The sequence below is a fragment of the Lytechinus variegatus genome, chromosome 15, assembly GCF_018143015.1.
Source record: "Lytechinus variegatus isolate NC3 chromosome 15, Lvar_3.0, whole genome shotgun sequence".
NCBI lineage: Eukaryota > Metazoa > Echinodermata > Echinoidea > Temnopleuroida > Toxopneustidae > Lytechinus > Lytechinus variegatus.
Genome location: NC_054754.1, coordinates 28,002,762 through 28,291,119, shown reverse-complemented (window position 1 = coordinate 28,291,119; position 288,358 = coordinate 28,002,762). Strand labels below are relative to the sequence as shown.

The following is a 288,358-nucleotide window of genomic DNA, read 5'->3' as shown; positions in this document are numbered from 1 at the left end:
ATTATTACAATTGTAGGTCAAATTTTCAAGAGAGGTTGCAGACCTGAATCATCATGTTTCATATTGGCCTACTTTTCTACCCCCTCTCAAACTAAAACCATATTTATATAGTGCAACAGAAATCAAAAAGTAATGAAAAACACACAAATATATGATTTTAATAAAATTAATGGCCCATTGATGAAATAAAAACACACATTTCTGAATCTGGATTAAATAAGTTGTAACAAATGAATGTTTTAATAATGTTCTTTTCTTTTATTCATAAACTTGTAAAATGCTTTTGTGTTAATAATGAAGGATTATATTCTGTCATTTAAATGGTAATGAAGATTATGGGTAAATTATACATTTCAAGTACACAGAGGTTTAGTTTTTCACAGAAAAAAATATATTTTAATAAGTACTGTGGAAGCTAGTTTATTCAATGAACAGCCAGTTGTTTACATCAGTTTTTTTCATTGCATTAGTTGTCCAAACAAGTTTTTTGTTATTAAATGATCTGTATTCTGTAGAAATAAGATATACAATATAGAAAATTGTTGAATTACCGATTTCATCTACATAGAAATCCTTTACATGGTTAGTTAGCCAGGTATTAATTTCATTGGGACCAGTCTTCATCTACCATAGGTTAATTGATATTAATTGTGCATGAATCCATATTAATAGTAATCAAGGTTAGGACCTGTTTCACAAAACTTCTTATCAATATCAAATCCTTTGCAAATTATGCTCAAAGCATATCAAATTGCACAATTCCAGTAGCTTATAACACTAGTTTGTAACCTGCCTTTCATTTTCTTCTGAAGCATGACCCAGATACAATCTGGTGTACTTAAGGACTACAAATTAATAACATGTTACCATGGATACACATTCCCAAATTACTGCATTTAGCTATACGGGATAGAATTATTTCAGTATTTGAATATAAAACTTGACCTCCCTTAGTTAGAACGAGGAAGTCCAAATCATTTGCTTCAGTCATTTCTTTCCGTAATGATTTGGCAAGGGAAAAACATCACACTATATGGGATTCATTTTGTAGATTGGAAAAATGTTCTTTCCCAATCTTGTTATTTCTCTTTCATTGAGTTTTGTGAAAAGGGAAGTTATTTTTTTATTAAGGAGACTGTACTTTAATGAGTGTGAATGGTTTGGGCTGATTTGCCATTATTCAAGAAGGGACTTGAGCCTCACTGACTCTTTATATTATTTTAACACCCTGCATTGTAGTAATTCTTGTTATTCACTTTGTGTTCTTGTCAATCCAATCGCTCATCCTTCAACTGTCTCAGGATTTCTTTATTATTCAATCCTTTCAAAGACATGTAATAGGAGGGAATTGGGAGAATCATGAACATTATTAAACCTTTCTTTGAGAAATTCATCTCACATTTTATAGAAGAGTCATGTGCTTTCTCAATGTACACTCACTTGATTGAATATAAATTGCAAATCTATTATACTTCACTAACTACTAATAGCATAACATCTGAAAAATTGAAGCAGTAAAATGAAAACAGAATTATGAACTTTGATCAATGTTTGATTGACTAAGTTCGACAGGCTGGCACTTGACTTTGGTGTGCATATATAATGAAGGATATCTCCTGGCAGCTAAAGTGGTTGACTGTGTGAATGGTCAAGAAATGAGGACAAAGATAAATTTTACCACATCTTGCTGATAATTTGTTTTTAAAGAAAGTTGATAATTATATTATTACTGGAGATTGTCAGTTGATTGAACCCAAACAGCTGGACAATTAAGGTACAATAAAAATAGTTTCAATAAAAGTATTGGGTAAAATTGAAATATGATAATTGAGTTATGAGAATGATTATCTCTCTATTCTTTATTTCTTTTAAATCTATTACTATTACTACTTCCGGTACTACTACTACTACTGCTGCTGCTGCTACTACTACTGCTACTACTACTACTACTACTACTACTACTACTACTACTGCTGCTGCTGCTGCTGCTGCTGCTGCTGCTGCTGCTACTACCGCTACTACTACTACTACTACTACTACTACTACTACTACTACTACTACTACTACTACTACTCCTCCTATTACTACTACTAGTACTAGTACTACTACTACTACTACTACTACTACTACTACTACTGCTTCTACTTCTACTACTATTTCTACTTCTATACTACTACTACTACTACTACTACTAATACTACAGACTGGTTTGTTTGATTGATTGCATTAGTATTTTTCATTTGAAATTCAACAGAAATTCACAATGTAAAGTAAACAAAAAAAGAGTGATATATAGTGGTGCTTAAAAGTTAGTGAACTCCACCAGAAAATGAACATATTTAAAAGTATTCAAGTTCGATCTCTGCCATGTTACAGATAATCAGTTGTAAAGTCAAGTGATAAAATGCTACATTCAATAAAGTTTGTTTCTCTGAGCTCGCCAGACATATTGTGTTGTTGTCCCAATTCAACACTCAGCATTAAAGATAAATTCCAGTAGTTGCAGTAAACACTTTTTTCATGAGAAAGTCTGTAAAACAAGCCTTAATTGTCGTATATCATCGAGGATCTAGATCTGGTACAGTTACATTAACTGAACTTTGTGAAATCTTGAAATCTACACTGAAAAATGTTCACACCGAAGATCCCCAACACAGATAAGCTCACGTGGGACAATGTATAATTATTGCTTAGAGCGTCGGGCCCGACGCTCTATCCGAATCCTGCGCTTATTTGCTGATTTCTCAGCAATTACACAATTTCTTCCAGAATCCTTTGGCACATGCGTTTTATTTATACAAACAGACACTTTGGTGGTCATTTCATTGGATTCTGTACGAACTCATTTTGATATCGTTACCAAAACTAGCATTTACCTTTAAGGAGTGCATTTTGTGGTGGGGCTCACAAACTTTATAACACCCCTGTACACAAATTCATTACCTCATGGGCAAGTTTGTTCAATTGACCTTTCCCTTCTTTCAAAGCAAGATATTATGGAAGCATGCCTGGCATAGCAAGATGCAGAAGTTGCATAGACCAGGTGACCGTAAGCCCAGCACTTTTTGAAGGTATTTGTAGCATTTCTACTGTTAAGCATGTCCCTTTTACAATATACTTGGTCAATTATTAAATACCAGTTGCTAATGGATACATTGTTGCTTTCATTGGACCTCATGAAAATCACAATACTGAAGAAACAGGACCATGTTTAAAAAGAGCATTTATATTATCTGAACATGTTATCTTGTGTAAAAATGTTTTGATAAATGAATAAATAAATAAATAAATGAATAAATAAACGAGATACAAATTAATGAATAAAAGAATATTCTGAATAATTCAGACATCAAGATTTGTGCTTATCTCATTGAATATTATACTATCATGCTATTTGAGTTCAAATGACCTTTTGATGATCATGCGCAGAATGGAAGTACATCAGGGGGCGTTTCACAAAGATTTAAGTATGACTTAGAGTCGCACTTAAATACAGAGTTGGGTACGGTATGAAAGGCGTGACCGCATTGGTCAGATCGTGTCATGAGGACGCGCACTAATGCGTATCTATCAATAAGATCGCACGTTGCATATCATGTAGGTGTCGGCATTTAAGTGCGACTTAAGTCATGCTTAAATCTTTGTGAAACACCCCCCTGGTCTTTTCACTAGAATGACCATTTTTAATTAACATTATATGGTATAATAATATCATATTGAACAATATATCAATATTTTTGAAAAGTACATTTTATTGGTGATCTTTAAATGTCTCTGGAGAGAAAGATGCATTATTATTATCATAACATGTTGTAATAACTACCCATTACAAGACACAACATGAAGTTTGCCCTTTCAGTGTTCATGTATGTCTTCTATAAAGGTAATTTGCCCCTGAACACAACGTAATTTAAATCCCTGTTACAAGGCCAAGAAGCGATGAACCCAATAGTGCAATGCAAGTCTCTTTGCGCCCGCCCGACAGAAGATTCCTCAAAATGGTGATGGCCTATTCACCAAGTACCTCGGTCACACCGCTATTGACCACCTCTGAGCTGACCGATGACCGACACAATCTTAACCATAAAGGAGACCAATCTTAACCATAAAGGGGACCAATCTTGTGTAATTTTGAATGGTGTAAGCAAATCCATGGTAGCTTTATTGTATGGTGTCACAAGCATATTTCATTAGAGTGAGTGAACTAACATTTAAGGCCGGTATGAAATTTTCTTGTGTTAAGGTGAGGATTTTCAGGGCCATTTAAAGCTAATTCTGTTGGTCCACAATCAATTTGGTCTTTTTGAATCTTAGTTTAGTTGGTCTACGTGTAATGTAATATGGGGGCCTAATGCTTCTTGATTTTGTAACGCAGGCGTGATTTATTTCTTGACATGTGTCATATTCGTTTATATTTTGTGGGCCTGTGTGAAATGGTTAAATGCATGTGATTTGAATATAGCCTCTTCATTATTCATTGCTAAATTCAAATTTCTTGGTTTATGATCATGATGTGATCTCATTATTACTACCTTATGAAGTAGATCAATCCTCAATTTTTTTTTGTCATGTGGTATTTGAAATCAAATAAATTAAAGTTGTTGTAGACCATAGACAGGTTGATAGCTAGGTTTCATTATCTTGTCTGTATAAATTATTTAAAATTGGACATGGGCTAATTTGAAGTTAGATCATCTTATCAGGGTACGTGAATGGACTGATTTTAGAGTTGTGATGACCAAATATGGCTGTTAGACCAAGATTGGGTTGCAGGTGCAATATCACTCATCATTTTGCTTAGTTTGGTATAGCTTATCATATATTCTCTTTGCCAGTAAAAATGCTTCCACTCTTTTTTACTCTTGATCAGCAAATTTCATTTCACTAAAAACAGCTTTTGACAGTGGTTGGTAACTTGGTCCTGTAGTGTGACAGGAGCCGAGGCCCTCCTGTGCGACTGTGTGCTGGAAACACGAATGATCGGTATGTGACATACTCGTAGGAGACATACCAGTAGTGAACGTATGATGTACCGTTCAATCTTTACACAGCTTGATTAAAGGGCCCACTACCCTTCTTGCATCGAATGTTCTCGACAATATAAGCCTGGGAATGTTTTGTCTGTTGGGAGCAAAAAAGGTATTGGCTTATCATGATTAACACCTGTCTGCCTCCCCACCCCCCCCCCCCTCTGTTCTGACTCTGGTACTGGAACCATATATTTTATAAAGATAATTAACATTAATTATTCTAGTATATCAGATGATTCTAATATCTCAGATGATATTTCAGATTTACTCTAATATCTGAGATGATTGCATCTTTATTTGTGAATTGTTATCTTCATGTCATATTCCATATTTCATATTTGGTAAAAAAGTCCTTTTAATCCAGAGCGGGGTTACACTTAGGTTTTTTTTTTTTTTTTTTTTTTGGGGGGGGGGGGTGTCCTGGCCAGAGACCCATACAATAGTAGATATAATAGATACAATAGTAGAATAAAATACAACTTGTATAATCCATTTAAAAACTCAAAACTTATGATTCTGCATAATTAAATATATTGTTTTTATTTGCTCAATCTTTGTAATACAAATCCCAGGTACCTTTGGACCAAGATAATGTTTGGAGTTGATTCAAAGCTGTGTTTTAAAATGTATCAAAATTTGAATTTAACATTGGATATTTTGGCACATATTTTGTACACATATATGTATTTTTAACAAATAGCATACATCTTGTAATTTAACCAAATTCCTGTACAGAGCCTATGGGATGAATAAAGACAAAACATCAATTTTCTTTTCATTTTCGATAACAATGATAATGATATTGGATGTAATATACTAACTTAATATATATTTGTTTGACAATTTTACTGCAATCAAAACCATATTTCCAATGTTTTATTGGCAATATTAGGCCTAAAATATGATGGAGAAATTGATGCAAATGGTAAAGAGGCTTAACAAAATGTCATTCATTTATAAACCTGTCTCTATGTCTATGTCATTATCCATCAAATCATGTAAAATAATATCCATTATATCTGAAAATGTCAAGGTCAGTCCACATGTACTTCAATGTTACAGATACCCGATAGAGAAAAAAAATTGTTCTTTAATGAAAACTTATATACAGCAACCGTGCATGTTAAGAATATCTTAGATGTAGATAATTATCATGCAAAGGGGGTAATTTATTCAGCCGATCTTGTTGCCATTGACAAAAATGCAGAAGCAAGGAGCCTTCCTCATCCTTAGCACTGCCTATATCCTACGAACATAATTTGGGCTGTTATATGCCGGTAGAGCCTTCTCTACATTGAATAGTAGTGATGTACCAGTGTAAGGCGAGAGTATACATGAACGAGCATAGCTCATTTTATGTGTATCGGCTTACCCCGCCACCGTCTGTGTGCAGTCGTGTGTGCCTGTCATCCGTCGTCCGAAGATAGCATTCAGATTTTTTTTTTGCTCCCCCCTCCATGTTTAGAAAGAGCGTATAGTAGTTTAAAGGAGGTCAGTTGTCGTGGGAGATGGCTGGATTCGGACTGTCATCTAGGATGGACGGATGGGTGTGTGTTTGAGGGAGTGAAATGAACAGAGCATGTCACGTTTCCCTTCTACGGTTACACCGGCCGGCATCAAATTTACATGGACAATAAACAGTGCTGGTTTTCCCTCTCATAATCTCCCTTTCTATCCCTCTCTCTTCTTTTCTTCATCCTTCTCTTCTCTCTCATTCTATCCCTGTCACCTTTTCTTTCTCAGTCATTTCCAATCCTTTGATTTTATGCGCTCTCCTTTATATCATGGAGGTCTTTTACACTAAATTTTTATTAATAAATCTGAATCGGCAGTGAATGGTGACCAACCAATTATCAGATCTAGATTTAAACCTTGAAGATTGGAATTTGAAGCTAAAAGATAAAAATTTTGATAATTTTAGCTTTGAAAGTTTATCCTTTGGAATTAAGAATGAATCCATTATTCAGCTGGTAACTATTCACATCTGTATTTATTTCAAATCATTGAAATCAAGAGTGTATCTCCCTGCTTAAATTCAGCACTCAGTATTATCTCCCAAACTCTATTTTCCCCCTCCACCTCAATTGTCTTTTTCTATTTTTTAATCTCATACATTGCCTTCTCATCCCTTTAAATTTTGGCCTTGCATCTCACACTTCGCATGCATGCTTTGTTTTACCCTTCTGTTATCCCTATTGCCACTATGTCCTTCATTGTCCTTCATTGTCCTTTTCCTCAGAGTTATTTCTCTCATGCTATTCTATCCTCTTCCAAATCTCTCTCTCTCTCTCCCCTCTCTCCCCCTCTCTCCTCCCTTTTCTCCCCTCTCTCCACCTCTCTCCTCCCTTTTCTCCCCTCTCTCCCTCCCTCTCTCCTCCCTTTCGTTTACAATTTCAGTCCATGCTGTGAATGACTATTGAACGCTGAGATGTATATGTACTCTATCTGGTAACCTATATTTAGAGTATATATAGTCCATTATGTACCCATTAACATCACTACCCATTTGAAATAAGAGGGTGGTGGCAAAAAGTGTATGGTTATTAATATTCTAACTATCTCCTTTCTTCCCTCTCTAATGGAAAATTTGTAAAATTAAGAAACCATGGTTACTTAATAATACAATTTCTCTCCTTTTCTATCCAACTCTTGTCTCCTACCATTAGCTTGATCCATCTCTTTCCAAAACACATCTTTCGTCACGTTGCTCCTCCTGCATGCGAATGATGTTTATGTCATAATGTAATATTGAATAACATGCATGGGGGCATATATCAACTATTTCACCCAGATGGCTGTCAACTTGTTAATGTCTATACATTAATGTTCGTTTGATTTTGTTTTATGTGCATTCCAACAAGAAACACAAATCAAAGATTAAATGGTGTGTTACATGATATACAACACTAACAACTGTTCACTGAAAATAATTATAAAAAAGATGCAATATAGTGATAATTTGGTTAAAATATATACAAATTCTAGTGATTATTTTTGTTGAAAGTATGTGCATTGTTGAATGCTGGAGACACAAGTCCCTTGATTACCTCTCTATTTACATCATAGAATCTTAATGAATTTGGATAATATATGTTGGGTTAGAGTAATGTTAAACGAAAATCATTGGCGGCGGAGCAGAGGATTATCTTTTGTGTTTGGGGGGGGGGGGGCGGCTATTGTTGCGTCCCCCCCAAACACAAAAGACAATCCTCTGCTCTGCTTCCTATGACAAAATAATGTCCACATTTGAACAAGACTGATCGGTGGTCAAAAATTAATGACAGTTAGTTAATTAATTTAATAGTTTCTCAAATGATTGTGGGGCAACCTAATCTGATGCATAGCACATGAGAGGGGGGGGGGGGTGTTTCACAAAGATTTAAGTATGGCTTGGAGTCACACTCATACCCTTTTTACACAGGATTTTCTTAACCCCGGACTATCGCTAACCCCGTACTATCCTTAACCCCGTAATATTTCTTTTCCTTTTCACACATGACAAATTGTTATTGCTAACCCAGGATAAGGAATGCTTGCTTTTTACACACGAAACTCGCTAACCCTGGACTAGTGGTTTTTGTCGATCATTCGTAGTACGAGTACTTCACTCGTACATTTTTTACACATGCTGAAATTTCCTTAACCCCGTACTATAGGTGGGGCTAAATTGCCATTTAGCCCTACCTATAGTACGGGGTTAAGGTTAGCTCACTATCGTTTTACACTAGTGATCTTAACCCCGTACTATCGCTCTTAGCACCGCAATTGCTTGGATAACCCTGCTTTTTTGCAGGGCCAAATAATCCCGTACTATAGGTGGGGTTAGCCCACTTTGCAAAAATGCTGTGTAAAAAGAAAGTGGGCTAAGCTTAGCCCCGTACTATAGGTGGGGCTAAATGGCAATTTAGCCCCACCTATAGTACGGGGTTAAGGAAATTTTAGCCTGTGTAAAAAGGGTATATAATGCCTAGTTTAGTGTGTTATAAAAGGCATGACCGCATTGGTCAGATCATGCTAAAAGGGCACACATTTCTGTGTATTAACCATTACCTAAATCTTTGTGAAACACTATTTTGATTATACTTTAATTGATGATGTCATAATATGACTCATTTAATGTAATGGTGTAATGATCTTTATAATAACACCTAGCTGATTTGTCAGGCATGGAGAATGCACATGTTTAGCTACCATTTCCCTTTAATTAATGACATCATGATATGACATTGTGTCTAGTCTCCATAGATAATTGTATAATGACCTTCACAGGTTAAAATTTCTATTGATGCAATATCAAGGTTCCTGTTTTACCATATGAGCCTGTGATCAAATACTGTGAATTTGATTGTACCTATATTTGACTTTCATTGATGATGTCTTTAATAATATCGGTGTCAATACACTATATATATGTGAAATGTGCAATGGCCATTTTATTTTAATTAATGATATAATATAATGTTGACTGGCCTTGAGGGGAACATCAAATATATTGCCAGCAAAAGAATCATATTGGCCCGAGTCTTTAGACGAGGGCAATATGGGTCTTTTAAGGGCAATATATTTGATGTTCCCCGAAAGAAGAGCCAGTCAATATTTTTATTATCATCCAAATCAGATATCTAGAGCAAAAATCATGATAATGGGGATATTTCTTTTAAAAATAGAGTTCTATTGTCATGATTGTGTCATGTTAATATCGGTCTAGGCTCTGCACTTTACCATTATGACGTACTTGCAAGCTCTCGGATCCAGCGTTGTCTTTATTATGACGTATATTGTTGGTGCGCGGATCCTTATGAAGCGTATCTCTTTATACGCATCCACAAATGCCCGGATGTGAGACCAGGGAAAATACAAAGGTATATTTTGCGTCGTCTCTGCATGCAAAGTAAATGCGCACATTGAGACCGGGGAAAATACAAACAATATACATGATATACCTACCCTTCCCGATATTAAGAAAATGTAAGGCAATACGGTTTTGTAAATGACCAGCTCAGATGTCTGATACGGGTGATAATGGGATATAACCTCAATAAAAGGACAAAATATCTGTGCATTTTGATTAGGTTTTGATATTTTTCTACTGGGCTGTAATTTCGTGATATGAACCCTGTGGTTTGTTTCATAAAGCCGTTCGTAAGCAACGAATGACTTTACAAACAGCTGGTGATATGTTTTTGGGTGCTGTGATCTGTTTCTCATACCCCTTTCAGTAACTCGCTGGCCCGGGCCAGGCCCGGGCTAAGTCGTAAAATTTTGAGTTTATGAATGGCGCGGCCAAAATAGCCTGCGCCAGGCCCGGGCTATTTTGGTGCTACTTTTATCAGCACCAGACCAGTGCCAGGCCCGCACCAGGTGCCGACCAAAGAGTTTATGAACGGATAGCAGCACCAGGCCCCGGCCAAAATTCCTCACACGGTCAAAGGTCACACAATTCTGGCTGTGCCTCCGCATCGCGTGTACATCAAATTTACTGCGCGAATATTCAGCGAATACGGAGCACTTCCGCTCTGTAAATGGCGTGTTCAGTTACCATGACACTTTGCCCTTACGTGCCCGAGTTTTTAAATGGGTGATCGTAAAAGTGGCGCAGCTCTGCTATAGTTACTGAAAGCATTTTTTATCGCTTGGTGCGGACTATTTTAGCGCGGGCCTGGTACGGACCAAGAAATCATGAGTTACTGAAAACGGCATCATTCTTTAACATTACATAACCAAAGAAGGTATCACCAGTTGCTCATAAAGATGTTTGAAACTTTCATGTACAAACATCTTTATGAAACACCCACCAGGGGGCCGTTTCATAAAGCTGTTTGTAAGTTAAGAGCGACTTTAAGAATGACCGGTAAACCTTTCTTACTAAACCATCGCCAATGAACCTTTTGGTGGAGGTATACCATTTACAAGAAAGGATCAACAGTCGTTCTTAAAGTCGCTCTTAACTTACGAACAGCTTTATGATACACCCACTTAATCCACCAACTTGGGTGATCTAATTTCTTATAATTTGCTTTGAAGATGCATATAAATATTATGAAATGGTATCTATGGATAATTATGTTTAATCTTCATAAGATGAAATCAAAATGCTTTCCAAGCTTTCCAGTTTGCCATGCCAGGCTCTAAATATTGCATCCACTTGTATATAATTTCTCCCTGTGGCGGTGTCACATATATTAAAAGTACCATTTCTTGTATTCCCCTTCAATGTCATACTAGGTCTTAGTCTTAATTGATTATCACATAATGATTTTCAGAAGATGAGATCTCATTGCATTTTCAAGGTTGCCAATTTACTGTACTAATGATTGTCATACAGATCAAGGTCCCAGACAAGATCGAGTCTGTTTGCCGTTGATATTTACCTCCAGACAATGGTAGACTTTGTGAATTGGCTTGGCGGAATTGTGCCGAGCATTTCTACTGTTTGTTTTATCTCCTGGTTTTGGTACACACGGATCGAGAACAACATGTTGGGACAATATCACCATTGGCATGTGTTTGAACAGGGGAAAAGTCATTGGCAACATCTGTATGTTTTGAACATACATAAACCTATAGGTCATTTTTTTGCTGTTATATAGAATGGAAATAAAACTGTAGCTTTGTTTTGTGAGCAAAATTAACCCTTTGTGAAATGTGGATTGTGGTTGACCCTACACTAAGTGTACAGAATTTTCTAAATTTCGTACCGTAGTCAAAAGGTTAAGCAAGTTTCAAATGATCTCATGCTACTTCATAGCAAAAACTGTGGTGTCAACCGGTGTACATAGAGGACCACGCCAGTTGTTTTACACCAGTGTTAAATTGATGGTGTTAGTTTTACACCCATAGGTGTTATTACAACACCTATGGTTGTTACATTTACACTCTTTGGTGTTATGTTCAATCTCTAGGGTGTAATTTTAACACCTCAGGGTGTGGTCCTCTATTAACACCAAGTGGTGTCAGTTTTAACACCACAGTTCTTACAGTGTACCCTGTGGTACTGTTACTTTGCTCTATGATTGATTTTATTGTTTTTATATTAGTGTGACTCATATAGTGATGGCATAGCTTATCTATTCAAATTCACACTTTGAACTTGACTGATGTTCCTTGTTGAACTATAAAACACCTGTTGAATGCCTTAGGTGTCTGTTTTAGATTTTTATCAGGAAAAAAAAATTGAGACATATGAAAATTATATTACAATATCCTTGGACTTTGAAATATGAGTTCATGGAATGTCAAAGAATATTCCAACATAAGAACCAACTCAAAGCTGACTATATCAGTGTGTGTTCAAATAAACTTTTTAAGCTACAATATGTGAATCATAACAAGAAGCAAAAGAAAACCCATACAACTCGTGTTTATTGTATTAGGTTTCTTTTGTATATCAGAAAAAAATATTTGACATGTAGGAAAATTATATTTTTATATATATATATATATATATATATGTGTAAAGCTTTACATGTACAACAGCTTTTTGGCAACTCTTTTTTATTTAAATATTGTAAAGAAATGGATGAAGAGAACAATGGTAGGCGTAGCTTAAATCAAGGTTCCCCAGAGCTATCTACCCTTTGGAAAAATTGGTGATGCCGAAGAAATAAATGTCTCTGCCGGGAATTGAACCCGGGCCCCCAGCTTTGAATGCCGGTGCCTTAACCACTAGACCACGGAAGGTGGTTTCAAACCGCCTCGATCACAAGATTCCCTGTTAAATTACGAGAACTTTTTAAGGCTAAAAAATACCTGTTAATTATTCCTGCACTCACACCGCCCCGAAACACATCCTTCGGGATAAGTTCCCGAAGTTACGAGCATGCGCAGTGTGGTCTGATAAGCAGGCAAGGCGCGAGATTCAAAATCACTAGCCCAGCAGCCACCCACGCCGCCGCGCCCAACGACACGCTGGGCTAAAAGTTCCCGTAATTTGCTTTCACATCGCCAAAATACCTGCGACCTTGGAAAAATCCCCACGAAAGTTCTCGTAATTTCGCCAAGTACCTACTATTTAGCGGGTATTTTCTTTCGGGGAAATTACGCGTAGTTTGCTTTCACATTACCAAAATACCTGGTATTTTCTGATCGGGGTAAATTTCCCGATCAGAGAATACCTGGAACTGGCGAACTTCGAGGCGGTCTGAAACCACCTAGAGACAGGTTAGTGGCTAGACTGAGACCGATCCGATTGACCGTCAGATAGACAGATTTTCGACATTATACCAATCTAGCCACTAACCTGTCTCTGTGGTCTAGTGGTTAAGGCACCGGCGTTCAAAGCAGGGGGCCCAGGTTCGATTCCCGGCAGAGACATTTTTTCGGCATCACCAATTTTTCCAAAGGGTAGATAGCTCTGGGGAACCTTGATTTAAGCTACGCCTACCATTGTTCTCTTCATCCATTTCTTGTTGTACATGTATAACTTTACACACATATATATATATATATATATATAGTTTGTGTGAACCTTAAGCAGATGACTACCTTGACATGTAGAACATAGAATTGAAATTGAGATCTTCATTGCCCTTTAAATCACCATGCTACCATGCTTCTTGGAAAACACACATTCCTTGTGTACATGTATGGTGTTTTAGTTTTGAGTGACGTTTAATTCAAGTAATGCTGAAAACTCACTTGAATGCAATGGTGGTTTATTATCTTGAAAAAAAGTTATATAAAAATTAAAGCAAAACAAATGAATGCTATACATGCAATTGAAGAGAGTATCCAGTCAACTAGTGTACCTCATTGTGCATATTAATTGGCTTTTTTATTTTATTTGAAAAAAAAATTTAAAGCATTTTTTTCACACCTGAAGTCTTGTAATAAGGGATTTAGTACTGATTTGAGAAATTTTGTCTCGGAGGTTTTTTAGAGTAGCATGATGAGTTCTTTTGTCTGGAAACGTCCCCAAAACATGTTTTGAAATGATTCATTGAGTTTTCCTAATCCATGTGACATGGACGAACTTGTTTTTGAAGACTAGATAAAGCCGATGCACCTTAACCTTTGCAGTTAAGCGATGCAAAATACCTTTTACCTGTCTGGAAGTCTGGGGTTTGTGAAAAATATCGCCCTCGGAGGGCATTATTAATTCATAAACTGCTAACTAATTCAGGAGGCTGGTAAATGGAGGATTGTTGACGCTAAAGAACGATAATACTTAACAGGTGAAATCTGTCATCGCTGAAAGTTTCAGAGTTGGATATTAGCTAAGTGGTTCACATTAAGTACATTAGAGCTTGATAATTGATGGTTATGCATTATTATTACATAGATATATTTTCATTGTAAATAAATTGGTCGAGAATGGTAAAGTTTATTACCATATTGAATTTAAACCTCTGTATGAAAAAATCCTAATGGTCAGTGTTCTAGCTACATGTAGACCCATTTATTGGTGGCCTTGTTCCATGGCATTATAAAGTTTTCTTCAGGCCAAGTATAGTGGTCTTAAAGTCAAAAGTGAAGGAATATCAATGTAATCGGTAATAGCAATCTGACATTAGCAAATCTTCAAAAATAAACAAATTTTTATCCAATATATAAATGTTTGATGTAAATTATGCAAATAAAGCAAGATTAAAGGTAGAAATGAATGCAAGTACAATTCCCCTTTGTAAGGAGTTAGTCTTGAAACACTTTTCTTTATTAGTTGTGAATAGAGCAGTGTTTTTCATGATGAGTGATGGTCAGAAATCTTTTGTGCCGGTTCGGCTTAACCACTGTCATCCACTGTAGCTACATGTATAACACTGTTGTTAGGAATCATTGATGCCAAGGATGAGATATTTTTACATGCACTGATGTCATCACAATATCAACATACTTTACATCATCACCATCATCATCATCATCACCATCATCATCACCATCATCATCATCACCATCATCACCATCATCATCATCACCATCATCTCTAATCACACAGTTACTCATCATCATCATCACCATCATCATCACCATCATCATCATCATCATCACCATCATCATCATTACCATCACCATCACCATCACCACCACCATCATCACCATCATCATCCTCATCATCCTTGGTAGCTTTGTATTGATTTGATACCATTCCGTCCCCCTCATTCTTTTTAATGTCCATTTCACATTCATAATAACCATTGACAGCAGGAGCAGCAGCCACAACAACCCTACCAGCAACATTATGTCTGTTGTCAATAATTCATTATTTCAAGTTACCATTTTTTTCTCAATATCTGTATAAAGGCTACTTTTCCTTTCATCTTCCTCTCATGTTAGGTTCAATAATTCTTGAAGTAATTTTATCCAATTTGATTAATAGTTCACATGAGAGTCATAACTTAGATCTTTCCCCCACTAGAGATATTATATCTTACAATCTGCTACATGAACGTACTCTCAACACTAATGTTCTTTCTTATGGATGTCATGTTTTTGCTATTTTTCCCTGTAGCATTCTGTAATCTTTTATTAATGTGATAATCGATATGATAGTGTATCTCAAGAGTGTCACAAATCTGTCGGAATCAAGTTTAACAAATTCCATCAAGATGCCAAGAAGCTATGTCACTTATATGCTTTTCACACTACATTATTTTTTTTCTGAACCCCATATCATAAAGCCCAGAATATATTTAACCTCATATATATTTTCTCTGTTGTTTCTGTCTTATCGCCAAATTATTTTTTGCCGGGTTTTCTGAACCCCATACTATCATAAACCCCAGAATATCTTTAACCTCATATGAGTAACCGTAACGTGAGTAACCATATTATCTGCACCCCAAGTAAAAACCATGTGTTCATTATTTTTTAATTATATACAAAGTTTGTCTCCCCAATATACTTCTTTGAAATGGATATAATCAACTTTCATAAAAGCCTTGTATGAGGAGACTTTTCACTTATATCGACTTTTCATTTTGTGCATGTCCAAATCATGTAGCATGAGTAACCAACACATTTCAAAGATTTGCCAGGAGCATAATAAAATTTCTCAAGTTTATTTTATACAAAGGATAGTCAGACTGTGTACTTTGTTGTGATAAGGAGATGTTTAGTTCCTATCAATAATAATGGAGTTACAGCTCCAAGTATGAGTCAAATTGTCTCCAAATGTAACGTGAGTAACCGTGGAATAGCCCTTATGATGATATTGATAATAATCATATATTGTTTTATTTCTCCCTTCTCAGTGATTATGATTGGTATATATTATATATTATCTCCAATTCTTTATGATGATAATCATACATTGATTTTGATCTTTCTCAATGATGATGATACCTATGGGCATATATTATTTTATATACCTCCCTTCCCCAATTAGTGCATTCGATACGAACATAGGCCAAGCATTCAGCCTATGCAATAATAGTGACAATGTTTACGTTCAGTAACCCTTGTAGATGGCCAGTTATGTAGTATTCTGGCTGGCCCTTGATGATAAGATATGAGTATAGCGTCTGGTAAATGAACCGTGCACCATATCTTGGTTACTATGCAAACACATTTTGTAGGCTTGGAATCATCCTGAAGATGTGACAGTGTTTCGTATCTGTTCACACGACTTGGTTTTACTGTATAAGATTGTGCAATTATATATTTTTTTAATTTATTATTATTCAACTCTATTTATTTCGTGTCAACATAATATGAGTGCCATATTAAGAAGTGCACCCTAAGAAAAGCAATATTTAGCCTTCTGAAATTTGATTATGTCATCAGTTATAGTTTAGACTGAATGCCAACACTTTTATTATGGTAAATGATTTTATGTAAATGAGGTTATGCTTTTGTTGTAGCATTTATACTGACAGTCATGGTTATTGAAACAAATGGCAAGAATTGATAATTACCCAGATTGTATCAGGTAAGCATTTTATTATGAAATCTCAAAAGTTTTAATGGTTTAGATAATATAATTGAACAGAATTTAATATATTTTCACATGAAACTGCATAATATGTATATATTATATAGGATAGAATGTTCTGTAATCTTAAAAAGAGACATTATAGAACAAACTAAAGATGATAATTGTTTTATTTTTAATTTCTGCATAATCCCCTTATTGTACTTTGAAAGCAAATAAGTTCGAAATTTTGATAATGTTTAGGGATAATCCATCGAATCACTCCTTTCTCGATTCAAACAACTTGTTTTTTCTAAATGATCCTATTTAATGAAAAAATTATCTTATTTAAAAAAAGGGATTACACAGATCTTTATCATCTTTATGAGCTTAGGTTTTTGTTAAAATCTCATTAAAAGGGAATTATTGTGTTTGTGGAAATTACTGTATTTCCTTTTTAATTTCATTTTTTTTGCATTGTCTAATTCTCAAGATAATAAGTTATCTTAGTTCATTTGTCAACAGGGATAAAAAATGAAAATACACAGAATAAAACTCATTAAAAAGTTGACTTTCAATTGATTTAAATCTGTAGTTTTGACCAATCTGAAATATAAGTAGTTTACAAAGGGAAAAGTATTTTATTGAACCATTTTATTGAAAGGGGATTTGATCTTTATCCCATTTGACTTTCAAAACTTTTATTTGCATTAGGCACCTAGTCATGACTGATCAAGCATAGCAAATCTACATATGGGAAAAGGGAATGAAACTAGTTAGAAAATTCAGAATGTAATTCATATTTCTATTTTTTTGTGAAAAATGACTAGATGATATTGAATTTTTCATTTTCATGATGTTTTATTTCAGTGTATGAGAGTATATGAGTCCCAAGTCACCAATATAATCATTTTTTAAAATGGCCTAGTTATTTTTTGATCCCAGTTGATTCTGGAGTCACCCACTATGTGAATACTTATGCATTTTCCATCAAATAGTCAATTCATATAGCTCTTCAGTCACACTTACAGAAGACCAAGTTAATTCACAAAATGGATACGCATAATATTGCATTCTGGGTACTGTTTCGTCATCATGAAAGTACAACTCTCCCAGCAAGCCATTGGTCTGGGGTGTTGAATGATTGATGAACTTGTAATAGGTTCTACATGGGTTATATGACATCTTGAAATATAGAGCTTTTCCTATGTGATGGCACATGTGGCCTGTGAAATGCATTGAAAATTCATCCCCATTTTCTTTTTTGTGTGTGGATTTAAAACTTCAGTGCTCAGTGGCTAACATTGTCTTTATGTCCATCTTTAAGGCATCTTGGCTCCTTTTGCCATTTGTTGTTTCAACGGCGGCGGCGTCAACATCAAATCTTAATTGGTTAAGTTTTTGAAATACTTTTAAAGTATATAGACCTATTTCATGAAACTTGGAAATGAAGTTTAATATTCAAGTATTACTTAACATCCTGTGCAAGTTTCAGGTCACATGACCAAGGTAAAAGGTCATTTAAGGTCCATGAACTTTTGCGAAGTTGGGGTATTTGTTGAATTACCGTCATAACTTTAATCTGATTCATAAAACTTGGACATGAGAGTAATCAAGTATCACTAAACATCCTGTGCAGGGTTTCAGGTCACATGAACAAGGTCAAAGGTCATATAAGGTCCATGAACTTTAATTATTAAATTGCTGTCATAACTTTCAAAGTTTATGGATAGAGTTTATGAATTGTGGACATAGGGGTAATCAAGTATATCTGACAAGCCTTAGGTCTCATGATCAAGGTCAAATGTCATTTAGGGTCAATGAACGTTGTATTATCATATGAATGGTGTTTTTTGTGAATAATTATTTCTTAGTAGTTTTCAAAGTCAGTTGTTTGTTCATATGTGATGTATTTGGGTGATCAGTTCAATTCAATCTTATAGATAGATTCCTCTTTTTTTGTTCAAATGCCAATGCATAACATTATTGTTTGTGTAATCATCATTATTATTTTTAGCAGAAGTGGTTATGTAACCATGAATCAACTAATCACGTTTTTAACCTTTTTTCATGAAACCAATCGACTGCAGCAGCAACACTTTCGTTGCAACACATCCTTTCATGGCAGGAGAGCGGAAATCATGTTTCACAGACATTATTACAACCCTATATATATAATTTCCCATGTACCGGCAGCGTGTACCCCAAATGCATGCGGATCCTCTCTTTCTTGTATTAAATCCATGCATGGGAATCAAACTGCAGCTGAAATTGTATCCTGAAAGGGATTATGCGCCAATCCTCCTGTCATTCCGCCTGCCATTTCTTTTTCTAAAAACGGGCAAGTACCGACGACCCTGGAGCACTTAGACATTCGGTTTTAAGCTGTTTAAAGGTACTATTGATACTAAAATGTTCTTCACAAATCTACCTATGGCCTATATGAAACATTGTTTGTTAATTAAAGGAGAATGAAACATTTGGAACAAGATAGCTTGTGTGAAAACAGAAAAATCAAAGGAACAGTTCAACGAAAGTTTGAGAAAAATCTGACAAATAATGAAAAGGTTATGAGCATATGAATATTGCAATCACTAATGCTATGGAGATCGTCATATTGGCAATGTGACAAAGATGTGTGATGTCACTTGTGAACAACTCTCCCCATTACTTTAGTATATATTTCACTTAAAATGCCTCTTTTATCACATCTAACAGTAGATCATGTGTTTTTCTATAGGAGTGCATGTAATACATATTTCTAAAGAATACATCATGGATGAAGAGTTTGTATCACCATAAGAAAATGCAGAAAGAGACATTTTGAGGGTATTTTATAGTCCATCAAAGGGAAAGTTGTTCACATGTGACATCACACATCCTTGTCAAATTGCCAATAGGAGGATCTCCATAGCATTAGTGATTGCAATTTTCAAATGCTCATAACTTTTTCATTATTTGTCTGATTTTTCTCAAACTTTCTTATTCTTTGATTTTTCTGTTTTGACACAAGCCTACTTGTTCCAAGGTATCCATTTTAATACTCTCTGTAATATTGGTAGTAATTTATTTGTACTCTTAGAACTCTGCAACATGAAATTCTTTCATATTTTTGATCAGCTTTTGGCTGTGATACATGTTTCCTGAGATAAATCTCTTTTGAAATTGAATCAAATTTATTTTAATGATAAAATTCATTTATCACCAGAATTTGAATTCACATATGCTTACAATAGTAGGCCTGTCTGGATGTATATTTTGGGTATTTTTAAGTCATGGGCCAATAATATGTGACTAACATTAGCAGTATATTTCTTCAACAATTTGGTACAAAAACATACATACCCTATCCAGAAAAAAAAGGAAATTTTTCATTTCATGACTTAAGATCATGCTTCGGCATCAACGTTCAATACACAACTAATGAAATATGTTATGCCTTGGAATTTAAGGGAATTTATGTTTGATATTTGTTATAGAATGACACACCTCCCCACTTCAGATTGTAAATAAAAATGATCAAATTCCCTTTGAAATTCTTTGCCCATCATGCAAACAACCTTCACGTTTTTTCCATTATTTTCAAATCACTCCTTTCAGTCCCACCCATTTATACGTATGTGAGGTGAATACCTGAACATTAAGATGTCATCAATGTACTGCTTGCAGTGTCCTTCGCTGTTGCTTCCTGTGCATCTCTCTGTCCTTCTAGCTTAATTGCATGGGCTTGAGCTCTCGCTAAGCATCTAAATTTGCGAAATATTAAATATGATTGTCCTCTGATCGACGGTCATGGACATGCGTGATGGCAACATGGTCGTCCAGGGCGATGCTGAACTCTTCTTGGAGCTCTCCTTTCCCCTGTTTTTTCTCCAAGTTGAGCTGGCATTGACCAACTTAATAATGTTCTAGCAGGGTCGATATCCATACTAGTGGATGTGCATGTTTGATGCACTTGATGATTTGTTTTGCTTTCCATACTAGTGGATGTGCATGTTTGATGCACCATGATTTGTTTTGCATGTGGGATGTGGATGCATCAGGAATGTTTTTTATTTTTATTTATTTATTTCACATCTTTATACAGGGTAACCACGATAAAAAAACATTAAGAATATAACGATAAAAAAACATTAACAAAGATAAAAAGCTGGTTTGCAGCAAAATATATACAAGAAATAAACCTTTAAAAATCCCAATCCTCATCAGAAACACACAAACACGCAGAAGCACCCAAACCCACACACACACCCCATTACACTCTGCAGACTCTTTACTTACTTGTAACATATAATAAATTCAACATTATGATTACAATATGATATGCAGTATTTAGTAATTGCTCAAAGAATTAAGCTTTTGTGATCCATGTATTGTGGTTCCATCATGTATTAACAAACTAATAAGAGGATTTAATGGTGAAACTTTATATTGAATTTAGTTTGAAATCAATTTGTTAAACTTGGGCAATTTGTAGTTATGGACAACTCATATGACTAAAACCAGAGCCTTCTATTAAGTGTAACGGAAAGCTGATTTCAAAACACATTTAAAATGGATTACATTGCTCACAATTTACAATCGATAGTGAAATAACATAGGATCAACTTCTATGATTCATGTTAATGAACCCATTCAGGGCATAGTACTACTTTTATATCAAGATTAATTATGTGTCTTTTAATCCGCTTGCATATCTTTCCTTTAATGATTAATCGTCTTAAGCAAGTCCTGGGGCCCGTTGCAGAAAGAGTTGCATTTGAACGCAAGTCAAAAAATCAATCGCAAGTCCCAAATGCGCGCTGTTGATTGGTTGAAAATCAAGTTGCGCATGATTTTTAGAGTTGCGATTGATCGCAACTCTTTCTGCAAGGGCCCCTGGTAAGGTTGTGGATTGTTCTGAAAAAGATATGTAGAAATGAAAATTGAATAAAAACTGAACTTTTATTTTGTCATCTAAGGTAGATATGAACCTGTTTTTTAATGCGCAAAAGATGTACGTCTTCCTGGGTAAACAAGTTAAAAAGAAGATGAAGTAACATTTGGAAGGGATACTCCAGGCTTAAAATAATATGATTTAAACAGAAAAAGAAAAATCAGATAATTAAAACATAGAAAATTTGATGAAAATCGGATATGGAATAACAAAGTTATGACATTTTAAGGTTTTCATTATTTCGATGAAACAGTTTGGTGCATGTCCTCATGAATATTCGATGAGCAAACTGATGTCACATCCCCTACTTTTTCTTTTTTTATTTTATTATATGAAATTATGTTTATTCAAATCCCCCCCAAGAACTAACAAATTTAGGTTGAAAAATGATTTAGTGCATTAGATATTCATTGCTGCAACATATTTTATTGTGAGAAACACACATCATTCACACTTGTATAAGAAATAATTATGATTTAATGTAGTAACATAAGAAAATGGAAAGTGGGGTGTGATATCATCAGCTCACCTCATGGATATTTATGATGTGCTTATAACTGTTTTCATAAAATATTGCAGGATTTTAAAATTCAATAACTGTTGTTTGTCATCAGATTTTGATGAAATTTTAAGCATTTTGCTTGGTGAATTCAAATCTATTTTTCTAGATATAAATATTTTTCAGCCCAGAGTACCCCTTTAAAGACACTTTATTCAAGTTGCCAAAAGAAATGATGGTGATCTTTGGACATCTATTATGAATGTAATTATGACTCCATTGGCTGTTGAAAATATATTGAATATTGTTTTGATTCATGCATGTAATTCAATGTCTAGGAACATTTGTAGTATGTCTTATTTGAAAAGTCATCACTGCATTACACATTCTAACTCGTTCCGTAGATATCATGTTTAATATTGTAGTGTGAACACACCATTCTTTCAAATGATTGGGAAACAAAGGGACTATTATGGGGTTAAGGGGGCAATTTACTGCTAACTCTCCTCTAATGGGGATTATTGGGCGCCAAATGTTTTATGACCTTTGTCCTTTGCATGGCATAACAGAACATAAATAGCGCTGCTTGGCGATATATGTTATTGCTCAAAGCGATACCCGGACCAGAATTAACTATGAATATTGCCCATAAATCAAATTTTGTGTACATTGTATGTGGTTGTTTATGCCCTAGGATGCATTATGAACTTGTGAATTGGACTAACAATGATTAAGTGACATTTTAAATTTTTCATTTTACAAGTTGGTATTGAAATAAATGATAAATTTTTAATGGAAGATAAGTTTATTAATCCAGGAACATCATACAGCATTCAATTAAAATAAGAATAGAATTTTAAAGCACATTCACTTTTGTTTAAAAATTGGTATACAAGTATTTATACAAATCTTGTTCACAAAATAGTCAAATCTTTTTTAGGGAATTGGGCAATGGTATCTACAGTAAATTCTCTTAATACAAACCAGGCTTAAAACTGACCAAGGACTATAGGCCTATATCATTAATAACAAAATTATGAAATTTGCCTTTGTTTTAAATAATTATAAGCTGTACACTCTAAATGCCTGAATATTCACCAGCTGAACATTGAAATTAGACTTAAAACTCGAGAATTTAAATTTAAAGCTCACACATTTAAATTGAAATCTTTTGATATTTACAACTTAATCGGCAGGTCACTATTCACATCAAATGATTTATTTTAAAGCCTTGAAATTTAGAGTGTATGTAGGCATCTTTATCGACCCATCCATTGCAGGGGTATAAGAATACTTACAACTGATCGAATAAATGGAGCAAAAGAGATTTGGAGAGAAAATATTACATGTATATGCACATATATATAACATATCAGAAGGGAAAGCAAATGCTTACAGGTCGCCGACATAAAGTTGAGACTTGATGATATAAACTCATGTGACAGTAATAGGTTCATGGGTTCATCAATGGCATTGAGGATAAATGTAGCATGTATGTCTTCTGCCCAATTAGACCCTGTGTTTGCTCAACCCTACAAGCCCACATCTAAATCTAATGCCTTTCAATTTTCAGCCACTTGTATAACTAGGATGTGACCTAATTGGAATTCAAATATCGAGAGAGCTGCGTTAATTAAAGCGGACCCACATGGTCAAACGGTTCCCCGTCGATCTGTAGCCATGACGCTAATTGATTGACCCTTCGGCACCCCATCTAATATTCAGTAGAACCCTCTTTTAAGTATTGATATCCCAAGAGCGTTTCTGAGATGGGGGATGCATGCTGTAAACTCCATCATCGGATGGACTGCATGAAAACAATCACGAGGGCAGCGTTGCAGTACTGTCATTCAAAGAGGTCCGTGGGATTCAGAATCCTGTGCAATGCCTTATGGGCGTTCAAATCCAGAGTACCATTTGACAGATAGTGATCCATGATAATGCTGCATATATGATTACAGCAAAACCTATCATAATGTAGTAATCCTACTGGAAATATCACAGTGTTCCACAGTGTTTCCCCACAGTGTACTTACACAGTGTGTTCACAATGTTGAACGCTATGTAATATCACCTTCACACTGTTAAAATTCAACACTCAATTTCATTCACTGTTCATTGTCCACTAAGTGAACACACTGAACATTCACACTGTACAGTTGTCCACAGTTGTCCACAGTTTAAAGAAAAAAGATGTGGGAATTCTGGCTTCCTTATTTCTTGAATATATATGTATATATATATATAAAGAAGAGAATTGTCTTTAAATTACTTCTTTTTGTTTTCAAAGCCTTTAATAACCAGATGCCAAAATATATCAAAGATAGCTTTGCTTCCCATAGACCAACTCGCCCTTATCTTCATTCATCTAAACATGTACCTATAGGTCCATGATATACAGTCCATGATATAAAGATCCATATTTGCTTGCCATACCCAAAACTCGTAAAACAGGTGATCGCACATTTAGTGTTACTGCTTCTAAAGAATGGAACAACATCCCCACTTTCATTTAATCATCAAACTCTTTAGATCAATTTAAGAAACTTCTAAAAACATAACCCTTTTTCCGATTAATCTCTTTTGCATGTATTTGTATTGTAATTATTATATACTTTTGTTTTAAATCGTTTGTCAACGCTGTGATGTAGTTAACTACGGAGAGCGTACTAAATGCTAGTTATTCTTATTATTATCAGTATTATGATAGTAATTGCTTGTTGTTATTATTATTATCATTATTATGATAGTAAATGCTAGTTATTATTATTATCATTATTATATATATACTGATCAAAGCATGTAAAATTGACTCTATCTCACTTAAAATTCATTCTTCTGTCATTTACCTACTCCCTGCTCCTCTGACAAAGCTGTTACCATTTATCCAAATTAAGATAAAAAATTTCAACTCAATCACTCTAAAATTTGTATTTGTTATCTCTTTGCATGTATTTGAAATGATAAATTTGTCTCTTTACAGATACCATATTTGGAGTGTCGACTCCACAGTAATATAACTCTTTCTTAATGTATATGTAAATATAGAAGGGCAAGTATAGAGAAATAGGATATATGTGGTAGTATACATAGTGGAACACATACTGGTTCATCAGATTGAGGTTATAGTAACATTATTTTGCTTGAATTGTGGATACAGATCTTTATCAAACATCTTCATCATACAACCTGAGCAGATAAGATGGCATGAAATGCTTCAGTAGCCAATATTTCATCATATTAGATATTCTGGGGTTGAATCGTACTGTAACATTTTCTTCAATTGTAGCCTTAGATCTTTATTAAACATACCTGGGCATAGTGTGTTTACATTTTATGTTTACATGGAAAAGAATGATATGAAGTTTGCAAGCAAAAGTTCTTTATCATTTGATATTGAATATCCCATCTTCGATCATTGATTTTTAGAATAATTTCAGTTATATCTTTCATTAATTGAATTTTCATGTGGCTAATTCATAAGACTTTGAAAGAAAACTATGTGGACAAGCATGATTTTTTTTTCAGTTTTAGATTTTTTTTCCAAATCCAATGATATAAGAATTTGTTTTCTTTTAGTATTGTTTGAGAAAACCTTATAACCAAATCACTTCTACATTTATTACTGTTTTGTCTTATTAGGAAGCATTTCCCCTTTCTGTCATTCATTCATTTATTCAATATTAAACATTTTATTTACAAATCATCTAGTGATGTAAGTTTGTTAGTTACTTAATTTATTGTTGTCAAAACTACTATCTGAAAATCATTGACCTTTCCCCCTATTTTTTTTGTTTTTACCTGTCATTGAGTAACCTATCTACTTCCCCTTTGAATAATTAATTCATTTTCTTTTATTTCAACAAAATGTCATCAGTCAATTAAAATATAATTTAGTTTACTTTATACACATACGCAACACAATCCAACAACAACAATCCTTTATATTTATGAATAGTTGACTTCATTCATGCAAGTGAGAAATATATTACGGGTTGTCCTTTTTTTTAGTTTGTTCATATTCCCTAACATCATTATTACTACTACAAAGTGTAATGAGATATTTCCCCCCATCACAGAAGCAAAAAACGGTTATTTTCATGCTAGAAGTCAAGTTCTTGAATTTCAGAATGAAGGGAATATTTAGGTGTGTTGTATTCAATAATTGTGACAGAGTTTTTTTTTTATTTCATTCTAAAAATCCTTTTTACAGAAATAACATTTATGAAAGACTGCCATGCAACAAAGGCATGCTATATTACCAAATACATCCTGTTATTACATCTTGTACTTAAATATAAAGCTCAACCCTTGTTTAATAAGGTTGTCAGATTTTTGTTTTTGTCATTTAACAGTAACACAGAACTGAATATTCCAGAAACAGTCATTTGAACAATGTAATCAATTATCAAAAAACATATTTTTTTCTTTACAATGGATTTAAACTAATTTAAAACTTTTGAAATTTAGTATAAAAAAGAAAAGAATTCAGAATCCTGTAGTAGCATAATTCATTGTCTTTTATCATGATGAATCTATTATTTTTTATGTAATCTTTTCAGAAATTTTCCAGATCTCTTGCAAAATCTATAAATGTATCACACAAGTGGTGCACGTCCATATCTTTTGCCACCAAACATTTGCAGATTTTGGAAGATTCAGAGTATTCTCTTTAAAACAAATCATTGCTCATTTTGGTCATTATTTAAATTTTATTGCAATCAATGAATAGCAATTTCTCCCTGTGGGTATTAGTTACAGTCACACGTGTAATGATTGGCTTTGAGGCTGAAATTACAGAATTAATGGTTTGGTTTCCACTGCAATAATAATCTAATGGTGCTTGTCTATCCAGTTGTCATATTCACTGGTATTGGATGTATTCATATTACTTGCTTGCAGTGTGATTGTATTCACGTTGTTGGTGACCGTGTTCTTATTGGAATTGATTTAGGCATGGTCATGTTGTTTGGTGTTGGATGCATTTATATCATGTGGAGCGTTGTGACCCAGTGGATTAGTCTTCTGACTTTGAAACTTTGAGGGTCGTGGGTTCGAATCCCAGCCATGACGTAATTTCCTTCAGCAAGAAATTTATCCACATTGTGCTGCACCCAACCCAGGTGAGGTGAATGGGTACCCAGCAGGATTAATTCCTTGAATGCATGAGCACTGAAATGCAAATTGATCTAAAGCTGGGGTAACAATGGTAATAACAACGTGCCTTGGAATAGAATATTTCTAGATAGATGGCACTAAATAAATGCCTATTATTATTATATGGTAATTTACTTGTGCTGTGATCATGTTCACTGTGGTAATTGCATGTGTTCATATTTGCATTAAGTAATATTTCTACTTTGATGTCCCAGAGATAGGATAGGGACTTTGAAACATGCTAGAATCCAGGAAGGGGGGGGGGGGGGGCAAGTGCCATATGCCCTCCATTGAGCATAACTTTGTTAAATCTTTGATCAGAGACCGTATCAAAGATTCATGGAGCACATATGATTGTTATATCACTTCAGCAACGTTTGCTTATGATATTTTGCCTGTATGACCATTAGAAAATATAAAGGCATCATTCTCACTGTCTAATATACTTGGGTAATCAACCATGGTAATTACAGTCTTGTAAGTGCAATATGAAACAATATTTTATTTGTTTTCTACTCAGCACCCCGTCCCAGTTGCTAAAATCATTTGCAAATACCATATCGCCCTCTGTCAGTGAAAACTAAGATTTTGTTAGCATCCAGCCAATCAATGTCTACAACATTTTTCTCCTATATTTGGTGTCTCCTATTACATAGACACTGTTGTTTTTCACAAACATAGAAGGCAAACAGTCGGCATTAGTTCGATATTGGTAGCGTGCACAGGTTGCGTAATGACCGGTCCAATGAATAATGGTTCTTATTGAATTATCCAGATCGCCCCCCGGGGAAACTCGATACCCATTGACAAACTTGAGCATCACCCTGTGCATGACAAAACCAGGAATTGCCAAGTTTTGGCACGGAGCTTCTAAACCTAGGCTTTTTGAGCAACTCACGTGAGAGAGCGTGAGTGCAAGGGAGGTTTGTTGAGTAAGGTCGTGAAAGCTCGCTGCTACTGCGCCGACAGCATGTGTGTTTAAGAAATGGGCTGTCATTGTTTGGAGAAAATGAGTAAACCATGGAAATGACAGAAGATTTCTGTCTCTCAGTTTCTTTCTCTATTGATCTATTTCTCTCGCCATCTGACTATCTTTCTGTATCCTGTCTTAATACCATTGTTTTTTTTTACTCTATCTTCAGTTTCGTTTACATGCCCTCTTTCTATATACCTGATCTCTCTGTTTCTATATTACTCTATACCTCTCCACCTGTCTATCTTTCTGTCTCTGTCTTAATACCATTTTTTTCACTCTTCAGTTTCATTTACATGCCCTTTGTATAAATTCCTCATCCCCATTATTTAGAGAGAGAGAAAAAAGTTACAATTTGATTCAAGGCTTCTATTGACCTTGCCAGCCATGGTCTGCTACATCATAAGTTACACTAGATCCTATAGTTGTTTCATGGGCACTTTTCTACTTTTCCAGGATTCCTTTTTTAAAATTTGGTGCAGGGGGGTCGAATTTACCCCAAGCCCCTGTTTAATTCCTGTTTTTTTTTACTTTTGCCTTTTATTGTCAAATAGTTATTCTACCCCTGAGTGGAGTAACTCGATAGAAGATGCAATTTTTTTTTGAAAACAATGACTTTTGATAAGAATGACTTATTTGAAAGAGGAAGCAATCTGATATATTGATGGGAGCCCACAATGTCTGCTTAGATCTCATCTGCAGGGATGTCTGAATTGAATGTTAAGGGTTTTAATTTCATGATTTTAATGACTCTGGTATATTTCATGGGAGAACATTCAGGAGGATAATTTGAAGGAGAAGATAGATTGATAGGAAGTGACAGGAAAAGGAGGATGGAGAGAGAGAGACAAATAATGAGAGAAGAAAGAGAGAGATAGAAGGAAGAGGGAGATGATAGAGAATATAATTGGCTGGAATCAATAGGGAATGTGAGTGACAATATTCTTTAAAAAATTGAAGTATTATGAAAGATAAATAACAAAGAAAAAGGTAGGAAAGTGAGCAAAAGGGCAAGACAGTGCAAACAGAAGAGACACAGAGATAAGGGGACCAGAAAAGAAAGAGAGAGAGAGAGAGGAAGGGGATAGAGGCAGAGGTAAGACGCCTCATTTAATTTGAATTGTAATTGAAAAACAAATGAGTGTTTCACTTCATAGCCCTTCCTGGATGAATTGAATAGCCCTTTTATAATGGCTAATAAAGCATGATGAATTATTGATGTTTTTTCCCCTTCAACTTTTGCACTGTGCAGTGAAGCATGGAATGAATGACAAACTTTCAGTTTGACGGTTTCATGTAAATTATTTATCTCTTGCATAATGGAAATTACCCCTGACCCACTTCAATTATTATTTTTTTAAAGGTAAATGCTAGTTTTGGTAACGATATCAAAATGAGTTCGTACAGAATCCAATGAAATGACCACCAAAGTGTCTGTATAAATAAAACGCATGTCCCAAAGGATTCTGGAAGAAATTGTGTAATTGCTGAGAAATCAGCAAATAAGCACAGGATTCGGGCAGAGCGTCGGGCCCGACGCTCTAAGCAATAATTATACATTGTCCCACGTGCACGTGTTGGGGATCTTCGTCGTGAACATTTTTCAGCGTAGATTTCAAGATTTCACAAAGTTTAGTTAATGTAACTGTACCAGATCTAGATCCTCGATGATATACTGACAATTAACCCTTGTTTTACAGACTTTCTCAAGAAATCAGTGTTTACTGCAACTACTGGAATTTCTCTTTAACCTCTTACTGATTTTAGAATGATGATTCACAAATGGATCACTGATCGTTTTTCAATTACTTAAGTCATGCGTGGAGTTTTTTTTAATTAGATGCCCTTTCTCTGCCAACCTCGCAGTATTGAATAATAAAATATAATAAATAATTAAATAAGTAAGTAAATATTTTAGATAGGTAAAACTGTAGTATATGTATATTTTGCATTCCTCTTGTTGCAGTACGTCTGTATAGATCGCTATATATATATATATATAACTTTTTTTTAACTTGGTTACAATTCAGAAAATGCAAAAAGGAGGTCAGTAACAAAGCTCACTGATATTTTTCAGTATTCAGAAAGGATAAAACAACGCTTGTTTCACTCCCTACTGAAGTTAACAAGTTGATAATAACCAGAAAACTGTTTCTTTACAAAAGCTGTGAGAACTACAAAATACAATAGTCACAGGTCATAACTTTGCATCATAAACATCTCTCAAATTTTTAGTGTATATTTCTGAGGTAGAGTTCATGAGATCATACCTTACACCAACTCATAAGAAACAATATCTGATTGGCTGCCAGATGTTTAAAGCAACCAGAAATAAATTGTTTCCCTCTTATTGTTGAAATTTCTTATCATTTGCTTTGTATGTAAAACGTGGCTGAGCTACTTTATTTTTGTTTGTGCCATGTCTGAATGAACCTCCACTTATTTCATACAGTTGTCCTCAAAATTATTCATACCCCTTGTGGAAAAACATTCTTTGGTAGATTCTTTACAAGTAAAAGCTATTATGATGTAACTTTCTTTGTATCTTTTGTCTGCTTGTTGCTATGCATGATTTGACATATGAGCTGGCAAGTCTCATTAGCATAATAATAGATAGGGTCGAAAGTTATTTTTTGCACTTGTTCAGAATTATTCATACCCTTGCCAATACCTCAACAAAAATGTCCTTTTATGACAATGCGCATTATTTTCACTGTCTGGGAATGTGCTATTCTTTGTTCTATAGTTATTTCAAGATGTTCCAATGAATTAAATACCCTCTTTGTTAAACAAGCCATTAAACAATGATGGAAAATAGCATCTTTCTAAAAGGGTATAAATAGAGGAAAGCATTCTGGTTATTCTCAGTCTCTGATAATCATGGCCAAGAAGGAGCTCAGTGAGGACCTACGGCAACGTCTTGTGAATGCCCACATTGAGGGAAAAGGTTACAAGGCCATTTCAAAGCAGTATGACGTCCCTGTGGCAACAGTCCAGAGCGTAATCAAGAAGCACAAGAGGTACAACACTGTGAAGAACCTTAGTGGGCGTGGCAGGAAGTGCAAGGTGTCCCCTAAACTTGCCAGGAAAATCTGCAGAGAGGTCAACAACAACCCCCGTACCACAATCCAGGCCCTACTTGAAACGCTTGACCGGTCAGGGACAAAGGTGTCCCGGTCCACCATCGAGCGAGTCTTGCACAAAGGAGGTCTCCATGGACGAAGGCCTCGGAAGACACCGTTGCTCAGGAAGAAACACCTGAAGGCTCGACTGGCCTTTGCTAGAGGTCATCTGAAGCAAAATCCAAGCTTTTGGTCAACCATCCTGTGGTCTGATGAGACGAAGTTGGAGTTATTTGGCCATATGGATGTTGAATACGTCTGGAGGAAGAAAGGGGAAGCATACAATCCAAAGAACACTGTGCCAACCGTCAAGCATGGTGGTGGGCACATAATGCTATGGGGATGTTTCTCTTCCAGTGGCACAGGGAACCTCGTTAGAGTCAAAGGAATCATGAAAAAGGAGGATTACATCCAGATCCTTGATGATAACTTGAAGGAATCTGCCGAAAAACTCCAGCTTGGCCCCAACTGGAAGTACCAACAAGACAATGACCCAAAGCATACCGCCAAGCTGGTGAAGAAATGGTTCAAGGACCATGATGTCAACGTCCTAGAATGGCCAAGTCAGAGTCCTGACCTGAATCCGATCGAGAACTTGTGGCGAGACCTGAAAGTCAGAGTGATGGCTAGGAACCCGACCAAGCTTGAGGCCTACGCCAAGGAAGAATGGGCCAACATCCCGCAGGAGACGTGCAGGAAGCTTGTGGACACTTACAGGAATCGTCTAGAAGCAGTCGTAAAGAACAAAGGCTATGCTATTGACTATTAATGAAAGACATTGGACTCAGAAAACCTAGGGTATGAATAATTTTGAACATGACATTGTTTGAATATCTATGAATAAAATACCCCTGAAAAGAGAAATTTCTTGAATTGTGCATTGTTGTTATTCTTTCACTAGTAGGTCACACATAAATCATAGAGAAACTTGATAAAATGCATTCATTTCATCACAAACATGAAAAATCACAAATATCAACAAGGGTATGAATAATTTTGAGGACGACTGTATCTGTGGTAGATAACACTTATAAATAGAAAAGGGAAGATGGATGATTTAGACATTCGCAAAATATTTTTTTCTCATTTCTAAGTTTCTGTTTGTACTTCCTTTCATGGAGTGTGAGAAATTAAATTACAAACTGAATTAAAGTGAATGAAATAGAACTCTTTATTTGTTAAAGAGTGCTTGTTTTTAGTATTTTTGTAGTGAATATTGTTTTAGAGGAGATCGCTCTTTGAAGAAAAAATTAATTTATCATCTTTTTAAAATCTTTTCCCCTCTGTAAAATTAGACATCTGGGATCATGTAGGAAATTTCTTAAAGAGGGTGTGTTAAACAGAAAGTTCATAGAAAAATATTTATTGAATGATTTACTCCATAGGGATGTTTAGGCTGTACAAACATTTCTTATACAAATTATCACTCCTTTATTTTGGAGGTAAAAGTTTTCTTTTCTGTTCTATTATGAATTCAGTACTGATATCTTTTCCACCCATAACCTTCACCCCCTTTCTCCCTTTCATCATTCAATCAATAAAATCCAGTCGAGGCACACTTATTACAATGATTTATTGCTTTCAGTATTGTTAAACTTTCATCAAGATACATTAATTACCAATTTTCCAGAGCTGAAATGTTAACACACCATTCCACTTTAAAGAGAGCAGAATCTCATCAGTTTTAATACATTAATCCTACTCTTAGTCAAGTCTCAAGTTGGAGCTTGATCAGACTATGGTGTCCTCAAAGGAAATTACTTTAAATTTAGAATGCGAGTCAGGGAAGACATGTACGTTCCTTGCATAACTAGAAGTGACTCAATCCAAATGAAGATTCATTAATCTCCCAGCAATCCAACCTTGCGAGACTCGATTTTAGCATCAAGAAAATCTTACGCTCCATGCATAACTAGTATTGACTCAGACCAAATGAAGATTCTTCAATTGCCCCTTGATCTAGCCTGTAACTCGATAAAAAATAGTGACTCAAACCAAACATAGATTCTTAAATTATTTCACAATCTAACCTTGTGGCAGTGGCATTCGATAGAATTGGCAAGAAAACTTGTATGTTCCTTGCAAAACTTGTAATGACTCAAACTCCATGAAGATTCTCCATTCGCCCTGCAATCTAAATCTTCCAATACTCAATAGAAACGGCAAGAAACCATGTACATTTCTATTAATAGTGACTCATACCAAATAAATATTTTTCAACTGCCACAGAATCTAACCTTACGAGACTCAACAAAATTGGTAAGAAAGCACTATGTTCCTTGCATAATGAGTAGTGACTCAAACTAAATGAAGATTCTTCAATTGTCCCACAATCTTACCTATAACTTGATAGAAGTGGCTAGAAAACCTGAACTTTCCTTGCGTAACTAGCAGTGACTAACCCCCTTATGAAGATTCTTCAATCGCCCTTCAATCTCACCTTGCCAAACTCGATAGAAATGGCAATAAAACACTACGTTACTTGCATAACTCATAGTGACTCAAACCAAATGAAGATTCCCCAGTTGCCACACAATAACCTTGCCAGACTGGATAGAAACGGCAAGAAAACAGAAGCAAGCGGGGATGTTGGATGCTTTCCCTGAAACCATGGATGTTTATTTGTGGCTGCATCCCAGAGTGACATCGGTTGTTAGTGTAAGAGAATTTTTGCCGGGAGATGATCGAATTGACGTAGTCATGGGTCATGAACAGGTGAATCAGTGGATTTCTAAGATGAGCTGGATGATTAGATAAAGAATCCTTGAGCTTTATAGATCTACAGTGAACATTCCCCTTCGTATATGGGATGTACATGAAGGGGTTGTCACACCTTGGTCCCTTAACACAAAAATTAGCGATTAATCATTCGCTTTTCAATCATTCGCTTTTCATTAATCATTTCTCATTTTCAAATAGATTGTACAGTGTAGTCAATGCAATCAATCGTTAAAAATTTTTGACGATCATTGCTATGCTTTGTGTTACAGGCCCCTGGTGGTTTTAGTCAGCATATGCCTGCATATGTATAGCAAGCCATTTTCTCATTCAATCCTATTTCTCAATATTAAGAATGGTCTTTTTTAACAACACATAATGATTTATCAATTTGAAGAAATTGATTTGTTAATATTTTGTCTTGTAAACAAAACGCTTGGTATTGAGAATGGGATGCTTGATATCAATAAATAAGATTAGATGAGAAAATGGCTTTCCCCAGGTATACTGACATATGCTGGCTAGAATATCCAGAAGCGACTGTTCCTTGAGACACAGCAAAAACTGTGGTGTTAACCGGTGTACATAGAGGACCACACCAGTTGTTTTACACCGGTGTTAAATTGGTGGTGTTAGTTTTACACCAATAGGTGTTATTACAACACCTCTGGTTGTTACATTTACACTCTTTGGTATTATGTTCAATCTTTTGGGTGTAATTTTAACACCTCAGGGTGTGGTCCTCTATTAACACCAACTGGTGTCATTTTAAACACCACAGTTTTTACAGTGGACAGAAATTATCTGGCATGAATTCTTATTCATTCGATCTGGGTTGGAATATTGGAAAAAATCCTTATTTTCAATACAATTACTTTAAAAAGTATTGCTTGTGTTTCTGCACTAACTAAAATCATTATTTGAAATGTAAATAAAAAATCACAGCAGTTTTTGTTCACTTTCGCAAGTGTTTCTGCATTTAAAGTTGATAGGGGTAAAGGAACAACTGCATAGATATCTGTTCATGCTAAAAACTTACTTCTAAAACTTACTCATTTTATCATTGATGATTTTCTGTTTGTTATTTTGTTTTGTTTCCCCTTTCTCTTGTGCGCCTTGAGAATCTCTTATGAGATGGATATTGTGCCTAGTACATAGCATTATATTTATTAGTATTATTATTGCTCTTTTGTGCTGTAAAATGTTTTCATGTGGAATGCTCCAATGCATGATGGGGATGGGGTTTGGAGGAGGGCAAGCCATGCTTCTAGATCTTTTGTGAATTATTCTGTAAAAATCTATTTTCCAGGCATTAGTCCTCCAGTCAGATGAGTGTGCCGAATCATTTAAACCCTTGTCTAATACAGCTTTCCATGTACTGTGAATGCTCCGTGTAATTCAGATTTATTTTTCATTCTATGTCAGAAATAAAAAATCTAACACAGAATTCCCACACAGCTTATATGAAAAGCAGACAAAGGCGGACAAATTAGATGATTTTCTTGTATACTTTGAAACGAATGCAATGGGCATGATTTTTAATGTTTTGTTCATTCCTTTTGCATTTTATCATTATTCAGGGCTGCATTATAGAAGGGGCATCCCCCTGTATAATTTAAAAATTGTCCATTGATCCTAGAAATTGAAATTGCTATATCCAAGAAAATTCTCACCAAATTCACCTCTTCTGCTATTTGTGCCCCCTTTATTTTAAAATCTTAGATCTGCCACTAATGTAACCTATGAGAATCTTCTTCATTATCCAGTGATAACCCCAAACTCCTGTGTTTGATAACACTGTTTTAAAAATAGCTTTTCTTCAGGGGAGGTATAGTATATAATCTCACATCAGCGCCACTTCAGGCTGCGTGGGCTTTTGCACAAGGGAACAAAAAACAGAGTTGCTTGTGAAGCTCGGAAATGGTCCAGCCGTGGATTGGTGCCCAGAGCATGAATATGTCTCGGCTGGTTTGCTATGCCAAATTATGCATCAATGTCAGTTCCCCGGGGGTTAGGTGATACAAATGAAATCTGGAGACTGTAAGACAAAGATGTTCCATAGGAGAAGGTCAACGACAAGGTCGTCGTATCCCAGTGGGATTGATGTGCACTTAAAGGTGGAACTGATACAAGTTTTATGCAAATTCTCAGGCTTAAGTACGATGAAAAAGATCACTTGAGCTCCAAGGATGTTATTGAAATATTCCTCTTTTTCTTTTCCCCCCAAAGGAATCACAAAAGATGTAGATAACATATGTAAATGAGATCTGATATTTCCTATCAAAAAAAGTTGTTGATTTGATAATTTTTCTTTCCAAGAAAAACAACGTGCCTAGAAGATTAGTATTGAATATTTTTGTTCATTTACATGTACATGGCTCAAGTATCATTTGAAGTTTTAGTCATATGTTCTTCCATTATTCGTTAACGTTAGATCTAAGTTATCTTATTAGACAGTTCTCTGTTATTTTGGATGATAATTTGCTCGAGATTCTCAACACCCAGGGGCCCGTAACACAAAGCTTAGCAATGATCGTAGAACATTTTTCTGCAATTAATTCCATTGACTACAATGTACAATCAATCTTCAAAATTAAGCGTTAAAAATTATGTTACGGGACCCAGATACATGTCAGTACATGTAGTAAATAAGTCTAAAAAATTTGTTTTCTTTTCTGATTTCGAGTATTTGCAAAAACTATTCCAACCACGCAAACACAAGTGGATAACTTCGGTTTGAACCTAAGAGACTACTGGGCTCCGTAACACAAAGGTTTGCGATGAATCGCAAATATGAAAGAACCGCACTGATTGGTCCTTGGTCAGTATTTTAAACCAAATGCGCGTGTAACATTGATATTGATTGGTCAGTTCATTTAGCGATTGATCGCTAATCTTTGTGTTACGGAGCCCAGGTGCCCATATCCTGAAGCTTAGCAATGATCATAGAACCTTTTTCTACGATTGATTGCATTGACTACAATTTACAATCAATCGTGAAAATCAAGCGTACGATCAGTCGCTAACATTTGTGTTACAGTATCCTGGTGAGACTGAATCATAATGAAAATCTTTTCCAATCTGTTGATTATGCCATTTGCATTCCATCTTGGCCTGAAAAGGGAGTCCCTAGATACTTCATCTCCTGGTGGTCATCAGGAGGCCAGAGGATCACAGATACCTCGGGGGCAAGCTGCAGTCTTGCAGAAATCAATTTTTCCCTTTCAGTATGCCTGGAGGAATATTTCCAATTTAAGTTGTTTTTCAAGGGTTTTTCTCTTGCTTGCCAGATTTTATCATTTCTTTTTTTTAATTGGCCCATGTTGTCAAATTTGTAAATTTCAGTTCAATTTATTCATTAGGTAAAAAAATTCACATGAGTAGATATATAGGGGAAGGCAGGGTAAGTTGAGCATAGGGGCAAGTTGAGCCACCAGCCCCAGGCCAATAATGAATGAGTCAGATATTGTGGTGGTGTCATGTATTGATGACCCATAGCATAACCCCTAACCCCACCACATTGTTTTCAACTTTGAAACAAAAAGTAGTTTTTTAGAGGGAAAAATATGAATTTCAGCCAAAAAAGTAAAAGAGAGTGTGAAATAGATAAGTGCTTTATAAACACACACGTCTGTAAATATAATAAAGACATGATAACACCATTATTAGTCCAGGTATGGATCTTCATTCTTGTCCTAGTCTTTTATATGATGGATGCATAATAAATGTGTGGATACAAAATTATCGCACTAAGTTCTGACTGGGGTAAGTTGAGCCAAACAGCATGGGGCACAAACAAACAAACCATAAAAATCGATTGAAATGCTGGCTGAAAGGAGCAAATTTACATGACTGCTCTTTTCCTTTTAAAGGATGTTAGTATTAATAGAGAATTAGCAAGTGAAAAGACTTCAAACAAAAAATTGACATGCTGGTTCTCCCCTCATACATTTTGTACATAGTTTTTGTGGCTCAACTTACCCCAGAAGGTGGCTCAAACTTACCCCATATATGGGGCAAGTTGAACCATTTGACATCGTTTTTTTCAAAGGTCACGATGACTTTCAGTGTGGGGATAGAAAGTTATATATAGGTGGAAAATATTTCATCAGAATTAAATTTCAAGGCAAGGTACTTATTTCGACAAGATTTAATCACATCAATTCTAACATGCAAAAAGCAAAAACTGTCACAGCTTACCCTGCCTTCCCCTACTGTACATTGTAAAATGTGAGGATCAAGCACCCTAAGAAAGCCAGAGGCTTGAAAAGCAGGGGGATCCATGACAGATAATTACAGTGATACAGTGTCATTGCTGGTATCATTTTGCCGTTAATCTTTATGAGGGGACAACTTTATGGCAAATTGAAAGAAGTCTTTATTTCATGTTTGCTTGTATATTTGAAATTCCTTTCGAAATTAAACCAACTTGCCATACTTGGCTGCTTCCAAATAATAGATAATACACATCAGTGATAGTAGTAGTGATAATTTCAGCCATAATATGCCTGGAGAACTAATATAAGGGGTAACAGCTTTTTGTATGAAGTGATAATGCACATTTGAAAATTACACTCATCTCAAACTATGACTATTCATTATACTAATATATATTAACTGGTTATTATTTGAAATACATGGATGAGCCTGGTCACGTGTTCAATCCCAACCAATCATGTGGTTAGGATCCATATCACCATGGTATAATTTCGACTATCACATAACCTTGGAGGTGTTAGACCAAGTTGGCAATGCCTTATACTGGAAAACAGGGGAGTGCTTACATACTTGCATAGTAGCAATTCAAACAAAATATGTTTAATATGAATTAGATCCTGTAGCACAGAGAGGTGACAGATTGTATGATTGATGTTTAGGATTGATTTTACAATCAGTTACCAAGTTATGTGACAGGTTCCCCTGGTTGTATATCAATTAGGCATAGACCATTGCACCAATCAATATAGGCAGTAGGAGAAAGTGAGTGACGATCCACCATTTTGATCTAGTACTAATTGAGCTAAATGAGGTTGACAGATCTAGATCCTGGTGGGTGCTTTATAAAGCTGTTCATAAGTTACAAGCAACTTTATGACTGGTAACCCTTTCTCGTGTTAAATGATACACACCAAATCTTCATTTATTTAGAGTCAACACCTAAGAAGTGTCACCAATCATTTCATCTACCTTTAGATTCCAACCAACGGTTCTTGGTCAATGGTACATTCTGTACAAAGTGATAAGCCTAGTGGGGTAAAATTTAGATTTAAGTGCAATTCACTTTTCAGTATGGCCTTAGATATTATGTTTCATTTTATTGTGTTTCTTCATGTACATACCCAGTAGTAGGATAGGCAAATCTGAGAAACACCTTGAAATCTTGGCAAAATAAATGCAATGATAATTCATACTCATAAGCATAGATTTATTTGCTATGAAATTCATGTTGCTAACATGCAAAAGTAAGAATCCATCTGCCTCACCAATACCCCTTTCATAAACCCAATTATGCGGCTAATAGCAGCATAATTTGGTCGTAAAATTGGAGGACAACAGTTATCCACATTATTTTGATGCTGCTATTATCCGCATAATAGCAGCATCGGGACAAGATTTTGACTTTTGAGTTTATGAACGCATTTCCAAATAATGCGGATAATTGTCATGGTGCGGTCACAAGGTCACCCTTTTCCAACACAACCGCATCGGAGGGGGCGTGTCCAGTTGTCATGACGATTATCCGCCTTTTTCAGGACGGGTGCTCGTAAAAATAATGCGGCTTATTTTCGGAATTTGTGAACGCAATTTTTATTGAATTATCCGCATTACTCTTAGGCGGCTAATTGGAGGATAGGTTTATGTAAAGGTTATAAGATTTGATGATGCACGGAGGGATTGTTTATATGGACATTTTACAGGGTCAGTTGCCTTGCTCTGCTTTCATGAAGCTTTACACTTTTTGGCAAAAGTCTTTTAAACAAAGTCTACAGGAAAGACTGCTTTCATGTCCAATGTATCTTATTCTAGGTATTTTTTTAGGTCCTTTGATAACTTTTTTCCTGCATCCTTTGTTATTTGGCTTCAACCTCCCAGTCCCCCCACCAAACCATTGCTTCCAAACCAACACATGCGGGTAAAGAGGGTGAAAAATGCTGCCACGATCCTCCTCTCTTAATCAACGTCCTACATGCAATTGAACTCTTCCTCTGTCCCTACTTAAATAATTCATCTCATCCCATTCATCAATCAACATCGTAAATTGAAGTTCCATTGCGTGCTTTGTTAGCCTTTGCCAGGCTCTCTGTTAATTCAGCACATTAAGCCTACACTTGTCATAATTTGCTCAAAGTTAATCAATCAAGCGACTGGTATTGTACTGGGCAAAGAAAAGCACTTGGTATAATGACTCGTGGAGCGTGATATCAGCTGTGTTTGCCATTATAATTGGAAGCATGATGAGTCTATTCCTTTTCCAAGGGCTTCGTGTTCAATGTCATGTTCGCTAATCAAGAAGTATTGACTTGATTTTTCCAGTTTGATGATCGAACTATCAGCACATTAATGTGCATATTCTTGCATTGTAGTTGATTGATATAAGGTATTTGATAACAAATGATCAAATACGTGTCCGGTCTTTCCAGTGTTAACATATTGAATTGATATTCAGTAGAATTGCTAAATTATCTCGGTTCAAAAGTAGGTTTTATCCAATATAAAGTTTATTTGAAGACATGAAATGAATTTTGTGGAATAAAAATAACATAAAAAACAAACCAATATGTTTGAGGTTCAAATCTGATTAATAGAAAGTAATGTAGGTCCCATGGAACATCCCTGAGGTATTACCTTTAATGCTCAGATTTAGTTAACTTGGACAAGCTATTGGGGAAATAGATATATGCATTCATGCTTACATGAAGAAATACAACAAGTGAAATTGCAATTGCTTTTGCTGGATTAGTATCAAAGGGTTATGATAGAAAAAATACAGTCTGCAAAATAAAGAACACTTGAAATATTAAACTTGTAACATGTCAGGCATAATCTCATTCTTGCCAATCTGCAAATTGGCAATTCAGTTACTGCATTATGCTGTTCATGCATTCATTCTAGTAATATGATATTGTTTATGAAGTATATTGATGAACACATAACAAAAACAAGATCGCCCTTTTTGATGAGTTGAAAAACTCATTCAGGCAACACAGCTTCGCTCATTAAAGTGTAAGCAGGCCGAAACTTCTCTTAAATCCCTCGGATATCAACATAGAATGAACCTGAAATGGACTCGAACAGTTTAATGGAGTTTCAACATTGAAGTTGATCTTGAAATCTTCGCCCTTCGGGGGTCTTGTGTCTGTTGTGTGGAGTAAAAGGCCGAACCATTCGACAACAATCAACGCATTTAATTGATTGCTACTTGTATCCAAAGTGACGTACCATTCAGGCTGCCTCTTTTGGGGTATCTCAGTGCAAAGAGTTTCACTCTCAAACGTAAACATGGTCTAGTTTGAAAAGGAAATATATATATTTATGTATACTCTGTGTTGCAAGCATATATAAGAATGAATGAGAAATAATAGGATGTAACATGACATATTTGGAGATAAGAGGGAAAGATAAAATAGAGAGAGAAAGGGGGGGGGTGAGTGAGTGAACGGGGGTTAACAGATCAATTGAAAATACACAAGTAGATATTCTGTCAAGTGAACAGGAATGAAAAAAACGAAACAATAAAATGATATGGAAGAGAGGGTAAAGTAGATGGAGAAAGAGCGGCAGAGGAGCCAAACAAAAAGAACAATTGAAGAGAGAGAGGGTGAGAGAGATGATGATGATGATGAAATAATACCACAGGTAGTGACAAGATAACCATAGTGTTAGAAACAACAAAAGGAGTACAGATAAGAAATCAAATACACTTGCAATATTAATAAGCTCATAAATCCAATAATATTTGAACAGTGCTTTAGACATCTTCAAAAAACCAATACCAGGGGTCCATCCTACAAAGAGTTTCGAATGATCCAATCGATCGTAATTCTATGGAAATCCGTCAGTGTCACCATTTGTCATTTGTAAACAGAGAAGCACAGAAAATTTTCAAGAAAACATGAATGCATGAATATACATTATAGTTAGAAAATATTTTGAACAAACATGCATAATAGAAGTTGACATTGCTGGCCGTCCATACTTGTGATTGATCGGATCAATCGCAACTCTTTGTAAGACGGGGCCCCGGTTTGACAGTTGATATAACCGAGGCACATGCATTATGGAATGGAAAATAAAAGAATTGAATAATGGTATAAAAAATATTTCTCAGTCAATCTAACTGAACTTTGAATAACCCTGACTTGAAGTGTTGCGAGAAATGAATCAAATTAAGGATTTTATTAATTTGTCATCTGGGATTTTTTCCAGCCCATTCTGTTTTCCTGATAATTTGCAAATTCCATGAAAAGAGTGTTCATGCCAAAGTAATTGCAGTAATTATATAATCTGATTTGATTTCCGGGCTGGCGGATACCGAACCAAATAGAAATTAATCGTATTTCTCTCTGAGAGCCCGAAGGCTTTTTATGCATTGAATAAAAATGTAGTAATATTCTTTCGCCTATGACCAGATAATATCTGTTAACACCCTTTGGTCACAAATGACCTGATTGAGATCAAGTATTGAGTATATAATCAGAATACAATAAATTATCCTATTGTGGACAAAAGAAGGTTCTAATGCACAAAATGTGTAAAAAAGATAGAATATCGGTTTGCCCCTCATGCTTCAGTCTTACTGTTGAATCTGTTTTTAAAAAAATTGAACAAGAACAAAGCAAGCCTAAACTTGGTCCAAGTGACAAAAATCAAGGAATTTAACAATTTTTGTTGAATGCACTTTTTAAAAATATCAGCAAATAACAAAATGCGAGCACGGACTGGGAGCAGAAAATTTTGAGCTAGTATGATGCAAACAATTCTTTAAATATAACATGAATATTGAAAGTTGCTACGTTTGATTGTAGTTTAGTTGTAATATTCTGATTTACCCAAATTTTTCCACTTCCCAAAAATTACCTGATACTGATTTGGTGGAAACTCTGTGATGTATCATTGAGAATAATGAATGAGTTTTGGTCAGTCTGGAGTCAGTAATGTTAAAGTGACTGTAACACTGTACACTGTACTCTGTACTCGGTTGCCTGTTAAATTGCACCATTACCAAGCAGACTTCCTCTTCTCTTAGGAATATTGAAGTACCATCCCTAAAAAGGATGTTAAAGATACATTCTATATTGCTAGGCAATTACTACTACACCAATAAACTACTTTCTGAAAATATATCCCAAACTATTATTAGTGTCTTTGTCAACCAAGACATTATCAATTTGCATATCGATCACTTAATTTGGATTAACTGGGGAAAAGGGGAGGGGGAGGGGGGGTGGGGTTGCCCATCCTTTATCCCCTATTTCCTCCATGTTATTCCCTTATTCTTGTTGCACCTCCATGTTACTCCCTTATTCATGTTGCACCCCCATAGGAATTACATATTAAGGTGGTGCTCGCTGGAATGTAATGATTGAAGGCTGGATCAATAGAGGAGGAATATAAATTGTGCAAAGTCTGAAAGAAGGAGCAGATCCAGGATATTCCAAGGGGGGGGAGGGGGCACATTTTCCTGAGGACGAATTCGACACCCCCCCCCAAAAAAAAAAAGAAAAAAGAAAAAAAGGTCTTTACTTTCAAAGGGGTTCTGTTTTAACAGCATTTTCGCATTACAAATTTCAATTGTGCCTCTCAAAGGGGGAAGGGGGTGGTAAGGGTCAGCTTTGCCTCCCTCCCCCTACATCCGCCAGTGTCTCCCTATTTCCTGTTTTAATACATGATGGAACAGATAGATGCAACATATGAAAAGAAACTTCATGCTGTTCTGTGCTGTGAATGCATTGATGATTTGATAATGTCCACAAGAATTACAAGCAAGGGAGAATGAAAAACAAAAGAAAATAATACAAACTGTGCAAACAAGTGAGCAAGTGACCTATACTTATGCTTGAAATAAACCAATTGAAATTCAAATTCAATTCATTTCATGTAAGTGGTGACAGAATATTAGTCATCGGTTGTAGGCTTATGTTATCTTTTTATGTAGGTTCTCCTCTATTTGAAAAAAAAGCAAGGAAAGCAACAAAAAAATGTGCAAAGTGTAAAAAAAGTGATCCAGTCACATGTACCTTTTGAATTGAATTACATATCAATGCATTCATAACACAACACAGCATGAAGTTTCTTTTCATTGTGGAGCATTGTGGCCCAGTGGATTAGTCTTCGGACTTTGAAACAGAGGTCATGGATTCGAATCTCAGCCATGGCGTAATTTCACTTCGGCAAGAAATTTATCCACATTGTGCTGCACTCGACCCAGGTGAGGTGAATGGGTACCTGGTAGGATTTATTCCTTTAGACACTTTAGCGCCTATTAATATGGCGGCTCAGCTACAGCCGGGGAAATAATATTATGCCAAATATCAAAAGCGCAGTGGAGTATATGCATATAGTAACTGCGCTATATAAATGGACATATTATTATTATTATTTAAATGAAAGTGGTGACAGAACATCAACCATCCTTTGCAGGCTTCTGTTTCTGTTTTTCTGTAAGTTCTCCTCTGTTTGAAAAAAAATTCAGTTTTTCCGTTGTGTGAACGGAGCTTGAAGTAGGATGGAACGTAGGTCCCTGGTATATCCTGTTACCGTTCATTAGTTCTTTATGGAAACCTCGCTCTCGGTGCAACCTGTCGCTTGAATGAGAGACCCCTTTCTTTAATTCAGCCATGATGTTCCATTCATGTGCAGGAGAATGAGGCTAAGCGACTTCACATGCTGCCAACTTTCCTCTTTTTTCCTACAACATAACATGGGATGAAAATGTATCCCGAGGTGTGATGAATGAGAAGCGCCCACTGAAGGAATATTTCCTCTCTTGCATTTGTGGATTGCAAATCAACTTGGACTGCGATGCAATGGCAAAGCGAGGAAAAAACTTTGAGGGGGTTAGACATGGCATATGGGACGGAATTTCTATAAAAACGCAGCGAGCGAGCAAGCAAAAATGTAGACCCTTTTGAAACGAAAATCAAATTTTGTGACAATTTTCAATATACTGTTCAGAAAATAATATCACGTTTCACCATTTTGTTTCCTTCTTTTTTTCCCCTTTATTGGTTGTGAAAATTGGGAGGAGTGTCCAAGCTAGGCTTCCCGTCTGTACGCCAGTGGTGCAGCATTAGTGGTCTGGAGTATATGAGCGGGACTCTCTAGTATTCCTATACTTTGCACCAGTTTGGCAAAATATGTTGCTTGACTTAACAAGATTAAGAGGGGGGGGGGGGTAAGCAAGGGGAGGGGAGGTTAGGGGGAAGAGAGGGGAAAATGGACTGAGGGAAGGAGAGAGAGGGAGGGGAGAAGAGAATAATATAAAATGAAGAGTTACAGTCACACAGGTGATACTGATTCCAAACCAACTAGATCTATTATCTTATTCCCAATGGCTTACCACCACTCGGTTTGGATGTGGTTGGTGTAACTGTGGCATTAATACTTTTATAGGGATTTCCCCTTCTCTATTTAGGGATTTCCCATCTCTATTTAGGGCTGTATTTATTCACGCCTTCTTTTTTTCACCTCAGATACAAGATTTCTTTTCAGATACAGTAAACTAAAACTGTAGTTAAACTTTTTGTCACTTGAAGTATTCTTTCATACAACAAACACAAAATGCTGAAAAGGGTATTGCATGCAATATACTAGTTTAACAACAACCTCTCGTGTTTCCTTTATTACAAAGAGAACCTCAATTGAAATAAAACGTTATTCAGCTTAAAAAAAACACATCCCTCTCCTTAACTCTTCAAATAAGAAAGGAAATTAACTCATATATACCCTTTTTACACAGGATTTTCTTAGCCCCGGACTATCGCTAACCCGTACTATTCTTAACCCCGTACTATTTTTTTCCTTTTCACACATGCCAAATCATTGTTGCGAACCCTGGATAAGGAATGCTTGCTTTTCACACACGAAACTCGCTAACCCCGGACTAGTGGTAGCTCATGATTTAGATACATTTGTCGATCATTCGTAGTACAAGTACTTCACTCGTACACTTTTTACACACGCTAAAATTTCCTTAACCCCGTACTATAGGTTGGGCTTAATTACGATTTATAGTATGGGGTTAAGGTTAGCCCACTTTTGTTTTACACTAGCGATCTTAACCCTGTACTATCGCTCTTAACACCGCAATTGCTGGGATAACCCTGCTTTTTGCAGGGCCAAATAATCCCATACTCATCCCGGTGGGGTTAGCCCACTTGGCAAAAATGCTGTATAAAAAGAAAGTGGTCTAAGCTTAAACCCGTACTATAGGTGGGGCTAAATGGCAATATAGCCCCACCTATAGTACGGGGTAAAGGAAATTTTAGCGTGTGTAAAAAGGGTAATAGTGACATAGCAAGATGCTAACTATGGAAGAGTTACGACTTTGAATATAAAGTAGAACTGCTTCCTCACCTGGCTATTTTTGTTGCAGTGGATATGCCAAATTAGTTGATAAATCATAAATGTGCAGTACATGTATAAGCAAATTGGGAGTCATGTAATATACATGCAGATGATTTAGAAAATTAGTGTATATACGTGTAAGGTAACTTTGCAGTGATGAATACCGATGAAGAGTCTTGTCTCTCTATTTTCAGAAAAGAAAGGAAGTTGAAAGTGGAGAAACAGAGATAACACTGTTATGTATCTGTAATGAAAATACATGATGGAACACAATATGGTGGAATGATTTGATAAATGAGTATTTTGGTGGCATAGTTTGGTTGAATAAATTGCTGTTACAGAACCAATGTTTAAAAAGCACATTGTAAGCCTAATAGCTGTGTCGGCCTATTCTGACTAATATAATGAGATGACATGATTACTAGTTCAGTGTGTTTTATCACATTACATCATGATTCATTGCTTGCCGATTCAAAGGGCAGAAAACAGAAAAAATGGTTTTGTAGAAGCAAACTAGCTTGATTTTGCAGTCTTCTTTGGAAGCAATACGGTTTGGCAGTACACCACCTTGTGCGATTGTCACACCACCCAAGAGTAAATCTAAAGGGTGGGTAAAGCTCGATTAAAATGAAAGAAGTTCAAAGTTCAAATGGAAAGCTAGCAAAGATTGAAAAAGATTTTTTTTGAGTTGTTTGATGAAGGGAATATATAAGGAATGGATTATTATTAAAATGGATGTATATTCATTTTTATAAAGATCATAAAAATTATAATATTTGGTAATGTCACATGATGTTGCCAATCTTATCAATGTTATTGAATGCACCTTCTTTTAACAGCTTAAAATAGATAATACAAAAAAAAAGATAAAAGGGGGCAAGAAGGTTGAAGGGAATTCGAAGTTTTGATAGTTCTGTAATGGAGAATGGGGGAAGAAAAGGAAAAGAGAGCAATAGAAAATGGAATAACAATGAAACATGTCTCATACTTGAAGACATTTTTAACATAGATCCTTATTGACACCTCTTTATACCTGCTTGCTCACGTCGTCCCACTCTTCTATAAGATGACCCCACTTAGCAGGCCCTATAGTCTGATGGTTTTAAAGGGGAACAACCCCCCTCCTGCGTTCCCCTCATTTTGAGTGCGCATTGCCCCGCGGCCCGGTTGTATCCAGTGAGTATCGGAGGCTCTTAGTGCATCCCCACCAGCAAGTATCGTCTTCTGTTTCTCCTACTTCGTCATACAGTCTCCCAACAAGGAAAGACAAGCCCGTTGGTTGGAATTGAAAATGCATCCGAACATTCACCCAAATTAACCACCTCGTCAATAAACTCCCGACAGACCTTAACCCTAGTTTTCTCAGCCTTCCCTATCTATTCTCTTTCTCATTCTTGTTAAATGTTATTTCTACGTCTCTTTACTTGGACCTAGAAATTTATTTTGAGACATTCCAATAAAACCTGCATCATTTCAAATGTACATTCAGTTCTCTTTATTTTAGTATGAGGCAATGAAATGGAGAGTTGAAGTCTTTCATTTCAGATTTTACCAAACTTTTACTTTCATACATCACTTTACTATGTATTCTTAAAATATTACTAATGACATTTATGTAAGTCATTGACTTTGTCACATAACTTCTTCCGTTTGAATTTTTCCTAGTGCCTCCCACTCATTTTCCTTTTCATTATTTTGGTGTAAACATATTTGCATCTAAATGTTCATGACCTTTTCTCATAACTTATCTCTTTATTTCATTTTATTTCTTTAAGCATGTCTTTCCTCCATTTTTCCTCTTCTTTGTATCATTACCTTGTTGGTCATTAAATATTGTTTGAAGATGACATGTGTCTCTCTTCCCTGCCCTACTCATAGTATCACCTTTCTTTTTCTGCATATTAAAGCTACCATAGCTATTAGCCTTGATATCACAGTTCCATGGATCACTCTCCCTTTTCACCTTTCACTAACCCTCTGCGTCCATTCTAATTCATCAATTCTTCACTTACAATTAATTCCGTCTCTCGTTTCCAATCACCATTACTGGTACCGAACTCTTTGCTAACACGTTTGGATGTTTCCGCAAAAAGAGCCCCAAATTTCAGCCTGATCCCTTCTTTTTTGTATGTCAGAAGTGCATTCTTGTCTCAGCTTCTGTCATTTCTTGTTGACTGAAAAAAGCATGTCATCATACGCTGTCATTGTTTGAATAATGCTTTTGGGAAACACTGTTACAATTATCACAGCAGAAAAAAATAAGCAAAACAAAACAGGGAATTGGAAAAAAAGAAATTGTTATAGAAAAAAATATTACTCTAATCTTTATATGAATGGATATTAGTAAGCTATGGAAGGTTATTAGGTGTGGTATTATGGAAAAGGCTTAGATTAGGTAAACAGTAGCAAATGAGAGAGAGAGAAAGAGACAAAAGGAGGGGAGAAATGAGGTGGGGGATGAGCAACAGAGCAGAGAGATAGTTGGATAGAGAGATAGAGGGAATTAGGTAAGAGAAGGATAAGAAAGAGAAAGTGAGAGAGAGAGAGAGTGGATAATAGAGGAAGGAGAGAGAGAGTGATAGGAAAGTAAAAAAATCCATATTTTATTGTTCCAAATGAAATCTGAAATAGAAATAATTCAAAAATTATTTTTACCCTATTGATGGTGGGCCTGACAGCCACTGTGCAGCGTGAGATTGACATAGCACTATCCCTTGAACTGTTGAACACCAAACAGGGTAGCAGCAACTCCCTTCTTTCTACATGTTTGGTCTGATGCGGCCAGGCTTTGAACTCTCAACCTCCCAGTTGTGATAGGGATACTCTACCAACTGAGCCTACACCGGTGTGTAAGGAGAGGACTGAAAGGAGAGAGCGGAAGAGAGAGAGAAAGTGGGAGAATGAGATGAGACCAGTAATGGTAATTAACATGGTGAAAATCATGATAAGTGAGATCTTGTCATTTGAGAGTCAAAAGGTGTTAACTCTGCAAGATATATTGAATTACAAACCTTTTAGCCCCAATACTACGAACTTGACCTGCATCGGGAGAGTGCAACATGAAGAGTGAGAATCAAGAAGGAACACATTAGAAAGTATGAACCTTGCAATATAGATTGCATGGAAAGAGAAGATATAATTTGGAGAAATTTCATAGTGGGAGTCGCAAGGACAGATAGAATAATAGGAGGATGGAAAAATGAGAAGGAAAGATGAAATAATGACGGGGAAAGGAGTGTTGGTCTGTCTGAGAGCCCATTCTTATCTAATTTCTTAAACCAGTTTAATGGAAACCAGTCCAGTGTCTAATGAGTACACTGTCTTGAACGGTTCTTAAGAGATCTTCTTAACCAGTTTAGGAATCCACCTTGCAATGAGGTTTTCAAGAGTGCTTTAGCTTGTCCTCATGAACTTGGTTTAAGCATTTAAACAGGACTCAGTTGTTTTTTTTTCAAGTGATCTTCACCCGGAAGTGCTTTACTCTATGCATGTTTGATGCGCTACTCTGTACATAGGGTGCAATTGTATGCAAAATACCGCTAGCGCATGCACTGTTTGTGTTCAGCAGTAGTTTTTGGATATCATATTTTCCATATCGATATCATTTTTCGATCCAACTCTTGTATTGTTTTCCTTTGGTCTCGGTCAGCTATGGTTTCAAATCTCGCATGAAACAAGCGGCTCCACTGTCAGTGTTTTAATAGCAACAAGACCAAGTTACGTGGTAAAATTTAAGTAGTTTTGTAAAACAGTTCGATAGATATTTATAAGAGTTCTAGCAAGCAATTTTTTAACAGGTTTTGCAAAGTATAAGGGAAACATGTTCAGGAAAGAAGAGGAGAATGGAGTCCATGTTTAATCCATACCCCTTTTTGCGATCTCACTTTCTCAGTTAATTTTTGATCAAGTTTCCTTTTCCCATCCGTTTTGCCTAAATTTCCCACCTTGTGATACGGTGTCTCTGATGCAACTTATTTTACACTTATTGATCTCGGAGGATTGTTATTATAGAGGTAGCGTAGGTTTGCCTCTACTATCAGTTCATTCTTTCATTGGGGTTTTCAGCATGAGTATCACTGGGTTTGAAATGCTATCATGGCATCCCTTTGGGTGTTGTATGCTAAAACAAGAACATAGCCAGGAGTTAGAGAGAAGATGGAAAAGAGAGTGGGAGAGAGGATGACGAGAGATGGGAGAGAGAAAGGGGAGAAAGGTATAGAAGTAAATAGAAGTGAGAACCTGAGAAGGGAGAGATGGTATGAGTGAGTGTGTGTAGGTGGGTGAGTGTATTGGAGAGAGAGAGAGATAAACAGACAGAGGGGGAGAGAGGAAAGGATGTTCAAATATAATTGCATGCATATCACTGAGATTGAATGTTAACAATTTATCCCCAATGGGAGCATATAGACAAGAAAGAGACAGAGGGGAAGGAGAGATGGGTTGAAAAGGAGTAAATTAGAAAGGGAAAGTGGGGAGAACAGGTGAAAAAAAAAAAGATGTTGGTTTGGGGAGATAAAGATAACAAATAGTGTTTAGTGAAGGAGCGACAAAGTGGGTGTTATAGAAAGCATTGAACTTGATCATTGTAAAACTAATTTGTGCTACCCAATACAAAGCCAGGACCCTGGAGTACCTGCCCTTACTTGCATAATTTTGGCAACCTCTTTTTTTGGTCAACTACTTTTAAGTGTTTTTGCACATTCTAAGGTCTATGAGACAATGTTAAAACACTAGCTTAAGAGATAAATATTCTTTGTATACAGTCTATGTATTTTTATTAATGTTTTCAATTTCTTTCTTTTTTTTATCTCTTTTCATGCTATCTTCTTTTGATGTGAACATACTGGTCTTCTCCATGTGTCTCCTTGCTATCATATAACAGGTGAGTTCGTACTAATAATATCTCAAAATTTACACATCTTATTTAGAAGAGAGTGTGAAAAAAGTGAGGATGAACAAAAAAGTGCAAGAATGTTTGTGTATGTATGTGAGAGAGAGATCTATTTAGGCAGAGAAAGGAATATAGAGCATATTCAAATCAAAATTCAAATTCAATTCAGTTTTATTAAACAATACTCATCAAAAAGTCCAAAGACTAACAATGTGAGTTTACATTTGAAAAATACATAACAGGAAAATGATATAAATATAAGATAGAAACTAAAAGAGAGGTTGGAAGAGAGAGAAAGAAATGATGAGAACATCAGATATATTGCGAGAAAGAGTGACTGAAAGAGAGAGGGGGTGGCAGAAATAGAGTGACAGAAAGAGAGAGAGAGAGAGTGTGTGTGTGTGTGTGTGGGGGGGGGTGTTAGCACAAAATGATGGTTCAAGAAAGGTATGTCAAGGTGGCTGGGGAGATAAATCTAGAGCCATAATAGTATCCATCACTCCTCGAAGTAGGGCGAAGTGAAAACCGATCACCGACCTGTTTTCCTCGTCCCTGCCCTCTCCACGAACAAGTATCCATGCTGAACATTGATTTTTCCTTGAGGTCAGTGGATTGTCAATGAACATCAAAGCTTGACCACCATCGTTAAATGATTTCCTCTCCCATCAAGCAGTTCACTATCCTACTCTTTCTGGGGAAACATATCGCCTCCTGTCAGGTCTTACCCTGTTTTTCACAAAGTATGCCTTTTGCAGGCAAGCTTTAAGAACTAGATTGAATCATTGAGGGATAATCGCGTTTTATAAAACACCTGTTTTGAAACGGCAATTTAAAGGCCTATTTGATAAAGTCCTAGGACAAGAATATAACAAAGCAAGTTCATATTCCTCTTTTTTTATTGTAGTTTGAAAGAAGGTTTAACTGATTATTATAACTATTCAACTATTTCATTTTTTGTAGACTTATAATTATTATTGATTTTTTGTATGTTTGCATGAATTATGGACCAAACACAAATTAATGAGTTACATGTTTAGACGTTTTACATAGTTTACCTATATTTTTAACTCTCAACACAGGTGTAATAAATGGGTACCTGGTGGGAAGGAATGCCTTAATTGCCCAAGTGGGTAATCATGTTATAGCCTTGGTAATAGTATACACAGGGGTGGGAGAGTTATGATTTTTATCTGATTTCAGATTTTTTTGTTTTGATTTTCAGCTGAATTTCAGCTTATATTTGGCTTTCCTCTGTACAAAATGTATGGGAGTTCTTTCTTTTTCAGACTTTTTCAATACTCTTCAGCTTTTTTCAGATCTTTTTATTTGCGACCACTCACACCCCTGTATACAGCGATAGGAAACATTGCACAAAGCGCTATGAAAATATTGCTTAGTATTATTGTAAAATCTCCCCTTTTCCTGATGAGAAAATATATATGAAACAAAAGACAGCCAATAGACCCCTAAACATGGCACGACAGGTCAATCCCAGCTCCATGTAAGTACATACAGTTCTCTGAAAGACAACGCATGCTTAAACTGCATCTTATTCTTAGTACGGAAGATGTTGATCATCGTGGTAGCATGGAATCGTAAAGGAAGTTAAACCCAAGAGGAAAATTAAGTTAAGAGCAACTTTTTGTTTTGATTACCAATTCATCTTATTCTTATTAATCAGTTTACCAGGCAGAACAGGGCCCCCTCACCCTGCAGGGCAATGCCCGATGATTCCGCGAAGGGGATCAAAGGTCACCCACACTCCAACTCCGCTGACTCTTCAAAAACTTCATTGCCAGGACTCTCAAGAGGGTTGTTTATCAAAGGTGTCGCCAGGAAGTTTTTCCATCTATCCACGGCTATTTGATCTCATCTTCAGTTTTCAATTACCAAAGTCAACCTCATCAGCAATGTTCCATTGCTGTTTCGGACGGTCCAGGGGGCCGTTTCATAAAGCTGTCTGTAAGTTAAGAACGACTTTAAGAATGACTGGTGAAACTTAAGCTCAGTTGACACTTGCACACATTGGTGTTCCGGCATATTTTGCACATGGGCACGCACTCATGCAGGCCAATTCGCGAACTATGAGTGCCAGCTTGTGGATAGGTGCGTGGCAGTGAGTGCCAGTGCGTGCTAAAATTGTCAACATGTCAAATAATTGGCATGCATTATAAATTTGTGGCTAGTTCACGATGGTCACACATATTTTGCGCATAGGCTAAGCATGCTTCACGTATAGTTTCAAATGATATGTGCAAAATCCTGAGTGCAGACCATGTGATCAGTGTAAGTCGTCCTAATCAACAAACATAGAGGGTGTCAACACCAGAACATTGGAATATTTATTTTTTTCGCTTGTTACATCACAGAATAGGGTTTCCAAGAATATTTCTTGAAAGCACGTCGGGACAGTGCGTGAACACTGCATGAACTAAACGCGAACTATGCGCAAACATGTCGTGAACGTGTCTGGACAGTGCGTGAACTGATATAGCAAAGTCGTGCCATAAAGTGTCCTGCACTGGCACGCATCAATGCGGAGCAGTGCGGGCACCACACACCACAGTGCGTGCAAGTGTCAGCCGGGCAATAGGCGCTAAATAATCACCAGTTAATATTTAATGGGGAATATCATTTACCACAAGTAAGGATCACCAATCATTCTTAAAGTCGCTCTTATCTTACAAACAGCTTTATGAAACACCCACCAGGGGTGTTTGAGAAAAGCTGTCTGTAAGTTACACACAACTTCAGACAAAACTAAAACTCAAAGGCAGAGGTTAACATGACAAGGGTCTCATTTTAAAAACATTCTGAACTTTTATTCTTGTTGAATTTAATTTGTTCATATTTATTAAATGCACTCAGGAATAAAAAGAAATATAAAATTTGTGCAGACACCTTCAAGATATATTTGTAGAATTTTTAACAAAGCAATCCCTTTCTAAACCTGTTTTCTCTTAATTTTGTTTTCACACCAATGCATTTAAGAAAAATGTTATTTTATTTTCACCCATTATGCTTTTGATAACGTAGGCTCATGTCATTATTTCTACACAGGCAATGATATTTTTTTACTCTCTTGATTGATCCATGTTTGTTTCCGAGCTGACTTCTTAACCTTCTGTAGGAAATTGATATTTTATTGTTTTCGATTCAGTGATCCTTACGGTTAGTTTCCCCCCATGTGCCATCAGTGGGGGAGTTTCTCATTTCATGCAAGATGATACTTCAACCTGCAAAGGAAAAGTCATTATCATTGATTATTCATCAAGCCTGAAGAAACTTCATTTTGCTGTATCAGGCCAGTAAGTCTTTTTCACAGTTGTAACTGCACATGAGCAGTAAAAGGTCATGGGCAATTCCATACACGTCGATCTGGGACATTTTGACAACAATGCATAGTCTCTTAGCTGAATGCTTGAGCAGTAGAATTTTCTTTTTTGTCAGTGATAAAGTGAAAAACTAGTAACCAACAAGAAACGTCTGTTATGGGCGAATTAAAGGTGAAAATATTGTGTGTCGTTTGGGACTCGGAACTGTCCCCTACGACATACAACATTTTCACTCCTTATTCACCCATGGAAAACATATTTTTGTTGGTTGTCATATTTTTACATGACTTACCAGTCGTACTTTAATATTACCACAAAGCAAATTGAAGTTCCTCCTTTGTTTTGACAGCAGCTTAAAAAGTTGTGGAAATGACTGATTTTTCTAGCACGGAATTACAAGAATCTAAACAATAATCAGTGTTAAAACTGGATAAAACAAGAACAGTTTCCAAATTTGATCACTGACATATTTAGTCACCTGTTCTATGCGGTGTCTCTCTTTTGTAGGATTTGAATACCACAGGAGATGCTATGTCAGGAAAGGTTATGCAACGTTTTCAGTTGAAAGTTTTAATGCTCACCTTAATGAAAATCTGAAAAGTCACTTGGGAAAAGTTGATCATGAGCTAACTGCACTTATGCTATAGCAATTAATATTCACGTAGCATGATTAGGGGCTTTTTGATTTTCATGTCCACTAGTGGACAGATATACATTGTATAAGGCTGCATTATACTCTCGGCATGAAAGGTCGGTGGCGCAAACGAATTGCGTTGCACTGAGCAGGGGCAAGCACACACGGCCTGTCCACTCTCCTGGTGAAAGACATCATGCAGGGGAAAATCTATGTCATTGCCAAAAATAGTTGCTATGTTAGGCACCCATAGTCAAGTATGGGCATGGTCAATGTCTCTCTATCCTTCACTGCACCAATTATATACGTATATATATATATATTCTAAAGAAATGGGTGAAGAGAACAATGGTAGGCGTAGCTTAAATCAAGGTTCCCCAGAGCTATCTACCCTTTTGGAAAAATTGGTGATGCCGAAAAAATGTCTATATATTATACCATGAACATAAATAACGCTATATACAACTTGTGTTTCAGTCTGTTAGTGGATGTGCATATTGAAATATCCCAATTTGAATTAAACTTGAAGACTCTCGACTTAGAGGTTTTCTTTTATTTTCAGCAGTGGCAGGTAGACTAATAGTTTGGAAATTGTTCGTTTACGATTTGTCCTATGACCACAAGTGAACATTTTACTTAATCCAAATAATATCTAAGCTGCGGGGAATTTGTGATTTGAGTTTCTTGCTGTACAATGAGCGTTGCAGATTATGTGACTCATGTTCTGTTTAGAAGGTTAACTTGAGGTACTGTAGGCAGCTTGTTTAGTTGGCATGTACTATCTGACGACAACTTATCTATTCCTTGGGAACGATTCATTGATTGTCATTCTTTAATGAAGTATAATGGATTTTTATTGGTTTGAGGACTCAAAATGTCTGGTAGCATCAAGTCTTGAAACCACAAGTAATGTACAAAATGAAGTCAATGTTTCCACTGCCTTTTATTAGTATCTGTCATGCATCTAGCTCGTGTCAAGGCAGCCAAGATTTTCCCCCAGTTCCAGCTAATTGTTTTTGTGAAAAAGTAAACTAGACTTAATAGCCTAAGAATCATTTTGATGGTCATGGCCTTTCCATTTAATGTGTCTATATACGTTTTATCATCTTGAGTCGATGGTTTCCCACTTGCGATTTCTTCCCCTCTCCAATAGACAAACAAAACCACAGCTTGAATCATACTATGTATTATTTCACTTAGTGTCTAAGCTAAGTTCTCTTGAATGCAAAGAAGTTTATGCTTGAATTACTGAAGTACTAATTCTGGGTTTAAAAAGCCCAACATTTTATCCAAGATGCTTTAAAGCATAGTCCAAAGATTTGAAAAAAAAAAACCTTTTAAGCATAAAAGTTGAATGTGATGAGTGGAGAAGCATTTCCTAGAAAGACACATCTGTTTAAAAACATATTAGTCAATGTGTACATTTATTTGTGAATGTTAAAGGAAAAATCTATTTGAAAGTGTACTTTAAATAATTAATGTTTACAATTGATTTGTGGATAAGAATAGCTTAGTGCATAGTTACAGGAATATAAATGGAATTAGAAATAGCATTAAATGGGTAAAAAATCAATTATGGTGATATTTATAAAGGATTTAACACATGGCAGAAGTGTGGTAAATTCTGTCATCTTTTTTTAGGCTGAACAAGCATTCCTACCCCTTACAATAGTATGTGAGGCATAGCTCACACAATCATTTCTGCTCTTGAATTCAATTGTCTTAATATTACATGTTGATAACAAAAAGGGAGGATGCTTTGCTATTCATCGGATGCTAGAATTAATGAAGGAAGAACGTGGGGATAGCTGGATTGGCCCATATTCTACAGCAATAATGTGATTCCAATGTGAATTGCCATTTAATTTGTTTGTCCCATCTCGAGGGTTGGCCAAATATTTATTCTTCATATCATGCAGGTCCTCTTGGCAGGGCCCATACCTGTCTGGAACGTAGCTCGGCAAATTGACAAGAAATCGATAGGAATGTTGCCTCCACTGTATGTCCCGCTTCTGTTTCCAGGATGTTTAGATAGCACATATATAAAGAAATCTGTGACGTTACTTGACCATCAATATACAGGACAGGAAAACACCGTGGATGTTGATATGACAGTGCTATTATTAGACTTTTTTATATTGGATATTTTTATGTAAAGGTGTTGGAGACAATGTAACATTTTAGGTGTAAAACAGCAAAATCCTAAATCATTGGTATTCTCTTCCATTGGTATCTAATTATTAAGCAGAGAGAAAATTTTGATGAGTTTTTTGAATGAAAGAAAGCAAATGAAGTATTTCACAATTTCATTTTTGTCTCGCCTGCATAGCAGAGCAAGACTATGGGGGTCGCTTTTCCGATGACAGCGGCGTCTTCAACATTGAATCTTAACCAAGGTTAAGCTTTTGAAATGTCATCATAACTTAAAAAGTATATGGATCTAGATTATGAAACTTAAACATAAAGGTAATCAAGTATTACTAAATATCCTGCCTGAGTTTCAGGTCATATGAATAATGTCAAAGGTCATTTAGGGTCAATGAAGCATGTTGGGGGAATCAATATCAAAATCTTAACCAAAGTTAAGTTTTTGAAATGTTGTCATAACTTTGAAGGTATATGGACGTAGTTCATGAAACCTAAACATAAGAGTAATAGTGTATCACAAAAGATCCTGTGCAAGTTTCAGGTCACATGATTAAGGTCAAAGGTCATTTAGGGTCATCAAACTTTGATAATGTTGGGGCCTGGTATTTGTGGAATTGTCATCATAACTTTAAAAGTTTATGGTTCTAGTTCATGAAACTTGGACATAAGAGTAACCATGTATCCCTGAATTTCCTGTGCGCATTCCAGGTCACATGACCGAGATCAAAGGTCATTTAAGGTAAATGAACTTTGGCTGTGTTGGGGGTAGTTGTTGAATTAGCATAACTTAAAAAGTTATGGATCTACACATGTAATTCATGAAACATAGACATAAGGGTAATCAAGTATGTTTTGCATATGTCTTAAGTCACATGATCATGGTAAAAGGTCATGTTGAGTCAATGGACTTAGTATTTTATTATCATATGGGTGTTTTCTTTTGTGAATAATTATTCAATATCTGTTTTCAAAGTCATCACTGCTGCTATATCAAATCTCCTATGCAGGCGAGACTGCCAGGGGCGTTCCACTTGTTAAATGTATGAGACGATAATAATATTACGTTACACATGAATCTGGTGTTATTTTTTTAAAGGAATTAATAGGGCATCAGAGTTATACAGAAGTATTTTTGAAAAAAATCAATTCATGACATTTTCTTTGTTTCTTAAAGCTGTTTAATAAAGATTTCTTGGATATTTAAACTTTTGTAAGTTTCATAATTAATTCAATTTAGGTCTCCCCTAAATGAAAATATGAATTTATTTGTTTATAAAGTAAATTAATAAATATCATGCTAGATTTACATTATATTTTGCAAAATATCCAAGCCACTTTAATGTAATTGACATTTCATGAAATATTGAGAGCAAAACAATTAAACAGATAATTGTGCTTGAAATCTGATATTTGACTTAGAGAGGAAGAGAGAGAGGGGACGGGAAAGAGACAAAGAGAGTGAGGGAGAAAGGAAGAGAAAAAGAGTGTTTAAAGATGAGATGGCAAACCACACATGAAGGTAATGAATTATCAATGCCATGTAAAATGCATCCCATTTGCCTATTAGAATTGCATGTAACCACAGTAAAAATGTGATATTGATATCTGTTGCATTTTTAGCCCAGTTATCAGTCATTGCACCATTATTGCCATGGCAATTTAGGTAAATTATCACATGGTCTTTAACCATGTGATCACATCCCACATGGTCTAATCAAATTTCATTTACAACCAGACTGTCTGACCATTTAGTCTAATTCCCATTTGGGATAAAAGTATATCCATTCTGTTAATAATACACTTGGTATGACACTACTTAGTCTAAATAGATGAGTTGTTTATGAATAAAAATATTTATGTTGTTCAAAAAAGTTATTAGATGAAGTGGAAAATATACCGTCTGAGAATTAGACTAATTGACAGATAGCCCAAGTGATTATTAGAACAAATAATTGTAGACCAACTTGCAATTAGATTGAATTGATAGAAGACCATATGGCCAGTGTAGTCAGGTTTAACTTAGACCATGGTCTAACATTGATAATATTATGGAAAGCCAAAATTTTCTAAAAATTGTTTATGTTGTATGTTTGTAATGTTTACTGTGCTCTTTTCTAACACTAGCAGTGAATGCAACTTTCTTCTTTATCCTCCACAGACAGTTAAGAATGATTTTTATTTATTTATTTCGTCTTTATTCAACAGGGTAGCCCCATCAGTAATTAAAATACTACTAGGAGGCCCTGCATAACATAAAAATACATATAATACATATATAGATAAATATACATGAAAAACATCCGAAGGTGATATGAAAGATCAGTACAAAATAATATAATATTGGATGCTACTTGTTAATTTGAGAGTCATATAAGCTGGTAAATTAAACTTCTGCTGTTATTGAGATTTATGTCCCGATTGGCTATCCATAGTTAGACCACAAGCTTATATACCTGAGTTTGAATGAAACATGACTTCAGAATACAGGCCAGTGGGTTTAGTCCATGTGATGTTAGATGAATTGAGAAGAATCCCATCTGCTTGTAGACCAAGGCCCGTATTCTGAAGTCAGGTTTAATTTGAACTCTGGTTTAAGTTGCAGTTTACCATGGAAAGCCAGTTGTTGCTTAAATATGTAACAGTAGCTGTTAATGAATCAGCTTATTTGACTCCCAAAACTGCCTGGGAAGGATAAGTATGACAACTGCCTTCACCATTAAAGAATTAGTAAAGAGCACAGTAAACATGAGAAGCATTCACTGTAAACAAAATTTTGAAATGTTTGGCTTCCCATAATTTCAGCACAGAGTTAGATCATGGTCTAAATTAAACCCGAGTTCAGAATACGGGCCCAAGTGGGTGTAAACCAAAGCTTAGAGCTGGGTATGGTTGTTTTCAAGGTGATATTGTTTTATCCAAATATCAAGTGGTTCTGTCAGTGCAGTAATGCCCTTACCAGCACACTTCCACTCAACTCACCGATGCAGAAACGCCCTTATGCAATGTCTTAGGGGTGCAACTAATGACGTTTTTGCGTGCATACAATGCACAGAAGTATGGTGCTAAGGGCATTCCTGCAATGACTCAATGAAGTTGCCTTATATTATAAATCTGTTTTTCTCACCTTTATAAATATATCTCTACACAATATAAAACTTTATTGTTTTAAAAGTATTGTGAAGTCAAAGAAAGGGCACTTTGGAGTGATATTAATTATAAATAGTAATATGGATTTAGACTCATTCCCACATTGATTGATATCGTATCTTCAATCTTTCTCAAGACCAGTAAAGCATCTTGTGAAACAAATAGTCATTGATTTTAAATGACCATTGTTATAAGCTACTGAAATCTTTGTATCCGATTGGCTCAGAATGAATTTCTTCACTGAAAATCACTGACTATTTGGATAATGAAACACTACCCAGCACTTAATCTTTTTCTGTATAAAATGGTTACTGATTGGGCTGGTTTGGGTCATTTTCAAAATAAGTCAAAATTGAGCTCTTTGATTATCATCACTTCAAAACGAACGTTTCACTCGAAGCAATTTACACGATCGGGAATTAGGGTACAGTTTCTATCTTAGCTGATCCTAAGGGGATGGTAATTACAAATTAAGTTAGACTTACCTTTCCTTTCAGAGTGCAAGATAAAATATCCCTCATTTTATTGTTAGAAATTGTGAGTCTAAGTTTCCAAATTCAATAATTGACTGCTTGTTTTTTTATAGATTTTATAAAACTGTGCTATTGCAAATATTATGTTAGTGAGTTATTACAAATATATGAAAAATAAAATGTTGATATTTTCAGATGAATAAATTAATGAACTATAGATAATTGAGTTGACAACTGGGTCCGTAAAGAAAGAAAGAGAGAGAGAGATAACAGAAATTAAATGTACAATTTTCATTGATGTGTTTCGTTTGAAATTGAAAACAAAATAATATAGGATTTGTATAGCACAAGTATCCACCTTGCTATAAGTGCTCAAGGCGCTCCTATATTACCCTGGCTAAGCTAGTCTACCAGTTCCGGTGCTCACAGCTTTTGGAGGAAGTATTTCCTGCTGGTACCCATTTACCTCACCTGGGTTGAGTGCAGCACAATGTGGGTACATTTCTTACTGAAGGAACACACGCCATCGCTGGGTTCAAACCCATGTCCCTCAGAATGAAAGACGAGAGTCTTAACCACTAGACCACGATGCCCCTGACATCTCTTGGTTTAGTTCCATTCACATACAGGTAAATATATCCTCCTGTATCATGTGGAACTATCAGGGACATCTTTTAGACCAACATAATACCTTCTAAAACTTTAAACAACATCCATGGTTTTATCTTGTCAGATCGGTAAGCTGTTTGGTTCTCTAACATGACGTTTGCAAACCAGACATTGCTCCAGAGGAGTCCACACACTGTGTAAAGCGTATTTTAAAGCGTGTTTTACAAATGAATGCATGTATCATGAATGAAGCATGTTTAAAGTGAGATTATAGTGTGTTTTTCAAATTAGAGAGGGGGGGTGGGGTTGGATGGGAGATTAAATGGTCAGATATGAAAGAAGAGGGTGACGATGTACATCTTAGGGTTGCTTATGATCCTGATTACATGTAGATAGGAATCAGTAGTATCTGTAGTGTTGGGGCATCGTGGTCTAGTGGTTACAAATCTCGTCTTTCCATGAAAGGGACGTTGGTTCGAGTCTCAGCCAAAGTGTGATTTCATTCATTGTGGAAGAGCCGTGGTGTAGTGGTTCTGACTCTCGCTTTGTAAACAGAGGGTCGTGTGTTCGAATCCTACCGCGGTCTAGCGTCCTTTGGCAAGGTGTTAATCTACACTTTGCCACTCTCGACCCAGGTGTTAAATGGGTACCTGGGAGGATACAAAAGATATTGTATGTTTGAATTTGCCAGCGCCATAATGAGGCTGCGATGAATGCAAGAAATGCTCCCAGGGAGTGGAAATTAGGAAAGTAGATAAATCAGTGCCTCATAAATGCTAAATATTACTATTTTTATCTTCTTTCTAGTTATGTAGAAGGGTGGTAAAACATACCATACTACAAGGATAATAATCTACTGTGAATCTTGCCAGGATACAGACCATTTTATGTGAAAGACACGTATCAAAGGATAGAATTATCAGCAAAAAGCGTGAGATTTCTCTTTTAGATGTAATCAGTGATACAACGTTTTAATTGCAAGGTGGCCAGATCGGGCTCTTCCATTTAAATGTTCATTAAGGCAGGAGATTACTGCCTAACCGTAATCTATACAGTGATCACGTCCACATTTTCTGACAAATTGGGGAGTAATATAGCAGGAATGGAAGCGCTTCTATGAGATTGTATAGAGAGAGGATGGAGAAGAGTGATGCGGTCCCTCACCAAGGACAAGGATGATGATGATCATGACTCGTAATGCTTCTTTGCTCTCGGCTACAACAACCTTCTTGGCAGCCAACATGAGGAGATGGATTCAGGGCAATATGCGCTTGTGTTTTTTAAGAGTGCATTTTGCCTGGTAGATTATCTGGGATTGATTATGCTAAGATCTTATCAGACAAATGTACCTGACTGTTCTTAAAAGCACCAAATTCAATATCCATTTCATGTCCTTGATACAGAAGGTCTCTAACTCTGTAAAGTGATGTAAGTTAGTGCTTTATGATGATGAAGAGATATCTGTCTTCATGGGTTGTGGAGCGGACATAGGGTAGGCGTTTCTACAAACATCTAATGTGGTTATTAGATTTTCTGACAGCTTAGTGCACTCACGCAAGCGGCAAAAGGCTCCGTTCGGATTGATATCTGAAACAAATTCATGCCATTGCTCATGCTATATCTGTCTCCTGCATCAGTCGGGGTGGTTGTTTATCCTTCGCGAGAATGCCGTTATCAGTCTTAGCCTGAAGGTATGGGTATGACCTCTTGAATACACGCATTCGTAAGGCATTTTGCAAGTAACATTCATGTCCAAACCTCGGGTAGATAGAAAGGGAAAAGTTTGTTGATGGGCACTGTTAGGGAGATGCATAAGAAATGAAGGTCTATCCACGTCTCAGAAAATCATCTTTAGGGAACTAATATTTACAATTCTGAAACTTTTTCTGATTAAAGATATAAGGTGATCATTTTGAGGGAACCTGTGTAGAACTTAGAAGTATTTTTTTTATTAACAGTTTTATAATTTCTTAAAAGAAAAACAAGTTCAGAGAAGGAGGAATGAAGGAGAAGGAAACGTAAGATAGGAAGAAGGAAGGAGTTGGAGGATGAGGAGTAGAAGGAGAAGGAGGAGACAGAGAAGGAGGAGGAGGTGTGAAAAGAAGAAGGAAGGGGAAAAGATGAGGAGAAAGAAGTAGGAGGAGGAGGAGGAGAAGAAGAAGAAGAAGAGGAAGAGGAAGAAGAAAATAAAGAAGGAGATGGCGAAGAAGAAGAGAAAGAGGAGGGGATGACAACAAAGATGATAAGATATGAAGAAGTAGAAGTAAAACAAAGAGAACAAATTAAAAGAAAGGAAAAGAATGAAAAATTGGGAAGGATTTCAAATCAAGGAAAAGGAAACAGCTTTTCCCTGAAATTATCAGTGATATAACGACAGAAAGGAAAAATATGAGCAGAGGATTATGGCCCCTACCAAAAGTTGTTATGACATTTTTCCTATTAACTGAAGTTCTATGTTCATGAAAGGCAAATAATGTTAGGTTCAATAAACCAAGTTCAGACGTTCATATCCATTAAATACTTTGACTTCAAGTATGATGGATTTTCCATTACATTAGGTGCATCAATGCTACATTCTGTGACATTATTAACCAAAATGCTTTTATTTGCTTTATAAGGAAAGGACTGGCTCATTAGGAGCTCATGATTACATTTTAACATTGGGATTTCATTTCACTTACGTACATGCAAAAGTTAAGGACATGAAAATTAGTTTCGTAAATAATGTTGGAAAAGATATTTGCATGAGGCATCTCTAATGCACACTTTCTTTTATTACATTTCTACCTATTTGATTCATTTTTGTCTTGCCTGCATAGATGAGCGAGACTAGACGCCGCTTCTCCGACGGCGGCAGCATCATCAACATCAAAATCTTGACCAAGGTTAAGTTTTTGAAATGTCATCACAACTTAGAAATTATATGGACCTAGTTGATTAAACTTGGACATAAGAGTAATCAAGTGTTACTGAACATCCTGCCTGATTTTCAGGTCACATGACAAAGGTCAAAGGCCATTTTTGATAATGTTGGGGGTATTTGTGGAATTGTCTTAACTTTAAAGTTTATAGATCTAGTTCATCAAACTTTGGACATAAGAGTAACCATGTATCCCTTGATATCTTGTGCTTGTTTCTGGTCACATGACCAAAATCAAAGGTCATTTAGGGTCAATGAACTTTGGCCGTGTTGGGGGTATTTGTTGGATTGGCATCAAAGCTTAAAAAGTACATAGACATAAGGGTAAGCAAGTGTGAATTATCATTTTGCACATGCCTTAGGTCACATGATCATGGTCAAAGGTCATGTTGGGTCAATGGACATAGTGTAGTATTTTATTATTATATGAGTGTTTTCTTTTGTGAATAATTATTTAATAGCTGTTTTCAAAGTCAGCACTGCTGCTATATCGAATCGCGTAATGCAGGCGAGATTGCCAGAGGTGTTCCACTTGTTCATATTTATTTTTATTTGACACATTTTTATATAATATATTGTCAGTAGATCTTTTTTGTCCTTCAATAAAAAAGGATACCTCTAGCCTTCCAATTTCTGTCTTTCTCTAAATTTGCATTTTCCCCTCACATTTACACTGTCTTTTGCGGAGCCAGCTTGTTGAACTAATACTTGGAAGCATTCATCAATTTGTCACTCTCCTTTTACCGTTTTTAGCCCTTTTGCACAATAACCATTTTGTTCTTTATATATTTTTTTTAATAATCATATATGCTTGTTCTTGCTCTTTATCATTGAAACTTTCTCTCATTTAACACCTCCTTTTTTTGAAGTGGAATTCCTACTTCTTTATAATTATTGTGAATTTTTGTCTCACCTGCGAAGCAAAGTGAGACTATAGGCGCCGCTTTTCCGACGGCGGCGGCGGCGTCAACATCAAATCTTAACCTGAGGTTAAGTTTTTGAAATGACATCATAACTTAGAAAGTATATGGACCTAGTTCATGAAACTTGGCCATAAGGTTAATCAAGTATTACTGAACATCCTATTAGAGTTTCATGTCACATGACCAAGGTCAAAGGTCATTTAGGGTCAATGAACTTAGACCATGTTGGAGGAATCAACATCAAAATCTTAACCTGAGGTTAAGTTTTTGAAATGTCATCATAACTTAGAAAATATATGGACCTAGTTCATGAAACTTGGACATAAGGTTCATCAAGTATCACTGAACATCCTGCATGAGTTTCACGTCACATGACCAAGGTCAAAGGTCATTTAGGGTCAATGAACTTTGGCCGAATTGGGGATATCTGTTGAATTCCCATCATAACTTTGAAAGTTTATGGATCTGATTCATGAAACTTGGACATAATAGTAATCAAGCATCACTGAACATTTTGTGCAAGTTTCAGGTCTCACGATTAAGGTCAAAGGTCATTTAGGGTCAATGAACTTTGGCCGAATCGGGGGTATCTGTTGAATTACCATCATAACTTTGAAAGTTTATTGGTCTAGTTCATTAAACTTGGACATTAGAGTAATCAAGTATCACTGAACATCCTGTGCGCGTTTCAGGTCACATACCAAGGTCAAAGGTCAATGAACTTTGGCCGAATTGGGTATATCTGTTGAATTACCATCCTAACTTTGAAAGTTTATGGATCTGATTCATGAAACTTGTACATAAGAGTAATCAAGTGTCACTGAACATCCTGTTTGAGTTTCAGGTCACATGATCAAGGTCAAAGGTCATGTAAGGTCAATGAACTTTGGCCATGTTGGGGTTTTTTGTTGAATAACCATGATATCTCTGTAAGTTTATTGGTCTAGTTCATAAAAAGTGGACATAAGAGTCACCATGTATCACTGAACATCTTGTGCGAGTTAGAGTAGTATTCAAAGTCAGCACTGCTGCTATATTGAACCGCGTGATGCAGGTGAGACGGCCAGAGGCATTCCACTTGTTTTTTTTTTTTGGGGGGGGGGCGTTCGGGAGATTGAAGGGGGGAAACTTGAAACATATCCTCAACTTTAGCTCATTTGTTAATCTACTTTTGAGTTTTTAAGTCTCATTCTTTAATATGCTATTTTTCCTGTCTAATTTTTTCATCAGTTTCTTTCTCTCTCCATACCCACTCTCTCTCCCTAGCTCTATCCACCTGCCAAAATATCAAAGTTAATTACAATGCTTATACTACATTTTTCTCTCTTTTAGTTGCTTTCTCTTCTTTCTATCTTTGTCTTTCTCTCTACCATTCTGCATCTGTCTTTCTGCCTCATTCTTGTCTCTTTGTCTTCTATCTCTATCTCTCTTTCTACCCTGCCCCTCTCACTCTCTATCTCTCGTAACAACATCCCTCAACCAATTCATGTATCACGGTTGACCGCCTGGCCCCTATTAATGTCACATTTCTGAATTTGTGTCGAGCGGCAAAGAGCATCTTCAATTTTTCTGATTTTTTTAATGTATTATTCATGTTTCTGCACTTTTATGTGGGATGAATGTGCACCTTTATGTGATGCACATAGCTGGTTGTTACTTGTCTTCAATCTGTTACTGCGAGAACCCCCCTAAAGCTCACTTAAATTTGATATTGCTAAACTAAGCACCACACTGCAAGAACTCTGGTGTTGATTTAACACCAGCCCGGAATCTATATCTGTCCTCACCAGAGACGTGTTAAACAACACCAGTTTGGTTTGGGTCTAACACCAGATATGTGTTTATACAACACCAATTAGTATTAAAACAGCATCGGTTTGATTCCAAACTGGTGTTATTTCAATACTACTCTGGTGTGGACAGATTCCGGGCTGGTGTTAAATAAACACTGGAGTTTTTGCAGCTCAGGGTGTTGTGGTTCTGACACCCATCTTTTAATAAGAGGCTTCTTGGTTTGAATCATACTCAAGGGAATTCATTTCCTTCTGCAAGAAATTCAACCACATTTAGCTGCACTCAACCGTAGGTGAATTGAATGGCAGAACTGTACCTATTCAACAGTGGAATTTATAACGGCTCAAATACAGCAAAGCCATGAAGGTAATAATAGCATCCTTCGGCAAGTAAAATGGCAATGGATGGCTAATACCATAACAAATATGGTTGCTCATGGTTGCATTTTGTGCAAGAGTATTAGGTAATGTTTTGTGCAATTGATATTGTCATATTGCCTTTTTACTTTTTAAAAGATGTGTATTATTGCAGAATGCTTACATACTCAATGTGCAGCATTTTAATTTGCATAATATAAATGTGTAAAATAAGACAAATGATATTTGATAAACTTGAACACACCATTCTTTTCACTTTTGTAATTACCCTTTTTACTATTTTATTACAAGATTTATCTTGTTTCCTACATTTTTTTGGGTGATTTTTACTCATTCTTTTTAAGTTTTATCCCAGTATCGGTATATATTAGGTTCTCTCTCTGATTTCTGAAGATGCAACTACCTTCCTGTATCCCAAGTGAAGATATTGCACTTTACAGGAGTCCAGTTTTAGTGATATTCAATATTAACTGGTCAGAAACCTGTGGATCAATATTTGGAGAGGGTCTTAAATGTCATAATTTGGATGTACCATTTGGCATCATTGATGATTTGGTGTTGTGAGCCGGACCCTCTTTCACAGAGCCTTTTACCTGTGCTAAGTTACAAGATACTGTTATAAGCCACTGAAATCTTCTAATTTGATTGGCCAAGGATGTATGCACTATACATGTAGATTCCAAGCATTTTTGTATTGATGAATTCTGTTTTGTTGAAACAAGACTAGGAATGTTATCCATTTTCTTAAATCTTGCCATCAGCAAATATGTAAACTTTCATAAAAGCTATTTTATAAATGATTGAATTATTAATGCTGCTTTATTTGCACAGGTCACCTTTGAATGGAGATAACACCTCATTAATATGTTGTAAACACATATTTATACCTTTAGAAAATTTATCTTTGCTCAGTTTCTATTGATTATTTTCCAGGGAAGGAATAATTTTTGTTGTATTGGATTTGTTACATAAGTGTAATCCTTTGCTTGCCCATCTTGAATATAAATGTAAAATTAAAGACAATCTGCTTCTACTAATGTTTATAACATTTTAATAGAATGTTAACTCATTTTCTCAGGGAATTTGTCCAGTTTCTGATATTCTATTGAACTAAAAAAGTGTTATTTTCATATATTGATAAAATTTTTTGTGCAATTGCATGTGTACTAATGAAACAAGTTATCAGTGATTTCACCAAGTAAATTCTACTTCAGCCAACCAGATAAAAGTATTTCAGTAGCTTATAACAGATGTCGATAAAAATCACATATATGAATTTCATCAAGAAATGCTGCCCAGAACTATCTACATGTACATGTATAAATTGCCCATTCATGATAAAGGCGAGCTGACTGCCATTCTATCTGTGCTTTGTGTTGCCAATTTAGATGGTGAAAATGACATGCAGCTGCTGTTTCTGCGGCTAATTTCAGTTCATTGACCTCTGGAATGGTATGGTAATTGAAGAGTAATCTCACCGTGTTGATCGAGGAGTCTATTATGCATTGTATTTGTTTTTGTGACTGGATGATTGTCATGTAGACTGGTCTTTAAATGATTCCAGGTCCGGGTGATATGTTTGATAAACATAGAGAGTGAGAGAGAGAGAAGAGGAGAGGGAGGGAGAGACAGAAGAAAAGAGAGAGGAAGAGAGTAAAGAGGAGGGGAGAAAAGGAAGCACATAAAGTGAATGAGAGAGCTAAATTAAAGAGAGAAAGCCACAGAAGGGGAGAATGTGATCAAGGAACAAAATAATTAAGTTAAAAAGATAAACCTATTAACAGACCAATGATTGGTCACTTTGAATAAAATTGAAAATAAGTGAAATATGGAGAAGTATAAATGAAGGGTTTCAAGTTTACCAAATTTGTTTATCTCCTAACTATCATCCTGATAACAATTTGATCAATTTGATAAATATGAAAAATATGTGTCAATCCTAACAAAAGAAAGGTAATAGAAATGTGAATATTCCTTATCATTGATATTTAAAAGTCATTTCAAACCCTTTCTCATCTCCATTTGATTTGAACAATGCTGTGCAAAATCTGTGTACTTTGTTCATGTTATTTCTTTCTCACATATGTTTGAATAATCAAACCCTGGGATTTAAATAGTTTGTTTGAATGTGTATGCTTGTATATTACATCCTACACTATTTCTCATTCAGCGATAGTGCTATGACTGCTATCTTACTTTGATGTGAACACACTTTGAGTTGCCAATGCATTACATTTATGTGAAATACGCAAAAATCAAAACGTATTAAGTTTATATAACCTTTTAATTTGTACAATGTAAGTTTACATTACCAAAACTTTTAAATAATTCTGTACACATATTTTCACATTTGATTTCAGTGTCATCTAACACTGATATGAATACACTTTGGTCTGTCAATTTGTAATATTCACATTGGCCCAAAGTCTTGAAGGTGGGCTAACTTTAGTCTGCAGGCGCAGACCTTGATTGACACTTTGTCTCCACACAAAGACTAGCACATACAAAACTTGCTGTTTGAGTAGGCTGCACATTAAAGGGATGGTCCAGGCTAGAAATGTTCATATCTCAATAAATAGAATAAAATTCACAGACCAAAATGCTGAAATTTTGATCAAAATCGGATAACAAATAACAAAGTTATTGAATTCCAATGATTTGCATTATTCCTGTGAAACAGTTTTAGGCATGTCTTTATGAATATTCAATAGGTGGGCTGATTACATCATATCCCCACTTGTTCTTTTGTATTTTATTACAGGAAATTAGGTTTATATTCAAATATTTTCTACCAAGAACTAAAACAATTGGATTGACAACTGATTAAGTGCATTAGTTATTCATTGCCTCAACTTATTTCATCATAATGGAGACACATCATTTATACATCAGAAAACGGAAAGTAGAAATGTGACATCATCAGCCCACTTAATGAATATTCATGATGATGTGCATATAACTGTTTTCACTAAAAATTGATAAACTTTAAAATTCAATAATTTTATTTCCTTATCCAATTTTGATGAAGTTTTCGGCAGTTTACTCTGTGAATTTTACTCTATTTATTTAGATATAAATATTTTCAGCCTGGACCATCCCTTTAAGACCCTTTACTCGATTGAAGGGTTTGCACAGCAGAATAGGCTAACTTAGCCCCCAGGCGATAGTCCATGGGCCAAATTTAGCCTGGTCTAGGTTAGCCACCCTTTGAGAATTCAGGCCATTGAGTCAGATAGGAATTGTTCACACTTGATTCAGGACATTGATATGTATGTGAGTTCAATGCGTTGATATTCATGAATTATATCTGTATGAAAGCTCCCAGAGCCTGTTATGTCATTTGATACCAACCACCAGAGGGGTCTTTCACACGAGAGTGCCCTGTGGTGTAAACTTCACATTTGGTCTAGTTTCTGCTCTCATTCATGCATAATGGTGGTATGAGCGGACTGCTTGCATGAAAGTGAAACACATAATTTGCTAGAGTTGGCTTCTTTGGGAGGAATATCTTCAGCTTTCATGTACAAAGATGGAAACATTCTCTATCAAAGAAAAATGAAAGTTGTTGCAGTAAACACTGATTTAATGATAATAATAATAATACTAATAACGTTTATTTACCTAGGGTAGCCACTTCAATCATGAGCCTGCTCTTCCAGCGGGCTCTGCATGAAATATTATGTTATTATTACCCTTCTCCAATCTAAATGCTGAGCACCTAGCAAGAAGGCAGAAGGTCCCATTTTTATAAGTCTTTGGTATGACTCGGCCGGGGATCAAACCCACAACCTCCTGTTCATGAGGCAGGCGCTCTACGTCAGTACATTATCTTGCCTTAGTATGGAACAGTTACTTAAACTGAACTTTGTGAAATAATGAAATCTAAGCTGAAAATGGGCTGTATGAATGCCCCGGGAGCTTTCATAAAGATTTCCAAGGCAGATAAGCGCATGTGGGACAGTGTATTATCATTGCTTGGAAAAATACCTGACATTCTGTTTGGATTCCCTGCTTTTCTTATTAGTTTCTCAGCCAGGACACATATCTTCCAAAATCTTTCGGCACACATTTCTTATTTATTCAAACAGACACTTGGATGGTCATTTTATTGGATTCAGTGTGAACTCACTTTGAAATCGTTATCACTACTGGCATATATCTTTAACCCTTTGTGTGCTAATATCTCAATTTGCTTCATCTAAAATTCACATAAATCCCAAAGAGCTACATATTCGTCTTGCATGTTCATGCAACTGTACGCCTTGAATTTGGAATAAAGTAACTACAATAAAATTAAGCATTGTATAATACCAATACAGACATCTCTACAAACATTACAATTACAATTAAAAATTAATTCAATATTCAGCTAGTCACTATTCACAGCCAATATGGATTCATTTATTTTAAAATCCTTGAAATCTTTAGCATTATAGACAAGCAGAGGCAGGGTTAGTATGCCTCTCACTTCATTTTCTAGTTTGAGGATGTTTATAAACCATGCCAGGTTTTGAAATGAAATCTCTTTGATATATGGATCAAGAAAGGATACATTTCCTGGAACCTAGCTCTTCATGACTCTCTCCATCTCGATGGGTCAGCTTAATGACTTCTCCAGGGCCCACTTACACGAAGCTTAGCAATCAACCGTTGGGCTGATCTTGACGATTGATCATACACAATAATCAATGCAATCAATTGTAAATATCAGCCTCGTGATCAATTGCTAGGGTTCGTGTTACAGGGCCATGGTCTTCCTTTCCTGTTCTGACCAAAACACTGGGGTTCGGTTGCATCTTCAGAGTTCTGAGGACGGTCTCCGTGACAGCCTCTTGACTTACTTTCTCTATCTTTTCCATCAAGATTCTAATGTCAACTTGTTTGGCCAGGGTGGGGTTGACGTGGATGTTCCCAAACTATATTACTTGATTTACATGGACACAAATAAGTAGGATCTAGAAAATAAGCTTTATAATTGCATTGCCACTCTTCTCGCACAGCCTCACCTGTGAAACTGACTCCAGAGCGATCAAAGCTATTATATTATTTTGAGTGGCTTTAAATTGGTCAGTTTGGAGTCAATTCTTTTGATGTGGCTGTAACATTTAAAGAAAAGCAAAACCCAAGACTAGAAGCAATCTTATTGGAAATGTAAAATGAGAGGAACAATTTAAAAAAAAAAGTTTCATCAAAAATCGGTTATGAAATAAGCAAGTTATGGGAGTTTGATAACTCTTGTACTTTCTATATGGGCATCCTCAAATTGGCAAACGTGCTTAAAAATAGCTGATTTTGTGGACAACTCTCCATTTGTTTTGTACACAAATTTTCAGATTTTCCTCATCTTTTAAATTGCATCTTGCTTCCTACTGAGCACAACATATGTCATGGGAAAATATAATCCACACCATATATGTCAAGGTCAGGAGGAGATAATATGAAAAATGTAAAATAAAGCAGAAAATCTGAAAATATGTGTACAAAACAAATGGAGAGTTGTCCAAAAAATCAGCCATTTTGAAGCACGTTTGCCAATTTGAGGATCCACATAATAAGAACAACAAGACTTTTTAATCGTCCATAACTTTCTTATTTCATAACCGATTTTGATGAAACTTTTTTTAATTGTTCCTCTCATTTTACTCTTTCCAATAAGATTAATCTCTTCTTGGGTTTTGGTTTCCTTTAAGTCTTCACCAGTATCGATGCAAAAATAATGTTATTAACCATTTTCAGCGTTTTACTCTTTTTTGCAAACAATTTTTTCGAATTCAAACATTTTGGAATTTGAGAAAAGAAAGTTCACATTACTGCAGGTGTGTGTCCAATATAACTAATAATCCCCTGATTTCATATTAGACTTGTTTGTCAAAGCATGTAATCCAAAACAGACAAAGTCATATATAGAAAATTATAATTCAACAATTGTATTTCTGAATTGTTATTACCTTCTCAATAAATAATAAATTCATTTATTCTATTATTAATCAAATCAACACCTGATAAAGCTGATTCAAGAAAGATCAAAGTATTACTTGTATTATATAGATTTATTGATACAGGCGTAGCATGTGTTTTGATTAAAAGAAGATTTTGAGTGAGACAAGTGAGATCGATTTTGATGATTTTAATCTGAACCAGACATTCATTTAAACAAAGAAATATGTCATTTGATTGATCCAAGTAAATCATACTGGAGCTCTAAAATGTGTGTTAATTTATTTTATCAGAAGCAGGCAGGCACTCGTGAAATAAAGGTGTGACATATTTTATTGATCCAAGTAAATCTTACTGGAATTCCTATGATTAAATGAGTTGTTTTAATGGATTTCCACTTGATCCTCCAACATATGTGGCATCCGTATTATTATTCATTAAGCCAATAAATACAGTTGGGGAAGGTGATAAATGGGCAAATTATCACTTTCTTTGCTTCGGAAAGATAGCTACATCCAGCTTGCCGAGGAATTGATAGTTTGCCTTGTCTCCTGAAATCCAAGAGGTAATTATGTTTTGTGTCCCGCATCGGAAACCACTGTAAATGAAGATACTGACATCCATACATCTTTATGAGAAGTACAAGATTGAGCTTGATTTTTTTTTCAAAAAAGTTTCCTTTCACTTTTTACCTTAACTTTGCATTGTTGCCCCTGTTCAGGAGTATCTGTATTACAGCACACAAATGTTAATATATGGGACAGCATATAACCAAACTCTCAGTTGAATAGAAAATTCTGGGGAATCGATATTATTCTTTTTTTAATAGGTTTTTAATAGTTTTTCTAGTTGTGGTATTTGAGTGATATTAAACCAATTTATTTCACAATGGTGTCTGTTTAACTCATGCAAAAAAGTAAAGGTGACCATCGGTTACTGGCATACATCTAGTAAAGTGTTCATAGCATATCAGGAAAAAATAAAGTTTACTTACAATTTGGTGTGCCAAAAAGCTAGTGAACCCCGCCACAAAATGCACTCCTTCGTGCTGAGTGTTGCATGTAGACAACAGCGCTACAATGTTTTGTGAGCCCAGAGATACAAACTTTATTGAATGTAATATTTTATAAACTGACTTCATTTTGTAAACATGGCAAAACGTGAACACTTGAAATTATATTCCTTTTCTGGTGCAGTTCACTAACTTTTTAGCACCACTGTATATGACTTATAACATAGAAGGAATTAGAAAAAAAATGGGACTTTGAATTGACAAATGAAGAGGTAGAAAGTCTGAGGAGATAGATAGAAACAAAATATTAGTACTGTAGATACATTATACATACACAGAGGTAGGGAGAGTAAAGTAGATGAAATAAAAAATAGAAAGAACAAAAGAGAGAGAGAAAAAAATAAATGGAGGGGGATAGTAGGGAGGGGGGAATAGGGTGGGTGAGATTGATGTATGTTAATATGGAAGAGAGGGAGGAAGAGAGAGGGTTAGAATAAAATATGAGAGATAGAATTCAATAATTTCTATTGTTGATTGCAGCTGAATGGTTGTTACCACGCTTACAAATTGTTATTATTCTTGCATGCCACCTAATATCATTGGAATGACTATGCTTGAGAGTGATAACCGGTCAGTAATGATGAAACCAGAATAGAAATCCATGGGAATCGCACTTCCTGCCAACATCTGTGCATATGACAGGGTTTAACGAAGTGTAATATTTGTAGAGATGTCTGTATTGGTAGAATGCTTATTGGACTCAATGCATCCCCATTCAAATCAACCTTGCATTCAAAGCTATCCACTAGCCGACACGTTCCGTTGCCATTACACATTGATCAAATTAATTTCCTCGTCGTTAGTTAGTAGATGAATGGTCGTTATAGAGTTGTCTGCTTATTTAAGGATTCATTTTGAAAAATATAAAACTTGATTGAGCAATGCGATTGTGTATTTTATCTTTAATAGCACATGAAAAAACAATATTAAGGCTTTCGAATTTTACTTGTACTAATCTGAAATTTATTTAATCTATTTTTGTGGGGGTACTTTTAAGGATAAATCATTGTCGAATCAGAATTTTCTTTAAAAAATATTTCATATGTTTCATTTCATGTTAAATAGTACAATATGAATTGTATTATTTTAATGTTATCATAAGTCAAGGAATTCTTTAATTTTGCTACACAGTTGCAGAAGTTTTCATAGAATTCAACATAATGATGTGATCATTACATAATATAGTAATTTTTATCTTTAGTGTGTATTTAAATGCCATTTAGATACTTATTCTTAATTAATGTATTACATAAAGTGCTGATAATCTAATGGCCTATTCAGTGGAAAAGTATACTGTACTCTTTTCTTGCACTTCTAACTTTTTCTCCCCCATTTCATTTTGTTCCTTTCCCTTTTTCCCCCTTTCCATGAAATCATGATTTTCTTTATGTTTATTTCTTATATTAAAAACTTTTTATGTGCTATATCCATTTGCGAACCTTTCTTTTCATCCATCGATCTACAAATGTTTTATCGGCCAATACTTGATACATTTACCCATTAGCAGAGCTCTTGTAAATCGATCAGATTCGCCCTCATAATGCTTACATACCCCGCCCCCTCGAATGTTCCAATTAAAGATTTATTTTCCCTACCTTGCACGCCTGGGGCTGTAGCGTTCCCTGTATTACCCATCCTTCAAACCAGTTCCACGATGGAGGGGATCAAGGCAGCATGAAAGTGGCAGCATTTTGAAAAGACATGACAGAGTCAAAAAATGGAACATTGTTGATAATCATATTCAGGATTCAGAGCAGGCTTAGAATATATAGTGGAGCGTCGTGGCCCAGTGGATTAGTCTCCGAACTTTGAAACAGAGGGTCGTGGGATCGAATCCCAGCCTTGGCTTAATTTCCTTCGGCAAGAAATTTATCCACATTGTGCTGCACCCAATCCAGGTGAGGTGACTGGGTACCTGGCAGGAATTTATTCCTTTCAATGCCTGTGCGCTGTATCTTAGTAATTACGGCTGCCAAGCTACAGCTGGGGTAATAATATCCAAGTCCTTTGGAAGCACATAGAGACAATATTCATGATTGTGATATTATTATTTATATAAAGACATTCATTGTTACGCGTTGCAGCCCAATGGATTAGTTTCCAAACTTTGGCACAGAGGGTCGTGGGTTCAAATCCAAGCCATGGTGTAATTTCTTTCAGCGAGTTATCGATCCACATTATGCTGCACTCAATCAAGGTGAGGAAAATGGGTACCTATGAGTGGTTCATTAAGAAGTTGAAATGCCTTTACACTGTAACAAGGTTTGCTGGGCTAAGGCCAAGGTATCAATACTTTGGCAGTAGATAGATATGTAGTATAAAGTTACATGCACTATACAAGAACTGAAAAATAGTATTATTATTCATTCTTTCCTTGTGACAGAGAAAACCTTGAAATTGATTGCAAAAGCTCTATAATGAAAGCATGTCGTGTAAATTTTAACCATGCTTGTTTCCTGTAGGAAAAAAAAAATGCAGAAGGATTAAAACGGCACCAATCTGGCTTCGGATTAACACCAGATAGGTGTTAGTATTAGTAGTATATTAGTAAATACCTTATAGAAAACAACAATAAGTATTGACAAGTAAAACAATTCAATAAAAAGAGCAGTGAGTAAATCAGTTCTTTTTGAAATGCATGTTTACTTAAATTTTGCCCTTATACTTACTCCTATGTGGATATTGGTATTCATTTATCAACCCAATAAGAATCTGAATACTGTAAAAAAAAATAATTACTTGTGTTGTTGGATTGAAAGTCTCATCTGATATGAATTTTTTTGGGGTTATCTACTATTTCTAATTGGGAATGGGATAGAGGGTAATAGATTCCTGTAAGAGATTATGGGAGGTGTAGATGAGGTGGGCAAGCGGAGATCGTGGGGGAGGAATAGAAGATTATCGGATGATGAATGGAAAGGATAAGGGAATGTTAAATCCTTTAATACCAGAAGAGAGGGAGAGGGGGGGGGGAGACAGAATTAGATTTAGAAATGTAACATGAATGAGACAGATGTAAGGAATGAACGGGGAAGAGAGAGAGAGGAGGAAAATAGAGGGAAAGAGAGGGATATTGGAATGAGACGCAAAGAAGAAAGAAATACTTGTATTTGAGGAGATAGGGAAGAGAGAGAAATGGGAATAGGAATAATAAGTGATAAGAGAAATGGAGATCAAAGGGAGAGGGGGAATTCAAGATCTATGTCTCATTATGTGGTTTTTAGAACATTAATGTTTAGTTGTTATCCAGTTTGTAGTAAGATCTGCATTCTACTTTCGTTGCCAGAACTTTGATTTGCAGTGGTCTAAGGCATCAATGTTTTATCTAAAGTTCAGAGATTGTAGGATAGACATGCTATAGGGAAAAAGAAATAAAAATAACCAGGTAAAAGAAGCAATATGGAATTGTGCAGGACAGTTTGAAAGATTGACAGAGAAAAAAAACAGACAATAGCTTACTTCAATGCTTGACAAAATTTATGTATGATTTCAAGGAAATGTTTAGAAGCATCGAATTCAAGATGGAGAAGTTGAAACTTATATCCCTAAGAGGGAAATAGTAGCTACTATCCCATCTTTCGCATTCAGTGAACTTTTCTCTGGAGAGGACCAAAGCTTTTAGCAAGGACAAACTCTATTCAAGAATTTAACAGAAAACTTAAACCATGTGTTGTTAGAATTAAACTTAAGAAGTGAATTCTTGTTCAAAGCATTTTTTTAGGTATATTGACAGCATGTTCTTTTTTATTTTTTGGCCTAATAGTAGATTTCTACAGAAATGTTTGTCTTTTCCCCTTCATTCAAAGCATTGCTTGTAACAATAATTTTAATTCTTGAAAGGGAAAAATTCATTCATGCCCTGATAAAATGTAAGCAATGTGATATTTATTGAGTTTGTTGTATGGAGTCTCAGTGTATGACAAAATAGCACAGTCTTGTAGGCATTTTTTTTTGCCATTGATGACCATGGCAAACATGTCAAATCTAATTGTAGTCATTAAAGGAAAAAGATGTATTTCTGTAGGGATTTCCATGTAATTGACAGACCCACACGTCCTTGGGGTGGTCTTTGCTATTTTGTTCTAGAACTGGGTACTTATTACTAGCATTTTCCACACTTTATAGAATGTTTATGGAAATTCTTTATTAGAAGACATAATTGGATAGTTTTAGAATAAATACAACTTAGAGAGTCTGGATAATCTAACATGATCAATACCTTTGAGTTTGTATGAGAATGGAAGTTTGATGAGTTGATTTAGACAGAGGGAATCCATGATATAAAAATCACTCGTCTTTTGGGTTCCACCGATGACCTTTCCTGACATTTCAGCTTAACCATCATGTAACAATGTGATGAAAATGTGGGGGAAAAAAATTCATAGGATTTCATCTATTTTTCAATTTACCTGGAAGGTTCATATAAACAAGTTTTATGATTGGAGGGGAAATTTTGCATTCGAGTGAGGGTGGAAATGAAAAGGGCAAACAACTTTGAATGATTTTCATTTGTTTTCCAATTTAGCATCATTTTTGTGCAACCTCTACTGTAGGATACATTCGCATTATTAAATCTTGGCCCACAGGGAGAATAGTTTTCGGAACTAAAAGGGCTACCCTGGGTAACTATACCATTATTATCATCAGCTTAACAGGCTGCTTGGAATGCTATGAATCCAGTGATTGGGTAATAATAATTTTTAAGCGCTTTGAACAGTCGTAGATTGATAAAGCGCATATAAATTGCCAATTATTATTATTATTATCCTTATTATTATTTATTATTATTACAGTGATTATGAATGTTTGTTGGGTATTGTTACACTGAATAATTTATACATTAACTTTCATACATGTTGTGTGAATATTCATATTTGATATGTGCATTTTCCTCTTAATATCTTCCATAACAAACATGCATGGTTACTTTTACTTTCTGAATTGGTCTCGACTTTTTTTCGCATGTGGGATGATTTTTTTCCTTCTTCCTCAGATGAGAGATAGATTTCACTCATGATGTAAAATGCATCCCCCTTGAAGGTCGAAGAACACTTCATGAAACATGGATGTGAGCTTATTGAGATGCTGCAACTGTGAGAATGTTATTGTTTTTTCTGGTCAGAGAGGGACCATTACACGGGGTGATGACATGAAGATGGGGATCTCCACCAGTCTGTTTGTTATGATTATGTGATGTGTGAAGGGCAGAACATGGGAGGGAAGAATTAAAGGTAATCTTGACTCTTACGTCTGGGGACGAAATTCATTGTTTTATTTTTGTCTCTATTTGATTCCATTTCAATTATTATTAATTAACATCAACATACAAATTAATTGGATTAAAGTAAACTCAGTCAATAAAATAAATAGCATTGAAATATTGTTGCAAATATACACTTAATGTAATACATAATTTTATACACTTAATAATACATCAATTACAAAAGAATAATGGCATTTGGTTAAAAGAACCTTGTGATTTATATTTTGTTGAATTATAAATCCCCACTTGAAAGCAAATCCAAACTGAGCATTTTTGAGATAAGGTGTAACTAGTACTTACTCTCACCATGATTAAATAATTCATCTCTGAGCTTTATGGGGTGAAAAATGTGAATTTAAGAGACATATTGTTGCATTAATGATTGAATATATATTATTGGTCGAATTGAATAAAAGACATCCATACTCCATGTACATATATGTACAGACTATATAGGAAATGGAATGAAGTAATGTATCATTATCGACATGAAAGGCAAATAGAATATTAAATGTGATCCAATCTAGATATTAATATAATTATACTTTCATGATTGTCAATTAAGAGTCCTAAATGAGAAAAACTCTTATTGCAGTGGTATTCACTATTCACTAGGATGGCATGATAGTGAAAAATCATTTCCCTTTTTTTAGAAAGTTTGGTGACAATCTTTAATATGTTTTTGAAAGTCGGGTTGAAGCAACAATGAAATTTGATCGAAAGAGCTTGAAAGGAATGTTTGTAACATTATATTCTTTCTGAAATCGTCTGCTGTCCTTCCATTAGTGACCTCACAAAGTCTGAATATAATTAACACACTCTCAGGATAGATATGTTTTTAATGTAATGTATTCTAGTAAGGTTAGTTAATTCAATGGGGTTCAAATATCACTATCAATTCACCCTATTTTCAATGTTTGCTGACTTTTAAAGAGAAAGTAGGGAACTTTAGGATGCAGTGGAATTATTTCTTGGATTGATACTGTGGTGACCAATCTCCTCCCCCTTTCATCTTTTATTCATTCATGTATTTAGGTGATTGATGTATGGTTCAATTGATTTTCCACTCATTTATTCATAAACATATTTGAAAAAAAAAGGCAAAACATGGACACATATCTTATTGTGAAATGATTATTGATTAATATGGAACCTAATTTTTTGTCTTAAAGGAAATTGATTTGATGAACATATGTTCTTATTGGATTATACATGTGGAACACTTTTTTCCAAAATGACATCATTTAAGAAGGAAAAGAGCTTCGACATGATATAGTCTTTAGTACATAAGTCTTTTTTGTACACAGAAGAGAGGTACTATAATTAGGAAAAGCAAGTAGACTTCAGTGTATATTAGGCTGCCTCGGATTTTGAATTCATATCACGATTATCTTGATTCATTCCTTTAAAATAGACACTTTTTAGTGCAATATCAGGCAAACTATATGTAGGGCCCTGTCTTCGTAAAAGTATTTTCTCTGGGTTGTTTAGCTTACCAAACCAACATCAAATTTTGTGCAAATTATATAACAATCGTAATGAAATAAAAATGAAACAGCCTATATATTGTAGACTCTATGGCCCGTATGAAGTCAGGTTTGACTTAAACTCAGGTTTAAAATTGTGGTTTAAGTATAGGAAGCCATAAGTGTCAACATTTTTATGGAGTTGTATATGTTTCTTATGTTTACTGTGCTCTTTCTTGATTCATCGATGGTGAAGACAACCATATATTAATACTTCCTATAGACAATTATAATTGATTTGAGAGCCAAATGAGCTGAAGTATGATATCTCTACTGTTAGTGATTTATGTAACAATTGGCTATCCATACTTAAGCCATAACTTTAAACCTGAGTTTAAGTTAAACCTGCTATCAGAATACGGGCCTACATCTTTTTTTTTAAATGAAAAATAGAATAGCACCCATCACAATTATTTGTCGTAAAGAATGTTCACCTTCATGCAATATTTACAATAATTGCATACTTTTCTTGATTTTCACTATATATTTTAGGGAAAATCCCTACTATAGCTTATTCTGCTTATTTGGAATGGATTGCAGGCATTTGAGGCACCCATCTTTGCATCATTACATGCCCCATGTATCTTGGAGGCACTGCCTACAGTTCAAACCACCTTCCTACCACATCCTTCTAAACAGACCCACATTTCCAGCGGCCAGCCAGCGTTTGGTCAGCTAAATACCCTATTTTATTAATCAGAGCAGATATCCCTAATGAAATTGACTGCAAATCATCCCCCCATCCTCCCTCCCACCCCCTCTACTTAATCCTTATGAAATTCCTTGTGATTGATTGGGAGGGACACTCTTAAATGTCAAAATTGCCAATTCTAATATTCCTGCTCTTGTCTCCTCTGCAAATATTTTCTCTTAGATGTGCAGTCCATTAGTGATTAAAGGGAGTAATCAAATCAAACGTATCCTTTGGGATCAGTTTGAACCATTTTATGGACCAATGAATTAAATGGGTCTAAACATTCTCGAAGGGGACTTTTGATTTTGTCCCTGTAATCACTAATGGACTGCGCATGTTATAGCACCACCCCTAAAGCCTGGCGCACACCATGCGATCTGATCTTCAATGATTTATTATAACATTCGATATGAACACTTTATCCAATAAAATCTTAGTGATCAGAGAGAAGAATAGTGTAAGGACTTATGAAATCGAAATTCAGTCTAATTCGAGCCTCCCTGTAGGAATAAAAAGCAAATTCAATTCCAAATCGCAAAGACGTCATCATCGACTGCGACATGAAAGCCGATTTGGACTTAACTCTGAAAACAGGGGTTGCCGCAAAGCAAAATTATGTTTTTATTATTCCTAACATTATGCTGAACTTCAAATAAAGTAATTTTTTTCTTGGAACTTTCAGGTGTAATGCAAATGCGATTTATTAAGAGACGGCGTTGTATTGGATCGTGTCTGGGCTGAAGTTCATAAAAATTAAATGATTCAATTTTCAAGGAATTGGGACTGCTACTGCTAGAAACACATTTGCAATTGATCACAATTTCACCCAGTAGTTGATTAATCTGATTAATCAATTTAAACACAGTACGTCATTCAAACGTTATGTTACAAGAAGCAGGCCAGCAATGAATTACAAAAGTGTAATTAATTGCAGAGGTTGAAATTGATACAGGGTCCTAAAATTAATTTGAAATCAAATGCAAGTTTCTTTGTATACTAACTTTGTTAAAAGTATAAATCAGACCTCACTCCATATAAATGTTCTTGATGTTTTAGCACAGCGCTTCTCAACAGGTGGGTTGGTGCACATGCACACTATGATGGTTTCGATCTAATTTTAATGTGAACCTCATGCGCATGCATATTGTGTATGTAGTTAATTGTCGCCCATTTACCGGACATTTGCAAATGCAGATCAGTTCTCAAACGGTTTTCAAATGTGCTTCAGAGCTTTGTGTTCAAATTTCACGAAACATTTTTATTCATCAAGATGGACGGTTTCCTACAATTTTGGTAGGTTGGCCTAAAAAAAATTACGAGAGGCAAAGTGGTCCTCGAGTTAAAAAAGGTTGCGAAGCGCTGTTTTAGCATGTTTATTATTAATGAAAAAAAGTTGACATTTGTTGTTGGAATACCTTCTACATTTATTGCAACTCCTGATTTAGAATACATAGTAGTAATGCACTTTCTTTCACAAATTACAGGGTGTTCCGTTTGAGGAAAATGAAATGCAAGTATATCGGCTCCGTGTAGATTAAAAGCTCTGGGGCTATTAGAGTACCTAGTAGAAGAGAGATATTAGATGGTTTTCTTTTTATTTATGATGAATAATAAATAATTTCTCATATTTCCTGAGGGATAATGGTGTCTCCTTACAGAGTAGGAAGTCCTTTATCATTTCTTCCTTAAATTTTCTTTTGTTGGCTGTGTTCAAGTCGGCAATTGGAATCTAGGGTTTCTAAGATGTCTAGTTTAAAACACTGTTGAATTCAAGTGACAGGGAAATGATGGTAAAGATTTTCTCAGACACAAAATGTTTATACTCAAACTGGATAAAGGAAAGGATTCATACACCCTTTGAAGCCATGGAAACGATTTGAAGATGCACTTAATTTGATGTTGCATAAGTAGTCAGAAGTGTTAGCACTCATGTTAACCCAGGCCCATTTAAATCGTTTGATGATTACCATACTGTTAGAAATGCTACTGTATGTATTCATTAATCTTAATGTGTAGTAATGCTCATAAACTTTGTGTCCTCATACTCTAATAATGTTTTGTTGATGTGTCCTGGACCACATAACACAGAGGTCACCAATTAATCGCTAATTTGAAAGAACAATTGGGATCAGTACCTAGTCAATCTACATTTATAATGATAGGCCATTTTATTAAGCAATTAATTGCTTACCTTTGTATTAGGGGGGCCTGCTTTGAACATTAATCTATATTTCAAAGCTGCATTGTCTTTTAGTATAAAGCCACCATGATTTTCTTGAATGTGTCATTAAATTCTTGTCTCTCTGGTTGTGCTATTGAATAGCCCCCCGCTGTGAAGTTCGTATTTGGGTAAGCAGAGGGTAAATTGCCAATTCATGACCACTGCCACCTCGTCCACTCACCACATGGTCTACCTTCGTTTAGTCTAATGCCATTCTGTCCATCAACATTTCGTCTAACAACCATTTAGTCCAATAACCATTTGGTCCAGTCATCACTTCGTCTAATCACCAGTTCGTCTTTTACCATTTCGTCTAATAACCACTTGATCTAATACCCATTTTCATTTCCTTGATTTTGCACAATTAACACTTAAGTTTAATTAAACCAAATGGTATATGGACTAAATGGCTTTTGGACCAACTGATTATTGGACGGAATGTTATTAGACTAAATGAAAGTAGACCATGTGGTGAGTGGAGGAACTGATGGTAGACCAAATGGAAGTAGACGATTTGGCAAATGGACGAATTGGCATTAGACGTATTTGAAATAAACCTAAGCAGAGGGGGAGGGCATGGTTATGTACAGGTCACCACTTGAAAGTGGTCCTTCCTTGATACCCCCCCACAGTGGCATGAAAGCTCATTATAAGTCAATTTCTTGACTGCCCTTGCTTTTATGTCAGATGACTAGAATATGATGCCTTGGGGGGAAAGGTAGTGATGGGAATGCATCGATAGATAGATGCTACGGAGAGACGTTACTTGATTGCCCAAAATGATATGGGAGAAAAAAAGCAGGAGGTGGGAGGACCGTGCTGTGCCGGAGAAGGACCCAATTTCCTCTCCATTGATTCTTTCTCCTTGGTTCCCGATGGTTGTTATTACTGTTGCCCATCTATTGCCTTTTCCACTGACATTTTCGTCTAGGCTATCTCTCTCCTTCTTTCGTCTCACGTCCTCCGTGCCAAGAAGATGCACCCTGCGTAGTACAGGGTTCTTTATCCACGGGTGCACTGCGAATGTTGTAATTATCTCCTTGTTATTGTTGAAATTATTGGCTGACCTCAGGGAGAAAGATGAAAGAGAGAGACAGACAGATCAAGAGAAAGGGGATTAGAGAGATAAGGGGAGAAAAGAGGTAAGATCAATAAAGGGGGGGGGAGAGGGGATATGTACAATGATAACATAAACAAAAACATTCATAACTGTATACTATATACAAAGAGAAATTACGAATTGAAATTTAACATAAAGAAGGTTTAGCATAATGCAATATACATAAGTTATCTAATTATGGAATACAAATCAGGAAGTAAATAAATGTATAACGTTAGAGATCTATCGTTGGTAATGGTGGCATTGGTGTATTTTTGATAGCTTGAATGAAATTATAAAAGAAACGATTGTTCAAAGAGAATGTGTGAGAGTGAGGATCTAAAAATACAGGCTATTGAGAAATAAAATGGAAGAGAAATAGTGATAAATAAGGAGACAGAGAGAGAGCAACATTGGAGAATCAAGTAGATGGAGAGAAGAAGAAGGAGAAGAAGAAGAAAGGGAGAGAGAAAGAAAGTCTACACGTGGGTGGGTGGGGAGGTGGACGTGACTATGAAAGATCATCTGCAATATATCTCTCTATACCTAAATACCTTTTAGTAGTGTAATAAAAGTCCATGTATTCTAAACTTGAAAAATAGTTGATATGATTACAAGTTTTGAAATGAAATGTTTGCACTCTTGGCTCTCTTACAATTTTATTTTATCACTGCCCTCCCCTCTTGGTTTTTATTACAATTTCCTATGTACAGACTTGTTAAAAAGGATGTGTTGATTTTACATAAGCTTATGCATATTTTTTCCTTTTCTCTTTACATGAACTTCTATTTTACTTTGCTGTTCTGGACCCTGCATGGACTTTTTGAATACAGGTAAGTCAAGTTTAAGAGTTGATTTTTTTCGATTACAGTTTTTATTTATAATTCTATTTTTATTGAAAAGAAATCATGAAGTTTCCAATATTAACAAGATTTATTGCATGATTAAAGTACAAAGTCATAGAAAAAGAAAATAAAAGTAATGAATATTGCAGAACGAAGACTAAAAACACCCCTCTCAAGGGCGAGGCTCTGAATTCCGTATTGGACCCTGAAGAAATACATTTCCTTTTGCACAAGTTGTATTTTTATTTTGCAATTTTAAAAAGGGAAATAAAATAAGCTAATCAAATGACAGGATGGAGAAAGAGAAATGTAAAGGAATGATTAAGGGATGGATATATAGGGAGAATTCACATATTTTGAGGGAAAGCAAAAGAAAGAAATGGAATAAGGATAGAGAGACAAGAGGACTAGGGAAGGGTGAGAGTTAGAAAGGGGAAAGGAGAGAGCGTGAGAGAAGAGAGTGAGAAAGGAGAAAGAGGGAGAGAAGGAGAATGGGGTGGAGAGAGATATGGGAAAGAAAAGAAAGAAGAGAAAAAGATAGAGAAATATAGAGAGAGAGACAGTCATTCAGAGTTGCCAATTCATGTGATTGATCGATCATTAATGAAAGGGATACCTGTAACTTGTGTTGACCAAGCAATTTTTTGTTGACGAAAATACATTATCCCAATGTTACCTCGCCCCCTCATGTAGCTCCAGTATTCATCCAAACTCTGTTTCTGTCATGTTTCTGCCAATGGGTTAATTCACTTCCTCTAATGACACTACCATATCCATTGTACACGCGCATGAAATTCACCCATCACAGTATTTGAATAATGTGTGTGAGTCAAGGATAGGAAAAGCATTTTTTGTTGGCGAAAACACATTATCCCAATGTTAGCAGACCCCCTCAAATAGCTCCAGTATTCATCTAAACTCTGTTTCTGTCATGTTTCTGCCAGTGAGTTAATTTGCTTCCTATGATTACACTAACATACCGTAAGTAACGGTGTATTAACCGCACCTTTTTCTCGGCGGGGTAGAAGCAAAAGTCGGGGGTGCGGTTTATACACGGTGACAGGTCTGAGCCAGCCCGCCGTAACCCCTCCCGTACATGTACGATGTCTGCCAGTTCACAACACATCGAGTGGCCGGGCGTAGCCGCCCAGGCAATGTCGTTTAGAGGGGTATGAGCCGCGGGTAATGGGAAGCGATTATTGCAATATTACTTAAATGTTGTCCATAACAAACGCACTCACTTTCATGACACTAATTTTGACTTTATTCTCGATTCAAAGTAGTGAAGTTCCCTGACTAATTTAAAAGAGACGCCAAGCATACTCGGTAATATTTTGTCACCGCTGAGCGAGAGTTGAGTGAGCTTAGAGATTGCGTTGTAATGTGGTTACAGTGCGACTAAAGCTGGCGCTATTCAAAGTCCCGTTTCGCGCCAGCTTGTTTTTTTCTTTCCTGTTTGCTTTTCATAAGATACCATGTAAACCACGCATGAGAGAGACGGCACGAAGCCGTAAAAAACAACTGGAAAAAATGTCAATTTCTTTGTTTCTTAAACCTTCCTATAATCCCGTATCCAAAATTCATGCTAAGACATCAAATTTCTGAAAGTGATTGTGAGATTGTGATGCAAGAAATGTGAATGTTTCTTCCTCCTACGCTGGGAAAGACACAGATCATAATTTGATAAGATGTACTGGCATGACTTGTACTGTATCGTAGTTTGCAATGTAATGGCAGTGCTGTGTGTGTAGACTGTGACTGTGAGGTGAGCGAGTGTGTAAGTTGCCAATATTGGCGGGACCGTTCTTTCTTTCTAACATTTGTAGATGAATTGATCAAGAACAGCAGATTTCTGCATACAGGTAATCTCTTTGGATACTTTGAAATCTTAAAAGCTTAGATTTTGTTTCTCCGTACCTCAAATATGCATGTAAATGTGAGAAGATTTTTTTTTTTTTTTTTTTTTTTAGTCCAAAGTTGGGGGTGCGGTTAATACACGGGTGCGGTTAATACACCGTTACTTACGGTATCCCCTCTACTCCCATGTAATTCACCTTTCACAATGTTTAAACGATGCGTGTGAGTCAAGGTTAGGGAAAGCGTGTATTTGACATTCCCCTTTCCCAATGCAAATGATATGTGGATTTGAAGAGAAACAGAAAATAGTGTATTGGGCAATGTTACACCAACCTAACCCATGAGGCAAAGTTGAGATCAATCGATCTCTGAGACAGTTGGGAGTTTTTACACTGCGATGCATGACACTTTCAAGGAAATATAAAAATGTATTGTCAATTGCTCTTCTTAACAATGAGCAAACAAGAAGTCTTTGTCAATCATTTGTCAATCAAGACAGCAGTTTCCGCCTCGTCATGGACCCTGGACGAACAACATATTTGCAATTTTTTGTCAGGTCCTAAACTTGGAATGAACTGCTGTTCCGGTTCATCGATGTTCGACAAAGACCTTCCAGCTGTTCTTTGTCATTTGACTTGCATTTTCAATACATTTACGTGTTCTTGTAAATGGTTCTGCATGGGGCTTGAAAACTTGCTAACATCATAACAGCCTCCTATTACACATTTTAAATATCACAAGGAACAACCTGAGCCAGAGAGGTTGCAGAGAGACGTCTGGTTTGAACTATCGTGTCAGGGTTTGTTTCTAATGCTTTTATTGAAATGAAAATCAGCACTAGAATGTCAAGTTGTAATGGATTTCATTGACATTTCGGTGTTATTGGAATCTCCAACGTCCTTGCCCTAGATGCCAACAATCCGACGCTCCATCCCGTGTGCTAAATTTAAAACCTTACACTTGCAGAAGTCTTGGATGAAAATAGTGTTTTCAAAGATAGTTTACTCAGAAGTTTGATATTGTGCCCTAAAGCATGAAAACAAAATATTCCATGCAGCTTTTTCAAGATTGACTAAAACAAGATGTTTTATGTACTCAATCTATCAGTGTATTTTAAAACAATATAGGCTCCACCATTAAATTATTTTACCGGTAATATCTGCTCTAAAAGAGCCTTGAGCATCTGATTAAGATGGAAAGTTTTCTTTACAATTCTTGTGTATTATGCATTTTTATTGTTATTAAGGTACAGTATAACAAAAAAATATTTTCACAACACTGTTGGGAGCTTGGGAAAGTTTGTTTTTGGAAAATATGACATATTTTTGTGGGTGGTGGCCTAGAACTTCCTTACAATGCAATGTATTGTGCGGTTTGTATTCAAGTTATGAAGGAGGTTATTGGAATAGTTATCTAAGTTGTAGTGGTTTGAAAGAAGATATGTTTTATTTAACAGTAGATGGATCCACTATCCTCTAAAGCATGAGGATGACCTAAATCTTTATGCAGCTTAGAGTTTTTCTTTCTTCTTTTTTTGTCTGCTTTTTTTTCTTATTTTCTTTATTTCTTTCTCTCTTTCTGCCTATGAAATAAGATACATTCTTATTGTGCTTCATTTTCTTTGCCCTCTCTTTGACATAACAGCAGTAATTTGTCAGCAATAGTGATCACACAATAGTAATAGTAATTACATCTAACAACAAATAATTACCAGAAAAAAAATCTAATGAAAATAATAGATATTATAATCATTGAATAGCTAAGGTTGTATACTATTACCATCAAAGTCGTGATCTTAATGAGTGATGTTCAATATATTTTTTTTAATCAAGAATTGTATTGGTTTTTGTTACTATAACTTGAATATTCAACAAGTGGGATTTCATTTAAGAAATACTTTCAGAAAACATTGGTTCTTATCCTATCCAGAAGTTTTATCTAATCTCTCTTTAAAGATTTTAGAATTAGATCTACATATGAGTTCTGTACTTCCTATCATAAAAGCCCTTTGTGCCTTTTTTCCAATCTTCAGTTGGAATTGGATACATTAAGGATGTTTAGATAATATTTCTAGCCATAATTACTAAAAATCAAAGCTCTTTATATTCAAATTAATGAAGTGTGAAATATTTATTACTTTATTCTTATATTAAAGGCTCTCTTATAGTCCTTTGACCATAAACATGATACCAACCAAATCGGATGCTCAGAAAATACTTCAATCCACCATTACTAGAAACTAAATCCCTTCTTTATGCCTGAACAGAAGACAGTGCAAAACATAAATAACCACATTCTGATGCCAAGGAAGGCAGACGTTTGCTGTGGATTAAAACTCAACCGCAATGAGAATTAATATCTTGCGGTTATATCAGCCAATCAACCTCACCCACATCATGAAGCCACAAAGATAAAATGATGGAGTATGAGGAGAATGAGAGGTAGAAACTCCTGGAAAGGGATGGTTAAGTTGTATTCAACCCATATTATGCATTATCACTTTTCATGAATCATTGAATTTTTTTTAAAGAAACCTATCAATTTTTCTCTCTAATTATCCTCTAAATTGATGAAAATCCATCATATTTTCATTTATTTATTGTTCGAAATAGACATGAAATAAAGTACTCCGAAAATTTGCTTTTCCCAATTGATTGTGGGCCCGGCAGCCATTGTGCAGCACCAGATCAACGAGGCTTTATCCCTTTAATCGTTTAACACCAAACAGGGTAGCAGCAACTCCCATCTTTTAGCATCTTTTGGTCTGACGAGGCCGGGGTTTGGACCCCCAAACCTCCCGGTTGTGAGACGGATGCTCTACCAACTGAGCCAACACATTGGCCGTTTATATTCTATCAATTTTAATGAAAACCCAACCATTAGGGTGAATATGACAAAATGTATAATTATTGAGTAGGTGTGAAGATTTTCAAGCAATTTTTTTTTTTTTGGGGGGGTTGGGATATTGTCAGTGCATAATGATAATGAGGACATGTTTATATCATGGGATGTGAACAAGATAAATGCAAAAAAAGATATCTCATTTGTCTTTTGTACAACTTCAATAAGGCCTATCACAGAAAATTTTGAGCTTTAGTCGATGAAATTGAGGTGGTGACTCCTGCTGGGTTAAAGACTTTGTTATGATCCACAAAAGCCCTTCATGGTATATGACATGTCCCTTCTTATATCTCTGTCACCAATCTATAATTGGGGAAACAGTTTACAAATTATGCCCATTATCCTGTTGATATTTGCCCGTTTGAACGCCGGGAACGTGCAGCACATTTTGGTAATTATGGGCAATTCAGCCAGCTCATTAAACTCAATTTTAAGTAGCAATCTTCTCTGTATGGAGGTCATTGATCCAGGATAATTAGGACACCAATTCCAATTTTCTTATAGTGCTTAAAAGGAGGGGGGAGGTTATGCGGATTTCGTTATCCTTATATAACATATGCAAACTCTAAATAAATGCACATTTAATTCTTCAGCCTTAAACAAGTGATTAAGGGTGATTGAGGGACATTGTGTGTCTCATTGAACTAAATTTTGGGGATACCTTAATTGCACTCTATCATATTTAAGATATTAGACCACTCCCTGAGTAATACAAAAACATATAGCTTCCTACCTTTAGCTGATAATATCAGCATCCTTATTCTAGATGAGTATTTCTAATTGTTGATGAATCTATGTCCCAAAAATGACCAAAATCATAATCCCCACTATTAATTAGCAAGCATTTACTTTTCTGTTAAGGCAGAAACTCTTTATCTGGAGCAAAGACCTTGATACTGATATAAGGTTAGTCTTTTCCACCCAACATAGGTAAGCGGACATTCTAGACCGAGTGAACCTTGCCTTGGCAGTCATTTTTGGTCGACCTTTCATTCCACGCCTCATCACATCTAGTTCAGAGTGTAGTCTGGGGCTACTAAGAATGGTGCCACCTTAATTCCTTGTATCCAATGGTATTATCTGGATGAGACAGGTGCTGTTATTGACATTCACTCCTATAATAGCACTAACAAAATAAAAATGATGGGAGATATATTGGTATATAGGGGTCGCAGAACAAGGTTTCTTTTTCCAAACCATGGACAGAAATGCAAATATGTTGAGCACCCACTTTTGGATCAGCCCCCCCCAAACCTTCAAAACTGGTCCACGGTTGGCATATGTGTTCGGAGAAAGAACATATGAATTTTCTAGATTCCTTGTTAGTATCAGCAATTAAAAAAAATTAATATATTTACATGGAAAAAAAATTACTTCATGTCAAATCAACTCATATCTAACTTTTTTATTGTGTATCATTATTCAAATATTTATTCAGTAATATGATTGTTATTATAACCTTCCATGTAGTTACTTTTAACCTTGTCATTCTGTGTTTTTTAAAACGGGGCCAATCTACATTAGATATGAAACTACTAAAATGGGATTAATATCATTTTAGGCCCCCATATTAAACATGAAGATTACTGATTGATTGCAGAGCTGATTTCATGATTGATAATACACTATAATCAATGCAATTAATTGTAAAAAGCAGCTCTATGATCAATTGCTATGATTTATGATACAGGACCCTGGTGGGTGTTTCATTAAGCTGTTCATAAGATACAAATAACTTTACATACGACTGGTGATCCTTTCTTGTGCTATGTGATATCCCTATATAATTGAGTTATGATCTAAGAACAGGTTCCAGTTGTGCGTAAGTCATTCGTAACTTTACGAACAGCTTTATGAAACACCCCCCTGGTCCTATCATGATTCTTACTTCTTGTTTACTTCAGTTAATAAATTATTTGAAGCCTTATTAATTAGGTCATGGTATGTTCTCCTAATTGGCAACACCATTACTTCTCTTTCATTTCCACATAGTTTACTTTTCTTTTGAAGTTTCGTGAATTAAAAATAAATGAAAGTTTGTTAGAAACTTGTTAAAATAGGGACATTCTTATATAATAACTATTCCCAGTACATCAAAATAACTAGGTACATCTAGCACTAATGAAATGTTGGGATCTGCAACAAGAATGCCTAAAATAATTTATTTGTTAATATCATATCTTCCCGATTCCATCCTTAAACAAATGAATTATTTTCCAAATTGCTAGTAAGATATTATTCTGCATAAATTTCAAACTATTAAAGGTAAGTTTCTCAAAAAATTTCATTGCAGATACATATTATTACAAATTTCAACATCAAGTAACTACTTCAAGCTTAGCAGGTGAAAGATTTTCAACCTTCTACCAGTACAGTTGAAATAAGGGGGTGACAGATAAGCGGAAAGAGGGTTAAACCCCTCCATCTTCATGTGTTGCCGAGGTCAGGCACTATGCTTTTTATTTTCCAATTAACCCTCTCATTGCTGGGGGCGTTCACGTTAAACAGGTGCAATTACTGGAGCTTCCTGTTCGCAGTGTTGTGCAATTAACTGTTGAATGATGGGATGCCTCAGGTGTTGAAATCAAGGTTTATAGAATAAAGACAAGAGCTTTCTTTTGGTAAATATAACTTGAGATGGAATAAAAATGAAAATTAATGTAATATTATGAAAAAAAAATATAAGGCATGTCATATACATGTATATTGCAAGGTCCTCTTGATTTGTCTAATTTTTTTTTTGAGAGGAGTGGGGGTGGGTTGGAAAGTTTTTCTACCACATCCATCATATTATCTACTTCCAGAACATCAATTATGTTTAGAATACATGAGGGTAATTTGCAATTATGATTTGATGTAGGAAGTTATTCTATAAGAACGTTGGTAAGAAGAAAAACAATTTACCCAAGGCTTAACCTTGTTGTGTCCATGTGATCAGGTACAGTTGTTTGTCAGGTTGAGTACTACCTCAAACGCCAGAGGATAAACATCGATCTATGGTAATTGATTAAAAAAGGTCTTGATCTTTTTATGAAGTTATTAGAAGAATTAAAAGAAAAAAAAACCTAGGGAAAAAAAATCTGGGGAAAAAACCTTAGGCAGAAAACAATGTCACGTCAGAAGTGAGAATAAGATGTTTTATAAACCTAATGTATCAAAACAACACACTTAACATTTAAACAACTTATACAAGATACACCCTGCTTTCAGATGAGAGTACTTGCAATGTATGGATATAGGATATTTTCTGTCTGAATGCTCTATTGATTCTATTCTTCTTTTCTTTCCCATCATTCCTATCTTATAAATGCAAATGTTCATTTTAGAGAATGATCTGCCCTTCGCAAGTCTTAATTGCTTGTTTTACCATTGCTTAAGGTACATATACATGACATAATACATCTATGTGAGGCTTGTCGGACATGTGGAGTGACACGAACCAACAAAATTGGCAGTGAAATCGAAGCCACCGTCATGACGAGTTGGCCGGTTGATGTTTCCCCTGCTTCGTCCTCCGAGTGTTGTCAAGGATCTCGGCCGATGGGCCTGTCCCAGGGCAAATTGGCAACACGATATGACTCTCTGTCCGAAAGGATTGTGCGCTGCGTACTCCAACCGGCCAGATATTTATTGGCTGGAATATTTTAAGAGGCAGTTCCCCAGAGGGCACCAAAATATGGAAAGTGGCGTGGGGTAGGATGTCGAAAGGTTCTTGATGGAGCGCTGATGATGCTATATTGAGTGAAGTTTCAAGGAAAATGTCGGGTCATATTGATTATGAGCTCTTCCTCCATGTGTAAATCTGATGTAAACATGTATTTCTTATGAAATGAAGGCCTGCTTAAGTAACCTCTTAAGGAGAATGATATCACTAATCAGATATGGAGGTGAAGAATGTACCTGAGCACCCTACAAAATACCTGCCATTTTCCCTTAAGTCTTAATTTTTTTTCCTCACAATGTTGAAAACAGAAATTCTCACTAAATTTGGAAGGAATTCAGAATCTCTATGAAAGCAGAAATTTTCAGGTAAAAAATACAGTGGAAGTCATGAAAACCAAAGCAATATTTGTATGAAACAAATCTGTGAAAAAAAATCTGCTGATGAAGCTTGACTGCACTGTTTAGCGTGCATTTGAAAAGTTTCATTTGCCTTCTAAAGTGTATCACATTAAAACTTGCTTTCCTCATGGAATTGTGTGGCCCAGTGGATAAGTCTGCAGACTTTGAAACAGAGGGTCATAAGTTCAAATGCCAGTCATGGCATAATTTATCTGTAATGTGCTGCACTCAACCCAGGTGAGTTAAATGGGTACGTTCCAGCAAAAAGGTATTCCTCAAAAAATCTATGAGTACTGGAATCGGTAGACTAGCTTAGCCGGGGTGATATGGGATCGCCTTCAGCACCTAACAAGATGGATATGTGCGCATGCTATACAAAATACCCTTATTATAATATTTTTATGATAATTTACAGTTTATCATAATTTCACACACACAAAGGACACAGAATTTGCATTTTAGAAATAAACACAAAGCGTGGCCATTATCCATTCCTTGTGGATGAGTGAGAGATGTATGAATATATGACTTATATAATCCAAGTTAATTGTTAGATTTACATGACCCGTATGATCAGCTTAGCAGATAAATGGAATTATTTTTCAAGTTAGCAAATATTGCAATTTTCTTCTCCATTGCATCTGTTTGCTATAGAATAGTCATTAAAGCTGACCCAATTATGCATCAAAATAATACTAAAGCAGGATTAATTTGATGCTCCATGGACAATAGTGAAAAAATAATTTGTTTTTATCAACTATATGATAAAAACCAACTTTAACAGTGACTCTAAGAAGGGAAATGTTTGCTGGCAAAATCTTACGACGTGGGTAGATTTTGTTACTTTTAATAGAAATTGAAGTTATTTCTTAAAGATTCCCTTTTCTGAATTGAATTCTTGACTGAGCCAATAACTTAATAATAAAGAGAAAGAAATATACAACATTAAAACTGAAGAAATTAGGTGATGATGATGAAAACAGATGATTTTCAAGGAACCTGTTGAGTTACTTCTCCCTATGTGGAAGCGTCGTGGTGTAGCGGTTCTGACTCTCGCCTTGTAATCAGAGGGTCGTGTGTTCGAATCCCACCATGGCCTAGCGTCCTTTAGCAAGGCGTTAATCCACACTTTGCCACTCTCCACCCAGGTGTTAAATGGGTACCCGGTAGGATGTGAAAGCCTATATGTAGTATGCCTAGCAATTGAGTCTTGGAACTCTTGTTGGAATGCTCCCCAGGGAGTGGAGAAGGTGCATACATTGTATGCGGGCATGCAAGGATCCGATGACCGGGGTAATAATATGTCTGTAAAGCGCTTAGAGACGTCGTTCCGATGTATTAAGCGCTATATAAATGCGGAATATAATTATTATTATTATGTATGTTTTAAAGTCTTAAAAATCAATTCATGAAAAAAACCTTGTCTTTGTTTTCTTCTTGAATTTGTCACTGCACAATTTATTGATACAATGGTGAATATCCTGTGATTCTTCATTTTTGTTCATATTGTCAACAATGTTAACTTAAACTAGGACCACAAGCAGAAGAAGCTGTGACATTTGTATCCATGGAAGTATGTGTACATAGCACGCATTCTGCTCCTAGAGGATCAATATTTACATGCAAGCTTGCTATGTAGCAATCCATTAACAGTTGCTTATACTGAGGTTCATATGTTGCCGGCATATCGGTCCTACCTCTTCCAGAGCCCGATGTCTATGTTAAGAAATTCAGTGGTATTTTCATGTGCCGTGCCTTGGCTATTAGTCTCACACATGCAGGACGTGTGTTGCATGAGCAGAAGAGCCATGGCGTAATGGTGCCGACCCTTGTCTTGTGATTAGAAGGGTCGTGGGTTCAAATCATACCGTGGCGTAGCGTTGTTGGGCAAAGCATCAAGCCACACTATGCCTCTTTCCACCCAGGTGTTCAATGGGTACCGGGTAGGATGTGAAGGTCATTGAAGCTTTGTGAACGCATCAATGGCGACTAGCTGGAATTCTCCCCAGGGAGTGGATGGTGAGCATACATTGTGTACATGAATGACCGATTGAATCCGATGACCAGGATAATAATAAATCTGTAAGTGCTAATCCACATGTATATCTTAAAGTGCATTATAAATAAATAAAATAAATAATTATTATCATTGGTCTTAAATTTCAATATGTTAAGGGCAGGCCTGCTTCTATTTAGGACATATTTTTATATTACACCACAAATGAAGAAAAGAAAAAAATATGAAAAATTCATGGCCATTGTCTTAGATGGCCTTGTTTAACCTCTGATTTTAAACCCTGGGACCATTTTAGGTGTGAATGACTGAAAATGATTCCCTGGGCCCCGTCTTACAAAGAGCTGCGATTGATCTGATCAACCACAGCTATGGAAAGCCAGCAATGTCAACATCTAAACTGCATGTTTGTTTAAAATGTTTTCTAGATATTATGTATAATCATACATTCCTATTATTCTTGAAAATTCAGTGTGCTTCTCTTTGTTTACAAAGGACATTGTGCAAATTTCCTAAAGAAAAAAAAACATTGATGGATTTCCATGTACTTGAGGTTGATCCCGTCAATCGTAACTCTTTGTAAGACGAGGCCCTGATAACCTTTCATGTCTTTGCTCACTGACTCAAACCCCTCTTCCCAAGATAATCTATATCCTTAGACATTGTGAGAGGCTTTCAACCTAGGACAGTTTTTACATCCAGCGTTCACTTTTTCACTGATCGCCCCAGCAATTACCAATTTGGCAATGCATATTGCAATTTTTAACTCGTTTGCGGCCACATGACCATGTTAATCATTTCAAGGTGACAGTCTTCTTATTCTAAGGGCATCGATGGGTTAAAGGAAACGCCAGTGTGATGGGAACTTTATATAAATAGCAATTCAGGAGGGTTCATGTTTTCCTTGTCGGAAAGGTTATTCAAGGTTGCGATCCAGGGACGACTTTTAATGAGTTCACAGTGATGCTTTGAGCAAGACATTGTAATGAGGTCCCCCGAGATTCTTGATTTTGCTGAGCTCATGATTTTAGCGGTTTATTCAGTGAAAGGACATCAGATAGGTAAAAGATTGCCTACATGTAGGCAGGGGAGGGAAGGGTTTCACAGAGCATGTTATTAATGATTTAACTGAAGAATTTCTCATATCCTATCAGGTGATAAGGATTTATTAACGAGAAACAGTTGTTGATAAAATCATCTATTTAATTTGTTCCATGCTTAAACAAAAACAAGCAAATAAACAAAACAGTGTGGTGGTATTTTCGCTTTGATAGATTTCAGGATATAATAATAATAACAATAATAATTGGCTTTTATACAGCGTTTTATCAATCTACGGCTGTTCAAAACACTTCCCAATTATTACTACCCTGTCACTTGATTCAAAACTTTTCTAGCAGCCTGCCAGGCACATACTTGCTAAGCCAACCACAAAAACAGTTGTTTCCTACCGGTACCAAATTAGCACCTTGGCGAGAGTGGCAAAGTGTGGATTGACGCCTTGCCAAAGGACCCTAGGCCATGGTGGGATTCGAACACGCGATCCTCTGATTTATGAGGCGAGAGTCAGAACTGCTACACCACAGCGCTTCCGCTGATTACAAGAAAAAAGCAAGAGATATCAGAAAGTTAATATGGCTGTACCATGGTGATAAACCTTGGTAATACGGCTTTCTCTTAAAATAATTTTTTACTGCAACTACTTGCAGGGGAGTAAGTGTTGACCTAGAGTATACTCCATAGAGAATTATAGAGAAATCGATGCTGTCACTAAACAACTTTTTAGCTGATACTCGTTTCATTTATATGGTATCATGTTATGTATTGTTTGATTATCTAGTTGTTAAATTTCAGATGCTAAGCTTTGTTTTCATATGAAATGCAAATGGTAGGTATAATTCTCCTTTTCTTTCTTTCTATTTGGCAAGTTGATTGATAATGTATGGTTCTGCTTTGCAAATTCCCTGCTAGTTCCTTTTTAAAATTCTAAAAAAACATATATGGTATTCTTCCGCTACTGGGTGTCGTTGTGACCCCCCAGAGGGTCCTATGGGGGACCTCACATCGTCCAAAGTTCCAAGCGATGCTCTCATTTCCATAGCATCAATGTCATCATAATGCCCGAATATCTTTCTTCTGCCGTATTTCTCCTTCTTTTGCCCTAACCCTCTCCCGCTTGCCTCCTAGTTTGTGTACCTAGATGCATATTAAAATCTAGGCCACTCTAGGTACGGTGATAGGATGATCAAATAAGAAATAGCACGTTTTTTTTTAAACCAAGAGTTGTTTAGTTAAAAGTGCTTTGATGTATGAGGGCGGGCAAGAGGTGTGCTTCTCTACTGTTTACATAAGACTAAAAAGCGTTGTTTCAAATGACGCAGCAGGTACTTTTAATGTAAATGACTATGAAAAGTAGAACTGGGTCATTTTCGATGTATACAAGGAGGTTGATATATCACGACCCTTTTACACGTGACACGGACAATACCTTTATCAATTATTTTCAACTCACCAATGATTGGTCATAGCAATTCCGATCCCGAAGACCATTATGAAAACTACGATTCTTGCTGCCCACCACACAAAATATAATGGATGCTGTCAATTGTATCAATTATTTATTATCAAATAAGGCATTAAGTTTCAAAATGTTGGAAGCATTCTTTTTCCTTTTCCTTCCCTTATTGCTAAGGGATAGTAAGTACAGTTTCATTACTTTGGGTTTTAGCCTATAATTATTTTATTTTACCCATAGGGGTCATATGGGTTAATTTGTAAGTCTGCCCCGTATTCTTCTTGTGTCAAAAGGGTGAGATTTAATTACAGCGGATTCCCAATGAGCACAGGGGTTGCCAAAAAATCTTGATGAATGCTGATTAACTCTTTTAGATAATGCTGTTGCAAGGTTGTACACAATAATAATAAAAATCCCATACAGATGCAATTCATCTAGAACTTGAAGAGTTAATAAAGCAGCTGATCCTCCTGATAATATATGCAATAACCATGATGGAAATCGATTGTAATGATCATAGAAACGTTGAAATTTCCCAAATTATCTACTAAAATCATGACTCTCGCAACTTATCACAAGTTCTGACGTGATATGAATTATGCACCATGATGCAGGATGCAATTTGTGATGATGGAAAACCTGGAGGCATTTTATGAAACAAATAGTCATTGATCCTCGCTGAATATTGTTATAAGTTACTGTAAATCCTTGCATCTAATTGGGTGATGAGAACAAATCATCAGTGATCGTCCAGTTGTAACACACATGCGACAGTGCAAACCCATTGTAGAGAAAATCGACTTCAAAGTTTACCATAATTTTCACACTTTGTTCCCCAGCCTTACAACATAATCGTTGCTAGAAAAATGAAAGACCAAGACAATTGCTTGGCATTGGTTTCTGTTCTTTTACACAAAGCCAAGAATCAGAGAAAATATCGCAAATGAACTACATGCATGCTTGTAATTTTGGGTTGGGTGGTTCAGATTTTCCCTGTACAAAAATTCCATAGGAGATGCAACAACCCTGACCATAATTTTAATGAGCGTGATCATTAAAAATGTTGTATCGTTTTTGTCATGTGCCAAGTCAATGCAGTGCCAAAAATCCCCACATATCCCGGAAACTAAAATACTTTGCTACTTAGAAATTTAAGCATATAGAAGAGGACTTTTACTTTTGATTTCTACAAAAATCTCAAAATATATTTTTTTTATTTACAAGAATTGACTGACGCGGCCGTTCAGATGAACACCAACGAGCTTAGCCAGTAAAAATCCCTGACAAATGTCTTCATGAGATGCTTCCCTGGTAATGAAAATGAGATCTCTAAATTGGCAACTAATTCAATTGATGAAATATATAGCTTGATCATTCAGTTATTCTCTCCTTTATCATCATTAAAAGTCCTCACATTTGAATGAGGTACATCGCCAAATTACATCCATCTAGCTCGAGGGGAAAAAAAAAACAGACAGAAGGCCTTCATCAGGTGAGAATTAGTGTAGACAGTACTTTTATTGACAACCCCCTATTAAGCTCCTGAAACGAAAGCAATTAGATCTAAAGCTTCATTTTATTAGCCACACGATCTCATCATGTTGCCTCAGTGTTAAGTAGAGATGCGAGACCTGCTTAGGAGTGTGTGGACAATTGTGCAATTAGGAGTATTAGAAGGGCCGATCATATAAAGTGCTGTAACTGTTTTTAATGTGCCAAATGAGTGGAAGCCGCTACTCTTGGCAAGGAACAATCAAACATGTGGAGACAGTGTGAAGGACGTGGAATTTGAATGAAAAGCGTGCAAAGAATGTCTTGGAAAGTGCAATCATCGCGCATTTAAAGGTTGGATCCTTGAATTTGAAATAGAGCATTCAAGGGTTTCGAAAAATATGTTTTTATATAAATCATATAAATCTTTCCGTAGTTGCCAGTTTGACAAAATTGCAATATTTTGCGGACAGTGTGTATCAATGTGTTTTTAAACAAGCCCTTTGCAAAACTCGAACAACTTTTTCTTTTGGCAAAAGTTAAAGTGAAAAGTTAAAAATTAGGATTCTTTTATTGTAATTCCTCAAGGCAACTACTCAATATATATTTCTAAACATAAAATATTATCCTACCCTTTTCCAATCTAAATGCAGAATGCCTAGCTAGAAGAAAAATGACCCATTTGTCTAAAATCTTTGGTATGACTTGACTTGGGATTGAATTCATGACCTCATGAGATGGATAGGTGCCTTACCACTGAACCACCACCTTGGTTCAAAACCCTTATCAATTCATAAAGAAAAACATGTTTGAATATCAAAAGCCTGACTATCCAGCTATGCAACGAGTATCCAATGGGCCAGACACACCAGTGAGGCTGACTCCAGGGACCCAAAACACAAAGCTGATCAATGATCATAGAACGTTTTTCTACGATTGATTGCATTGACTACAATGTACAATCAATCATGAAAATCAAGCGTACGATTAATCGCTAACTTTTTGTGTTACGGGACCCAGACCAATAAAAGCTACAAGTATTACGTTATTATCAATGACGGTCCAATCGGTCAGTTTGGAGTCCGGTTCGTAGGTGTGACGGTAGCACAAGGGGTGAACATAATACCCCCTCCTGAGCATGTATCTCCTTCAATGTACTCACACACTTTACATGTTCTTGCTCAAGCACTTCACACATCCGTGCTTGCTCTAGAAGTCAAAGTTTCTGAAGGTCTATCAAGATGGATGTTCTGTCAAGTATTTGTAAAGTTCAAGCAGGATGGTGTGTTAAAAAACTCACATTACTTAGGTTCAAGGTACTTTCCTTTCATTTAACTTGCAAACTTTTGGTTTCCAACAAGCAAACAACCTCTGTCTCTCCATTTGTTTACCACTTAACAAGTTGCTTCTTCTAGTACAATAGTATTTTAAATTCTAACTAAATTGTCTTTCATCTACGTATAATTTTTCAATTTTATCATCTACATCCCTGCCATCTTCCTTTTTATTTGTTGAATAACCATCATAACTCTGAAATTGTATTGGTCTAGTAATCAAAAGTAATCAAGTATCACTGAACATCCTGTGTGAGTTCAGTTTCAGGTCACATGACCAAGGTCAAAGGTCATTAAGGCCAATGAACTTTGGCCATGTTAGAGGTAATTATTAAATTTGCTGTCATAACTTTCAAAGTTTATGGATATGGCTTATGAATTGTGGACTTAGGGGTAATCAAGTATCACTGGTAAGTCTTAGGTCACATATTGAAGGTCAAATGTCATTTAGGGTCAATGAACATAGTATTTTATGATTATATGATTGGTGTTTTTTGTGAATAATTATTTTATAGTCATTTTCAAAGTCAGCACTGCTGCTATATTGAATCGTGTAATGGAGGTGAGACTGCCAGGGGCGCTCCACTTGTTCCTAATTGTCAAGCATTCTTTTTCCCCTCTTCATCTATCTTTGATTTGCATGAAATCTTTCATTCTTTCTTTTTTTTCTTTTACTATTAATTTTACATACCTCTCTTTCTGCGAGTATTGCTTTCATTTGTATTTGATAACAATTCAATTTGCCTAGAAATGTATATCCTAATGTTATTACAATGAAACATTAATGTGGTGTCACATTCCTCGTGCTCTGTAAGGAAGACTTTTTAAATTCCTTTCAAGTATACAACATTGTATCTCGGGAGATCACATTTTTATAATTGCTTTTATTTAGAGCAAAGGAGCATGTGTGTGAGTGTGTGTTGTGTATAGAGAGGGACAGATAGAAGGATGAACATGATAGAGAAAAAAAGAGGGTGAAAAAGAAGAGAGAGAGGGGGAGAGAGAGATAATGAGAGAAAAGATCTTTAATTTGTTGAAAGTAGTTGTAATAAAATGGTGAAAGACTGAAACATTTTAAAAAAGTATCTTTGTATGTTGGTTTGGTAGGTGTATATCATATGCATCTCCAAATATAGGTTATTTTATTTTGAATGGATGAATATACTATGATAGGAGTTTTGTGTCTCAGTGATGGTCTTATTTGAACCTGGAAGAAAAGCCTCATCAGATATAACTTTATTTTTTAAGATAACATACCTTGATTTGCCCAGCACAGCCACCCCCTTTTGAAAAACCTTTCCCAGCCCCCTAACTCAAACTTTCCTAACATTGGCTGTTTATACGTGGAAAAAAATTATTTTCAACAAAATATTGAAGGGGGAGCAAACTGGCCAACACTTTGTGTGATCCTATTGACTGTGTGTTGTAAATAACTAGTCTTAAAAAATAACATTTTGAGAATGCCATCAATAATACATAGAATAACTTAGCCTATCACTTTGTTCATATAGATAAACTAAAATGTGTTTGAGATGAAAATATTTGATTTGCTACTTGGTAACATAATTAGTGTGGTATGAATGTTTTGAGTGGTGAACTTGTATGTTATTAATCAAGTGGGCCTATATTGTAAGATTACACAGTTCAGAATTGCTGACCAGGGCTCTGCAACACATAGATTAGCTAAAAATCGCTAAATGAACTGCCCAATCAGGATCAAGTTTACACGCGCAATTGGCGCAAAATACTGACCAGGAACCAATCAGAAGTGTTCTTTCATAATTGCTATTCATAGCTAAGGTTTGTGTGTGTTACGGGGCCTGTATGTGAGTATTTGAAGGCTTGAGGTGGTGCTATTAATGCGGTTCCATGACATTTGCTCTAGCGACAATTGCTCCATAGAACAATATGCATGTTAAGCCAAACATAAACCTAATCTCATAAACTAAATAAACCCTAATCCTTATCTTTGCATTATTCTGAACCAAAAACTATATTACAATCCTAAATCTAACCCAATACCCTCTAAGATATCAAGACCGGAGCATATGTCGCAGGAGCGAATGTTGTGTCACCGTTAATGCTGCTAGTTCATTACTGCTTTAATAACAAAGTCCCTTCAAAAGTGTGGATGATACCAATCAATTGATTCTTCAACTGAAATTGAACAGCCAATACTGTAAATTATCTATTGACGCAAGGTCAAATTCATGCCAGTACTTCAGCTGCCCGTAGAGCAAAGAGCGTATTCAACTTTACAAAAGACCGGATATTTGGACAAATTCAATTTGTGTGTACATAAAACTTAGTTGTGCAAATTGCATTCCATCCTTTCATTAAAGGTACTTGAGCAAAGCATCATGAAACTGTTATCCCTGATTTAAAACTTTTTTCCCTCCCTTAACAGAAGAAGGAGGAGGGGGAGGAGAAGGAAAGGAAGGGGGAAGACAAAATGAAGGGGTAGGATGGGATTGTGATAAACACAGTTTAAAGATTGAGGAAAGGATATTTAAATCATCAAACCCCCCCCCTTTTCACTATCCTTTCTATCCATCCTATCTTGTAAACTACCCCCATCGGAAAGGCTACCAACAAATCGATTACCCATTTTTATATATCTCGGGAATTCATGTTTTTTTGAGGGGGAGGGGGAAGTGGGACAAGGCTAGTTCTACATAACAGAATATCAGTTTACATACAGAGACATTTCAAAAGTGTATTCAATATCAGGAATGCCTCGTTGAAAAGTACTTTCGAAGTGGAAATCAGAATTTATTTAGCTTTCTGCTTCCTTGGAACGTGATTGCACCCCACCCTCTCAAGGGACGAGATATTTCCTGCCCGTGGACAAATGTTCGGAGTTTATCGGGAGCTCCTGTCGATCGTTTGCAAATGCACAATTGTCATTGATCCACGCGGAACGCACATATCGTGTTACGCTTTTCAATCTTACCAAAGCCGTTTCTGGAAAAATCACAACTCATTATTGCGGAAGCAGAGAGGGTGAGAATAAATAAACTAGTTCTATTTCTTTTGATCTGTGACTGTTTGTCCAGGCAAGGTGGAAAATGCTCCAACTGTCCAATGAAATCTCAAGCGGGATGACGGCAAGCTGTATAAGTGCAGGTCTGCGGATCGCATCAAGACATGTCATGGAATCGCTTTATTCATCAAATAAAGGCTTGTAATCTAGAAAAGATGAAATTGAACGTAAGCACGTCATTTCATACACCCCATAATTCAAACAGATGTCGGAAAGTACTTTGCCTTAGAAAGAAAATCTTAGAATTCGCTCCAACGCTGCCATATTCTATGGTGTCTTTCAGTGATGCGTTTGAAAGGAAATAATGCAGATGCTTGCTGGTGGCATTTGCAGAATGTTTGGATGTATTATGCTGCTGTTGTGGAATTGTCTGAGTATGTCTGAGTTTTGTTGAAATGGTTTTGAGGAGGATATCCATCATTAATCAGCTGACGGCCATTCTATTTACTCATGTTCAAGCCTAGACAGTACTTTGCTTCAGACACTCCCAACCAGGATGTTTTGTTTAGTCAAACCCACACACATGTATCTATTTCATCTATGTATGTGGGCATGAGGGGATCCTTCATCCTCTATTCATGTTCTTATGATGATGAATATAAATAGAGATATATTTATTTTATTGATAAAATTCCCCACCCCTCTGCAGCCAAGTTCCGATTCAAGACTATTTATTGGTCCATGAATGCATGTGCATATAAAGAAATTTATTTTCTAATGTAATGAAATATTACATTAAAATAAAGTTTGTTTCTCTGGGCTTGCTACTGAGCATTTGAGTATTGTCTACATTCTACGCCTTGGATAAAGGAGCGCATTTTGTCACTTTTGAGGACGACTGTATACCTAACGATACTAAAAACTTTTTGCCAAAGATTAATACCCCTAAAAATTCAAAATTCATATGTATGGTGATAAGATGTCTGAGTGCTGCCATAACACCCTCCCTCCATTTTAGAAAACTATACATCAACTGACAAAATAACTTAATCTTTTGAGCATGTCAATTTAGTAGGCCCTATTTATCCTGTTATCTAACAAATGTGCTCTTTGAAATGGGGCCTTGCCCTTAAAGTATTGAAATTTGTGGTATAGTGCCTTACTATTGCCTGACAAAGCACTTCACAATGTGTTGACAGTGAATGGGGATAGCATTTCAAAAGATACACGTTGATAGATAAAAAAATCATGTTCAGTAACAATAAATGAGTCATCTAAACTGGTCTATGGATGCAGCAGTCTTCAGGAAGGTGGGTAGCATATCTTTCAAAGCTCAAAGGGATGGTCCAGGCTGAAAATATTTATATCTTAATACATTGCGTAGAATTCACTGAGCAAAATGCTGAAAATTTCATCAAAATCGGATAACAAATGATAAAGTTATTGAAGTTTAAAGTTTAGCCATATTTTGTGAAAACAGTCGTCATGAATATTCATTAGATGGGCTGATGATGTCTCATTTCCACTTTCCATTTTCTTATGTTATCACATAAAATCAATTTTTTTTCATTATTTCATACTTGTGTGAATAATATGTCTCCCTTATAATGAAATAAGTTGCAGCAATAAATATGTAATGCACTAAATTGTTGTCAATCCAATTTTTCTAGTTCTTGGAGGAAAAAAATTGAAGAAACCTAATTTCATGTAATAAAATACAAAAGAACAAGTGGAGATGTGACATCATCAGCCTTTCTAATGAATATTCATGAAGACTGTTTTCACAAAATGTTGCCAAACTTTGAAATTCAATAACTTTGTCATTTGTTATCCGATTTTGATGAAATTTTCAGCATTTTGCTCAATGAGTTCTACTCTATTTATTAAGTTATAAATATTTTCAGCCTGGACCATTCCTGTAACAGCAATACCAACATAATATAGGCATTTAAAAAGCACCATCTAGAGAAAAAAATATTCTGAGGTGCACTATTGATATAACTATTTTTTTTCTTCAGAAAGCAAAATTGTATAAGCGGCAGCAACTACACAGTGCCTTTTAGCACAAAGCCATCTTTGTATCTATCTTCATCCTTGTATTCCTCTCTCTTAATTTGTCCTTTTCCCTGAAAAAGAACAACACATTTAGCGTAACTGGATAGTGATATAAACAAACAAAATAAGTGAGATAAATTAATCCTAAAACAATAAGGATTGCTTCTCAATCTTTCATTTGACTCTCTTTTCATTAAAAAAATATCTCTCAGATACTTCAAGGCACAACATCTTGATATTTAGATAAGAAAAGTAATTTTTATTATTTTGCTGTTTGTTCATAAATAATATCCAGCAATCATGTTTTTATTGAAATTTTGTGATTTCTGTGTTCTTCCGAAATTCTGTGAGTGTTTTTCTCTGTTTTCCGTGTTGTTAATTCAATTCTTATTTTTGTCAGAGGTCTATAAAGTCTTTGTGCTTTCGGCCTCCTTGTTCTTTTTTCATGAAACTGCTCTATGGCCTAATGTAATATGAAAAGATCCAATATACTTCCTTGATTATTTTTTTATAAGTAAGCATCTTTTTCAGGTTAGAATTATTGGATTTTCTTGCCTACAGGGCTTTGAAATAATTACGCTGTCTGAGAGACAAGATTTAAGTAAAGAATATTGTCTATTGCCTTAAAGCACAGCATGGAGTAAATGAGAACAGAACAAACATGGAATAAAACACAATATTTTCTATTTTTCCAGAATTCTATGAAAAAAATAAGATAAATCAGATATTAGAATTCAGAAAAAAAAATCAAGATCATCTTTGTGTTCTGTAGCCCACAAAATAACTTTTGAAAAAATATTTTTCGACTCCAGGGCTTTCCTATCTCCTTATTGTTGCAGCAAATAAATATACAATTTTTTTTTTAGTTCTTCTGAATTTTTGAGATGTTCAGAGAGAAGGAAAAAAGGTTTATCTTGATTTTTTTTTTCAAATACATCTTCAGAGAATCTTTTAATGATATACTCGTATATTAAAAATATTTGGGAGATCGTGACTCTGAAATATGCAAGTAAGATGCCAATGAGATTTTTAGATTCATTGCATGGAAAGGTGATATGGCTCGGCGGCGACATTCGGATCTTATACAAACAAGATTCTATTATCACTTTAGTGGCAAAATAGGAGCATCCTTTTCAAGTATTTTGTGGGTGGCAATGTAATTGCCAGAAAGTTTTAGGAGTGTTTGACAAGGAAAGGGAAAAGAGAAGAAATATATATAGAAAGAAAAAGTTGGAAGTAGCAATTAGAACAGGTACAAATTTGAGAAATTCATACTTTTTAAGTCTTTCTTGGATGAAGGTAGCAATGCTGTTATCTTTTAATATGCAAGAAAAGTTTCTGCTCAATTGGAGTATCCACCTTATTTATTTTGTATGAGTGTAATTTATATTCATTGAAACTGTGACCATATTCTGAATACAACCTGGGAACACCAACTTTCAGGTTTCTTTGATGTTCATGTTACGACTAGCATCGACTTCCAAGGCTAGATTGAGTTTGACCAGTATCAATCTGTATTCAACACAAATATCTTGACTCATATCTTTAATTATATCATGATCTTCCTCAAATGAAATAACTCGCTCATGGGAATACTTGTCCAATTATCAATGCTCCATTTATTCTATAATTATGATTTAAAGAAGTCTCTCTCTGACAACCGTAGGTGTCAGTGATGGATTGTGTAGGCCCATCTGTGCATTTCTGCGTAGTCTTATTTCTGAGATGTGCGGTGTTATAGAATACGTAATTAAATGATCTCTTCATCTTATTGAAAGCAAATGTCTGATGAGACCAAACAAATGGAGGTATTCTGTGCTACCACCTTTGACACCAAAGTGTGGGAGGAATACTCCATGTTATCAGTTTCTTTGAAGCTCTCTTACATTACCGCAGAGAATGAGGGGACATGATCCAAGTATTTAAAATATTGCATGGTATAGACAGAGTCGACCCCAGAATCCCTCAGATTCATGAGATCTCAGTAGCAGGGAACAAGAGGTCATCCCTTCAAACTGCTCACTACTCCCTGTCGGTTTAACATCCACAGCAACTTTTTCAGCAAAAGAGTGATCCAATCTTGGAATAGTTTGCCTGCAGCACTTGTAATGTCCTCCAGCATCAACTCATTTAAATACGGGTTCTATTCTTTTGGGTCAAACAAACCTGAGATCCAAGCCTGCAATGTATAGACTTTTGATTATGCATCAAGTTTTTACTGCCGGGAGATTTACAGGACTACCTGCACTCCGGTACAGATGATGATGATGAAGACAAATTTGTGCATTTCATAGCATATGCACCACCGTTCAGTATTGAAAAGCCTGTTTTTCCTTAAAGGGGAAGTTCACCCTGAAGAACACTTTGTTGTAGAAATAGCAGACAAAATTGTAAAAAATATATTGGTGAAGGTTTGAGGAAAATCCGTTAAAGAGTAAGAAAGTTATTAGAGTTCAAAATTTTGGACTTGTGACGTCATAAACGAGCAGCTGCCCCATGTGTTATGTAATATAAAATGTATGAATTACAAATTTTGTATGGTTCCTGATAACTTAATTTTGTTTTCTTATCATGATCGGGTGTGAAATGATTTGTCTATTGACATACAAAAGTTACAGTGAAAACCATTCTCAATTTTCTGAGAAAATGACATTTCATTGATTTTTTACCATTCGCTATGTAGGAATGCTGCTCGCATATGACGTCACAAATCAAATAATTGAAATTCTAATAACTTTTTAATTATTTGATGAATTTTTCTCAAACCTTCGGCAATATTTTTAATTATTTTTTCTGCTATTTTTACAATAAACTTTTTGTCAGGGTGAACTTCCCCTTTAATAAAGGGTTGATCACTTTTTCTCTGTCATACAAGAAAGCATGCGCTACAAGAGAGAATTAAAAAAATATATGTTTATAATTGAACAATGAATCCCAAGTAGAGGTAAGAATAATAATTAATCATATATAACCACAAGTGTGTTTCAAGGAAAACTTTGAAAGAAAAAAAAATGGTGATTTATGCCTTGTGTTGAGTTGTTTTCAACCGATATATCAGGTTTAAGTGACATTGCATGTAGACAACACCTCGCATGCATGAATTTTGGAACAATTGAATTCCGGCTTTTTTTTCAATTGTTGAGATTATAATGGAGAGTCATTCAAGATTGGATTCAAATCTCAAAAGATCTTATGGTTCATCATATTTCAAAAAGTTTCTGGATCTATTTCACTAACCTTCATATTAGACTGGTAATAAATGACAAGAAATTTTTCATTTTACTGTGATAAAAAAAATTAAAGAATTTTGATATTGAACATGCTTTAATGAATTAGGTCTATGATCAGATAGGATTAGTCTCTGTACTCAGACATTTCCTATATAAATAAGGTCTTTGTAGGTCTCATGGCCAGTAGCTAGTCTGCATTTGAAAAAAAAATCAATTTGCCCCCAAATTTATCAGCCTGTGCATGACTAAGCTACCAGATATCCAAGTTAAACAAGGTGGCAATCAGTGTAGGATGAATGTCAAAGAAAGAATTTAGGGTGTATGGGTTTAAAGAAAGTTCACCTAAACTACCCCATCCTACTTCCATTGAATTTATGATTACACATTGACCCATTTCACACCAGTTTAAAAAATGTTTTAAATTTGGATTGTGTTTGATAGCTTCTTGATCAACATGGAGGCCTTACACCTCAATTGGTTGAATTTTTAGATAGTTAGTGACTTCTAATTTAGCTACAAAGGACAGGTATTGTTTGTGATTATGCACAACAAATATAAGAACATACCTCTCATTCCATAAAAAACAATTTTGTAACTTTCATTTAAAAAAGGGCTTATTCAGTAAAAACCAGTTAGCAAAATGCTATTCAGTATCTTAATTACGTTCATAGTTCAAGTCTCAAGACAAAGCTAAAGTTAGTGAGAAAGTTGCCTCCCGAGAAATAGCTCGGAGCTTTCTGCTCATTGAGCAACTAATGCTGTCTGCATGGCATGACATAAGCTTTGCTTCTTAAAGAGGGAAACAGAGGCTGCAGTAGGGAAGTGAAACTGAGAAAAACATTAGCTTGAGTGCTTTTTACTGTTCTTAGGGCAACTGCTAATGTTCGACCAACAAATACTTGCACGTGTGAATGGAGCCTTGAGATATAAGTTGGCGATGTGGCACGACATGGCTGTAACGAGAGAGAAATTGGTCATTAGGAAAGTAGGCCATAGTGTGAAAGAACACCGCTGAGCCTGTAATTCAGTCCTTGTCTTTTGGTTGTGATCCGCCTACCCGTAGACCTCCTAGCTGCTCGACTGAAAAAAGTTTCGAAAGTCAAAATTTTGCTTCGTCTTTCGTCATCCAGCTCTTAAGTCGCCAGCTACTTAACTTGATTGGAAATAGTGGATGACTTGCCAAATTTGCAACATCTTGCACCTATAACTAATTGAAATACGGTAATGGTGTATCAGATCCAATACATTCACTCGGAAGTAATAAGAATTACAAGGTATATAGAAAGTTTTGGCTTGCTCGAATTGAAGGAATTAGGGGATAACTATGAATGCAATTACCTTATTCGATTACATTCTGCCTGTTTCACACACTTTGACGCCTATTTGTCTGTAATGGAGTGTGAATGTATTCATTCTTGGTAATCTGAACTTTTTTTCCACTTTATATTTTTTAGACTTGTGGCTGGAGTCTTTTTTTAACCTTTGAAGTGTTAAATTTTCCTTTGTACTCATTGGAGGGTCTATTCCCATCAGGTTTATCTTTACACGTTGTAAAAATGTCTTTGATGTTGATTAACTTTATTGGCAATGCAAGTTGCAGTGTATTAGATTGCGCATAAATCTGGTTTTAACACCCATATGTGAAAAGATTACGGCAGACGGCTTGAAAGAAGAAAGCAGTAATTAGCCGTTCATCGACGTTCTGACCTAATTTTGGTAAGCATCTAACTGGGTCGCTGTCAATAGCTCAACAATACAGCGCCGACAATTCCGTGCCTAGTTTATGATTCTGAGAAGTCTAGGGGAAATAATCACCATGGAAATTGTGAAACGGTGTACATTAATCCGATTATCAAGGGGATAGTGTATCCCCCTTCGGCAATGAATGATTGTTTGACATACTTAAAGCCAATCAGATCACATTTAAGACACTTGGTCGAGAGAAATGAGGATTCATGTTTTTATGACAAACATGGGTGAAGATATTTTCTGTGTTGCGCTGTGGAATTGTATCTCTTTGATTGTGATTTAAAAAAAAAGTCAATGCCAGACATCGCTTGAGAGCATGTCTTTCTAACTATTCTGACATCTTTTAGGGTCATGGTGTGTGAGAATTTAAGGATTTCCAATAAGATGATTTGCTTAAACTAGATCAATCCTACTGAGTTTTGGCATTTCTGGCTACTTCTATAACATTTCATTAAAATAATGTGTTAAATGTTTGAAAATGTTCCCTTTTTGGTGCTCTCATTAGGCGCAGTTTTTTAAAAGTAATTTTGTTTGCTACCCTTTCCAATCAATGTTATTTTGATTTTAAAACATCCCGATGGTGAATACTTGGGCCAGGCTTCAGGGCAAACAAGGGCCATCCAGGCTAAATACTACCACTACTACTGCTACTATTTCTGCTACGTCTACTACTACTACTAACTACTACTATTACTGCTACTAAAAGTAAATGCTGATGTTCCTCATGATACAAGGAATAGTTATACTATAACTACGCTTACAATGCAATAGTTTGCCGATAGGCTTTGTTTTTTCTTGTGTCAAAGAAGAAAGATGCCATCACAATCTTGCCATAAATAGATTCCCTTATTTGTATTCATTTATGTGCAGTGGAAATCTGCCTTCTTTCCAGATTCAAACAGCTTCTAAACTAGTATTTGTTGCTATGGTTATCTTCCTATCCAATCTAATACTGGAATTTGTGGAATTCCAATGTCTAGCTTCCTCATTGAACGTGCTAATGAGATTCAAAACCACAAGAAATGTCTGTTCATGAATCTAACTGGGAAAGACATACATACATGGCAAGTTGCTAGCAGTTTTGATAATATAGGTCTTTCCTTGGTTCAGGGTTCAATTTTTTAAAGACTTGTTATAACAACAAATGCACAATTTCTATAAAAAATCTACTTTCAGTCAACCAGATTATAGGATTTCAGTAGCTTTTAACTGTAAACTTTGTTCTTTGTAAAAGTTTTATAAAACAGGTCCAAGTTCCGAAGGTGGATTATGGTATATTCCTAATGACAGCATAATATTCAATTTTCACCTGCAATCTCATATTTTTGCATTCGAGAGGAAGTGTGCCATTTCAACCAATAATACGGGTATCAATCAATGAGTCTATCCTCCTTTATTCTCTAGAATATGAAAATGGTGACATTAGATCCCATTTCATGCACTCAATCTGTTTTCACATTTGACAGACGCGGTTCCCCGTTGCCATGGTAAATACATAATTCAATCCCCAGAATTTGCTTTGATACTCCAACTTTTGGCCATATTTCATCAACATCAAATCCTCATCAGATTATTGACAAGTGTGTCATTTCATGCTCTTCTAATTTCAATTGAAATTTAGAACAAAACAGTCAAAGTGACTCCAGTGGCAAAGATCCAACTCCTACAATACTTAAAGTTAGAAAGATTAGAACATTAAGTATATGAAGCTCTAGAGGATGGTGTGGTATGCACTCACTTTGTCATATGGGTTTATCCATCAGCCTAACTCCCTAATTCACTGTCCTACTTTGTCCTGTAATGAAAAAAACGTGCCCTTAAATAACTGATGCTGTTAATGGTACAGTTTGTCCACGTTATCCATAATTGTACTGCCAACATCACCCCTTAATCTCTGTTCCTCTTTTTTTCCTCTGAAAATGAAAAGAGAAGGGTATCTGATGCTATTAATAGTATTGTCTGTTTACACTTTCTGTAATTATACCATTAACCCAAATCCCTAAATCACTGTTCCACTTCGCACCTTGGGAATTGATTGCTTTTAGACCAACTCTATCACCAAAATACCAGATAATTTTTGTCCACATTTGTACCCAACCACGCCAGACTCTTTTTATTTGTGGTAAGTTTCAAAGCTATGGGAACCAGCACGAATCAATCAACTTTTCTTTATTTCCTATCCTTTGCTTTATTTCATGTCCCAAAGCATGTAAGAGGAGTTGCATCAAAAGTGAATGCCATTCATGCTGTATTTATGAGGCATTTTGTTGGCAAAAAAGGTGGAATTTTATTATATTACCCTTGGAGTAGTTACCATAGTGTTGATAAACTACTAAGTCTTTTGAAATATTTGCCCTTTGCCAATCAGATGGCACATTTATGGTTGCTTAAAACAGTAGCTTAAAATTAGTCATTGATCATTTCATTTCTGCCATCACTTATTGATCTTGGATGATCTATGAATTCTGTATCATTCATGGTGGTACACACTGTTTGAAAGAATCTAGCACCAAGTTATTTTATATTTCCAATAAAAATGACTGCTCTAGATTTGAAGGAGAAGCAATTTTCGGATATTCTTAGAAAAAAACAAAGTATGCGCCGTTCTTAAACATAATACCTTGTCATCCAATTTCATCCATTCCCCATTCTTCATCCTCACTCCCCAACTAAGTGGGAGGAGCACCATGGTGTCTGTTCCCATGGCGACAAGCGAGACGTTTGTTTCACTGAACTAGTTTCTTGGCGGCCAATTTTGTTTGATCATAGATGCCTGTGGGCTCGCCTGTCTGTGTTTGCCCCGCCGGCTACCGCTAATTGGCAGAAGTGATACCGGACAGGCAAAAGACGAGACTTCTTCAGGGATCTTGGCTTCCCTCACAAACCATGATTGCAACAGAATAATAAGATATCACGACGACGTAACCCTTTTCCTGCTGCAGGCATTCTTGTCATAGAACATTAAATGGTATTCCTTTGACAATAGTCGTGCCTGGAGCAGGAAGTGTCATATTAAAGAATAACAATGTAAAACTTGTAACGTGAGTAGAAAATTATGAATGTATTATGACTTGCTTGAATTTGATACAGACCCTTGACAAAATAATTGCTACATTATACACAAATAGCTAAAAACATTTCTTGCCTTATTATCCTTGAATGTTTCTTTCCCATGGACATAATATTTTTTTTAACTGGCTATTTTGAAGTGCATTTTATTGTTGACTTTTTTAAATGGTAAATATAGATATTTGACCAAGATTTGATTGATATTTACAAATTACCTTGCCTGTTGGTAAGTACGTTGAGAATGTAAAAAAGTTTTTCATTGTTAAGAATGACCTGCACAGCATATATATTAAATTGTTAAAGGCACATCAGGTGTTGTCTACAACTCTACAAAAACATTCCAAATGCCAAGTTTTTATATTTTGTTCTGCCATATCACTATTATGGTTTTCTACTTGAGTAAAGAATACTCTAATAATATATGAGAAACAGAAGCATCAGGGGGGGGGGGGCAAAAGAGAGGGAGTCACAGAGCTATGGGGAAAAACTCCAAAGGTTGGAATGAAAAAAAAGAATGAAAATCTATATTTGACTGTTCGAAAACGAAATCAGAAATATAAATCCTCTAAAAATCCATTTTACACAATGGCTTGTGGGCCAGACAGCCACTGATTAGTGCCAGATCGACGTTGCTCTGTCCCTTATGTAAGGAATGTGAGGATAATCCAAGGAAGAGAAGGAGACAGCATGAAAGTGGAGGGAGAGAGTAACATGATGTAAGAGAGCGTTAGGTGGTATAGTGGTAGATGGTAAGGAAAAGAGATGGAGTAAATTGACTACTACTTGTTCCCTTCAAGCACACCTTACTCATGAGATAATTAGAGCAGGTGTGCTAGCTAAGACGAATGTACGGTCATGTCCTGGAGCTCTCATTTACAGATGTGAATGGCATTTTGAGGTATTTGGAGATGATCTGGTATGTGGGTGTGACTTCAATAGTAAAGAAATATACATTACATTAATCAGTAACAATGCAAGTAAATCTTGAGATCCCCTTCCATCTGTATAAAGGGTTTCTATTAAAAAAGATATATCAATTTTTTAATTCTTTAATTGTTTGAAATAGACAATGAAATGAAACTGTATGCAGTGTATATCACCAGCCGTTGGAAATTCAAATCTCAAATAATTTTAAACCAAGCCTTCACTGCAGCTAACAAGTGTAAAATAAACAAATATGAAAAAAGAGAGGGAGATAGAAAGAGATAATAATATGACAATGTGAAAAGGGGTTAATTTCACCTTTCATAGCTCAAGTCATAGCCTTCTCAGGGTATAACATATAATCATCAGACAAGCTTTCTCAAAATTGCATCATTATTATTCAATTTGGTTATCATCCATTCTTTCGCTCTTTACCCTTCATCTCTCTTTCCAAACTAATGTACCTCTTCTGATATGCTTTTAATAGTACAGTAATTTCCTGGGATTAAGCTTAGCCTTCTTTGGTTTCACACTACGTTTTACCAAAGAGGGCTAGCACGGTAAATAGTACAGTACTATCTGACCCTGCTTAAAAGCAGGTTTAGCCGGCTTATTGTGGTGCTAGCACCACAGTTGCGGTGCGAAGAACTGCAGTGTGAAACCAAAGTGGGCTAAGAAAAAGTGGGGCTAAACAGCGGTGCAATAGTCAGGCATTAACCTCGGCTAAGCAAATAGTACGGAGTAAAGAAGGACAGTCTGAAACCCCCCAATAAGATAGTATGGGGTTATGGATAGTATGAGGTTAAGGAATGCAGTGTGAAAAGTTTAATATTCCTTTTTCTGTCCTTCTTTTAAATTGTAGTCTCTTGTCCTTTCTTAAAATAACAGGTCTCATTCTATTTACATTATATCAACTTTTCCTTATATATTCCTTTTCTCCCCCTGATTAACTCCTTCACTATTTGTCTCTCTTACTACTACCCTAACTTTTTTTGTTCTTGTTCGTCTTCTTCTTTCTCTCTATCTCCTCTCTTATTTTCGAAGACCGATTTTACGGCATGTTCTCAAACTGTTACCAATGACATGCTTCTGTTTTCAAGCGGGTATTAGACTTGAAACATAAGTCCGATACTACTCGAAGACAAGATGATGAACTCCTTTGCCTGCTCATTGAGTTGAAAAGGATCCTCCTGAACAAGAAAAACTGGGAAAACTATACATAGCGCGCTGACATTTCGTTGAGACGGCTCTTCGAATGGTTCTCGTTACCCTCCTAGGCAGTCATTTTGTGACACTATTACACGAATCAAAGCTTTTGAGCAGCAATTCATGCAAATCACAGTTCGAATTTTGATCAGATGCATGTGGCATGCAAAGTTGTTTGAATTTAGATCACATCTGATGATCTTATTTTTCAAGGATGTCCTAAAAATGGATTATTTTAGTAACAGAGTGAATATGGGATGAAGTGGGGGATTGCAAGGAACAGGTTGTTTGGAAAAAATGGGTATGAAATTACACGATAGAGAGGGAGAGAGAGAGAGAGAGCAGAAGAGAAAGGGAGATAAAAAGTAATAAAGGGACATGTTTGAACAATAGAGGGGAAATGTGATGAGTATTGAGAAGAGATAGAATCAGGAAAAGAGTTCAAGTTGCAAGATTATTCATTATTGTTACATGCTTCAATCAAATTTAGCACCAATGTGCAATCATTGATGAAAGTCATATTTGAAAATCATTGCTTACTCTTTGCAAATGTGATTTTTAAAAATATGACATATAAAAAATACAAAATAGGCCTATACATGAAAGTTGTGCAGATCAATGTGAATTATTGAAAACCAATTAATTTTGATGATCAAGTGCAAGGTATTTCCATGACTTTGCAAATTTGATAAATTAAATATTTTTGTGTTTCATTCTTGTAGACATTCTGTGTAAGTATCTGAACTCTATTTGTTAACATATAGAGTTAGTGTACTTATGTTGATATGTTTAATGTGTAATCATCTCATTTCTTACTGTATGTTTTCCTTTTGTCATTTCATGAAATCTTCTGCTGATGTGAACATACTATTATGGACTCCACTCTAACTCTCTTTGCTGTCTACCACAGGTGAGTTTACATTAAAACATTTTGGCAATCAAATTAAAATATACACAAATCTAGACAGATGGAACAGGTAGAAATAGAAATATAGGGAAGTTATTTGTGATATCTCATGGATTTGTGACATGTATTTCTTCAGGGGAATTGAATTGGTTTTGAACACTTAAAAATGAATATGAAAATGATAAAGAAAGGAACATATATAAATAGAAGTATGGAGTGAAATATATATATATATATATATATATATATATATATATGGTGAGAGATCAAGAGATGGAAAGGGAGGAAGAGAGAGAAACAGAGAGAAAGAAAGAGACTAGGAGGGGGTAAATTGAAGAGAGTGCAGCAACTCTGGAACAGGTAGGGTACAATGGGTTATTACTCTGTTTTACACCTTGGGGTGTCTAATAATATTTTTGAAGATTAACTGACTAAACTTGTCAAAATGTGAACACAATCTTTCTAAGACACTTCTCCTAACTAAATTATGTCATTTGAATTGTGGCAAAAAAAAATCCTTTCCAGTAAATGTGACCGTGCAGATAGTAAATAACACCTGAAAAATTAAAAATTCCCCTAGCAATAATTGAGAGACCCATTTTCACTTACTGCATGGCAGTCGTTTGTAAAGTCATTTGTAGCTTTTACTTATAGCTTTATGACACACCCACGTGTGTATCATTAGATTTATTATAATCAATCTGCTTGTGGAATATTCTCCCTTATGGAAAATGACTTTCAGTTCTTCAGTCCCACACATGCGATTTAGTGGTGTCTTTATGGTAATGTCACAAGGGATTTGGATACATCTTTTCTCTCATCTTTTATCTAATTCCGGTGGTGGATTCTTAAAGTGCTCGGCAAATACCTGTGGTGGCCATATTTGCATCTGCGCTGCCCCCGCTGTGAATGCTAAGCAATTTCGGCCCTATGTGATGTCAGGAGAAGTTCAAAACGTCCTACCTTTTGAGACCTCACTCTCTGGATGGATTTAATGTTATCTTCTCTCAAAGGAAATGGTTGCATTAAGTTCTCTGGAGCTAGAAGAGGTATTAACACATACCTTTAAATACAGAATGCAGTTATGTCGAAAAGAGTACCTTTTGACAGATATCCATTTATGTATTCGTTGTTAAATTATGAAGCTTCATCTTTTTCCACTCTCTAATTTGCTATGAAGCGCCTTAAGCTTCTAATTAAGAATTGAAGTGTGATATGTTTATACATTTATTAAAAATAAACTTTCTGATAATCAGATTGATGTAATTTTTTTGCATATCAGAAAGTCATATCAGATGATTGTATCCTTACACTTATGCCATGTTCTTCATTTTTGGAAGGGATTTTTTTTGGGAAAATATGAGTTTAATCAGTGTTTTCAACTATTAAAATCGACATCAGATGATTGTATCCCGACGTTTTTGCTATGTTTACATTTTAGAAGGGATATTTTTTTTGGGGGGGAGAGGGGAAATGAAAATATGCATTTTATTGGTGTTTTCAACAATTTAAAACTAACATTACTTTAATTGTCTCAGATCTGACTTCTTTCTTTCATTTTAATTGGTTATGAAGCACATTTATCTTAATATTACAATGTAATCTGTTAGAAAAACCCAGACATAATCTTTCATGATTTGTACTCCTGCATGTATTTTGAAAACGCTTTCCTGTGACAGAACGAGGCCTTTATGAAAGTCCAAAGTTTTTTTATTAAGAAGGAGATACGCTACACCCGTCTGAGAGAGAGGTTGGGGAGTGTTTGGAGGAGATGAATTTGTATAAAAAGGTGATTACTTTGCTCTGGAATAACTCCTGCATGTCAACTACACTTGTAAATGGTAATTATCTTGTTCAGCGTTAGTGAGAATGAAGCTTTCTACTCATTAGACACGGTCTCGTGACATACAGATGATGTCTTCCAGTGCTCCAGGTTAATGGTTTGATGCAGCTTGATACTAACACCAGTGTTCCTCCCATCACAAGGTATTAATGCCTCCTCATGAGACCATGCCTCGGGGAAACGCCCAGCGATAGCCAACAAAATGTTAACAAGCAAAGAGCTGAAATGTTTGGTTTTTCTGTTGAACCAATGGTGGGATTTGGGGTCGGATGCCCGGTGGTGATGTGGGGTTTTGGGAAAAACAGGTCAGCACTGTTCCTTAAATTGAAATGGTGTTTCAGGTAGGGAGAGAGTGACTAAGCGGGGATGATTAAAGTGTTTACATGGGGAGGTAACTAATGGAAAGAAAAGCAGATGAGAGAGAGAGAAAAAAAAGAAGTAGAATGCATTTGAATAGTTTGAACACTTGTATAATATATGATTATACAAGTGAGTGTAATATCTTACCAGAAAACTAATCTTCAGGCCTTCAAGAAGGAAAATATCTGACAATTGCATACTAAACATTTTGTAGAATAAAGTAAGAAGGCATGAAAGAGGAAGAAGATGGAAGAACGTTTGGTGGGAGAGAAGGATGAAGAAGGGAAGATTGGGAGAAAGAATGATGGAGGAGGAGGAGGGATGAAGGAAGTGAGGGAGAGATGGATAGATAGGAAGAAACGGCAGAATGGAGGGGGTAAGAGAGAACACTTACAGATAGAATGAGTATAGAGTGTCTACTATTTCCTATCTAAGGATTTCAGATTCAGATTCATTAATTGATTGTCCTCAGTGGTAATTCACCCTGTTGGCATTAGAAAAAAATACATACATTATTTGCATTAAAAAAACAAAGATAGAAGAGTGGATTAAAGCTATTATGTAGACTCTCTCAATTTATACCCTAAAATCAATTACAAGTCTTTTAATCACTTGAAACTGATTGTTGGTCAGCTTCAACGAAATTGATTTGCTTTAATTAAAATTGATCTATCATTTCTGATTTTGCAACTGAGATTTGCAAATATGTTTCTTACCGTACCCCCTTTTGAAGTTAGATTACTACGATTATCTCCCATACTCCCATGAAAACGTCATTTTCATTGAATATTGCATTTTCAACCCTCTGAGCCTCGGTCATGCAACCATTGTCTTTCCTCTTCAACTTTACCCATTAATGTGACTGGGAATGTAACGCCTTCAAACCTAGCCTCATCATGGATGTATAAGTTTCCTATCTGACTTTGTTGGGATATATTTCCCATTACCGCCAGTCTGTCTGTCAGAGATCACATGCTTCACTGTCATGTCTTCCCATCAAAACCTCCAAGGCTTCGCTCCTCCTTGGCGGAGACTGTTTTCCAATTAGCGACGAGTCGTTACGTCCCGCGTTTATAGTCAAATCAACAGGTATCGGTGTTTTTACTTCTAAACATGACGGCAGATAAAGTCTGGTTGATGATTATCCTGATGGATTAGAACCTGATCTTATTGCTTTGCTGACCTTTCCCAGTGTCTCGGTCTGGAACCTGTTTTGTCTTTATCCATGACTTGATGTTATAAGCTACTGAAATGCTAGAGTTTGATTCGCCAAAAAGAAATTTGTTGTAATATTTGTCACTGGTTATCGATAATTAATTCAATGTAATGGTTATTAAATGTCTGTTCTATTTCTGCACAAATAAGAATCTAGAAAATTTGAATGAATAACTGACGGATACCTTGGTAATTTGCATTTTCATTACTGATTTTATTTCTTCTTGGAATAGTTTGTTCTATAAAGGTGACAAGACTTTTGCATTTTTTTTACAACATTTAATGCTCATCAGTCTAGGATCATATAAGGATTTGTTTTGATTTGTTTTCACTCTGTAAATAATATCCAGCGACATTGGAGAAATCCCTGTAAAATGTTCTTTCTATTTGAAGAGAACATTGATATTTGCGGTTACTTTCTTTGGGAAATATTGCAAAAATTGTCTTTTGCACCTTTAGAAAGCTAGGAATTTTCTGCTTAATGTATATATCCTGAGCAGAATATATGCATTATTTTCCATTCAAGAAATATTGCAACAATTTTCTTTCGCACCTTTAGAAGACTAGGTATTTTCTGCTTGATGTATATATCTTGAGCAGAATATATGCATTATTTTCCATTCAAGAAATATTGCAACAATTTTCTTTCGCACCTTTAGAAAGCTAGGAATTTTCTGCTTAATGTATATATCCTGAGCAGAATATATGCATTATTTTCCATTCAAGAAATATTGCAACAATTTTCTTTCGCACCTTTAGAAGACTAGGTATTTTCTGCTTAATGTATATATCCTGAGCAGAGTATATAATGTATCTAGAGTGAACATAGCCACAGTTTGTGAAAGCTTGAAGGCATTCTGCAAGGAGATGTCTGTCTTTCTTGATGGTCACTGAATCCGCTGACCTTTTCCAGTTTCAAGGGGTTATGGTGATTGAATGTCCAATATTTGCCACTTTTCTTGAACTCCCCTTGTCTTGCACTTGTGATTTTTCATTCTCCATGTTTCTTGGAAAGAGCAACATTGGTTCAAGTAAGGTTCCATATGAGATCTGCTCCGGCGCCAATTCTCCGATGGACAATCTGCACGTTAAGCAAAACGTAAAATCTAACCTACAAAACGAAATAAACCCTAATTGTAATCTTTACATTATTCTGAACCAAAAGCTCTATTACAATACTAATTCTAACCCTATGCCCTCTGAGATATTAAGACCGGAGAAAATGTCGCAGAAGCATATGTCTTGTCACATCAAGTAATGCCCCATTTATATTATTTTGGGATATGATCGTTGTAGGGTACATGCGGGGGTGAGTGAATACTGTTAGTTGACAGTTGGACAAATTTCTTTAGGGTTTGGTATGGTGATTGTGTGACTTTTGGGTAGGAATTCACAATTATCACGGGTCTGCCATTTTTTTCCAGCTCAGAGTTGTCTACAAATTTGGTAAAATTATAAGATTTGAGCCATTAAACTAATTTTAAGGGGAATATGACAATCAGCACAGGGTTATTGTGATATGTACTGTATGTGTATTGTACAATCAGCACAGTATGGTGTGAATGACTTAAGTATTGTAAACATACAAATTATGGCCCCTATCTACCTGCATTTACCCCCCCCCCCACACAATCGTAGACGTATCAATTGATATCAATCGATAATTGTAACATTAACCCCAATCATCATAACATTTGATCATTGATGTACGTTAAGTGGTTTGTTCTTGGGTTTTGCACACTGGCAATTTGATAATGAAATAATTAAGTGGTTAAGAGTAGCAAGGCAGATTCTTATAAAGATTTTTCCATACTAACCGATGGTTTGTGAAAAATATGAAATAGGTCCGAGCTCTGAGCCGCAATATCTGTGACCTTTTGAGCTCATCTCAAAAAGAAAATCCTTCTCCCAATTTTCCACTTATTCCCATATCTTGCTGTCGTAATGATTATAAATCAATTTCTGAGTTCAAGGTCAAGCTCTATGTATTTTTTCTGTCTTTCTTGCAGTCAAGCAAAATTACTATTCTAAAAAAAGTGAATGAAAACGAAGGTATAAACATTTCTAAAATGTAAAAATACCAGATAGAAAATGAATTTTCCTGTTGTTGATTGAACATTGGATATTGATGTATAATTTGAAGTATTTGGCAATCAGGCACTGTTATGATTATTCTCTTATACATTGTATTTTTGAAAATTTTCTTTGCTTCATTGATATTAGTAAGATCTGTTTCTGATTTTATTTCACCACTTTAAACATGTATTACATGTATTACAGTCCCCTATTCTTGTTTACGAGTTTCAATATTTCCTTGAAGGTAAATCAATTCCCTTGTCAAATATGTTTCGAACTCCCTTTGAAATCTCCTGTGCATCAGTATCAGCCCCATCTTCCTCCATATCTATTTCAATATTTATTTGATCAATCATTTCGTGCCACCGAGATTCCAAAAATGATATTTCTGACTAATCCCTCTTCTCCTCGATCAACACTCAATACCCTGCTCTCATCATTTAAGCATTGGTTTAATGTTATTTGCCGCAAGCACGGGGAGAAATCAGGGATTGGAATAACTTGTGATTGCTCTGCCGCTAAACAGGGTTTCCAATTTCCCACTTTGGAAATGATTATATAGTAATTTTGTTTAAAGAAGATATCATTGCCAGGGATGTGGTGACATGGGTAGGGGAAGCATGACAGTAAATACGGCCATAAAGTCAATAAACAACAGCCCTTTTAACACGAACACACTTGAGCTATGTAGGTGGAAAAGAAATTACCATTTTTAGCTATTTTATGTATGGAAGCCTATAGAGATAATTAAATGGACAAAATTTGCTGTACTCTTATTGTTTTTCAAAAAGGATTTTAAATGGTCGCAAATATCTTATATCACCTGTAACTTTGGCAATTGATTCTTACTTTTTGCGTGTTGTCAGAACCAGAGCAGAAATCAAGTGTAAGTTTGCAATCGAATGCCAGACTAATGATCGATTTTGGGACCCAAAAGTGACTTGCATTTTAATGAAAGATTCTTGCTACACCCGCATTAGTGTCGAATGTGTGAAGCAAAACAGATGATACGATGAAATTGGGGTTAATTGAAGCATTGACATTTAAAATATAACTAAAATCTGGCTAGATTTCTGCTCAGTGTCATCATATTGAAAATGATGAAATATATTCAGCCTTTATCTAAACTCGGAAATAATTACCATCAACGCTGGTATAGCAATCTTTCCCAGAATTCCCAGAGTCGGAGTCCTCTCTGTCTGGACTATAAACCACTATTCCCCCTTGACTGCTGTCTATAATGCCGTCAGTAAATGATCAATCATGTATTTCTTCATCGGAGCTACCTCACATGTAATCAAGACAATCCAAGCTCAACCATACGTCGCCATGGATATCGGCGATTTGATTTTATCAGTCATTACAATAAGGAGCATGCAATTGGCGAATGCATTGCCAATTTCTAGGCATAATTATTTCATATTTAATCTGCTGCTTGACAATGCTAAATCAATCACAACCTCTTAAGATACAGGGAACTTGATTTACAGCATGCCTGCAATCGGTGAATGCATTTCCAATTTTGGGTATATCTGATCTCCCCTGGCCATCGAACTGTTTTATATGGTAGCCATCCCTGTACCTCTGGTGTGAAAGAAATAAATGAATCTTAATACCATTTGTTTCCCTCATTTTGAATAGAAGTCTTTGAAAATGTAATATCATTAAAGGTTGGGCAAAATGTCTTTTGTCTGCTTCCTCCTTAAGCGTATGGCACAAAATTTTCACTGTACAGCTAAAGCACAAGATGACAGTTCCATGTAAAGATACTATAGATCTTTCTCCCAACTTCAAGGCTGATAATTGCAGTGCAATGCACTCTTATGTACTCTTCAGTTCTTGGACATCAGTTGCATAAATAGACACAAATCTTTGACAGTGAAGTTGGAGGCTTCTATTCAAGAGTTTCTGAAAGAGTGCTATATGATGGTATAATATGCTGACAATTTAATTTTTCACTGTACAGCTAAAGCACAAGATGACAATTTAATTGGTCATTTTGCCTCTGAAGAAGATTCTGCGAGGATCGAAAGCTTAGGCCCCTTTTGACTCTAATTTAATTTTTAATTTGAATTAAATGATATAAGTGATTAATATTCAAGAATTCTAGTTGTTTCCATGTCAAATAAACAATTACAAGATCTTCGTAGTTATCATTACAATATGAAGTACATACACCACCATCATCTTATTCATCTTTATTGTTATCGTCAGTAATGTATTACGTCAACATCATCATTTCCATAAATTTTTCTAGTTGACTTCAGTCATCATTGTCGTCATCATCATCATCGTCATCATCATCGTCATCATCACCATCATCATCACCACAGCCATCTCCACCACTATCTACAATAACACTAATATCATCATCTTATCATATTATCAAGAAATATATCCACATTGTGCTGCACTCGACTCAGGTGAGGTGAATGGGTACCCAGTAGGAAGAAATTCCTCGAATGCTCGAGCGCCCGATCAAGGAAGCTGTGCTAAGGCCGGGGTAATAATAGCAGGGCCCGCTGGGAGAACAGTTTTCGGAACTGAAGTGGCTACCCTGGGTAAATATGCCATTATTATTATTATTATTATCATGACCACCACCGAGCATCACTTCCACAGTCACCTCTGCCACATCCAGAATCCTCATCATTGTCATCATCAACAAAATCTTCATAATTTCAACATATTCATTTGATCTACCATCTGTTAATTTGAATATGTCGACTTTAATCAAATAAAAAATAATGACTACTTGAACAAATTGCCTGGGTATAGAAGATGCACTGACTTTATCTGACGATAGAACTATATACTGAGGAAGCAGAAAGAAAAGAAAAAAACTCAGGAACAAATATAAAAAGTAGATACAAGCTATCATTTTTCATTGAATAGTTATTCCAAGAAATTACCCTTAATCATTTCCAGAAACGAAGTTGATTGGGAAAATCCTGATCATTCTCTTGTATAGGCTGTCTCATTTGTGTGGATACAGCGGACAGCCTTCTGACCAAAAGTGCATTTGAAATTCAATTCATGCAGTAAAGTACTCTGGAGACAGAATCTTAAGTACTTGATGAGATTTTTAAATTGCAAAAATAAAAAACAAAACTTTGAATGAATTCAAAATGCACCCCTGTAATTAACCCGCAGAGATATGGAATGAAAATCATAAATGCACATTTTGAATGATGTAAGGACTCCCCTAAAAATTGAATTATTCCATCAAATGTTAATAGCAATTCTTATAGGGTCAGTGGATGCTTCATTTTTTCATTTGAAAAAAAAAGGAAATATTTTTATATGATGTTAAGTATCTGTTTTATCTATATTCCTTTGCTGTTTTCAAGGATTCTTATTCTTGTATTTAAATGAAGTTAACAGTTGTAAATTGTTAGTGCAATAGTTTCATACAAGACATTTATATCCTAAAAATTTCTTTTGTCCAAACGTTTGCCCATGAGTTCTGAATTGTTGTGGAATTTAATCACTCCCTCAGATTACATGAGGCGTGGGACGAAATGCCCCAAAAAGCCCTGGCAAAAGAAACCTGGGGGTGTTTCACAAAGATTAAGTATGACTTAGAATCACACTTAAATGCCTATAGTTGCATGCAGTATAAAAGACATGATCGCATTGGTCAGATCATGCCGAGAGGACGCACACTACTGCGTTTTAATTAATAAGATTGCGCGTTACATATCACATACACGTCGGCATTTTAAGTGCGACTCTAAGTCGTCCTTAAATCTTCTATGAAACACCCCCCTGGTAAAATAGACCTATTCCCATAGGGTTCATTGTAAATTGTAATAACAATAGGTGGTTTCAGACCGCCTCAGAGTTCGTCAGTTCCAGGTATTTTCTGATCGGGAAATTTATCCGATCAGAAAATACCAGGAAACGTTGGCAATGTGAAAGCAAATTACGCGTAATCTCCCCGAAAGAAAATACCCACCAAATAGTAGGTACTTCTCAAATTACGATTTTTTCCAAGGTCGCAGGTATTTTGGCAATGTGAAAGCAATTTACGGGAACTCTTAGCCCAGCATGTCGTTTGGCGCGGGTGCTGTGGATGGCTGCTGGGCTAGTGATTTTGAATCTCGCACCTTGCCTGCTTATCAGAGCATACTGTGCACTCTCATAACTTCAGGAACTTGTCTCGAAGGGTATGTTTCGGGGCAGTGTGAATGCAGGAATAATTGATGGGTATTTTTTAGCCTAAAAAAGTTCTCGTAATTTAACAGGGATTCTTATGATCGAGGCGGTTTGAAACCACCTAATGTTACAAATTTTGACCGGTGTCTTAAAAAGAAGCAGCCCAGGTCAGTTTCACACATTTTTTCTCCAGGATCTTCCCCCCTCTCTATCTCCTCTTGCTCTCAATCATTTTCAAATCACCTTCTGAAATTCTTGTTGATCGTAAACAACAGAAGATTCATCAGTGCCACGCATTTGGGTACCCAGGAGTCAATACGGGTTCATCCGCGTTCATTCATTGTCAGCGATAACAATAAATTATTTAGGGTGCAGACTAAGAGCTGCTTGAAGATGAAATATTCATTCAAAAAGACCACCCTGTGGTGACCACGTGGGAATGGTTGCGGACGGGATGGTTGGGTGGAAGCTGCCCCGTTTTAATGACATGAAATTTAATCTGGAGCCGTTGCAGAGGAGCAGAGGAAGAATCCCGGAAACAGGAATGTATCAGGGACCTCTATCCTGTCTCCATGTTCCGTCTGCATCTTCTTTTAAAAATCACAAATTTTGCATTTTCGTGACAGTCTCACCACTCCTAAATCGTGACAGCTATCAGAAATTTCAATTTATAGCATTGGCTTCATATTTCACAATGTGAAACAGAATTGATTTTTAGTTTCAGCCCCCACGATTCAATTTTGGATTTTTCATAAAGATATTTTGCACATTGCGGGAGAATTTTTCATTAGTATGAAAAAAAAATGTGTATAATTAGATTAATTTAATATTCAATTAAACATTGCAGAATCCATTAAATGTGTTTTCAACTACAAGTATCAAACATTGTGGGTTTTAACCCATTGTATGTAAATTACATTTTATGGTAATTACAAGAGAATAAACAAATTTGTAAATTATTGATATTTGCCAAAGGGAATAAATAAATTTGTGAATTACTGATATTTGCTAACAATGTCTGGTCATTAACATGAACCAGATTAGTAATTATTATTATTATTTATTATTATTATTATTGATATACTGCGCTGTTCCCAGAATGGCCCAAAGTGCTTACAAGAAGAAAAGGAGATTATTACAACTATACAAATGAAAACTTACAATCCTAAAAATCTGGATTGGAAAAGAGGTTTTAAGTCCCTTTTAAATGAAGCAACAGATGGTGATTTTCTAAGAGTAAAAGGTAAGCGATTCCAATATTTTGAAGCGGTTATGGTAAAAGTCCTATCTCCAGCCAGTTTCTTAGTGATTTTATATGTGAGACGGAATGGGTCACTGGAGGCTCGTACATTCCTGCGAGGGATGTATAGGGTCAAACAATCACGCAGATATAAAGGTGCCTGCTTATTGAGAGACTTAAAAACTAACAAAAGTAACTTAAAAACTATACAATGTCGCATGGGAAGCCAGTGTAACGATTCAAGGAGTGGTTTAGAGAATTGAAATCCTGTTACTTGATAAATTATTCGAGCTGCCCAATTTTGAAGCCTCTGAATGCGATTTACTTGAGTAACAGGAATGTTAGAGAGTAATTATATTTTTAATGAGAAACCATCGCATCAGTTTTTGCCCACCCGTGACTGTTTCAGTCTTGTTTGAACAGTCAAACAAGGCATCATGATTGTTTACAACATTTTATTCTTAATCATACTTTTACTTTGCATACTACCTAATATAAACATTTTCAGATCAGTTATTTGTAATGAAATGCTTTGTCAAACCTTTGGTGACTGAAGTGCAAAGATGACAACGAAACATGCAATATAAAGATGATACATGTGTGGAGTGTTGTGGCCCAGTGGATTAGTCTTCGGACTTTGAAACAGAGGGTCGTGGGTTCGAATCCCAGCCATGGCGTAATTTCCTTCAGCAAGAAATTTATCAACATTGTGCTGCACTCCACCCAGGTGAGATGAATGGGTACCGGTAGGAAGTAATTCCGTTAAAAGCTGTGTGCGCTATGAACGCCTAGCTTAGCCGGGTAATATAGGATCGCCTTGAGCACCTAACAAGGTGGATATGTGCGCAATATAAATATCCTATATTATTATTATTATTATTATTAAAATACCCTTTTTTAGTCATTATCCTGTCTTTAAGAACCATTATGAAGTATTGCATTATCACAGGCAGATCATGTAAGCATTTTAGGAATCAACTTTGTTTGGCAGTTGATTCATACTTGTAAACTGTAAATGACGGATCAGAGAAGTTTAAATCCTTTTACAAATACCAAAACATTGTAAATTTATCTTCAACTCATCCCATTTAAGAAGCATTCGATGTAAGTCCCCGCTCTTTATCTCAATATTTATCGCCGACTTGATGACATGAAAAGATTTTTATTTCAGTGCGGCCATCTTTGAATGCTGCTTGTTTTCCTAACTATCTTGTTAAGAGACTTAAACATGTAAACATCATGTAGCCCAAGCTGAAAGATGATCATCCATCCATGCTATTAAAGTTGGTATTTGAGAATCGGAAATGGAGTTGTTGTGATTGAAAAAAATTCTATTGTCAAATTTAGTTTTATAAGATCCAGTCATTTAATTAATTGATTTGTGATGATATTTTTCCAGCTCTGACAGATATTACTGGTGTGGAATAGTAATGCCAAAACATATGGGATTATCGTAGTCTGAAACTTCAAACTAACAGTAAAAATGAACAACATTAAGTAATGAAAACAAAATTGTTGATATGTACAGTTTGCATAACTCTAAAATTTATGAGGCAAGGTATTAAGCTTTACTACGTTACATTATTTTACCTAGTTTGAAATTGCTTGTATTTCCTTTGGGGTTTAAAAGATGAATAGAATTCAAATTAATTCCAGAATTTGATTGTCCCCAACTACAGTTATAACCTGGATTTATTGCATATCAATTGAATTAAAAGTGTACATTACTTTGTAGAATAGTCGATGTGCCATACCTCTGCTCAGCTTTTCCAGCTAAAGACGTTCATTCCATTAATCAACTCAGATCGTTTGGAGTGAAATAGCATGCTCTCTGAGCTTCAAGACTTCTTACTGTATATGGGAGATAAACGGATTAAAGTTTTAGGATAATTGTAAGATATGAGCTATCTGTAGGATTATGTTCTTGCTGATGGTATCATACATGATGGCAGTCATCTGTACTACTGGGGAGTACTTCATGAAGCACCCAGTCAGTGAGTTTGACCAACAGATGTTATAAGCTTCTGAAATCCTTGCATCTGATTGGCTCAGATCAAACTAGTAGGTAAATTTCACTTACAAAACTCTCCATGAAACAACTCCCATGGAGAATGTTTCATGTAGTGACTTGTCAGTAATTTCCACTGATTCATTCTGAGCGAATCAGATGCAAGGATTTCAGTAGCTTATAACGAAAGTGAAAAAAATCACTATTTCTTAAATCACTGACTAAATGTTTATATATATATATATATATATATATATATATATATATATATATATATATATATATATATATAATTTCTCTACAAATGTGTTTAAGGCGATTTTTTTTGGTCTTCTTTCAATGCTCATAATGCGCCTTAACGTCCTCTACCTTTGTCTTTACGTCTATATGTATATTATGACGGAATAAACCCATTCATAGACTTCGCCCATTCTTAGGATGGAGCGTTGTGGCCCAGTGGATAAGTCTTCTGACTTTGAAACAGAGGGTCATGGGTTCGAATCCCAGCCATGGCGTAATTTCCTTCAGCAAGAAATTTATCCACATTGTGCGGCACTCGACCCAGGTGAGGTGAATGGGTACCCGGCAGGATTAATTCTTTGAATGCATGAGCGCTGAAAGGCAGCTCGAGCTAAAGCTGGGGTAATGATAATAACAACTCACCTCGGAAAAAAATATTTCTAGATAGATGGCGCTACATAAATGCTTATTACTATTATTTATTCACCATACCTTTAAAGATATGTTATCTTTATCCAAGACCTCATCACATAGAATAGCCGGCATGTCTGCAGACCTGAGATATTAACGGTATAAAGCTTTTGAGCCAAGACTTTCTATTCCTGTCCCTCATACTACATGGAGGCATGCAGATAGATGGTGAGCTGTACCCTCTCATTGCATTATGAAGGAGTAAGGACATCACAGATGTGATTCACCCTTGAATGATATGACGATGCTGCCATTCATAATCGTCATTCATAATCATTGGTATTTGGGTCTCAAGTCATTAATATTTGTTTTAGTTTGTTCCCAATTAGGTTGTTTATAAACAGTCTGCAAAATTTGATTGATAGATGCGTTTTACATCTTCAAGATGAGCGACTGTGGTTATTATCTAATCTTGCAGTATATTTAAGCTTTGACTGGCAAAGTCTTCTACACCTGTGACATATTGCATGGAATTGCATCAGTGGTGAATACCATGGTAACGTTACTAAGCAATCATTCAAACTAAATGATTACAAAGTTACCATTAAAACTCATTTGTATGCAACAGGAGTACAGAGCGGATTGATGACTTTCAAGGTTTAAGATCATCGTTATATGTCTTCTGGTCTAATTTTGTCAATGATTTTTTCATGGAAAATTCATTTGAAAGGTACTTTTAATGTCAGATTGATTGCCAATTTTATATTTTTGAATACATTCCCCCTTTTTTTTAACCGGGGAGGTAATTACCATGGAGGATTTAGGAAAAGTAATAAGTAAATGAAAATCTGTAATTATGAATGGAAATAGAAAAGGCATTTGTGTCCCTTCTTTTTAAGAAATCTGTGAGCAACAAACCTCTAGATAAGGCCATCTGTTGGATATCTCCTCTTTAATACCACTTGCAAGTATTCAATGAATATTTGAGTTGTCTTCATGTACCAACTTCAAAGTCATGCCGAAAGACTAGGCCAGAATTGAAGGCTTTCAATATCTGCTCTAGTAATTTGCTGACAATTCAGATTCTCAAGAGGGACTTAAACCTCAAGTTTATGATGGGTGAAAACTATCAAATTTGAAGATTCCACTTTGGTCTTCCTAGTAGAAACGATAGTAAGAAATGCGGCCCATTTAGATGAAATGCATTGAAATAATTGTATTTTATTTTATTGAAAGAAAATTTACCCAAAGAATTCTTTTCTTAATCTTCCCACTGACCAGGTACATTTTTTTATTACAAATTCTGCAAGAATATCCATTTTATGGTATTAAATGGGACATTAAAATAGGCCTTTTCTACCTTCTTCTTGTCCTCCCCTATCTCTCTCTCTCTCTTCTTTTTCTTCCATCTCCCTTTCTTCTCACTCTTTCTCTCCCTCTCTCACATTCTTCTTCTCCTCGTTCTACCTCCTTCTCTTTTTTTTTGATTCCCTCTCTTTCTTATCCCTCTTTCTCCTTTCTATCATTCATTTTTTCCTCCTCTCCTTCTTTTTCTTCATCTCCTTCTTTTTCTTCTCCTCCTCCTTTTTCTCCTGCTCTCATCTCCTCCTTCTTTTGCTCTCATCTCCCTTCTTCTTCTTCTTTTCATCTCCTCCTCCTCCCTCCTGTCCTCCTTTATACCATCCTCCTTCCCTCATTGATGTCCCCATCCCATTGATACGTACCTATCCCATGTCATCCCTCAATCTTGAGGGGGTGACGGAGCGTGTCGGGATCATCTCGGGTGCCGGCTATCAACCCCACCTCTGTGTTTCAGCATGAGACCCATCTCTGCTCAGGTGCTTCTGCTAGGGTTCAACAAAGTGCTTCAGCGATCCATCACCTTTCTATACATCTCCCCTGACTGTTTCATGATCTTTTCTCCAATGTCTAATTCTTGGTTTTATTTCTATGTCTTTATCTACCTTTTATTTTCACTATATTTTCTTTTGATTTCATTGGTTTATGCTTTTTCTCTTTAGTAATTTACCTCTCTTTCCCCTCATTGTTTCTGTCCTTGTCCTTTTTCTATCATTCATCTTTTGCTTCTTTCCTCTATATCTGATCTCCTGCACTCTTGCCCTCCATTCTCCTCCTGCCCTTGGTCTCTTTCCATCTCTACTCTCTGTGTTCTCTCTCATCATTTCTCTCATTACATATATCTCCCATTCCCAATTTCTTTTCGCTATAATTATTTCAGAATCTATTTTTTTCCTCAGATGTATGTTTCTTTTCCTTTTGTTTCTATTTCCTCTCTTCCCATCTATTCTTGTGTGTCATTGCCATACCCCTCATTTTGTCTCTCTTTTAATCTCTTTGAAATCTATAGTCAGTAGAATGTAAAATGTTTTAGAGCATCCCTCCTTCATCATGCTTCATTTTCAAACATAAAATGTTGCAGAAGTTATATCATTTGAATTATCAGATGTAATCGTCAATCAAATTCCATATTTACTTATTCTCATTGTATTATTTTGGAAGAGAAATGAAACAAATTAAAAACCGAGACTTTGACCTTCGTAGTAGAAAAATGTAATTATTGACTAGGAATACGGAAAAGCTAGAATCCATTTCCAGATCATTATGCAATTTACACATCCCTCCTTTGCTGCATAATACACAGTTCAGCGACCGGGTGCCAGCACTTAATCGTCAGGGACACACCAACATAAACCATCCACCGACTCTCCCCGACTAATATACGACAGTCACTTCCACTCTATTTGACACGATAGAACAAAAGCCTGGCGCGGAAGCCAATATCGTTGCGAAGAATCTAGACTCCATTCATTCTCTATAGGTGTTTGTTTTTCCTATTATTGCGTTTATCATTATATCGTCTAAACTGAACTTATTTCATTCGTTTGAATGATTTTGATTGATTGGGATATGAAAACGGGTCAAGGTGGTATTTTTATTACCAAGAGGTTGCGAAGGACAGAGCAAATAAAGCATTGTCAAGGAAAGTGCAGCTTGTTGTATTGACAACAGGAGGTCGATTCAGATCATAATGAAGTTAATCCTAAACCTTTCTCAAAACTCATTTAGATGAAAAATTGTGTCAAGAAATAGTGCATGAAAATTCATATATAATAGAACGCAGGATTTTTAAAAGATTTGATGAAACCTTTTCAATAATTTGCAATACCCAAACTTAGTTATTAGAATCTATATATCAAAATTTTAAAACAAATTCTAATTATCCCTTTTTTCAGTAGTGTTCTATTATGCCCAATCTTAACCCCCCAAAAATAGATGCATTCACTGTTGGTATCCATGAAATACATGTATGCAGCATACTGGAAGAAAGTTCCCCTCCCTCCGTGTTACCCAAGTCAGATTATTTACATTCAACGTGCCATATGAATCGCAATTCTTCTGGATTCATGTGTGTTGTCCCAATTTGCAATTTAAGAGTTAATTCCAGTAAACTTTATCTTGGATGCTCGCATTTTTTTTGTAGGCCATTGCACAGTCGTACAAAGAGTTGCAATTGATTCAAATATGACCAGTTAACAGATTTAATATCAATCTCGATTTGAATTGAATTCAAATGCATCATTAGTCTTTGTGAGACAGGGACAGAACTTAATCTCATAATTCAAATAGAGTAATGTATCTTCGAAGTGAAAAACCACTCTCACGCTAAATCTAACACACAAGAGAAAATGCCAGCTTTTCACTGCTTTCTGGCGATTTATACACCCCACCCATCACTCAAATCAAAGCCAATCTTATCAATAAGAAACCACATTCATCAGGTGATGCCATTCATGTTGCTATGGTAACAGCATCATTTGCTGTCCTGAGTGCCTCATGCCTGCTCACTCCTTGCCTAAGCCCATCAATAAAGCTTTTGTAAATTGGATGTATAAACTTGTAATGTTTGCTCTCCTCAAGATTACTGGTAGATATTTACAGGCAGATGATTTGCATCTCCAATGCAGTCTTCTTTGTTTTTCATAACTACTAAGGGTTTAACTTGTATTCTGTTTTGTTACATCCGACTTTTTACCTCTGTATGTCTTTTTGTCTCTCCTTGTTTCCGTATTTGTTCCCTCTTCATTTCTTCTCATATTTGCAGGGGGTGTCCTATACTTCACAGTCTCCTTTTAAAAATCAATTTCATAAAAATAATTTTGTTTTAATTGTAATAGATAATGTGTTCATTTTAATAATTATTTTTTTCAGATAATGTCTCATTGATACACTCTCTTCTCTTTCTCTCTCTCCCTTTCTCCCTCTCCCTCCATCCTGCTTCCCCACTCCTTTTCCCTATCTCTCTTCCACTCCCTCTTCCATTTTCTACCTTCTCCCTTTCTCCTTTCTCCTAATGACGTTCTTTATCCCGTTCATTCATTAAGACTCCCATTCATTCACTTATATGCATGTACATATAATTCTCACCTATATAACAATGCAAGGTATAACTCATTTCACATAGGGCCCAGGCTCATGTGACTGAGGGAAGAGATACTGGTTACCATGGTAACCATCTACATCCTTGGGCCCACATGTCACTGGCATCAGGGATTATGTTCCCATGCTGATATCAAACTTGTTCTGAAGAAGAGATGAAATCACACGTTTTCTTCCTTTGATTACCCCCATCATCTTGCTTGGATCAGCTGTGTGAGTTTCTTTAGGTGTGTTAGTCTTTGGGGGGGGGATTTTCTTACCGATGTTGGTAGAGAGAGAGAGAGAGATAGAGGTGGGGAGACCAATAATTGAATGATAACTGGATATGCACTAAAAATCTATGAGATATTGTGTTAAAACTAACACCAGGAAGACTGGTATCGATAATTTTATCAAGTATTGATATATTTAGTTGAGTGACTAGGTGAAATTATCCACAATAATAATTTCACCGTTCTGAGCAATTTTGTTTATGTAGAATGATCAAAGTAAAAGAAATGAAATATCAACTTTTCTACCTTTCTTCTAAAAACAGGTGAGCTTTGAAATCAAGTGACATTTCACGATTTCAAAGGGTATTTCTCCTCCAAGGGTGTGATTTTGAAGAGGAAATGGTTTACTTCCTATGATTGGGCGTTACAGGGGGGGGGGGGGTAGGGAGAATCTCCGGCGAAGCAGAAACGTGATTACTGCTACCAAAATATCCCACGGCATCACAACATGGTATCAGTCGGGCAAACTTATGGCCATTATGAGATGAAGATTTGGCAATAAAAATGAAAGGTGGATGCAGGTAGATGATGAGGGATTCAGCCGGGATGTGGGGGAGGTGTGAGAGAGAGGGAGGAAGAGAGAGTGAGTGTGTCAGACAGAGGGAGGGGGGGGGGGGGGTAGAGAGGAGTGGAAGGAGAGGAGATACATGAACACCAAAGGAGATTGGATAAAGGTGTCAAGTTATACAGACCCTTATTTCTTATCTTGGGGCATTAGAAGAAACTACATGACAGTGCACAAACAAATATGGATAGACCTACATCATGAGAGTGTAATAATTAGCTGTAATTTAATTGCTTATTCTCACCAACAGTCCCAAATACTGCACTGGAAATGATCTCAGATTTTTCAATTATTATATAAAAATGAAAAAAAGAAGAAGAAATGTTGAGGTGTAGTGTTAAGTGTTAATGTATGTGAAGTGTTTGTGTGTGTAATGGCAATACAGAGAGACAGATCTGGGTAGATTGTTATACTCAGAATACATTTAGAAAAAAAGATGGAGAGAAGGTGAAGAAGTAAAGAAAGAGAGAGAGAGAGAAGAGCACTGAGAGGAAAAGGGCAGTAAGGGAGAAATATAAGAACAAGACAAAGAGGGTAAGCAGTTCATAATCTAGGACCTTTGGTGTTGGAATAAGTGTTAGAAATCAATGTTTGAATTTGAGCTTCTCAGCAAGACAGGAAACTTGAAAAAATAAGAATTAGGGATAAAGTCATGCTTTATACATTTGATTGATCAAGTTCCAAGAAAAGACGAATGTCCCAAAACACTTTCAATCAAATCATAATTAAACTGCCTCCAATGGAGAACCCCCAGGATTACAACGCACAAATTGTTGTCATTTACGATCGTGATGGTACGTGACCAATCCGCCGAAAGTCATCTTCTTAAATGCAGACACTTAGCAACCACTTGATAAGTAGTCCATCTCTGTGGTGTTTGCATTTAATCAAAAAATGACTCCATGGGATCAATCATCTCCAATCCTTTACCAAGTCCAAGAAATTTCACTTGCGTCATGTCAATCCTTCAAATAATGATGATGTCTTTGTGTTTTTTCACGCAGACACGCATTTTCCACCTAAACATCGCAATTATTTTCAGCCTCCTTTAATGATAAACGGTTTATCCATCAATGCTGGCATTTCTAAAAATGTCTCTTAATTGTCGAATTTATCAGAAGTTGGTAATTCCAATTCGCCTACATTTTGTTGAACAAGTTTGTCATTCAATAAAATGCTCCTTTTCTCTTGAATATGGCAATCAATTTTGTCCTTCATGGATGGTAATTAGTATATGCAGTAGTGCTAGAATTCTTTGTACACTGAAATATTTCACTTAAATGTTCAGAAGCATTTAAAAAAAATGATCGGACAAAGTGTAGGTAGGAAATTTGCGTCATCAAACCAAATCAGCTCTGTATTTCAATACTGGATAAGTTTTGAAAAAGTCAATTCCTTCTTGAATTAATCTTCATGTTTATTAATATCATGTTCACATCTTATGCTTGTTTTAAGTAAAGATTGTTCTTGACAGTGTCCCAGATGCATGTCAGACATAGCATCAAGTAATGTAAGCAATTTTTATTCCAAGTATTGCAGTTTCGTCACCACTTGACCTGTTTCAAGAATATCTAAATATCAGAGGTTCCCGAGGAGAAATGTTTAAGTAATTTGTAATAGTTGGGTCTATTACAACGTACATAACAAAAATTATCAATAAAGTCATACTATTAAAGTGGTGTCATGTCATTTCATATTGCTACATGCACTTCATCACAATATTAATGTATTGTGTTTAAGAACGGAAAGTGACCGTTTACTGGATATGATTTGAATTTTATTTGAATGTTTGGTAGTATTTATATGTTGAATCTGTTAGAATGTTGTGGTCCCTATTACTAAGTCGATTTGAATTTCTGAATTCAGTAGAGTCATTGTATGCAATTCAATATAAACTTTAATCTTACTAAGATTTGAAAAAAAATAGTTGATTCACATCTAATGTAGATGTCTTTTTTAAAAATATGATCTTCTTTCCCCCACGATTCTCTCTCCCTGTTCCTTTTTACTCTCTCCCCTACCACCTGGATTGGTATCAATTCTTCTGCTGAGTGCTTGCATCAGCATCCATCCAAGAGATTGCAGAGATGTGTTTACCACTCTCTTGCCTGACTGCACACACAAGTACAGATGCATGCAGATCTCACATTAACTTTGGGATGTCATTAAGAACAATCTAATATTACTCTTTTCCACTGTGAGAGAGAGAGAGGGGGAGGTGATCTGTTTATAAAAACATACATTTATATTGAATTCCACCTCTACCAAGGCTGCAAATTATCAATCATTTCCGGATCTCATTTCCATATCCCATACATTTCTACATATCCGTTTGTAATCCATTTTGTAATTAAAACTCTTCAGAGCACTTTTGAAAGGAGAGTGGACAATTAAAAAAAAGAAGAGTACCGAGGATTAGATTATCCTTGTTGATGAGTTTTAATATATAAAAGGTTCTATGGCTCCAAAGATATGGTATGGTCCTCATCTTAATTGATTTTATTGAAGTGATCTCTATACAGAACTCATGGTGATTATAGATTTTTTTTCATATAATATAAATAAGTTCTGAAAAATAAAATGAATTGTGTAACATGCAATAATTCATGCAGTCATAGTAGAGAAGATTAAGACGTGACTCTTGTTGGAAGGTGCTCGTATATTCTATTTCCAAGTTGTGGCAGAAGAGGAGGGGTGTAGTAAAAGTTCCTCTGACATTGAAGTGCTAAATTCAGAATAAACTTCATATTTCTTATCCTGGGCCTATATAGCAAACCATCTTTTTTCTTTGCTCAATAATAAAAGTTCCTTGAATTTTCAGTATTGTTATTTCATAGTCAATTCCATTGAATTATCTATTTATTCCGCCATAACACTTGTACAAGGAAAAGCAGATTACAATAAGTATTGGTTTACACTCGCTGTGATCCTCATAATATGTTTTCATTAAACCTACATGGTATATAGATGCACAGAAAGTTAACTGGGCATGGTATTATCCCATATTAAATACAAAGCTTTCGGAAATATATCATTCTTGAGAAGATTGAGTATGCAACTTGGGATGTAAAAAAAAATGGCTAAAATGGTAACTTGTGAATGACTTGTTTGACCGTAGTCACGCAGCATTTCCATTGAGAAAAAATCTTTTATTGCATCTAAGGAATTGAATTTCTCTTAAAAGGATGGTCTGTCATGGTGTCAGGTGTAGGAGAAGTCTGGGTAGGGTAGGAAAGGGGTAGGGGATTTTTATCGTCTTTACTGAGACCATAGAAATAGCTTTATGCTGAGACATTAAGAACCAAGAGGTTATGTGAAAAAAATGATCATGTTCTATTTGTTCTCTTGTTGGCCAACTTATGAGTACACTATAGCTTGGAAAATACCCATGCCCCCATTCTAAGTACTTCTTTGAAAATGACCCTCCCTTATTCGACTTTTATGGATTGCTAGGAGCTTGCAAGGGTAATGATGGTTTCCCCTTCAATGGGTTCTACCAGTAGGGATTTTTCCCCTAAGTAACATTTCTTCTTTTTAGAAAAAATATCTATCACCTTAATTGAAGCATGCTAGGGGTAATATAAAATATGCCCCCCCCCACTTCGTCTGCTTCATCAGTATCATGCCTTGATGATTTTAACCAAGACCTTTCTGCTGGAAGATATGTGTGCCATTTACCCCTAGCCAATCTCTTTTCTTGTCAATATGTATCACTCGAAGCTTGCTAGGGGTCGTATGTTAACTCCTTCCCCCTCCCTCCATTCCCCGGTGTGTCTGCATCATGTATTATGCCTTGGTGCTTTTTACCCAATGCAAAACTGATTTACCAAAGCTAGGTCTCTGTGCCCTTGACCCCTGTGCAACCTTTCTTTTGATTTGACAATGTGTGTTTTCTCACTCTACCTGAAGCTTGCTAGGGGTAATGTCTTCCCCTTTCCTTGTCTGCTGCATCATTACCATAGCCAGGGGTTTTGACCCAACGAAAGACCTTTCTTCCAGATCTTCGTGCCTTTCATCCCCTAGATGCAACCTTTCTTCTCTCCTTAACAAATATCACTCTATTTGAAGGTCGCTAGGTGTAATAGTTATCTCCTTCATCAGTATCGTGCCCTTGGTGTATTTGACCCAATGAAAAACCCTTCTACCAGATGGTCTCTGCGCCTTTCACCCCATATGCAACCTTTTTTCTCTCCTTAACAGTATCACTCTATTCGAAACTCACTAGGGGTAATAGTTACACCCCTCTCCATCAGTATCATGCCTGGGTGCATTTAACCTGATGCGACCTCCCTCTTCCGTTTTGTGTGTCAAGACTGCCTTGGTAATGGTACTTAGGGTGTCGTTGAGGTGTGTCAAGTGGCCCTTGGCTTTGAGATCCTGTTCCATCTCCACCCACTCCTACAACGTTCCCTGCTTCATGTCTAAGATCATCTGCTTGTGTCTCCTGTTTCACCTCTCTGTCTCCAAGGCGATCGACCCTCTTCCTCCCGCATCTCTTTCTCTTCATCATCATCATCATCATGGGCTCACCCTGAACCCTTCTTCCTCATCATCCTTCTTCATTTGCTTCCAACTCCCTTTCTTGATGTATGTCCTGCGGTGTCGGGTTTCGCCCGTGAATTCCATTTTCGGCTTTTTTGTTTGTCTGAATTTTCATGAGGATTGTTCCCTGACAGCCATCGCTCACATGTATCGGATGATGCACCTCGCGAGTTTAACCCGGAGGATCTCACCCACCCCTTGGTGCCATGCATAGACTTATGGTTGCGATGTGGATGGGGTTAAGGCCACAGGGTCAGACTAAAGAAGCATGTACCTTCACCTGCCCATGTGGGGTGCATGTATGTTAATGTAAAGGGTAAACATTGTGTGCAACATGGGAGAATGCTGGTAAGATTGAATAAAAAAAGAAGACGAACCAAGTTCGCTTTTGCACAACAGAACAAGATATGCTTTCTTTAAAGGTACTGCTAAAGTATTCTGTGATAACTGAAGGGTATCATACTGCCAGCTTTGAAAGAGCATTGATTACAGTGGTGAAGTTGTCAACTTGCATAATGTAAATAATACAAAAAGAAATAGAGCTTAAATTTTACATGTGAATGGAAATCAAACTGCTCGATGAATCTCTTCAGAATGATATCTTAAATTTACAGTTGTCATTGACAGATTCTACTGTATGTTGCCAAAACAGTACTTTCACCCAGTTTTTGGAACCCAAGGCAAAGCATGTTCATATTTTGTTTACAATAATCATGTATTTCAAGCAATATTACCATTTCCAACGCATACCTGAGCACAGAAATCCATGATAATAGTATAAGACATATTTTAAAGATATACTTTTTATTCCCGCTTCCTGGCTGATTAAAGAGCGGTCAGTGTCCCTTCAACTTCATGAAAATGCAAAGAGTAAGAAACAATGAGAGCCTAAACAAAAATCAGATATTAAAAATCACCATCCAATATAGTGTAGAATTAGGCTAAATGCCTGCAGGTTTTGTCCGGTTCAATATGTTGCTGTTCTCTTTATTGGAAAATCAAATGTCAAACTGAAAATGACCTAGATTCTGTAGAAAAATTAAAGACAGAAAACAGTCCAATACTCCAAGTCCAATAACAGAGTTTAGAAAGTTTGCTTATTATTCGCCTGGTTTTTATCCCAGATTTTCTATATTTTTATTATTTAAAAAGAAATCTCTGAAATCCATGCAAACTTCATAATTAAAGTTTAGAAAATATAATATGAGACATACTCCTTTTCTGTGTTATTGTATTTACTGGAATTATATCACAGTTATATTAATGTTTCATCTCAGTCTCTATAAATTGATGAGAGAATAGGCCATTATTGATGTATACATAATTATAAGGACCAACTAAAGGAGAGAATGAGAGAGAGAGAGAGAGAGAGAGAGGGGGGGGGGGCAAAGAGCCAGACAGGGAAAGTGAGCAACAGAGGGATTGGCAGACTGCCAACCAGTACATTTTAGGCGTATTTAGTATGTTTTTGCAACCAAAATACGGCAGTACGTTTTTTCTTTTAAAAAATATGTTTGTTTTTTACAAAATCGTAATTTAATGAGAAAAATCATCTCTATTTCATAAAACCATACACAAATATGGTTATTAGATCAATGTAATTTCAGGTAACTTTTTTTTCAATCATTGTGTTAAAAACCAGGGTGAAGATATACACATGTTTCAATGTTTTTTTTCATCTGCAAGAGCAGTGCGCATTTTAGCTTGCATACAGCTTGAGCGCCTCGATGAACAAGTGCGCCATTCATTGTATTATGAAATACACTTTTTTGGGAAAAATACATTTTTTTAAATCACAGAATACAGTTTTTCATTCCCAGAGGTTGGCAGGTCTGGGTTGGGGGTTTAGAAAAATGACAGAGAGACGGAAAACGAGCAAGACAAGGGGAGGATGAAGGAGAGAGGGTACAGATAGAAAAACAGAGAGAGAGGGGGTGTGTGTCATGCGAATGAGGGAGAGATAGATGGAACCAGCTAAGTGGAATGAGCAGAAGAAGAAGAGGGGTCTAGAGAAAAGAGAGAGAGAGACAGACAGACAAACAGACAGAGACTGAAAGAGAGAGAGTAGTCAAAGGAAGGATGAAGGGAGATGGTATCGAAAAAAAGACAGAGTGGTCTAGAGAGTGTGGGAGAGGGATAGAGAAAAAGGGAGGGGGAGAGAAAGACGGGACGGAGGAGAAGAGGAAAGAGAGAGAGAGTGAATGAAGAGAGAGCAGCAATTAAAGCAACACAACAGAGAAACAATACCGTCTACCAAACCTAGTTCATCAAGGAGATCCTACCAAGATGGATGGCATCACCAAAGGTCCTGCCACCAGTCACCTTCCGACTCCTCCATCCCGAACCCCCTCACTAGATCGATACCCAACAATCTTCATCAAGTTAGGCAATGTTTTTCTTTCATCGCAATCAAGTTTTCTTTCAATCAACATCCAATCTGTCTGCAGTCCTGCCCATTGTTTTCTTTTCCATCCTCCGTCTCCCGTAAAGTGTTTTCCGCCCGGCGCTGAATGGAGATGTAATGAGACCATTGTCGCCGAATTACGTGACACCTGGATGCGTAACGAGTATAAACTCTAATATTTATTAAGGGTAAGGGATGTGGGGAGGGGGGGGGGGGTATTTGTCTCTCCCAAAACTATTTTTCTATTATTTACAAAATCTCACTTATGAGATTGATAGACGACTCTTTAGAAAAGATATCATATTTACGTTGAATAAAAAACAGTTCTGTATGTTGTTACAATTGAGCAATCTTGCCCATTTCAAATGTGTTTAAAAAAAAGAGCTAGGATAGGATATCAGCTGATAGCAAAGCTATAGTCAATGTGAAATCTAGCACAAGTGCACAACAGGAGGAATTTGAATTTACTTCTTTAAGATAAATTTGTCAAAATACAAATTTGTGAAATAGTCTCGTAGTCAGTGGGCTTATCTAGCTATTAAGAAAAATATTGTCTGTGCATTTTCACTGAATTTGTTCATTTGAATACAGCTTTTATCAGAGGAATCCTTTTAGTTTTAGGCATTGAAAATGTGCTTTGAAAGTTGGTCAAGGAAAAACTATACTTATGCACATTTTCCATGTTGTGTAAAATTACTCCCATAGAGCATGCTCATTTCTCCTTACTCTTCTATTCAATTTCATGGATGAGCACCCGAGCAGTATGGAAACCATTCTTCATTCTCTCATTCTGTCTCTCACTCTGTCGCTGTCTCTCTCTGTATCATTTGTTTTCTTTGTGTCTGTCTCTCATCTTATCCGTTCCCCTCACTCTTTCCCTGTCTCCATTTCTCTTCCTCTCTCTGTGTCTCTCTGTATCTTTCTGTGTCTCTCTGTATCTTTCTGTGTCTCTCTGTATTTTTCTGTATCTCTGTATCTTTCTGTGTCTCCCTGTATTTTTCTGTATCTCTCTGTGTTTCTCTGTATCTCTCTCTAACACTCAATCTCTCTGCCTCTATATTTCATCCCTCTACCCCTCTGTCCATCACTGGCTACCCCTGATTTTTGTCAGCTATATGGAAACTGTTACCATAGTAACATATCAATGATAAGATGTCTTTGGCCACTGACTCATCAGGCCTGACCACTTCTCTCCCACCAATAAATTCAAACGTTGACATTTAGAGTTTGGTTTAAGGATGCATTTTTTTTAAAGTGATCAGGTAAATTTTCAAAATGTGAGTCACATGATATAAAAGGGTGTTGTTTAGTGAAAGATGAAGGCATGGAAACTCTACATTAAAAGTTTCATTATGTACTTCAACAGATGTCCGAATGTTACCAAAATTGCCTAATATTTGCTCTCATTGAATGCAGTATTATATAAATGTACAAATACATGTTTTGTCTCTTTTGGGGAGGAGGGGGATCATTAAAGGTATGCCTTTGAGTGAATCTCCTTATTCTCATATATACTGACAGATCTCTAAAATGAAGATTGTGAATTATGTATTAAAAAAACAAATAATAATACTGTTTGGTATACTCTCTTCATCTGTTAGTAATGTTATCAAATGTAAATAAAGGTAATGATTTTATGTCGGATAAGTGAAGAAATATGAAAAAGGGAAATGAAATTGCAGTTGAGAGAGATCTGGGGCCCGTCTTACAAAGAGTTATGATTGATCCGATCAATTGTAACTCTGGAAATTCATCAATGTCAAAATTTTTTCTACAAAACATTTGCACAATGTCCTTTGTATGCAAAGAGAAGCACAGTGAATTTTCAAGAAAACAATGAGTGCATGAATATACATCATATCTGGAAAATATTTTGTACAAACATTCATAATAGATGTTGATGTTGCTGGCCGTCCATAGCTGCAATTGATCATATCATAGGAGTTCTAGACGTAATATAAGCAAGCCAAGCTTTATTGAATTATAAAAAATACCTGGATTACAAGAGAATGTTAAAAAAACACAGATATGTACACGTTGGCACATGTATTGATTATAATAGCTTGCAAGCTGTGAAGCATTGTGGCCCAGTGAATCAGTCTTCTGACTTTGAAACAGTGGGTCGTAGGTTTGAATCCCAGCCATGGTGTAATTTCCTTCAGCAAGAAATTTATCCACATTGTGCTGCACTCGACCCAGGTGAGGTGAATGGGTACCCGGCAGGATTAATTCCCTGAATGCCTGAGCGCTGAAAGGCAGCTCGAGCTAAAGCTGGAGTAATAATAATAATAACGTGCATCGGAATAGAATATTTCTAGATAGATGGCCTATGCTGGCTCCCTCATATTCTCATTTATTCTATTTTTAAGTGTATTTCTATTTTTCGTATCTTTATCTATATACCAAGTATAGTGTATTGTTTGATTTGTATGTTGTATGTTTTTAATGAGAATTTGGAATAAATAAATGAAAATGAAAAATGAAATGATGCTATATATAAATGCCTATTAATATTGTTATTATTATTGAGCTATTGTATTTATGTATAGCTTACAAAATCAAATCATCTAGGGACATAGAGTCTTACTCAATTTGTTAATTACTGAACAATTACCTATGCTCTATGAATCATTTGGCACAAAATTTTCATCCAGGCATACAGGCTCCAACTTATAAGATTGTTATCGTTTGTTCATTTTCTAATCACTAATGTAATTGGGATTTATGTTAAGAGGCATTTAGAAGTCATTTGTTTAAAACTCAAACTTCCATGGCAATCAACACACTATTCATCATTCCATGCACTCCCAATAATTTAATCAAGCGTGAACAGTAGGGAACATTAATGTGTCATTGCGTGTGATTGCTGGATTTGTAGTCCGTTCGCTCTCAAAGTGGGTCATAATTACAAAGCAATTTTGCACACCTGTGTAATTGATGAGAAGATAAACCGATTATCCTTGACTTTTGAAAAGTATTCTTCCATCCTGAAATTAAGTAACATAGCTTTGAAACCAGGTGAGGGATAATCAATGATAAAATTTTTTCAAAAATGTCACTGAAGTTTTATTTTTTAAAATAGTTCTTCAATCAAATGTTTGATTAAAATCGTAATCCAGACTGTTCTATTGGGATAGATTTAGATGATCAATTGAGAAAAAAAATCTTCACCTGATACCAAGAAACAAAATTAATTGGTCTAAGCTTTTTAGATTTTAAAGCATTGGCAATATATGGAATGTCATTTTAAGTATCAGGTTTTTATTTTTTTGGTCATTTTTTATTTAAATTTTACCCTTTTTTAGTCATTAGCAAAGTGAATATGATTTTACCTCAGGTAAGAGTAATACCTGGAAATGTTCTTGTATTTAGTCTTTTAGGTGTTTTCGTATCAATGAAATTGATTGATTTAACACATTTTGGTTTGTGTATCTCTTTGATAATTTCCAGCCAGGATGACTAATCTTACAAGCAAATGAAACCAGAGGCCAAGTTACTTGAAACATAGTGATTGATTGAAGGGTAAAAATCTATGATTGATCGCATTGATCATTATGTATCATCAATCATAACAATCCGCCCCGCGATGGATTGCTAAGTCTCATGTAACTGGCCCCAGGACTAAAAATTAGATTATGTGTGGAAAAATGGATTGAAGTGGAAAGTGAAATGATATTAGCAACACTCTCTCTTATACAGGTGTGTAATGTTCAAGTTCACAGTAATCAGATCCTTATGTCTCCCTTCACATATGGTAAAGGCATAAAAAACAATCATGAATGAGAAATTAATTGCTGGATTAAATTGTTCAGTCAGTCATGTTCGTGGTAATGACTTAATGCATTGACAAGGCAGATAGACACATACTTTTTCATTCAATAGAAGGGGGAAAGTTTTGATAATGCAGGTGAAATTATAATCAATATTTGATTAGATCTTCAGATTGGCTATGCAGATTAAACAGGGCTCTTATGCTAGATTAGCCTAGGTGCAAAACAAGTTATCCAATTAAGTCTGCCCTCATTGCTACTGCTAATTTTACTACTGCTACTACTTTCACCTATTCTACTAGTGATCTTACATTTCTACTTTCTCGTCAACTGCTACTACAGTGCGTATAAAAAAAACGGGACAGATTTGAAAAGTCTATAAAATTTTTGCTTCAAATTATGATCTCTATATTTTGCTGTCAATACGTGCTTTAGAGTCTTATCCTTCAAATACCATTAAATATTTTAGCTTTGTTCATGCTTCAACGAACGCGGAATGTTTTTGTCTGGGGTAAAAAAGGAGGCTTGCGCCAAATGGCATAAAATGATAAATATGATATTTGGACTTCTTGCTAATCAGCAGACTTCCTCTTAACCTTTTCACTATCTTTGCCATAATTTTCGAATTATGCGGCCAAAATTCATTTCCAAATCTATTTATTTGCTTGAATAGTTCTGTTGTTCCTTTTTAATATGTTCTCTTTTAGCTTTGAATATTCCTTCTTTAGGCAAGAACATTTTTTTTAACCAAAGTATGGGAGAGTGTTTTTGTTTCAAATCCTTTCATTGCGTGCTTCAAAGGTTATGGTGCCTTTGAACAGTGGCATACTGAGGATGGGGGCTCGAGGTGCTCCCCCCCCAAATAAAATTTATGACCAAGGAAAAAAGTGGAAAGAAAAATAACAGAAAACATAGAAAGTGAAATGTGATATCATTTTCTGGATATTATATCAAAATCACAAGATTGGATGTTTTAATAAAAAAGTGGAAAGTTTTGCTTGCTCGCTTCACAAATTTTTAATACATTTTACCCGATCTGCCAAATCTTGCTCCTTCAAAATTGACTCAATACACCATTGCCATTGAAAGACATGAATCCTTTCCTGTTTGTCCTGTCAAGCACATGATTAAACTTGGTGAAGGATTCAATAACCCCTTATAAATAGGATTAATGTCTTTTATAGGTACCATAGCATAATTTGTTTCACCTAATAATTATTAAAGGTACCTTAACATAATTTGTTTCACATAATAAAAGGAATTGAATAATTACAAATTCTCCCAATTAATAATGCAAATCTTCTTACTTTGGTCGACAAAAAGTCTCTTCTTTTCTTAGTTATGAAAGAAAATTCAAAGGTAAAAGAAGTTTAAATGAGAAACATTATAATTCAGGTAAATAAATAAATTTGTAAAAGAATTTGACAGCATAATTCGAAAATTATGGCAAAGATAATGAAAAGATTAAGAGGAAGTCTGCTGATTAGCCAAAAGTCTATTCATCAAATTTCTAATTTCTGCCATTTTGGCGCAAGCCTCTTTTTGAACCCCCGACAAAAACGTCCCGTGTTCGCTCAAGCATGAACAAAATTTGTTTTTTTAAATGGCATTTCAAAGATAAGATCTTAGAGCATCTATCAATATCAAAATATATTACTACTACTACTCCTCCTACTACTATTACTCCTCCTCCTCCTACTACTACTACTACTACTACTACTACTACTACTACTACTACTACTACTACTACTACTACTACTACTACTTCTACTACTACTACGACTTCTACTACTACTACTTCTATTTCTTATAGTTGAAATCTGACATAATATTGTTCATATTTATTTATGTTTTGCAATCAATATCCACCTTCAAAACATCTGGGAAATATAAAAAAACTTGATTTGAAATGCTCCAAAGGATCTACATGGCCTATTGAAAGGAAAGGACTCATTTCCCATGTTTCAAATTGTTTAGCAAAGGATGAAGATAGCCCTGGGCATAGCTGGAAGATGGGTGTAGCTTGGGTTAATACTCCATCCTTTTTTATATTTTGTATATACAAGTGAAGAAATTGGGTTATATCAATATATCAACAAATCAGTTGGAACAAAGTGTGTTTTTGTTAGCTATATCAGCAGGTGAGGATATTTTCAAAACTCTTGTTCTCCTTTCCGCTCTTAGAAATGTAATTTTCTTTGGGCCCCTTTCACATTAAAGCTCAAATCTGGTAGACTTGATTTCTTTGTAGGAAAGATGCAATTTGTTGATAAACATATATTAGGTAGACTTTTAATGAATATCTGAGCATCCCCTATGTGTACATACAGAAATTTGTATCGTTACTTTTGTGTATTTATTTCATACGAGAGGTCATGAAAAGTTTCAGTGAACCTTTTAAATGCCTATTGTGATAATGTGATAATAGTAGAGCTTCAAGAATCCCACTAGAAATTGGGTTTTAAAGGAGTGATATAAAAATGTTATTTCATGAAACTTTAACAATACAGATTTTTCCTCTGTCCTTTACACAATACTGCCATACTTTGGAAAAAGGAAGCGAGTTAAAAGTATCATTTGTTGTAAATGAGCAATATGTGTTCATCATTTAAATAGGCATCAATGCAATTTAGCAGCATATTTTCTTTAATATCTTTCCATAAATTGATCATTTCATACCCAAATTTTGCCTGAATGTGCAACATACAAAGGGTGTTTCAGAAACATCAAAAACTCAAATTTTACTGATGTGTCACTTGCTTCCTTTTGCCAAAGTTGGGCAGAATAGCAGGGTAAGTTACTTAAAGTAAACTTCTTAGTTCAGTGGAAATCATTTACAACCATAAAATTTTGCCAAAAAGCTGGGATGATTTCTGAGATCATCAAATGATTACATTCATGTATGGGTGATATTATCTGTGGATATGAATCTTTTGAACTTATTTTCTTCTCTGTGGTGTGAAAAGTCTTTTAGAAAGTTGCTTGAGTTCTTTGGTATTTAGAATCACCATAGCCGCCCTTGGCAGAATAGGGATGAAATAAAGACAAACACAGTTCTGATTTCTGGCAGTATTTTCAAAAGGAAATTGCATTAGTGAAGCTTAGCATCTGAGAGGTAAAAGGTAGTGAGATTATTGTTCTGTTATAACAGATTTTATTTTGATTAGAGTGAATATGTTGGGATTTAGAAGGAGTTAGCTGCATTGTGCTGAGCAAAGGGATGATATTCGAGGGAAAGTGAGAGGGGAGGATAGAAAAAAAGAAAGAAAAGAGAGTGAGAGGAAAACAAAATATGTGAAATAATGGAAGAGGAAAAGTGAGAGGGGCGGATAGATAGAAAGAAAGAAAGAAAGGAGAAAGAGAATAAAGGGAGAGTGAAAACAAATATGTGAAATAATGAGAGTTCAAGAGGATGATGTGCCCCAGGGCACATTACTTCCACCAACAGAGCAGATAAGAGGGACCTCTTACCCTCCATGGGGGAGATCCAGAGTCAATGATCTTACCCACTCTATTCATGTGTGCCTCCTCACACTTCACTGTTTTTATATACTGTACCTCTGATATCTACTACATTTAAACATCAAGGAGCACCTCCACCAGGATCGGAAAGGTTTATTTCATTTCACCTTGAATATTCCTTTATTTCGTTAAATTCTTATGATTTCTGAAAGATATTGTTATTGGTGATCTTGCTTTAGTACATAGCCCAATTTTTCACAATGTTCTTATCTACCCCTGATAGCAGTTGATTTTTTTTTAGATTTTAGAATTTCCTGAATATAGATATAAGTTTATGATAATATTATTTATATCAGTTCATTTAAAATATTCACAGTGAATATTTTAAAAGATGTTGAAAACTACAATTTAACAATATGCACATGGTGTCCCCTTTCTGCCATGTTTATGTCTAACCCCGATGACAACTTCATTTATTGAGAAAAAGAATATAAAGAGAACAGAAATTAATCATTTATTCTATGATTGAATATCACATACTTTATCATATGATAAAAAACATTTGTGAAGATGATAACACCATTAATACTTAGTCAAACCTGCCCAACATGTCACTATCGACTCCTGATAACAATTCAATTTATTGAGAAAAGAAAATAAAGAAGAAAATGATAAATTTGTTTATTCTGTGATGTCTCATATAATGAATATTTGAGAATTAAACCATTACCTTCTGGTACCTGTACAAAGTCTGTGCAATAGATATAGTTTAGTAGGTAAGGGGTTAAAACAAATCCCTGATGTTGGTGAAGATGATATTACAGTCCATAAGTAGTATTATCAATCCTCTCTGAAAATATTATTATCTACTGCTGAATTTCAAAAATAAAATGAAAAAATAAGATTTTTAAGAACATCATTAATAATTACATTCCAAAATTTTACAAGTTAATGTATTATACCTAATTTCCAATATCTTATGAAACAAAATCATCAAAGTAATGTAGACTGTCTCTGGTCTGTTCCTTTGTTTTATTTTTTAAGTGGTCTTAAAATTCATCTTTTAATTTCCCCTGGTGAAATAAATATGGAAATACAGAACAGTAAAGTGTGTGATATTGTAATTACTTTCTATTTGTTCAATAGACATAAAGAGACAACTCTGTACTTATATGGCTCGTCCTAGTTATCAACTGGCAACCGACTGAAGAAATGCTTTATTAGAAAATGTCATAAAATTAGTCATTCTAACAAGGTCTTATCATGGTATTATGGTGTCCTCTTCTTAAGATCTGAGATTATTACTTTGATTTATGGGACAGTTTGAAGTAGCCATCAAATTAAGTATGGGATGTGAAAGAAATGAGGAAATTGGTACTCTATGATGGGGGAATATTGAAATTAGGATTGAGTCACCAGTCCCTTAACATACAATCCCCATGCTCCAAAAAAGAAGAAAATTCAAAGAATTTTGAAATTCTTGATGTTTATGTAGAATACATTCAAGTTGAATTAATGGTTTAGATGTTTGTTGACACACCGTTGTTCATACAATTAATAAAGGTATGTAACTTTGGGGTAAATTTCTCCCATTTTTGAAAATTATCAGAGGTAATGGGATGTTTTTTCATTGAAATTTGATGGGGTGGATACAAATGGTCAAATATTAACAGAATTTCCATGGTTATTGTTTGCTGGAAAAAGTTGCTTGTCGGGTGAATGCCAATGCGTTTGTTTGGATTCTCGCCACTGTTTGATGGAAAGGATAGGGTTCAATAGGGTAGAGTTCTGGAGGGCACTTCACAGGAAACCTTTGGGCAATCAGACGCTTAAAATACATCATTATTCAACTCTGTAATATTAGATCAAAACAGACAAAAGATAACCTGGATGCAGACCAATAAACATCTGAAGCAATTACAGAAGTTATGTTCTTGTAAATACCCTGATGGTGTTTTGATGACAATGACGATAAAATGCCTTAAAGGCATGGCTAGGAACTCTTTATTACCGAGATGGAAGTGAATGAAGCATGTGGAGCAATCATCTAATATGTTAGCTGGATGTTTGCATATATACCCTGATAATGTTTTGATAATGATGGTGATGATAGATGCTCAAAGGCATTGCTGGGAACTCTTTTTTTATTACTCAGCTGGAAATGAAGCAATAGTGGGCAGTTTAAATTGCAATATGGAACTGGTTCTCGTATGACGGCTGCCTGCAGCGAATGTAATTACAGGCGATGGGTATGTTGTTAACTGGTAAGGTTGGACGCACCTAGGTACTCTACTGTCATCTAGCCTGGCCACCGGGGACCGGTGTTATCAGATGCCTATGGTTCGTTCAGGGTATCATTAGTATTTAAAAGATGATTTGACAGGTGTATTAGGAAGAGAAGTGGTTGGCAGGGGCTAGGGAATGATTTTCTAAGAGGGAGTGTTAGTTTGTTAAAGATTTGATAAGCAAAGTTTTGGTCAAGAAATATTTGACAAGGAAAAAAAAATTCACTTCAAATCAAATATATAGGTTATTTTGTTAAAACGTCTACAGTATTGAATTGCATACCAACCATTTCAATGCGCGCAATCAGTCAAAACTTTGTGTCACTTTTTCAAGTGCAAAGACAATGCAGTGCCAATACGATGGTTTGACTGACCTCGTATTTGCATATCAAGTGCGTGCAGCTGTTGTTTGCTTTGCTACAGTATATGGGATTTGTGCATTTTACCAACAATTTGCATGGCATTGCTGTTAACATGCCCACATATCTTTGAAACTAAAATAGATTGCTGCCTAGAAATTTAGTTACGAATAGAATAGGACTTGTACTTTCATTTTCTGCAAAAATCTCAAAAATTGATTTTTTTAAAAACCAATATTGACTGAAACGATGTTCGGATGGACGCCGATGAGATGAAAATGTTGAAGAAACATTCTCCACATTTAGTCATAGCATCATCTTACATTTTTTAATTGGAACAGTATTTTATCCTTTTAACTTTAAGATCTCTTATTCTTTACTTGTCCTTCATTTTCACTTTGGAAAATAGTAAGGATTGACTTTTAAGGGGAGGGAGAAGGTGGATGAGTAGAAGAAGAGGACAAGTATGAGAAGAGGAGGAGGAGGAGGAGGTAGAAGAAGGAGAAGAAGAAGTGGAAGAAGAAGAAGAGGGAGAAGAAGGAGAAGAAGAAGGAGGAGGAGGAGAAGGAGGAGGAGAATAAGAATTAGAAGAAGAGGGAGAAGAAGAAGAAAAAGAAGGAGAAGAAGAAGAAGAAGGAGCAGGAGGAGAAGAAGGAGGAGGAGAATAAGAAGAAGAAGAAGGAGAAGAAGAAGTAGAAGGAGAAGAAGCAGGAGGAGAAGGAGGAGCATGCAGTCAAATGTGGATCAGAATTTTGGAAGATGCTTTCTGGTTTGGGGGATGTAGCCCCAACAAGCTCTGCTTAACACTTTTTAAACAACTTTTTAAAACTTACTTAAAACTTAAACAATAGTCGTTAGAGTGACAGGCTTAAGTCCCTCTCACAATTGGTGGTGCGACTGCTTACAACCGTTGCGATCGCGTGCAACATATATTGTGACCAAATGATCGCAAACGATCTCACAAGCAATTGTGAAAGCCCCCTTCACCAATGTGTACTGCATAGAATTTTAAAATAGCATTTTCACAGTGTGGAAGCTACAATAATGGCCAAGTTACAATTGTAATCTTTATGAAAGGGACCCTTGGTCGATCAGATCATTTATGTATCATTGCTGGTGTTACTGTAGCAGTTTCCATGATGAACATGAAAAACATCCATTTGATATGGAATCCACGTTAAATTCTTTGTGGCAAGTGGAGACCTGGGAACAGAAAGTCCAGAATCTTCATCAATCATTCAATATTTGCACAGATAAGCCGGTACTAAATTGAAATTCTTTGAATTCTAAAGTGATTGATGAGTCGGATCTGAAGATCATATAAATTAATCTTTAAGTAACTGTTTCTATATTAGGAATGGAGTAAGAAATCTTACCCACTGAACATGATCAATCATCGTTGTAGCCTTTGCCACTTTATTACTGTATTTAGGAAATAATTTTGATGAAATACATTTGCATAAACGTCTAAAAAGAATATTGCTCTTTTTGAATGAATGCCCATTCAAAAGGATGTACAGAGGGGGGGGGGGTGGGATTGATCTTGAGCAATTAAAAGTAAGAGCAAAGATTTATTTGAAATGTTAGCATATAATTTTTCTTATATGCTAACATTTCAAATAAATCTTTGCTCTTACTTTTAATTGCTCAAGATCAATCCCACCCCCCCCCCCCCCTCTGTACATCCTTTTGAATGGGCATTCATTTATGTTCTCTCTCTCTCTCTTTCTCCTATTTTACTTTCCCTCTATCTCTTTTTTATCATTACCCTGTATTCTGTTTCTCCTTCCTCTTTCTATCACCCCCTCATATTTGCCCTCCCTCCTCTTCCTATCTCTCACTCACTCTATCTATCTCTCTCCCTCTTTGTTTAACCCTTTCTCTTTTCTACATTTTTTCCATTCTCATCATTCTCCTCCTCCTCCTTCTTAAATTCTTCTTCTTCTTCTTCATCTTCTCCTTCTTCATCTTCTTCTTTTTCTTCTTTTTCTTTTTTTTTCTTTTTCTTATTTGTCTTCTTCTCTCCCTCTCTCTAGGTGAGGCTCTCATCCCCCATTCTTATCCCTACTAACATATTATTATCTTGCTTGGTGTGAATTCAAATTAAGCTGATTTTCAAACCCCAGCCCCAGAGTGATGGGGCGCTGGTTTACTTGGCGTGATCTTGCTGCCGACTGCTCCCAGCGAAACATCGTCTTAATATCCTGTCCCATCGGACCCATCCCTCCAGCAAGGTCATTCCTTGTGCAATCTCATCTTCGATTAATCCTCAACTTCCCATGATCCTTCCACCCCTCTTTCAGACAACACGCTACATTTCAAGGATTTAAAATCAATCCAGGTTAGCCGTGTATAGTGACCAGTCGAGCATAGGATTTGTTTTCAATCCTAAGGTTTCACTTTTAAATCTCAAAAGAAAAATTTACTATTCAAATCTGTGTTATTTAAATCTAACCCAAATGTTTGGGTGGACACTTTTCACAGCTTCAGACAACACTCTACGTTTCAAGGATTTAAAATCAATCCAGATTAGCTGTGTATAGTGACCAGTCGAGCATAGGATTTGTTTTTAATCCTAAGGTTTCACTTTTAAATCTCAAAAGAAAAATTAACTATTCAAACTTGTGTTATTTAAATCTAACCCAAATATTTGGGTGGAAACTATTCACAGCTTATCTGGAATTATCTTCAGCCCTTGAAATTAAGAGTTTACAAATATTTGAAAGCAATTAAAATCAATCTAAACATGTCTGTAAAGACAAAGTCCAAAAAAAGAAGAAACAGTTTGTGGAAAAGTTAAAGTTTGATGAAATCCCAATGATTGACCAGTTTTTATCATCAAGTAAAAGAATGATGCAACTGCAGCTGGACATTGACATGTGTGGCTGCTCGTAGATTGGTTGTCTTTTACATTATGCTGAACTTAATAATTATGGTAGTAATAAGCTTACTTTTATGTTCATGTGCACATTCCTTTTTGACCACTCTTATACAGCATTTCTATTAGATGAAAATAAACCCACATTGATACACTTGCAAGCTTTGTCACTGCAGTACTTTTCTTCATCTGCCTTTCCTTAAATGTGACAAGTGCTCCGCTGTGAATTCCACACGTAGATCGTAGATTCAATGCTATACCCTCTCCTAAACCTAAATTGCAACCTTAACTCCAACTCTATATCTTAATGTTTGGTCACGCGGCCCGAGCGTTGTTGGAGCGGTCGTGGAGCGGTAGGGAAAGAGGGTCGAATTTCACTCAAAAAATTGGGGAAAAATCGAAAACAAAAAAACCCAATTGAAATCGAAAATGGTGAACGGTAGCGAGCGGTGATGATTTTTTCTCTCCGCTCCATGACCACTCCAACAACTCGCAGGCGGTGTGACCAGACCTTTAGATGAATGTCGTGTCACCGTTTGCGCATGAATCTGTCAGAGTCTGAACTGTTCTTATGGCTTGACTTCCTATGAGTTGGCACCAGTCCCCTCGGGCTGTTGACAGCAGGAAAATGCTCTATTGGATTGAGAACATTGATTTGATCTTTGCATGATGAACCCTCTAAATGATGAGGATGATAGGTGGTATGAAAAATACAAGTTGGTAAAGGAAGTTTCAGCAGTTATTGAGAAACATGTAGACCCCCTTTTTAATTGTCATAGAGGCAGTTCTCACGACGTTACTAAAACTAGTTTAGTGGAAACTAGTTTAACTCGTAGTGAGAACAGTCGAAGCTGTCTTGGAAGCGATCTTCCAAACCAGTTTGGAAAACCAACTCGCTATGTAGTTTTCAAGATTGCTTTGCCTCGTTTAACTGGTTTTAGCGCAAGTGAGGACACAACCGTTCTTCAGGAAGCAGTCTTTGTACATTTTGGGCACGCTACTCCACACAACAGGTGTAGAATGCCTATGCTGCGGTTTTTAATTTCTTGCGAAACATGTCACCCCACTGAGAGCATTTCCATAGCAACAAGAGCACTTTATTTGAAGTAATTTTGAAAACCACTTTAGTGTGATCAAGTGGGAACGCTAGCAAAGTGATCCTCCAAACTGGTTTCCTAAATCGGTTTCCAGTAAACTAGTTATAGAAAGCACAATGAGAACGGCCTATAGCTCCTATATTGCCCGAGAGTTCTCTTTAGTCATATTCTAAGATGAAAAGGTCACAGAAAGAGTCTGATTGGATCCAAAAATGGTCATATTGATCCTTCTTCCATGTCAATTTTGACCAAGAACAGGATGTGGCTACAAAAGATTTTCAGGATCAAAACTGAGCAATTATATCAGAGGCAAATGTAAAACCACCAATGCCTCCACTAGCTATTACCTGCCTCTCATTTTCTTGCATTAGATGTTTCCATTCCACACCATATTTAGAAAATGAACATCCTTAGATTTCCTAAAATTCAGTATTATGTTTGAACTGTGGAGCTTGATGAGATAGTGTACAAGATGACCCATCTTTGGAAATGTTGCCCGTACCATTTTGTGCTGCCAAAAAAAAAGATTTAAAATCAGAATCATGTGCTCCATTTGGCCCACACGTGACCCCTGAATGAAGTAGAACACATTCATGGTCTGAAAACAGTTCTGCACCCTCATCTTTAATTCATGAGGATGTCTGAAATTCCAGACGTCTATACCCATTGAGGAGAAGGGCATTATTCTAGGACTATTTTGAGAACTGTTCAGAAGAAAAGGAGCATATGCACACAATGAGACCTGCCAAGAAATGTAGTTAAAATTGGTAGAAAGCCAAGTGGCTCTACAGTTTTAATATCATTTGTGAATGCTTATATTCAGTCCTCTTTTAGGATCTGGGAGGAGTGAGCCAAACGGATGTTTGATGAGGAGTTACGTCTTGAGTGTTTGAATGGAAAGTGGGCAGTCTGCTTAATATGTAGTTATATAGATAAATCCTATTTATGTTCTCTCATGTGCAAGTACATTACTAGAATAAGATCCATGTGTCGTAATGCAGTCTGTGCAAACACTTTTGGGAAACACATTTGCTTTGTCAAGGTTGCCTCTTTTACGATGACATGCCCTTTAAACCGACAAGTTACAGGAAAAGTTTATGAATAAGAAACCTACTATATGATAGAATTGAATATCATATGAATATACTGAAAGTGCATAGATATAGAAAAGTGCATGATATTGTGAAATATATGTTATGAATAGATGTAGAATAACAAATAAGTGACTGAATAAGCAAGTAGAACACTTGTAAATAAGTAAATAAAGAATTATGTAAAAGAAGATTTTTATAAATATAAATTTATTCATTTTCAACTCAGTAATTAATTCTTGTAATGCGACTGATTAAACCCCAATAATACAAAAAACACAGAGAGCCACATTTTCTTCTTGATGGTAAGATTCAAATTCATGCAGGACAACACTTCTTGAAAACTAGTCCCCTAACCATAAGGGCCTCATCTTACAAAGAGTTATGATTGATCCGATCAATCTCAAGTAAACAGAAATCCATCAATGTCATTATTTTTATTTAAAAATTTGCTGAAATGTCCTTTAAAAACAAAGAGAAGCAGACTGAATTGTCGAGAAAAAAGTGAATCAATGAATATGCATCATATGTAGAAAATATTTTTAACAAACGTGTAATTTTAGATGTTGATTGCTGGCTTTCCATAGTTGTGATTGATCGGATCAATCATAACTCTTTGTAAGATGGGACCCAGGACTGCTCTATTGATAGCAGACAGGAAAGCATGAACTTCATTTGAACTAAAATTGGCTGTCATAAAATCACCCAATTTCAGTCAAAATCATCAAGCAGATATTACCCCCAAATGAAAAATGAGAAAAGAAAAAAGAATCATGTTATGAGTTTGCTCTGCAACATTCTGGAAACAATCATCATAAAGTTAATCATTTGATGCTGTGGATACAGAATCAAATCTGCCAATGCTCCGGAAAAATGGGGGTTCGTTTACCTTCAGGTAGGCTTGTGGCCAATTTGAACTCATGACGACAGTTGGCTCCAAAAAAGGATTTCATATCTAAACAAGATTGCCAGTGTAGAGGCCATAGATAGGTACTGTCAAGCATTGTTTGCTCTGGGTTATGATCAGCGACCAAGACACTGCCCGGTCATTTTTCTATCAAGAAATAAATAAAAAATCATGCATGTGGTTGTCTCAGGTTGATGAACATGCAGTATTTCTGACGTCAGGAATGTGTACTTGAAAGAAAAAGATGATAGTTCTTGAAAAGGAAATGTAGGATTTTTTTTTTTGGGGGGGAATGATAAAATGAATGGATGATAGACCATTTCCACATATTAACAATGTGATCTTGATAGTATCTATTTTTCTTCCTATTCCACATATGAATGGATAAACGGGTTGCGGAACGGTTTTGAAAGTTTGGGGGGGGGGGGGGGGAACCATGAAAACAAAATACAATCAGATGGTAATTACATTTTTGTACAGGTTAATTTTAAAAAAGGGGGCAGAAGACCCACCACCTGGTTCCGCAGCCCCCGATATATATATATAGTTAAAGATGTAAAGAATTAACATTGTTGGAAAATGAAAAATCTGAGGAAATATTTTTGAGCAAATAGATAACAGAGTTTTCAAAAAGAGATCTGAGCAAAACAAATTGTTTTCAAAGTCAATGATTTAGTTAATTAGTGTGAAAATGTTAAGGAGATTGCAGCATTTTGATGTTTTGATTCCAGCATCAATTTTATTTATTCTTTTATATTAAAAGATGAATAATGTAAATTCAAAGCAGAGAAATGGTAAGATCAATGAGGACCACATGTTGACAATGTGATTTTTTCTTAGCATCAAATATTTTCCTTTAAATTCTTCTTCATCGTCATCGTCCATCCGTGATGGGTTTTGTATTCTTCCCAGGGGGAGCCAGTAGGCAGGTCATTTTTATGAGGCTTGAATAATAATCAAGAAGATGTCTTTTGGTGATCTTGTGGGACATAAATGTGACAGAGTTTTTCCTTTATCTTTTATAAAATCCAGAAGAAATGAGTCTGGTTGTGTACTCATTTGAATTCTTTGCCTCTTTTTTTGTGATAGGCAACATTGATGTGTTATAGTATTGGGTGTTGCTCAAGTGTCTCATTTTTTTTTTTACATTTCAGAAGCTTGATCCATATAATTCAAGACTTCTGTTCTCTTTTTCTTAATAGAGTTACGGTTTATGAATAAAACATCTCAAAGCATAAAAAAGAACCCTTTTCATCACTTCAGGAAATTTGTGAAGATGCTTTTATTTTCTCATGTTCAGACATTATTTTCCCCATAGAATGATATCTGGAAAACATTGGTAACTGCATACAGAATATTCCCTTACAATGATTGCATATTTTCATTCTATTGCTGTTCTACCATTTTTAGTGTTGATTTTATGATTTTATACTTAAAAATGAATGATTTTCACTAAATTGATAAATTCATACTTATAAAAACGTAGCAACCTATTGTAATGAAAATACATGCCTATCAATTTTCCTGTCAATTTCCAATACTGCTTCCTTTTCCATGAACTCAAATCATTTCTCTCTAATCATATTGCAGTGTAACAATGTCGAATTCATAATGTGTTGTATATAATGTGTTCTTTTGATTGTTTTACGTATACATGTAAGGTGCAGGGCCCTGGTTGACAACAGTGTCTACACCATTGAACAGGCTACCCTGGGTAAAGAAGACTAATAAAATAAAATAAAATAAAATAAAATAAATTTTTGAATGATGAATGGGAAAGATAATGAAAAATGAAAGAAAGGAGGATAGAGCATAAGAAGCAAAATGAAAAGCAAGAGAGAGAGAGAGAGAGACAGACAGATACCCCTTTCATAAACCCCATTAAAATGAATTAGGCGGCTAATAGCAGCATAATTTGGTCGTAAAATTGGAGGAGGACAAGAGTTATCCGCATTACTCTGATGCTGCTATTATCCGCATAATAGCAGCATCGGGACAAGATTTTTAGTTTATGAACGCATTTCCAAATTATGCGGATAATTGCCATGGTGCGGTCACAAGGTCACCCTTTTCCAACACAACCGCATCGGAGGGGGCGTGTCCAGTTGTCATGGCGATTATCCCCCTTTTCAGGACGGGCGCTCGTAAAAATAATGCGGCTTATTTTCGGAGTTTATGAACGCAATTTTTATTGAATTATCCGCATTACTCTTAGGCGGCTAATTGGAGGAGAGGTTTATGAAAAGGGTAAGAGAGGGATCTAGAAAGCAGGAGGGAAAGCATAATGGGAAGAGAGATGTATTAAGACTTATCTTTCAGTGATTATCCTCTCAATTTTCTTCCCAAATTCCTCCTTTTCACCATCCAGAATACTCCTCTAAATATTTTTTTTCCATTCAAATCAATAAGCAAGATGAAGGAGAAAAGTTGCATATGGTTTCTTTTACACAGAATTCTACTCATACTCTTAGACACCAATTTATGAAGAGTTTATTCAGTGGTTTCAACTTGCTAATATGCTCTCGCCAACTAAGATTCAAGGATTTCAGTAGCTTATCACTATAGTCGGTGAAAATCACTGGCTTTTTGTTCAATGACATGCTCCCTTGGTCTACATTTTTAAGCAACAGTGCGAATGAACGTTCCTCTGTTTTAATTTGCATTAACACACATGGTCTTATTACATTTCTAGCACATTAACCTGTGTCTGAATACATTCTGACAGGAAAATATAAAAAACATACATAAAAACTACTGCATGGGACCAATACTCAAATATTTGTTGCTCCAAAAGTGTACCTTGTAACATATCTTCTACAAATTTACCCTTATTTTTCAATATTTGTTGTTCTAAAAGTGTATCTAGAAACATCTTCAGCAAATTAAGCCTAATTTTAATCATTTTCATTCTCTCTATTTGTTTGAATTTTTATGGATTTATCTAGAACATTTTGTTTCATTACTTTCCTTTTTTTTCTTGCAGTGCAATCCTGGGATGGGAACCAATATTTTTTACAACCTCCTCTACACCCCACCCACAAAGATTATGATGTTGACTGGTTGTAGCAGTGTGTCAACCCCAGTGGCGGAGGCAGCAAGGATGTGGAATCTAGTAGTGGTAAGTTGACGATGAATTCTTGATGGTAGCCCCCCCCCTCCCTCCCTCACCCCCTTATGATAATACCATGCAAAAACACATTCCATGTCACAAATCACCCATTTGAGAAAAAAAAGATGTCATGAAAACAGTGATATTATAGATGGCCTGAAAGGGTATTTTCTCCCAAATACTTTGATACCATATTCACGTGGTACATGTATATGTTTATGCTTGGATAATCAATAGGCATTCTTTGCTGTGGAGTAAAATTTGATTTACGCCAAAGTGAATCATCAAAATTTACATCATAGCAACGATGTGAATTTGTTATGAATATAATTTATTTGTGTTGCGAAGAAATGACAAATAAACTAAAACTGAAATTGAAATCAATGGACAAGGTAAAAGAACAAGAAATAAATGAATGAATTCATCAATGAAATTCTAAGTAAGTGTCTAGGTTGATAGATTAGATCATTATTTGATTCATAAAGAATGAAGATGATAAGAGTAAATGAATTGGTTTATTAATAATTTAGTCAACAAATGACTGAATAGATGAGAAACCTGATTAATTTATGATAAATAGGTTCTCTGGAATTAGAGATAGCATCAATTTCAGGCATGGAATCATATAATCTCCATGGACCAGGATGGCCATTTCCATGGTGTCATAATGGTAGGACAGTAAAAGAGTGAAGGTAGTTGTTGAAATGGTAGATCATTTCATTTATTGCATCCGGTTTCAAGATAGCTGAATCATTGGTCCATCTGCAATATATCAACCTATTATGAAATATTGATAATATATTCTGAACCATAAGGGAGAAGTTTGAAATGCGTCACAACTTAAAAATTGCCCTTTCTTGCAGGAAATTGCCATTTTTAAATTTGAAATTGGTAAACAGCCTTCTCACTCTAACAACATCGAGATCCATTCTTGAGGTATTACCATTGGGCCACTTACAGAGATTAGCTACGTCAGAGAAATATGAAATCAAAATAAAACTTCTGGACAGTATACACGATTACAGATTTTGTTTATCAGACGAATTGAATTAAGGCTATAAGAAAAGCCGGAGCCCATGGCAATTATTAGTTTAAAAGCTTCTCAGCATGGTACCAGCCTTTAAGACAAATTCTGATTGTAAACTTGTAAACAGATTCCAGTTGTTCATATATTCATTGTGCCATATGAACAACAGAAAATATGTATTGAGAGCAATTCTTGAATAATACATTAAGAGGAATTTAAAAAATTGTATCTTGACAATTTCCAATATCTTTAGTATAAAATGTCATATTTCTTCCATTGAAATAGGGTGTCTTAATTAGACTGTATATGGTATAATCAACATTTTTTTTAAAGATTAGGGAGAATATAACATTTTAAGTGTCCCTAAGAAACAGAAAAATATCAAATCACATTCCAAAGCTATTTGGTAATAGTATCCAAAATGGATCCCTTCATCTTCTGTTATTTTACTGAAGCGAATTAACTGGAATACATGATTGGTAGGTAATGGGAATTTTTTACAATTGCGTAATTCCAGTCAAGTTTATTTTTGAAATAACAATTTGGCTTTCCTTTTACTAAGAAAAGGGCTCTGTTATCATGAATTGGCAGACAATGAATTCATAAACAATTTGGTTTGGAAAATCAGAATCCAATAAATGAAATAGATTAGTTCTAATTGTGTTACATTAGAGACACGTTACTTCTTAAACAGTCCCTGTTGTTTCTGTTGGTCAGCCCAGCCTGCGGAGAGCATAATTAGGTCTTGCTGCGTATTATGTTTCTCAATCATTACAGTTCATGAAGTATTCATATCAGATGACGCTGATATCAAGGGCAAATTTCTCAAGTTCAAACGGTTGTAGTGGTGTCCTTGACATATATTATTCTCATAGATCATTCATTTATTGCAACTTAAAACCTCCCTTTTGATTTGTCAAACACAGAGACGCATTTATTGGGATGTTGTGTTGTATATATTTTTTTCCTGCCATGAATGGCAATATGTTTTAATGGCATTGCAAATTTTGTCATTCTTTATTTTCATGGTTTCTGAATAAATGTATCATTAGGTTCAAAGCAATACTATACATTACATGTCATTATTTTATGACAATCACCAATGACAGATATTGTGGACATTCTTTAATTTAAGATGTCATCACTGACAAGTTGCTTTTCCATGAGTTCTTTGTCTTGCTTTGGTTAAAGATACTGTTACCAACAATGGTAAATTTTGGTGAAAGACTAATTTTCAGTAATTTAAAATGGTGACCCATTTGTTCTTTTCTACCTTATCTATATCCATCTATTGAAATCCTTGGATTTTATCGACTGAGGAGCAATGTTGCCATGGTAACTCAGTAACATTAGTACTTGAGTGTGATTAAAACATTAATTAATTAAATTGTAATCCTGTTCACTGATTTGCCCCCTCCATTTTTCCTTAGAATTTTTAGTTGACCCTTATCTTCAACAGTATAAAATTCTGCTTTTCGGAAGGCAGATCAGTAGCTTATAACTCTTGCCCATAATTCAACATTGATAAAACGTGTCATGAAATACGACCCTCGGAACATTCATTTGTTCACTTTACTTTATTTACTTATCCCATACGGCTTTACTGGTGGTGTGGTTCAGTGGATAAGTCACCAGAACCACTAGGTCCAGGATTCAAATCCCACCGCAGCACCCTCACACTTTGACAAGCTGTGTATCTATATTAAGTACATTTATCTCTGTCCACCCAGGTATAGCAAATGGGTACCATGACCGTTCGATCCTGGGTAGCTGTCCTGAAGGTGTGGTGATATACAGTGCTTAGAAACATTTAATCAGTTTTATAAATACTATTATATTCTCTCCTTGTCTCTTTCCAGCTTGCCTTTGGAGCCAGTTCACCCGCCTTGTCTAACAGGAAGCGGTTCCGCACCTTCTTCCGCACACACCCTTCTGCAACCCTCCACAACCCCACCAGAATCAAGCTTGCCAGGACATGGGGCTGGAAGCGCATCTCCGTCATCCAAGAGACCCAAGAAGTCTTCACCTCAGTAAGTCAGCTTTGAACTGTCTGGATTCTTTGATACATGTACCACTATATATTACTTGTGATTATTTTATGAATAGAAATATGCAAATTACCTGTCAAGTACATTTGTAATTCTATTTCGGGAGCAATTTGTTAAAAAGCTAAGAAAGTCAGTGCTATCATTTGAATATTATCTGTTCCAAAATAAGACAGTAAAGACAAACGATACAAAAATACCATTAGCAGTAAGGAATGAACTCATTGTGTTGGTGCAGGAACACCCTTAGCAACACGGCTTGCATGCGTGCCGAATCACCCTTAGAAGAGCTCATATGGATATTGCGCAAGGGCTTGTCGATCTGCACCAGTGTGGTGCGCAGAAGTGTGGTGTGAAGGGCATTCCAAGCCATGCAGCTTCGTGTGGACAATATAGGCATTCTCTGTGCTAGAGTCACACCGATGGCACCACCTCCACACTGACTCTTATCTCATTTAGTAATGACATACCATCAATCAGTTCGGGAACAGTTTCATGGTTGTAGCTGTGGGTATCATTAATGGGGCAGTCATACTTTCCCTACGGGGCGGCAATATGGCAAGTCAAAAACAGCCAAATTAACATTTTTGTACCAGCTGCATATAACGGTTTTAATAAGAATTAATAAAGCAGCTGTTTTTGACTCACTGTACAGCTGCCATAGAGCAAATGCGACTGAGGTATTAGCAATGACATGCCATCGATGAGTTTGGAGACAGTTTTATGGGTGCGGCTGTAGGTATTAGTAAGGTGCAATCACTCCCACCAAACCCTGATTCCAAATAGTAGCTGCTGTTTAGCCGTTATATAATCTTACAATAAAAAAAAATTGAAAATATAGTTGTAGGCCTGATAAATAGCAAAGCATACATGCTTGAAACGTCCAGAACAGTTCTTTTATCAGCTACTATAAGAAAGATAAACCAACAGTCCATTCCAAGACTAACCTGCATGGTGTAGCTGCATATCTCACCCTCCAGTCTTACCACCATGCAAACCTTCAAAGCTCACATTAATTTTTTTTACAACACTATCTACTATATGAACTTTACAGTATTTATGTAACAGTATGAACAACCATGCTTTATTTATTCAAGATCAAATATGGAAAAAAAATTGTGTTTATGATTTTTTACACTTGTGTAAACCTTTGCAATGTCCATGTAGTAAACAGCGTTGTGTAAAAACTTTAAACGATTTTACTATTCAAAAACATATTCAACATCGATCATTCAATCCTTTTTTCAGAAGTCAGGTAACTTGCATCAAGTTCAGAAAATGCCTTGTGGATTTGAATGTTGTTTCTAAATTTTAGAAACAAAAGTCTTTGGAATCCCACCATTCAAAATTGACCAATGGAAAACTGAGAATGTTGCACAAATACATCTTCTTTAAGCTTGGGTACCTGGGATTTCCCCCTGTAAAATCCTTGAGGATAAGATGCCATTGTTTTGATTCCCAGAAGGTATATTACCAGCGGGTAATGGGATTATGGTCTGTATGCAATTCATCAAACAACTTTCAATTATTTTCCTATTGTCTTCTCTTCTTACTCCTCAAACTGCTATTGCTGTATCAAATTTGTCCATGAATATTCTGAACCTTCAAACTAACTTTTCATTCCTTTAATCAGCCTACGGGGAGCATTTCATGAAAGAAACAATATATGTTTTTTTTCTACTATTGTTATAAGCTACCCAAATCCTTGCATCTGATTGGCTAAGGGCAATTTTGTCTGACTGTATGTATTATGAAATGCTTCCCAGGAGTATTTCGTTCATAGTGACTATGATCATTGCAAACGGGGGTAATATGCAATAGTCAAAGGGTTATTTTTAATTTCCCATTTGAAGGCAAAAATCAAGGCATTTTGTTGAGTTTTAAGTTTAAAAACATGAATTCATTCTTATGGAGGTAGGTATTTCTGGATCATTATCGGGTGTACTTTTTTTTCATTTTCTACACTTTGAATATCTTCACTTGGCAGTTCAATTCACTTCAATTAAATTTTTTTATTGTCCATTATGGTGCAAGGAAATATTTGATACAACATATAAATATAGTTAAACATGACGAATTCATTTTTTGAAATCTCACTTCTATTTGTTATTTACACTCATAATTAATTGCATTATTATAAAGCTAGATAAAAGTAAAATGAAATGTTTAAATGAAGGCAATCTATAAATTGAACTTATCAAGTAACATAATGCAATTATTGCATTGAATGATATAGGAACAATCCATATCAATTGTCTAATGTTATACATCAGGGGTAAAATATTTGACACATTGTTTTAACTCTCACATTGTTTGTAGGTGTAAAGAGTTTGTCCCCAATGGTATTTTTCATCATTTTGTTGAATAAATTACAATCTGAATTTCATTGAAGAAAAGTTATATTTGAACGAGCTATTTATTGCAGGGAACTCACATAAACAAGCCGTGCTTTCCAGTGGGTTTTCTTTTTTAATGTCTATATTTTTTTATATTTCTAAATTGTGTTGAAGTGGAAATGAAAGAGAATAAATACAATCAGTCGAGTCATTAAAAGATTTAAAAAAAAGATCTCAATTTGTTTTCTTTTGTCTCAGACCATAGAAGACTTGGAGCAACGTGTGAAGGCTGAAGGCATGGAGATCATCAGTAGGCAAAGCTTCCTCACTGTACCTGACAACGCGGTCCAGAACTTGAAGAGACAGGATGCTCGTATCATCGTTGGGGTATTCTATGTGGGCATGGCAAGGAGAGTCTTCTGTGAAGTAAGTCCCAGGATCAGAACCCTTTCTTTCTTATCATTATATCAAAAAAATCTCAAAGCATTTTGCCTTTGCAGTTGTGCAGAAACACTTAAATGGATTGCAGGAATACTTTGAAACAAAGGAAAATAATCATGGATAGAATCATAAGGCGGTGCTGCACCATCCCGAGTTTGCCCAATCTCAAGATTTTAGCCCGATCGGCCCTCTTCGCGATTAATCCCGAGATTCAAGAAACCCCGTCTCCACCATCGCAAGAAGAGCAATTCCTGCTCGAGCGAGGCATCGATGCATTGCCGTGTATAAATAATCCCGAGTGCGTCTGCACCTACGAACTAGCGCGATAATTCGTGAAATAGCGCGCTATTTTGCAAATAATCCCAAGTTGACTTGGGATTGCAATCTCGAGATTAATCCTACGAAATAACGCGATAATTGCGTCTGCATTGCAAATAATCTCGAAATTGTTCAGATCGGGATAATTTGCCAGATCAGAAATAGCACGCTAATTTGAAAACTCGGGATGGTGCAGACGGCCCTAAAGTTAAATTGGCATATACCTCTAGGAACGTTCTTGCACCAAGCAAACTCTCTGTCTTATTAGGCTCAGGGACAAAAGATAAAGTGATTTATTGAAAGAAAAATCTGTTGAGCCAGTGGAGTTTTGGTTTCACTTGTGTTCTCATGCATCCCCAGTGACTATGAACCTAGAACTTTTTTAAGGGTGAATTCCCAATGGAGTCCAAGTACTTGTTTTTGTCAATATAAATAGACTCTGTAAAGGGCTATTCCACAGATTTTAAGGGTGTTTCACCGAGATTCGAGACTAATAAGTGCACTTACATTCCCAGTTGATTTGTGCTGTATGACACATCACCACATTGATCAAAGCCCCATTTCACAAAGAAAATTAATGTAAATTTATCATGATTGAACTTCCAGTGTAACAGGGCTCAGTAAATCATCACACTTAAGAATTAAGTTTTAAATGTAACAGTAAATGTTCAGTAATGGCAGTTACAATAGTTCACGTCTTTATAAAATGGCCCCCATATACACCGGTAATGTGTCTTATGGCCCCCATATCATACACCAGTAACTGGGCGTTGTGGTGTGCGCCTGTAATCCAAGCTGTGGGGAAGTTACAAATTGATGCAGAGGTTCGAGCCCTGGTCACGTCTCTTGGATGGTGACGTTAAAGGTCGGTCCCAGACGTAAATAATCATATCTGATTGATACACGTCTGACAAAACTCAAATACACACACACGCCGGTAATGTGTCTTACCACATATTCATCAATTAGATAATGGCGAGATGCCGTTAAAGTGTATTACCTGGTGTTGCAGCAAACAATTTTTTCATACGCAGGTCTTTAAAATCAAGTTTGATTTGGTTTATAGTAACCTCACTCTAAGATGAAATCTCAGCTGAAAAGTTACCACAGTCAAGATCACTGGTTCATGTTTCGTTGCTTGAAAAACAGACTAATCCTGACAAAACAATATGATGCATGTTTATCAATTCCTCAGCAAGTACACATATTCCACCACAATAAGTTGGCACATCTTTATCAGCCATACTCTTTGTGTGTTTGTCATTTCATTGGACTCTGTTTGAACTCACTTTCAGGTCGTTACCACAACTGGATTTTATATTCAACGTGTTGTGAAACGCCACTCCCCCAAACTGCCATGACACAGAACTTGGCAATTGATCAGACGTACGATTGATTTCCCATAGTGGAACTATGCAATCAATTGTAAATATCAACCCATGATCAATGGCAAATCTTTGTGTCACTTGGCTCATGAGGGTGTCATTGTAAAACATCGATCTCCGTCCCTTTGGAGAGGGGCCTATTAATGTCCAAGCCAATGGTATCAGTTTTATTTGAAATACTTCCCAACTGACGCTGCACCAGAAAATACTAGGGGTTATCTGCTAATGGAGTCAAAATGTTTGATTTTTCCCTCTAAGTGCAACATTATTCCTCGGCACTGTGGGACTGTAGGCATCATTATAAACCTCATTTGTCGTCTTGTGAGAGATATGCCCGTATTGTTGGCAAGGTGTTGCGATTGATCAAAATGTTTGATTTTTCCCTCTAAGTGCAACATTATTCCTCGGCACTGTGGGACTGTAGGCATCATTATAAACCTCATTTGTCGTCTTGTGAGAGATATGCCTGTATTGTTGGCAAGGTGTTGCGATTGATCAAGTGAAACAGAAGTCGCCTGAAACAAAGGAAATGGTATCATTCAGACTCAACATGCACTTCTGCAACCTTGAACTGGAAAAATTCCTGGGTTGCATTTGGTGCAGTGTATCTGGTAAATTGCAACTTGGTTTAGGTGTACACCCTCCTTGTCTAATTTATATTTGATCCCATCCTACAATGTCTAGTCCTTCTCTGTCTACTAACAAGGTGACCGTCTGTCCCAAGTGCAGTTCAGCCCATTAACCATTGAAAATACAAATAAAAGGACTTTCAAATTTATCTTTAAAGAATTTTTCAGTTGGAATAGGTTGATGACCTTATACTTCCAAGGCAGAACCATGTCTACAAAATTGTTTACTAATTGTAACCTTGTATGAAAAGTCTTTTTATGATCTTGTGTTGAATCTCATATCAGACATAAAATCAACTAGTTAGGCCAGGTCCATGCAATATTTGTATATATTTCCTAGTTCTAAGAAATATAAACCTTCTATATTAATTCTTTGGGATTAATGGATTTGTTACCCTCAGCAGAAAAACATATAAATTATAAGCACTGGATTGTCATCTACATAAACCGAGTCTTCATTTCTACTTTTGTTACGGTGAATTGAATCTGTTTTTGATGTATTTTGTACCATGGTCATCCATAATGTCTCTGAACAGCGGCAAACATAGAAATATAAACCAGATTGACCATACTTACCAGTACCCCCCCCCACAAACAAAAAATGAAAAGTTGCATTTGTTTACTGAAAGTTGTCACAACTTTCAACGAATGTGTACTCGAAAACCTTTAATTTCACATTAAAAAATACGTAAAAGTGCCCTCAAAGTTTGGTCACTTCCCTCTTCTCCCCTCGCAAAAAATTCTGGGTATGGTCATGATAGAGAGTAACAGAAAACTGGCCTTTTCTTTTTGGCCACATTTTATTTGTTTACGTTCTTCTCCTTGTCCAACAAATCATGGATAGTTTGAAGAGCTTTAATGGATCGTAAACAGTGCATTTCTGTCAAATTATTTATCTCTGAATTAAATATATACTGTGGTAAGAAATACAAGCATATTTCATTTGTCCAAGGACATCCCCTTCATTCCATTGTCTTGATTCTCCTGCAATACGATCCCCTCCTCAATAATTCATGCTCGGGGCGAAATCTATATTCTGCAGAGTGCATGCTTCTTCAGGTCCGGCTCTTCCCCGTGCCCATATTTCCTTTGGATTGAAGAATTGAAAGTACACAGACTGGTGTAGGGGTCTTTCACACTAATCCCAGTTCAGGTAGATGCATGTAATGCCAAACTTTTATGGTCCCATTGCATACAACTTATGCCCTTTTTACACAGGATTTTCTTAACCCCGGACTATCGCTAACCCCGTACTATCCTTAACTCCGTACTATTTTTTTTCCTTTTCACACATGCCAAATTGTTATTGCTAACCCCGGATAAGGAATGCTTGCTTTTTACACACGAAACTCGCTAACCCCGGACTAGTGGTTTTTGTCGATCATTCGTAGTACAAGTGCTTCACTCGTACACTTTTTACACACGCTACAATTTCCTTAACCCCGTACTATAGGTGGGGCCAAATTGCCATTTAGCCCCACCTATAGTACGGGGTTAAGCTTAGCCCACTTTCGTTTTACACATGCGATCTTAACCCCGTACTATTGCTCTTAGCACCGCAATTGGTGGGATAACCCTGCTTTTTTGCAGGGCCAAATAATCCCGTACTATAGGTGGGGTTAGCCCACTTTGCAAAAACGCTGTGTAAAACGAAAGTGGGCTAAGCTTAACCCCGTACTATAGGTGGGGCTAAATTGCCATTTAGCCCCACCAATAGTACGGGGTTAAGGAAATTTTAGCCTGTCTAAAAAGGGTATTAGTAGTACGGTAACTTTGCCACCTATTGATATTATTAACTTCAAACAGATTCCTTGACTTTGGCTGTTGAGTATTTTTGCCATATACTCTATATTTCAAGTATTGGAAATAAATCCAGAGCGGCTTTGAATAGTAAACAGCCGGAATTTGGATTTACTGTTAAAAGGATAAACTTCTAAATCTAAAAAGATTTAAATACAAATCTTTTATCTTTATATTCAATTCCACAAGCTTTCAATCTACATCTAGTATTTGGCTGAGCACTGTTCCAAGCCGATCTTGATCTGTTTTAAATCTTTGGTATCTAGAGTGTAGTATTAAATTGTAAATTTCAAACTACGATGTTAAGAATAACAGTTCATTAGCTGAGTGGACCACATCTTTTGGTGTTGAAATGCATTGTGGAGTGTAAACATAAAATGGGATCTTTTCTCCATGTGTGAAATGGTCAGTTGCGTCTCTTCTCTATGTTGGTTGGTAGAGCTCCAGAGTCAAGATGCTTTTGACCCATTTGTTGCATACTTGAGATATGATTAGCATTTTAAAAGCAGAAAGTCACAAGTGGCATGAGATTAAAATAGAAATATGTGGGGTATCTGTTTGCAAGTCTTAATGAACATATGATAGCTTATCATATGACTTCACTCTAAATTAAATATAATTTATCAAATCAAATATCTGTATTCTCTATGTTGCATTAAAAAACTGAAAGGAGTAAGCGTGCTTTGCTTGACAAATACTCTACTACTTAAATTGTATTTTTAGAAAATCAGAAGGAAGTTTTTCCTCAGATGAAATCATAGGGGAAAATAATTCATATTTTGCAAAGAGATAACATGCTCCTTGCAAGAATTAAAAAAACAATGTTCTTCATTATTAGGAACAATTTCAATAAAACTTATCTTGGTAAGAGCATTTATCATTCTTTTAGAATATGTATGAATAGTGAATGGCAGCCATACAGAAGATATTTTTAAAAGAAGATATTAATTGATGATATAACAAAAGAGAAAGTGCTTGATATTGTTTTTCTACCCGATTGTTTCATATAAAGCCAATTTCAAGTGACCTTTAATTACCAGCTCCTCCCATCTACAGATTATTGCACTTTGGTGAAGGTGTTATGACCCCTATTATTTTCATTTTTTAAAGAAAGGTTAAATCTGCTTTTCTATGTCCACTGATAATGCCTGGATGACTTCTGGATAAACTCCTTTTTCAAAATCTAAAGAAGCTGAAATGTGTCCTGAGGGTGTTTTGGTTTTTTAGTCTGTTCATGCTTTTTATAAGGAGGAAGCAAAAATCTGTCAAATCAGCTTTATCCTTTAGTATTGATTTGAAACTTGAGAGGGCAGCAGACAGGATTTATTAGAGCCAGCAAGAAGACGTAGAGTTTTACCAACTAAATTTAGAACGACGTCCCGGATAATTGCATTATCATCTCTCTACATGAGCACTTCTTTTTGAGTGTTTATTCTTAGAAATTATATTATTTTGTTGTCTTCATGACTTAAAGCTACCTTCCCCCTTTTCTAAATTGATATTTTGTAACTTCTTCCATTCTCTTCCCTATCCCAGTACTCTTCCATGACATAGGTGTCAAATTTGATCAACAATAATCTCACAATACTTGATTGAATGGGGGGGGTAGCTTTTATTGGGGTTCACTCAAGCATGAGATCTGCAACTCCAATGACTGTGAAACTTCAAAGCAGTATGGAAAAATGATGTCAAAGAAACTGTTGTATCTTATCATTTATTTCATAAAATAGGAAGGATGAGTATGAGTGAATGCCTAGATAACCCACTCAACTTTGTTCTTCTTTGTGAACTATGGAAATAATAACACTATGAACAGTGATACAACATTCAAATCATTAAAGATACATCAAACATCCTAAATGTCAAAATTATGTCCATGTGTATGAAATCTCAAATATTGGAAACTTTGAGACTCTTCTTTTTTTCAAATGAATTATTCATCAATTGGCCTTCCAATCTGGTTCAGATGTCATCCACATTTTGTAGTCATGATGGATCTTTAGAGGACTGTCAAATATTTTCATTGATTTCTCCCTCCCTCAAGGGACACATTTCTCTTTTCATACACTTGTCCATCTATGAGGCACCATTATGTGAAGTAGCCTTGCCAAATGCAAAATAGAGGACCTTTTTTGCAATCTCTTCAGCTTATTGTATTCTCCATCCTTAGAAGGCATATTTAGACCGATCGAACCTCGAAAATACCAGATATTCTCTGATCGGCAAGCTTAGGTATCTTTTCTAAAGTCTTTGCCGGAATCCTGCTATATGTGTCTTTTCATTGTGGCTTTCCAGCAATCCCCATTGTTATGTCTTATCATGAAGTGTGAGAATTTGGCTAGGAGACGTCGTCGGGAGTCGCTTGCTTGATTCCAGCGTGCAATTTTGCGGTTCTGACTATTGATAAGGCAGCTCACCCTGATCTAGCCTGATAAGAAAATACCATTGTGTCTTTGGCAGTGTGAACTAAAATTACTTGTAATATTCATAAAAGAAAAAAAAACTGCTAAATAGTAGTCATTTGTCAAAATTACAAAAACTTTTGCAGGTATTCTTGCACTGTTGAAGGAAATTGCGAGAACTTTCTAGACCCACTGAGTAGATGGGCATGGGTGCTATTGGCTGTTGAGGTATTTATTTTGTATTGCATGCCTCTCCTGCTAATAAGACTGTGCTGAACATGCATGTGTTACCTTCAGAACTTAGGGTCAGGAAGAATGCTTTTTGTAAAGCCTAAACAAGTTTTTGTAGCTTAAAAGGTATTCTTGTGAGTGTCAGTCTGAATATGCCTGGAGAGAAATAGATTAAAAAAAAAATCCTTGCCTTTTATGTCTATCACATCTATACCCAGTAGGCACCAGTGACGGCTGGTCGATGGAATTCCTTGCCCTTCCTGTTCACCATGTCTCCACACAGCAAGGTTGTTGGTTTTTGTTCTGTAACACTTTCTGCCCTAACCATTCTGGGGAAACACTAAAGTAGCAGTTATGAAAAGACTCTTGAAAGTCATCTCTTAGAGTGGCTTGTAAGAGCTAAATGGAACTTTTTGCAATATGGTGGTTTATCAAGTGTTTTGGGAGACTGTAGTGTAAAGTCATATACCGACAGTAGTTATAAATGTGCTTGATTGTATTTTTCCTTTTTTTTGTTTGCGTTTGATGTGATGGTGAAGCATCACACTGAACATGTTTATTGAAGTTCATTGCATGGTCTGGAGACATTTTTAAAAGATTATTCACCCAGCATGAAATGGTTAAAAGCTGTTGGTTAAAGCAAAGTGAATATGTCTTCTTTTAATGGAAATTTTGGCTGTTTATGAGCACAGCAAATAATGTTTGGTCTACCTTTTAAAGAAAGGACCATGTCCGCTATGACAGACCTGCTATATCGCACATCCCCATTCTTGTCAACTGTTTAATTCACCCCATGTGACTATTCTCATGTGGTGTCGATTGCTTTTTGTCTGAGAACCCTTGAAAGAGAGGAGATGTTGAAAAGTCTGCCACAAATGCTGCTAATGCCAATTCTTTGAGTTTAAAATGGGATGCTTAGACAATTTATTCAGACTGTCTTCTTGTGGTTTTCATCTATTATATGTATCTTGAATAGAGATGGAATAGAGAAAAATAATATTTGGCAGGTAACATGAGCCCATTTTAAGCAGATTGGCTGCTGGCTAATACAAAGTCTTGATAAAAACTTAACATGAACTTACGCAAAATTGATTGGAGGTCATATTTTGCTTGGCTGCATCTCTTTGGTTTTCCGTGTATTTTCTGTTCTATCTTTGCACCTAAGAGCAGTGTATTCAACAAAAAGGGCAGCAATACAATAATACTAAAAATTATATGTAGCATTTTAATAATAGTTCTCTATTTAGTGGCAAACTATATATTACACTGTTTCTAGTAGTGCTGCAAGTCAGGCGGCATGTTCGGTTCGGCGGGGTTTGGCAATTTTTTTCCGAACTTTGGTTTGGTTCAGGGTTCGGCAATAAATGCCAAATTAAATTTATTATATAAAAAAAAGTTCGCCGACCCACAAATATATAATTTACTTCAATAACTCCATACATCTACTTGATTTGCTAGTTCAGCCCTCTGGACTGCCATACCCGAAAAGAACTCCCAAGAATTTAAAAAGCGCGAGCGCGCCCTCTCCCGTTCAGGCTTACTACCCATGATCACCGCGCAATTAGCGTCCATCTTCCTCTTTTGCTTTCGGCAAGCCACCTGTCAAGACGTGCTCAGATAAGTCTCCTAAAACTCAAATCTTTTTTGAGCTTTGGTATATTATTTTTGCTTATCTGTTGTGCTTTCTCCCTTTTAAAATTCAATCTTTCCGTTTGTGTGTAAGATTGTGTTCAGAATTTACACCTGGCGCGACTTTTTAGCGTGTTTTTGGTGACACTTAAATTGTTTTTCTAACGTTTTGGTTCTCGTCGCGCCGCATCGCTAGCGCGTTCGCGAGGCACCGGGCTTGGCCTGCCTACGTGGCAGCAAGCCTTCACCACCTGCCATGGTTATTGTTCTTCACGTTCAAGGTGTGGTGGTTTTTGGTGCCGTTTTTTATTTAAATTCTAGACAGCCTTTACACTTTGTTGTCGAGGGTGTTATTGTTTTTTCTTTTGCAGGTTGGGATCTCCAACTCTGTTCCTTCCTTGCTTTCCGGAATTGATTTATTAAGATTTTCGATTGATTATTGATTGATTAATTCTTCAATTCTCTTTCCTTTCTGTTCTGAATAAATTTCTTGATTGATATTTTATTCACAGGCGGATCTTAAAGCTCAATTCCTTTTTCCTTCTGTTCTGAATAAATTTCTTGATTGATATTTTATTCACAGGCGGATCTTAAAGCTCAATTCCTTTTCCTTCTGTTCTGAATAAATTTCTTGATTGATATTTTATTCACAGGCGGATCTTAAAGCTCAATTCCTTTTCCTTTCTGTTCTGAATAAAATTCTTGATTAATATTTTATTCACAGACGCTTCGGGGATTGTTTAATTCGGCTTACGCAATTATACCTTGATTGATTGGTTATTCAATCCCCCCCAAAAAAAAAAAAAAAAAATTTTTTTTGTTCTTTACAGGTGGGGTCTCCTTCCTGTTAGAATTTTTTTTGACCTTTCCCGGAATTGTTTTCTTCGTTCAATTCCCTCTCCCCTCCTAGTCTTATATTTTTTTACTTCGACAGGCGGGCTCTACGATTTCTTTTTGAGGATTTACTGTGTCGTTCTTCCTCTTGGAATCGTTACTAGAGACGTTCCTCCTTCCTCCTGTTCTGAATTTCTTTACCTTTCCACAGGAGGTTACGTTTTTCCTCTTGGAAATTATCGTAAAATTTCTCTTATCTGGAATTGTTTGTCTCTCAATCCCTTTTCTTCCTGCTCTGAAATTCTTGTTTTTGTGTTTCTTCGCAGGTGGAAACTTCGTTCTCTTCTGAACTTGCATTCATTTTTGAATTCTTGCTTCGAATTTTTCCTTCGGGCACAAAAAAAAAAAAAAAAAAAGAGAATATAGTAGGGGAACCTTGTAGGAGTTTCTTTTTTCAAAGTCTCCGACCTCCTTTCTATTTTCTTACAGGCAGATACCTAAACTATTCTTAGGTTCTTCTTCCTCCCTACCCCTCCCCTCTTGATTTGTTCTGTTTGCTCAAACAAATTTCTTATAGGAGGAGGGAAAGACCACTCCGGTCTCCACTTTTAATCTAAGCGAGATCTTTGTAATAATAAAAAAAAAAAAAAAAAAAAAAATTCTTGTTTTTCTTTTTTCAGGGTAGAGAGAGGTACCGATGAATGGGACTAACACAGCCCCAGAGGACCTGGTGCCCTCCACGGGGACCGTCCCGATTGCAAGTTTACAGAAGTCGGCCGCTTCCACCGGCGGCGGTGAGTATGAGGGTGCGTCGATCAGCATTCCGAATTTGCGGTCGGATGCTAAGAGTAGGAAGGCCGAGACTGTGGTGCCACGGTCTCGGACAAAGAAAAAAGTGGTAGCCAAGGCTTCCAAGCCTAAACTAGGTTCTGCCGCCGCAGCACCCAAAGGGCTATGCGACCCACCGGCTACCGGGTCACCAGAAGTCCGGAGGGAGAGTGCGGTTCTCTCCCCCCGGCACAGGTCAGGCTCTCTGTCGTATAAGTCGTCCTCCGTTGACAGCATCGGCAGAGATCGCCCAGCCCCTGACCGCGAGAGGCGTCACACATCAGACTGTGACCACAATCTGACCCCGTCAGATTCGGGTGAAGTTTCGTTGTTGGCGGCCGCCCTGCCAGGGGCGGCAAATCGTAAGAGATCACCCGTGCCTCTTGTGCCTTCTTCTGCTCCGGCCACGCCGGCGGAGCCCGCAAAATAAGAAGAAGAAGAGGTCGAAGGAGAGGTCGGCCAGCCCTGCTGCCATGGGCGTTCCTCCTTCAGACCCTTGTATCGGTGGTCAGATGTTACAGTCATACATGCTATGCTGCTATATTCTGCTACCGCGAGAGGCGTCACACATCAGACTGTGACCACAATCTGACCCCGTCAGATTCGGGTGAAGTTTCGTTGTCGGCGGCCGCCCTGCCAGGGGCGGCAAATCGTAAGAAATCACCCGTGCCTCTCATGCCTTCTTCTGCCCCGGCCACGCCGGCGGAGCCCGCAGAAAGAGAAGAAGAAGAAGAGGTCGAAGGAGAGGTTGGCCAGCCCTGCTGCCATGGGCGTTCCTCCTTCAGACCCTTGTGTCGGTGGTCAGATGTTACAGCTATTCATGCTGCTACATTCTGCTACCGCGAGAGGCGTCACACATCAGACTGTGACCACAATCTGACCCCGTCAGATTCGGGTGAAGTATCGTTGTTGACGGCCGCCCTGCCAGGGGCGGCAAATCGTAAGAAATCACCCGTGCCTCTTGTGCCTTCTTCTGCCCCGGCCACGCCGGCGGAGCCCGCGAAGAAGAAGAGGTCGAAGGAGAGGTCGGCCAGCCCTGTTGCCATGGGCGTTCCTCCTTCAGACCCTTGTGTCGGTGGTCAGATGTCACAGCTATTCATGCTGCTACATTCTGCTTTCGAGCAGTGCGGGTTCACCCCACCCTCGACGTCTACTCACCCCGCTGATGCCCCTGAGCATCAAGCGAGACAAGTGGGCAATAACCACCAGACACCCGGGAAATCCTCGAGCGATTCTGTTAAATCGCCAGCCAGTGCACCGGCTAACCGGGTACCTCAAGATCGCGTGTGCTTTCCAGCATTTTCGTCGATCTCAGAGCACGTGTCCCAGCCGACACGCGGGGCCACCCCGGCGCTTACTGGACTCCCTTGCCTTCATGAGAGCCAGCCGAGAGGCCGTACGGCTCCCGCGGCTCTCGGAGCTCCTCCAGGGGAGGAAACTTGTCATGGGGACAACCTCCCGGTTCAGTCCATGGAGCGAGACTCCCTTTACGAGGAGTCTCTCGAAGGCGGCCAGTGCGAGGACAACCCCTATCCCGCGGTCGACTCTTCAGTAAGCGCTCAGGCGCTGCTTGACAAGTATCTACCTCACATCTACCCTCCGAGCGGGGGTATTGATGAAGCAGGGGAGTCCTTATTTTTTCGCCCCGCCTCTTCAGGCGCTCCGAGCTCAATCGGCCGAATTGGGGGTCTCGGAGAGTGACGGGGTCGCCCTAGACGAGGCGGCTCCTACGACGAGGAAGCCGCCAGCTCCGAGGGTGCAAACCCACCCCCGCTCTGCTGCTGCCCGGAAGCGCCAGGCTCCGGCACCGCCGTCTCGAAACTTTCAAGCCTCTCGAGGCTAGCGAGAAGGCAGAGGCAGGGGAAGGGGGGGGGGGCGATTATTATGCAGGTACTCCCGAATTCGCCCTCTACGTCAAGCTCACATACGGCGACGACTCCTTCAGCGGTAACTCTCTCCATTCTTCCCCCTAAGCGGGCCCGTAGATTGGAGGTATGAATCTCTTACATACCGCATGCCGCACTTCTCTCGTGAGAATGTTTGGCTGCTTTGAGAGGGCAACCTATCACGTCCGCGGACCGTCCGCCCAGGCGACGGGACCGTCGTTTTCTGGCCTGAACCTCACTTTCTATTCGAAAGTAAGGGTGCCCTGTCTTACTTAGCTCCTACCCTTGCAAGGCCAGAGTCAGGGCTAGTACAGACACCCGTTCTCCAGCGATCGCCGCTGAAGAGAGGGCGACTCTGATATGAGCACCATCACCGCTCAGCGGTATGTCTCACTATCTCATAGCTCTCCGAGCTTATGAGTATGTATATCGGATCTGAATGTCACGGCGATTAAAAAGTCTCCTGTGCTTAATAATCGCTATGCCTTCACCACCCGGTGCATTATGGTTATGTTAACCTATTTGTCTCGTATTCGGGCGGCTCGTACGAGCCCTGCCCGAGCTGCCATCACCGGTCGTCCCCCCGGACACCGCCGGCAGCACCCGCACCGAATACGTGGAAGGAATCAGCTTTTCATATGCTAGATATCCCTCCTGTTGACATTCACAGCTGTTCCCGGTTGGGTAAACATCATCTCGGAGGAAAGTAACCGCCGTACATCTCATGAGATTGTTGGCTATGTACGTGCGTTCAAGCTTGTTTAAAGCCCCAGGATTCTCTGTCGGCATTCTATGCCTACTTTCTGGGCACACCCACCGTACCGGGTCGGCGAGTTCACACCAAACTGTACACCGCCAGACCATCGGTCGAGCTCTAACTGTCTATCTTATAGACTGCCCTCTATGTGGGTCAAACTTGCGGGCGTCTCCGCCGTTCCCTCCTTGTGCGGAGTGGTCTACGGTGGATGTCTTTACCGTACCCGTTTGTCGAATCGTCTTCTTACTTAGAAATTTTTTCACTCGGCACACTCGAGTCGCCTCGCATGCTGCTTTCATCCTCCTTCCATGCAATGCATGTGGCCAGGGTCACCGTGCGACCGAGGATGATGTAACAGTGGATGGATGTATGCTTACGCCTTCCTAACCACGATCACTACGACCCGCCTTCTCTCAGGCCGACTGTGGATGAGTCTCTCCATGTAAGTGATTTACTTCACTGGAGTTCTTCTTTTAGAAACTTAGATTCTCATCCCCCGCTGCTTAGGGCGTCATTTTTGCCGCCCCCCGCAGCTTTTTGGAGCTCCTTATCTTACCGATATCGGACTGTTCCACGCTGCCGCAACCGGCGCCGGCGGTGCTTGCTCTTACGATCACCTGAGAAACAGGCCTTGTGACTGTTTTCATAAACAACTGGTTCTCACCGCAGACTGATGGAAATTTTGTGATTACTTCCTCAAGTCTCCTTCGCTTGTTTCTTCAAGCGAGGACTTCGACACTCTTAGCCAGTTTCCGTCCCTAACTTGATAGGACAGGGCCGTTGCTACCTCATTCGATTCCGTTGGGAATGTAACGGTTGAGGTATCATATCTGGCGATGTCTGTTCGTTTAGAGCATCTCTTGATGGTCGTTTACACGTAATATCGTGACAGATTTTTTTTTTTCGCCAGCTCCCTCTGGCGTACGCTTGCTGCTGCTAGGGATTCCCCCGCCCAGCGGACAGCCATCGCAGCCTAGCCTCACGGGCTCTCTCGGCGATGGTGGCTTGAGCCAAGCCACCTCTTCCACCGCGGGCACTGCACCCTCAGATGGATGCTTCAATCAGTATGGGAGAAAGGGGATCCTGAGTTCTCTCTCGATCACTCGGTCTAACACACTTTTGTCGTGATGTGTACCGCGCTGTTTCCCTGACACGCCCGGTTGAGCTGTTTTGACCAGACTGCTCTATTCTACATAGGCAACAGGTCCGCGGCATTCCTTATTAACAGGATGGCACTCAGTCGCTTTCTCGACCCTTGACTGCCTTACGAGTGGTTTTCTTCTTAAATCCCTACTCTCCGTCGTTCCTGGTCCCCTTCGGACCGCTAGTAACTTTTTGCCACAGCTCTCTATCAGAATTCTGCAGATTTTCTGCCCTCACGCATTTGAGACAGATATCGAATTCTGGGCGCTTTCTCCCACGCGGAGGCTTCTGAGATATCTCGCCTTCTCAGATTGTTCGATTGATCACTTACTGAGCCTTAAAAGCTTCAGTTTTCCGATCACGATTCTTGTTGAAATTTTCAACAAATTCCGATTCTTACGCTCTAGTCAGCAGGTGATGTTGTTCTCCTGACACTAGGCCGAGGGCCCATGATACTGAGTATTCCTGAGTATACAGGGCATTCCTCTCGAGGACATTTTGAGGGCCGCCTTTTGGCGCTCAACTAACTCCTTCACTTCATTCTGCTTGAAGGACATTCCGTCCAGCGAGGCGAGATTTGCTGCTTCGGCGCTTAAAGCAGCTGCGGCTTTTTCCCCCTCTCCCTAAATTTCGTTGTTTTTGTTTTTTTTAAATTTTCTTAGGCTTACAATTGAAAACATGCCTCCCTACGATTTGAGTCCGTGTTGGTCTAGCAAATCAAGTAGATGTATGGAGTTATTGAAGTAAATTATGAAAATACTTACCTGATTTTCTTATTTACGAGATAACTCATACATCTACTTGATACCCTCCCACCGACCCTCCGCCTTGCGTAGCAACATGTTTCAACGTATGGGCTTGCGAAAGTTGAGGAAGATGGACGCTAATTGCGCGGTGATCATGGGTAGTAAGCCTGAACGGGAGAGGGCGCGCTCGCGCTTTTTAAATTCTTGGGAGTTCTTTTCGGGTATGGCAGTCCAGAGGGCTGAACTAGCAAATTAAGTAGATGTATGAGTTATCTCGTAAATAAGAAAATCAGGTAAGTATTTTCATAATTTGCTGAATGATCTGTCATATATTTGTAATAAATTTTGATTCTAAAAAGAATAGTTATGAAAATTGTTGCATTATTTTCTTTTGTTTTAATCTTTAAACCAAAAATATGAGTCATTTCTACTTTCATTTTTAAAATGAAAAAAATTCAAAAGAAAAAATATTGATAACGAGAAATCAGGACATTAACAGAATTACAAAGATCAGAATATTTTTTTCATGATTATTTCATGCACCTAAGATCATGATCGATTACAATGTCATTGCCAACGCAGCTTCTCAAATTGTAAAGTGTTGATCGGGAATGTCGAAACAGTAGACAAACAACCTCCACTAAACTGTTATTATACTGGTAAAATTCACATTCCAAAGAATATGAAATGTTTTAGAAAGTCCCTATTTTCTGAAAAGTGGTTAAATCTGGTCAATCAATTACTTTAAAAAGATAAAATATCAGTCCATTCTTGGTCCAGAAAGATCGACGCTACGTGACTTCAAACATATTTCCAACACGAAAATGAGTACATGGGACTGTACTGTGTATTTTAGTGTTGTGAAATCACTCGGCGATGATCGTTAGAACCAAGACGGAACTGATAATTTATCATTTCATTTTCAGTAATTGACCAGATTAAACCACTTTTTAGAAAATATTGACAACAGAAAAACATTTCAAGTTCGGAATACGAATTTTACCTGTATAATAGCAACTTAGAGCAGGTTGTTTCAACTTTCCTTACCAACCATTTCTGGAACATCGATCAGGGAACATGCGTTGATTTGGTTTGAATTTTTATCTTTTCTGTTTTTTTCAACCTCATCCCTTCATCTCTTATTTATTTATCATTTATATTAATATGGAAATTTCAGAAGGTGGAATATATATACTTTACCATTACTTTGTCAGTCACAAGGAATTAATTTATGTCTTGTCTTTTTCTTTTTTAAATACAAAACAATTAAATGTACGTCCGATTAGAGCAATACGTAATTTAACTACACTTTTCAACCGAGTTAAGCTTAAAATGTCCCTAAGTTTTATGAAGAAAAAAAATAAATTCATGTTTATAAAAAAAGCTGTCATACTTTGTCATTTACGAGGAATGAATTTATGTCTGGTTCTTTTTCTTTATTAAATACAAAATGATTAGGTCACGATCGATTACGGCAATATGTAATTACACCACACTTTTATACCGAGTTTAGCTTCAAAATGTCCCCTCATTTTATCAAGAAAAAATATATTCATGTTAATAAAATATTCTTAAGTTGATAACAGTTCAATCAAAGACGAGATGGGAGCTATCATAGTAGATTTTAAAAATATATTGAGTGGAATTCTTTTTGTGCACAATCACGAACCAATATATATATATTTTTAAATTTTATACTTAAATCTATGTAGTCATCGAACTCATGCATTGCCAATTAACACACTTTTTTTTTTTAATGAACTACCGAACCAGGACTTTGTGTTCGGTTCGGTCCGGTTCGGAAGTACCAAGTTCGGCGAACTTCTGTTCGGTTCGGCAGTTCGGCTACAGCACTAGTTTCTAGCTCCATTTATTATTTCATAGTTTTGCTGTGAGTGCACAACATTCACAAACACATACAAGTCCCGATACAGGAGGTTTGAATTTTTACTAAATTTTTAACCTAAACCTGCACATAATCTAGACCAAAGTGGAGCCATGATGTATACATCAAGGCACCTTTTGATGTCTTTGACAGATATGTCCTAGGGTGCGTTTATTCGACACTTTTTTACCCTAGAATCATGATTAGAATCATGATTCAAATCACGATTCTGCAGAATCACGATTGCGTTTAGTCGAAATTGAATATAATCATGATTAGAATCACAAACATGAAACACGAAAAAAGGGGCGTTTGGAAAGACGTTTCTGTAGAATCACGAACGAAAAAGGTCGTATAAACGATATCGTGATTTGAATCATGATTCTATGACGTCATTGTGTCGTGCTTCTTCCGGGTTCGACTCAAAGGCGCGCGCTGTGTTTCGTGCAGGTTAATTTTCGTGTAGCAGTATTGCCAGCATTTAGGAATTATCATTCTGTGTATTGTACCCCCGGGGTTGTACTGTAGCGTCATTTGTATATTTCATTGTTTTCATCAATCATTTCTTCAAGTTCCAAAGGCACAAATTGGACTGATCGACGATGAATTAACTCAGGGCTCTGCTTGTGCTTTGGGCTCGGGATCAGCCTGAAGCACAAGCATCCCTTACCGGGATTCACAGAAATAAGACGATCCCTAAGTTCAGCGGCGCTTGCGAGGGAGGGATTTCAACGGAGATGTGGCACCGCCTGTCGAGACAAAATTAACAGAATTCGTGCCCAGTACAGGACCATCATAGACAAGAAAAATCGATTGGGAGGTGGGAGGGAGGATAATGACCCCTTCTGGTTCCCGATCAAAAACAATATGAGGTACAATACACGGAATTCTGGAAGTAAAAGATTTATTTTTCGGAAGCCGAGTAAGCGTTGCACTTGCACAAACGTTTGCTCGTTAATAGCTCCGGCGGCAGCAAAAATCTAGCAGGCGACGTGAAGTTAGAAACACGTGCGAAAATGTTGACCTATACTTCCTGGGTCAAACTGCGCACTGTGATGCACACTGGATCGGACCGAATTCAGGGAGAAAACAGCGTTAGAAAGATGGTCGTATAAACGCTGATTCTGTCGGATCGTGATTCATGCTGCTGTTTTGAATCATGATTCAAATTGTGATTCAAATCATGATTCTGGGTCGAGGTCGCATAAACGCAGCCCTATACAAACTGGGAGGTCCCTGTACAAGGCCTATAGGGATTACAGAAATCGGTAGTCAACGGGTTAATATATTGCTGGGCTTGTGCCCCATCGTCAACAAAAACAAATTTCCCTTCTCCACGGCATTACCTGTTTTACAGTAACTGGACAGGCTTGACAGTTCTCTTTTTCCAGCCCAAATCCTTTGAAGATGTAGCCTTAGGAATAAAAATATAGATTGCAGAATACATTCACCCAATTCTCTTATTTGTAAGCCAAGTCCCCTATTCCATTTTATTTTAGGTTTATGTGTTCTTTTAAAATCCCAATATTTGGTTCACAAGACATGACATGAACGAGCCTTCGGCAAGATTCAATATTTGGCTTCTTTCTCTCCAAATCTAGCAATGATTCTGCTTCAAGTGTCAAAATGGATGACACATTTCAAATAAACTGAACTGTTGTTACTTTTACAATATTTTAGGTTATTTCTCTATTGGCAACCTGCAATTTAATTTACTGTAGATGACTAGTTTATATTGAACCTGTAAGCACAATTTGAAAAAAAAATCCTCCTGCAAGCCCATTCCTTTTTTCTATGGATGCTGCTACTTGACCATTTTTAATCCCAAGCCATAAATTTTCATACCTAGATCTGTTACATTATTACATTTTATTCTCTTTCTATCCTATCTCATTTCAACTTATCACTTCAGATGCATTCAATAGACATTTTTAATGCTAGAAACAACATTTTCAAAGACATTTTGTTCAAAGTAGTTTAAGCAACGTCCTTATCAGCCTTAAAAAACAAACATCTTTTATCATGCTGATATAAAGTGCTAAAGATAGCACATTTTACTAGCCATTATTACAGAACCATTCCTTTCCCTGTGGTATGAAGCTTAGCAATGGATTATTGGGATGATCTGATTGCATTGATTATTGTGTATGATCAATCATAGATATCAGCCTTATGATCAAAGCTTTATGTTACTGGGTCAAGGGTTGAAGATACATGACCCTGTTTTATGGAGAAACTTACATCAGGGGCCCGTAACATAAAGCTTAGCAATTGATTTTATTAGGTTTGATTGCAATGAGTATTCTGTATGATCAATCATAAAAACCAGCCCCTATATAATCTTCATGCTACAGGGCCTTTGCTGCCTCAAATGGCCTCATGGATAGTTTTGAAATCTGAACCTACATTCTAAAAAAATAAGAGTGGAAAGGGCTAAATCACCCTATAAAAGGGCCAAGGAATGACAGCGATTGTAATAAGGATGGAAAACGCTGCCACTATGCCCTTTTCCACCCTTTTCCACTCTTTCACCTTTTGTGGTTTTAGAGTGTATGTTCTATCCTGTGACCTGGGCCCTGTAACATGAGATAAGTGATTGATTTGCAACCCGTCTTACAAAGAGTTATGGAAATCCATCCGTGTCAAAAAAATTTCTACAGGAGTTTTGCAAAATGTCTATGTTGTAAACAAAAAGGAATACACCTAATTGTCAAGAAATAGATGAATTTATGAATAACATGATATTTTTTTTTTAAACAAACATGCATTTTAAATGTTGACTTTGCTGGCTTTCTAGAGTCACAATTGATCAGATCAATCACAAGTCTTTGTGAGACAGGCCCCAGATCTCCTACAAGAAAGACTTCTCAAAATCACATGTATGAAGTTGCTTATGTTGTCATCTCAGCCCTTGGCGACACTTTACACGAACATGCGGACATGGCTAAATTTAGACTCGGTCTGTATGGCAATGTAAAAATCTCCATTCTCATACAAATGGAAAAACACGTAACTTGCTATTGGCCATGAATGGGGGCTTGTGTATGTATGTAGCTCTGTTCTCGAGATGCCTGAAAATGTTATTTTCATTTTTCTTGGAATTTGACAATCTAGTTGATAAGTACTTATCTGGTATCATCCAAAGAAAAGGCTTATCTAAAATGATTAACCCTAATCCTTTACTTCTGACAACCTCTTATCTACACTCTACCCAAATACTCTCTTACATTTTAACATATGCCTCTTGATGAACATTAGTCATTCCCCATACTGTGTGCTGTTTCCTCCAAAGAAGGATCACCGGATCATAAACTACACACACCCCTCTGGTGTGTTCATATCTTCTTAAGATGCCTGGCAATATCGTAATATTGTAATAGGTAATTAAGTCTTGAAAATTGATAGTGTTATCATTACCACTGACATCAATATACACATCACCAGGGGTCCTTTTCATAAAATGTGTTATAATAACAAATTTGCAATCGCAGTTAAAAGCTACTGAAATCCTTCAATCTGATTGGCTGATAGTAAATTTGTTATAGAAATTGTGCATTTCTTATTATAACATGCCTTCATGAAACGGAACCCTGACCTACTACTACAACTACTATATTGTCACCATTATCATAGCTGTTACTATTACCACCACCACCAACAACAACAACAGCATCAGCAATATAATTACTGCTAAACCCACTAAACTCAATAAGTGTTAACAACATCCATGTTTTTGATCTGTCGTTGAAATCATTGCTTTTGTCACTATCAAAATGATAACAACTATCTCAGATACCACCACTGACACCACTACATCCTTACTACCACAGCCAGCACCATCGCAATGAAGGGCATCTCCACAGGCTCTTCCACCAACATCACCACTACTAGTAGTACTACTACCACCACAACTTCCCCCACCACCTCTACCACCACTACCATCACCACCACCATCACTACCACAGCTATCATCATCATTGTCATCAAAACTGTCACCACCTTTGCCATAATTACCACAATATCTGTTACCATCACCATATCACCACTCTATATTCACTTCTGCTATCGCCACTATCATTACCTACCACTGCTACTACCACCACCACCACTATTGCAACCATCACTACCACCATCAGCACCCCTATTCCCAGCTTCGATGCACCAGTCCTTTTTAATCAACATCACATATCCTTCTTTCATCGTCAAAATATGCTACACCCTCGCAATCAAATCTCCATCAAAACCCACAATCGGATCGTGCACCTGATATCATGTCACATTACAATCTAATTCCTGCTCACTCCGTCACATTATTCCAGCTGACATCGTTATCACATCATTAATTCCCTATTCTGACCATCTCTACCATCATCTCCAAAGCCAGTCGTCACGGCTACCTCCTTAGTCAAATCCACACCGGGGAGTCAATACAAACATTGTTTTCCTCACGCCTCCATCCCTCCTCCCGGATGTCTCCAATCAATTTCCTCACCACCTAGGAAGAAATGATCGCCGTGACAACCAATTAACCCTCCTATTGCTCTTTATTCTCTTGATTTGGACAAAGGAACTCCCAAAGTCCCCTCGGTAATCACCAGAGAGTGGGCAATCCTCCAAACTTATTTGGGAAAACATACTGATGATAACATGGCACTTTTACTTGGAAGAGAGATCACAGCTTGTTTTTATATCTTACCTTCATTCCTCCTTTTTTTGTCGATCATGAAATTGTTTTTGACATTTTTCACATTCCCTGATGCCCCTCTTATCCTGGTTGATTTAATTCTTTCATGTCTCTTCCCTCTCTCCCTCTTTCTCTCTCTCTCCCTTTCTCCTTTGATCGACTTACCCACCTATCTTTCTTTTACTTTATTGCCTGTCTATAATTCTCCCTCCCTATTTTGTCACCATGGAATTTGTCTTTGATATTCTGTTATAGTTCTTGTGATGCTACTTGGAAAATGTTCTGTAATGTTTCACCTCTCCCCTACTCTCCTCTGTCATTGTCCTTCTCTTTTACTGTACTTACCTATCTATTTGAAAACCCTACAAGGATCTCTTTCTATATCTACTGCATTCTCAGACTCTGTACCTCTGTCTTTTTATTACCCCTTTCGTCTATTTCATCCCAATTCTTATTCTCAATCATTCTCTTTTAATTTCTGGCATAATTTCTCCTAACACTTGCTTATTTGTCTCGTCTCAACACCCAGTTTCTTCAATTCAACTGGAAACGGGTTAATCAAATATTAGACTTCCTCAACCAGGGCATTTTTAAAAATTATTTCGTCTACCAGATTGTCAGAATGTCTGTGGTATGCTCCAAATTTAATCAGAGAAAGTGAGATATTGTCAGCGTTACTCAAACAGGATCATGCAGCGTCTACAACGCATGTTATACCATTAACTCTTTTCTTGCTTTCTTCGAATAGAGTCACATCAAGCGGACTGCCAAGTTCTACCAAAGTCACATTTTATTCACAATACATGCAGAGTGTGTTAAGTCTATTTTACATACACATATACACAGTAGAGATGTATGCATTGCATTGCATAGTATACACACAAAGCTTTTCTTTACAATAAACCAATCAAAAGCTATTGTGAGTTAAATTAGCATGGTCCATGCAAAACCCCTCTTATGGTTGCAGCTTGAAATAAATGTGGCACAGGAGGGCTTACGTCTGTGGCGGGCAAAGAGTTAATACCTTCCATACTTTAATTGCACTTATCTCCATTTCCCACTATTACTTGTGAAGGTATAAGAGCAAACTTGAATTAGGAAGAGGGGAGGGTGGGTAACTCTGTGTTTACCCCGCCCTAATTAGAGGTCCTAAATTTAGACCCGATCCACTCACTCTTCCGCCTCTCGGAAAACCCTGACACAATCTGTCAGATGCTAGCTGTGAAAAGGGAAATCCGACAGCTGGTGTTGATATCCAGGTCAAGGCAAGCTTGTATAATCTTGAGGAAAGTTATGATCAGAACCCACCAAAAGGGGCTATTTTTGTGCCATGTACGAATGTCAAAGTTTACGAGGGGTGTGACTTTGTTCAAAGTAGTACATATACTGATATTTCTTTCCATTATTTCATTGAGACAAGAGAACAATTTTTGTAAGAGCAAGTGATGATGAAGTTAACAACGTAGAATGTAGTCATTGCTAGGGCCATAGATATTTTCAGTAAGATCATCTGTAATGAATGTGGCTAATATAACAACTGGTTCTGTTTCCCTTAATTAACTTGTTTGTGATTAGGTGTAGACATGCATGGCCAAGTTGAAAACCAAGTCACATTTTACAGTAATCCTGAGAGAAAACTTTCAAAATCAAGATGGATTGTTATCACATCCTTATAGATTTTAGTCTAGTAAGTTTTAAGTTGTAAGTTACTAAAGTGCAACTTTGATATTGTGAAATCTCAAAGTCTGTGTATTGCACAACTCAAATAAGCATGTATATTGGGAAATAGTACAATCAAACGACCATACTATATAATTGCTTTGATACAGAACTGTACAAACAAATACAATTAGAACCATTTCCTGGTTTGAAGGAATTTTGTTCTCATCAAACAGGATTCGTTTTCCTTTTCAAACAGGATTTATTTTCCATATTCAAATTAAATGTTTATTCTAATTGTTCTTTTTATTTTTCAGGTGTACAAGCAGAAGCTGTATGGTCCTAAGATTGTCTGGTTCCTGATTGGATGGTATCCTGACAACTGGTACGATTCCATCGATGATAAGAAAGTTAATTGTACCGCAGAACAGCTCAAGGAGGCCCTGCAGTATCACTTCACCACAGAAGGGATGATGTTGAAACCAGATGACACCCCCTCCATCTCAGGCATGGTGAGTAGGGGCATCCCCCTCCCTCACGGTCCCTCCCTTCCTCTCCATAGTCTGTTAGCCTCTCATGCTTTCTCTCTCTCTTTCTCACTCACTATACTCTTAAAAGGGGTGCTAATTAGAACCTTTCTTTATCCTGTATTTGAAACCTGAGGTACATTGAAAAAGCTGAAAATGGTTGTAAACCATTATTAAGAACCATTTGAAGTTCTACAAGGAACCCTTTAGGGTTCTTTATACACCGTATGGGGTGCGGAAAGCATCCAACTTCATGTAGGGTTCTCTATATAGGGATATATATGTGAACAAAGCTGTGCTATACATCATGCTAAAAAGGAATGGAATACCATGACCAGGGCATTGTCGTAACTATTGTAAATTTTCCATTATTGTAATTTACATGTACTCTGTAAACTTTTATTGTGATTGGCTCCTGAGACCTGTTACCATTATAGTAGTTGCTATGATGCCAAAGTACAATAGCTGTAGATGATGATGCACAGCATTTGTATAGCGCCATATATCTGTCAAAGACATTTAAAGGTGCATTGGAAGAGCCAGCCAATCTGGGTCGCCTATAAGGGCGCACACAGAACTGTGACCCGTAGGTCACTCCTCTCGATATAACTGGTTGGGGGAATGCAGGTGGACCACTACACCGGGGTTTCCCCCTACTCTTATTCAAATAGTGCAGTGGGTTCTTAACATGCAAAGGTGGTGATTCTCCTCTACACGGGGCCTCCATTAAACATCCTATCTGAGGGATGGAGTGTTTTCCACTGTAACATAGCCTGCATCTATGAAACAGGAGAGACGTTTACACACAACGCACTGGCTTCAGTCATCCGCCTGGGGTGGACTCGAACCCACGATCTTTGGTTCGACGGGCAGACGCTTTACCAACTGAGCCAACTTCGCTCTCAAAAGCTGTACTTCTTTATGAATATGAGCCATGTATATGGTTTCCATCAGCCCATGTTAAATATATTCCCAAAATTGCTTGGTATTAACCAGGGGTGGATCTCAGAAGTGACCAGGGAAGGGGGGGGGGGTGCACAAAAACTTTCTGCCTAGCAAAAACCAGGGGAACTGCAAGGAGCCAGCTACTTATATATATATAGCATGTGAAATAACCATAAGACCTCTGGTGCAAGGCCAAAAAAAAGGAAGTAAAATCTGAAGTTTTGAAACCATTAGAGTGTGTGCATAGTCCAAGGTGGTTTTGATAATGTATAACCGCAAGTTCTTTTAAGTGTTGACTTCTTGTAAAGTTTATTGCAATGGTATGAACTAGATGAAAAGTAGGTGAGATTTGTTGATGGATAGAGGGACCGAAGAATGAATGTTTGCAATGATATGGATTCATCCTGGTTTGATGATAGGTGAATGATGTATAGATGGACAACAAGGGATAAGAAAAAATCCAATATGGAATATAAAACCTGTAGATACATTGAAATCTTGATAATAGTGTAGGCTTAATTAGTGTTTACAGAATGCATGTTAATGTTTTTAGAGAAAAAGTACAGTTCCATTAAGCAATTGAATTTAATATTTGTGTAATGATAATTTAACTATCAGATATCAAAACAATTGTACATCATCTTGTACTGTCCATTGCAATCTCCAGCTTCACCTGGTCGTACACATTGAGAAGAATGGAAGGTGGGTGTGGTTGTGTGGGTGTTCTACTTTAGCATCTTAACCTCATATAATTTTTTTCCTCTCTTTTTGTATTTTGTAGATTAGTATACCCTACATGCTATGCTAATAATCATAGGTATTCCAGGGCACCACTCACAAGCTTTGGTTTTAAAGGGGTCCTAAAACCAAATTGTCTATGCTATAATCTAATTGATGTGTGTTTATGTACTCATGTACGTTGTATGTATATCTATTTTGATTATGATGTGATTTTTTTGGTTTTAGATAAATGAACTTGAACTTGAAAAACTAAGTTATAACTTTGTCAGTAACAAGGTCAATCTTTTAATCTGTTGGAAACCGAGCCCACATAATATGCAGATACGGGAAATATGCTTTTTTGGCAAAATCATTCATTCTCCGACGGGTTAAACGTCACCGCTAGGTTTTCCTGATGCATAGTCTTCTGTGAAACATTCATCATTACAGGGATGTGTTTCTTCTGGAGGCTCTTCCAGCCAAACTTGGCAATTTCCAGGCCCCGTCTCATAAAGAGTTAAAGCTGTTGTAACTTTGCCATTAAAAGGCAAATACCATGGTAACCTAGATTTTGCTTGGCTGCTGAGCCCTGCTACCATGGTAGTTGCCCTGATGACAAAGTTACAACAGCTGTAACTCTTTATGAAATGGACTCCTGTGGAGCGTTTCATGAAAGGACTTGTCGGACGTTTTATCCGACAAGTCCCATTTTATCCGACAGTTACCATAGTAACAGCCAATCAGAGTCAGAGAAAGATGTCAGATCTGACAACTTGTCGGACAAAAATGTTGATGAAACACTCCCCAGTTCTATAATACACAATGTTGGTGTCAAAGTAGCTGAAATTATTTAAGAACACTGGGTGGTGATCCACATTGTCATTGCCCTGGGGACGTAGTTAACATGAATAGGAAAGCACATGGAAAGGTTTCCATAAAAAGATTTTATAAAGGCGTAAAATGATGTCAGAGAAGCAGTTTTAAGGGAAGTTTACCAGTGAAATATTAAATGTCTACCTATCTCATTCTAGAAAATTGCTCAATTAATGTAATTGAATTGTAGATGGAGTACAAGAGAAATAGGCACACATCATGGATTCAACTTTTGCAACAATTTTGTTTTTAATCAGCTGTTATTCTTCCATATTCTAGACGGAATCGTCTGAAAATATAAATCACCGCAGTGATTAAGTTTTCTATGATTGCTTCACATTGATATTGTGACTTCACATTATCATAATTGTAAAACAAGAGCAAGAGGCTAATTTGCATATTTAATGGTCCAATATTTCAAATTGATAAGGAACTCACAGTACCTGATGGAAAAATAGAGAAAATAATTAATTAATGTCAATAAAAAATGGTAAAATGAATGAGCAGTTTGTAGAAAAGGATAATATACACTGATTTTTCTGCTGCATCTAAAGTTGATAATGTGAGATATTTTGGAACAGTGCAGCTTCCGAGGGATCGGTATTCAAAGGATTCAATGACCTCATTTACTGATATTTATGCTAGCATAGATCATCTTCGCTCCTTTTTTCCCCCAATCAGTTCTCTGTCATTTCCCCCATTCTCCATCATAGCTGTATTAATATGACACAGATATGCCATCAATCATTATATTCCAAGAAAGAGAACTTGAGATGGCATGGATGATGCCGTCTTTGGACTGCATTCTCCGACATCACGGCGTAATGTTTCTCCACATACACATGGCGGCCTAGATAAGGCTACTCATGTGATTCAATGATGTGTTTATGCTTCTCTGCTGAATGAATTGACTTTAAAAAGAATCTTTTAGTTGGTCATTTTGATTTATTGTAGCAGTAATTTGCTTTGTTTTCTGATGGTACAGAGGGTATTCAGGTTCAATAGCATTTACTTTAATAGGTTATACAGCTTTGCAAAATATTTTCTTTATGGAGGGTCTAGTTTGAACAGTTTTTTTTTTCACCAATGACATTTAGCTTTTACAATTCACCATTAGTTTTATAGTTAAACAATATTACATTGGAATTAGGAATACAAAGGTTATACAGCTTTGCAAAATATTTTCCTTATGGAGGGTCTAGTTTGAACAGTTTTTTTTTTCACCACTGACATTTAGCTTTTACAGTTCACCATTAGTTTTATAGTTAAACAATATTACATTGGAATTAGGAATACAAAGGTTATACAGCTTTGCAAAATATTTTCTTTATGGAGGGTCTAGTTTGAACAGTTTTTTTTTCACCAATGACATTTAGCTTTTACATATCACCATTAGTTTTATAGTTAAACAATATTACATTGGAATTAGGAATACAATTTGTAATGCTTATGTTTCTTTTGAACCTGAACAGATGGTCATGAATGATCTGAGTAACGTATGAGCTGACAATTTGAACCAGTACTGGTAGAGATAGGTGACACAATTGGCTTTCCATAGTAAGACCACAACTTTAGCTCAGAGTTTGAATTAAACCCAAGTTTAATTCTGATAGCAGGTTTAACTTAAATTCAGGTTTAAAGTTTCGGTTTAAGTATGGATAGCCAATTGTTACATAAATCACTAATGGTAGAAATATCATATTTCAGCTCATTTGGCTCTCAAATCATTCATAATTGTCTAGGAAGTATAAATAGATGATTGTCTTCACCATCGATGAATCAGGAAGGAGCACAGTAAACATAAGAAACATACAACTTAATAAAAGTTTGACACTTTTGGCTTCCCTTTATTCTAGCACAGAGTTAGACCATGGTCCAAGTTAAACCTGACTTCAGAATACGGGCCTTTGTGTCTGTTTTTCTACAAATCAATCCTGTATTATATTTTTTATCTCTGCTCCATGTTCTGCATAAGCAACTCTTATACTCTCTCATCATCTCTCTCTATCTCTCTCTACCTCTGTCTGACTCTCTATCTATCTCTATCTATCCATTCCTCTTACCTTCCATATACTTCTTAATCCATCTTCTCATTCATCTTAAGGCAGAAGTAATGCCTGTCTGTTTATCGAACTGTAACAATTATTTTCCAGTGTAATTTAGCAAGGTGCTAAAATCGGGAAGACAGTCAAGCGGAAAAGCTAGAGGGTCTCTGTATGTGACGATCAGCTAGGATGAGATGGCCAAAACTGTGTCAACGAGTGAAAACAAATTAAGCAGTTGAGGTCGAAATAACGGTATTGCATGCTGGGTAGATCTTTATTACATTCAAATTCACTTCTAACCTATTTCTTGTAATGTGGTGGTTCTGCATTTGGCTTTTTTCTCATCCTTCCATGTTCCTCAGCTGCCCCCTTCTCATCTTCCTTTCTCCTGGTACCCCACCTTCTTTTTCCTCTATCCCTCTATCCCACCCTCCTCTCCCTATACCCCACCCTCCTCTCCCTCTACCCCTATACCCCACCCTCCTTTCCCTCTACCCCTATACCCCACCCTCCTTTCCCTCTACCCCTGTACCCCACCCTCTCCCTCTACCCCTATACCCCACCATACTCTCCCTCTACCCCTTTACCCCACCCTCCTTTCCCTCTACCCCTATACCCCACCCTCCTCTTCCTCTGTCTCCATACCCTACCCCTTATCCTTACCCCTGTCTCCATACCCCGCCCTCCTCTCCCTCTACCCTGTATCCCACCCTCCTCTCCCCTACCCCAATACCCCACCCTCTCCCTCTACCCCTATATCCTGCCCTCCTCTCCCTCTACCCCTCTACCCCACCCTCCTTTCCCTCTACCCCTATACCCCACCCTCCTCTCCCTCTACCCTGTACCCCACCCCACCCTCCTCTCCCCTACCCCAATACCCCACCCTCTCCCTCTACCCCTATACCCCACCCTCTTTTCCCTCTACCCCTATACCCCACCCTACTCTCCCTCTACCTCTATACCCCACCCTCCTCTTTTTCTATCTTGATACCCCACCCCTTCTACTTCCCGTATATCTATTGCCCACCACCCTTTAGAGTTCTAATCCATGGGAGTATTCCATGGAATACATAAGTCTTCACCTACTGCAAACCTTGCATTCTGATTGGCTGAGAACATAGTCTGTGAAAATCACTGACAAAACTTAATCGTGAAAAGCTCCCCACGTGTTTCTTTAACCGTGACCTTGGCAGACACACACCTAGCAAGGGTGGGTAAAGTGTTGAGATTTGATTAAACATTACAAACCGGAGGTCTCCACGGAAGTGCATGCTCCCTCAATTAAGGTGGGAGATGTGTGAAGACACTCCTGCTACAGCGACAGCTGGGACGATGCAGCGTGATTTGATATGGATAACTTATGATGGAAATTCATAGAGAGGGTTATAACAGAAAAAAGAACAGGAAGGGTAAAGTAATACTAGTAGCTGTAAATATAGTGTGGATATAGAGAGACAGAAGGAAAAACAGTTACAGTGAGAGGTAGGAAGTGAAGAAAGAGGGGATGGAGGAGAGACAAAGAGAGAGAAAGTCATGATTTGTGTTTGTATAATAAAGAGATGAAGATATAAAGAGACTCAAAATAGGAGACACATTGGTTTAAGCAACAGGAACAAATAAATAAAGTAACGACCAGCTGATTGAGATAGAGGTATATAAATCAAAGAACTTACCATTATTACACTGGTTTCTATATAACTTTTACACTTAATTTGACCAGTAGTCCATAAGTTTGAGTGCAATGTAATATATATATGTGTAACTTCTAGGTTGCCTGAGAAAACTTGAGTAGTATAAGTTATGTATATAACATGTGGTACCATTTGGTAACTCTGGCATGTGAGGAATCACCTGTTATTTTGAAACAATAATGCCCAAACATTTGTGAACGGAAATAGTTCATATCTTCTTTGGATATGAAAGACCTACAATAGTATTTTCAGGTTCAAGATCATCAAATCTAATCCCCCATTAAGTTTAAACCGATGAAGTCTCCAATACCGGGGACTAATGGCTGATGTCATAAAAGGTGTGACAATAAAATCTGTGCGTTTTGTTTATATTTTTCTACTATTTTGTGGAGAACATCAACAATTTCATCACCACCACAACCATTGTAATAATAATAATAACGTTTTATTTACCCAGGGTAGCCACTTCAGTTAGGAAACTGCTCTACCAGCGGGCCCTGCATAACATAACATGTTATCATTACCCTTCTCCAATCTAAATGCTGAGCGCCTAGCAAGAAGGCAGAAGGTCCCATTTTTATAAGTCTTTGGTATGACTCGGCCGAGGATCGAACCCACGACCTCCTGTTCATGAGGCGGACGCTCTACCGCTGAGCCACCATGCCCGGTCAACGTCATTATTATCATCGCCACCACCATCACCACCATTAACCCTGAAAGGACTGGGCTATTTGAGATATATTGAAGACTGGGAGGCATGATGGCTCCCCTCTCTAGGGGCCCGTTGCAGAAAGAGTTGCAATCAATCGAAACTCTAAAAATCATCCGCAACCCGATTTTCAACCATTTTCAACAGCACTCATTTGGGACTTGCGATTGATTTTTTGGCTTGTGTTTAAACGCAACTCTTTCTGCAACGGGCCCCTGACCACATAAACTAAAAGCCATTTTAAAATATTGTGAAAATAATTTCTTTTAAATTTATTATGAATATAAATAATTAAAAAACTGTGAAAAACATTATTTGCATATTTAACACCCAATTTCACTTCAAATATTTTTTTTTTCCAAATGTCATCTTTGTAATCTAATTTAAAATTTACCACAAAGAACGATTGCAAAAAGCCATTATTTTTCCGAATGTATTTCTTTGTTTTTGGAATTTCTTATGTATTTCTCTGTTTTTTCATCTTTTGTTTTTCTTTCTTTTTTAATGGAAATTATTACAGACCATTTAACCACTAAATTAAACCCAAGATCAATTAAGCAGACCAATTAGAAAGAAAAATAATCACCCTTTTCTGAATTTCATCTCCTATAGACTTTGTAAACAAAGTATAAATATGTTTCGTAAAAAGTCATGATGCTATATTTGTATATCGCAAACTTGGTCTCAAAAGTTGCGAGAAACTTTTAAAAAAACATCATGACATTTTGCGGTGATATCTTTTTGTGATTTGGAAATTTTACGCAAAGCGTTGAGGGGAGGCCATCATGCCCCCCCCTCCCCCCTGTCCTTTTAGGGTTAACATAATTACTATAATCATCTTCATAACCAAAATCACCACCAGTGCCACCACCAAAGCCATCACCACTGCCACTACAAAAAACATCACCATTACCATCAGAAACATCACCACCACCGTCATCACCACTCCCACCATCATCAACACTACCTTCATCAGCACCTCTGTTTTGAATCTTGCACAACTCATCGGCACTCTAGAGGCAGTGAGATGGAAGAGAGTGGAAGAAATAGTTTACAAATGGGAGCAAGGTACTTGAGAAGACATCTTTAGCCATCTCATCAAGCTAACAACTGATCATCGGCCATCACCTGCCTTTCTTCCGGACAGGGGGAGGGTCTCACAAATCATTCAACCAGTGATTTACACTGACAACTGCTTTGAGCCGCTCACATCCTTGCATCCGATTGGCTGCAAGCAAAATTGCCCGCGAGAATCGGTGACAGGGTGCTTCGTGCAACCCTTGCCAGGTCTCCCAGATTTATAGGGACGGGGGTGGAAGTTTAATTATTGGGACCTTGTATGGATATTTCCGCTAAGGGGATGGGTCAGCGCTGATTTTATCCAGGTCTTCTTGTGATTGAATAGGGCAGTAGATATTTTGATGAGGGTTTGGCATCTGTAAGAAGATGCATGGTCAAAGTGATGATGTGGGCTGATGATGAAGTGGAGATTGATATTAAAGGTTATGGATACACCAGGGCTTTGTTTTGTGAAAAAGTGTTTTTGATCTGATCCAATCTCAAATATGGACGGCCAGTACCGTCATAATTCATCTTGTAGAAGGTTATAGATTTATTTACAAAGAAAGGTTCACCAGTCTTGCGTAAAGTTGTGCATAACTGATAAACAACAGTACCGTCTATGATAGCATCCCAGTCATGGGGCCTGTTTTACAAAGGGTTGCGATTTATCCGATCAACTACAACTATGGACGGCCAGCAACGTCAACATCTAAACTGCAAATATGTTCTAAATATTTTCTAGGTATGGTGTATATTCATACATTCATCTTTCTCTTGAAGAATCAGTGTGATTCTCCTTGTTAACTTAGGAGATTGTGCATATTTCCTGTAGAAAAAAATATAGTATGGATGGATTTCCATACAGTTGAGATTGATTAGATCAAATCTAACTCTTTATAAAACAGGGCCCTGACTGGTTTTTCATGAAGCTGTTTGTGAAGTTATTCACGACTGGAAGATGTTCTTAGGTGCTAAGTGAGCTACGTATGGATATATTGTTTAGCACGAGAAAGAGTCACAAGGCTTGTGTAAAGACATGCGTAAATTACAAACAACTGCTTTGTGAAACCCCACCCCAGTCCAGATATATATTGTGATATGTGTATTGAATATAGTGGAAATATCATTTAGGGCATGTTAAAAATATTTACAATTGATTACAATTTTAATTGCAAATATACACTGGATTATCTGCACATTTTCCATATAAAGTTCATAATATTTTTTTTCTTCAAATTTTCTTAGACCCCCTATTTGTGTTATCCTGTTTTATTTCTCTGTACAATGTACTTTGTATCTCATGAAAATGTGCTATGTAAATGAAATGTATAATAATTATTATTGTCAATTTGCAATTGAGCACTTTGTTGTCATATAATCAATGAAAACTATTTTGCAAAATCAACTTTTATCAGTGAAAGGTTGTTGAATCTAATATCTCAAATGAATACAGTTTTTGCCATATCGAGCACACTATGGTTATCCCTTGAAATATTGTAAATGCCTTTTGTTGTTAACTTTAACTGGATGATATGTGGATATTCAATAAAAAAACTCTGGAATACAATCAGATGTCAATGTTCTACATATTGAACATGACCACATGAATGATAGAAGAATTTAATTCAGTGTACTTAACTGGATGAGTCTAGTCGTGTGATATGCTTTTACAGAACCGTTCTTCTAAGAGCATGACATACAGGTAAATCATATGAAATCTTGCCTGATATGAAATAAGTAACTTTCGGCTATTACCTTGCTAAGCGATTATACATCTTGATTATTTCTTAATATGCCACTCCTAACCAGTTGGCACAAAATCATAAACAAAGAATCCATAGACCTCCAATTATTCTGGCATGTCAATTAGAGTTAATAATATACCAGAAGAATATTTGTGAATATTAGTGGATAATTGTTGAAATGATTTTTCTTAATATTATTTTACAGACTTCCAAGGAGTTTCTAGCTCGGCTAAACAGCAAACTGACCACCTCTCCCCAGAAGACAGCTGGATACCCAGAAGCTCCCCTTGCCTATGATGCTATATGGGCCTTAGCTCTCGCTCTCAATAAGTAAGTATAACAGTAAGGGAAGGCGGGGTAAGTTGTGACACTTTTTGCTTTTTGCATGTCAGAATTGATATGATTGATAATCTTGTAGAAATAAGTATCTTGCCTTAAAATTTAATTCTGAAATATTTTTCACCTGTATGTATAACTTTCAACCCCTACACTGAAAGTCATTGTCACCTTTGAAAAAGAAATGTCAAATGGCTCAACTTGCCCCATCTCTGGGGTAAGTTGAGCCACCTTATGGGGTTATTTGAGCCACAAAAACTATGTACAAAATGTATGGGGGAAGAACCAGCATGTCAATTTTTTATTTGAACACTTTTCACTTGCTAATTCTCTATAACATCTTCTAAAAAGGAAAAGAACAATCATTTCAATTTGCTCTTTTCTGCCTGCATATTAATGGCCTTGTAAGTTTCTTTTTATTATTATATATTACCATAAGAATTACCATGGCTCAACTTGCCCCATGTTGGCTGGCTCAAATTACCCCAGTCTGAACTTAATGCGATATTGTAACATCCACACATTTCTTATGCATCCATCATGTAAAAGACTTTGACAAGAATGAAGATCTATACCTGGACAATCAATGTTGCTTTTATGATTTTTATTATATTTAAAGATATATGTGTGTGTAAAAAGCACTCATCTAATTCACACCCTTTTTACTTTTTTTGGCTAAAATTTGTATTTTTCCCTCTAAAAAGTACTTTTTGTTTCAAAGTTGAAAACAATGTGGTGGGGTCAGTCGTTTGTCATCGGTCAATAATGCATGACACCGCCACAATGTCTGACTCGTTCATAATTAGCATCTGGTTGGTGGCTCAACTTACCCTGCCTTCCTCTACATGTATATCTTAATACCAGAAAGAGCTATATCCATCTTTGATGAAAACTGAGTTCTTAGAGCCAGTTTCCTCTTATAAAACACAGCCACTGCTTCGACTGTGACTGCCCATACAGAAGGACCATCTATTTATAATGACCACAACTTTGGTTTTCTCTGAAATCTATTCCTGATTGAAACATGGATGATAATGACCTGTCTATAAGGACCACTTGCTTATAAAGACCACTTTTCTTACCCCATTTTACACTGATTCTTTCAAATCTGTTCATATTGATGATAAATTCCCTTTTTTTTTAAGTTGTATTCTGATTAGCTATTGGCATTGTTAGTATCGTATACTATTATGTACTACAGTATAGCATTTAACCAATTATTACCTGTTAGAATAAAAATGGACTCTATACAAGGCCTATAAGAATCATAAAATTCAGCAGTATTTAGGTAGTAGCTATTTGGGTAAGCTGTTGATATTCTATTCTCTTTATGGTTGCCCAGATTTCGAATTTCCTCCCTAAAATGTTCCTCCTCACTTACCTTCAGACACTTGATTTCAATACTTAATTTTAGATACAAAGTCCCTGTGAAGATGGAGACTTGATTTGCACATCAGATCATTGAACTTTATTTCTTACTCTCAAGGGGCTTTTGTGTTTGCAGGCTACCTTAACGATTTCATATTAACGTAATCCAGTTACAGTCCCAAATGCAAATTTGTTTCTTTCATGAAGCCGCTGAATGTAAATTCAAACCGCGAGCAACAAATGTACAGAATCTGCCTGGAAACTTGACTGCTTTTGAAAGTGACAATTTGAATAACATTTTCAGTTAAAGTGAAAGCACTTCACAAAAGAAGGAAGCAAATCAGCATTGACACCTTTAGCAATTTGACTGAAATACCTCAAAATAATGAATTAAAGCGGCAAATACAACCAATTATCTTGCTACAAATCGTTTGCTAGTTTAGTGTCAATTTGAATGAGCTCTAGTTTTGTTTAATGAGATGAGTGAAAGTTGCTCACGTTGAAATGTATTCCCTTTTGACATTCCAACTCAAAGTTAAAGTAATGTAGCTTGTGGATTTTAGATTTCAACTACTGAAAAACTGATTTGATTTTGCATTTATTCTTTCAGAGAGGAGCGGATATGTAGCTGCTTATTATCCTTTGCATGGGTATTTAATCTACAGAGAAGTTATGAACGTTGACATTTTCCCCTGGAAATCTATGGAAATCTCTGTCAGGGGTGTCCTAGATTATCCCAGACAGACTTTATCCCGATCGATGCTCATATTTTCCATGTGCCTGGTCTTATTTTATCGATCGGAACAGGTGACTGAACCAGTTACCATTTTTAATGCAAAAGTATTTTCCTTCCCTTCGATTAATTCTTCTGTCACAACCGAGCCGAAAAAAAATCTGCCTGATCAGCTTGTTCTGTTCTGTTTTGTAGTGCAGGGCAATGTTGTGCTTTTCTCTTTTGAATGATGAAAGGAAGAAAAATTTTGAATATCATATTTGCCAATGTATATATACGTCATGAAGCTATACAGGTTGTCATCGATTCATAAAGAGATGGAAAAGATCAATAATGTGTGTGCTTGTCAAATGTAAAGTGTTAATTCCAGTCTCATTCCTGTGCTATGGGCATCTCATAATTTCAAAATGCTTGAAGTGAGGGGTCTTGAAGCATTCCATGAGATATAATATTTTTTCATTTTGTTAGCTATTTATCTGATTACTTTTGGTATTGCACTCTTAACCATTAGAGACCAATACTTACTTTTCAAATATGTTATTGCATTCTTTTTCTTTTCCTTTGCTTTCTTCTTTTTTTGGTCTATTTTTGGGGTCTATTTATACTTTTCTTCATATTATAATTGTTATAATGAGAATTGTACCTAATATTATCACCATCAACATCGTCATCATCACCATCATAATCTTTGTTATCACTTTGATAATTTGAATAATCATTATCTCTAACAGAACTCAGGAGAGACTAGCAAGCAGAAATCTACGCCTTGAGAACTACACCTACGGGAATGCTGACATAGCAGATGAAATCTACATGGCCCTAAATTCATCTAATTTCGAGGGACTATCGGTAAGTTACACGATATTGATTTTGATTGGAGGCACTGTCAGACAATATCGCAAACTGCGATGCATAGCACTATCAGTTATCAATGGTAATCATTATCATATCATTCACATGCGATCATCTCTGTCAATAGATTTCAACCAACTCTCAGCATTACTTGATAAGTCGGTTGGTTTTTGTATGAGATAGGTTATTAATCATAGTACTATCTGAAGTTATTTTCAATAAGTTCCTGAAATAATTTATCAAATATGCTGCATATGCATTATCTAAGTGATATTTTAGAGCATGTAGATTATTCCAATCACTGCATGTATTCATATAGGTATTTTTTATATAAAACATGATATACGTAATTGATTATTTTTCCTCTTAATATGTTCGAATGCATTCTCCAGTACTCTCATTCCTATTATCATTTATAACGTTAAAGCTATGAAATAGTATGCATCATTTCTTTATAAATGTTTGATTTCAACTACATCTCTGTTGTGACAATAGCCATGAAATTCAGACTTAGGGTGTGTTTATGCTTCCATTGCGAGGACAGAATCAGTGATTTCAAACGTCGATTCAAAACGCCGATCGTAAACGTGGTTCTGGGAGTGCTGTTTATGCTTAACTTTTCAGAGCAAATCATGATCTCCAGCTGGCTTCGCATCGTAAAGCGAGGTCAAATTGGGCGCGCCTTTTTTCGAAAGTTTTTTTTCCGATTGTTGTTATTATGTGGAGATAAGCATGGAGCAATACAACTGTATTGCCCGCGGAGTTTCATCTCACCGGAAGCATGTACCAAATGACGTCATTTAAACACGTTTACGATCGTGGTTCTGTTTATGCTTCCCCAGAAAGCCTGATTCTGGTCAAACGACGTTTACAAACACACCTTTTTGTGAGTTTACGATCGGCGTTTTAAAACAGCATTTAAATGAAATTAAGCATGGACGCATCCATGTTTTGGACTAGCCACGTTTGGAAACGCTGATTCTGGCCTGAAAAGTGGAAGCATAAACACGGCCTTAGACTGCTAAGACAGGCAGACATGTGTGACTATTGTTGACAATACTCTGAGTCATGGGCATAATTAAGAATGTGACATCTTACAATTCATTCGGGAGGATGAAACTATTCACCACTTGGATTTACTCCAGTGCTTTAAGTTAAAGCAGACAGCACTACATTAGGCTCTACTGATCTATGGATCCAGGGATTTTCAAAGGGGGAGGGGGCACATTTTCCCCGAGGAAAAAAAAGCTTCACTTTCGAAAGGGGGGGGGGCACACTTATGTTTTAACAGCATTTTACATTACAAATTTTAATTGTGCCACTCAGAGGGGGAGGGGGGGGGGACGGGCTGGTTGTGCCTCCCCCCTGGATCCACCAGTGCTCCTGAGTAATATTATTTGTAATCATGTAGATAGGCAGAATTGAGAATGGGAGAAGAATCATTAGTCAGTCCTTCTTCATTACTCATGTTGTTAAAATCATAAGTTATACATGAAAGTGTATTGTTCCCATGTGCTTCAAAATTAAGAATTTCACCAGCGATAGACTAGGATGGGAAATCAGAACATTTATTGATAGTCATGTGATTAGGAAACAGAATTTGGATTGAGTAGTCAAACACTGAGCAATCAAAAGGGAACTCTAATAGGTGGATCAATGCTTGTACTAATGTAGGGAGCAATTATAACAGAATAAATGACACAAAACGAAAATAAGGATAAAAAAACAGAATCGATGAGACAGGACAGGAATATTGAAACAAAATAGAAATGATATAACAAAACAGAATTAATGAGACTAAAGAGAAATAATAAATAATATGTGGTCGCCTTGATAAAGTTTTCATATGTAAAGTGCAATAATATTAATAATAATAATAATAATGATGATAATACTAATAATAATAACAATAACAATAACAATAATAATAATAATGATAATAATAATAATATTAATAATAATAATAATAATGATAATGATAATGATAATAATAATAATGATATAGTCAGTAGAGCCTAATAATAATAGAGGTATATTTACCACATCAATTTTGAAAACTGTTCTTTCAGCGGGCCCTGCTATTATCATTACCCCGGCTTTAGCTTAGCTACCTAGGTGCTCAAGCATTCAAGGCATTTCTCCCTACCGGGTACCCATTCACCTCACCTGGGTTGAGTGCAGCACAATGTGGATAAATTCTTGCTGAGGGAAATATTGTTATAGCTTTGATACTTTCATATCCGATGCATACCTTGAAAATAATCAAGGGCCAATCATGTTGGTTGAGCACAAGGCCAAGCAATTGTTTGAGGAAAGAGTTAGGAAGAAATATGCCCTTGGACCAAACATGGAAACTACTCTTGAATGATAAATTAGATTCCAAGATAAATAGAATGGCCACATTATATACAACGTATACCCCCACCCCCCAGTTTGCACTTGCTTATTAAATCGATTTATGTTACAGTTTATTTGCCCATATACAGTCCAATAATCAGTGTGAGAAGAAATTAGAGAGCAGTGTCCTTGGAAACATTCTTGAATACATTCTTGGGATATCGATCGGTTTTCATGTCACAGAAACCGTTGAATAAGTCTGACCTACTATTCTGATGTGCAGCTACAAAGTGATGTTCAAAGAAATATCAGCATGGAAAGTCCTTGAAAATTGTTCAAATGAATTGTGAAAACATTGAGTAAAACACAAACTCTAACATGAAGTGATTAAAAGCATACACATTCTTATTTTTTGCTCCGTTATGAAATAAATACAGCAACTTGCGAAAAGTGTTAATCTTTTTGTGTGGTCACGTTGGAGGGGGTAGGTCTTGTCTTTCTATTTAAGGCATACAATAACTGCCCTTCAAAGTCTTAAGACAACAATGTCAATTTATTTTTCAATTCATGTATCCCATGTTTGGTAATTTATTCCATTTTATACGCTCAGTCCGAAGAATAAAAACCACTTTATGCTATTATTCTAGTCATGCATCAGTTTCATAGACATAAACTTTAAGAGGGAAGGAATATCCTTGAAATTTCACTAAAGGTATGGATTTGAATCATAAGTGAGATCCCTCAGCACATTGTAGAGTCTTATAATGATATTACGAACTGCTGTAATGCATTTTTTTTGTTAGACCATGAACAGGGTATTTGAGACTTCCTCGATCATGATCAATTTACATCAACACCTCAATCACTGGAGCTTTGCCCTTTTCTGAGTGTCTGTGGACTTTTAAAATACTTCAAATTTACATATACAGTAACCATAACATTGTGCATCTTTTACTTCTCCTCTCTGCCAATTCTCTCTATCCAATATTTCTATCATGCTTTATCTGTGTGACTCCCTTGCTAAAATTTTGGAAAGCCAAATATGTCACAATTTTCCTCACATTGTTTGTTTCTTGAGTTGGGATATCTTTCCTAACTTGTGAATGGCAAAGAAAGCTATCTTATTTATCCTTCCGAAACAGTTGAAAAGGATTCGAGAGAAAGATGATTCTTTGAAATTACCGGTATACTGTTAGAGATTTATGCCACTATTGGCCATCTATAACTTAACCAAAATTTTAAACCTAAGTATTGACAATAAATCTGCAGTGGTCGTGAATAGGGACCAGCAGAAAACTGCATTTAGAGTAAGAATATGAATTAAAGCTTGAAGACTTAAATTCAGATCATTTGAGATTTGAATATCAATCTTTAGGATTAAAATTAAGTAGGACTGCATGATCACTATTCAGATACCCTCTGGATTAACGTTTTCTAAAATTCATGTCATTTATAGAGTATATATGGAATTGTTTAGCAAGGAATATGCCCTTGATTTAAGAATGTCTTTTTATAGCAACCCAAGAAGAGTTAAGGGAATTAGCACTTCGCCATCGCACAGCCAAGAAAAGAGAGAGAGAAAAGAATTAGCAATTCACTATCACATATACATAGACATGCAGTAGCATGAAGGTATGCACTCAAATCCAAGGACGCAAGGGGCTTTGTTACATGGTCAATATTTAAGGAAAGCCATGGTCATGCACATTGAGTGTAATACTCCAAATTTGAAGAGAGTCATGTGAGGGATTTTGCGCCCTGGAGAGCGATAGGCTGGACAGGGGTGCAAGAAAGAAAAACGGGAGACACAGGGAGCCAGACAAATGCGCAAACATAGAAATAATGGTATGGGAAAGGTTAAAAGAAATCTACAGGAAGTAGTTTTAATGATAGTACAAATTATTGGCAGGAAGGGGGGGAAGTGAAAGGTGTGTAAAAAAAAGTTGCACTTGACAGGGAGAGAGAGAGAGAGATGAAAGAGAGATTAATCTACAAACACGGTCATCAAACCTGTCTTAGTGGCCGCATGTCTATACTGCAAACCTATCTTTAGTGGCCACCAAAATTGTCTCCAATATAATAGAGGTATATGCTCTAGAACCTGTCTCTAAAGACCACCTGTCTACAGTGACCACTTTTTGTGTGTTCCTCTGGTGGCCTTTAATAGACAGGTTTCACTGTGACATATTTGAAATATTTCCATAATTGAGATATATATAATCCAAATCACAATGATCATTGCCAGTAATTATTACAGAAAATTCAATTATTGATCACATGTATGTTTACTTGGCTTATTTTATAGAACGCATTTAACAAATACTTTCATTACTACTCACCTGAAGGGGAAAAAAACAACCATGATCATCTTGTTTTTTTATTCATGGCTTTTTCACACGTGAATCTTGAATCATTGTAATGATGATTGCTATTGCAATCGTGACTGTGATTAGCGTTCGTGATTCTAATCATGTTCTAATTTGGTTTCACACATGCTAAAAATTTTTCATTAGCATTATTTTTCACTGGAATCATCATTCGAATTACGATTTTTTTTACCGTGTGAAAAGGCGGAGAGTTTATCTGATATTGAAGGGGACAGCACGGTTTGCTGGTTATCTGAAAAAACAACCCCGAGTTTCTTCTTTTTATTCATTTTGTCTGCTTTTGTAGGGGACGGTGGCTTTTACATCGACGGGTGACAGACTGGCCTGGACGCAAATTGAACAAATGATCGGTAAGTCAATCGATTCATGCACACCCCTGACAAGATCCTCTGGCTTATGGATTATTAGCTTAAAGACAGAAATGATGATAAAATTCTGCTTTAACATCACTGAATACATCTGGGGCCTGTTGCATAAAACTTTTTACCTGAGAAAACTCTGGTAAAAACTGAAAACTATGGTTAGTCTGATTTCTGCCATTGACTTTAACACTGGGCAAAAACTCCGGTAAAATCAACCTGAGTTTTCTCAGGTAAATTTTTTTATGCAACTGGCCCCTGGTGGGTGTTTCATAAAGCTGTTCATGAGTTAAGAGTGACTTTAAGAACAACTGGTGAACCTTTCTTATGCACTAAACCATTGCCATTGAATATACCATGAACTACAAGAAAGGATCACCAGTTGTTCTTAAAGTTGCTCTTAACTTACAAATAGCTTTATGAAATGGCCCCCAGAACAAGGTCTCTAAGCCCTGTACATGTATATTTCTTCAGATAGAAGACAGAATTCTGCTTTTATATAGTGCCTAATACATTGGAATGACATCTCTAATCACTCTACAGACTTATAGGCCCGAATTAACAAGGGTGGTTTTGAAAACCCATGGTTTATGCAGATTTCCTTTATAAATCACGCTTAATTTAGTGGTTATCGGGTGCGTGTATAGAAAATGTCCAATGCTAATGCACGCTTTTGTCACAGTGCACCAAATTGGCACCTATTACCATTGTTATACCTTGGTCACATTTGCTGTACGGCAGCCGAACGGCGAGTCAAAAACGGCCGTTTTATTCATTTTAATTCAAACCAGCTATATATAGCTGGTACAAAAGATGTTAAAATGGCTGTTTTCGACTCGCCGTACAGCCGCCGTAGAGCAATTGTGACCAAGATATAAGATACAGTATTTTATTCACGTGTCCTCTCTTTGAAGAGTGGACTCATTAATAAAAGTACTAAACAACGGACAACAGGCATCAATTTGGCACACTATGACAAAGCGCACATCAGCATCGGATATTTTTTAAAAACATACATGGTAAAATAAGCGTAAGTTATACAGGAAATCTGCATAAACCATGGACTCAACCGTGGGTTTTCAAAACCACCTTTTTTAATTCAAGCCACTGTTACCCAGGTCGGCTAACCCTAGCTGGCCTGCACACATTGTAAGCACTTTCTCCACTCCCTGGGAAGTATTCAAACATTATTTCCCTTTCTCCATTACTAGAGGAACATTGTGAGATTTTCTTTGCAAAAGATCCATGTGAAGATAAAATGTTTTCTCAATGGTTTTTAATATTCACTCCAAAAACCTGAAATCAAGAACGAATTTGAATTAAACAAGATTGTTATTCTAAACTTGGAGCACTTCAGGGAAAACAGTAGTCAGAAATTTTCACTGATTACTCTTGTAACCTACCAAAATCCTTGCATCTGACTGGCTCAGAGCAATTAAGTCAGTGGAAAAGTCCCTATCTTCTTAATAAAACACTCCCCAGCAACATTGAAATATTATCTTTGCCATGAGAGAAAGTTAAACGAAGTTGCAAATCACTTTCATGTTTTCTTTTGCTGCGTGAAAACACTGGCGGATGGGAGGGGACACATCCTACTCGTGCACCCCCCCTTTGGTAGTCATTATAAAAAAAATTTATTGTAAATATGCCTTTCTTTAACCAAGTGTGCCCCCCCCCCTTTGAAAGTGAGGACCCTTTTTTTGGCTTGTCCAATTTTTTGCGAACAAAATTACCTTACATTATAGGTGAAAACTTTTTTTTTTTTTGGGGGGGGGGCTTCTCAAATTTGTGGCAGACGAAATGACCTTAAATTCTAGGTGAAAGCCTGAATCCTGGATCCGCCCTTGCATGTAAGGTATTGAATTCATTCCCCCCATATAAAAGGGTATCGATTAAAAGTCATGTTTATACACCTCCTTGATGAATTGTTAGGGGAAATTCCCTACCAGGCTTTGTTGTTTTCTCAAATGTCACTCATGTCACCATTCTCCGGGGGTTGCTTTCATTAACGATTTTCTGGTTCCCTTTTTTCATCATCACTTCATTGAAACCATACATTAAACTATATGACATCAAACTGGTTATAGGGTTTTGAAACATATATATTTCATAGGTAATGGCAGACACGGATTTTTGCATGCAGCTGATATTTAATCTACATTGTTTTAAAAAAAAAAACCTTGATAAATATGTTCTTAGCATCTACATTAGTCTTTCCCAAAATGAAATTTTATATAAATATATATGCTTAAAAACTTTTAGAATTAATTAATGCAATTTCAAGAATCTTTCATTTTCCACAGTTATTTCTTTAAGATTGTTTACATAAACCTTTATGATTATGGCATTGATCCGTGGGGGGGGGGCACTTCCATTGACGATTGGATACCATGCGTGACCAAAAAAGGTAGGGCATGTAACGAATGTAATGTAAAAGGGTGTCAAAAAACTAAAATAATAAAAAAGGGTATATATTTCACTAGGAACACTACATGTTTACAGTCCAATTTACGAGGGTATAAAAAGACTTAAAAAATAAGGATGTACTTTTTGCCCCAACACTACGTGTTTAGGGTCCGATATGAGCGAGATGGGTGGGGTGGTACTAAACCCAATGAAAGTAAAGAAAAGGCTGACATCCATGATCATGTCCTTGACATACTAATTAAGCATTCTTTGTACTTGTTTAGCGGGTCAATTCAGGGATACTTGTCAAGAGTATACGGTTTTGTTTCGAATACATATCAAGGGTTGGGTTTCAATACTTGTAAAGGGGTGCATTTTCAGATCATGGGAAATACTTGTTTAGGGTGCTTTTCGAAACCCCATGGTCATTTATGGTATCTACTCGTCAATGGAAGTGCCCCCCCCCTCCCCTGGGGGCATTGACTGTTTTTAAGGAAGTTTATTGGTATTGGCATTGAAATCTAAAAAACTTTGAATCCTTGAAAGTAATCATACTCTCAGGGATAAATCTTGTCGGTAGTATCCATTAATGCATTACCTTGTCTAAGTCTATCTTATCTGGTTACATCCAAGTCAACCTGAATTATTGAGAAGGGAATGGTTTACCCATTGCCTACTGGTACCGGGCAATTCCTGTAAAAAGCCTATGGGAAATAAAGAAATTAGTAGTCAATGGGTTAAGCTAACAGCAGTAGAAAACTCCAGATCCATGGAAATGCTCAGGTACGTTGATAGTTTTGAAATGCTTACTTGGGTTATGAAGCCTCTGTTTTGTCATATAGAATGAGTATATCTCTCTCTGTTTATTCAAACCAATGAAAATGTCATTTCTAGTTTACTCTGGTATTTTCATAAAACGCCGGGAGTCCTTTGAAGAAATTATAAGCTGATTTGCCTTTTTGAAAAAGCTGTTTTTATTGGTTTCAAAGAAGTTTATATTCATATTTGGTGAAATTGTGAATGAAAGAAGTTGATCTTTTAAAAGCAAAGTCAAATCTTAGAGCTAACAGATGGAGTCCTAAAGATATTGATAAGTGGTTCCGTAGACTATATTTTATATTGAAGAGCAGGTTACTCTAGTACCAAATAGAAATGAAAAAAAAATAGGATTTGTATATTCAAATATTTATCAGGGATTGGATAAGTGAACTTCAATTTATAGTAAAATGATATTAAATCTAACTAGTTTCTTATGCATTCTCTGAACATATCTTAAAGGATAAAAAAGATACTCCAGCAGAGATAGTAAATATTCTATACAGAAAATAGTATTCCTTTGCAACAAAATAATAACTAGGAAAATGGAATGACAAGATTTTGTTTGAGAAGTAAAATCACAATATTTTGACATTGCTTTATTAATAAGGCTGATATTATTTTGCAATAGAATCAATATAGGATGAGTAATGGTCAACAAGAGAAATATTATTAGGTCTCTAAGTAGTGGCTATTGGTTGGTTAACCTCATAATTCACCTAGTAAAATCAGATAAGGAAAAAAATTGACATCTAATTTGATGAATTGACCATCTTATTGCACCATTTGGTAATTGGGTCACTGATCGTAATGGCAGACAGGACACAAAGGGGGAAAATATTTAAAATATTAAGTATTTTTTTCTGTTCAAATCGTAGTGCTGTCCTTATATTTATTGATTTTGTTGTTTGTATCAATGATTTTTTTTTTAATTTTAGGTAGAATGCTTGTATTTTTTTTCTCCATGAGGCATTATTTTTTATGTATAATTCTTGTAAAATTGACGTCATGTTGCTTTCATTGATATTAACCCCCCCCCCTCTTAAAAAAATCATATGAGCAAAGTGATAATATCTATTTACTATTGTTAATGTATTTTTTCCCCATGACAGATGGGCAATACAGAAAGATCGGTTACTATGACTATGCAAATGACAACTTAACATGGCTTAATACAAGTGAATGGCCAGGTAAGAACGTATGCTTATTTCATCATATCATTCCAGTTATTATTTTTCTATCTCATTGTTCTTTTATCTATCTCGTAAATTCTCAGGCAATTGCTTTTGATTTCATTTCTTCGGATCCTTACACATACGTATTTTTCTTTCATCTGTACTAATCATCCTTTTTCCTTAACAGTTAACATTTTTTCCTTAGTGTTAAATCTCCTTTCAAACAGCCTCTTATCTTAAAAACTTTATAATCCATTTTATCCACTTTTTATCTATTTGTCTGTCTATTCATTATTCTATTCTGTCTATTGGTGTTATGTTTACTTGCTTTCTCTCTATTGACTTGGGCATGCACCTTGTCAAAGGTTTTGAGCAAGTGTATTTGCCCTATGTTTCCCATCCCTTTTCAATGTTTCTTCTTCTGAAACCTCTTCCACATTCAGGTAACTTTGTGTAAGTTGAATATTTGGCATCGTTTTGCATTATAAAATCTAAAAAATTGGTTCTACTTGGCAATATCTCCCCCAAGGAAGGTTGAATGCAAGTTAACCTGTCCTACATTTCCTCTTAACCATCACCTTCTTCTGTATCTCTAACCCATCTTCTCATCTAGAAATGAAATAAAACTTCCTTCTCCACCCATGCCCCTATTGTATCTGGTGGGTCATTGTTCCTGTGGCGGGGAGTATCGTGAAACCGACCCCCCTTGCTTGCACTGTAATCACTGCTCCCACTTTGCATAGACAGTAAGTGGAGCACATGAAATCCGCAGCTTTGAGCGCTGATTAAATTAAGCGCTGGAGCTTGACGTATTTAGATAGAGTATCGGTATGATTTCATGCCTGATTATAGCTTCCTTGATGAGTTGGAATCTCTCTGGGTACACTGTGTTCTTTTCTCACTCTTAACCCTTTGAATCTCAGCGGAAAAATACAGGCCTGGTATTGCAATTCACTCTAAAATCCAAGGATTGAGAATAAATGCAGATCGGCTGTGAATAGTGACCAGCTGAAGTTTTAGTTTATTTTAATTTTTAAGGATTAACTTTCAAATCTCAAAAGATTTAAATTCAAATCTTTTAGATAAATGTTTAAATCAACAAGGTTTAAATCTAAATCTAATATTGGGCTGGTAACTATTCACAGCCGATCTGGATTTATTTTAAATCCTTGGAATTTAGAGTGTAGGAGATGGGATATCATTGGTATTTTTCGTAGGTGATACAAAGAGGCACATAAACATGTTGTTAATGAATTTTGTTTTCTTAGCCTACTAAGTACTTGTGAAATAAAGATGAATTGAATTGAAAAAAATTATATTAATCAGATGTGGTAAATGCAATCAGCTCTTAAAGTCAATCAATTCAACTTAATAATGCTTAAGATAACTCATTTATATTCAAAATTGTAAACCCGAGCAATGAATTCTTATTAACAAAGAAGTGTTTTTTTTAATGCAGGTGAAGTCTTTAATGTTTATAGAGAAAGAGGGGACACTTTGCTCACATTTTTTCTGCTCTTGAGCAAATCCTTTAATATAAATATATTGCTTCTTCTTCTTAAAGAAGTATTGAGTAGAAATGATACCTAATTAAGGTCGAAACTGTTTTGTATTTGCACCAAAGATTTTAGAGTGTTGCTTCATTTTCACGCAAATCAATCTTTTCTTCAGTTGCGTGCATCAAATGTTGCCTACTTCCACAGAAAATATGAGGCATTATCACAATCAAATAAATATCCCTAATTAACCTGCTTTAAATCAGGTTCATGCTTCCAAAAAATTTGACTTAGAAGGGACTGAGTGACCTTGAAATGTTGGTAAAACAGTCACCTGATATATCAGGCAAGCACCTAAGGTGTGGCCCTAATGTAATGAGGATAATTTGATTCCACACCCTCGAAGGCCGATTTTGACAAGATTTAGGAAAAGAACTTTAAGACCTTTCCTTTTTTAAACTGGTTGGTTTATATTTGATTTGACTGGAGTAAGAGGGCTTCATTTGTGGCCGATATACTTTTTTATCTGTGAAGTGCAATTATTTTACACTTTATTGTTTTATCATTTCAATTCACTTCATCTTTAGTTTATTCATATTTGTTCATTATCATTGTCATCATTTTTATTGGGGAAGCCTAAATACTATTATCAAATGCATATGCTGTCATGAGTTGGAAATTTCAAATTTGCTAGACAATGAAAATATATAATAACTTAATTTAGTTTTGATTATTGTAATTATCAGTCATTTGTAATTTCAAATTTAATATACCAACCATTTCATCTGTAAATACAATCCAAAATGCACAAATTGTTGCAATAAATAAAGATTGAATTGGTGTCGCCTCGTAATCTGTTTCAAATGTGATAATTCACCACCATCGGCAGGCCGTTTTATAGCAGCGTGGACGGTCGTTGCACAATCGCTGCCCAGTCATCAGCAGCGCAGCAAAAGCGCAACGCGAATGCCTGCAGTGGGCTGAGAACGTGTGCCACATTCCACCCAAAGAAGAAAGTGTCGCGGTGGAAGCGGTGTGAAGCGTGTCGAGCGCAAGGCAATCGCTTTGTAAACGGAAGCAGCATGGCAGTATTGTCTTGGGAATGGGCCTGGAAACACAAGCAATCGGTGCTGCTTTTATGCGCTTCTACTACGCTTCATGCGTTGCAGCTCCATTATTCAGTAACAATGCTATTCCTTGTATTGGATTGTGGATTGCAAAACACTTCTCAATGAAAAAAAATGGCATTCAGAAAAAAAAGAAACTAAGGTCCATTGAACTTAAGTGTTTTAAAGATACCCTGGAATTTCACTTGAAGACTGAAAAGACATCCTGTGTGTGAGGTATGAGAATGTTTATTCATGATCTGAAGTCAATTTAATTTTCTTTAGCTAGGAAGTATTTTCAAACACATGCAGCGGAAATTCATTGTACCTGTTAAATGTCATTATTAGAATTCTCACATGAATAAGGAAGTATGGAATTTCATGCTAATTTTGTTTTTGTTTCCAATTTGATGTAGTAAGCTTCAGCTCTTCAGCTGATTTCTCATGAAAATTGTTTTCCCCTGTTTGTTGTATTGAATAATGCAGCAGGGAAATATATCGAACATATATCCTTTGAAAATCTTCAAAGGATATGTGTCACATAATTTGCAGATTTTTTACTGGATCTGTTGGTTGGTAATTCACTTTTAACAAGTTTTTGCAGTTTAGAAGAAATTTTAAAGCAATTTGGGCAATCTGAAATAAATCTTTTCAAATAGATACATTATATCATGGACCTACTAGCAAATGATTACATATTCCTAGAGATAGTAAGAATAGAAATGGACTTATATTGTGATTTGAAAAAGAAATGAAGCTATGAAAAGAAAAACTTTAAAAGATAAAAGAAGAACAAGAAGGGGTAACCTCATCCAAATTTGCAAATAAAGAAGTATCATTAACTTATTGATGACAGGATAGTGGCTAGTGTTTATTGTTACATATGTATTTTTAATGTATAATTTGTATTATAATGTATAATTTGTATTAATGTTAACCTCAAATGTTTAGTGTAAGATGGGACCTGCTTACAAGCACTGTGCTTATTAAGGGTATCCCTCTATTTTTAAACATTATGTATTTGTATTTCATGTCAGATTTTTATGTACACTTATTTTTAAAATGGTAAATAAATTGAAATTGAATTAAAAAAAGTAGATACACTATTTCATCATCATCATTTATTCAACTTTTATTGCTCAAAAATGTTAAACGATTTCTTTTGGGAATTATTTGCTTCAATATAGATCAAATGGCCATGATATTCTGCCATTTTTACCTTTGCCATTATTACCTCTGCCATTTTTACCTTTGCCATTGTTACCTCTGCCATTTTTTACCTTTGCCATTTTTACCTCTGCCATTTTTACCTTTGTCCTTGTTACCTCTGCCATTTTTACCTTTGCCATTTTTACCTCTGCCATTTTACCTCTTGCCATTTTTTACCATTGCCATTTTTACCTCTGCCATTTTTTACCCCCGCCATTTTTACCTCTGCCATTTTTACACCGAGCCGATATTCTAACAACAAAAGTTGACAATACATTTCCATATCGTTTAATAAAAAGGTATATTCATCGAGACTATCCTAAATCACATGAGCTTTTTGCAGGAGATTGACTGTGTTATTAAGCTCCTTGGAGGACAGTTCCCCTTTGGATGGAATGATTTTCTTCTTGAATAGAAAGGCTACTGCACATCTTATGAATGGTCCATGATCCGATTCTAGAACAAATTGCATTTTGCTTATTTTCTGAAAATCTTAATAAAAATCTTTATTCTGAGGTTCAAATTATCTGTAAGAATACCAAAATAAAAATTTGGACTAAATTGCATGTCTTTATTTTTGAGTAAAATCAAAATTACTTTCAAATTGTACAGTTGATATGATGTCATTGCGATTAGATTAACTTGCTTTTATTCTAACAAGGATGTTAGCGTGGTCACATTCACAAAATGATAAGGAACGTAACGCAGTAAGATGTTCCATGTGTCAATATCTGTGGAAGCGCATGGTGTAGCGGTTCTGACTCTTGCCAGAACTTGTAATCAGAGGGTCGTGTGTTTGAATCCCACCATGGCTTAGCGTCCTTTGGCAAGGCGTTAATCCACGCTTTGCCACTCTCCACCCAGGTGTTAGATGGGTACCTGGTAGGATGTGAAAGCCTATATGTAGTATGCCTAGCAATTGAGTCTTGGAACTCTTGTTGGAATGCTCCCCTGGGAGTGGAGAAGGTGCATACATTGTATGCGGGCATGCAAGGATCCGATGACCAGGGTAATAATATATCTGTAAAGCACTTAGAGGCGTCGTTCTGATGTATTAAGCGCTATATAAAAGCGGAATATTATTATTATTATTTGCATACAATTTTATTATGTTTCATTCTAAAATCGGGTTGCAGACCAATCGTAAGGTGTCCGGTGGGCTTAAGGAACCCTATATGGCCTTGTTGATAAGAATGTTACATTTTAATACCCACAAGCTCATACGATTGTTTGACCAATCATCCTTGAGGGAAAATTTTAGCATGAATGTCCAGTGAGATAGTTTGACCATGGATTGTTAGAAATGAACCACTTTTCTTGTATCCCTTAGCTTCGTTGAGATAGATATAACTCTCTTCACCAAAAATGCTGTATAGAAAAATGATCAAAAATGTTTTCAGAGCAAGTAACAAAACATGAATTTTCTAGCAGCCTAGAAAAAGATGTCTTGTGTGAGGCATTTGAATGGTTGAAAGTATAAGGAAATTGGGTAATGCTTTATTGCAACATTACACAGATATAGATTAATGGTACTGAACAGAAATATTGGACAATAATGTGATCTGGATCAGTTTTACAAACTCTGAATATGTTTTGGAGCCAGGGGAAGCAATCCAAGTTTCAACACGAAGGCCAACCGTACTTGAAGTCACCCATTGTTTCACTCCTTTTTCTTGTTTGCTTTCTATATATTTATTGTTTTTTTTCTTCTTTCATCATCTCATAATTATTCTCATTCCTCTCCATTCACTTCATTCTCTATGTGCTCCTCTTTTATAATTCATTTACTATTCCACCCCCCCCCCCTCCGGCATCTTACTCCTCTCCCTCTCTCTCCTTTCTCACAATAATGTTGCCCATCCGTGCCATGTCATTCAATCCTATTAGTGCTATTAATGTAGATGTTGTCACTGTAACCAAACCAGTGTATGTCCTTCGCTGTCCCTAATGCTCTCTATGTGCCACAAATCCATCTTAGATTAGATTAGGGAAGTTCTAACCACATGGAGCCCTCCGAATATGCAGCCATATCCCCAGACCGCCGCTGTTACATAGGTTGATTCCATTTTAGCGTGTCTTGTCTTTGAAATATTACTGACACTTTCTACGTGTGAGTCATTCCCAGTGGTGTAAAGAAGAGCTTTTATTTTGACTTGAAATCATTTTGATGACATATGAGTAAAGAAAAAAAAAGATTTTTTGATTAATTATTCTTCTTTCGGGTTTTGATACTCTGCTTTTTTTCTCCTTATTTTTTGTCATTTTAGGAATACCATAATTATAGTCATATCTTTCATTAAGTTCAAATATTCTGTGCCTAATCAATCTCCTATTTAAAAAAAAAAGTACATTCTTGCAGTACGAAAAGAATGCTTACCATGGGTAGATGAGAAGTCTTTGTAACTCAGTTGTTTATAACAATTTTTCTTTAAGCTCATTTACTTTAAAGAATAGAAGCATTGACTTTATTGAATATTGTCCTTTCTTTGCAAGATCATACCTGATTAAGTTTGATAAATTCTTAGCGATGGTAATTGTTCATCCATGGTAGATATGAAACTTCTTTCATATATCAAGTTTACTCTGTTGCTCTAGATCCTTAGATTTCTGTATATAAACAGGAGTAAGATTCAAGATTTATGCGTATAATGCGTCATTGAGTAGGTATCTCACTAATCAGTGCTTTGCAAATGATTTATACTTTGAAATCTGTCTATGAAGACCACCCAAGGGAGACAAGAAAAGTGGTCTTCATGAACAAGTTCTTGTCATGCATGTTTTAAAATGGGTGTGAATTATGTGTGGTCTCTCATTGACTGTGTGTTATACATAGTCTTAAAATATACTTTTTCATATATTTACTAATACTACAGAGAGACAAATTGACCTATAATTGTATTTGTACAGAGAAACTAAAATAGTTTGAGAGGAAAAAGTAATTGTTTTGCTACTTGGTTACAAAATTATTGCGGTATAAATGTATTGAGTAGTTAATCAGCATGTTATTATTCAAGTGGGGTCTGTAGTACAAGACGACACTGGCATTATGGGTCAGGAAACGGCCAGGTATGAGTGGTTGAGTACTCAAGATGGTGCTATTGGTTCATGTCTGCTTTAAGGGGAAGATATATTCAACTAAAACCAATATTGTGGTCATTATAGGCATGTGGCCTTTCTGGACATGATCCTACCATGCATGTTTTGATGTGAATGTTTTTTTTTCAAGTAAAATCAAAATTGTGTTCATTATAGGCGGGTGACTGCTATAGCAGGTTTGACCTTTTTTTGTCATTTTAAATGTCATAAACATCTAAATTTATTCATAGAATAAACTATTCAAATTGAAATGAGAAATGTGCCTGCATGAATGAATGAAGGTGAAGGAGAATGATGTCTAACAAGTCTACATAGGTGTGAGAAAGGGGTATGTGTCAGAAGAATCTTGATGCCATTCCCAGGGATGTATCCGTAGGATTTGGCGATTGCTCCGGTTTCATGGATAGAGAGAAAGAAAGATGATCTGAGAGATTAACAGAGGTGGATCAAAGGGTTATAGGATCAAAAAAGAAAAAGAGCAACGGATTATCCAACCCCTTGGGTCACTCGCTAATCATTGGGTGTGATAGTAGTCTGCATGTACATTGTGTGCAGACCCTTTTGAATTTGACTTGACATATAGACCTATCACTAGGGAACATTTTACAAAAAATATAACATCAGACGATTCAACATGATATAAATCAATCATGGCATCAAATTAAATAATACAGCAACTCGAAATGACAGCCAATTTAAAATATGAAATATGAGGGAACCTAAATACAAAGCAAGTTTTAGATAATGGCCTACAATACTTGGAAAAAAACAAACTCTGCCAATTTATATGTAAAATTCATGAGGCCTGTGTAAGAGTCCCTAGTCCCTCATAAAAAACAAAAATATATATATAGCCACATACTTTGACCACAAGATGGTGCTGTTCAGCATAAACTGTTCAGTTCTTAAATTCATTTGCATGGGCTATCATTGATACCATATTTAAAGCTTGTGTATAGTTTTGGTAAATCCACCAAAATGCACCTATCACTATTCCAATTCATTGCTAGCTAATATGAATGGATATGCCCTATAACAGTTATGATGTGGAGGATATGAAATGAAAATGTGTTTTACAGGATAAATTTTGCAATTTTACATGGAAATTTAACTTGATCGGGTCACCCGATCAAATTAAAATATCTGTGTGTTTTTGTCTTTCAATTAAATCCTATTCCAAATCATGGAATGGGCTGAAACTTTCAAGATATGTTCTTTGCCTGTAACTTTTGGATATCTAATCACTAAATTTATAAGATAAGTGCTTGAATGCCCATTTTTTAAATTTAAAACAAGCATTGCCGAGAGAGGGCGCTATATATCCAAGATTTGAATATTTGAAATTTTCTCAGAGAAGTGCAGTTGGAAAAATATCTAACGGTCTCTACGCTTTAGTAAGACTGTCATATTAGATGATATTCGATTATCAATCACATTATTGACCCTTTACCAAAGCTATACACAGGCTTTAAACATGCCTGATGTCAAATACCAACACCTACCTAACATTTTGGAGAATTCCTGTGGAATTGTAAAGTGTTTATGACTTTCTAAATGGGAAGTCTCTAGGCACTCTCCTCCAATGCATTATAATTATATCACTTTAACAGAGCAGCAATTACATGTTTTACCTTCAAGGATAAAATACCTTCCAGTTCCCTATTTACCTCACCCGGGTTGAGTGCAGCAATATATGAATCAATTTCTTGCTGACAGAAATTAAAAGCTGGAGAAGGATTCTAGCCCACAATCCTCTGATTAAGAGACAGGATTTGGAACCACTCCACCGTCCATTTGTTTTCACAAAGCTGCAAATGCTTTGTAATCTACACAAAGTTAACAGGACTTCTTTATTTATTGGAGCCTTGCAAACTATGTTCATGTATGCAACACAGTCTAATGCAACGTATGTTTCTCAATCAATCACAGCTTGCAGACATTCAAAAGTGTGCTAATGATGATTCTGTGTTACCAGCACATGGTTATTTCAATGTTAGGAAACATGTGTGTCCTTGATAGTATGGTTAAGTAGAACAACCCAGTAGATAAATGGCATTAATGATTTCAGGAAACAACCGGTTTTGGATGCTCAAGGACTTCCAGGTATTTCATCACAAAAAATATTAAGTACAGTGTACACATGATTACCACAAATGCCTATTTATTTATTGATATATTAGGATGAAAATGAGCTGTTGATTAAATTTTTTTGGTCAGGGGCATAGATGCTGTGCCCGGAGGTCAAACTATGGATGTTCATGCATCTAGTCACGAGCCTTGAACTACTCTGCCATGGCCCTACTATTGTTTTTACAGTATGAGACAGAAAATGTAAAATAGTAAAAATCCAATTTCAGTAGCATGCAAGATGATGATGGCTCAGAGAGATGTCTTTAAGAAATGCAAGGAAATTCTACTAAAACTATTGACTACTGACTTCTGTACCTCCCATTGTACAGAGACTTAGCTGTTTCCGGTAAGCAAAGTGTTAATTAGCCTGAATTTTTGATGAAAATTGTATTTTGGTTTTGTTTTTGACCCATTTCAGCTACTGGGATTCCTAAAGACGGAGTGGATACGAGTGAAGAGCTGGAGAGGATATCAAGACAGCTTTTCATCTTGGTATCAGTCCTGGCTGGTGTCATCATCTGCTTTGCTCTCTGCTGCATCGGCTTCAACTTGTGCTTCCAGCATACAGGGTGAGAGAGGGTGTAACATACCGGAAGAATTGATGTGAGATACCAGTTGAATGGGTATCAGATACCAGTAGAGCAGTATATCATACCCATAGAGTGGGTATGAGATACCAGTAGGGGGGTGTATCATACCCATAGAGTGGGTATGAGATACTGGTAGGGGGATGTATCATACCCATAGAGTGGGTATGAGATACCAGTAGAGGGGTGTATGAAACCAATAGTATGGGTATGAAATACTGGAAAAATGGGTGTTGTTGGGGGTAGACCAATTGCGGTTTGAGATAGGTTATTAGCCAAGGGTATCAGTGTTATTACCAGGATTGTAAAGATTATTTATTTCACATATTTAAAAAGGGTGGCCCAATCAGTACAAACACTGTTTTTCGTTGGGGCCCTTTGATTACAAAGTAGATACACATTATATATACAGATATAACAAATTTATAAATACAAACTTATGTATACAATAATTTAATTTAATTAATTTAAAATGTTACATGCTAATTTAAAATGTTACATGCCATGGAGGTACAGTGAGTGTGGTGTAAATCACCATTAAAATGGTTGTGGCGGAAGCTGGAGTTACAGCTAGGCTTGATTCCTCAAAGATGCTAGGAATAATACCAATTAATATAGATATTAAATGAAGATTTATCATTGAATTTGATTGATTACTGATTACATAATTTATCCTCCCCCCCTCCCTCAGATACATCCAGTGTTCCCAGCCCCATGTGAATAACGTGACAGCCCTGGGGTGCATTGCTGCCCTCATCTGCGTCTTCCTGCTTGGGTTTGACGGTTCCGAGTCAGACTCCTCAGAGATTGACACTCGCCAGAAACAGGATGAATTCTCAAGAATTTGCCATGTAAGTAGTGTTCTCATGGATGATGAAAGTTTCAAAGCTGATGTTGAAAACTACTGAAATCCTCTTTTGATTGGATGAGACAATTCCCTCGTCCCAAGACTTTTCTTTGTAACTGGCATAAAGAAGGCTCTTTTTTTTGGATAAATCAATTGCTACTTTCTAAGCTGTTAAAATTTACTGAAATCTTTTTATTTGATTAGACAGTTAATACAATCCAGAAAAAGGGATGGATTAAAAAAAATGCCTTGAAAATTGAATACTGATAGCTGGCCTTGCTTTAAAAGCAAATCATCAATTACAAGTTTCTAAGCTCACATTAAAGCTACTGAAGCTTCTGACACTCAAAACTTTATCATGGATTTCTTGCACTTGAGATTTTTCAATGTAAGAGCCACAGTTGGTGTTAGCAAATACAAACGTACACTTTCAAATAACTTGTGCAGGCCATGAATACCATTGGTAATGGTGGGCGTATCAAGACATGTATGCAAACTGTGGTAGCAGATCTACAAGCATTTTGCTTCTTTCAACTTTGAACATTTGTTGGATTGGTTAAGAAACATGCTTATTGTAAGCTCAAGCCTCTTTGGGGCTTTCAGAAATCCTTAAAGAGCAATCTTCATTGATTATGTGACAGTTTGTATCATATCATGAGGTTTGCATATTTAGAACATTTCATTTATTTGAATTGTTTTTTCTAGAATCTTCTTCTTTTCAATTCTAAAAGTTGATAAGAGAGTAAAAGCTTATATTTTTATCAAGTAAAATAATTTCTTTACTAGACAATCTATAGCTTTTTGATGAAAAGTTCACCATCTTTAACAAAAGTTCAGAAGAAATTACGGATAAGAATTTGATATGCGCACCATTGATTTGGATGAATAACGCCAAGCGAGGAATCAACATTCGTTGGAGAAAACCAAACAAACAGATTTTTAAAAACAAGGCAATATGCTTTCACAAGGCAACAGTCTGTTAAGAAGAGATAGGAAAATTATTTTTCAATTGAGGAAACACAGTTGTGCGTGTAGAGATGCTTAGCCTAAGGCTCAATTCATCATCGAATCGAGGACGCAAAGACACACATGCATAAAGAAAAAATGAACTCCATCTTCTGGACCATTTGTTGACCTTTTCACTCAAGTGGTGATGTACTTTTAGTGCAGCTCTATCCCGTGAACGGCTTTAATGATTGTAATTAGATTGAGTTTACCTGAAAGGGCAATTCAAGCACAGATATTTTCTTTTCTTATTTATTTGTGAGAGCTACCATACAAATAGACGCTGATCCCAGACAGTACAGTTGTTCTTTTTGCCTTAGTGAAAAAAAGTAATGCAAGGATTTGTTTTATCAGTACCAAGTTTGTGGGTGTGGAAGAATTTGTTTTTCTTTTTTATCTTTGATGATCAAGTTCCTCCTACTATAAGTGAAATGTCTGAACTTCTGAACTCTTTAATTCTGATATTAAAAACTTGTCAACACCTCTAACAGAATGGAAAAGTTTGAAAATGAAAGTTGACTGTTTTAGCTTCAGTACTGCCCAACAGAAGATATTTTTATGATTCATGTAATAGATAAAAAAAATTACATGAATTTTAAACTTGGTTTCATCTTACAAATCCAACATGATAAAAAAGGCAAAGGTACTAGCCTGCGAGACTTTGCCTTCCTCTCATCTATGCACCCATGATATAATACTTTTGTGGGGTACAACTCGGTTACAAACTTAGATATTTAACCAGCGTGTCACAGCTATTCAAACGGTGATACAATTAAAGGATAGACCTTTACCTTACTTGGCCTCGGGTAGAATAAGCAATCATATTTCCACCTCCCTGTTTGATGAGATTCTATCTCCTTCAAGCATAACAGAGGTTAAATCTCTCAATGAAAAAGTAGTTCAATCTATACAGCACTATTGATTGGACCCTATTTAGGCAATTAGCAGATAGTGATGATAAAAAACCAATAGAGGAATTAAAGCAAAGGAGGCCTACAGCATTATTAAAATGTTGGCACAAACGTTTCTTTCAGAGCAGGTCATTCACAAATAATCTCATTCATTTTCATAGTGTCACCTTTATTTTTTTTGCCAAATATCAAAAGTTTTGTATGATATATTATTATTACCTATACAAGGCATTTTAGCAGATACGTAAAAGTCATATTTTGCTCGCTTCAGACGCTACTATCAATCCGAGACCAAAGAGGTAAACATTTGCCATGTTGCCCTCCCCGAGCTTTGCCCATAGGAATCCTGTACAAAACAGAGGGCACTCTTGGCCATATTTCTGTTAATAGGAGCCAATTTTCATCGCTAATTTCAGTATTTGAAAAATCTAGTTGGAACCAGTTTATGAACAAACGTATTGTAGATGTCTACGCGTTGAGTGTATATGCGTGCCATGCAAAATGCCGATTGCAAGGTAACAATTTACGTTACAATAATGGCTTATTGAGGGTTACTTCACTGAGTTTGTGAATAACCAGAAATCAGAAGTAGTGATAGCAAACAGGCCTATAGATTGCTCCAAATAATAGCTTGAATTACACATTGTACAGCCTTAGGTAATAATAATAGTAATATTGACTGGCTTTTCTTTTGGGAAACATCAAATATGTTGCCCTTAAAAGAACCATATTGCCCTTGTCTGAAGACTTGGGCCAATATGATTCTGTTGGGAGTGACATATTTGATGTTCCCCTCAAGGCCAGTCAATATTATGTTAATATCCTTCTGTAGATAATTCATCATTGCAGAATATCAGGATCAAGATTTACATTATTTTTTTTTCAAATAAAGACTCATTTTTTTCTTCACAAAGTGAAAACTGTTGTGATTATTCTCTCATCATGGTATTATTTTCTGAGATATAATCAGAACTGTGTGATGAAAATATAAATAGCCCCCAAACAATGACAATGCTACTATTGAAATTTATCAGTCTGATTTTGAGGTGATTTTTTTTTAGTCCTACATGTCCAAGCAACCCTCCTAGATTTGATATCACCCCTTTTAGCAAATATCCGCTGAAAATAAAGAAATGACCGAACAATCATAAACAAATTAATAATAAACACAAAAATTAATTAAACTCTGGTAAATACTGAAAAACTAAGGTTAGTCTGATTTCTGCCATTGACTTAAACACGGCAAAAACTCCGGTAAAAACAACCTGAGTTTTCTCAGGTAAAAAGTTTTATGCAACGGGCCCCAGGTGTTTGGAAGCCATGTTAGTAAGGAAATCAGTGGAAAATCACATTAAGGCAAAAGATACTGTATTGTCCTGTATTAACCCAAGCCATGTGGGTGGCTATCCCACTCTGCCATGGGCGACAAGAAGCTTAAGGGATGTGAGCTTTCAAATGATAAACCATGCATGCTAATCGTAGGAGAAGAGCATAAACATACACTCGTTAACCACCACCTTCTTGAATTATTCAAATCCATGTGATTGAAGTGAACTTCATGTGGTTTTATGTTGTTCAATCCACACACTAGATTGAACTATGTGGGATAGCTTGCATGCATGGCTGCAAGGTTCTTGAGTAAACTTCAATGAGTCAAGTGTCTAGGTTTGGAGTGGTCTGTAAGCTGTCGTTGGCTCGTTTCCAACTTTGTTATCGAGCAGTAATGCTCAAAAGTTTTCAATTTTATCTCATTCAGTTCTGCTTACACATCATTTTTAGCTCATCAGGCTCGAAGGGCCAGATGAGCTTATGCTCATCATGAATTTTTTTCTTCCATCTGGTAGAGCTTCATGAGGTTAACCAATGTTCTACACAGAATTTTGAAATTTTGATTAGAACAATTTTATGCTAATTTATGGGAAATTAATTTATTCATATTTTTAAAAATTCACATAAAATGTTAATTGTTGAGTGATTTTTACTTTTTTTCTTCTTCCATTTTGTAAAACTTTATGAGGTTCACTAAACTTCTACACAGAATTACAAATGTTTTTTTCTTCTTCATTGATCAACTTCAATTTTGTTTGCTTTATATAATAGCTCGAGGTGGTGATACAAAATTTCAACATAGAACTTTGAAACTCATTAAATATGCTAATTTATTCATATATTTTCAAAACTCACAAAAATTACTTATTTATTTGTGATTGACTTTGGTTATTTTTGTTCCATCTGAGAGCTACATTAGGTTCACCAATTTTCTACACAGAGTTAAGAAACTTGACTAGATAATTATTAATACTTAATTCATATAAAATTTATTCATAGATCACAAAAAAATGGTTCTATGTCATTTCTTCATCAATTTCAATTCTATTTCCTAAATTTATGTCACCAATATAATTCACTACAGTGTCATCTGGCTGAAATTAAAATTGTGTTAAATTTTGTTGCGAGATGCCGGATGAGCTCCACATCATTGATGTGCTAGTTTACAAACATGAAGTTTAACTGGTGTTATATCCAGCCTGATTAGACACAATAGTGTTGAGGTGATGACCCGAGTGCACAAACATTACGGCGCCTAAAATTAAATTGTATCCACTGGATCCGTAACCATTTTAAACTTTGTGTTCTGTACATTCCAGCCTTTTTTCAAACAAAAGTTTCTAGTCTAATTTGATTAATTTGAAAACAATATAAAAAGTTTAACCATCATGAATTCACAATGTCTATTGGAATTATATAAAAACAATAGGTTTATATGAATACGATAACAAAGATAGTATAGTACGGAGGAAATGAAATTTTAAAAATGCAAATTTAAGAGCTCTATGAAGCTACACCATGTGATCTGCTATAACTGTAAGGAATATCTGTATGTTTGATATTGATAGTTTTGAAACTTATCTTTCTTTCTTCTCTACAGTCTATAGCATGGCTGATAAGCATTGGATTCTCTCTTGGGTATGGCTCTATGTTCTCTAAGATCTGGATGATGCATTCCTTAGTTACTCAGGAGAAGACAGATAATGATGATGGGAGGAGAAGAAGGAGGAAAGTCAGCCTGCAGGTCAGTTGATATCACAAGATGTTCCCCCTTCCCCATCTCTCTAACTCTCCAATTGTTCTTTTCTTATTCCTGTCCTCCTCTTCCTTCATACCATCCGCTTCTTCTTGTTAGCTATTCAGGTTTTGATACCCTCCACCTCCCTTATTTTTCTTCCTGTTTTTTATAATCTTTTTAGTTCTGTTTCTTACTTTTCTCTACTTCTTTATCTTCTTTTAATCATTGTTTCCCTTCATCCTCCTCTCCTTTTACCCTTAAAATACAAAACACTATATTGTGTTCATAAAACAAACACCTGAAAAAAGAGAAAACTGTAGTCAAGATATAACCAACCATATTATGCCAGTAACTTTAGAGCATATATCAACCTATCTCCTCTCCTCCTTTAACTCTCCACCTCATTCTACCCCTTCTTTTCTATGTGCTTGGTATGAAGGGTGACATGACAGTTGCTCCTCTGACAATTACTCCGGTCTTAATATCTCAGAGGGCATAGGGTTAGAGTATCAGAGTTTTTTTTGTTCAGAATAATGTAATAAGGGTACAGGTTAATAAGGGTGCAGGTTTATGCAGTTTTGGAGGTTAGGTTTTATGTTTGGCTTCATGCGCAGACTTTTCATCCGAGCAATTATCGTGGGAGCATATGATATTGAAGCGGTATAAACATAGAAAGGAGAAAGTTCTTAAATTGAATCATGTTTATGATGAAGCATTATATATGAAATGCTTCTACTTACTCTGTTTACATTTTACTGTCTTTCTGTATACAAGAACATAAAAGGATGAACAAATTAAAAAAAACTTTACATGAAGTCGATCATGCCTTCTTTCAAACCATCTGAAATAGTATATGCCACATTGACTTTAAAAAATCTTAGTTTTCAATGTTGACAATGTTAGTCTTTTTATCATTTTTCTTACTTATATTTTCAGAAGAAGAAGAAACCTGTTGTAAAGGTATAATTTGTTTTATTTTGCTTTATATATGCAATCACTAATATCTAACTCAAGAGCCTTTGGTAAGCTCTGTGCTTACTGTAGGGTAGTTGAATTAAGATTATGGCAAAAAAATTGACGTAATTCCTATCCCTACAAATGAGGTGGATAATACAAGTGGAGGGGTCATGATAATAAATGGTTAACCCACATTCTCTAAGTTCAAGTGAATGAGTATGATTTCTAGGAAGCACTTCAGAACTACTATTGAAATAGGCCAAGGCATATTGAGTAGATGGCATTATTTATAGATAAGTCTATTTGTGTGAAAATCAGGTGGGACAGTTTAAGAACAGACAATAAAGACATTTGTGATGTACATATGTCTCAAATTGTTTCATGCTGCAGAGCATTTTATATAGTATAGATATGTCTATTCAACGATAGGTATGTACCTAAAGCTATTTTCTCAGTGCACATATTGCAACGGATGTCCTTTTCAAAATTTGTATCAATGTGCTGATTCATGCTTAAAATCTGAATTTCTGGCTCACAAAATGATCATTCCATTGAGCTATTTTTTTTAAAGCAGAAAATCATGAAACAGTCTGGCAAGATCTGTTAAAGTTGCAGTTTTATCCCTAAATTATGTGGGAGTACGGGATGTAAGTTAAAGGTTGTGTTTCAGGAAGATGTTTTTTAACAATGTTTAAAGGTTTGAATTGCTTTGATTTGCTAGAGCTATCATATTTTTTAATCATGCAATCATTAATTTTTCAGGCTTCATTTGACCATATTCATTTCAATATGTTTGAAGTGGCTTTTATCAACCATTATTCTTCACATGAAACAAACAAACATAATGCTTAAAACAACATGATAATAAAGTGATGTGCTATAGAGTTTAATTGGTGAGCTAACTCATAATGTATTAAACGTTAATATCATTTACATGTATCTTTCTTTCTTTAATACATATAACACATAATCTTTTTCATATGCTAATTTTCATTGTTCTTCTTTTGTTGGATACAATGAGACACCAATAAATTAATGTTTTCTTTAGTTATGTTGAACTGATTTGAATGAGTAGAATGAATTCAATAACATTTATTCAAAATAGATGATCAAAAACAAAATATGACAATTTTTTTAATGTAATTTGTAAAGGTGGAATTGAAATGAACTGAAGAGCATAGAAAAAAAATGAATTAATTTGAATTAAATTTACAAAGTGGATTATCGTCTGCAAGCTTTTTATGTGGGTATGATATTAATTAAGTATTGGATATTCTCTCTGGCTCTGACAAGTTTTCTTCAAAAGGAGGCATTACTCTTTTGTGTTTTGGTGGATATTTGATCCCAATCTATCTCCATGGTGTTTAATGTGTCATGAATATCAAACTATTTAATCAAGAGAAATTATTTGAAATCTGAACTTGCTGGAGATTAAGCTTACATATATACAGAGTCTTGTGAAAATGTGTGTTATGCATAATCAGCCATTCTTAATCAGGTTTCTCTTTGTAATACAATAATCATAAATGTGTTTTCTGTGTAACATTAATGTGTATGAAGTGTTTTATTGCATTTTGTATCATATTCATTTATCTAATTGGTGTGGTGTCTGAAAAATGATTCATTATGTATCAAAGTATTTAAAGTGTCATATTTTAACACAACTTACTACTTTCCCAGTAAATTTATTTTGCATTCAAGTTGTTTGCTGTGTCTGGACTATCACCAATATCAGTAAATTTAACATATTGCTTGCTGTTTGCTATGGTTACAGTTAAAATATGATGCAAAAAAGATAAGACTGATGCACATAAAATGTTCATCTCATCTTGTTGAGATTTTTGTATTTAGTAAACATGTCATACATCAAGCATCCACACATGATGTGCTTCAATTACAATTTCATAAAAGAAAGTGAACATCAAGTCACTCGTGATTAGTAATGTTATTGTGTCATCTTTATTTCAATAATAAGTTAATCATCAACTTTGATATTCCTGAATTACTTTTCTTATCATTGGATTATTTGGCACTGATTCACCAATCTAGCATCATCTCTATCATTAACAACACAATAATAATTTTCATCTTCATCATCATCATCATCATCATCATCACAATCTTAAGTATTATCATAGTTAAAATCATTATCATTATCATCGTGATCATAATCATCATTATCACCATCATGATCATAATCATGATTAACAACACTACCATCACAATCATCATCATCTTTATCATCCTTATATTCTATTATTATGATCATAATTGAGATCGGCATCACCAACACCACTACCAGCACCACCACCACAGATATCATCATCAACACCACCAGCAATACCACTACAACCATCCCCATAACAATCATGACCGCAATCATCACCCTTACCTCCGACAATAAACCATTATAGTCTTCAATACTGACAATAGGGATCATCTTCTTCCATCACAAGTACAACCACTAACGAGACCCACAAGGGTCCTATCTATCCCCTCTCATATTCACACTACCTTTTCATCTGCTTGCCCTTCTACCAGCAGAAGGTCAACACCTGGAAGATGTACCTGACAATAGGGATCATCTTCATCCTGGATTCCACCATCATCTTGGTCTGGCAGCTGGTGGATCCCATGTACCGCACGGTGGAGAACCTCCCCAAGGAAATCTTCCCGGAGGAGGACCTGGAGGTTGTCCCTCAGCTGGAGCACTGTACAGCTAAAAACATGTCTATTTGGCTAGGTAAGGTTTGCTCGATAGTTCCAAGGGAGGGCTAAACATCAAGAGATCCAATTTTGATTCTGAGGCCTTGGTGTTAATAGCTTGAGCACTGTACAGCTAATAACGTGTCTTTAATATTGGCTAGGTGAGATTTGATGAAGTGATTCCTGAGGAGATTAAAGTAATTGGGTTATGGCTTCCCAGCAAAAGAGACCATTGTTCAATCCATAGATAATGCCATTAATACCTGGGTCGCTATCTAGCCAGTGACACGTCCATTGCGCTATGTAAGGTTTGATCTAGTGCTTCCAGGAGAGATTAAAGCAATGGATTTTATGGCCCATATTCTGAAGTCGGGTTTAACTTAAACCCAGGTTTAAAGTTGTGGTTTAAGTATGGGAAGCCAAAAGAATCAAAATTATTATTAAGTTGTATGTTTCTTATGTTTACTGTGCTCTTTCCTGATTCATCGATGGTGAAGACAATCATCTATACTTCCTAGACAATTATGTATGATTTGAGAGCCAAATGAGCTGAGGTATGATATCTCTACTGTTAGTGAGATATGCAATAATTGGTTTTCCATACTTGAACCACAACTTTAAACCTGAGTTTAAGTTAAACTTGACTTCAGAATACGGGCCTATGTCTTTAAAGGTCAAGTTCACCCCAGGGAAATGCTGACCTAAATAAATAGAGAAAAATTAAACTAGCATAGTGCTGAAAATTTCATCAAATCAGATGTAAAATAAGAAAGTTAAGACATTTTAAAGTTTCGCCTATTTTTTACAAAACAGTGATATGCACAACTAGGTGACTGAGTCATTGATGTCCATCACTCACTATTTCTTTTGTTTTTTATTGTTTGAATTATATAATATTTCATTTTATATAGATTTGAAAATAAGGACCAACTTGACTGAACTATATGCTATTAAACAATGCTAATTCCACATGTTCAGGGAGGAATTAATCATTGTATCACTTGACAATGAGGAGAAAATTAGAATATTTCATATAATAAAATACAAAAGAAATAGTGAGTGGATGACATCATAATCTCCTCCTCATTTGCATACCGGCCAGGATGTGCATATAACTGTTGGCTTAAATTGGCTGAAATTAAGCGAAAATTTAAAATGTCATAACTTATTTTACATCCAATTTTGATGAAATTTTCAGTGTTATGCTTGTTGGATTTTTCTTGGGTTGGACTTGTCCTTTAAGTCCTATCCAGAGAACCATGTTCAATCCATAGTTTATGCCTTCGATACCTGTGTCACTTTTATTCCCACAATACTCTGCATGTTTGCCTATCTTTTCTGATGGTAGTACACTATCCAAGATGTTAAAATTCTACTTGATATTTAAGATTTGTCTTGGGGGAAAGGACATGTGTACACCCCCCCCACAAAAAAAGAGTTCTACTACTACAAATACTATGCTATTCAGTAAGATTGGATTAGGAGGTTGGGGTTGTGCCAAGAGACCTATTTATTTAAGTCTTATCCTTATGGTTAATCTTGAAGTGGTCCTTTATATACTAAGGGCATTTGGGCAAGGTAACAGAACAAGGTAGTTTTATATGGCTAGGTAAAGATGTGATTAAACAAAAGGACCTATGGCTTTAGACCTTGCAAGAGAGATCTGTGTTTCATCCTGTTGTGTGTCTTAAAGAGTCCAAGTAACACTTTTCTTTGTTATCATGTGATCAAATTTTCTAAATGAAGACTTATAGCTCACATTCAGATTTCCGCAAATAGTTCATATTTTTAATCGTATTCAACTGGTTGGCTGATAATTCTAAATTCACGTTTTAGCACTTCCATTTTGATTTCCATTTTGAACCCACATTGGTATTAAGCGAACTCGTCCACTGTTAAATAAAATATTCAACAGATGATGGATGAACTCAACATACTTTTTTCTTGAGACCACACTAGAATATTCAATGAATGAATGAGATCTGCTTCTCATATTGGATATTTAAAGTCATCAATCACACTGGGATTTAAGTGGTACTTTGGTACAAGTCTTGAATATTCATTGAGGAATTTGACGAAGCAAGATATCAAAGGAAGTTTTTAACAGATCATCATGTGCAATTTAGTAATCCTCTGTATACACGTACAAGTCTTGAATATTCATTGAAGAATTTGACGAGGGTTAGATATCAAAGGAAGGTTTTAACAGATCATCATGTGCAATTTAGTAATCCTCTGTATACACGTACAAGTCTTGAATATTCATTGAAGAATTTGATGAGGGTTAGATATCAAAGGAAGGTTTTAACAGATCATCATGTGCAATTTAGTAATCCTCTGTATACACATAATACCATACTATTCACTTGGTTTGAGCTTGTTTTAAAGATGTGTGATGTAACTCTGGAAAATGTCCCAGTTTTGAGAAGTATGCAGCAATGGAACCAGGCTGGCTGGGGCACAGAGAGGCATGCGCCCCTGTCATATTTGAGAATCACTCATTAAACGTACACTTAAACCAAGAAAATTGGCGCCCTTTATATTTTCTTAAGTGCTCTTTCCACCCCATTGAAATCCTGGATCTGCCTCTGGGTACCACATATAGTAAGTTGAGAGCGGTTTATTAACAATTGGTCTGGTACCAATTCGTCCAATTCCCAACACGTCTACTATCATTTGGTCTACCATCAGTTCGTCCACTATCCACATGGTCTAATTGCCATTTCGTCCACTCACTATTTCATCTAACAACCAATTGGTACAATAGACATTTCAATTAGACCATTTTAACTAATTTTGGAATTGTCAATTTGGTGAAATGAAAGAAAATTAAATTAAACAAACAACAGATCATCTCCTTCCTCTTATTTTCATACAGAAAAGCAGATTTTTTTTCAAAATACTTTTAAAGAAATTCAGACTTAATTTTCACATTCCTCTCTCCTTTTTGTCTTCTATTCCTTCTTTTCAGGTATCTTATATGGTATCAACGGCCTACTTTTAATATTCGGTCTTTTCTTAGCGTATGAAACCCGTAACATGACAGTACGGGATCTAAATGACTCAAGATTGGTTGGCATGGCCATATATAATGTTGCTGTAAGTAATCTCATCTGCATCACATAAATTATATATGTATATTATCAGAGAAGGATGTTATACACGCTGGCACTCCTATGCCAACCCCTCAAAAAGTTCTGCAACTCAATTTGAGGGATGATATATTCTTTGTTACTGAGGTATAAAATATGAAACTGGTATCATTGAAAAGCTTCAGTATTCTTCTTGACAATAATGTGCCATCTGCTGTGATTATGTAATCATGGAATGTGCAGTTACCCTGAATGTAGGGAAAAGTCAGAAGTGGAATGTTGCAAAATGCATTGTTTTCTAACCAGTCTCCATTTCTCTAGAACTTTGACCATGCAGGTGGGTGACAGTGAATGTTTTGCAAAAGCGTCAGTGGTAAATGTTGCTTTTTCAATGAATGAAATGTGCTTAAATTCAACATCCTAAAGTTTTCTGAAATGACAAGGTTCAACATTATTCCAAACACATTCAATCCATTGCGCAAATGAGAATACACAATGTGTGGATCTTCAGGCATCAATGCATCAACGTCATTCAAACCCGGTCTATCCTCAAAAGTATTGGAAAAAACGAACTTTGCAACATTTCATTTTTTGACATTACCGCATATTTATCATGTCTGTGCATTCCATGATACCACTTTTACATATGATGTTACACTAAGACCTCAAACCTTGGGTTTATGAAGTATTTTCATTTTAATTCTCCCCCTTTTTTCTATCAGGGGGGGGAGGCTGTCACCCCTGCTACCCCTGTAACGCAGGCCATTCAAAAGTGATACAAACATTTTCCATAAACCATAGCATATTCAATTGTTCTTTGGCAAGTAAAACTTTTGGCTGGTCTAGCAACAGATGTGAGTCATGCATTCCTATTTTGAAAGGTATGCATGACATGTGAGACTAACTAGCCAACAGGTCATTGTCTGACCTAGCAACGATCATGAATCCTGCATTCATTGAGGTTTAGTGCCCACCATTATTATAAAAAAATACTGAAGGTGATACATGTACTCATTATTCTGCATTTGTTTTGAATAGTTTTAATATAGATAATCCCTTATGAATGGGAGAATAATTACCAATGAAATTCAAAGAACCAGATGGTGGCTCGCTAACATTTTCACTTTTGAATACCTTTGTGAACTGGTCATTGTCATGGTCATTCAAGTCAACTTGAGGAGAGAGGTTGATGTTGTGGATTCCTGATTTGTATTCATGAATGCATGATAAAAGATTTTCACCTCTCTGCCTATTGGATGATAGCACTGATTTCTTTTGTCAAACTCATGTTTATGCATGATATTCGGGAACTTAATCATGACGTGGTGGTTTTTTCTCTAACTGTCATAAAAGTTTGCTTGTACTTTGCTGGAGTATATAAGAAAGGCCTTGCTTCCTAATAGGCTGGAGGCAGTGAGCAAGCAAGGCCAGTATGCAGCGACACATATAACAGAACATGTGACTAGTCATGTGATGATGTCATCACATGATGATGTGACCACATCTACATAACAATAAACATGCACAACACAAGACTCTACAACATACCATAACCCCAGCTAACATTTATGCTGTATGCTGGCCTTGTTTATTATCTATTTATGTCAGCCTTTTTTCGGCTGGCATGAATAGGTGATTGCTAGTGGGCTGCGTTTTCAACTCAAAAGCAATTTATGCTAATTAGATTTGATTCAAGTGTACAATGTAGGTAAGAAAAGGTAGGCTGTATTTGCTTATTCAATATGTTTTAATTGGGGTTTTCTTTCATTTACAAATTTATTTTGATGAGTTCTCACCTGCTCTTTAAGGTTTTGAAATGTCATTCCTTTTCCCCCTCCCTGCTTTTCTTTTTCACTCTCCCTGTTTCTCTTTTTTTGCCTCACAGGTATTGTGCATTATTACAGCTCCAGTCACATTAATCATTAAGAGTCAAAATAATGCTGTCTATGGCTTCACTTCATTCACTATTGTCTTCTGCTCAGCAATTACGCTAGCACTCATTTTTATACCAAAGGTAAGTTGTGTAAGGCAATATATTCAATGGTTATTGAATAACAACTTTCGATTTTAAAAATAACAACTTTTGACTTTAAGTTTTGTAAGAATAAACATTACAGGATTGTTCTAAAAAATAAACCAAATTTGACTTTAAGTTTTGTAAGAATAAACATTACAGGATTGTTCTAAAAAATAAACCAAATGATTTGGGACTAAAAAGTTGCAAGGTGAAATGAAAAAGGCTCCATCTGTGATAAGGTGTAATAGAGCATTCAATTATACACATAGGTAACTCAAGTTTACAGTACCTTCTCGTTCATGATATTCTAGTATAATTCATACCTGTATCATTGAACCTGTCCAAAGATTTGGACGGCTTTATAATCTACAATTTAAATCCGAGGTATTAAAGCTTTATTCATTTAAATGAATTTCTGTACATTTCTTTCTCATTTTAAAGAGACATGTATAAAATGAATTATTGGCAAGCAAGTGTATTAAACTAGTTTGGAATTAACACAAGAATCTCATGAATGTTTGGTCTAATTACAATGTAGCCATTTTAACACTTTGTATATTTTTTCAGTTAGGCTGTACAGCATTTAGAACTTTAAATTTTTGATGAAAAGTAGACAAAATAGAAATTACACCATCTAAGTAGGAGACTAAATAAATATAAGACCAATTGATGTTTAGATCAAATGGCCATAGGACCAGACTGATAGTAGACCAAGTGGGTTAAGCCATTATGGTGTTTGAATATACATGTATATGGATACAAACAAAACTGAATTGTGATTTTTCACTTGCTCTTATGACAATTGCTATTCAGCTAGTTTCTCTGAATATACATATATAAGATAAGGGTTAGAGTTGTGTTAGGATTTTTGGCTCAGAATGATATAAGGGAGTAGAATGGAGGTTAAGTTGATGTTTGAAGCTCAGGTTTTGGTTTGGCTTAAAAGGCCTTTATGGTACACAAACATGGATTATGTAGATTTCTTTTGGTAGAAAATAGAAAGTAAAACAGCTAAAAGGTGTCCAGTCGTTTTGCACAGAGCTTAAAAAAGCTTCATACAAGAATATTGATATAAAATATATGCTTATTTAATTTTGTTTATAGTTTGTATTCCACATAAATTGTCTTATACAATGTGCTTAATTACTTACATGTACTCAGTTTTATTTGAAAGCACCTAACTGTAAGATGTAATTATTCACATTGTATAAGATATTTCTGGTTGTATTATTTCATACTATATCATGCTGCTAAATACTTCAAGTGTATTTGTAAATAGCCTAACAAAGGGGTCTACATCTCACTAGCAGAACTTGCGATTTCCAAAGATTCCTTTTACCAAACAATTGTAAAACAACTCATCTCTGTTATATGTATTTTATCTTGATTGTTTTTTGGTAATAAACTCATTCATTCATTCAAATACCTGCCCTTTGCAAAAAGTGTGCATTTATAATAGGACTTTAGTGAGTGTATGCAACACAATAGGTGTCGCTTTCTGCAGTAATCTACATGGTGTATGGTTTTGAACCATGGTATAATTCAAACCTCTTGAGTATACGGGCCAATATGTACAATATGTCGCAGGAACAAAAGTACTCAACATTTTTTCTGGCTTTCTTTTCTATCATTTAGGTGGTATCTATTGCACATAATCCCAAAGGCACATATAATAAGAACACTCAGGGTCTGGCAGCGCCATCCAGGGAGGATGAAGAAAAACATACAAGATTATCAGCAGAAAATGATGAGATCAAGAGACATATCAAAGAGGTAAGGTCTTATTGTCTTTATAAAGCAATTATCCTCAGATAATCTTCTTTTCTTCATTTTTTTCTTCTCCAAAACACTGCTTTCCTTAGATATTGCTGATGTTCATATTTTTTTTTGAGGGGGGAGGGGGGTTGTAGCCCCTACCTAGTTTGAGAGTCAAGTCAAACCTGTATCAGGGGCCAGACTATAGCAGCTGATTGCATACAGTGACAGCTCAAACTGATTCCCATGGAGGCAGAATGTGTGTGTGTATGCAAGAACCTGCTTTAAACAAATATTTGGTACTTCCTTTGGGTGGCCACTATGGAGAGGTTTCACTGTAAAATGATATTGCTTTTCCAATCAGATGATACTAAGCCCCCACACCATAATTTAAAGATCTTGTCCTATGTCCCTCCTTTAAACCACAAACTAAACCTTGGGATGATGATGTGCCTTAAATTCTATGGTTTCAATTCTTATTCTTCCTGTGCTCAGGATTCACCTTTTATTTAAATTCTTTAATTCTAATATTCAAAGTGTTCACCAACAAACCTTTAATGATAATGAACTTTAACGTTGATGGCGCATGCACTATGAAAAAATTGTTATATATCAACCTTTGTTTGTCATATTCCTTATGCTCTCTTTTTTTTTACTCATGTGTTTTCATGGGATACCTTCTGCCAATAGCGAGAGGACAAGATCAAGATGCTCACAGATAAGATCCAACAGAAGACTCGGTCAATGCCGAAGGGTGTGTTACCTCCCTCCTCTTCCTCACCGGGCACTGCCCTACACCAATCAACCCCCACCACTGCACAAAGAACAAGGACTTCCCTCAGGGTCACTGATAAGATCACACCCCCTCACCTTTCGGTGGAGGACAGTGCGTATGCTTCCATGGCCGCGCCCACCACCGTCACGCCCAAGCTGATCCACGGCGAGAAAGTCTCGGGCATCAACGAGGACGATCTCTCAGAGACGTACATCTGATGAACAGAGACTTCATGCGGAAGAATCGCTTTTGCGGTGGACATCCCTGTCCCAATGGGGTGACTTTTTGATGCAACATGACGCCAAAGTTGTATGGATGCGGGCCTTTCTTAGCTTCCAGATTGTTAATTCGAGGAGGATGGTGGTGCCATCCAGTAACCCCAGCGGTTGGCCTTGACGATTATGAAGGGAAGAGTCTGAGCTATCTTGTGATGTGAGACTACATGCGTTGTCTTGCCAGGTTTAGTAAGCTTTTCCATCAATGCCCTGTAAAAGGATCTATTCAGAAGCAAGAACATTCTTCCTGGCCGATGGCCACGAGGTGAAGCAACTACTCTTCTTGTTTGAAGTGTATCATCAAGAAGCTTCATGAGATCATTTATGAGATAAACTCATGGTTGCAAGCGATGTGAGCATGGAATAGATTGCATCTGGATACGCACGATAGAAACTGTCCAAATGCGAAAGTGGGACATGATCTAGATAAACAAAATATAAGCCTCAGGAAAAGCCCTTGAAGTTTCTTGGTTAGTCATTTCATACTACAATCATTGAGAGACTCCGGAACTCAGAGAACTTCTTTCAGGGAGAAGAGTTAGAGTATTGAGCTTATTTGAGTATCACACTGAAAACCAAAACATTATTTATAATAAGCTGAAGAAAGTTTTATGTGATGACCTCTCAATTTTTTTTCATCACAAGGTCCTTAGAGGCAATGGGCAGTTACTACATGGAGTTATTGGAAGAATGAGAAAAAGTTTTATTTCAATTATTGAACCTTCAAGTTTCATTGTAAAAAAAATGAACTTAACACTTTTGACATAGGCAGATTTTTTTTTTATAGCGAGTTTAACATTTTTGTTCATTTTTGACCCAGTGAAATGTATAAGACGGCTGAAAGTCAGATAACCCAATACTCACTCTTGGCTATATTTTTTAGGTAAATGTAGTATATCACAAGTCTTAACAATTACAAAGTAGTTCAAGATGGATGTTTGGCTTATTTGATTTCTGTTCGGTCATTTTACCATATTACCATATTTCTCAGTTTCTAGTCCTAATTTGACCATGATATTTAAAGAAATATTCATAATTGCTAGCAAACTGATTTCAATTAAAAGATCAGTCAAAAGTATGAATAGGTGGTGTCTTTAAAAGTGAAAACTAACATCTTTATTTATTTGGGATATTTGAATAAAAAAAAAGACTTGGGATTTGGTAACATACAGTTTTTTAATGAGAGTAAATATGAATGGAAATTCACAAATTTCGTCACAGATGTTTTTAATTTGGATCCTACAGAACAAATGCATGGACTTGCCTGACAAAAACTTGATCTTCTTTTGGAACAGCTTATATAGAGACTAGATTTTATATAGTATACATGTCATTTCTTTATAATATATTTTGTTATCAGATATTGAAGGTGGAAAACTTTCACAAAAAATACAGCAATATAACAAGCAAGAACTGCACAGCTAAGTTCAAATGTCTATTGTACATATTCTGTACAGTTTATATAATATAGCCTATGATCTAAAATCATGTTGACAAATAAAGATTGTGTAAATATGTACAATGAAGAAAATGTGATGGGGGTGTGGCAAGTTTATAAGGAGATGAAATTATGACAGGAAATCTTGCACTCATCCTCATTGTTTTCAGATGAACTGAAATATTATATATCTGGGCCCCGTCTTACAAAGGGTTACCATTGATCTGATCAACCACAACTATGGAAAGCAATGTTAACCTCAAATGTATGTTTGTTCAAACTTTCTGGATACTTTTTTTTTTCCTTCTTGAAAATTTAGTGTACTTCTATTTTTTTTAAAGAATAGAATAGAATATTGTGCGAAATCCCTGTAGATGAAATTATGGATTCCCATTGGTTGAAAAGATCACTTGTAACTTTTTGTAAGGTGGGGTCCTGGTCTCTTCTATCACTTTAGAAGTATTTCTAAATTATTTATTTGGCTAGTTTGGTACCCCTCCCCCCCCTGAGTGTCATTTCTTTTGAAGTTTCTTATGTAGCATGATCATGTTTTTACTTTTAAATGATATGGAACATAACAGACGATACAACTATGGAATTCTTGATAAATCCATACAGTTGAGTAGATTTCTTGCTCACAGAAATGTCTAGATGATGAATTTGATATTAATCCATGTAAATTTTAGGAAACTTCACAAATAGCTTTGTGGAAGCTCTTGGAATGTTGAGAATATGTTGTCAAAATCAGCCTTTGCCGAAGATTGTTCAGTCAAAACAGCAGTGTCGTCCTGGACTCTGGACAAACAACATTCTCAATCTGCGGTCCAGGTTTATCAATTTTTGACATGCTTTTCATTCAGCTCGCTAATACCATGGTCACATTTGTTCTACGGCGGCCGTACGGCGAGTCGAAAACAGCCGTTTTAACACTTTTTTGTAACAGCTACATATAGGTGGTTTGAATAAAAATTAATAAAACGACTGTTTTCGACTCGCCGTACGGCCGCCGTAGAACAAATGTGACCATGGTATAATTTCCCCTTTTCAACAGCCAAGTGTACATCTGTCATTTTGATTTAGGCCGCGTTTATGCTGGCATTTTCATACGTGATTAATCCAAAACATGGTTATGTCCATGCCTACTTTCATTTAAATGACGCTTAAAATTTAAAAAATGTTGTTTGACCAAAATCAGGTTTTCTGAGAAGTATAAATGGGACCGCGATCGTAAACGTGTTCAGTGAAATGAAAGTCTGTTCACATGATTCTATTACATGGTTTTAAAATATAATTAAGAGTAAAATACATATAGACATTGCCATTTATTTGCTTTTGTTGCTAAAAAATAGGGATATGATATTCTGGGCTTCCATGGATAAATTATGTAGGCACGAATTTTTGCACAGAGGTGTCGAGATTTTATAGAGGCAGAGTTTTACTGAGCCTAATGTGTGCAATTGAAATTACAAAGTTCTCTGTTCTTGTTTTATTTCTACAATAGTAGGTACGTCGATGTTGTGTGACCAGGGGCTAGTTATCACTTATGAACCTTTTACCATTTTTAATAGCATTGTTCAATACAATCCTTCATTTTGAATATTGTCAAATACCGGTTTTAATTTCCAGTTACATTAAGAATTCTAACCCTAAAATGCATCGTAGTGGCATAGTACAACATGTGACCAGCCACCCAAATGAGATTTTTATTCATACCACTTTCTATGCTTTGAAATAATAATAATAATAGGCATTTATATAGCGCCATCTATCTAGAAATATTCTATTCCGAGGCGCGTTGTTATTATTACCCCGGCTTTTGCTCGAGCTGCCTCTCATGCATTCAAGGAATTTATCCTGCCGGGTACCCATTCACCTCACCTGGGTCGAGTGCAGCACAGTGTGGATAAATTTCTTGCTGAAGGAAATTATGCCATGGCTGGGATTCGAACCCACGACCCTCTGTTTCAAAGTCAGAAGACTTATCCACTGGGCCACAGCGCTCCACACAAATGATATAATATATATCATGTAGCAAGAAAGAAAAAAGTGCTTACTCTGTAATTAAATTGAAGCAGCATCAAAGAAACTATTGCTCCTATTCAATTTAAATGTTTGCAGTATGAAAAATTATTATTTACAAAGAGAACCTTCCCTGGCAACTTAATTGTGGCTGGTCAGAGATATTAATTTTCATACACAAATTCTTCAGTAGATTATTTTACATTCCAATGAAACAGATACACCTTTGCCGCCCCCCCATTCTCTACAATGAGTTTCCAAATATATGTTGCTTATAGTGTAGTTATTTCACAATTTGTTATGTGCATCCCTCTAAACGTTGTCATACATGTATTTTCATTGTGTGAGTATTCAAAATAAATAGAGACTTGGAGACCACAGATAACCTGTAAAGAATAATTTCTTTTTTGTTAGATCTCATTACACAATATTTCATCCAAATCAAAGATTAAATTTTGTGTTGTATAAAATGAAATTCAAGAATTCCCACTCTTTTTAAAAGCAAGGCATCTTATATATAGCTTCAGAAAGACATTTTAATAACAAAACCACACCCAGCTCATTAAATATGCACTAAACATCAAGAAATGCTGGGTAATATGGACTGATTTAATGACACAGGAACTACTAAGTAATGACTTTTCATAATGAATTTATTTACAAGCCACACAAAAATGTATTTAATATTTTTGCAGTGGTAGGATATGAGTATCATGAATTTATAAGATCAAATAGCAATCAAGGTTTTCCACATATTACAATGTAGATACATACATATCACTCATGTAGAACCAATTATTACTAAAGGAGGAATTCACAAAATGCATATAAGACAAGTGCTTTTGGCCTAAAATCAAGTTTTGAAATATAAAATATTTATGGGCATTTTAATTGCACCATTTGGTCGGAAAGAGAGGAATAACTCTCCCATCATGTCATGGATGAGTGCATTAAAATTTAACTAGGGTTTGCAAATCTTCAACCACCACTCCCCAGCAAAAGATTGTGTATATCGTAATTAATATATCATCCTCCATAATTACTGTCTAATAAATAACAACTGCTCTAAACATATATAAACCTATTGCACCTGTTCGTGTCACTATATATATAGCAATAAAATTTAGGCTTCATGAAATATGCTAAGAATATAAAATGTTACACATAAAAAAATGCCTAAAATATTTTTTCTTAAATAGTGTTTCATACTCACTGAAAAATAATGTAGTTTGCTTTCTGAAGGTTGAATTAACATTCCTGCGTAAGAGATTTATATTTCCCACAAAATTACAGCCTTGTTACGCCATTAAAAAAATAATTTGCCAAACTGCATTTATTAGGGCTAAAATTGCATCCAACTTTAGGGGCAAATCATCATTTAGATTTAAACAGTCTCAAATTCATTATTCATTATGCAATTTGATTTGGCAGCAGTGTGGAAAAAAATTAGACTTTTTTCGTAGTCAATTTAAAACATTAATAGATTTTGTTAGAAATAAAAAAGGTCTTTTGAATGGCAGCTAATTGTATTTTGTGGGGTGTCTGGAATAAAACACAAATATTCCATCCAAACTCAATGAGAAACCTTTTCAAGGATGCATTCACTTGCTCTATTCGATAACATTACAATTGTCCATAGCAGATGTGCATTACATCCAATACAAAGAATAATGCATTCTTTCAAAATCAAATGACACACCAGTACAATAGTGACCAATTGAGATGTAATGTAAGCGGACTGGCTCACTGAGCTATTTCATATCAAGATTATTTAGTGTGGAAAAACATAATGCACACATTCACATAACACACCTGGCACATTGCATAACCCATTAGAGGTGCTTTTATTCTGCAGCGTGATCCGGGAGGACGTTTCATGAAAGGACTTGTCAGACGTTTTATCTGACAGTTACCATAATCACAGTACCTCTCAGCCAATCAACACCAGAGAAAGATGTCAGATCAGATCTGACAACTTGTCGGATTAAAATAGTGATGAAACACTCCCCTGAAGTCAGATTCATACAAGTTTACCAGGTAGGGACTACTCTCTTAAAAACAATATATACAGTAAACCTGAATAGCCTGACAGCTCATTGGCCACATCCTAGTGAATATTCATAGCCTGTCAAAGTTTCCACCAGACATGGATAAGTTACTGAACAAATCTACCTATACTTTTGACAGGTATATAGGAGAAGTTTATCTAAGCCTACGGTGTGAGCAGTCGAACGAGCAAGGCCAGGATACAGTGATACATGTAACCAACATCATGACATCATATAGCCATGAACAACATAAGACTATATAACATGTCTAACCTCTAACCTTTTCACTGTATCCTGGGGGGCGTTTCATGAAAGGGCTTGTCGGACGTTTTATCCGTCAGTTACCATAGGAACAGTACATCTCAGTCAATCAAAATCATGGAAAGATGTCAGATCTGACAACTTGTTGGATGCAAATATTGATGAAATGCTCCCCTGGTCTTCTTATTTATGCTGGCTGTTTTTCACCAGCATAAATCTGGTAATGATAGTGGGGCTGTATTTTTGACTTTTTTTCAATTTAGAGATACAACTAAATGGCATTCTAGTAATTAGAGATTTATTTCAGAACATTGTACATGGTTGAAGCTCTAGACTCACCCATATAGCCTGTCACTCTCATCTATTTCCAAATCGCCCCCAAAATGTATGCTATGGAATTGGACAATTCTTTCTAGAGTTGCACCAACATCCGTTCCAAACATTATTCAAAATAGAGAATCAAGATTCTACATATGGCAGAAGAATAACGTTTGCTTGCACAAGTACTTTTTACCCCTTAAAAGTAGCCCTTCAAATGAAAGAAATAGGCCCAAACATTCTGCAATTGCCCAAATGAGGACAAAAACAACTTCCTACCTTGTAATAAACAATCCCCCCCCCCCCCCCGTTTGTTAATTTCAACTTCTCATAGCATTTTCATCATGGAGAGAACAACTTTTAAAAATAATTTTATAGGCACCATTACAGATGAAAAAGGTTTGAAGTACATTCGTGCTCATCTGGCATAAGTTTTGACCCTATTGTATAGATGTTTAAAAATGTTTCAATAATAGATGAATAAAATTTCAGATCACTGGGGGCTGTCTAAAATAAGCTGTCAACATAAAGAAGTTAGTTTTATTATAACAAATTTTAGTTATAAGGAATTAAATTTTGTTCATTATTTTCTACCATGTCAAATCGCATTATGCAGGCAAGAAGACTGCCAGAGGCGTTTCATTGTTTTTCTTATGTATTCTGCTTTCTGAAGTTATTATTTCACTTGATGAAAATCGTCTGAGAAACGATTCAAAGTAGAATTATCTGGTCTTAAAACATAAATACCAAGAATTTCAAAGACAATAAAAATTGGCTGTATGCATTTGGCAATAAAGATATCATGTGCATTTAAAAATTATTATACAACAAACACTAAAATGTGTTCTACAAATACATAATTGACAATCATATTAGCAAGGAAATATTCTAAACATAAATATAGAAGGAAAATATGATATAGGAACAAATAATAGTTGGTTAACATAATCGATATATCATTTGTACAATATTTATATTCACAATGTATAAGCGTGGTATAAAAGTCATGTGTACAATTTAAGTACACAAACATACTCTGCATATATATATATATATATATATGCGCTTCATTTCTCTATTTTATACAAAAGGTTTGACATCATGTGCAAATGCTGGCAAGAAGTATTGAAACTGCACTCATTTTCCTTTGCGACATTACATGAAACATTCAATCAATTTTAAGTCCATTCTAAGCCTTCAAATCAATCGTAATAAGTGTTGCAATTGCTTTTTGCAATATAAAATGTTAATTGATTTGCCATAGAAACAAATGTAAATTTGAAATTTGCAAGTTATATTTTGCAATGACACTACATGTAAGTTTGATAACATCAGCACAATCAATAACAAGAGACCAGACACCTTGGACCATTTTCATAAAGGAATCACAACTGTTGTAACTTTGCCATTAGCGCAAATACCATGGTAACAGGGCTCAGCTGCCAATCACAATCAAGGTTGCCATGGTAGTTACTATGATGGCACAGTTACTACTTTGGAATTTTTTTTAATGAAATGGGCCCCCGGGAAGTGTTCCAGTGATAGTTTTATCAGTGGAAATCGGTGGCACGACATTGGCTCAGGACTGCGACAATTACTCCAATCTTAATATCTCAGAGGGCATAGGGTTAGAATTAGTATTGAAAGAGAGCTTTTTGTTCAGAATAATGTAAAGATAATGATAAGTTATGGAGGTTTGGCTTAACATGCAGATTTTCTATTGGAGCAATTTACATTGGCGCAAATGTCATAGAACTATGAAAATCACCTACAAAACTTTTTTTGTGAAATACAAGGCGAATGCACACCTTACAATTGGTCTGCGACCCGATTTTAGAATAAAACGTAGTAGAATTTGATGCTAATATTGAGACTATGAATATCTTACTGTGTAATGTTCTAAATCATCATATGAATAGCTATATTCAAATCTGTGAATATCCTCTCATCCTTCTGAGAATAAAGGCGAATTTAATATCGAGTCGTAATGACATCATAGTAGTCGCAAGATTGGCTACGATTGGAAGCTAATTTGGCCTTTACTAAAAAAAAAAAAGGCTTGCAATCTTTCAAAATGGTTATATTAGTATTCTTTCAATCAATTTTAACCTCAAATCAAATATGTTCCATTCACATTTCCAGAAAATGAGCAAAATGCGATTTGTTCCAAAATCGGATCGCGTACAGTCTATGATGTGCGGTGGCCTTTAAAAATATACTGTTTTTAATCACCAGCATCATAACATTAGACAGTATATATCTCACAATATTTCAAACAGTAAGGGACAAGTCCTTTCAAGAAACAAATATGGCACATCGCGTACCTCTGACATGATATATCCGCTTGACGAATTATATATTGATGGATGATGAGCAATGCACCAATATAAATGCAAATAATTATCTTTCTGCCCAATGAGTTTTCCTGTCCTAATTTGACCAATTTCAATTACTAAACATATTTTCTGATAGCAATGACCATATGTGTTCAAAAAGGTATCAGAAATTCAACCCCATGTTTAAATTTGTAGGTAAGTAAACATGGAGGCTCTTTCCACGATGTTTATAGTTCTTATCTTGACTGGCAGTTCGTAAGATATGAATGACTTCACACAACTATAATGACACTTTCTTGTGCTAAATGACATATTCCAATGCAACCTAGCACCTAAGAACAAGATTTGGGGATGGTTCACAAAGATTTAAGTACAACTTAGGGGGTGTTGCAAGAAAATATTTGTGATCAATTGCAAATATTCTGTTTCAATTTTACAATTGATAGATCAACATTAGCTGCAGCAAATCAGATTGAACTTCTTTCAAGGAGCAGATAGCAATTAACTAAGAGACATGATTGAATTAGGGACCAAAAATATACTTGCAATCGATTGCAAGTTTCTTGCAACACCCCATTAGAGTCGCACTTAAATGCTGACACATTCATGATATGCAATACGCAATCTTTTTTTATCAGTAGGCAGTAATGCACGTCCTCTCAGCATGTTCATACCGATGCGGTCATGCCTTTTATAACGCAAGCAACTAGGCATTTAAGTACGACTCTTAAGTCATACTTAATCTTTGTGAAACAGCCCCCCTGTTTGTGCGTAACTTCACAAACTGCTTTTTAAAAATCCATCAGGACTTATTTCAGAATGTAGATAAAAAGCAAGGTCGATTTTAACAACTGAATGAATTGATTGTTACTGCTATACAAATCAACCGTATGATCAATGACTGGTCCCTGTGATAAAGACCTGCCCTTGTTATTAAATGGTATACAATACTTTATGTACAAAATCCTTGGGGTGTTTCACAAAGATTGAAGTATGACTTAGAGTAGCACTTAAATGTCCAGTTGCGAGCACATATAAGAGGCTTCACCGCATTGGTCCAATCATGCAAACTCTGTATTTAAAATAAGATTGCGCATTACATATCATATGCGCATCAGCACTAAGCATGGCTGTAAGTCATAATTAACTCTTGTGAAACACTGTCTTGGACAGTTTGCAAGAGATACTCTGTGAGATTATATCACATGTGAGATTTTATCATATGTGGTTACTTGAAATCAAACCAGTTTGAAGTTAGCTCACGACCCAAACAACCTTTAAGAATCACAGATATTTTAAACATGGGAGAAAAGAGTCTTGTGTAGGAACTTGATCAGAAATTACAGAGGAGTCTTGTGAATGGCTTTTGATTCCCTTTTCAAAATTGATTACCCCCATTGGATAACATGGAATACCATCTCCAAAGGAATTACAGTGCAATGGTCAGAATGTCGTTGGTCAAACAGCTCTCAGTCATATGCCATCACCTTAGGAATAATAGTGCATTGGGTGAGATAAGCTGTTGGTCACAGGCGTTCAATCAAATGCCATTGCCAGAGGGGTTAGAGTGCATCTTCCATGCTGCGTGGTGAGCGAGGGAATCACCAAGGTTCAAAGTCTTGTGTCAGAGGCAATCAGGGTCACGACCCCTTTGACCTTTCACTCTACCATCTTGACCTCCTCCATGCAGGGAGCCGACGCCGCGTGGTCCCCGCCCATGAATCCTGTCAGGAGGTCGATTGGTAACGGGAAGATGATGGTGGAGTTTTTCTCTGCTGAGATGGTGTTGAGGGTTTGGAGATACCGTAGCTGAAGCGCCGCTGGTGATTCCTGGAGGACGTCCGCTGCTTCTTTGAGCGCTCTGGATGCGTTCTGTTCCCCTTCTGCAGCTATCACCTGTAAATTGGACGTAACAAAATTTGATTCATTAATATATGCTCCAGTGACAATAGCTTCAATGTAAAATCCATGCACGCACAAAACACTATGTACAACACAACACTAACCATAAGGCTATATCTCCAATAAAATCAAGACTGTTGCAAAAAGAGGAAGTGCTGGGTCACTATCAAGTTATATCAGTGTCCATTCCTACTAAAGTCTTGGTCCCAACCGACAGTACTTGCAAATGCGTGCTGTCTACTTAAGAAAAATGTGGGCAAAATTTCGGTTTATTAAATTTAGTGAACAATTTTCAAACAATCCAAATAAATTGAGAATCCAGTGAAACTATGAATGTTTAGTATATCTTGCCCTGTAAATATATACCTTGTGTATTTTACAAATCACCCCCATTTCCTTAATGAACTCTTCTAAATGGTCTAAAATGTCATAGATACATGGGTAGGGTCCATTTATCTAAAAGAGGGGATGATTGTTTTCTAAACAGATATCATTGATTTCCTGTGTTTGAATGAAAACAAAAATAGTGAATTATTTAATCCATCCCCATTTGCAGTGAATTTTTTAATAACCAACCATTTTAAGAAAAAAAAACCGAGAGGATCGATTGATGTAAAATAGGGGTCTTTTGAAGCTGCTCTTCTCCAGTTGGAATATGGGAGTTATAGCATTCTACAAAACACCCCTAGTTTTGCAAAAAGTTTTGTCTTAGTTTCTACATAACTCCACAAAACATGGAAGGATCTATTCATTCAAGAGGGGGGTTTTTTTTGTTACCTTTGCCCTTGCTTCTCTGGCTGCTTCTGCTTCCGCTGCCATGGCTCTCTGGAGTTGAACTGGTAGTCTCACATCCTTACTGTAATGTGTTTTTTTATTAAAAATGTATGAAACATAAATATGATCACACACATCAAAATTATCAATATACATAAGTCACCTATATTGCTTATCCAGCTTTTTTTGTTGTTCTTTAGAGCCTCTTATCCCCTAATGTATAATTACAAGACTAGGATTTTCTTTTTAATTTTTAAAGTTGCATTCATATATTATCTTCTGCTTGTTTATGGTGTACTCACATTTTCCATCTTATCTGCTATATTCATCTTTTCTTTTCATATTCATCACTGAAACCCTCACTAACAAGAATTGCATTTAACATCTGTATTGTAATTAAATACAAAAGGGAGCACTAGAAAACTAACCATTTAAATTTATTCAACATCCATATTCCACAGATTCCAATCTCATACAATGAAAATTTTACTTTATATCTAGCAAAATATTTGTTGGGTTTTGTTTTAGAAATTATGAAAGTGAGTCGAAAAGAATTGTATTCTTAATTTAATAGCTACTAGAACTGAGTGGTAACTATAAATAAGTCAACTGGAAGTACAAATTCATTAGTTAATTAATGTGTTAAATATACAGTCTTTCAGAGTGTGTTCACAGTGTGGACAAAATGAAATCTTATTCACACTGTTTGAATGTGAGCATTTTAACAGTGTGAATGACATGTGTTAAATGACCATCACACTGCACTGTAATCTGAGAATTTCCCAGTGTGAGTCACAATTTTATACGTGGAAACATTCACAATTTTGAGGTGTTCAGAGAGTGAAAACATCATTACACTTAAATCTAATTAATTAACAGTGTGAATCACATATTTATATAGTCAACAACATGAAGAATATATTGTAAACACACTGGCATGTATTCTGATAGCAGGTTTAATTGAAAATCAGGTTTAAAGTTGTGGTCTAAGTATGGGAAGCCAAAAGTATCAAATTTTTTTATTAAAATTGTACCATTCTTATGTTTACTGTGCTCTTTCCTGATTCATTGATGGTGAAGACAATCTATTACTTCCTAGACAATTATGAATGATTTGGGAGCTAAATGAGCTGAAATATCATATCTCTACCATCACTGATTTATGTAACAATTGGCTATCCATACTTAAACCTGAGTTTAAGTTAAACCTACTTTAAGAATACGGGCCACTGCGTTCTTTCACGCAAGGTTTTAACCCATTGGAAAACTCAATAAATCTCTAAATTCATTTTTGGGCAACTTATTTTTTAGTTCTGAGGTGGCTGGTCACCATGTACATACTTATGTCAGGGTTCCCAGCTTTTCAAGAAAATAAAATCCCTAATGAAGTTTTAATATTCCCATTTCAAACCCATTCCCAGTTTTGCGAGTTTTCTAAGTTTTTGCAGTGAATTACATGCATTTTCTGTATAAAAACAATAATGTTTAACTAATTAAGCACCACCATAACCAGTCATTCAATGGATATTGTTTTGATATGCAACAAAATATAACAGAGTCTGACTGACTACCTTACTTTCAACTTTTGGGATGAACAAAATTCCCTGATTTTCCCCTCCATTTGATGCATTTTTCTCTGATTTGCGGTCTTTTTGAAATCAAATTCCCTGACTGGAAAAAGTAAAATAATTTTCCCTCATGGGCTTGGAACCCTGTATCATGCAGGCTCAGTCTCCGGTGGTTAAGGTACCTAATGCACACGTATACTCACATTTCTACCCTTTCAACTTTGACCCCCCAGGGGTCGGTTGCCTCATCTAGCACCGATTGCATCTGACTGCTGATGCTCTCCCTGTCCGTCAGCATCTCGCCCAGCGTCTTCGTACCAAGAACATTCCGAAGCGTCGTGGCCGCCAGTAGCCTTGTGCTCCTCTGTGCATTCTCCACGTTTGTAATTGAAATGGTGGGGTTGTGGACCCTGTAATAGACCACGGCATCTACGGCTACGGTGACACTGTCTTTGGATAAAACCTGAAGTTGGAATAAATATGAAATATTATATCAATTATATGTCTCAATGTTAGCATTAAATTCTACCAGGTTTTATTCCAAAATCACGTCACAGACCAATCGTAAAGTGTGCGGTCGCATTAAAGCGGGAGTAATAGTATCCAGTGTCGTTGCTTAGGAAGATTGTATAAAGTGCTACTTAAATGCAACATATCATCACTAATATTATGCAAATAAGATAAGCAAATTAGTAATAATAGGATGACCCCAAAAGTTTGAGGTTCATATAACTCAGGATTATTTCATGACAGTTATCAGCACTGACAAATTTGACATTTTCTGACAGTTACTATGGTAACATTCAGATTTTTGCTTCTCAGCCAATCAAAACCCAGAAAAAAAGTCTGATGTGACTACTTGTCATCATGTCTGAAATTCTGACTGGGCCGTCATTTCGAGATTAGCCTTGTATTAGAATAGTGAATACATGTAGGTTGTATGACTCTATAGATGCACATTATATAAAGATAATTGCATATGCCTAGAGAAGGCCCCAAGCAGACTAATAAAAAGATTATTAAAGAATATGATGGCCTTGTTTACTTCATATCTTAACTAAAGTTTGCTTCATTTCCATCCAGTTTGGTATTTCACGCTTGCTCCCAAATTTATAACATTCCAAGATTCTACTTAGTCCCCATCCATTAACTGTTTCATCTTTTTCCTTACTTTTTTTCTTTTTTGGGGAAGGGGGGGAGGTGGTTTACCATTTCTATGACAATTAGAATAGCACTAAGAATACCATGTCATAAAGTCATTTATCAATATCACAACATGATATCATCCATTCACATCCAAAATGGCATTTGTTAAATATACCATTCCTCAATGCTCTACATCCAGGTGACAAGAGAAGTGTAGTATATCCCCCCCCCCCCTAGGAAAAATGAAAATTATTTGAAGGGCTAGAATTGTCTTTAAAAGAGGGGCAAGGGAAAACAAAAAACAAAATTGCAAGAAGAAACGATAGGTACATGTAGAAAAATTGCATGGGTAAATGATATAAAATTTATAGAATAGACAATTTGGTTTTAAAAAATAGAGAGTTAAAATGCAGATGCTCTTCTACTTCCCCTTCAACTTTTGAAGTCTTTGTTTTTTGTGCCCTGAGGTTAGATGTCCACTGTCCTAGTGTTCAAAAGTCACCAATGTGCCGATGCTTTGACAACTGCATTAATAAATTTGCTTCAACAAATTCAATCCACCTAACCAGCGGTATCAAAAGTGTGTTTACACAAAATGATGCTTAGCTTTCCCCCAATTAAAAAACCACTCTCCCCGTTGCTCCTAAGACGTGAAATAGAATTTGAATTAGGATGAGACAAGGGTAACCCTTAATTCATGACATGCTTTCAATCTTGTCATCAGTGGGGTCCGTTCACTCCCAGCCAGTGCTTTCATGACCTGTTCACATATGATAGATATAGCATATTATATGCTGAGGGAAGCAGTGAGTTATCCATATGCAGACTCTAACATCCTATAAATATGTAAGATTTCTAACCACAGATGAAGACTAACATGATGGTGAGGAAGACAAAGGAAGATGATGAGGAGGAAGAAGAATAAGATTTGCTAGTTGGGCTAGATCCAGGATATCACATTTTGATTCAATAAAAAAAAATCATTCTAAGATATCTTGTCAAAATATTGGTTCTTTATCTCTGAAAATCAAATCACTGTATTTGCACTTAGGATGATGAAACGTCGCATCTAAGAAAATGAAAGTTCATGTTGTGAAAAAATGTATTTATTACATACATGTACATACATGGATATCATAGCATTATGTAAAGTTGTCTTTGAAAGTGGTTTGCTGTCAAAGATCCTATTGTAAATGGTATTAAGAAATGCATGTATTTTTTTTTACTCACATGAATGTTCATTTTTTGTTTTAGAAGCAAGGCTTTGTTGCCCTAATAACAAAAATGTGAACACTTGCTCATTTTGACATCCTCCCTCACCCACTGAAGCATACGTCTGGTTACATGTTTTGCTTACTTGCAAGGAGGCATGTTATTAAAGTAAATTACAGAGCTAGTCAACTAGAAAGCATCTTGTAACAAGGCTGACTAAGAGAATAGACATCGACCAACTGCGCTCACCTCTGTGTATAACCGGTAGAGGTGTATAGCGCATGTTAGCACATCGTATATATATAAAGCATACTGCACTAACCCAAATTCTTCTCTAATCCTTACTTTAATTTCACCAGGATTTTGAGGGTCTTCCCCATTGTTATTATTTCCTTTGTATTTTTATGTTAAAGTTTAATATAAAGTTATACACATAGGCCTATATACAGTTGTGCTCATATTTAGTGAATCCCACCACAAAATGCACTCCTTCATGCCGAGTGCTTATTGAAGACAACTGCACTGCTATGTTTGGTGAGAACAGAAAATCAAACTATTATTGAACTGAATACTTCATCACCTGACTTCACAAAAAAATCTAAAAAACATGGCAGAACTTGAACACTTTAAATATGTTCTTTTTCTGGTGGGGTTCACTAAGATTTGAGCATTGCTACATATACAATATATTCCATTATATTTATTTTGAAAAATATATATATTTTTTGTTCAATTAATGTTTCACTTCATTATCACATTGCTTGCAAGTTTATGCAACCGTCCCCCGGTCGACTTAACCTGTTCTCATCTCACCTCTTGAGGGGGTACATCAAATGAAACTGTCCTCAGGTCCACTTTGACATAGTTATCAATGCATGGAAGAATAAAGAAAATACCAGGTCCTTTAGCCCCGCCCGGTAACAACCGACCCATCCTGAAGATGACCGCTCTCTCATATTCTTGGACGACCTGCACAGGGTCAAAGGTTAAATATGAGATTTCAAATTTGAAACAAACAATACAATGTGAATAATGGAATGGGTATACACATTCATATAATTTTAAAAAATATTGCACTAAATATCACATATATCTATAATCATAACTCATATTTGGAAAACTCTAAAACTGATACATAGCAACAATAAAGTTTCAGAAGACATAGCAACAGTCAAAGATATGTAAATTTTAAAACTCTTACAGTTTATATGTGTACATTACTATTATTCACTGACTGATTAAAGAGAAAGAAAAGAAAAATGGGACACTTGAAACTAGAATAAAGGAACTGAAATGTGAGGAGTTTAAAACAAAGAGAGAACTCCCATCTACCAGTTTCTTTAAAAAAAAAAAAGAAATATGACTATGGGGCCTGCTACAACTATGAACTTCATACATATGCTGCATAAATATTGGAATATGGTGACAAAATTCATAAAATATTCAAAATCACACATGTTCATCCATGCATATGCTCAGAAGCATACACAAATGATTAACTGCATGCCAGAATTCCTTCTAAATTTAAAAGATTTAAGATATATCCAGATTGGATGTGAATATAGTGACTGGTCGAACATTGAATTTATTTCTAATATCAAGGATTGACTTCTAAACCTCAAAAGATTTAAATACAATTGTTTAGCTTTGTGTTTAAATCCACAAGGTTTAAATCTAAATGTAATATCCTTGAAATTTAGATTGTATAAAAGGTTGTTTCAGCATCAGATAATTTACACATGTAAAAAGTTTAGGTTCAAACCAAATGACTTCCATCTCAGAGTATAGGGGATGTTTTATTCAAACTACTTTAGCATCTACTTGTGAGAGTATCACATTATATTTGGATTACAAATTTACAAATTTCCATGGGATTGACTGGCATATTGATGTATAGAGTGATCATATATGCATTTTATTCAGACTATATCTGTACCCTCTTGTGAAAGAGTGCTTTGGTATAAAACAAGAGGAGCCCCTCTGGCAGTCTCACCTGCATTTGGCCATTCAATAGAGCAGCAGTTCTGACTTTGAAAAACAACTATTAATAATCATTTTAAGAAACCCACAATTCATATGATACAAAATGACCTTTGACATTGGTCATGTGACCTAAATCTTGAGTAGGATGTTCAGTGATACTAGATTACTCTAAGTTTCATGAACTAGATCTATAAACTTTCAGTTACATGTATGATGGCAATTCAACAAATCCCCCAACATAATCTAAGTTCATTGACCCTAACTGACCTTGACCTCGGTAATGTGACCTGAATCTCACAAAGGATATTCTGTGATACTTGATTACTTGTATGTCCAAGTTTCATGAACCAGATCCATAAATTTTCAGTTATGATGGAAATCAACAAATATCCCCAACATGGCCAAAGTTCATTGACACTAACTGACCTTTGACCTTAGTTATGTTACTTGAAACTCAGGCAAGGTATTTAGTAATACTTGTTTACCCCTATGTTTAAGTTTCATGAACTAGGCCTCGCTCTGCTCTGCAGGCGAGACAAAAATGACAAAAGTTAAAATACTGATCTCCATAGAATTGACAAACATCTAAAAAATAAACAGTAAAACCTTTTCAAGCTTGTTTAACACATATCTTCATATTGTTGCTATTAAATTAAAATGGCATCATGTTCTGATATTATGTCTAATTAAACATGAATGTGTGTGTAAAATATGGTAAAAGAGATAGCCCCTTAAAAAAACATTATTTCCAACCATAAAAATACTTTCATACTTACTTTGAGACAGAAAAACAATGAAAATGGAAATGTGATGGCAACAAGAAGATACGAGCAGATCATCAAAAAATATACACAGCATCCTAATGACTCATCTCCTGTAATAAAGAGAGAAAGAAACAAAAATGACAAAATTAGAATTATAATGATGAAGGTTGGTTACATATTAGGAAAGTTATTTGTTCTCTTTTTACCTTTAAAACTAATAAGATCACAGTTGATCAAATTTAGAATGAAAAATTGTAACTTTGAAATTTGAAAGCTGGTTAAGACATTTTAAGTTACCAAGTTAATCTTGGAAACATCAGCAAACCTACGCACTCCCTTTTCTCTCTCTCTGTTTCCCACAATTACCAAGCATAAACACAGTTGTCATGTCTTCTCCTCTTTCTGAAACTCAAAATGTCTCATTCCACATTACCATTCTCAAATTTAGCACTAGTTTGTAGCAAAAGCACCATTTACAGTATATAACAAATGTAGAGTATTAATAATAATTGGCATTTATATAGCGCTTTATCAATCTATGACTGTTCAAAGCGCTTTGCAATTATTATTACCCGGTCACTGGATTCATAGCATTCCAAGCAGCCTGTTAGGCGCAAACTTGCTAAACCAACCACAATGACGGTTGTTTCCTATACCGGTACCCAATTAGCACCTGGGTGAGAGTGGCAAAGTGTGGATTGACGCCTTGCCAAAGGGCGCTAGGCCATGGTGGGATTCGAACACACGACCCTCTGATTACAAGGCGAGAGTCAGAACCGCTACACCGCGGCGCTTCCACAAGCTCTTATCATTGTTCCTCATCCCATTACACCCATTCCCTCATCACTTGTGACCACTGCCCCCCCCCTATTCCCCCTTACTTTTCATCAGTAGATCACCCCTCCCCCATTGATACAATGGACCTGATTGCATTTTTTAATCCATACTCAACGATAATTAAATTAACTTTTAACCATACAATAACTGAAATAAATTCAGAATTAGTCATTTATAACACAAAGCTTGAGAACACCCAAGTCTTTAGAGGAATTAAGAGGTTGATATAAAAAGTGAGAGTGAGAAAGAAAGAGAGAAGAGGAATGATGGGAAATAAAGGAAAAGATAAAGAGAGTGAGAGAGAAAAAGGGAGGGGAAGAGGAGGAATGATGGTAAAGAAAGGGAGAGAAAGAGGAGGGAGGGGTAGAGAAAGTGGAGAATATTTTGATATATAATAGTGCAAAGGGATAGAAAGAGAAAAAGATAGTGTGCACATAAAGGCATGAAATACCAAGGGAGATACAAGACGTTTGCAGGATACAGAAGATGTGAAAATATGAATACTGTTTTATTTTAAGATAAGAAAGAATTAAGCAAAAAGAAGATTTCATCTACAATGATATTAGTATCATCTATACATAAACTAATAATTAAAATGCATTATCGAAATTTATTCCATCACATAAAAATTATAAGATGTGCATACATGTCACTCCTCATCAGTATCAGCAGAAAGACTGATAAAAAACCCTGAATTTCCTTCACTTGACATACAGTATGCATATAATCCATATCAATTTGACAAAACTGGAGAAATAGTACAGGCCCGTGTAGATACCAATCAATATGAGGAATAGATGCGGTTCAGTTATCTGGGGTTGAGCTCCCATTACGGTGTCGTTGCACTTCTCAGTGTCTAGTGTCATTAGCTGGAGGATATGCTACAAGGCATGGTACACACATACATTGCTCATGCTCGCACAAGATGGAGTCAGATAGGAGGGGTTACCATGGAAACAAGGTGGGGAGGAGAGTTACCCCTCCATCTTCCTAACAAATCCTCCTATACTAGTGTATCAGACATACAAACCTGTAATTGTGAATTGATGTTTTGGGGGTACAAATGTGCACTGCTCATGCCAATACAGGTCAGAGTCGGATTGGAGGGGTCACCATGGAAACGTGATGGGGAGGGAGTGTTTCTCCATGCCCCTAAACATGTATGCCCTCTACATATTCCTGTGGTGTATCAGACTTTTACCTATGAGTGTAGCTTGATTTTTGGAAGAAAAAAATTGCAAGAAATCTGCTGCAAGGTATACATATGTTCGGAAATTCTCATTCTCATAATCATAACATTCTTCTGAATCGACAACTGGTAAGGGTCAGGCCAGTGCCTACTATTATTTATTACCAAAATTACATACTGGAAAATGTATATTGTTGTCATGGAAACAAGGTCTAGCAGTGGTAACCCCAAGTAAAAGCTAAAAGGTGTCAAGAGCTATTGTTGCTTCAAATATCTGCAAATCAGGCTTGTTAAGGGGGAGGGGTATTATCATCTTCTACCACTGAACCCTCCTCCTACAGGCCACTTTCTAACTTGATTAAAAGAAAATAATGAATGAGCTTCAGCAAGAGGCTTATATTTCATTGAGGTTTGCTGAAAGTTAGTGATCCTTTCATTAAAATGTTCCCAGTCAATAAACACATTCCCAAACCTGATCCTATCTTTGTTCAAGAACTTTGCAAATCAACCCAACCAAAATAATGATGCAAACAGGATTTTATTATACAAATGGTTTTGTAAAGACATTTACTTTTGATTTTCTTCAAACACCATAACCAGCATGGTCTCCATTCCCATTTGCCCAAAATAAAATTCTAGCAGTATGCAATTTTATCCCCAACCATGCAGAGTTAAAGAAGTTCCATGGAGGCCTGCATTCTTGAGCTTTGAAAGAATGTGGAGAGAATTCCTAGCAAACCGCTAATGAACTTAACTCGGCTTGTCGTTGATTAAGCCTGGCGGCTCAAGCGAGCCATTAATGCTCCCCTCCAATTACCTCTTCAAGAACATATAATTTTTTTGTGGATTTGTTCTGTACATGAAGAATTTCTTTTCTTATTCTACAAACTCTAGCTGCTTGGTATTTGTCTGCCTCTATTTGACACAGCCAGAGTTTGGCATCTAGTCTCCAATCTAGACGCGGTATAATTTCTTAAAGTGTCAAATATGAGTCTGTGCTTTCAGACTAGATGTTCATTGCCTCTTGGTCTATTGCCAGTTCATCTAATTCAAAACTTGCCTCACACACGTACTTGCAGATCCTCTGCACTTCTGCACTTGCTCTGATCAATCATTGCTCCCCAGGGAGTGAAGGATGTGCACAACATCTTATCTTGAGTGCATGAACAAGCAAGAATATATCTGTACTCTTTCTTTAATCTGCTTGATTCACGTTAGATATATTTCTTCGTGTATTTAATAGAACAAAAGCAGAGTAATACCAGTTAAATCTCTTTAAATGACCAGTGGTATATAATTTTCATATTTTTCACTTTGCTGTTTTCTCTTTATGTCTGATAGACATCAGGGAGCATTTCATGCAACAGTTAATGGTGATTTTCACTGACCATTTGTTATAAGCTACTGAAATCCTTGCATCTGATTGGCTCAGAGCAATTCTAACAGTGAAAATCACTAGCTTCATGAAATACTTTCTTGATTCACTGCAATTATCATTCAGGGGTCATTCCATGGGCCTGGGGCAACAAAATCCTGTGATTATGTCCATGTATCGTTGGTATCAGCTTTTTCATTTCACGTTCATGTGTCAATTTAAAGGGGAATGAAACCTTTGTAACAAAGAGGCTTGTGTAGAAACAGAAAAATAAAAGAATAAGACTCAAGAAAGTTTGAGAAAAATCGGAAAAATAATGAGAAAGTTATGAGCATTTGAATATCGCAATCACTAATGCTATGGAGATCCTCCCATTGGCAATGCGACAAGGATGTGTGATGTCACTGATGAACAACTTTCCCTTTGGTGGACTATAAAATACCCTCAAAATGTCTCTTTTTACTTTTTCTAATGATGATACAAACTCTTTATCCAAGATGTATTCTTAAAAAATATGTATTACATGCCCTCATGTAGAAAGAACACATGACCTATGGATAGATGTGATACAAGAGGCAATTTCAAGTGAAATATATACCAAAGTAATGGGGAGAGTTGTTCACAAGTGACATCACACATCTTTGTCGCATTGCCAATTTGCTATCTCCATAGCATTAGTGATCGCAATATTCAAATGCTCATAACTTTCTCATTATTTGTCCGATTTTTCTCAAACTTTTGTTGATCTGTTTCTTTGATTTTTCTGTTTTCTCACAAGCTAGCTTGTTCCAATGGTTTTATGTGTCCATTTAAAGATGATGTCCAATCATAGTAATTCAGTTGGAAATAGATTTTTAATGGATTTGCTGCTAAACAAATACAAAGTTTTTTTACCAGCGTTACATGGACATCACATTGGCATATAACATTGGCAATAAATTGTCAGGTGTGAATCTGCAATACATCATGATGCTTGAGAAGTAAAACTTGGTGAGACACCATTTATGTTTGCTGGTAATTTCATGCATACATTTGCTTTCTTTACATGAGACACGGTTTTGGAATTCTGGTATGTCACAAAAATTGCACCAACCCCATGGAATAGTCCTCAGTTTACATGACGTCAGTCAGAATGGATAATATGTAACATAAACAACCTTGTAAAAAGAAATGGAAACATGGTAAAATAGACAAAAAGCTAAAACCTCTTCAGCAATGCCATACCTCTGATTATATCAATAATACATGTTATTATTTAAATTAGAAATATTTTTGGATATCATTTTGGAAGTGTTTTCCACCTTTTCATTAATTGCAAATACTCTATAATGAGCAGCATCCCCCAGAGAGAGAATTAGGAATAGGTTGTGGAGGTATTTTCAGTAACGTATCATGATCACCCCTTTGAAAATGAAGAGATAGAACAAGGATACCTTTTCACTGTAATTATTTCCAATCAAACTAATTCTGTATTCTTTTCACGCCGACATTATCATTCTTATCACATCCATGCCAACTTGAGAAGTTTATAGAATCGTTTACATCCCCTGTAACCATAGCAACCATACTAGTTACCCCCTTGATACATCCGATGATGCGCTCAACAGGTATGGCCACGCATACGTAATGAGTCCTTTAGATGTATAAAAAATAGAATTTTCATTATACCTTAGCCAGATCAGCCAATGTGGCTATAAGTCTGCTGCTCTGTCGGAGCCTACCACACAAACTGTCTCGTAATATCTTAAAGGCAAGTCAAAAGACCATAACTTTAATGAGAGTTATGATAGCCTCATAATTTTACTTACAAAGTTAATTACAAAGAGTCTAAAATTCATCTGCAAGACTCGTCTACCATGTGCCAAAATTCAGTTCCGCTGCATCTCTTCTGAGAAAGCGCTCCACTGATTGCAAAAGCATCAGAGAATTTCATTTGAAATTCTGTTGATTGCATATAAATCATTAATTGATCAAGCCCAATATATAGCCTTGGATGGAGTTCATCACCCCTCTTTGAATAACTCAAACTTAAAACCCAATCGTATATTCAAAGCCTGCAAAGTTTCACAGATAAATTGTTGTTCCAGATCCCCCTTTGAAAAACAAAAGTCACACTTGGCAATTGTGCATGTGCTGCCCCAAACAATGCCAATTGACATAAGAAGCTCTCCACTTAAAATCAAAATTGAAAACATATCTTGTTATTAAGAAATTTACTTTATACATTATACATTATTTATACATTATACATTATTTATACAAATGTACATTTGTGCAATTAAAAGCTGCGCTATACAAATTTATGTTTATCAATGTTATTGTTGTTATTAATAATGATAAAGCAGTTCTTGTATAGCGCATATCATATTATGACAACATCTCTATGTGCTTCCAAAAGACTAGGATATTATCACCCCTGATTTCTCCCTGCAGCCTTTTACAGCGCAGAAGCATTTCAAGGAATAAATTCCTGCCAGGTATACCCATTTACCTCACCTTAGTGGAGTGCAGTTTAATGTGAATCTTTAAAGCTTTTCCTTTTGCAACCTGTCTGGTAAAGCATTCACAAATTAGCAAAGGTGAGCTTGAATTGGGAGTCTTTGTATAAACACCCCAAAAAAGCGCATTGTGGCTTGTTTGAGAGGTTCCTGTATAAACATGCTCTTACATCTTTGGAGGACTGTGGACAGCATAGAGATAAAGAGAAATGAAGTTTATTTTCTTCTTTATATACAATAAATAACAGACTGGTTCTTTTTCATAGCAATTAAAATCTCAAATACAGTTTTGTAGATTGAAGGGGGTTATGGGGGCAAAGTTGCGCCCCTCTACCAGGTTCTTTTACCTGAATAATACTTGCCGGTAGAAGCACTTGCACCCTTCCTTCGCCTCTTGGAGTCAGTGCTATCCACGATACCAATATCAGACACCATATTATAGTTGGCCATGGTCTTCTTTTTTAACTTTTCAAATGACAGTTCCACAGGAATGAATTACAGGACCCGTAACCCTCTGAATCCTGGAATTGCTGTAAGCTTTGAGTAAAGACCAACTGGTTCCAGAATGCAATAAGTATAAGGTGTATATCAGTGATGAGCTGTCTGACAGGGTTGAATAGGTGAATGAGTTTCAAATGAAGGAATACTCATATAGATGAAAGTTTCAATGAATCATTTCACTCAAAAGAGGTGTTGGCTTTAACTTAAATGATATTCTGGCATTGATTTTCATGCTGAAGTCCAAAGAAAAAAAAAACATGTTCTTCATCAATGGCAATTGATGCAATTTCACTACCTAACCTCACCACAAGTCAGAGGCAAATAGTCACATGTCTCTCCCATGTATTTCAGCAGGATTCCCGCTATAAAGCTGCTACACGTCTTCTCATCGCACCTTCCCCCGCATTCCCTAACTAACTGTTACTATGATGAAATGTGATGATTGGTAAAAATGAAAAGTAGCTTCGAGGAATCCTGCAGGAAAGATGGGACTGTCACTTCTGACAGGGGTGTGTCAGAGTAGTTTTAATGATTCAGCCTCCACAAATTAAAAGAGAAGCATAACTGGCTTTAACCTGTTGAACGGCCTGCAATGTCCAAAGCAGGAAAACATATGTGGTGTTAATAAAAATATCCTTCACAACTGAGATATCTTCTTGCATAATCAACACAGCACCTGATAAGAGGACTTGTGCATCAGGGTAGACAGAGGAAGAATGTGTCAATTTACCCGACCAGATCCACGAGTAAAATTTTTCTCACTTTGTTGAGTAACAAACACTATACAGCTGTGTTTGTATGAATGTGACTGCTTCTGGAACAATTAACCCTTTAAAAGTATTATCATGATGGCAGTCACTAGAAAGTTTTTCCACATGAAATCTGATGGCAGAAAAAATCTGGAAATGGTGTTTGAAGCACTCTGAAGCAATGTCGATCAAGGCACGCGGATATAGATTTGGTCTGCCTAATGAGTCAGCGTGCTCTAACCAACAGTCTCTGCGAGCCTATTACCATAATCACTTGTTACCGTCAATAAAGTTGCACCAAGACACTCCCTCATTGTTTCAATCGAGACTTCACCAGACTTCTCCTTGGAGCACCAAGGGTGGTAACATCGCCGAAACAAGAGGCATTACTTGGCCCACACCATAACCTTTGTATCGACTTTCCCTCGCGACTGTATACTCCAATCGATTGCAAGGCTACAAGATCAAGTTCCGCTAAGCAGAAACACGCAGTGGTGACTCTGAGAGAGCCCTTAATTCATCCTTCATTTCAATTTGTGACATGTCCACCTTGGTAATGATTTGCGAGCCTATTACCATAATCACTTGTTACCGTCAATAAAGTTGCACCAAGACACTCCCTCATTGTTTCAATCGAGACTTCACCAGACTTCTCCTTGGAGCACCAAGGGTGGTAACATCGCCGAAACAAGAGGCATTACTTGGCCCACACCATAACCTTTGTATCGACTTTCCCTCGCGACTGTATACTCCAATCGATTGCAAGGCTACAAGATCAAGTTCCGCTAAGCAGAAACACGCAGTGGTGACTCTGAGAGAGCCCTTAATTCATCCTTCATTTCAATTTGTGACATGTCCACCTTGGTAATGATTTCACTTAAACTCCACTCTCATGAATAATTGAGATCCTTAGGGGTGAGGAAGCCGGTTTACACCGGTGTTTCTTTCTTGAAAAGGATTTGCGAACTTCAAGGGAGGAATACTGATAAAGAAATGTCTGATTAATTACTTAACCATGAGGCAGATGTACAATTTATCAATCACTTTGTGGTTAGATGCTGGGAAAGGAGTTTGTGCAACCAGGGCCTGTGGTGTCATCCATACATCATTACATCCCACATAATTGAGAGACCTTTTCACACTTTATGATAAAAAGATTGTTTCAATCCGGGACACTCCACTATATCGTCAGCGGTCATCCGAACCATCGTATCACATATACGATGGTGCAAACCCATTTAAGAGAAAATCGACTTCAAAGTTTACTCTAACTATAGTTCCCCTGCCTTGCAACATATTCATTGCTAGAAAACTACATGGATGGAAAGACAAAGACAATTGCTTTACATTGGTATTCTTATTTCTACACAAAACTTAATAAGGATCAGAGAAAATAACGCAAAAGAGCTACATGCTTGTAATTCCTGTTTGAGCGGCAAAACGCCATAGGGAAAAAGTGATACATCGTTTTGACTGACTACGATTCCAATGCACGTGATCAGTCAAAACGTCGCGTTGCTTTTCATGTGCAAAGTCAATGCAGTGCCCAGTGCCGATACGACAATTTGACTGACCGTGCGCATTGAAATTGTCGTTAGAACTACGCGTTTCCAATTGGATTTGCAGATTTTATTAAAAATATGTATGACATTGCTGTGAAAATCCACTCATATCTCCAAAACAAAAATAAATTCCTGTGTAGAAATTTAGTGATGAATAGGACTTGTACATTCGTTTTCTGCAAAAATTGCAAAATTGATTTTTAGACCAAATTTGACTGATACAACGGTTCGGATGAACGCCGACGTTATTGCTGTAAACACGTGTGAAAAGGGTAGTTTTCTTGGGATAGACACCATAATGTATGAAGCATTCCAGATGTCAAAATATGCTACAAATGATATTGATCTTTCCCTTAACTTTCTTTTTTTTTGTAGCGTAAGATTCGTTGATCAAGGGTATATCACAAGGCTTGCGCCTGTTTCGAGGGCAAGTTTTAGGTTAGGTTTCACAGTTCTTATATGCTACTGGGTATGTTTTTACAAGAAAGAATTTACAAATATGTGATCAGAGTTTAAATTTGACAAAAAAATTATGTATATTTTTAAAAGGGTAATTCTACAAACCTGAGATTACCCAAGTATACCTGAAAATTCATCCTTTTTTTAAATATTCGAACATGGATTTCCAATGTCTAACGCTGTATTATGTACATTGAAAACAAATCTGAATCTGAATAGTCTTGGTTTTTCAGCCTCACCGCTTTTGAGTCCTCTACCAATATCAGGGTCTGTGCCATAGCTCCAGAAATTATCATGGTTCCCTTTCAACAAACTCTTTCGTTCATCCATACATATTGCAATCAAATCATCAACTGATCATCAAACAGATAGAGGTTGAGGATATCCTCTGAAATCCAATAATATACACCAATCAAGAATATATGAAGATTGTCATTGATGGACAAACTCAGTAGCACACACAGCTGAAAGTACCAGTAATTAAAATATTTTGCTCTACTTTCATAATCTTGAAAAAAAATCCAGACCAAATTATTTCAAACTGGACCATTCATACTACAAAAATGTACTGTATAATCAATGCATTTATTTTTTATCTGGTCTGAATGCTATTTTGTAAAATGTGATGAAGAAGATGATATGTTTATAAGGCATGAACTTGAGGTGGAAATTATGGTTAACCATTCAAATATGCAGCTGTGATTGGTCATAGAGGATTTCAGTTTCCATGACTTTCCAACTTCCAAGACTTCCTTTTTAATCCATATTCTGTAATCTGTAAACTATTGCTTTCATTTTCCACATTTGACTTTCAATGAATTTGATCTCCCCCCCCCAAAAAAAAAAAATCAGATTTTCATATTCAATATTTATTTATTTTTTTTTGTGGGGTGGGGGATATTTCCATGAATTTCCATTTCTTTAAATCGCATCATTTCATTCCCCAGCTTTTTCAATTTCATACATGACCTTCAAGATAAATAACTTAATTGTATCAAGAAGAATTGTTTGTCACTTAAATATTTCACAAAGCAATCAAATTTTAAATGACATGTTACAAGATTTCACTTTCAATGGTGTTCTACCTTTCAATTTCCAATTATTATTCATGAAGAACTTGCTTTGAATGAATTTCTTGAGTCCATTTTGTTAATTATTTTCCATGATCTTGCCATTGATTCTTTGCACCCTTTATTAATTATCATAATTTGAACACAGTACTAGTATTTTAGCTTGGATTGTAGCCAAATGCACTTAGGAAAGACTCTAGACTCTCTCCCCCTCTTGTGATGAATATATTCCACACATCAACTTGGTTACATTTGCGGACTGACCTTGTGTCTTCTTCAACTAAATATTAATTTTCAGTTTCATATTTCACTGGGAACTAAAATGACATAATCGGTTCCAAGTTTCACTTGAGATGGAAACTGATCCCATTTTGTTCATCAAATTGGCAACAATACTGATATTAATAGTACGGAAGATGTTGATCATCGTGGTAGCTGAATCTGAGTAAAGAATTGATCTGTTGTCTCACGATCCGGCAAACTGAAATTGCAACGTTTCGCCTGCACCTGCTAGTCTTCGTCAGGCAATACTGATTTTCTTTAATCATTACAGAATATCAAGGTTATATGATTGAGAAATCATTTGATTATTTAAAGTGACAGAATTTTATGAAGTCATAAAAAATGATCTTGAAAGCCTATTTAATTCATCTTTCATAAATCTTCTCATTCAACAATAATAAACAAAGGATCATAATGCCAGGCAGAAGGGTGGATTGGACCAGCATCATTCACATATCTGGAGGAACTAAAAGTTGCTTCAATCTGATAATTATTGTGCCGACCAAAAATTTGAAAATCAAAATCAATAGAAAGAATGTAGCTCATGAAATCTACAGTAGTAACACATTGTTGTCCTATGTGGGCTGACACATGATGGCCATAAAAGGACATGATGTAAAATCTAAACAGGGTCAGACGTTAGAGAGATCAGTGTTAATGCCTTTGACATTTTGTTTCCTAAGGTGACACGACATTTGATCCTGCGATACTTGCTCCAGTCTCAAAATCTCAGAGAGCATATAGGGATAGAGTTAGGATTTTAATTGAGTTTTTGGTTCAGAATAATATAAAGAAAAGGATAATGAGGGTATTTTTAGTTATGGAGGTAAGATTTTACATTAGGCTTGACGGGCAGATTTTTCATCACAGCAATTTTCTGTCGCCGTAGCAACTGTCATGGAAACGTTTCTTACACCCAGTGAAAAATGAAAGAAATACAACACATATTTGGTATCATTGATTTAAGACAAAATGCTCTTTCATAGGATGAATCAACCTTTCTTAACCTTTCTTAAGCTGAATCATTTTGTTTTACTCACTTGGTATATTCCACTGGAATTCTAATAGAGCTGTTTCAGTGCAACAAAACAAAAACTTGAAGCAAAAAAATGTTCAATTATTTTGTCTATATGAATTGTCATAATTCTAATTGCTGTACAATATCTGAATGTTTTAGAATTCAACTTTACCACAAATATAATATCTATGAATTACATATTTTTATTATTCATCTGTATACAACACAGCTTGACTTTGAAGAAGAAGGTTCCGAAGAAATGCATTTAATCAAGAATACTTGTTAGGTGCTGTAGATATCAGATAACCGATTAGAAGTGGATGTCAAACTTACCCTTTGCATTTTTGTCCACAAAATAACCAGTCTGCTTTCGTTTCAAAGGCGGAGCTCTACTCCTTGCACCAACTGTCTCAATTTTGTGCTCCATGTTTTTAAATTATTTCTGTATCTTTCAAGATCTGGATAATTTTCACAAACTACCTGCAGGTTCACCCATTGTGTGTGAGGGAAAACAGAGAGTACAAATGCCAGAGGGTGAATTAGTTTACTTGGCTTCCAATTTATGAAATGTATCTAGATATTAGTAGTGTTAGAGTTAGTCGTATCGAAAATGAAACTTTAATCCTTCACACTTGGCTATTCATATCTCTCACAAAACTGTCCATTTCTGAGTTAGTTACTTCAAATATCAAAATATGTGCAAAAAGGGTAAATGTAATAGAAGCCGAGAATATTCTAAAGGAAGCTTGCTCCTTCAAAAGTTTCCTTCAATGGTTAATCCAATGTAACACTTCCAAGGCTTTAGTCTGTCAATTTTTCAGTCGTCAGTTTTTCAAGATATTAGTCTTTGTCTTCAACTTCTATTTAAAAAGTGGCATTTTTTCCTATTTATATGAGACAATTATCCTCCAGACGTCACCATTTACAGTGTTCATTCAATCTGTGGTATATCTGAGATATTTTCCAAGGCACCATCATCCACCACAAGCAGTTCATACCGGTATCCAAGACATTTAGCTATAACGTCAAAACAATTTTTATAAGACGTTGTTTCTTATGAGGTGATCCCGACGCCTTACGTGCCACGAGCTACCACAAAGCCAGTCAAGGAGAAAACATTTCATTTCAAAGCGTTAATCAAGCGGCGCAATATTAACTGCCACATGAGTGGCAATAATATCGCGATGATGATCCTATTCTTCTTCAAGTTCTGGCTGAGGCGGAACAGGATTTGCCACCAGCAAACACCTCACATCGTTTATGAAGACAATTCAAAGCATAACTTTCTGTTTTTCCAAGCAATGATTACAATTCAGAAACAAGGTGCGCGATGCACTGTCGTAAATCACTATCCAATAAACACAAAAGACATCTTTCACTGCATGTTTGTTTTTACTACTGATGATCAAAAGGTAGTTTATTTGCAGCGTTTGCTATTAATCAGAGCTGGCTGCAGATAAAATAAATCACAAAATGAGAAAACTTTTGCAAATGGTCCACTTCTGTTAGAAGTAACTAATCAAGCTTGGAGGCTTAAATGGCAACTTTCCCTGTAATGATTGTCCATCACATGTACTTTGTGTACTTGGGTGACATTAAATTTTGAAGAAACCCTAAAGACCAGCGTCCTAAATTGTTCCATCACTATTTCAGGAGCATCGCAAGCGATATCTTAAGGGGAACATCACATCTATTAAATCTTCTGGACTTTAATGTTTCCAACTGATGTTTAATTTCCATAAATGAATAATCTCCTTTTCATTGATGATTTGATTTGCACATTATGAACCAGATAATAAAGTATTGAATAATGCTGTCTTTTTAGAACATATTTCAAATGAAAATCTTGCAAATATTATTAAATACGAATATTTATGATAAATATGTCCTCGAAATAGGATATCTAACACAAGTTATCTTAATTTTCCATGTAATTTTCCTCATTCAACTTTCAACATCGCAATTGTCTGATCCAGTGGCTGTCTTTTAAGTGATTAATCTGTCTTTAAAATCCATGCATTTCTTAAGTCATCAGAAAACATCCTCAGGCATAAAATATATATCTAAAATGAATTCTTAACCTCATGATACAAACGCTATGTAGATGAAGATGTAATATTTCTTGATGTGAAAGATCATTGAGCAAAGTCTTTCTTAGATTAAAACAAGAACGCTTAATCACATCTATTAAAGGGATATATAAAAATTTGGCGTTTTCAGTCATTAATCTGGATGAACTATGAAAGAGTGTGAACACTTAATCTGGGTGAACTATGTAAGAGTGTGAACACTTAATCTGGATAAATTACGGAAGAGTTTGAACACTCCTCCTAATTTAGCATCTGGTGATCTCATTGCTGATAGTCCATTAACTTGAGATTGTTTTGAAAGATGATGCTCATCTATATTTAAAAGCGATGAATTCTGCATAATTGATAAACACTGCTACTGAAATATTGAAGTAGATAGTGAGAAAAGGGTTAAAGCACCCCCCCCCCCCCTGCACCTAGCTTACAGATACACATACAATTTCACCAGGAGAAATTCATAAAATATAGCAATGTATGCAGCAAAAAAAAATGCAAAATATATATACACAAACATACAACACCCTTTCCTTGAAATTGTCATTATCAGATGCCCAGTCCTTCACACAGAAATAACCCCAACAAGATCAACATGTTTTTAAAGATGTGCCTCCCAATTCACACAGGGGTTCAACACAACAAAGAAATATAAAAATATTTCTAGAAATGTCCAGGAGTTGTCAATAATATTCAAGAAATACGCCTTTATGAAGTCCCCTTGTATCTGCCATTGTTAACCACTATTCCTTATTGTATTACTGTACAGTACTTGAAGCAGTCCTGCCGATACAATATTACGGAGATAAAGGATTTCACAATTAAGTCCATGACATGGAATCTCTCCCCCTTATTGCTGCTTTTCCTTATGTATTATTCATGCAAAGTAAGACTGATTTCATCGTAATCAGCAAATTCTGCATTATGGATGAAAAATATAATACTCCTTTTTGTTAACCCCCCCCCCATTTTTTTTTTTTTAATGATATGGGTACATAAATTGTGCAATTATTTCAACTTTGTTATTCTTAGTATCTCATTGGCTGTCAAGCAATTTTACCACGGTAATTTATTGTTATTAACAAGTTTTATATTAGACAGTCAGAGCCCTAAATCGTCCTCCAAAATTGATTGTTGCAATACATACTCATTTTTATCAAATGTTAATTCATGAACAGATAAAAGATGTGATTTTGTCAGTTTTACCTTTGATAAATGGTGCCGTATCCTTCAGCTTCCCGGATTCCACAAAAGTTTCTTCCTCCTCCTCTTCCTCTTCCTCCTCAATGTTCAGAGGGGCAAGGGTAACCATGGGTAACCGCCCGTCGGTCACTACCTTGACCGCTCCTCCGCTGCGTCCATTTGGTCGAAACATTTTCTCCTGTCAATAGACTATGTTTCAAGAACTAGGACTGGTCAGCATGTGGGGGCTTCTTGTGAGTGCAATGTTCGTTTCTTCCATGAAAACAAGTCAAAATCACCATCGGTCAGTTGCTTGTAGTGTATCATCCAATTTTCCAAAGAATTCAATCATACCCATCCACTCTGAAGTATCTGCTCTCAAAAAATGACCATCCCACATGCTATGATTCTCCTGTTGACAAATTTGTGAACAAAACACTGGTACAGTGTCAAGACTTCACGTGTAAGTGGGAAAATATACAGTGCGCTGAAAGAGTCGAATTTCAATATTACTGATGATACGTCCAATTTGAAATATCCGAGCACTCATTTATGGATCTCAAAACTCGCTCTCATCATTTATCTCAGTTGTCTATTTTTATTCCGTCTGGAGAGTATTGGCAATTACACTTGCAGAATTTCCAGGTAATTTGCCATCAAACCACATTAAGCTGAAACGAATATGTATTCAGGGTATATGCTCCTAGCCTGTCTCTACTGCTAGTTCCGCTGCCTGCAAGTAGGTAATGTTTACACAAAGCTCAAATATGCTGTTGCTTAAAGAAACTCCTGCAAGCTCTGTAAAAAAGTGTTCATTACCACAGATGAGAGCTTCAAGGCAAGGCTACGATGTGCCATTGATATTGGTTGCTAGGAGCCATTTATTCAACCTGACCTCCCAAGGATAAAAGAAAGATGGTGTCTGGGAGAGAAAAATATCATCAATCACTTTCTGGACATGTGACGCCATTTATACAAAGGCACAAGAACTAAGAAATACAACAACACAACTCAATCTAGTTATAGCTGTAGACAGTTTCCAGTCTTGAAACCTCAAAGAAGATTAATGACTATGTGTATCAGGTTATTCTTGTGATGGATATCAAGGACAATTCAAAGACACAATCATATGAAAGTAAGTAAAGGGGAAAAACAGACAAAACAGGCAATAACCTTGTCTAAGTGATGGAAATAAGTTAGATTTGTGTTTCAATAAATGTGACAGAAACATAGAAAGAGCAGAGAGATGGGTGTGGATTTTCCACCCATACATCAAGATAGAATCAGAAAATTATTTGAAAAAAAATCAGAATAAGAAAAATAATGGGTAAAACCAACAAACCACTACGGGCCTGTTTCACTCATTCTATTTCACAAATGCCAACATCCTTGAACAGTGGTGAATCTTGATAAGAGTAACATTAAAAACAAAGCAAACATAAGTAAAATGTGAAACAAGATGTACAGGTCACCACCTGCCTTTTAGAGTGGAAACTAAACCCCAACTCACTTTTAAAAGTATTCAGTATCTTGTAAGATTTGACTAAACCAACAAGCACTCCTCGCCATATTATTTGATTTTTGGAGAAACTGTCTGCATTTGACAAGAGTAATGCCCACAACAGAAATGATGATACAAAAAAAGGAAAGACTAAAGTTAGAAAGGAGTAATGGTGCAAGGTATAAGAAAAGTAGATAGATGGAAAGCAAAATAGAGATGGAAGGATGCATGAAAAGAAAAGGTGGAAGGAAAATGAGAGACAGATTGTATGAATGTAAAGGAGGGTAGAGATTCTGAGAAAGAGAATGGGAGGGGGATGGGAGACCCATGAGAAAAGAATATGATGGGTGTTCAGAGATTTGAAGAGAAGAAATATTAAAGAAAGAAATAATAAAAGAAGGATAGATGGAGCAAATCGATGGATTGATTGATAGAAAGACATGGTATGAAAAGATGAGGAGCAGGTTAGAAAGACAAAAACAACCAAAAGTAAGAAAAAATTTCAACAAATTCACAAAATGCCTTTCGGTACAAGAATTACAAATTAATGACAATGACAGGAAAATCTATTGCAGGAAAGGCGACAATCCTTCTTTCTTTGTTACTTTTTCACTATTCAAGGACTTGTCAAGGCTTCAGTTTAAGATTTAGGAGAGAACAGCACTGAAGCGAGGCAATGATTTATAATGGGCCATAAACTCAAAGATCACATGTTTCATCAAGCACAATCAAACTTGATACTCCTTCCTGTCTCAAATTCTTCTCCCTCCTTGGAGTTACCCTTATCTTACACTAGAAAGGACCAATTACTCACAGCTTACATCACTTTCCTTGTCAAGTAAGAGCTATAGAAACAAATCCCTGTGACATTTAAGATTTAGGTTTAAACAAGGGATAGATTAATGGGAGTTTAATTTGGCCTACAGACAAAATTTCAATCATTTCTTTCAAGTAGAAGCATCCTTCATTTGCAATTTGCATCATTTTTTATTGAGTAATTTTTATTGTAAAAGTTTAGTCACTAACTGATCACAACAATTTTTTTTCTAAAAATTTGTTGCCCTTTTAACTTTAAGAGAGTATACCTATAAATTGTTCATAATCCTGTTGAAATTTAAGTCACTTGCACAGGGATATCTAAAAATAATATTTAAGGGGTGATAAATTGCTAACAATCCAAGAGTAATGTAAATATGGAATGTATTATGTTAACTGATCCTAAAAAAAACATGATAAAATGATTTTTGCATAGGAATGTGAAAGTAATCGTCAAAGAACAATGAAAAGACAGAAGAATGAAAGAAAAATGGGGGGGGGCACTAAATGAAAGCAACTTATTTTCAATCCAATGCAAATTTCTAATTGATAGATCAGTTTTAACAATAAATCTATTTGTACTTTCTGTTCCCAGGAGCTGACCAGCAATAAAGCATTCATAGGACATCAATTAAAAATTATTATCTTATATTTTCCATGAAAATGACTTCATATTGATTGATTGATTTATCAGGTCAACTTATAGAAAAAAAAGTTACTGGTAAATAAATCTTGCAGTGTTGAAAAAATAAATGAAAGGAAATTGATGTTGAATTACTTAAAATATCCCTATATAGGCATATCATAGCTAGACAACACATATTATTCAATTTGATAGCATATGTATTCAAATGTATATTTATTATAAAAGTATATTCAACCAAGATGGCCCACAAACTTCAGTTGTTAGGCATAAAATCCGTAACGATATGTCCCTTGGACAGGTTCTTAAGCTATAAATCCTCTGGTTCCTTATAAATAAGCATCCATGCATGCTTCCTTATAGTTGTCAGATCGGATATATACTACCATCACCAGAGTGCTGAGTTGTTTATATCAGATACACTCGGGGGCCGTTTCATAATGCTGTTCTAAGTTAAGAGCGACTTTAAGAACAATTGATGACCCTTTCTCCTGCGCTAAACCATCGCCAATGAAGATTTGGGTATATCATTTACCATAAGAAATGATCACCAGTTGTTCTTAAAGTCGCTCTTAACTTACAAACAGCTTTATGAAACACCCACCTGAATTATAAGCAATGACTTCAGATCTAATGAAGATATCAAATCTATTGGATAGAAAGCGTAATGGAGCTTAAATCCTTTCGCATTATTAGTAACATCATCATTATTTTACCTTTTAATAGAGAATGATAAAGATTACATATGGTTCAAGTTCTGGGCATGATCAAAGCTTTTTCCTCAGAAACCTAGAAGATATAACATATAAGCCAATCAATGCGGTTTCTATCAAATTGCAATATGTATATAAATGATGGAGTCTTTATACATAGAGATCTAATAAAACCAGAATTAATGCAATATCATCTATTATCACATATTGCAGATATTTCCTTATGAATATAAGTGTTTTTGCATGAACAGATGCATTTTCTTATCCTGTTAATCAATTCAATAGTAAGAATAAAATGTGCAAATAACAACTTTTCATAAAATTCAAAGTAAATTTACTTTTAATAGCAGTCCTAGATTGATGATGGATGGAAAATTTTCATCACAAATATTGGCTTTACTCTAAAAGGCTTGATGTATTCTTATCAATAGCAAAAAAATCCAATCACTTCCGAGATAGACCCAAGATATCAACGCTGAGGATTTTCATTAATGGGGAGGATATCCCTCCAGATGGTTCAAATGTTGACTCTATCTTCACTTGGTTTGTTTTTCGCGTAATCATTGGCTCGTTACCATGGTGATGTGATGGTGATGCACATACAGAGAGATGCCTTAATGGCTGGAAGATTCCATGGAATGTTTGGAATCTCATTCAGTAATGAAGATGAAGCTATATATCACATCCCATTTATCAATCACATTTGATTTAAAATCTCATACAACCCTTTGACAGCCATAACAAATGAGCACCAGTCCCATCTGTTCAAAATGATGTTTGGTACATGCAGGCAAAATCTGGGTCCCAAGTGATAAAATGCTCCTGGAAATTTATTATTGGATCCATTATTATATATCCTTTTTTTTTACTCCTTGCCATTCTACAAAATTTGAAGATGCACAAATAAACATTGTCATTGTCTGATTTAAAACTAAAGATCACAATCAAAATATGCAGCACTCTAAACAAACTCATCCAGACAAGAGAACAAAATTACCTTTATCCTACTTTTCCTAAATCTTTTGTGACAAAATTTCTTAACAGTATCCAACCCACTCCTTGGATCTTTCTTAAACACAGAAATTCTTGAATAGTAGGTTCAATCAATTCATGATATGTACAACATGACTTAAATTTTAATATTTTGGGAGAAGGCCAATTTTCAAACTGGCACATATTATATACAACACAGATGGGGATAATTAAGAAAGGCGCAGAAAATATCCAAGATCAGATCAGAGAAAGGGGCACTGAGGGCCTTGGAATATTCCATGCCCCTTTACAACAATCAATGCATTCCTTGTTGAATCACAATGGATGCAACCAATGTGAAAGAGATGTGAATCTTGTGAAATCGATAACAGATTGATCATTTATTCTAAAGATACAGTATGAAATAACATTCACAGGGCAAGGATGAGAAGCTGTTTTATTCTCCAATCTTGAATCCATCACCCCCAACAGATATTGCTCCAACTGAGAATGTAAAAATAGAATTTGCTCACAGAGAAAGAATTCTCATTCGGGAGAAGCATGTCCCCCAGTTGCTACATCTTCAGAAGTGCATGATGAACGATTCCCATTTAGATCTACAGAAGAGTTTCCTGCATGTGTAGTCCGTCTACATTCCTAGGTGCTTTAGAATCAATGATGCGAGGAAGACTTTCATCAAAAACCTAGTGACTTTGAGGGACATGAAAAAAAAAGAGATTGAAAGTTCAACTCTATTCTGTAATCACTGTGATACACATTAACCTTAAAAGGGCAGTTGCAGATGCAAACAACAATGCCGTAATGGAATCCTCCTACTCACATTACCACAAAGCCAGTAAGGAAAAAAGGAAAGTCATGGCATATGGATTAAAGAGAAGAAGTCCTTGGTGCGCATTAAACGGCAATATGAATAATATCGATGACCACGCGTTGCCCAGGATAAACAATGCTCTGTCTTTACTCGTTGTCCAACACATCACCAACACCACGCCTGCCCAACACCAGCCAAGCAAACATCCTCGCTGGCGAGTCTTCAAAAAAACATCACCATGAAAATATGCACGGCCATGCCCGCATACACACATATTGATCGGGCACTGAGGAGGCGCGGTAGTTTCCCCTCCGGCCATCTCCAATTCCAAAAGAATGTTGGTTCTCATCAACTCATTCATGTAAATGTCAATTTGTGAGGAGATGATGAAGACAAATTACCCTTCCCAGAGAAGGCATGAAGGATAAATGTAAACTTTGTCACGAAGACACTTCAACTTATCTAATTCTGGCCTCTTTTTGCGAGAGCTTCTCCTTCAAAAATTTGCACTGGCGTAGCCACGGGGCTGCACCTTACCTCGAAGTGCCCCTACCCCCTTTAATATATTCTAATACTCACGACATATAGGTGCAGGAGAAATGTGCATTTGCCCCTGCCTCTTAGTTTGGGAACATTAGGCTACTTTTTCCAACCAGTGAACATCACAGATCTATAAAGGTGCGGGACCAGAGGGTAGATTGTCTTCCCCTACGTTTTCTCAGTTCGTTGGAAAATATGAGGGGGGAAGGGGACAAGTGAAATAGTAATAAATAAAAAAGAAGATGTTAACAAAGAGTCTGGGCCACGCGTACCGCTATAAATACCCTGAGATATAATTGAAAAACAACCGACATCATCTTTTACTTGTCTTGCCTGCACCCCCCCCCCCCCCCGTAAAATCTCCTAGAACCAACTCTCTGGATCCATAAGTTATATATACTATACCTTAGGTACCAAATTTTTTCATTTCCTGCAATACCTACATATATCATGAATAAATCAGAAGAACATATATTCAGCATTCCATTTTTATGATCGTCAAAATTGGAATTCTTATTATTGCTATTAAAAAATGAATATTGCTGATTTCAACTTCATTATGTCATTGGCTTTCTGCAGATTTGCATGAAAGAATTAATGTCATTCACCATCGTTACCATGAGATATTTGAAGGAATAACAAAGTATATCTGACCAAACCAATAAATAATGCATTTATTTTTGACAAAAGTTATTGAAAATTGATCAAAATTGTCAATGCTTTTGAGAAAATTCAAGAATTCTAAGCTTCATTTGTGTCAGTAAACTAATAAAAAAACCTGTAATTGAATGAAAATAATGGTATTGCATCAGAAATGACAATAAAAAATAACCTTAAAAATTACATAAATTTACTTTATGCAGTAACACTGAGAGGAAAAGTCTTAAACTTTAATATTTGATTTGTGCTTGCAGACTACAATCCGAAGCTATAATCATATGGAACAAATGGTAAAGCTAACTAGCGAGTCTACTAGCGGGTCATCCATCAAAGCTAAATCTCTCTTCCTCCTCTTAACCCCTAGGCGAGATCAAGACTGATGACCTGGATTATTTCCCCAACATCCTATGCTTTTTTCCCATTCCAGTAGATTAACAAACAAATTTTTGTTGGATTAATGTATCGGAAACGAACAAAATGAAATGATTTCCGGCTTTAACCCAAAGCCATCTGTTAATGCATTCTATTCCATTCAATATGCTGTAAAATTAATTTAAATATTTGATATCCATTGTTTTTGCTTTAAGTACAGGCTACTATTTAATTTGAATATTTATGATATCCATTTTTCATTCTTTGCTTTAAGTACAGGATAATTAATTTGAATATTTATGACATCAATTTTGAATTCATTGCCACTTTGAATAGTTATGACATCAATTTTGAATTCATTGCCACTTTGAATACTTATGATATCAATTTTGAATTCATTAAAGTACAGGCTACTAATAAATTGAATATCTATGATATCATTTTTGAATTCATTGCTTAAGAACAGGCTTCTAATTAATTTAAATGTTTGCTATATTATTTTTTTATTCTTTGCTGAAAGTACAGGCTACTACCATCAGGTGTACTTCAACCTTCTTTGACTTACTATAAAGTCATATCAAATAAAAGAAGCAAATAATTGTCAACACACAAAAAAATAGAGACGCACAAATGTAAGAGGATATACTGAACGATATTATTCTTGCTTTCCTCAGCTTATAACTTAAATCCTGTCCACGACAAATTAAAATACAACATGTTTCCTTTTTACTCTTCTTATTACTCTCTTTTTGTGATAGTTTCATCTTCTAACTCTTTGACTAAGTTACATTTGCCATTGAGACTATGTGGCAATGAATTAGTTCCTTCAAAATCATAATCCTTGCAAGCATCATAGAGTTTTCTTCCTTCCTTTCTGAATCTAATGGAAAACAGCCTTCACATGAACTGCAAAAATGCTGGTGTTAATAAAACACCAATCTGGGGGGTGTTTCACAAAGATTTAAGTATGACTTAGAGTCGCACTTAAATACCGACGCGTACATGATATGCAACGCGCGATCTTATTGATAGATACGCAATAGTGCGCGTCCTCATGACACGATCTGACCAATGCGGTCAAGCCTTTCATACCGTACGCAACTCGGTATTTAAGTGCGACTCTAAGTCATACTTAAATCTTTGTGAAACACCCCCCTGGTATCTATATCGGTCTACACCAGAGAGGTGTTGAAACTAATTTTCGGAGTATTTCATTTCAGGTGTCTATTTCGAACAATAAAAGATGGATTTAAACATCACTTGATAGGTGGTAGGCTAACTCCAATTTGGCATTTAAGCAACACCAATTATTATTAAACCAATATCATTTTGGTTCTTAACTGGTGTTGTTTTTAACGATTCTCTGGTGTAGGCTGATACTGGGCTGGTGTGAAATCAACACTGGTATTTTTGCAGTGAGCGAAGAAATAAAGTCCAAGTCAAAATGCTAAATGAAAGAATGTCGAGGATTGTCTTCTTGTATTCCATTCTTTGTCCATAAGCATCACATCTGACCAACACATATTATCTTCCTTTTTTATCCTATTGTTATCATTTTTCCTCAATAATTCATAACGTTAACCACTAATGGTGATTGAAGCATTTTCAATCATGGTTCTAATCAATTTCCCATTTATACATCATCTCAGATGATTAGGTCGATAATTGAGAAGTTTTGTAATAAAAAAGGTGGATGCTCCCTCAGCGTTTCTCGTACGCAGTTATCAAGCCTAACTGTCACTTCCATTCAACTCACCGACGATGACATCACCATGACATTATTAAAGGTTCCAACAGGGGAGATTTAGTTTGAAAATTTAATCAGTGTATGTGGCCTGCCGTACAAAGTGATGTTATTACAGGCCTGATTACAAATTGACAGAAAGCACAAAAGTGACTTAAATCAGCAGAAATTTGATCTGAAATATAATCATGCAAAACCAATTTTCAACTCCTGTTCGGAAAACTGCTGATATATCCATGGGCAAGTAACACAAAACCTAGGAATTGATTGCAAAATTATATTTTGTATGCTTGACTGCACATAGAGATCGATGTAATCAAGCATAGAATCAGCTCTATGATCACACACTAAAATCTGTGTAAGGGGGTCCAAGTGAAGCTAATTCTAACTGATGTATCGTGTTAAAACGAATTCATGACAATATTACTGAAGAAACAAGTCATGTATCCTGGAATGCAAGATGGGCATGTATGATGTAATTTCTCCAACAGTGCGACAGTAATACAAAGAGGATTGGAAATTGAACCAACATCCTCCAGATCTGCGGAGCGTTTCATCAACATTCTTTTCCGACAAGTTGTCAGATCTGACAACTTTCCTTGAATCTGATTGGTTGAAAGTCGATGTTACTATAGTAATGTTGTATCGTGGGTTCTTGAACTAATATATATCTACAGTAACTGAAAGTAAAGGCAGAGAAACTCAATAGGTCCAGTTGCAGAGAAGTTTAATGGCAGACTCCCAGAATATCTGGATATCAAATCAAGCAGGCACAGCCTAGGATTGGAATCTCTTAACATTCAGAAATGATCATGCTAGGCATTTGCCCAAACACAATAGAGGTGGTGAAGAATGCATTACAGAAAGGTAGCTACTGAATTAACATTAATGGTTGCCATGCAACGTCTGAATACAACAAGTAACTGTCAGATAAAATAGGACTTTTCAGATCAACCTCTGACACATCCTTTCATGAAACGCTCTCCAGGGCCCCGTTGCATAAAAGTAGTATCTTTGTCATCTAATGGTAACTACCATGGTAACGATGCTTCTCAGCCAATCAGAATCAAGGACTCCATAAAAGGTTACCATTGGATGGCAAAGTTACTGTAGGGTTTGAAATAAACAGCTAGCAAATAAAACATAATAGAGAAAATAAACAAATAAGAAAAAGCCAAAATGATTATCCTACATTACCATAATAATAAAGTAATATTGACTGGCTTTGGGGCGATACAACATATATCGCCCGAGTTGAGTAGAATAATTAATATAAGATATAACCTCCGAGTACAGTGTCCTACTACATAAGTAGGTATAACCAACCTTGCATTCAATAGTAAATTTTCAGTTCACAATTTTCATAGTTTTATGATTGATATAAATTGTTAGGTCGAGTGACAACATACACTGCGCTGAATCTACATGTACATTGAATATGATTGAACTCCTCGCATTCGAAACAGATTCACTGCGGCTGAAGTGTAACCAATATTGCATCCAACTACATTAAATTATGAAAATACTTACCTGATTTTCTTATTTACGAGATAACTCATACATCTACTTGATTTGCTAGTTCAGCCCTCTGGACTGCCATACCCGAATAGAACTCCCAAGGATTTAAAAAGCGCGAGCGCGCCCTCTCCCGTTCAGGCTTACTACCCATGATCACCGCGCAATTAGCGTCCATCTTCCTCACCTTTCGCAAGCCCATACGTTGAAACATGTTGCTACGCAAGGCGGAGGGTCGGTGGGAGGGTATCAAGTAGATGTATGAGTTATCTCGTAAATAAGAAAATCAGGTAAGTATTTTCATAATTTACTTCAATAACTCCATACATCTACTTGATTTGCTAGACCAGCACGGACTCAAACCGTAGGGAGGCATGTTTTCAATTGTAAGCCTAAGAAAATTTAAAAGAAAAAACAAAAACAACGAAATTTAGGGAGAGGGGGAAAAAGCCGCAGCTGCTTTAAGCGCCGAAGCAGCAAATCTCGCCTCGCTGGACGGAATGTCCTTCAAGTAGAAAGAAGTGAAGGAGTTAGTTGAGCGCCAAAAGGCGGCCCTCAAAAATGTCCTCGAGAGGAATGCCCTGTATACTCAGGAATACTAAGTATCATGGGCCCTCGGCCTAGTGTCAGGAGAACAACATCACCTGCTGACTAGAGCGTAAGAATTGAAATTTGTTGAAAATTTCAACAAGAATCGTGATCGGAAAACTGAAGCTTTTAAGGCTCAGTAAGTGATCAATCGACCAATCTGAGAAGGCGAGATATCTCAGAACCCCTACCGAAATTTAAGCGTGCCGCTTGCTAGTAATTAGCATGCGACTAGCAGGGCACTCGCTTAATAAGCGAGTGCATGCTAGCGAACAGTCCCTGCTCGCTAAAAGATCGCTTAACTATTACTCTGCACGCATATCACACGCTTATTAAGCTAACCGCATGCTAGTTACTAGCATGCCGCAAGCTTGCGCAAGCTAGTCGCACGCTTCCCGCAAGCTTGGAAATTTCTGTAGGGGAAGCCTCCGCGTGGGAGAAAGCGCCCAGAATTCGATATCTGTCTCAAATGCGTGAGGGCAGAAATCTGCAGAATTCTGATAGAGAGCTGTGGTAAAAAGTTACTAGCGGTCCGAAGGGGACCAGGAACGACGGAGAGTAGGGATTTAGGAAGAAAACCACTCGTAAGGCAGACAAGGGTCGAGAAAGCGACTGAGTGCCATCCTGTTAATAAGGAATGCCGCGGACATGTTGCCTATGTAGAATAGAGCAGTCTGGTCAAAACAGCTCAACCGGGCGTGTCAGGGATACAGCGCGGTACACATCACGACAAAAGTGTGTTAGACCGAGTGATCGAGAGAGAACTCAGGATCCCCTTTCTCCCATACTGATTGAAGCACCCATCTGAGGGTGCAGTGCCCGCGGTGGAAGAGGTGGCTTGGCTCAAGCCACCATCGCCGAGAGAGCCCGTGAGGCTAGGCTGCGATGGCTGTCCGCTGGGCGGGGGAATCCCTAGCAGCAGCAAGTGTACGCCAGAGGGAGCTGGCGAAAAAAAAATCTGTCACGATATTACGTGTAAACGACCATCAAGAGATGCTCTAAACGAACAGACATCGCCAGATATGATACCTCAACCGTTACATTCCCAACGGAATCGAATGAGGTAGCAACGGCCCTGTCCTATCAAGTTAGGGACGGAAACTGGCTAAGAGTGTCGAAGTCCTCGCTTGAAGAAACAAGCGAAGGAGACTTGAGGAAGTAATCACAAAATTTCCATCAGTCTGCGGTGAGAACCAGTTGTTTATGAAAACAGTCACAAGGCCTGTTTCTCAGGTGATCGTAAGAGCGAGCACCGCCGGCGCCGGTTGCGGCAGCGTGGAACAGTCCGATATCGGTAAGATAAGGAGCTCCAAAAAGCTGCGGGGGGGGCGGCAAAAATGACGCCCTAAGCAGCGGGGGATGAGAATCTAAATTTCTAAAAGAAGAACTCCAGTGAAGTAAATCACTTACATGGAGAGGCTCATCCACAGTCGGCCCGAGAGAAGGCGGGTCGTAGTGATCGTGGTTAGGAAGGCATAAGCATACATCCATCCACTGTTACATCATCCTCGGTCGTGCGGTGACCCTGGCCACATGCCTTGCATGGAAGGAGGATGAAAGCAGCATGCGGGGCGACTCGAGTGTGCCGTGAAAAAATTTCTAAGAAAGAAGCCGATTCGACTAACGGGCACGGTAAAGACATCCACCGTAGACCACTCCGCACAAGGAGGGAGCGGCGGAGACGCCCGCAAGATTGACCCACATAGAGGGCAGTCTATAAGATAGACAGTTAGAGCTCGACCGATGGTCTGGCGGTGTACAGTTTGGTGTGAACTCGCCGACCCGGTACGGTGGGTGTGCCCAGAAAGTAGGCATAGAATGCCGACAGAGAATCCTGGGGCTTTAAACAAGTTTGAACGCGCGTACATAGCCAACAATCTCATGAGATGTACGGCGGTTACTTTCCTCCGAGATGATGTTTACCCAACCGGGAAAGACTCGGGGAACAGCTGTGAATGTCAACAGGAGGGATATCTAGCATATGAAAAGCTGATTCCTTCCACGTATTCGGTGCGGGTGCTGCCGGCGGTGTCCGGGGGGACGACCGGTGATGGCAGCTCGGGCAGGGTTCGTACGAGCCGCCCGAATACGAGACAAATAGGTTAACATAACCATAATGCACCGGGTGGTGAAGGCATAGCGATTATTAAGCACAGGAGAACTTTTAATCGCCGTGACATTCAGATCCGATATACATACTCATAAGCTCGGAGAGCTATGAGATAGTGAGACATACCGCTGAGCGGTGATGGTGCTCATATCAGAGTCGCCCTCTCTTCAGCGGCGATCGCTGGAGAACG

At 36.3% G+C, this 288,358-nt stretch overlaps 2 protein-coding genes across 5 annotated transcripts; one reads left to right on the top strand and one right to left on the bottom strand.

Moving 5' to 3' along the window:
• The first annotated feature begins 163,681 nt into the window (after nt 1-163,681).
• LOC121428858 (gamma-aminobutyric acid type B receptor subunit 1-like) lies at nt 163,682-244,277 on the top strand. 4 transcript variants are annotated; one of them, XM_041625725.1, is made up of 17 exons: nt 163,682-163,814; nt 166,692-166,862; nt 169,472-169,639; nt 192,788-192,982; nt 202,993-203,117; nt 205,956-206,073; nt 211,087-211,150; nt 215,494-215,571; nt 225,012-225,162; nt 225,872-226,031; nt 230,873-231,016; nt 231,947-231,970; nt 234,512-234,710; nt 237,645-237,772; nt 239,651-239,779; nt 241,418-241,555; nt 242,228-244,277. In XM_041625725.1, the coding sequence occupies exons 1-17, from the start codon at nt 163,692-163,694 to the stop codon at nt 242,528-242,530; spliced, it is 2,418 nt and encodes an 805-aa protein (XP_041481659.1). In that variant the 5' UTR covers nt 163,682-163,691; the 3' UTR covers nt 242,531-244,277. The 4 variants fall into 4 exon arrangements, with proteins under 4 accessions (XP_041481659.1, XP_041481657.1, XP_041481661.1 ...); XM_041625723.1 differs by having other exon boundaries at nt 234,509-234,710; XM_041625727.1 differs by lacking the exon at nt 231,947-231,970.
• A 7,979-nt stretch (nt 244,278-252,256) lies between these two features.
• On the bottom strand, nt 252,257-276,043 carry LOC121429241 (band 7 protein AGAP004871-like). Its single transcript, XM_041626203.1, has 6 exons — nt 275,187-276,043; nt 260,369-260,466; nt 258,423-258,578; nt 255,455-255,714; nt 253,687-253,765; nt 252,257-252,903 (listed from the first exon to the last, which is right to left on the bottom strand). Exons 1-6 carry the CDS (start codon nt 275,353-275,355, stop codon nt 252,667-252,669), a joined length of 999 nt encoding a protein of 332 aa, XP_041482137.1. The 5' UTR covers nt 275,356-276,043; the 3' UTR covers nt 252,257-252,666.
• Between the last annotated feature and the right edge of the window lie 12,315 nt (nt 276,044-288,358).

Excerpts from the sequence above, each read along its gene's own strand:
- LOC121429241 (XM_041626203.1), bottom strand. The coding sequence starts at position 275,355 with ATGTTTCGACCAAATGGACGCAGCGGAGGAGCGGTCAAGGTAGTGACC. Across the intron at positions 260,467-275,186 it reads TACGGCACCATTTATCAAAG|GAGATGAGTCATTAGGATGC; the intron begins GTAAAACTGACA and ends TCTTTATTACAG. Across the intron at positions 258,579-260,368 it reads CATTGTTTTTCTGTCTCAAA|GTCGTCCAAGAATATGAGAG; the intron begins GTAAGTATGAAA and ends GACCCTGTGCAG.
- LOC121428858 (XM_041625723.1), top strand. The coding sequence starts at position 163,692 with ATGGGAACCAATATTTTTTACAACCTCCTCTACACCCCACCCACAAAG. Across the intron at positions 237,773-239,650 it reads TGGCCATATATAATGTTGCT|GTATTGTGCATTATTACAGC; the intron begins GTAAGTAATCTC and ends TTTGCCTCACAG. Across the intron at positions 241,556-242,227 it reads TCAAGAGACATATCAAAGAG|CGAGAGGACAAGATCAAGAT; the intron begins GTAAGGTCTTAT and ends TTCTGCCAATAG.